The sequence below is a fragment of the Phlebotomus argentipes genome, unplaced genomic scaffold, assembly GCF_947086385.1.
Source record: "Phlebotomus argentipes unplaced genomic scaffold, Phlebotomus argentipes genome assembly contig_15, whole genome shotgun sequence".
Lineage (NCBI taxonomy): Eukaryota > Metazoa > Arthropoda > Insecta > Diptera > Psychodidae > Phlebotomus > Phlebotomus argentipes.
The window spans coordinates 6,525,695-6,767,084 of NW_026776181.1; the positions used below are offsets into that span (position 1 = coordinate 6,525,695).

A 241,390-nucleotide genomic window follows, 5' to 3' on the forward strand; every position below is an offset into this window, starting at 1 on the left:
AAGAGAATAAAAGCTTTACCAATTACATTGAAATCCTCTAAAAATTCATACTTCTTCTTTTTCATCTTATTTCAAAGCACAATGAGAACTATTAATAGCACTTGAAAAATTTATCTTGTCAATATTGCAATAAACACTACATTTTTCTCTTCCCACATTTAAAACGGTTGTTTTAACATTACAATTGCACAAAAATTCATAGCTAAGAAACTTTCTCATTTCAAACATTGTTTTCTTCTTATATTCTTACGCAAAAAGCTTCACTACGTCCTTAAACAATTCTTCTTCATTCTACAATTTATTCTCATCAAATGGCATTTCTCCTCAAAATTGTTGTAAATATTTTTTTCAATTCAATTCAATTTCATAATAATACTTCTTTTTTTTTGAACGGCACAAACTTTCTTTTCAAAGAAACTTCTTTTCAAAGGCACTGGAATATCTAAAATCCAGGCAGCGGAATTTTTTGAAATCCTGTAAAACTTTTCTATAGTAAAAGTTTTTCTTCAATTTTACATAATATTTTTTTAATCGGTCACTTGTCAAAGGCCTTCTTGAGTAAATTTCTTTTTATTTAATTCTGTTTTCAATTCTTTTTTATAATATAAGACACACCAAATTGATTGTGAGGCCAATAAAATCACACTCACTACCATCAAATCACTAACAAATTACTCTCACTTTCTTAAACTTCTTCTTCTTTTGTTTAAAGATTCTTTTAAAAAGGGGGAGAAAAATTGCACGATTAAGCAAAAATTATGCCACAATCAAAATGATTTTAAGCATCGAAGCTCGCGCACTATCAACTCACAATGAAGCCAGTTATTATTCTTTCACAAATGCAGCAAATATTCTTTAATGTTACATTATTTTTGCTTTCATTAAACTTAAATACCAAAGAGTAGGTGAGGGAAGATGAAGGGGGGCGAGAGTATATTTTCTTTTCAATCATATTATTCCACTATAATGGATTAATTCATTATTAAACAAGATTACTACTTTCATTACAATTAGTTTATAGTTAAAACGTTTCCTTAGGGATTGTTATCAATTAGAACATTAATAAATGAGAAAATTATACCTCTCATGATCACAAATGGAGACTTTCTGCTTAAGAAATCCAGCATCAGAAGTCAATTGAACCGTTTTCCACCAGAAGGAAGAACACAATTCATGAGCAAAAACGAAAACTTCCAACACTTTCACCAGAGAGTCTCCGAATGCGATTTAAAACCGATTCTCATAGATTTACATAAAACCTCTGACACTTTTCAAGAATTGTTCAATTTTCTCTCTTTCTGAAATTTTTCTTTTTTTTCTCCCAAACATTTCTTTTTTTTCTACCTTTGTAGCTGCTTTCTAATATTACATTTAAATATCTCCAAAGTTAAGAGTTATCAACTAAAAAAAAAAGATTGTTTTGTTGTTTGTAAATTTAGCAATAAACTTAACTCAAGTAATTTCACGTTTTTTTGTTGTTGTTGTTGCATAATCTTCACATTACAAATTATAGTAACTTCTTAATAGCTAAAAAAGATTGAATAATAAAAGAAAATAATCATAAAATTTCCATCAAGTATAACGCAAAAAAATAATCATCAAATAAAAAGGCCATCGAAGAACAGTAAAAGAAATCATTCATTAGATTTCTTTTCAAACGAATCCTCTCTTCTTTCTGAGAAGAGAAAAAAAAATAAGGAGGCGCGATTTACTGTCTAATATTAGAGAAATGTATACAGTAAAAATGATAAGGGGTTTCTTTCATTATTCTCACTCTGGGCTCTCTCTTCTTCTCACTCTCTCTCTCTCTCTCTCTCTCTCTCTCACTCTTCTCCAGTCGCTTAAGAAACCGAACTTATGGCATTGTGAGGTGAGCCCATCTGCGTGAGAACCTTGTCCAGCCACTGCAGTGGCCCGTGGAGGTGAATCTCAATCCAGCAGGGCGTCGATGTGACATCCTGACGATGATACTCAGCACCCCAGCCCTTCACGAAGCTCATCCGGATTGTGCACATCTTCGTGAGTTCGTACACCGCCTCGAAGCCATGATTGACAGACTGCGAGAGGAGCTGAGCGAATTCTTGATTGTTGAAGATCTTGAGCGAGCATCCGGGTGGGATTTTGCACACGGTGCTTGGGTGAAAGCCATGATGGTGGTTGCAATTGCGACTTTGTACAAATATCGCCGTGTCCGACAGACACTCGGCATACACCTCGCCGCCCACATAGCACAGATGCACCCCCTTGCCAATGTGACGTCGTGTGTTCTCAATTGTACTATTGCGATTCACATTGCTGAGCTGTCCCAGGCAGAAGCGCTGGCTGTTGTTGGCTGGATTGGTGAATCCATCAACTATGACTGAGTGGGATGTCTGATTGGTGGGCGCCAGGCAGTGGAACACCTCACCGACCCGGCAATTGAGCTCATAGTAGGCAATACTCGCCCAGAACGGCGGCTCCTGATAGCGCACCGGCGCCACCTCGCCCATCTGGATGTCCATCGACGAGTCCGTCGGGTTGTTGCTGTTGGCATCTTCAGGTGGGCTGTACGCAGGCGGCGGCGTCTCGGGCAGCGAACCGTACGGACTGGTGGGATTTGAATTGACCGAACCCGGACTCGACACCGACGACAGCGGACTGTTGGGACTGATGTGAGACGTGAAGCCAGTGCTGGAGTAGCTCACATTGTGGGGCATCGTGGGCTCTGCCATCGACTGAAATGGCAACATCGAGTGTCCCGGCGCAAATTCCGAGTGTCGCGGCACAAGAACCGGTGGCAACACAGGACTCTCGACCCTCTTGTAGTGATACGGATTGATGCACACCTCCTTCTGCTTCGCACTGAACGGATATTGACACGTCTCCAGTGGCTTCAGCTCGTGATGACTCTGCAGATCCGGCCATCGCCACACGCGACAATAGATAACATGCGGCAATCCTTTGCGATGCGACACCTGCAATCCAGTCCAGACACACAGAGAAATGTTAGCAACTCATGCTCAGTGTGATGAATTACAGAAACATTCCAAATACGCCCATGTCACATGTGATTATTATTGGCGAGATTAATTTACAGCTCTTGAGCTCTTGCCTTGATAACACTTCGCGCCGCGCTATTGGCGATAGTGCTCAGCAATATGAGACATTCAAATCCCAGCTCAATCTCCAAACTATCAGAGTCTAAAATATTACTCCTCAAAAATCGACTAGTGACTTTCCCATTGATGATTCACAAAATCAATCAAAAAGAATGAACTGTGAAATTCTCTGTATTTTACCGAAAAACAAACTTTCCCGGAAAGATATTCTCATCGTTTTCATCTCTCATAGAAGCCAATCAATGAATCACACAAATGACAATTCTTCTCACTCACCTGCAATCGTCCGTCCAGTGATCGTGGAATTGTGACACACTTTGATGGCTGTCCAGGACATGATAGCGCCCTCTCGAGCTCCTCAATGGCACCCTTGCGCTTCTTCAGCTTCTTCACTAAACTATCAACCGCCTTCTCGGCCCACTTCTCCTCTTCGTCGCCCTGCTTCCAGCCCAGCAGCTTCTTCACCGCCGGACTCGTGAACGAGAACAGACTATTGAGACTCGACATTGTACTGCTGCTGGACGACTCAACATCATCCGTCTCCATTGTCGCTGTCAAGTACAATTGATGTCTCTCTCCTCGAAATTGTGATGGTAGCGCAAATTGGGAATTGAACAGGAAGCGATTCGAGCCAAAATTCAAATCTACAGTATTGATTGGTTGCACGTTGTTGAGCAAACAAGTTGGTTTCGATGAAAAGAGACAGAAAAAAATTCAAACTCTTTAGATATTTTTGCTATACAAATATGTATATAAACTCTTATCTATCACACTAAAGCAATGTTAGGACAAAAAATCAACAAGCTGCAGTGAGATTCTGGAGGAATGCGATGCATCCAAAATGAGAAAATTCAATACACACTACGCTATGTATTTATTTTGCGCTCTGTTCTACACAATTCAAAAGTATTATATGTACTTTTCTACACGAAATTCCAGCAATATGCAATAAAAAGCACACACATTTTTTTCCTCCTTCTACCAACAGTCATACAGGAAGCCCACAAACAGTTAGAGTTTTGAGTCTTTTTTATCATAAACAAGACCAAAGAGAAAAAAATATTACAGAGTCAATATTAATCGATTAGTATGACGTCTTCGAACTGAAAAGTGACTTTGCGATGGGGTTGAGCGATGAAGGCGAAAAGAGTCCGGCATTCACAATGTGTGAAGTAAAAAAAAAATGAATGTTATCTAAGAGAGAAGTACGGAAAAATATAAATAAACACTGAGCTGCAAAATATCCGAAATCAATTGAGTCTAAACATTTGAATACTTTTTATCATAAATATACGTCCCCAGAAGACGTAACAATCTTGAATATCACATTACACAATAAAGAAAGCAAGACTTTGCTGATTCTCCCTATCAATTCTACCAATTTTAATTGAATTGCGAAAAATATTTCACAATTAAATTCATACTCTGCATATTTACTACAAACGTGAGTTTTTTATCTGAAAACCACGCCCACTTTATTGCTCCGCCCACAGATTTGGCATTTTCGCTAAAAGTGATTAAAAGTCAGCTCATATCAAGATCGAATTTAACCAAAATGGCATATCAAGTGTTAGACAGAATCGTTATCTGGTGACACCAGAAATACGAAGAGTGCGCACAGACGAATGGGATTATTTTTAATTGTTCCCTTTTCGCCCCAATCATGATATAATATACATAAGCAACACCTTTAAGCCTCTTCACGCGACATGAAGCCAAATTGCACACTCTCGCAGTGAGAGAAACATTCAATTAAAAATGTCAAAGCATTTAACAGTTGCAAGATGAAGGATGATAAAGCACTTGAGAATTTTATACATCATTCGCACATATGCAGTGATTAAATTATATGGCAGGGCGAGACATATGAAATGAGATAAAAGGTGACAAGGAGGAAGAGAAATTGCATATAGAGTTGTTAAGAGTGCATAGAAAGTATAATAATATAGGGGTAATATAAGGAGAGGGTGACCTTCGCTGTAGTAATTGCAATTCTCACTTCGATTGGCCATTTTCGATGATTTCATATAACGCACGCAGAGTCTCTCAATTCTAATTATGTGTGACTTTTTTTTATTCAGGTTCAACTCTCTCGTCACAACTTGTTCCTCAATTTTCCTACACACAATTATTATTGCCCGCACAATTCACAACATATATATATATATATACAGCAACAGTACAATTAAATACTTGTGTGTCTCTCTATATCGCTCTTTCTTTGCTCTTTTGCAATGAAAGCTTATGCACGGTGAAGATAAAAGAAAATAAATCTCAACTTTGATGCAATTGCAGCACACATCATGAGTGTTTAAATTCAATAAAGTTGCCCACAACTTTTCCGCATTTGCAGACCGGATTGTGCGAAGAAGGTAAGAAATTCTTTATGATTTCTGCGCGTTATATCATTTTCTCCTTTGCCTGTTCTTCTTTTTTTTCTTCCCTACATTTTATCCTCCTTAGCACTCACTGAGGCACACACGATTGAACATTTTATCAGTTTGCTTTCGCCCAGACGAGACTTTTATTCTCCTCCAGTAGAGCGTCGATGGGTGAAAATCACTTCTAGAATTTCCCTCCTTCTATAAACAACACCATTTTTCCTCACTTTCATGCACTCTCTCAGAAATTCATCCAATTTTCCTCCACATTTCCCCCACTCAGACGCACTCCTTCTCCACTGTACAATTCTAATCTTCCTCAGTGAGTCCTTTTCACACTCTACACAGCTGATAATTCACCACAAGTCCTCAGGAAAAATTCTATCTAGCACACATTGAGAAAGAAGTCACTCTCTTTCAGTATCTCACTCAAAATGAGACTAAAGTACGTGAGTCTCTTGCTCATACTCCTTGCGAGTCTGCCGAGAAAAGTCTCTCTCTCTCGCGCGCGCGTTCTCTTCTTGTACAGACTTTGAATCTTGGCAATAATCGCATTAACGAAAGGAGAGATCCGAGCACAGCATCTCAAGAAAATCAACCCAAGAATACTGCTTCCCGCGAAGCAACTGAGAGAGAGAATCAGAGAGAGAGATTGAGAGAAGTTTCCAATGTTTTGATCGCACTAATCTGCGCGCGCGCGCGCGTGAGTATTTTCCTTGTTATATAGAGAGAAAAACCTAAACGATACGACATCAAACATTTCACAGTGCATACACGCATTCATTCCATCCTCTCTCCTCCTCTCTTTCTCCTGAGAATACACACAGTATCTTGAGAACCGTTTTAGAAACAGGCCAATGCACAATAAATGCCTCCTCGATCAGTGTTCAACTCATGGTGTAATTACAAAGATTCAAGTGCGTATTACAAACGATTACACGAGAGTAAAAGATAATCTATGTTACAAACATGGAGTTGGGAGAGAGAGAAAAGAACAGCCAAACGAGTCACCCAATACAGAATGGAATAATAAATATGGGAAGCACACACAAGACAGCATATTGCATATTTTTCTTCTTTTCCCCAATCACACTGACTCTCAAGAAGATATGCGAGACAGACAGAGAAAGATCTTCAGCATCCGAATGGAAGAGAGAGAGTTATAACGGAAGAAACACACCACATAAGACATCAGAAAGCGACATATACAAGATAGATGAGTTGGAGGAAGATTACAACAACAAAATATTGATAATTTTTTTCATCCATCTCCCCATCACATTCGTTATATCTCTTCACTCTTCGTGTGTCTCATTACAAAAAGTAAATTTTCAAATAGGGTGAATGATCCCCCGGCATGATTGATTTTTATATTTCACTTCTCTCGTCATTCCCTGCTCTTTATCATCTTTTATTCACTATAATTTCACCTGCAATTTTCCTCTAAAAACACAGGGTTGGCAAATGTAACTTAACACACCGAGACACACATTGTATAAAACCCCACCGATTTGCTCAGTGTTATTAATCTATCCATGATAAAAGGAAAAGCAATTAGCGATTACAAACTCATCTAGTGTATTACCAAGTAATTATCTTAATAGTCTCCCTAGTGGCGCCATCTAGGAAAATGCAACAAACCCGCTATTTGCGCCGAAAACGATCAACACTAAGCAGACCTCGTCTGAGGAATCTCAAAACAATTTCTGTGTCGTCTTATCTTCCAAAACAATCAAATGTAATAAAATCTAAGCCCGCTATATTGAAGCTTAATCCTTATCTTTCGCATTGCCTCAAGTGATTTTGACATGTTTGACGTCAAGCTGCAAAATCTGTCTGATGATCAAGTGTAAACAAATTTCCGAAGAATATCAATTTACAAATCGACAGACAGGCAAAAAATTGCTCTCGCAATTTGCTGATACAGCGCATTTGCATACAATTATAGAAAATGCACTCTCTGGGGAGACATTGTAAAAGTCTTTCCTCAATCAAAGAGGCGCAGACAAATTTGTCCAACCCTGAAAGCTTGAAGTAGTTTAACAATGAAATTTCCATATGTAATGAAATGGTGGCTTTTCCAAGAAAAACACATATGAAAATTATCGCAAATACAGCCAAACGTCGTTTGAGTGAAACATTCATTTTCAATTCATAGGGTGGAAAAAGCAGTGGAAGGAGTTTAGGAAGGAGAAAAGGGTCAATGAAATCGCTCTTCACCCTCACTTTCCACCAGCAACTCCTCATCGTGCCCAGCGCGCATTTGCACTAATCAAAATACACCTGTGACTCAGTGATGAACAAAGAGTGAAATTGCTCGAAAATAGAGTGGAAAATTGAGGGAAAAGAGGGTTGAAATTCATGTTTCCCGCCACTTTTCTCCCGGCCATTCTTCACATAGGCGCACTCTCATAATAACATATTAAAAATAGAGACACACGATACAGCAATTCAATAGCAAGCAAACCAGCAAAATGTAATTGCAATCATACATCAATTATGTGTTGTATATTTTTTCTCTTAAATGGTCTAACATGAAATGAAGGCAAGTTGAAACGACAGAAGGAAAATGAATTGAGTATCACGATATTTATAAGATTATTATGATGCTTGCACAGAAAAAAAAACGTCATGAATGTGGTCAATTAGATGAAAAGCAGTTTGTATTGCATTTTTCACTCAAATTAAAAAGCTCTGCGCACTTTTGCTTGAGCAATTTTCTCAATCTAAACCTCACCATAACTCACACTCCGCCGACCAAGAATTTTCACAATTCAACGCCATTCTTCTTCTTCTCCTCTCTCTCTCTCTCTCTTCCGTACTATTCACAAAACTTCTCCTCGCAACACCAGCAATTTTCCTCTTTTACATGGAAAACGTGATGGCAAGGAGTAATAATAAAAAGTGCAACAATGTTCCTCTTTTTCCTCACTCTCACGCCGTTTTCCAATGCGAAATGAATGAATGAAAAAAAATGGTTTAAAACTCAATTATACATTGCCATACATTAATCTGAAATGAAATTCCTCCTTTTGCTCCAATTTTTTTTCCTGTCTTTTCTTTCCTTCACAACTAAATGCGAATAAAAAAAGAGAGAGAGAGAAAGACAAGAAATTTTAGAGTTGAATATTTTCCTCTCTCTCAATAATTTTAATGGTTTTGACACATTAATTCTTATTAAAAAGATGTAAATCTGTCTCATGGTTGAGGACATCGAAAAATTTCACAGCACGAATCTCTTGAGCACGTGGAAAAGAGTCGACAATATGTTGATCTTGGGCATCACGGATAAAAAGCAAGGGGAAAAAAGTGAAAAATTGAATTTTATACGAGACCCAAGACCCCATATTTCAACTCAGTTTCTCGCCATCCATTCATTCATTCCTGGCATCTCACTCTAACCTCTCCACTCGCGCGATCTCACCGCGCGCAGTCAGTTTCGCTGCCATAAAATTCTTCCTTTATAATATTAGTATAGAGAAAAATATAACATTCTGATGACATATCGCCTTCATGTGTTGATACATTTATGACAATCACGATACGCATTTTCTCACTCAATTTCCACACACTCACTCACTCTCTTTCTTGCCTCTGCGCGTGCACGAATTGTCCCAACTAGAGATGACCCAAATGAAGCATCATTAAGCCCTGTGCAGAAAACCATCAACACGGACTCAACCACCTTCAATCACTCCAAATTCCAAATAGTCGAAGTGTGTTTGAAAGAAAATTGGACAACTTTGCGACATCAGAGCACAAACACACGCACTAAACACTTATTGCGCGTTGAATTTTATTGGAGGAAAAGGGCGCAGAGTTTCTTATTTCCAATCCACCTCAAATATTTGTCTATTTGATCACCACTGAGCCCTTCAATATTATTGAGAAAATTCCTCAGATATCTCTCTAGCTCAACACCCAAAAATACACCCAATGGGGGACTTTTTCCTACACCAAACGCCAGTGCAAACAGACTCTAAATATTACTTGATCTCTATATACAAATCAAGAGGAAGAAAAAATATAATCTCGCGACGCGATCAGAAGGAACTTGTGACTAATTTAATATGACTAATTGGAATGCTTGTTTATTTGTGAAATTCCCATGTTATTTACATTTATAACTGAAAGTCTCAACAAAGGACTCATGAAAAATAAAAGTGTCAAGATTGTGATAAGTGAAATGTGATGAGAAAGCTCTACTAAATCAATATATTTCTCAATGGCATTTGCTTCCTCTGCCATTGAATATCTGATAATGGAGAAAAGTTTCAGGAAGTCCAATGAATAAAACATGCTCTAAATTACACCCTAATTGCACTCGTGTGCTGAATGTGTGCCTGATAAATAAGCACAACTCCAACCAGCTAGAGAGAATCATTCAAAAGCCACCCCTCATATCTCAAACGACGATGTGAATGAATATCCTGGCACTTTCCATCACCTCACATCGTTCCGCATAAAATCCCAATGAAATATAGAGAAATACAGTGGCGAAAATTAGTTTAGGACACCTAAGAAATGTTGATCAATTTCAACTTGAAGTTCACTTGAAGTCGAAAAATGATCAGAATCTTATGATCCTTCACAGGATGTTAAGATCACGGCGATATTTCAGTTTCTATTGCCAGTTATCCTCAAAATCTATGTTATAACTTGCTCGAAACATTTAAATATTCACTAGCATTCAAACGTTTCATAATGCTAGAAAACCTAGCACTAAAGCGATTGTAGCACACAAAAATACTTCGAAAAAGTATAATTCACTAAACTAATAACTAAATTTCAGAACTGATTTGATTACTCAATGAATTTCTCGGGTGTCCTAAACTACTTTTCGCCACTGTTTATATGCATGAGAGCGAGAGAGAGAGCCGTAAAAGTGGGATGTGGAGGAAATAATTGATTTGTGTGCACTTTTGCGACTGAGCACAAGAGAGATCTGCAAATGGAATTATTCTGCACTGGCAAATCTCTCTCACATGTGTGTGGATTGCTTTTGGGATTTATGGTTGTGAAAAGAGTTGCGAAGGGCGCAGGTTGAATTGAAATGAATCTAGATATACCGCAGCTTCAGCCAGTATTATTATCATCAAACATAGAAGCCAACGCGAATGAGAGTGACTCTATGGAAGCATGAATATGCGATGAGGGACGCTGAGAGATGACATTTGCCAGCGAGAGAGTGAGCGCGCTGAAAAAATCCAGTGGATGTGGAAGGATGGGAGGGCGCGTGAGGGCAAAAAGCCACCCACATACACACCAACTATAAATCGTCATTTTATGTACATTTCATTACAATAAAACCGACTTCAGCTCGCTCTCTTTCTCTCTTTCACACAGATTTTGTGCTCTATGAGAAGCACAACAATTGACGACGAGGAAGAGAGATGCGAGGAGAGCAGAAAAAAAACAGAATCAAGCAAATATAATCCCAGAGAATGATCTTTCACAGCACAGCATTTCTTCCATGGTAAAGTCGTACGAAATGACAGAGAGTATTACACTGCAGAAATTACTTTATACTCCCAAGCCAACATCTCTTCGCCTTCTGAAGGGGAAAATTTCATCAAGTCACACTCTGCATTAGGTGCGGAGGGAAGAGAGAGAAAGAGAGCAGAACGTGGAATGTTCCCACTGATTAATTTCCATCTCTTTAATATTCTTCCTGAAATATCATCCAATTTCGATGCTTTTTGCCTCTGTTGCTCCCACTTTTTTCCAGGCCAACACGCGAAAGATAACTTGTAGCTGATATTTTGATACACTAGCGTGCAGAATTGCTGCAAATTTCCTCATAGAAATCAGTGGTAAGCACAGTTTCACCTTCTATTGCCATCATCGAAGGCAAACTTGCCTTGACGAGCACTCATAAGACCGTGATTCATTAAATTGCCCGGAGTTGTCCCAATAAGTTGAAGTTTTGGTAACTTATCGACACTTATCGATAGAAATTGCGCACAATTTTCTTTTACAATATTAAGGAAACTTGGGGCTAATGAGACTATCGATTTTAACTACTTTTTCCATAAAATTAGGTGAAAACATTGTCGATACCTTTAAACCAAAAACAATCAAATGATATTTAGTACTAAGAACGCTTTACATTTAAAGAGAAAATATTACCAAAAAAAGTCTTTAAATCAATTACATTTGAATTTTGTTGAGTGAAACTATTCATTCCGACACTTTTGCCCCTCACTGTACGTGTGCAAAGAAATCACAACTGATTTTGTAGCATTTCTTATGTTTGCCCAAATGACTCACGCGGCATTTTATCGTGAAAGGAATGATGAATTTTCGTCAATTCATTGATACTGACGACGCGAGAGACTCGTGTGCAATTTTCCAGGGAATCCAGAGTCACTCTGGCCATGATATCACACTGAGGTCAGGCCGCCGGTCTTCCCGGAGGGCTCGAAGCCCACCGGGCCGGGCGATGTGAGCGAGAGAAATGCAAAAAGGAGTCCGATTTGGGTTTCCCGCTGGGCCGAGTGGCATATTTCTTGTGCTGCGGCGCTTCAGGGCCAAAATGGAAGCAGAGATGAGAATCGCACTACAAGCTTGCTCACCCTCAGCAGAGCAAAAACTGTGGCCGATGGAGGCCTTCGGGCCGCGATCAGCTGTTTTGCATTGTTAATTACAGCCATGGGGGCATAGCGGGGGCACATGCATGCTGCCAGAGCACCCAAGCGGGCTCCCAAGCGTGCAATAGAGCCTATGGAGGTGCTCTGTTATCACTCAAGCAGCCAAATCACTCGAAAATTAATGTGAAAAACCCACTCACCATTCGTCGCAGGTCCTTTTCAGCTTCCGGGGGCCAACAAAATTGCACTCTGGAGACGCCTGGAACACGGGAAAAGGGCAAATTAGTGCCACTCAGCGCACTCGCCACCGCCACCGAGACACTCGAGGTGGAAATGTCCAGGTAAACAGAGGGAAAATGCGGAAAAATGGTCAAAAAGTGAGGGAGATTGAAGTGACTAAGAGGATTTTTTGTTTGTCAGACGCTCACATTTTTCCACCCGTTTTTCACCCCTTTCACCTACCTCTGCACACAAAACTCCACTCAATCCACCTGCGCGACACACCTGAGCTACGTTTTTGCCACTTTTCACAACTGCAACGCTGTTTTTTCACCCACTTTTGCTGAAAAAATACTTCACGCCACTCAAAATCACTGCCATTGGCAAGCTATGTGAAGTTGGATTCACTCGTTGGATCAGCATTTTCACCACAGTTTGTCGCCAAGTTCACACCACTTTTAAAGATGGTGGCCAACGATTTGGTGACTTTTTCTTTCGTGGCATTTTTCAACCCTGCGCCTGAATCAATCATCCAAATTTCTTTGCAAATATATCTTTATATTTCTGGACAGAGTATTTTCATGATTTTCTTATAAATTTATGTAAATCGTCTCACAATTCTTGATTCTCAAAAGTCTGCAGAAAAAGTCTGCAGACGCTGGCAGAGACCTCTGGCAGAAACATTCCACAACAACGTTGGAGGAAGCGCCGGGAGTGTTTTATAGTGGCTTTTTCTCATTTCCCTGCCTGTTTTCCCATTTTATCAGTATGAAACCCTCTACCTCAACGGCTGAAGATCCCATTCCGACCCATGAAATCTCCGACGAATCCATCGAAGAGATTGTGAGCTTGCCATGAATGTGTCTTACGATGAGAATGAAGGGTTATGCTGATGTTGTTTTGATTCCAGGACGATTCCTCGAGTCTCGCCAGCAGTTCCACCACAGCATCCACAACGTCTAACAGTGAAGCACCCACTGCGGGGAGTAAAAAGAAGCGCGGGAGGAGAAGCGTCAAGGCAAAACCGCCGAAGACACCAAAGCAAATCTATAAATTCTCGTGTGAATCACTTTTCTGGCTGTCGGAAGGATTCTTTGGCTAATTTGGGGCTTTTTTCTGGGTTTCAGGAGTAGTCTCAAGGAGGATCATGGGCAGCCTCTGTTCGGCACACAGTTCAATTTGAACCTGAAGAAGGGACAACCGAATATCTTCGCTTCTGTGGGCAGCAATCGAGTGTCCATTTACGAGTGCCTGGAGAGTGGCGGAATCAAACTCCTTCAGTGCTACGCTGATCCGGACAGCGATGAGATCTTCTACACCTGTGCTTGGTCATATGAAACGGAGACCGAGAAGCCCATCTTGGCGGCAGGAGGGCTTCGCGGCGTGATCAGGATCTTCAATCCGGTGATTATGACCTGCTCGAAGCACTACATTGGCCACGGACACGCCATCAATGAGCTGAAATTCCACCCCAGAGATCCCTACATTCTCCTCTCCGCCAGCAAGGACCACTCGCTGCGCCTGTGGAACGTGCAGACAGACGTCTGCATTGCCATCTTCGGGGGCGTCGAGGGTCATCGAGACGAAGTGCTGAGCGCCGACTTTGACATCAGCGGCGACAGGTTCCTGTCGTGCGGCATGGATCACTCCCTGAAGCTGTGGGGCCTGGGCAAGGCGGAGATGAAGGAGGCCGTGAAGAGCAGCTACACCTTCAACACGCACAAGAGCATCAGACCCTTCGACACGCTGAAGGAACACTTCCCGGACTTCTCCACGCGCGACATCCACCGCAACTACGTGGACTGCGTGCGCTGGATGGGCGATTTTGTGCTGTCCAAGTCCTGTGAGAACTGCATCGTGTGCTGGAAGCCCGGGCGACTGGATGACACGGAATTGCGCCACAATGAGACTTCCGTGTCCGTCATTCATCACTTCGAGTACAAGGAGTGTGAGATTTGGTTCATCCGCTTCGCCCTGGACTTCTGGCAGAAGGTGAGAACCCTTTTGCAGCCCTCCTGAAACACGAACCGTCTAACAAAGCCCCATTGCAGGTCATCGCGTTGGGGAATCAATGCGGAAAAACCTTCATCTGGGAACTAGACGTGCAGGATCCCAGCCTGGCGAGGAGCACAATTCTCTCCCATCCCAAGTGCACCACCGCCATCCGCCAGACAGCCTTCAGCCGCGACGGAGACATCCTGATCTGCGTGTGCGACGACGGGACGATTTGGCGCTGGGACAGGATTCCCAAATAAAATCGCTCTTTAGCCGTCAAAAGCGCTGTTTTAATCACTCCAATCGGACCTACGCCTTCAGGGCGTACTTACGCGCCGGATACTTGGCGTTCTTGCGGATATCCTTGAGGGTCTTCCTGTTGGCGTCGCGCTCGCTCAGCGCACGGCGGATGGCGCGCGTCTTCTTCGGCCTCAGGTCCAGAGGCTTGTACTTCTTGCCCTTGAACACCTTCCTCAGGTTCTCCTTCGTCTTCTGGTGCATCACAATGTACACCCGGGCGATGGCCTTCCGGACAACGCGACTGCAAAAAGACAACAAAAATGCATCAAACGACATAACCTCACAATGTCACTCCTGACTTTGCCGAGAAGAGATCAAAATAACCCCAGAAATTCAGCCAAATCAACACAATTTCAAAGATTGGGGGTTTTAGGTGAGGATTTCGTCCCTAATAAGCCGGGAAATCAGTTTCCCAGACCAAAAACAGAGGCGGAAGGCGAGCATGAAATACTCACATCTTGGACAGCTTCGACGGAGCGCCCCCGGTGACTTTCGCCACGCGCAAGTTGAGGAGCTCAGTCTTCAGCTCATCGAGCTGCTTCACGAGATCCTTCTTGTCCTTGGTTCTCAATTCTGAGCACTTTACTTTGACCATTTTGGTGGAAAAATACGCTTTCGCGTCACGTTTCACAGAAGAAAAGACAGACGGAACCGGAAACGCCGCAGACGTCAAAAATTCCCTAGAAATCCCACCAGATTGCACCAGCAGACTCTGCGCTGGCAACACGCGAAATCAATGTTTTTCTGCATCGCCCAAAACAGCTGGTCACAGAGGCTTTGTTTCTCCTTTTCTTCGCCACTTTTCCTCGCCTTTCCGTGCATTTCCCAATCGATGGAGTAGCTGAAGTCGCGGTGGGTCAGCTGAATAATTGACCACGAGTGATTGTGTGTTGTGAAGTGGTTGCAAATACCAGTGAGTAGAGATATGAAAAAATGGGTCCTTTCGTTGGGTTGAGATTGATATTACAATAAATAATTAATGAGTTTCTTGAACTGACCTCCAGCGTCGTTATCAAGCCTTTTGGCATTCCCAAAGCCTCATCAACAACAAGCTACACTATAAATAAGTCTCCCTGACACTCTGCAAATCGATACATTGTGAATCGTCGAGTGTTTCACCCTTTATCTTATCTGCTGTTTGGCTGTTTTTGTTCCAGAAATGCGCGGCAAATTGTCGGAGAACCTGGAGTTTTGGGTGACCAATCTGCCGGACCCGCTGAAGGACACTCCGGTGATCAACCTGGCCATTCCGGGGACGCACGATTCCATGACGTACGACATGCGGGCGTTGAGTCCAGTGGCGCCGGACGCCGAGGCGTGCGTTCACTGGCTGCACAAAGTCATTCCGTGCGTGATCAAGCGCTGGGCGGTGACGCAAAAGCTGTCGCTGCACGAGCAGCTGCTCAACGGGATTCGCTACTTGGACTTCCGGATTAGCTTCCGTCGCCAGGAGCAGCGCTACTACTTCGTGCACGGCCTGTATTGCGAGGAGATTGTGGATCCTCTGCAGGAGATCCGCGACTTCCTGGACAGCCACCCGGGCGAGGTGATCGTGCTGGACATCCAGCACACGTATCAGTTCGAGGAGAAGAACCACGTTGAGCTGATGGCGATGCTGACGGACGTCCTGGGCCAGAGAGTGTGGCCTCGGGATGGCCGACTGCTGCGCCACTGGACGCCCAGAGTGGCGGAGCAGACGGGCCAGCAAGTCGTGATCATCTACCGGAATGCGCAGGCGCACGGCGTGAGCAACTTCTGGACGAGCGACGACTGGCCGACGCCGTGGCCGAACGAGACAAACGTGGGGCGCCTGCAGAAGTCCCTGGAGAGAGGCCTGGCCTCACGCTCGCCCCACAAAGGCTACGTCACGCAGTGCGTGCTCACGCCCAACATCTCTTACACCGTGCCGCGCTTCCTGTCTTCCCTCCAGCGCACGTGCGCGCGCAAGGTCTTCCGGAAGCTCCTCTCGTGGATCGCCGCCCAGCGTCCGGGCGTCTGGCGTCCCGGCGACGCGCCCACAGTCAATGTCGTCCTGGCGGACTTTGTGGAGATTCAGGACAGTGAATTCTGCAAGATTGTCGTCGATCTCAATCTCAAGATGCACACGGCAAAGATCATCACGATGGAATCCTCCGCATGAGCCGCAAAGCCCAGAACTTTAGCTACACTTCGACGTTCATATTCTCTTGCATTGTGATAAAGTTTATTTATTATTTGACCTAATTTGTTGTGATTGTGGAGCTCAAAATGTACGATATTCTAAATGATTTATCATTCCACTCTGGCTCTTTGCTTTGCAGCTTTAATGCCAAAAAACGACCTAAAAAATACCCAAACTTAAGCTTAGGTCTTGTCTTGTGTAAGATCACCAGTCAATATATTAGAAATACAGCTCTTTTCTTGAGAGAAAATGCCTGTTTTCCTGACCTCTTGACACACAAACAACACGTGTTTTCAAACTAGAGACAAATTTTATTGAGGAAATTTATCGATATGCGGAATCTCTAGCGAAAATCCTCCGACTGGAGAGTTAGAGTCGAAATTGGGTTGTTCAGAGCGCCTTGATGGAGAGTTGCTTCATCTTGGGCGCCTTCTTCTTCGCCTGGCGCTTCTGCTCCTTCTTCTCCCAGCGCCGCTGCTTCTCCGGATCATCTTCCGCCATCACGCGCTCCTTCTCCGCCTTGCGCTTCTCCTCGCGACGCTGCGCGGCCGCCTCGGCGCGCGCCGCGTGCGTGTTCTTCAGGAACTGCTCCTCGACGCGGGCGCGGTTCTTGTCCGCCTTCGCCTTCGACTCCTTGGACAGCCGGAAGCGCTTCAGGCGCTCCATGAGGTAGAACACAAGCACGAGCAGCGGCTTCGCGGTCTCCATGTCGATGTTGGGCGGCAGATTGAAGCCCGCCATCAGCATGCGCTTCACCTCTGGCTGCTTCAGGTTGGCCGGATCCTCCTGCTGCACGACGCCACAGAACTGGTCAGACACGTGGATGTACTCAATGAGCGGCGCGTACTTGTTGAGTGCGGCGATAAGGCGCGAGTCCAGCACGCCCGACGACGCCTCGGGCAGCTCGGACAGGACACAGAAGCCCAGCGGAACCTTGTACTTGTCCTCGGACTTGTTGACTAGAGTGCAGAACTTGCTGAGGTCAGATTGCTCCTTGAACATCTTCGTGGCGGTCTTCTTGGTCGCCACGCAGAACACGAACGTGTCCATCACGTCTCTGCTCATTTCGATCTTCACGTGCACCTGATCCTGGTTGGGTCGCAGCAGTCCGGCAATGATCGCCACGAGATCCTGCCGCTTGATCATCTTCAGCTCCACCAGCATGCCCTCGCAGCACGTGCGGCCGCTGCACCACAGCGTGAACGTGCTCTCGCTCTCCTTGATCAGCCCGTGCGACTCGTTCTCCAGCTTCCCGTCGTCGCCCACCAACACGAAGTTCTCCTCCAGCAGGCTGCGGTGCGTGGAGAGCCAGAGATTGGCCAGCTTCGTGTTCTTGCTCTTGCCCATGAAGAAATTCGAGAAGTACGCCAGCAATCCGGCTATCATGATCATCTCCATCCAGTACGAGTCCCAGTGCGTCCGGAAGTGCATCGGCACCTTGGCCATCGTGAGCTTCGGCTCACCGGCCTTCGGGTCCAGCGAAGCGCCCTCGCTGGGAGGCGCCTCTCCGCCCGGGAAGCCCTCAAACTCCTCCTCATCGTGGAAGTGCTCAAACTCACTTTCCTCATCTTCCACCACCGCTTCATCGCCGTCATCGGCATCGATCTCCTTGAAGTCCCCATTCACAGGCTCAGGTTCCTTCTTCTGGCTCGCCTGGCCAGCCGCGGGCGCTCCCGGACTCACAGTCACGAAGTCATCGTCGAAATCCTCAAACTCAGCGAAATCATTGTCCTCAAAGTCTCCCGCCTGTTGAGCCCATGTCGCGTCACCCACCAGGGCCACGATGAGGAGCAGTGCTGCAATCCTCATGTCTCGGCTGTGTGAAAAAGAATTCTTTAATTAGATCATAAATTAATCCGGGAATTTTCTGGGTCAAGGTTTGAGGTTATGTCATGCAATTACGAAGCAAATTTTCCCAAAAATACATCCAATATCTGCAATTTTTCTAAACGAAACAATAGAGTAGCTTCTCTAGAAGACTTTTAAAGTATTTCTACCTGTGTTTTTCATGTATTTCCCGGCGAAAAAGGCGATTTTCCGGGAGATTGGTTGAGAATTTTCACAGGCAATTTGTGAACTGAACTCGCATGCCACTTCGACACGTGACGTTGAAGTGTCAAATTACATTTCTGCTTGCTGTTTAGTTTTCCAAAATCGACCAAAATGTTCAAGAAACTCCCTCCGGCGCCCCCAATGCTGTCCTTAGAGGAGATCCTAGCAGATATGGAGACGTTCAAGGCGGAGAAACCCGAAGTGCCGGAAACGAGATGCCTGGAAGAGACTGAGAATGTTTCCTTGGACGACTGGTGGAAGCTCTTTGAGACCTTCCTGAAGGACGTGGAGCATCTGAAAGACGTTCGGACGCGGCTGGAGGAGCTGCGAAATCATCTGCAGGAGAAAAATCATAGGATAAAAGCCAAATCGGCGGAAATCCACGAGCAAATTGACAAGAATCTGGAAGAAGTGTCGCTTTTCGAGGAGGAAATCAAGATCAAAGCTGAAAGATAATACTCGTTTATTCGATAACTCTCCCCATGTTGCTCAGGAATGTGTGCTGGACGGCATTAAGTAATAATTGGATGAATATTAGACGTACATAATGTTGGTGTCCGTCACGGAAGCGAGGCAGGAACACGGATAGCCTGAAAGATCGAGAAATAATGAGAATGTTTCTGGTGATAAAGAATATTTATTGACTCTCACAGAAAATCATGTAAATAGTAAACAAAAACTGAGAAAAAATTCATTAATAAATCAAATAATAAACCGAAAAAAACTGTTTGGAAATCCGGGAAGCATATGCTTCATGTAATACTAATTATTACTTGAAGCATGTGCAGCATGCTTTACACATTAAAAAATCGACACAACAAACTTTACCAAATTTACTACGAAAGGCACAAAATACTGTTAAACAAGATATTAATAAAAATTAAAGAATACAGAAAATGAAAACGAAAAGGTTAAACATGATTTTTATCTACTTTACAAACGCAAAGAAAGAATTTCTACACGCTTAACCTAAAATTCTTACCTTTTTTCTCTCCAAAATCTTGAAGATTTTTCTTGGGAATTATGGACAGAATACAAGCTTAGAGAATTATTCCGTGCTATAAGTACTTGGAATTTTATTGTAAATATAGAATAATAATTTTTACAACAAGTTCTTACAAATTTGTGAGCAAGAAAAAAGTTTTTATCGCCGTTCTTCAGATAAGATTCTCACCAATATTAAGTTCAATAATAGTAATGGAATCCTTTTTTGGACGGAATGTGATGTTTTCCATATATACTTTCACATAAATATATATTAGATTCTTCACAACCAGATCAATAATATTGCATTCATCATTAAGTAAAATAGCTCAGTTTGCACTGTTCTTGCTTCTCTTTAAGTACAATCAATTTGTTTTTCTTTTCTTTTCACTCTCTCTTCTTAATACTTTATAGAAGGAATGCGGGATAGTAAAAGTTTTGAGCATTCTACAAAGATCTTTCACTATTTTGGACGATTAAATACTATTTTGGTCCATTTTACGAATTCGTATTTACAATAATCATTATTCTTTTATCGCTTCTTTTACGTAAATAGTTGATCGTTCGATCGATGATTCTAGGCTATTATTCTTGTATCTCGACTGTTAACATCATAACAGATCTTCAACAAACATGATCCATCTCCTGATAAGTTAATTTTATTTTTTGATTATTTTCATAAGATTAGGGATTATTAATGGGTTGTACTCCCCCAATAAGAAATGGGAAAATGTTGGTATAAATGATGGTGTGTTATGTGCGAAAACAAATGGGAAAAAATGTAATAATACAACACCAAGTATTTTTTTAATGTAAATTTACATAGTTTACAAATCCAGGGAAAAGATTTTTTAGTAAAGTGTTACAGAATTTGTTTGTTGAGTCACACACAAAATCGGTCAAAATAAACAGTCGTGCGCGGTGAAAATAGTGGCCAACGCATGGAGAAAAGAAATAAATTTTGGAATTAATTAACATATAAAATTTGTACACAAACAGTTTGGTCGTGTTTTCTTTTTACAGAATAGTAAGTAAGAAGGCAGAAGAGATTCAGTCATAGCGTTCAGAGGCCAGAACCCAGTAGAGAATACTGAAAAATTTCAACTTGCCTCGTGGCTTGCAGGAAAGGTGCTGCTCAATGTACTGGCACGGGCACTGCGTGGTGGCAGAGTGTCTCGCCGGCTCCACCACGGACACGTCAATGATGCCCCGCGTCGCCTCATTGCCCCACCGCGAGGCGTAGCGCAGGTAGAGCAGCGTGGCTCTCTCCTGCAACACCACGAAGACGGTTAGAAGCCTCACACCACCCAATCACACACGCTCTCACACTCACGCACGCGCGCCACGCGCGCAACAGAGTCGGAAGTGTCGGGCTAGTTGAGGTTAGGGCGCAATTACCACATTTTACCACCTCTTGCCACAGTCTGACAGTTACTAAATTGAATAAACGCAGTGTAAAATTTGCGCTAAAAATGCCAGAAAATCCATGAAAACTCAATTTTCCGGGAAAAATATGAAAGAATGCATAAACAATTTAATTTCGAACAACTCGTTCTGACTTTCCTCATTTATATTGATACTAAAAAGGAAATGATTTTATTTATCCCTAATTTCATACTTTGTGCGGAAAATTGAGTTTTCATGGATTTTCTGGTGGTCAAAAGATTCAAATGTAATGGCTTTTCGGCTAGCCGAAACACAAACCGTAATTCGGCTAGCCAAAAAGCCCAAATTGGAGCAGTTTTACTGAATTTTACAACTAAATTGCCAATTTCACACCTCACAGAATCTGCTAAGTGATTCGCCAGACAGTGAAAGAGCGCAAAAGGCTAGAGAATCAATTATCATAGGCTCAATTACATGGCAATTGCCCTCCATAATTCCTCATTCACGAATTTTCCCGCCCAACAAATCTCTTCCCATTCTGTCCACAAAATCCAGCCAGAGAAAGAAAGACGGAAAAAATAGAGCGATAACAAAAGGTGTACAAAGCAGCGACACACAAAACAACAATTTACAAAACAAACAAGAAATTGCGAGAGTGTGTTTAACAATGAGGTGAGAAGTGGAGAGACTCCACGACGAGAGTGATTAGCAAGTTAGGAAACCGTCACCAGCAGAGGACAAGCGTCGAGGGGACAGACGGAGATTCGTTGCATCAGCAGCAATTGATGCCGCGCGACGTGAACCAGTTGGTGATGCAGGCGCAGCACTGGCGCGGATCGCGGCGCGGCTTGTTCAGGACGATCTCCTCGGCGTACTGGCACGGACAGATGGCCACTTGCAGGTGCCGCGGGCTGCCGTTCAGCCCGTTCTCCTCCAGTATCCAGTCCAGGCGGCGGCGCAGGAAGTCCTTGCCCCAGCGCTGCAGATACCGCAGGAACAGCTCCTCGCCCACAGTCTGGCCGGCGCGCAGAGTCATTATCAATTAGGGCAATTTGGTCAGTGTGGAAGAGAGACGAGGACGCGTTAATTGTGTGCAATCATGGAAAGGGAGGCGGTGCACTTTTCCTCGACCAGGGATTTCGGGAAGATCCTCAAGATTCACTCTCTCTCTCTCGGGACATTGAGAATTCAAAGGTCACATGTATTCATGCAGGGAAGAAAGATCTGTGATGAATTTGAGAGACAATTCGCTTAAATTCAGGCAATTTTCCTCGTTTCTCTCAACTTGTCTTTGATTTTCAGCATTTGTAATGAAAAATATTGGATCGATTTCCACTAAAACTTTCAAATATGTAAAAGTTCAACATTCCACATCAATGGTATTCTTGCTAACACTGAACTAAAAAAAAAATGAATGTGAAAATCATCTCCGATCAAGTCTTTGTCTGTCCTCAAGTCCAATCAGAGTTCCACTTGGCGTTCAACTCTCAAATTCAGCACAGATCTCGAGTTGTTTCGGGGGAAAAGTGGGCAGAGAAACTCACCTGCTTCCTAGACACCCTCGTCGTCGTGCTGCCCTGGATGACGATGTCGGCCGCGCCCAGATCCATGCGCGACTCCCAGCCAGGCGGCACGGCGTTGCCGCTCTGCTCGTGGCGCGCGATGAAGTCGTTGAGGTAGCTGATGCACTGGCTGGAGTCGAAGTAGAGGAAGCACAGGTTCACCTTGTGGCAGGAGATCTTGCCGCGATCGTCCAGCGCCAGGAGGATCTTGTGGCGCAGCAGTTGCTTGTTCACCAGCGCCAGACACTTCTCCAGGCCGCGCGACAGCCGCAACTTGATCCACATGCACAAGAAGATCGCGGCGGCGTTGAGGAAGAGCCACGCCACGCCCAGCACGAACAGCGTGATGCCCGTGAGGCCGGAGAAGAGCAGGCCCAGCAGCACGGCGAAGGCGAAGAGGATCCAGCACACGAGCACGCGCTTGTAGCAGATGTTGTACAGCGTGAAGCGGTAGTCGTTCACCAGCGTCTCCATGGCGTGCACGTATTCCTCCACCGTGAGCGTCAGACCCTGCGCCATCAGCTCCTCCGGCACGAGCTCCGGCCGGAAGAGCGCCGGCGTCACCCACGGCCACTTGGTGTTCACCGGCAGCAGCGTCACGATGATGTCGCCGTTCGCGAAGCCCTCTCGGATTCTGCCCGTGGACAGCTCGATTGTCCGCATGCCGGCCGCGTCGGCCGTGCGCGAAGACGGCACGTCAATCACCGCCACAGAGGGCAGCTTGCCCGCCTGGTGGTTCCTCTCCGCGGGCCCAGAAGATCGCGTGGGCGACGAACTCGTGCTCACGTTCACGTGCACCGTCTCCGTGGTCAGCACGGCGGCCGGGCGCGGCGGCGCCAGCGGATGAGGAGACTGCTGTCGAGAGAGAGAGAAAGAGATCATCACCATGAAATTCCTCGGCCTTGCTCAACAAGTGTTCATTAGCAAAATACAGCAAAATATCAAGTGTTGTGTTTGTTTTCCTCATGAAACTCTCTCACTCTTGCATCAATTGCATTCATTCAAGTGAATCACGGGATTCCAATCGAAATGCTATGGAAATTGTGCAGACCATTTGCTCAATATATGAGATTCGATAGATTAGAGAAAATAGAGCAAACACAAAATGCTAAGATCTCAAAGTTGAGATTTAGAAAGCTGATTTCTTTGCATTTTTCCGCTAAGGTCTTAGCAGTTTAGTGGACACATTAGCGATCACAGCGGCGACCAATTAAAGTAGAAATGGGGGAAAACCAATGATAAGAATGATAATGAGTGGCTCAAGTGAGAAAGAAGAGCTTCTTCTGTTGGAAACTGTGTGCAGAAGCAACAAAAGAAGAAGGAAAAGGCGGAAATAGCAAAAACCTACCAATTTTTGAGCAACAAAGGCAATTTTTGTGCTCTTTTAAGGCAATAAAGCCCATTATTGTGAGCCAATTCGTGCTCCTCTTTAGTAATTGAGTCATGGCCTCTCCATTTGAACCATATTTATTGCACAATTAAGTGGAAATGCAACTTTGAAAATCTGTGCTCAGTTGACGTGTCGTCGCTGCGATCGCTTATTTGAATCCGTTTTCATACTTCGTCTTAGCACATTTTAGCTAAAATACCTGCTTTTTAGCTCTTGGGTTTGCTGGGATTTAACATAGTTGGAAAAATGCTGGAAAAGTGGACAGAAGCCACAAAAGCCAGTGTTCTTGGCGCAAATATCGTGTGACCGCCTTAAATATTAATTTCTCACAGAGCCTCTCGGAACAGGTGCCTCTCATGTGCACAGGCATTCCGAAATGCCATGCATTATCTATTAATGGGAACACAGAGCGCTTCTGTGGCGGTGACTTTTCGACTGTGTATTTCAATTATGCAAATTCCCCGGAATGGCTGGCCACTGTCTCCGGGCTGCCACGCAACAATTCACCACACGAGACCTTGACTTGCGGAGATCTTCAGGCACTCACCGCGTCCTCCGTCGCCTTGTCCGCCTCCTCGGGATCGTCGAACTTCACCCAGTGACTCTTGGTGGCTGCCCGCGGGGCGCTGTCCCTCGCCTCGGGGCTCGTCTCCACGCCCCGGGCGCTGCTGGTGATAACGTCAGGTGCGACGACGCCCCCATTCTCCGGCGCGCCCTTCTCGGCCGCCACGCGGTCCACCTCGTCCTTGTCGCTCATTGGGCGCCTCCGGAAGGTGACTTTTCGCACTCGCCAAGGGGACTTTTCACGGGGAAATGGAAAAACAAGCAGGTGAGAAGCACAACATCAAACGTCAACCGAATTCCTCGGCGCACCACGTCAAAACATCCCACCAACAATCCGACGCACTGTCTGAGGAATTCCCTCGGACAGACATGGAAATTCCGCCTGAAGGCGGGCAAAACGACACAGAGCGTATGCATCATGCAGCACGAAGAAAACACATTTTCTTGGATTTATATATATATATTGTTATTCGCATTTTCACATTTATCTACAAAATGTTTAATTGTTTTTTTCTTATTCATTTTAATTACCTTTTCATACAGTAATCATAATAATTATTACAATATAAATTAAGAATCAATGGCGGCGAAGAAATTTAACTAAGTTCATTTCATTAAACTTTTTTGCAAATAAAAAAAACTATCTACACACTTTTCTGTTTTTCTTCATTTTTTTTAAATCTTCACATCCTCTCAATAAATCCACTATCATCTTAAATTCATTTTTTTTTTTAATAATCCTCCTCCAACTCGTCATCGTCTGTTTATATTTTTTCTCCACTGTATTTTTTTCATTTATTAAATACAATTGTTTATGTATAATGTTGATTTTCATCTTTTCATTCACTTTTTCTTTTCTTGGCTTATACTTACATCGACATTATTTACAAAGCAATTACATTATGTATCAGTTTTTATTTTCTTTTCTCTTTTTCTCATTCTACACCACTTTTTTGTTTCTTTAAAAATATATGAACAAAAATTCTCTAACTTACAATTTGCATGGTTTTCTCTCATCCTTTCAAAGTTAATCGCGCAATTTTCTTTCTTCTTCTTCAAAAGACTTTTCAGTCTCGCCTCTTAAATTTTAAGTTTTCATTTTCTCTTTTTCATAAATGTTTTTGTATAATTTATTAAAACTCTTTCACATTATTAATTATTCTTTCATTTTTTTTTAAATTACCTTTAAAATTAGTTGTTTTCTCTCTTTTTCTTCTTCCTCCTCTTCTTATTCTTCTGTTGGAAACGTGCGTTTTTCTCTCATTTTGTGTGCGATTTCTGTTTTCTTCTTTTTTTTGGATAAAGTCCTTTTTTTTCTCTAATTTGGAGTGTTAGTGAAAAATTGTTTTCGCTCTTTTTTTTCTTCTTTTGATTATTGTGTATCAATTTTGCATCTTTTCACATTCAATTTCTTTCTGTTCCCCTTTTTCTTTGCTTTACTTTTTTGATAAAGAATCATTCCTTTCTAAATTTTTTTTGACTCTGGCTTTTGTTGGAGAAGAAAATTAAGAATAAAACTTCTTTTTTTGTACTTTCTGTTTATCAGCCAAAACTTATATTCTCCACGTGCATCCGTTCAAACTTTCCCGCGCTCATTCAAGACCGAAAATGTGGAAAATGGTGTACAAAAGATCTGGCAAAGCAAAATAAAATCATATTCGCGTTTCCAACAATGTTCCCATGTTATCATTATGAATGTTTCTCACTTTTTTCTTCTTCTTCAGTTTTTAGTCTTTAAATAATTGGTAGATTGTTGTTTTTCATCCTTCTCGGAAGGAGTGAAAACTTTAATCGGAAATAATAATGAAAAGAAAAATCTTTTGACTGGAAATAAAAAATGCAAATTGAGTTGGTACGTTTTTTTTTCATTTAATCTTGTTTCCCGTGTGTTTGTGTGTTTTTTTTTACCTTCAATTGCTATTGAAAATGTAAATATTTTAACGTTGATGAATGATGTTTGCGTGTATTTAGACACAATAAATATTGGATTAATTGTTTTAAATGTATTATTTAAATGTTATATACACGGCCTGTTTCATCTCCACACTTTCTCACGTTTAAATGTTAATAATTTATGCAAAGTTTTCCCCCCACGAATACTATTTTTCCTTTCTTTTTTCTCCTCTGCATCAGCACAACTTTTGCCGCTCCTTTCTGTTTCCCCCAAAAAATCTCATCATCTCTCTTCATACCCTTAATATCGAAAATAAATAAGCGCACACACAACAACAATTTTTTTTTCATGTAACTTTACATTATTATTAATTGTTTTTCTCTTTCACCTTTCTCACTATTCACTAGATTTCATTTCTCTTTTAACACTCTCTGTTCTCCTCTCTTTAAACCTTGTTCCGCGAAATTCCTTGTCGTCCAGCGCGCGCGCGCGTTTTGCGTCCCACAAATGCTCGCAATTCAGCGCCACTCATTAGCCAGCCTAGCCTAGAGCCTAGGCCTTCACTACACGCCCTCTAGTTATCATGCACGGTAAATAGTTATGAAATCCACTGTTTATCCATGTATATGGTGGTTCCTACGTAATTACTGTCTCACTTGTTATAAATAACTTATGCTGCCTAGATTCTCATTTTCATGTACAATTTTGTATTTTCCCTTCCTCGCATTTCCTCATATTTTTTTCCTTTTTATTTTAAATATATATAAAATCGAATCTCTTGTGTTCCACAATTTCTTTGCCTCTTCCTCACAATTATTCTCTCATCTCACTGGGATTTTCTCCTTCTTTTGCTCTCTTTCTTTCTCTCATGTGTCCTAAAAAGTTAAGTTTGATATATAAATAAAATATTTTTTTTTGTATATCTTCAATTCATTACATTAGATAATAATTTAATATACTTTACTAATATTTGATAAACTTATCAGTATTTCCATGTTTCTTCTGTGTGTGTTTTTTTCTCATCTTTAGAAAGTAGGTAATACACTTCATCCCTATCTTGTGTGTGTGTGTGTGTGTGTTTCTGTGTCTTCTACCATTTAGAGTCTCTCCTAGCGCAATAATTTAATTATTAAATTAAGAATGAGATTCACTTTTCCGCCATCACTTTCTCCTAAGTAGTTTCCTAATCTTGCCTCTCAAACACACTCGTCTTCTCGGCCTCTTCTAACGTCCACAAATTACTATTAAATCCTAATTCTCTACCCACTGATCATCTCCTCAATATATAATAATATTTATATATTAAATAATAGTTAATATTTCAATATCACTTTGCTGCCGCGCATCTCACAATCCACACGTTCCGCCTATCATCGCGGCGCCGAGCCGTCGTCTTTCTTGTGCATGTCCGGGCCCAGCGGGATGCCGCCGGGCGCCAGATGGGGGGCTGAGGGCGGCTTCAGCGCCCCCGGAGGCAGTCTGTGGTGTGAGGGCGGCGGCGGCGGCACGGGGCTCGGCTCCTTGGCCCGCAGGTGAGCCGCCGAGTGCGCCGCGTACGCGTTCATCGCCTTGGCGCGCTCCTCCTCCGCCCTGAACGCCTCCACCAGCGGATTGTAGCGCAGCATCGAGTCCAGCCGATAAGGGTCCCGATACGGATCGATGGCCGCCCACGTGGGGCCCGGTGGCGGCGGCGGGAAGTGTGTGATGGGCGGCGCACCCAGAGACGGCGGCAGCATCGACCGCGTGAGATGCGGCGGCGGCGGCGGCAGCACGTGCGGCCCGTGGCGCACCGCCAAGTAGGGATGATGCACCGCCGCCGCGGCCGCAGCGGCGGCCGCCGAGGGGTGATAGCGTGGATCGGTGCGCATCAGCAGATCCGTGTCCTCCTTCCGCGGTTCCTCCTTCACGCGCACATCCACATCCGTGCCGTTGCGCAGCGGCGATCTGTCGCGCTGCACGCCGCTGGCCGCCAACTTGCTACTCTCCGCCAGCCGCTGCTGCTGCAGCAGCCGCTCGCGCTCCATCTCACGCCGCTCCATCTCGCGCCGCTCCTTCTCGCGCCTCTCGCGCTCTCTTTCGCGCTCCCGCTCGCGCTCCTGCTCTTTCCTCTTCTCCTCCTTCTCGCGCTCACGCTGCCGCTCACGCTCCTCGCGCTCACGACGCTGACGCTCGCGTTCCCGCTGCTCCCGCTCGCGCATTTCGCGCTCACGCTCCTCTGCCTCCCGACGCGCCGCATCTATGTTGGGGTCTGGCTTCAGAGGCCACGCACTCTGGCCCGGACCCGGCGGATACGCCCCAATAGTCCTCGGCAGAGTGCTGCAAAAGAGAGCGCTTTGAAATCACGATCCTCCAATTTCTTATAATGCTTTAAAACACAAAATTTCCCCAATTTCTTTTCTCTCAGTGAAGAATTCACAAAAATTCGGGTTACAGCTGTACAAAAGCATGTCGCCTTTGCGACATCGTGCAAATTTAAATAAACCCAAATAAGTAGTTGTTTTGAGAGATAATTCACTCGCAAGAATAAATATTTGATTATTGAAAAAAAAGTGTGAAATTCGTCAGTTCGTCTGCAAATAGAGAGAAAAAAGCGCTTGTGAAATGAAATGCTCACCTTCGCCATGGATCGTGAACCGCCGACAGTGGCCCGCCGAGGGGAAGTTCCCGCGAGAAGGGCGACAGTCCGGTGAACGGGGAGCCACCGAAGGGGGATGCGTACCGTCCGAACGGAGATACTGCGCTCCCTGCAAGCAAAATGGGAGTCAATTCAGTGGCTGTGCGGTGAGAAACACGCCGACTGTGTTACCTAAATGACTAGCTGGTGACGTGAGGAAACTCGTGGAGAGCGGCGCCGACTCGAAGGGCGTCCGGCCGGGCAATCCGGTGGGCGGGAAGGTGGACGTGGGCAGCTCGTGTGGCCGCCCAAGCGCTGTCGACGGCGGGAAGATGTGCGACGGCGGCCTCAGCAGATCCGTCGCCTTTGCACTCAAGCCCGCCGCAGCTGCCGCTGTCTTTTCCGGATTCTGTTTCGTCTGATGATGGTAGATCTCCCATGCGATCCTCACGTGCATCGCATTCCATCGGCCCGTCTTCTGCAAATATTCACGCCACAATTCAATCCCACATTCTTTTGGCAATTTGTGCAATTTTTCCCATTTCATTTAACTAAAATTCACAGTGACAAAAATTTACTCTGACGATGAGAAAGTCTTCATGAATGATCAACGAAAATTGGTGAATAAAATAAATTGAGTATAAATTCAAGCAACGAGAAATGTTAGTGACTCTATTATATCTTCAGGTCAATTGGGAAAAGAGAGAGAGAGAGAGATGATGAGACACCTACCACTTGTTTAGGCTTAGGGTCAACGGCAGGAGGTGGTTGCTGCGAACACAAATAAAATGCAATTTAATTTTACAACAAAATGAAACACAAATCAGAGAAAAGAAAGAGAAATACTGCAATGTCTCCTCTCTTTTCTTTTTCACTTCATCTTCATCATTTTTGCAATTCAAATCGGTGTTATTACAAAAATAACTGTGATCCTCTTCATTGCAAAAATACATTTAAAAAAAAATTCAAGAGCAATTCTTTGATTGAAAATGCGCAATTTATACTTCAGCACAAGCAATTAATTAATCAAATGCTCTTCAATCTTTTCTTTTTCTTCTCTATACGTAAATTTCAGCTGGAAATTGAAGGTAAAAATCCATCTCCGGAGGATCTGGCTTTCATCTTGTGAAAGTAATTTCCAATATAGAGAGAAAAAAAAACACACCTTTGCGCGGCACTTTCGAGTGAAAGGAAGTTAAACGCCAAGAACAAAGCCAAGAACGAACAGCATTTTAAACACAGAAACCATAAAAAAAAATACTGATGAATTAGAGAGACTAGAAATAATGATGATGAGAGTGTGTTGTGAATTGTGATTGATTGACTAATTAACTGTTGCATGCTTTAGTGTGTTTCAGACACAAAAACATCACACAAACACATCTTGGGATGGAAGATTCAAGATGCAAAACGCTCTCTCGTGAACTCGAGAAATTATCTCTTCTCCGGCGCTCTTTTTGCGGCCAAATAACACTGCGGCTGATCATCATACCTTTGGGGCGAATGCTGGCAAATGACTTGGTGGCACAAATGGCGTGGGTCCGCTGAGACCTGGATGCAGAAGGCTTGGGCTGTAGCCCGGATAGGTGGGCATGCCCAGGCCCGTGCGATAGAAAGGCGAGTCCACGGCGCCCATCTTGGGGATGTCTTTGAAGATGGGCGGCGGAAAGAGGGGCGCCGGGGCCGACGGGGTGCTGGCAATGATCTGCTGATGCTGATGCAGGTGCGTGTGCTGGTGCTGGTGATGGTGCAATTCCTGCCTCAAGTACGGCGACGGTGGCACAGCGCTCAGACCCGAGCGATCCAGAAACCGATTGTCCAGCTCACGACGCAGGAGATCTGCTTGATCTGCGCGATCACGCGTGCATGTTGGGAGTTCAGAAGAGAGAAAAGACACATTCAATGAGAAATCCACCGTCCAAAGTCATCAAAATACACTATTTTTTTCCTTCTACCACAATTCGCACAAACCCACTGATGATCATATTGCGTTTTCTCTCAATGTCTTGTTACAAATTCAATTTGTAGCGCTAAATTAATTAATCTCAAAGCAAAAAAAAACATACGAAAAGAACATGTTTTTCCACGAGTAATTATTCTCATGCAATTCAGCCACATTTTCTGCTCTTGTTTCCACCAGTGATTACAACGAAATTCTAGTGCAATAGAAACCTCCACCATTATTGGCTTGTGAACGATGCAAAAACCGTGATAATTGGAAAATTGGAATTTATTAAAAAGTATAATATAGTTGGCAAAGAAATGGGCCTAAACAGCCTTCCGTGTGAGGCGTTATAAACTGCATGTTTACACCCCATTGATGAAGTCTACTTAGCAAGAAATGATGTGAAAACTCTGTCCAAATTAGTTTTGCACTCTTTTTTTGCGGCGGTGGAAAAAAATGGCAAAATAATTTCCAGTTGGGAAATTCAATGGAGTGAAAATGGGAAAAATTGGAATGTTATCAGACGAAGAGCAGTTGTGCAGAATTCCAGATAAGGGCGCGCGAGCAAATTGTGCAGCACATGGAATTCATTCGCAATATATCATCAGTGTGTGGCTGCAGAAGAAATAGAGGGTGGAAAATTGATCACATTACCCTTACTTGATTGAAAGAGAGATTCAGCACTGAAGGGATGGGGCGCAGCGGCCGTTGTCGTGACGGCGGGCGGAGGGAGCGGAGCGGCGAACAGAGGTGGCGGAAATGTTGGCGTTGTGGCGACCGAAGAGGAGTGAAGTGATGGAATTGACACCGGAACTGGAGGTGGTGTAGGCCTCGTCAGTGATGTATTTGTGGCCGGAGACAGTTGAGTGCTGCGAAGCGGATAAGAGAGAATCCAATAAATATACCGGGTGAGCAATGAGGGGGAAAATAGAATGATGCACCGTACCTTGACCATGTGGATTGTGTACTTTTGGGATAAGAGAGACTAGAAGATACACCAACTGTCGCTGGTGGCAATGGAGATTGCGTGGCTCCCGCGGCCGTGTTGTACAAGGCTGGCGATGGTCCCGGCTGGACACCACTCGAGCTGCCGCCGCTGTACGGCGCCGATCCGGGTGTTGCCGATGATCGAGAGAGACTACTAACATTGCTACTGTTGACAAATTAATAGGCACACAGTGATTAATTGCACTCACACTTGATTGATGCCTCTATTGAGTGGCACGTCTCGTACTCTCTGTGTTCTGCTAATCATGCAAAATCACGCGTGAACATCGCGCACACACACACGGGATATCGACATTCTGTGATACTTTCGCATAGGCAATCCCAGAGACTCAATACAGTTCATTTGTCTTAAAATTTCACTCAATCTCCGCAGCCCGAATGACCCAGATTTCCCAATGGCAATCATTGCACTTAATTACTGGACACTTCTTGCCTCTGTGCGATTTCTCAATTAAACCATTGATGGAGTGTGTGCATGATTAGCAGAGACGAGAGAGGCCACAGAATGCCCGCGCGGACTTACCTATAGCTATCACGTTCTCGAGTTGGGCTGTGCCCTCGTGGTGAGTGTGTCCTGGCCACCAGTGGCGTGGCGCTGGCCGAGGGCGCCGACACATGCGGCGGCGGTCCTGCTGTGGCGCTGCCATTTGAACTGGGCGTCACGGGGCGCACGGGCTTCGCCGCGGCTGACATCACAAGGGGCGATTCACCCCGTCCCGGCGCCCCGGTGCGGCCCACATCGCCCGCCGTCCGCGGTGACGCCGTGGGCGAGGGCACCGCCGGCGGCAGATACGGACTGTGATGGAGGTTGCTGTACGGCGCGTACAGCGGATAATTGGGATATCCAGACCGATAGACCGCCGGAATACTGCTGTTGGTGGCCACGATGGACGTCACAGCGCTGCTGTTGCCATTCACAGCCGGCGCCGCGGCGGACAGCACCGCACTCGTGGCCACCGCCGGGCTGTTCGTCCGCCCACTCGCCGCGGCCGCACTGTCCAAGCCCGGAGGCAGCGTGGCCGGAGGTGGAGCCGTGGGCGCCGTGGCCGGCGGCGGCTGCGGAACGCCCACTGGCAGGGATGCCGGCTGCGCGCCCGCCACCTGCTGTCCCGTTGCCAGGCCCGGCGACGTGATGCGCGGCGTGGAGATGGGATGTGTGGACGTGGAGATCGGTGGAATGGCTGACGAGTAGCCGTTGGCGATGGTGGTGAGCGGCGCTCCCGCCGTGGCGCCCATCAAACTCCCCACGGCCGCCATCGAGGGCGGCTTCCCCGACGCCGGCGCCTGTGGCGCGGGCGGCTGAGGAGCCACAGGTGATTGCGGCTGCTGTTGCGGCGACGGCATTTGCTGCGGCGGCTGCTTGCCCACCGAAGGAGCCACTTGGCCCCCCGCCGCCGCGCATACCGGCGGCAGCTTTCCACTGCTGCCCGTCAGCGGCTTCCCAGCCAGCTGCGGCGGCGGCGCCTGCTGTGGATTCGATATTGGTGTCAGGTGTGTGCTTATCGGGCCGTTTGATACCTGCAATCGAAGAAAAGCACCGTGATAAATGCAAAATCCTTCTGGCCGCGCGAATGCGCCGCAGCGCAATAGCCCATCAGGCTGTAATTTGTGAATCCACTCTTGATTTGTATCTCAGCACAAACATAGAGCTCTTGTGCAAATTTGTGCACTTTGCCATTCACAAGCCCTTCGGGGCGCTCTTTTATGTCGCCACCGCGGCAATAAATACCCACCAAACTGTCTGCACGAGATATCGTCCTCGAAATGTGTTCAAATTAGGACAAAAGAAGGGAAGAATGAAGAGATATTTTACAGCTTTCTCAATTTCACACTGTTTTATTGACTCAAATACACCCTCCGCCCCATTAAATTTCACTCTGTGCCATCATCATTTTTAGTGCTCCTCATGTTCAACGACAAATTCAACAAAGTTTCGCCCAGGCGAACGAAACAAAAAGGCATCACGCGCCATTATTGCATTATTTGCAACAAGACAGAGCCACACATACTCGCCAATCGTGAAAATTTTTATGAATCTCACTTTATGACTCAATAAAGTTTTGCTTTTTATTCTTATTTCCCTCCTTTTTATGCCCTCGTTTCGCGCGCGCTTTTTTCCTCCACTCTCACTCCTTCTCGCTCCCGCGCGCAGCGCACCAGTCAAAAAGCAATGTGCGATAAGAAGCTCAACAATTCACGCTAAATTATTCACAATGTATCAATTGTAAGTGGTGGATGATAATTTTTGCCGGCGCAAAGTGAAATGGGTCACAAAACATTATATGCACATGCCTTATCGGTTGGGTGAGAAGAAATCGCACGGAAAAACGACAAAAAGTCATGCCATTCACACATTGTGGGAAATACTCCGAAATGTGTAATTGTTGATATCAAAGAAGGAGTTTTAGACAGGATTTTGAGAAGTCTTCAAGCACAATTTGTTGGATTTGGGAGTAGAAGTGAGGGAAAAAACAACACCTCTTTGTATCCATTTCAATTGATTCATTTGCAGCTTCACCACTTCAGTTCACTTTGCCATCCACTCTCGCTCTTGGGACATTAATCTCCCCATTGAGGCTCAACCTCTCAAAGTCAAGTGATTATCACACTAAATGCGTGTACACACATTAAACATTACACACAATGTGTAAATGAGTGGAGCTTTTATATAGCACACAGGCCACAAGAGTTGAGCCAAACATTGAGGCTAATGTACACATGATGTTTTATTATTATTTTCTGATTGCCGCTTATTGTGAACACTTTTGCCATCATCGAGTGTGTTCGCCTCTGAAGTGGCCTCTTGATGGCTTTATAGGTGGACAGACATGTCATCATTTCATACCCACGATGGCATACACAGCGAGAACAATTCAAACTTCATCTTCTGCCGCTCTAAACACTCTCTCTCTACTCTGCATGCCATTCAAGTGGAACTAAGTAGTTGCTCTATAGAGACACGCTCAACTTTGGTCTTTGGGCGCATCTCTCCCCCCATCAATCCCCTCTCGCTTCACATCAATGGACTCTTGGCCTCAGGATCCGTCGCTCATCAAGAGGCGTCTCCGCAAATTTGTGTGTGCGACAGGAGAGCCACTGAACTAGAGGGGCGAATTAGAGACTATAAATGAAGTGAAGATTCAAGCCATTTACGAGCTCACAAGCTTTCCAGTTAAAGCACACACTCTCGACTTCTTTCCTCCACATCATGTGAAAACTCCTTAAAATTAGTCACTTATTATACCCTATTTCGGGGGTCCCTGGAGCCCAATATATCCCCACACAGCATACCCTCATGCACGCATAAACAGCCACTTTGAGCAGACAAATGAGATTCGTACTCAATCTCATGAGCACACATTTGAGACAAGTGAGTGTGAAGTTGAGTGTTGACAGAGCCAATAGCATCTAAATAGGGTTGATTTCCCAACCAACATGTGTTCACGACCGGACGCTAATTGTGTCAATTAATTTGTAGACAATACATTAGCATAATATTGTCCAAATTAGCGACATGCGCCCACCCCCAAACACACACACCTCACGTGTGTGGTCATCCTCAGACGCGCCTCCGGAGGCAAATTGAGATGCGGTCGCCTCCCATCCCACAACTCCACAACGACAATTTCCCTCTCTCTCTCCCTCTCTTCCCTGGCGCTCGAGAAGATGCCCCAGACATATTTTATGAGGGTCGTCGCATGGCGCACAGAGAATTAAGATGCTTTTATTAATGCCGTAAGAAGATAAAAAGTAATTTTCATTTAAGAAAGTCAAAATCTCCCATTGTATAGAAATGTGTGCCTTTTGTTCATCACGATGGAACGGACAAAAATCCCTGGGATTAAGATCACCACGGAAAAGCTCCCAGCCAAGAGACAGACAGAGGCTGGAAGGGAAAAAAATGATGAGGAAAAAAGTATGCAATTATCCCTGGTGAGGAACAAAAAATGCCCATAGAATCTCTCTCCCTCAATTTTATTCCCATCTCACTCATAATCTCCCCACGATTCCGGATCGAGTCTGTCTCTCTCTCTCTCTTTCCTTCTTCCTCCCTGTGTCCGCGCCCTCTGGATCCACCCCCGCGTGTGGCTTTCATTTCTTATGAACAAATTTCTCATTAGACAATAAATAACAATGGAAAGCGCGCACAAGGGCGAAAAAAAGGCGCACAGACGAGTGGATGCTTTTAATTAAAATCCCCATAAGATGATTTAATTATTGCGATTTTTTCCCCGAAATAAAGCGTCTGCACGGGAATGAGAGTGTCCCGGTTGAAACGTGCCACAAATTAATGTTAGATTTCAATTCAAAATGAAATTGAAATACAATTTTTTACCTATTCTAACATTCTCAAGCTAAAGAAACATTTTATTTCAATTATAACTAGGATCAAATCCCGACTGTATCCTTTTTGGATCAATTTGTCACCGAAAAAACATCAATAAGTCCGACTTCCCATTGAAAAACCAGAAGCTTTCAATCAGTAAGCTTTCTTTTCCATTATTATTAATTAGTTGCGATCTCTCAGGACCACTTAGCCTTGTCGTTCAGTGCTCAACTCAGCTTCACGAGATAACTCTCCTTCAAGAAATTGGCTTTTCTTAAGCCGACTGAGTATGGCGAGTGTGTAGATTTCATACCTGCATTGGTGTCGGATATGGTGGCGGCAGACTCGGAGGTGGCAGGGCGGCTGGAGCCGGCGAGGGGGCCGGAGGAGCGGGTCCCGGTCCCGGGGGCACCGGCACCGGACTGGCGCTGCCTCCCAGCCCCAGTGGCCCGTTGCTGAGCGGCAGTCCAGTGGTTGGGAAATCCGATTTCCTAGGCGCCGCCGGACTGGGAGCTGCAGTTGTGACTTGAGTCGGAGTTGACGCGAAGACCACAGACCCTCCATCAGAACCCTGTGAAGGAAGCAAGACGATTAGCCGAACTCTTATCCCAGCGGCTCTCAAGACAGACTTTTTGCATCACCTCATGGCATCGCCACTCACTGGAGTTTGTTCTGTTTTTTATCATTTTAAATTAACCAAATCAATAAACACATTAAGTGAGCTCAATGACGACGATATGGTTGGAGAAATATCTGTTTGCCTCTTTGTCACACATCTCCGCATCTCTTCAGTGACTTCTCAACATCTCTTCTTGACGTTCTTTTTTTCCCTCTTCTTTTGAAAATATCATCATCATTTGCATTAATGACTTTAATTAAAAAATCACATTTCAGCGTCAATTATTGATCAAGCCAATAATCGTAAATTTGTCAATTTTATAACTCCTTAATATTATCAAATATGTTCTTTCTTCGTCTCCAGTAACCCGTTGAAATGGTGCGTGCCATAACACCCATCGCCAAAGACGGCGCTCAATATATTCCAATCATAACATTTTTCGCCACCAATATTCAAATGAACGGCGCACCGTAACAAAAAAGCCTACCAATCACAATATTAATACACATCTCATTCATGTTTATTTCATCGTACACACACATTTTTTTTTTTTTCACCACACACTTCCGAACACCCAAAGCTACACCATGTCAAAAAGGTGCCAATAAATTTACACTCAATTGATACTGCAATCAACTAATAACGGACAATTAATTAACATGCAAATTGATATTTTCTCCCATATCACTGGCCATTTCTGTCCTCGCGCTCCTGCCTCTCCTAGCCTCGACACCCACCAGAAATTATCCCCACAGCGATTTTCTCTTTCTGCATGTCGAAATTGTCACTGCCTGACCATATAAAGCGGAGTAAATTACCACTATGGTAGGTCGAATGAGATGCAAATGAGATAAATATTAATGCTAATCAGTAAGGCAATTAATATGGAATTCCCATTCATGTAACATCTTCATATCTCTTTGCATAATAGCCTGCACACACACCGCGGGTTTATGACTCGACTATGACGTCTTGCTTAAGTGATTCAAAAAATCCACATTCCCCACAATCATCTACAAAACTATTGCGAGTATTTGTGAGAAAAAAAAACAACACCTTCATTTGCATTGAAATACATTTTTTAATTGCCACATTCTACTTCAATTAAGTTCATCTGCCATTATCGTCAAATAATCTGCTGAAATGGCGCTTCAGCGATAAAATATTGCACATTAAGTTAAAATGCCTGCGAATCTCGATGTAATCTGCCGTGAAACAAATCTCTCCAGTTAATAACACTCAAATGACTCCGCTCAGTGACTTAATTTCATCGACTGCAAAAAACCGCGTCTATTGTGTTAAGTGATTAATATGTTGCTGTGAAGGTAATTTTTTCCGACCACAATTCGTGTTTATTTATCAGATAGCAATCTGGGGCCGCATAAAGTGTGGTTGCTTTTAATTATACCTCACACTATTTGCGATGAATTGTTTTAAATGAAAATTTATTGTGTGCGAGTGAGATTTTCTGAATTGATTGCCACCAAAGCGTGAATTAAATGTTGAACATTGTTGCGACACTTTGTACAAGCCAATGCCTTAAATAGGGAGGGCAAAGCTGTTTGCGGCAAGCAAAAATAATCACGATCGCATTGGACTTAAATTATGGACTTGATTTTCTCTCGATCGTGAGCATTGCGATCGATCATGAATTCATTAGAGACTATGTGCTTTGGCTTTCATGATGAAAATCACAATTAAATTAATTGACACGCTGTTATTTACGATATCAGACTACTGGAAAATCTCACCACTTGGGTGATATTCGTGTTAAATGCGATCAATGTTTGGCTTTTTCCCTCTAAACTGTGCAGCAGATGTCACGATTTCGGGCACATTCGCGATCACTGCAGGAATTATTTCTTCGCCCATTCACTGTCAATCCACTCATATCAACACAACAGATTCCAATCAATTATAAAATGCATTTGAATTGACTTAATTGAGAAGTTGAAAGCAATTGAAGGCTTTAATTCCCCTCTTTTATGGAGGCTCTTTTATTTTCTCAACCTCTTTACTGCCCCTCCTCTATGGCATATATCCTCAAGCATTTTGAATTTACAGCATTCATTCCCGCGCGTCTTTATGTTGTACATATTGTACATTTTACAATCAAATAAGGCATTTATTGTGGGTATTAAGCGGAGCAAAAGGGTGCAAAAAGGCGATCTCCACGGCTTTTTTTCCTGTGCTTGATGGTAAAAGTGTGGGCATATACTGTTGCGCACTCAAGCCATCGCGGCGAAGAAGACGAAGGGAAAAGGTATTAAATGAATGTGAAAACGGCGGCCAATGGCGGCATCATTATTGCTTGTTTAATGCCACAAGTTGTTAAATTGCTTTCAAACAGCAATAAATATATATATATATGTGTATAAAACCATTTATTATTGACTATATAGCACAATTGTATTTACCGACATCAAGCGATCCTTTTACGTGTGAATTGGATATATGTTGCCGCGGAAGGGGTGAATCAATCGCAAAATTGATGTATATAATGGTGATAATTATAGAGTATCTTAACAACGGCATCAGTTGTAATGCAAAAGCATAATTCTCAAAATTATGCACGCAAAGAGAAATGCCCGGAGCTAGTCCAATTGGACGCCCTTAAACCTCTCTCCACTTCTTGAATAAAGAAATTCATTTTAATTCAAAATTCATACAATGTGAGAGAGTTTGCGTGCAAAATCCAATCCCATCTTGGCATGTTGGCTACTTGTTCAAGTACAAATGGCAAAAGGCTGAGGAGATGCTGAGGAGGGGCGCGCACTTGGCAAAAGGCACCGGAGAGAGAAAAGAATTGAACGTCCCGGTAATTGGCTCGTTGGCTGTGCTGAAGTCACTTCAGCACAGCCAACAAATATGGTAATTTCATGGAATTCATCCGACAAAACGGCAGCTCAGCGGCAGATTGCTGTTGCACTAGTGAGGCGAATGCGATAATATCGCCTCGGGGGCTATTTAATAGTCAACACAGAGCCCGCGCTGCTCCATAATGATAAGTTTGACTCGATTGGACACAATAAACAACAAGAGTGTGATGAATTTCAGGTAGGCAGCAGAGCGGCTGCAAGATTTTTCCTCATACTCCATATCACAATATCCCTTCTTCACGGCTTTTGGGGAATTTAATTAAAAATATTCATAAATTTATTATACAAAATCCCCTCTCATGGCAGAGAGGTGAGCAATAAAGAAAATGACATGTGCATGATGGGAGAAAGGAGACACACAATTGACCAAATGATCGTTACATTACGTCTCCCATTTTATATATGCGAAAAGGGAAACACACGTCTCATCTTGCATGTATCCTCTCTCTCTCTCTCGACTACCCATGAGAGAGTACCCACACGTTTCTCCTCCTCACGTTGACCAATAATGTGTTCAGCACACAAAACCACAACCGCACGAAAATGGAAATAGACAGCGATAATTGCTGAATTAGTTATTAGTTCTGCTCTATGCCTTTTATCCACATTCAACATCCCAGACAAAAGATATGGTCTGACGGGCGGTTGGGGTGAAGTTTCACTGAACTGTCGATGGGAAGTCAAATGGGTGGAGAGATGCCTCCAATATCAGACGTATGTAATCTAATGGTGGCCCCAGCATACGTAAATATGCTCCGCACACACTAACACGTTCGGATATGTGAGGATGGTGGGAACCACACGATATTCTATTCTGGCCATGTTCCCCCAATGGGGCGTGCGTTGTGGAGTGGTGCATTGGCAATCGTGGTGGTCACTCAGTCAACTACCCAGGCACTTTACCCCCGGACGCTTATTGTGCCGGAGAAATGGAGGAATTTTGTCAATAAAACGTGCCACTCTTGTCCATCTTTTCACGAGTCAATTGACGATGCTGAAAACATTCATGATTGATTAATTCCTTTATTTCACACCCTCTCATCCAGATTTTCTTCCCAGATTCACATCACACACACACACGTTCACGCGTCCTGGTGATCAATATGTGAGCAATGAAGTAAAAATCATTGGTACTTGAGTGATAAATAGAATGTAACTACACAAGATCATGTGATAACTCTGTTAATTCATCAACTCAACATCTCATCTCCTCTTGCTAACTGTTGTGGTGTGAAGATTCCCTATCAGATTTACTTCACCGGGGGTTCCTGCTTCTTAATCAACTTCACCCTCCTCAAGAGGCGGAAAATCGGGATTTCTTGAGATCAAAGAGATCACTTTGAGGGTCACAATTCCCCTCTAAATTGTTTCTTCCACTCTCTCTCTCTCTCTCTTCGCGATTAGGGCATGAAAAGTTCGCCAGAACATCTCAAATCTAATTCAGCGTTAAGCACTAATTCTCTGATTTCACACAATGCACATCCCTAAAGAGAGGGAAAATAGGCTTCAGGACCCTTTTGACATATTGTGTTCAGTCCAATTCCTCAAACTATCCCCAGGGAATGTCATTCCAGCATGAAGGGTGAAATAATTCTCCCCTTCTCACTCCGTCTCTGTGCAGAATTTCATGGTGTATCTGGCACTGTACTGTGTAAAATCCCTGCTGGTCACCCATATTGCATATGGAATTGTTAATCCCATTTCGACATCCCTGATTTAGTCCACCTCCATTTCCAATCCTACACCAAAATCCCACTTCTGACACACACACACACACACACACAAATATCGATTTTCTTATTAATAAACGCAAAAGCTAAATTCTCATGTACATCGAGGCATGGAGAGGGCTTCATTCGATTTGAATTCCCAATGAATAGAGAGCACTCACTGGATATTGGGGAGTGTGGGGTGTGGATGCATCCCTTTTGGTGCACAAACTCTCCTCTTGCATGGCTTTACATGGGAATATGAAAATGGAAGCACTCGGTGAGATATTCATTAAAACATACATCTCTGAATACTATATTAGATCGAGACTTGCATGCATTCCAATGGTTTCAGAGACTGTGATACCTTCACATGCCGTCCCGGTGCATTGAATTGGGGAATTGAACCTCATATTCGTCCTCACCACAATTTCATCCACTGACCCAGGATATGAAATATCATTTAAAAGTGGCAAAGGACACGCACGTCGGAACTATTATTTACCATCCCAGAGACATTTCTCCTCTGATTGACTCTCTTTCATGGCTCCCCGGGGGAATTTGCAATGCGGGGAGCAAATGAGAAAGGTCTCTTTATGACGGAGTGGCTTGGCCACAAATTCAATCAAAATGATCAATGAAAATTGCAAAGTAATGAAAAGTGGATGGAACAAAGGAGGAGATAATATGCCTGACGATTTCAGGCACTTGAAATTTTAGACTTTTTCCACACTATTGCATAACCTAGAAAGGGATTATTATGATTGTTTCTAACCGTAAAAATCAAAAAAAATCCAAAAAATTGGGATAATTATCAGCAAAAGAAGCACGCAGGGAAGAAATATTGTCAGTTTTCGAACACTCCCACTTCCTATAACACTTCTGCTGAGCTTTACAGCCCTTCTGACCATATTAACTCCCCCTTGGATGGACCAAAGAGAGTGAGACCACATTTGCTTGGTGTGTCAAATCAAATTTCATTCTGTGTCACATGATTTTGATAGGTAATATTATGAATATTACAAACGATATGGTTCCTTTGAGCATTTCGAAACCCCTTCACTTATAATGAAGAGATAAGCAAAAAAAAATGAGGCTTTTATTAGGGGTTAACTCTGTTACTTCACATCCATTTAATGCCATTTTAATGATGTTCCACTTAACATTTGTGTGTTATGTTTCCCTCGGAAGCAAACGCTGCAATAATTTAGCCGCTATCTTGCCATCTCTTCCCATCCAGATACACCATCTCGACTCCTTCCTGCTTATTATTGCTCTCATTACTAAATAACAAAATTTATGCCGCTTAGAGACCACTTTTCTCTCCATCTGACGACACTTACAACAGCGACGTGGGGAAATTTGCGTGTGAACCTTCGCATGAAAACCGCCCACGGATGGATTTCCTTTCATCTCACATTACCTCCTCTTAGCATTCGTGCTGTCGTCCGTGTGCGAAACCCGATGAGAAGTGCAATAAATTGTATTAAGTCCCCGCGTAAGCACAGCACTTTGCCCAAATCCGCGCACACGCGGAGGTGTGCAAATAACATATAGAATGAGTGTAAATTTGTGCTAATTGCGTGTAATTTGACTACAGTGTGAATTACATTGGGGCCAAGCAAACACACACAGACGATGTTTCGGTGGCCCCCGATGTGAATTTCTGCAGCCGTGCAGGGCCAAAGTAATAGGTTAATGATCTAAAATGACCGACTAAATCTATGCAGCCATTAGAGTAAGTCAATTTAATTATGTAATGACAGACTCAACGATGTGGAACATGTTTCGCCGTTGTTCGCCCTCCTCGCGCCCCGCGCGCGCGCGTATTTCCATTCAAAACTGACTAAATAGCACTCTCGCTGCCACAAAAGCCTCTCGCGCCATGGCGATACGATTTAATTGAAAAATGTCTAAATAACAAATTTATTGATTGAGACACATCGAGAGGCAGCATTTACCCACTGAGATGGATATCAAAGAGATATAATTTATTAAATTGAAAGTTAATATCTCAGCTTCTTCTCCGCGCTGTCGATCTTTTCAGTCTGTCTTTTTTCTTCTTCTTCCCCTGAAAATCAAGCCTCCGCGAGTTCATAGAGTGGATTGTAAATATCGGAATTAATAGCTATAGAGTGCATGACAAAAAAGTCAAACTGGAATCTTGTATTACAAAACAATTTATATTATTATCCTCTCACATTGATTTCTCTTTGTCCGCTCTTTTTCCTCTCCATTCATACACACATTTTTTTTTTCTTTTTTCACCCAATCTCGCCAGCACAGTTCTCTTTTTTTCCACCACCACCACCCAATGTATCACACTTCATGTAAAACTTACTGACATCTGACCTTTAGGCATAAATATTGTGAAATGAATTTCAATGAGGAAACAAGCTGAGAATAATAAAAATCTCAATTGATGCCAAGTGAAAAATATTCAATTTATAATTTACACACTTTATCGTTCTGTTTATGATCAGCCCCAACAATTGAGTGTGCAACATCAAAGCCGCCCAGCATCGCGGATACACAGTGAGAAACGGTCCGCATAAATCCCCGTGACGGACTAATTGATGCAAGTGTTATTTTATTATCCACACGGCGCTCATTTCCAGCGAAAATCGCGGTGGTGAATCAAAGAGAGAATGCAATGGGAATGTGAATAATTGCAATTTTGCACAACAAATTATCCTCAACGTATGAAACAATATTTTCAGCGTATATCTCAATAATATACCAGAAAATCGCAATTATATCATATATAAACAGAAATATTCTTGTAAAACAATGGCGTGCAAATTCTGCGCGTTTCTCCGCCATTCTTGCCCTACTCATCAAAAAATAAATAATAATAGTCAGTTCAGCGAGCGGTTATTCGCCTCTTGCTTGCTGAGAATTTTAAATTTCTGCCATTCTTGCTGAGAAAAGAGTTTTCTTTTCACTATTCAAAACTGTCCAAAGTGAACTGGACGCGAAGAGTTAAGGGAAGGAAGTGCGAATCAACAGAGTTTGCATGAAAGTTTTCTCAGAAGAAATTGCATGTGAGAATTTAACCATTAAAAGTGTAATAAGAAAAATACTAAAAGTGTTCATTTTCCACCCCTAAAACCGTATTAATTTTCATATAAATGCATAGTGTGGAAATACATAAAATCGCAAACTCAACACCGCATGAAACACGAGTGAAGGCGACACAAGAGCCATAAAATATGCCAAACAAATGAATTCGCCAATTTGCCCCCCGATTTTTTTACACCACGATGCCCTCCGTTTGCCACCAAAGCGCCCCCCGCGAGCCGCCCAGTCATCCACCAAAGCCACTTTCATTGACTTATAATTCTAGCTCGCATGCACGACACTTTAGGATTGTTTATGAATAATTTGAGAGTCATTAAAAAGTTTATCGTTAAAAATAACTCGTAAAAACCATACTTGGTGGATATTTTAACGGGCATAATTATAGTTTATGGGAGGATTTTGTGTGCGAAATATTTGCACCGCGCGTTCAACTTTTATGACCAGAAACACACCAAAGTCTTTTCATATATAGCCCTGGCTCACATTATTATGTATTTCGAATTGCTGCTATTATTATTTTCGCGGCTTTTTTTACAACCACGTCGCTTTAATACTTGTACGCCAGGGTAGTAAAACACTGTATTATGCTCGGCACCACATGCGTCCAAATAACCACCCAGCAATTTACTTTAAAAACAATATAATGTCATAATTTTCAGTTAACAAGAATTTCATTTTAGTCTCTTGTGCGCCTTCTGCAATTTCATTGCCGCGGTCCTCATTCCCCTCCCCCCCACCCCATTCTTCTCATCAACCATCATCATCATCATCAGCATTGACAGAAATGTGAATTATTCTTGTCACCCATAAACCTTTTTTACAGCATCCAACAGTCCCATCACTTAATCATGTAATTACTTAATTGCCATCTGTGTACGAGTTTTACCTTCTCTTTTCTCACCGTGTACACGACACGTACTAATGAAAATATGTCAGTTAAATACACTCAGCCAAAATAGCAAATTAACATTTTTTCCCCGCCTCTCGCTCTCTAAATTACAACCATCTTAAACTGAAATGTTAACTTTGTGGCTGAGGATAAGAGGAGAAAAAAAAATTAATTTCACCAATAAAATTCCATGTCAAGTTGTTTTGCTCTCTTAACAGCCTCACCACCATCATCATCACTTATTGGACAATTAAGAGGAAAATGAAGAAAAAAATTGTATACAATAAAATAATTATGATCGCATAATTGCGTAAAATTTAATACCTCTATTATCTATTATTAGTTTAAGTGTTCAACTCCGTAATGACTGATGCAAAAAAAACATACACACATCTCGCTATGTATAATAGCCAGGAAAAAAGACTTTACACTCACATTACAGTTCATAAGATCTTTTAATTAATTACATCAGCAATCTCTCGCTCTCTTTATTATTTTATACACACATTAACTGCGCCTCTCTCGCCATTAATATCATATTCAGGCGACTTTTTGCCACCCTTTAGCCGCGTCTCTCCATCGTCGCGCAACTGTTTCTGCTCTTTTTTTGCAACTCTGTAATTCTTTGGTGTCTATATTTAATTGAATATAAAATTATTTCTTACTTAATGAGTGGATCGCTTTTTCTTCGCCATCATTAAAGCTGGCGCGTCAACAACACGGCTAAAGTGGAAAGAGTCCCATTAAACCGACTTTTATGGAAATGTATGAATGCTTCACTTTGCAGCTGCATAGAAAGACGAAGGTAAGAGTGAATATTGAGGAACAAGGGATCTAATAGAGTAAATTAATTAGTGCCTCTATAGGGGAACAGATGTTCCAGATAAATTTGATAATAATTGCTTAAATATACAATTATGCCAAGGAAACTTATTCCTCAAGACGCACAACATTTGCTCAAGTGTAGCATATTGACGTGATCGCCTCAATTCTCACAAATAAATACTGTAAAATTGCACAATACCGAAAAATTATTAACAGCACGTGTCTAAGGCCGAAACCTCTCCATATCTGTCAATTTCCCATCAACACGTTGAACGAATGCCCGGAAAAGGGATTCAATTCACTGAAGAGAAATGCGGAAATGATAAAAAATCCGATTTATCCACTCGTCTTCTCTGCCATGTGTTTCAAAGCGTCAAGCGAGTGTCTTTCCTTTTCCACCCCCGAAAAAAAAACACTGTAGCGTGAAACATGCATTTATCATATACAACCCCATCGTGAAGCCCCCCATCGAAAAAGCTGTCTCAACTTTCAGCGCGTGTAGTGCGCTTTTTTTCGGCAAACGCGGGAAGTTCCTCTTTTGTTCATCCAACACAGCCGCACAATGTGAGCATAACAGAAAAGCTTCCGCCAAATCCACCACCAGAGCTCAAGGAGGAGAGCGCAAAAAAGCAGCGATGGTGGTTGAGAGTTGGAGGGAAAAAAGGCGGCATATATATGTAGGAGCAAAAGAATGGTGGCACGCGAGAGAGTCAGGGAGGCGAGATGAGGAGAAAAAAAAGGCATAAAACAGCCATTAAAGCTTTTGCGCGCACATTTACCGCGCATCGTTAACGAATCAAGTAAGCGTTAGTGTAATGGGGCAGCTTTATCGTTGCCATAAAGCAGCTTAACGCGTACATTAGGGGGTGGTTTGGGTGCCTTTCATGGCGGCGAGATGCCTCAACATCACTCAACAGAAGGCAAAGGAAAGAGAAGGGAAAAAAACAAACAAGAATGAAAATCGCGGTTTTCTGCACCAACTATATATAAAACTCGCTCTTTTGAGGAGTGTTAAAAGTGTGACGGCGAAAAGCACCAACAGAGGGAGATGGTGTCAATGATAACATCCGACATATGTATATCCTATGAGCTTTTTTATAGTACAAACACGCATTATGGCAAAACACTCTATTATGTCCTTTGAACACTTTCCACTTTTCTTTCTCCTTTTCAATCTGCAAGGTCTCATTCAAGGGGTTGAATAAATCATATCAATTCTCAGTACATAAAAGTGTATAAAGAACTAAAAGGTAAATCCCTTAGATTTCAATTGCAATTGTTCAAGGGAGAAGAAAGAAGTCATAAAAAATATATCTAAAGCCCAGAGTTGATAGGATTTAAGACACACTTTATTCTCTGTGAAGTGAAATATTTAAGGATAGATGTGCCATAAAGCCAAATCTTTAGCATAAAGAGGATTTCTTTTATTGCAAAAACTCCAACACCATCAATACCAGAGGGTGAAAAATTCATTTGAAAGCCGCACAAGCAATGCAAATCTCAATATGCATTCTTGTTAAAATTCATGAGGCAATCTCAGGGGGGTGTAAAATTGGAATATCTGCTGGAGGATATCATTGCGCCACAAATTTGCAGTTGGCATTGGTCAATGGGTGGGAAATTGCAAGATTATTCCGATATAAATTCTCAAGTGGGTGAGAAGACCTTTTGTGCTATATATTTAAAGTATGTGATGATGAGGAAAATAAAAGAGGTGCACTCAGTATAATATCACACTGTGAAAATGCAGTGTCAGCAGAAATCTACCAGAGGACTATTAAGGACACTCAGGCAAATGTGCTTTCAGCTCAACAGCATTGGCAGTATTTTATGCTATATTTCATGCCATTTTCTATGCTTTTTCTCGAGATTTCTCCGAGTATAGCAACTGCGGAAGTGTCTGAATATGAGAATTCAAAGATGGTTATCTTTTCCATCAACTTTTTTACCCTCTTCTTCCTGCAAAACTCCTGGTGGGTGCAAAAAGGAAGAAAATAACACCATCATTGAACAACTTTCAACTAACAGCTGCCATGTAATGGAAACTCCCCTGGGAATGGCGCGAGTTGGGGGTGGAAAAATGTTCATACACTTTTCATTATGACCTCGCTCGCAACATTTTCCTATACCACTCTTCATCTCCTCTCCTTTTGCCAGAAGCCCTCGGAGGAATTTTCACAGCCACCCAATAACCACCCACAGCTTTGACGCGCTCAAGACTGTGTCGAGGAGTTGGAGGAGCAACTCCAACAGTTTATATTGCAACTTGAAAACTCCTCTCATCCTTATTTTCATCATCCATTCGAAGACTGCGGCGCACACACACACACACACCATTTCCAACCATCAACTTTTGCCGTTGTTCCGGTGTTTGTATTACATCAAAAAGATACCCCGGAAAGTGAATACATGGATACAAAGCCAGCGAGAGAGTGGGAGAGAGAGAGAGTGGGAAGTTTATGTCTGATCAACTTTTCATAATCCTGTGAGGAGCAACAAATAATATCCTTTCAGTAAATTGAAAAGTAAATACAAGATGAAGAGTATCTCACATGGGAAAAAGGAGAGAGGAAAATTCATTCTCAATACCCTGCGACTTACAGGCTCTCATATGTAATGTACATAGCATATACACAACATGAAATACTGACGTGGAGCAACAAGAAATTGAGGGTGAACGAAGTATAAAACGGATTTTCCTATAAATCAAACAAAATATGAATACACTTTTCCACACATATTCCATACATTTTTTCTCGAGTATGTCGAATATACGCGCTCTCTCACTCTCTCACTCCTGACATGTCTGAGGAAATTCGTTTTATGGTCGAAAAATTGAGATTTTAGGGGGGAAATAAATTTTCCTTTGATCTCAACTCGCGCTTTTTATTATTATTTGTGCTCCTCCACCAAAGAAAACTCCCACAGGGAGCACAGCATACCTCATATTCATACATATATGCATTCCTCCAGAGCATATCGTGTATTGTCAACATTCATCTTTCCCAGCCGTTCCTGCAGAATTCCTAAATGACGACAAGGGAGATCTCAACTCGTATATTTGTCTCAAAAAAAAACGACTGAATATTTAAACACCCTCGAAACTGTGTCAGAAAAAAACTTGACAAGTGATATGACAATTATTTGACAATACTTAAGATTCAAAAACACATTACAAAACTGTTCAAAAATGTAATTCAACACACAGAGCGAATAAAAACAAGTCATATGTGAAAATGTGAAGAGAAAAAGCATCAAAATAAAATTGAGTGGAATTTTTATTGCATCACGTTGAAATGATGTTCAAATAATATTTTCACGACTTTTTCTCTCCCCCACAGAAAAGTCACAAGAGGAGAAAAAAAATCACCCCAAAAAAATTCATATTTTCCCTTCTGATCGTCACCCACAAAGAGAATCAATACGGAAGGAAAACCACTTGTACCGAAATGGATTTGTTTGGTCTTTCATCTTATTTGGCCAACCTCACACCTCAGCATCATCACTCAATCATGTGCTCATGTATTTACAGAGTTTATCCAGATTTTCATTATTTATTGTTATTGAAAGTCAAGCGAAGGAAATGCGAGATTGAGCAAGAAGTGGATTGAGTAAATTTTTGCCGGAAAAGCCAATCCAAATTACCATTTTATTATTTGTTCAAACAAACAATTTCCTTCTTACTAAAACTTCCCTTTTTCCCTCTCCCACTTTTGAGAAAACACAAATAAGATTTTCCGGGAGAAATTAACAAGACGAGATTCGGTTTTCATTTTCAGCCATACTTCAGGCGAGAACAACTTTTCTCCACGACTTGTTCGCTTTTATGCAAAGCGCAATATTTCAAATGTGAAGCAATGATTTCCCACTGTTTTCGGTTATATATATATATATATTCAACTCACCTCAGCCTTTGTATAGCCGAGAAAATTTGCGTGAAGAATTTTAACGGGATATTAAATGAATAAAATATTGCGTTAGATTTGTACAGTGAATACGCGAGAGGAGATTGAAGCGAGTCCAGAGATAAAAAAGAGAACTTTCCGATGGTGGAACTCCAATTTATGCCTCAGACGTTCCGTGAGATGAGAGAAAATCTCCCTCTTTTGCACAAAATCGTCTCGTGAATTATAAATCAAGACGCTTTTTTTTGCGCTCGCGCGTCTCCTTATTCTTTATGGTATCGCGTGGAGATTTTTTTCTCACCTTCCGGGTGATCTTCAACCTCAATGGCCAAGATATGCAGACAGACAAAAGTCCAAAAGAAGAGGAGGAGGAGAATTAAATTTTACAACCCAAAGACCATAAGTCAAGCGAGGAGAAATTTGAGAAATAATTCGTGTAATGAATTTCGGTTGCCGAAAATTACAGGGATTCGCACACAAGACAAGGCGGCTTTAGAGGGTTCATCGTGACGTCATGGCGTTATCGTTAGTCCTCATCCACTTTCCTCAATCCTCGCACAACCACATCCAATAACAGATTCGCCCCCATTCTCTCCACCGCGTGTGCGGAAAGCATCTTCCCCAGCGCTATGATTTTGCTAATAACATTTTTACGATATCTCGTTAGAAATTTATTTTCGAGCACAAACATTTAACGTTGTTATGTGAACATATTATGCGTTAATACATTTCACCCTTCCTCCCTCCCTCCCTATATAGCAAAATGAAAATCTCTTTCACTCAGTATATGGGGAGATAGCAGGCGCACAGACAAAACACATTTATGGGATTTTATATCGTGAATTTATTTTATGTGAAACAGCCAAACATAAAACATAAAGATTTAATGTACTTCTCTCACACTTTTTTTTCCCGCTCTCTCCACATTATCCCGCATCAACCCCAAACACGCACAGCCGCCCATCGAGGCTGTATATCTCTCATGTGCGTATAAAAGATGTAAGTATAAAAATAAATAATAAATTGATATTGTCCTTTGTGGAATCATCCCTTATGCCCTTGTGCGCGAGATGGGGAATGCCACCCCGCACACGAGATAATAAGATCTATCACGCCACTCTTGTCATATATCCGGGGAAATAAAACAATTCACATGTGACTGATCTGCAATAATCATTCTCCGTATCATTCTCATGCACCTCATCCACTCCTTCGTCTATTGAATGTGTACATAAAACAACTGATAGAATAATCCATTCCCAACAAGAATTGATATCTCTTCAGTTTCCTGCTCAGCCACTCACTTTTCCCGGCACACACAAAACAATCCATCCCCCCATTGTCAGTGTCTAATATCGGGCCCCCGGAGGAGGCGGGAATCCTCCGGCATGAGCGACTGAATCTGAGCACCCACTGATATGGAACAAATCCTCGCAACCCACCCAGCCACCCACCCAAGTCCACCCCTCCGGAATTGGAGTGTATAGTTGCGGAGCAGATATAGTGGCTGGGGTGGCGATGCAGGAGTGAAGGGAAAATGGATGAGTGAGCAAAGAATAGATTTACAATAATACACACAAATATATATAAACGCAACATTGGGAAAATGGCAGGGAAGCAAGGTGGAATCTATTGATTTTCCCCCCACTGCTTCCCTTCCATCCAAAATAAATATCCTTCTCCCGACAAAAAATCCCCCAAACATCGTGGGGGAGAAAGCATATTGAATATTCCCCCACATTCACCCTCCATCTCTGCATATCCAAACCATGTTCACTTAAAGTCACAGACAAGCGAAAATATAATCTTGTACACGCGATTGAAGCAGACAATCGAGCACAGTGTATACACAATAATACTCCCTCGACTGTTGAGATACAATATTGAGATGACTTCTCTTCCAGGCCACCCTCATAGCGTGCAACACTGGAGAATGGGAGCTTCTTCAGCGCTCCAGGGGCTAATCATTTCCCGAGAAGCGCCAATATTTGCTCAAATCACGTGCCCAGCTTGAGAATGGACAACAACATGTCCCGAAGATATTTACTGAGATGAATGTCAGTTCCACGGAATTACTGTTGCACGCAGACCTAAAACTAGACATTATATGCTGTGCAAATAGAGTAAAACAAGATGCTTAAAGCCGCCTGACCTAAATTAATTGGCGATATAATTCAGGAAACGCAATTTTCTTCTCGCCGATTCCGGGTTCGTTCGATAAATCGCTTCTCTTTGCATTTTACCATTACGATAACCGTGCTCACTATTCAAGATGTTCCGAGAAATCCACCTCAGGGATGAAAAATCAATGCAAATGGTATTGAGAATCCTCGGCAGAGAGAGTGAGAGATAAGAAGGAAATGTTCTTTTGCAATTCCCACTTCTCTTCCCCACTTCGCTATCGGGCAAGGAAACTACAAAAGCCATTTGTGACACAATCCACGATTCTCTCCATCCAATGCTGGAGCAATTTGTGTAATAAAATTTACTATGTATCGCATTACCAGCAATGATTATCCCTGTAGATTTGAAGTTGTTCCGTGTCGATTTTACTTTGGTCGTATAAAGCATCGAAATCTCTCTGTCTCGCATTTCTTCTTGTTGTGTAAATAGGAAGACGGCACAGAAGAGAGATCTCTCTCCCAAAGACATTGTGAAGACTTGGAGATGAAGATAGAGAGGAGAGCAGCGCTATACATAGCAGATGCTATATACACATTTATGTCGAGATCATGTTAAACCACTCAAGTGGCAAATCTGCTGATGGTATAAATGGGATAATAAAACACTGGTAGCGTGGGAGATTGATGTTGTTATATATGCTCTGTGGGTGTAATATTGAGAAGATATGTGGCTTCCATGGATATAATCTCGCAAACATACAGATATATATGTACGAGGCACGAACGAAAATATTCATATGGACAAATATTTAGTCGGAAGGAGATTTTCTCGATTATTATTTGAATTTCTCATGTTCTCAGCACATCATCGAGATTTACTTCGCCATCCACAGAACCTCCTCGTGTGTTCGTTGCTTTGTATTCCTCCCAGAGAGTCAAAATGTTCAATTCACCGACACATCTACCTCTTCTCTCTCCCTCTTCCTCGCCCTGGAAATTTGTGGCACTTTTCTGCTTCCCTCTGCACAGTCATTTCTTCATTGCACTTTGTCACGAGCTACACTTTTCTTCCCTGGAGGACAGAACAATGGGTGCATTGTGAAATTCTATCTTATCTCCTTCGCCGCATGAACATATCCCCAAGAGTGGCAACCTCTTTCACTGCTAATTCGTGCAGAAAACAGGGTGTCTTTTCACACACATCACAATCCGAAACAACTTCTTTCACACTTGAAAATTCACTATAATTCACTCTTAATTGAAATTGAGTGAATTTGTAGTTGATTTCACACACTCAATGACACTTCAGCAAGTGTGACGGTAATTTTCAGCTTGTATGACTTTTTATTTCTGCAGTGACATCGCAATTGTGTGTCTTCTAAGGCTTCTACACTCTGCGGTGAGATTTACACCACCGCAAATCATTGACAAAACTCAAAAGTATTTGTTTCTTTAATTAAATCATTTAATCCAAAGACACTTTGTCGTCGCAAAATCACAAATATGGAATAAATATATATATATATCGTTGCTCTGAAATTAATTACCACATTCCCACTGACATGCACTGCCAACATAGCACGAACGGCAATTTTGAAATTCACACCATAATCGAAGATATTGATTCGCAGGCGCACACTTGCCGGTTTCTTGTTCACCTTCTCGCGCGCGCGACGTGCGAAAAAAGGCACCCATTTCACAACTCAATTTGCACGTCTTTACCATGTAATACCCTAATCGATTTCTACCCGTGCAATTATTCGCGGTTTTGTCTACATGTAATTTTCATAATACCACCACGCGTCACTGAAATGCTTCTCGCCCATTCACACACTGTGAATGGGTGAGAAAGTCTTCACGTGGGGGAGGTTTTCCCTCCCCCCACCCCCTCCGCATTCCCTCTAAGGGCTCTCCTTTGTGGGCTTCCACCCGTGCATGCTCACTCTATTGAAATGATCAACGTTATGCACTTAAATTGAGTATGTTTAAGCGCATAAAAGTTGTAGTTAACTTTTATGTTTTCGCCTCTTTCCACAATTCAACATTTCAATGTGCATTTTCTTAAACTTTTCCTTGCATAACTTCCAATCCCGCACACTTCTTCGTGTGACTCTGGAAAGCAGGGGAGGAAAAAAACTTCTAAAGGAGACGACGCTCGGCATAAAAAGTGGGCAAATATAGAACTTGAGAATTTTATATTATAAAATATTTCAATTTCCCCACATAAAACTTGCTACTGACGCGTGTATAATTGAAAAGGAAAAGAAAAACTACATAACTTTTTCTCCTATCTCAACAGCCAACAGTGCCATCTAACGACAAAAACCATCGCAATCTTGCGGCTTTCTTTCTGCCATAGAGAAGCACAATTCCTCTCTTTCTCTGCACACTCACAGAGACGATATTATCCGCAGTGTCTTGAGCTGTATGTAATTAAATGACTTGATTTAGGTTTATATTGCACGAAACCACTTATAAAGTTCACTGCTCGGTCATTTAATGCAATTAGCACTATATACGGTGCAATATATGTAGTGAGAGACAGAGTTAACAGCACTATATAGGTATATATGGCCGTAAAGCAAAACTGCAAGCTTAGAGACGTTTTACAAACGACTTTTTGTGTTCATGCTCAAGTGTGAGTTGAGCTCCAATCTCGTTAAACATTGCAATTAAGCACACCAACCAGCAAGAAGTGCGGCAGAAGCCGAGAGTATTAACGACAGCAGCAAACACGGTCAATAATAATAATACGAATTGACTGCCCTTTCCCCCATCGTGCTCCCCTTTTTCCCAGCCCTCGAGTCCCTCTTATGGTGACTTCTAAGAACGCCTCTCTCTCTCTCACTCACTCCGTCGTCGATATCCTGCACAGCAATCTCACTCTGGAGCTTCTTTCACTCCTCTTTCACGATGCCTTTTATAGGAAAATTCAATATAAATTCACCCGAGAGCGAACATGAAAGAGATGAGGTAGAATGGCACACAAAAAGACTCCAACTCAGCTGAGATAGAGGTAAGATTGAAAATTTATACAATTGCACATATACAAGTTTCATGGAACCTCTCTCGAGAGATTTATCGCTGCTGAAGAAGAAATAATAGTGAAGCGTAAAAAACGACCAGGAAAATACTATATAGTTGAGATAAATTCCTTTTCCTCCTGCTTCTGCTGCTCTAGCGTGCTTTTAATTCTCCCCAGTTCATTACTTCAAATGCAACGTAATAAGAAAGGGCATTTTATTGTTGCACACATTTTTCCCCATAGAGAAAATCAACTTCATTGGCAATTGTTATCGACTATTTAGAGTCATAAAGTTCACAATGAGTGTGTAAACTTTATGCCTCAATAGTTTAGGAAAAGAGTATCGGCATTCGGAGCCACTACACTTCAGCGTTAAGGTCTTGGCAATGTACATACATATTTCATACATACATACATATATTGTATATAATTACCATCCAAGAGACGAGAGGTAAAACTCGCGCGTGAAACGATTAAGTAGAATTAGATGTGAGACACGAAATGGATTTTAATTAACCGTCCCCTTGCTCACTCAAGTAATTACTTGAGTTAGTCATTTAATTGCTAATATTATGGATTAATTCACTACATTATTACACAATGCCTCCCCGACAGTTCTATATAGAAGCCATGTACACAGCCCAGTGAGAAATTGCACAGTGCTTCCACCGTCTGTCTCTACCCATCATTAATTCTGTCAATTATCATTAAAAGCTCCAGCCGTGAGTATATTTATATCCCTTCTGCACCCAGACTTTCACTCACCGCTTTGATCCACAACTGTGAATTTTCACTCAGAAGGGAGTATTTCTTAGCAGAATTAATTCATCCTCTGACGAACATCGTTTACACTGCGTCAAATATTGGAAGTTGAGTCACGCTCAATATCCTTGCAATTAGCGCGAATGGCTGACTGAATTGCGCACAGCATCACTCTTCTGATAATTGTTCTTTCAAAAACCCCAACATTCATGCAATTTACTCCTTGACACACATTTTTTTTCGTTCACGAATATCAGCATTTCACATCACACTTTTATATTTTATTATCGCCATAAAGCGCATGTAATCTTGCCGAAAAAAGATAAAATAAAACAGCGCTCATCAAAATTCCAAATATGACTCATTAAACTAAGCATTGCGCGCTTTCACAAAATTATTCTACAAATTTATATCGTCACATTGAAATTTGTGTGAGTCTCTGGCATGAACTATTTCGGTTTGTGGATTAATTAAAAAATTAAACTTTCAGGATGAATTTCCCGCTTCGTCATATTCTTGACAACATTTCTCAAGTATTCATATTTACCTTCTTACCACTCTCTTTCCCCCTCGCTTCTTCACAAGCACTCTCCATAAAATCCCACCACTTTCCCGAGGGAAATTGAGAAGGGGTTGATAATTCTGAGAGGTCTTCACCGCTCCACACATTTTCCACCCCCACCGAATTCTGGACAATTCCATTTGAGTTTGTCGTCTGTCAGAAGTTTCAACTCCCGTCCCGCCGTATGCCAGAAACGGTAATCGTATTTACGGTAATAATTTAATTTGAAAAACTTTTAATGGCTTTTTCTTTCGCCGTTCTTCTGCCGCGCCCTCTTTCATCATCTCACGAATCCACCCAAGACTTGGCCGCCACCCCCTCCCCAACATTCTGAAGATGTTCTGAGAAATTCCAGCAAACGAGAGAAAGGAAGCAAAAACGCGAAAAGCTTGTTCGACTCACTGACAAACTAAAGTTTATTTTACCAAAAGAAAGAAAATACTTCACAACCATACTCATCTTACTTCACCAACGAGCATTTTCATCCCCTTTTGCCACAGCCAATGCGCCGAGAAGGAGCGAAGAAAATGGAAATTCTCTATGCTCCACAACCAAGACTAGAAAAGTGATATAAGTATTTTCATTTTGCTGCAAAGATGAGCAAAATATTCCATGTCTCTTCTTGAGAGAATCATTGTGGATTCAATTCAATTCAGCGGGAATTTCACCAGAAAATCGCCTAATCTTGTAAAATGTTTCAAATTAACTTTGTCAAAATGATACAAATCAACCACAAGTGGTAATCCTGAGAATCCCATCTTCTGCAAGATCATCCTGCCTGTCGCAAGACAAAGTACACCCAGAGCGAGTGTCATGTCTCACACGAGGAATTCACACAAGAAAGTTGGGTGTGCAGAAAAGACGCATTCTCCGCATGACATCTGAGAATTTCCACCCCCGAACCAAATCACATTCTCAAACATTGCATCTGCCCTGCGCGCCTTTGAGAAAACTTGAGCATGTAATTCCACACCATCCCCAAAAGTATTTACCCGGCGACCAAAGTGATTCTAAAACTTACATTGAACAACTTTTTCCCCCGACACACAAAACGAAGAAGAAGAAAAAAAAACATCACATTTTCACCCTCATTTCCTCCCCTCCCGCCCCCCTAAAGGATGCTTAGCTTCGAGCTGGTAAAATCACCCGGGAATTGTTGTCTGGGCACAATAAACAAAAGAGAGCGAGATGAGAAATTATTAATTAAAATTTGATGTAGAAACACAGAGAAACATTTGCATTACATCATATAAATTCATCTCTTAGCATCTCATTTTAATCTCACTTCTCATATTTTCGCATATAATATAATGTTTCGCTGTGGGGATGGGGGAAAAGAGAAAAGTTGAAGAAACAGCCACTCCTCAGCCCACAAGTGAGACAACTTTGCCGTGTGTTGTTCTTAGGAGCAGCATGAGTAAGATGGGGTGTGTTGTATAAAACTTTGACAATATTAATTCTATGCTCGTTGAATGTTTCTTCTTCGGGGGATATAAACTGCCATTCCCGCCACTCCAGACCCAAGGAGTAAGTTAAACATGAGATTTCCATGAAGAAAATTACTTCCTCTTCACGAGACAAGCAAAAGAAGTTAATGGGGGAAGGCCAGGGGTGGAGATTGGCACGCAGGGAGGAAGAGAGAGAGAAAAAATAAGGGAAATAGAGGCATTTATAACTTGTTCTTCCTCTCCTATGCAAAAAAAGAGACCTTTTTCCATCATTTTCCACTTTTGTTAATGGGACGACACACAAAGTCGTTGTCCTCCATCTTCAAGCGCGCTGTGAAAAAAAGTGAATCCCTGAACTTTCTCGAGACTCCCTCGAGTATTATACGTCGGTATAATTAGAAAGACTTCGGGTGCAACTGAATTGCCAAGTAGTTGCAGCAAAAAAGAGAGCACCTACTCCACAGAGAAGGCTATATAGAATACAGAAAAGGTCTCTCCAGCACCTTCTTCACCCCATCCAGAGTCCTCTTTGCCCATTTCGAGTGGCTAAGGAGCCAGCAACGAGCAATCAAAGTGATAGGGGAGGCGAGAGAGCGCATGAGTGGAAATATTTTTAATTATACCATGAGCTTTTATTTAATTAGGGTGTGACTTAATTGGAAAGCGTTTATGTAAATAACACACACAAAATGACGACAATAATAAGTTGGACAAGGAGGAAAAAAAAGAGCTCCGCGCATCACATTTTTTTCCTCCCTTCCTCTACATCTTCTCACTCTCTCTCTCTCTCTCTCACGTCTTCAGAGTTAATTGAAAATTGTCTCACACAGTCACGAGACACAAAATTGCATGAGCAAATAGAAGATATTTCCAGAGACAGTGAATTAACATGATGGGATAAATTGAATAAAGACACCAAGAGCGATTGAGATGATGATTAAATTGAATACAATCTTCCACCCAGAGTCACTACTTCGGCTTACTTAGTGGCTTTTCAGGCAACATTCAACAATGATGGTCTGCCGAAAGAGATCAAAAACAATTTAGGGAGGACCATTTGGGATTATTCTGATGAAATGTTTCATAAATTGCCTAAAGGTCATTTACCCCTTGAACTTTTAGAAAGGGTGAATGGGAAACTCTATATTGCCATTCATGTTTTACTAAAATGCACACAAACATATCTCTCAATTTTCATGATCATCCATGGATAAATCCAATAACAATGGCAAGAATTTCAAATCAAATGCCTCAATCCGCCATTGAGAAACAATCATGAAAATTGGAAAGACTCAATCAAGAGGCCCACCATCAAGATATATACCAGAAGGCACAGGATGAATCGATTGGATTGAATGCTATCTGATGGTGAACCATCTTCAATCACCCAATTCTCAACTTTCACCGCTCAAAGATTGCCCGCAGGGGCGGTGGAAAAAGTCAGGGAGATTTCCGAATTGCGATAAAAAAGGGAAGTTCAATGATGTGATCAATTGCAATTGAATTGTACGAAATCACTGATAATCCCATGTCAATTTGTTGTAACACTGCGAACATGCTCTCTCTCTCTCTCTGTTATACTCCGCCTCGCACAGCGCATTTCACCACCTTGTCTCCGGGGGTGAGAGTAAATTTTATGGTTGTCGCCGGAGGACGAAACTAAATGTGATACCATTAACACCCCATATCTGACATGGCACGGCTGTATCATTGCGGATTAAAAGCGTTGTGTGTTTGTACTCACATCTTGCCGTAGAGAGTGTATGTCTCATCCATATGGATGGAGCATTTTGACTGGGTATAATGCGGTTAAGTCTCTTTCAGGCAAACACCACATATTTCCACTGATTCACTTTCACTCCCAATCGCCCCATCCCCAGCACAGCCCGCAAGAGCACCTTCCACTTGGGCGGATAATATCGAAATTAACACCCCAAATCGTCTCTCACCCATTCGTAGAGTAAATGTGAGTGTCACACGCCAAAGTGAATGGCAGCGCACAAGTGGATTTTGAAGGGGAGCCACCCCATTTTGATGGGAATGGATTTTCAGGATGATGGCGATATGTGCAGAGGAAACTAAATTACCTGCTCAATTCCCAAATTTTCGGCACAGCCACTTCTGTCTTACTGAATATTCTACACCATTACAAAAATAAAGGAAAGTCAACTCATCCAGATCGCTTAACCATCAAGTGAATGGACAGCATAACAACATCTTGTCATACATTTCATACTATCACATTAAATATTGAAATGCAAATCGGTTAATTGAAGTTCATAAAATATTTCACAGCATTTCTCCGAGTGTAACAACAACCCCTAATAAAATGCCAACAACCGAGTGGCATTGCATATCACCCTCGCACACAGGGGTGGAGAAATTGAGTAAAACTCCCTGTTTTTCGGGGCAAATGACATTATAAAGGGCGGAAGTTTATGTGTTCCCATGATCAATTTTAAGAGTATAACACGATTGATGCCAGAGGCCACAGATATTGTACCATAAAAATTCCCAACCGTCATTTTTGGAGAGAAAGAGGGAAAATATATCGACATGTTGGGGAGAAGCATATTTGGGATGTTTGGCGTTGAGTCGACCATAAAAATCATTTCCCATTGACATGATACGGAGGGACAAAAGCCCCCGAAATATTGGTAGTAATTTCATTAAACAGATATTTCTCACCATGTTATCGTCAATATGATCAGATGAGGGATGTTTGAGCTTCACTTTGGCTACATCACAATCATTTATCATCATCCAACATACCTGCAAAGACAGACAAGAAGGGGAAGATTTAGTAAATTGAAAACATTCTCTCTCGCTCGTGATTTTTTTTCTGGGTCGAAGGCATTTTGTCGAGGTGAAAAATTGGATAAAAATTGGTAATTACTCAGGCCAGAATTTTCATCAACCTGACAATTTATTATCATCATTATTATTTATACGAGCTGATGCTGTGTTGTTGTCTTTGATCTTGTGCCAAAAACACTAACTATCCGCTATAAATTATCCAAACCCAGAGAGAGAGAGAGTAAATTAGTTGGAGCTCGAGAGCAATTTTCTACTAATTTTGCTAAATCGCAGCCCACGGATTTATCATTTTTCCCCACATTATGCCTTGAAGTCATTCACTTTCTGTGACTTATTGCTCAAGAATCACCCAGAGTTTACATTTTCTCAAACCATCTTTCACACTGCCAACAAGGAAGCCTCTTCCACTCTCATGCATCAGGAGAATTTATTATTAAAATCCCTCCTTTGCCACCACACAATATACACATATTCTAAATGTGTCGCATGTTTGGGAGATATTTATTTTTATTTCAATGACCTTTCCCACTTTTTACTACACTTTCGGTCCCCTTTGTTGCCCCTCTTTGGCATGAATATATGTTGTTCTCTCCGCTTGCGACATCGCACCAAGTAATTTGCAAAATGCTCCATAAATTAACGCCGGTGAGAAAACTAATGGAATGCGAATGAGCCATCAAAATAACGCTAATTTTCATTTCACACTCTTTCTTCGTGACAAATGTCTCCATCACACATTTCTACAAGGTTTCCCTCTTTTCTCACATTGTTTCAGTATCTTGGCATACAAACTAAATCACTCCACCCACACTCAAACGCTTCAATGCATCCCAAAAAGAAGAAAAAACCATTGAATGATCACGCAGAGAGACATTTCCGAGAAGCATCAACAATTTGGTGGCGATATTTAGCCATTTGTTCAGCTCAAATTGCCGTCTTGATGGGGAAAATCCACCAACATCTTGACCATCAACAGTCGAGTCGACATTTTTCGTAATACTATATTACACCAAAAAAAAGGCAATGCCACGGTGCCAAAGATAAATTGCTACTCTATGAGCCTGTTGACAAATATTGATGTCAAACATTCACAAAATTCACTCCCCGTCACCCCGCGAACAGCGCGCTTCGCTCTCTGACTCACCACCCACTCTTTCTTGACATTTTTCATTCTAGTCGCGGACAAAATAGTCCATCTGCTGAGTCTCTTCATTGAAATATTCAACAATATAAAGTGGAATTAGCCGGCATATTGGATTCTTCACGACAAACGACAGAAAATCTGCCAGGGAGATCTCACTGGGAGTCGTTAACACGCCCAGGAAAAAAAGAACAACAGAGATTTACAGAGTTGACAGCAAAATAGCAGATCTCCAGAGAAGAACCGAAAACAGTCTCGAGCAGCTCTTGATATTCTGTCACGACTCTGTCCCCCATATTGATCGATATACATTTATTCACAGTCAAATATCACGCTTTTTGTGCAAATTTCATTAATGTGTGTCCCCTCCTCCTAAATAGATATGATAAATTATTTATAAATGTATCTCTTGCTCTCTTCACTGTGAGAAAATACCCACCAAATTGCTAATTTTAACCAGTTTTTTGCCACCATTCCTCGTTTTGAATGCTCCGCGTGATTTGACCGTTTTTGCGTGCTAAACATCTCAAAGAAGACGTGTTGTGTGGCACACAAAAAGTGACGCTTTAGCGAAAATCGGTCCATTTGATGGTATGTTTGGCAATGTTAAAAATATCACTTCAGGAGGGAGAGTGCAAAAGAAAAGAAAAAAAACCCACCGACGTGTGATGAAAGCCAGAAGCAGCCAAGAAAAAAAGTGGCGAAAGAAATTCTCCAATCTCCTAACGCAATCCAATTAAATTTGATGTATCTTCGTGGCTGTTCAATTGACCCAACGCAAAGCAACAAAATTCCGAGTATCAATAATTGTGCTGTAAATGATTTCTGCCAAATAATCAAGAGCATGAAGAAGTGTAGCAACTTGGAGTCATCCATCATTCACGATGTAGAAAAAATTATATAGTGAAAGATTTTGACAACAAACTAAAGTGAAGTGATTCACTGAGAAAAACGCATGGCAATTTATGCCATATAAGTTTTTTTCAAGTTTATATGGCAATATCTTCTGTAAATCTTCAGAGAATTTGCCATAAAGACATGGGAAATATTTCCATTTATATTGTAACTCTTTATCTTACAATATGATAGAAAAATATTTCTATATCGTAAAGGAATTGGAAAAGTATTCCCAATTTGATTATTTGATTCTGTGATTTTATTTTGTAATTTTAGACCTATGAAACACTTAATAAAAATTATTTTGTCAATGTTTTATAGACAAAAAGCAAAAATTCAAAGCTTTCGAGGCTTCGAGAATCAGAATTGTCACACAGTTCTTTCAGTGTAGAATAACTTTTTCTCTCACTGCTTTTCACTCCCAGTGAAAAGCTCAATGGCGAGAAAATCACTTCTATTCATACGCCACATCATGTAGCATTGGGTGTGAAGAGATGAAGATGCCGACGAGAGGGCACATACCAATTAAAATTCGAAACGACACAACACATGTTCTCATTATACTCATCATCAACTTCTTTCGTTTCGTGAAGAGAGCGAACTTTGTGGAAACTGTTTACAAATATAATTAGCATTTTATGCATATGGATCTGCGTGGGGAGTCAAAACCGCACGAAGAATATGTTAAAATATTTATAATGTCGATGCCAGATATGATGTGGAGTAAAGTTGGGGAGTTAAAGGAGTGTGTGACACACATAAATTATGCGAAAATTGTTATAATTTAATATCCTCTTTTCCTCAACTCGTCGCACATTTACGATCGTTTTAATGTTAATTATTCATTTGCTGATTATCTCTCTGTCTCCCTTTGCCATGCACAGCATCTCCACACCCCACAGCTTTTGCCACCGCCAATTTTCCACCAGTGCCAAGAAAATCCCTCCTCCTCCTCCTCCTCGCCATCGGCGGCTGAAAATGAGCTGAAAGGTGGAGAATCTTAATGCACTGTGCCATCGTCTTTGGCAAGCCGCCTTTGGCATCGTCAGCGTCCCCCTTTGCTCGCCATCCACTCTGTATTTTTGGGCCTTTTTCTCTCTCTCCTCCGTGAGACCTCACACACTTTGTTGTGCCTCAAGTGACACCGCAACATTATTATAAAATCCATAATGAAGACTTTGAGACTTCACACACAATTTTATTTTTGGCACGTGAAATGCGCTTCAAATGTGCGACATGCCAGAAAACATCCCACAAAATGTATCAACACCGTCAAATCATGCACTTTGACGCTGTGCTCTTGAGCACCGAGTGGAGATGAGAAGGAATTCTCAACATTTCTGCGTCACGAAAAGTGCACTGAAAAGAAAGTTTGTCATCCTTCAACTTACAACTGAGTCAAATTTCGTCTGAGTGTAACTTTTGCTCAAATGTTTATATCAATTTTCAATGGTAAATTGCTGACAAAAATTCTCAAAGGAACGTGTCGGACATATTTTGAGAGATAAGTCTGTTAATTACCCGAAATGTCTCATTTGGATAAAATAATGAATTGTCTCTAATGACATGTGTGGGTAAATAAATTTCACAGTGGAATTCAACAAACAATCCCCCTGATTTATTCCCATGTTGACACACTTTAGTGGAAATTTTCCCAATTTCCTTCGCGACTAATGTGAATTTTCACGCTCGAAGTGATATAGTGGCAGCTCAGGAAAAAACAGACACACACACACACACACTTTCCGCAAGGCATTTGAAATGCATGAAAACAGGAGATAGAGAGAATTGATGTCGTGAGGGAAAAATGAGCAAAAAAGTTGTGACTATTATGTTGAGTGAGAGAAAGAGAGATGTTGGAAAAGTGGAGATAGTCAAATTGATTGTAGTTATCTTGTCATGTGCAAAAGAAGTTGGAGAAGAAATACATAAAACATTAAATACGACAAAATTGTTACATGGTCGAATGAATAAAGATCGTGGACTTTTTTCTCACTCTCGCGCGCGAGTCTCGTTTCTTGGACAACAGCCAAGTTGAGAGCCAGAATGAGAGAGAGAGAGCAGCCCAGAATTCACAGTCAGTCTATTTAATTTCACCCAAGAAGTGTGTTTAAGTCATAAGTTTCTCCCCATCCAGAGACTTGCACTCTTTTCCCTTCAAAATCTCATCGCGCTCACCATCCAGAGCAGAGTTTTATTGAGTCAGACAACTCTGTACCCTATTTCATGTCTTGTTCTCAATGTTTTTTATTCCCTCCTTTTGCTTCTATACCTTCACCTTTTTGCCTTGCACCACTTCTTTGCAATTTAATTCAATTTCAAGTGTCACTTGTGAGAAGAGAAAAATCTCCTCGTGCACTGGATGATGTTGAGTGGAGAGGCAAAAAGAGCTCAAATTTATTATGCACTCACTGTGTGAGATCAATTCACGAGAGGCAGACATAAAAGAGTGGCTCAAGTACGCGAGAAGAGTGAGGAATGAGAGAAAAAATCGAGAACAAATTCCATCATCCAGCATTGGAAAATTATTTAATGATATTACACGCAACACTCAGACAAATATTATATATTCTTGAATCTAGAAATAAAGATTCTTCAAATTAAGCTGAATTCGGCATTAAAATAATTTTAGTTTGTATTAAATTGATTTTTATCTGCGAATATAAAAGATTTAAGAATTTTTGCAAAGAAAGTCATGAAAAAAGTCAAAAAATTGTAATAAAGGCCAAAAAAATTCAGAAAATTATTCATTAATCGGTTTTCAACCAGATTTTTCTTGTTGTATTTGTCGAAATTGACTCAATTCTAGCTTGATTTTGCTCTCAGTGTTCGCAGGCGCACAAACACACTCGCTCAACAATATGGTCAGATTGGAAAGAAGCTGGAAAATGACAAGACCTGCCGGCGGAAAAAATGTCCATTGAACATGCTTAAAAGTCAATCACACCGAAGACCACACCACAAAACAATACTTCATCCATAATGTTGATTTAATGATAAATTATGCCAGGCACACACAACTCTTTCGCCTTCTTCGGCTCGCCGTGCACGCTGACTGGCTTCATTCGCTTATAAGGCTCCCCCTTGGCTGCAGATCGCGACACGTTTGACATACAAATGATGAATTTATTGGACACAAGACACGTATTTTATCTGTTCATAAAATAAAAATGAGTGTTGCTGCCATTCTTTCTTCACCCATTCCCAATTCTATTACATTATTTTCACTTTTGCTCTCCTCCAGCCGCCCATCCATGTCGTCAAATGCAATCTGACACACACACATGGCGTGCCGAGGGGCGCAGGGGCGCCCCTTACATATTCAACGCGCCGCCACGAGTCACAGCCGAGGTGGAGTTGAGTCGTAAAGTCAAGAGAGTAAGGTAAAGCCATTTGTCACTTGCAAAATATGGCTTAAACTACAAATATTCTGCATTCATTTAGCCAAGAACAAGTAGAACTTCTCTGGCTACAAATGTAATAATATTAATTTAAACTTTACAACTTCTTAGTTTTATACTTTCAAAGAACCTCTGCATAAATTTCCACGTTAAATTCAAGTTGACATCACCAAAAGCACTTCTGTCATAACTATTTTCGCACTTCACGAGCATTACAATGTAAATATTTCCTTCCGAAATCACTTGGATCACCTCCAAAGTGTCAGCTGGAACTTTGCCTAGAGCGATTGCCGCCCAGAAGTTTATCAAAAGTAGCCAAATTGATCTGCGATCTAGAAGTTCAACTCACTTTGGCAATTGGCACTCTCTCCATGCACACATATATCTTTTCCACTTTTCCTCCTGACATAATGCAAAATTCACTTAGTGTGTCATATGAATATTCACTTGGCTCCACTATCGCCTCTTGGCCGTTGTGCTTTTGGCAATTGTCCCTCCTCAGCACTCCACAATGGACAATGATGATTCCTCGCCATTCCCATTTCAGACACACACACGCCGACGGGTGTGAAGCGGCGGGCGGCGCACGAGGGGTGGCGGTGGGTGAGTGAAAAGAATTGGAGATGAACGCAAATGGAGCTTGTGGCAAAATGAATAATTTATTCAAATCGCATCTGTACGCTTCGGCATACAATGAGAATGAATCAATATGCTAGTGGTGAACATCGTATAAATAAATAATCAAACGACGTGAATTTGAAAAATCTCCATACAACTTCTCCTCATATCCACTTAATTCCTCTCTTTCTCTCCCCAACATTTCTTCCCTTTTTCCATTACTATTATTATCATCTTTCACTTTAGCCAACACACGAATATCTGTACACAAGAATTTCAAGACAGGATTTCGCCATAAAAATATTAAGCAAATAAAATTGAGTAAAATTGAGGCAAAGGGAAAGTCAGAAGACGATTCTTCAATTAAAATAATAGAAAAATTATTTTATTCCAAGTAAATTTAAATTGAAATTCAAATAAAAAATCACAGAATTTGTCACAAGCTGGATTTGAATGCCTTTAAAATTAAAACTGCTGCCATCTGCCGGCAATAAGTAGTCAAATTAATCAAACAATTCAAAAAGTTAATGGCCTGAAATTGCGAGAGTGACTTTCCTCTTGGAAATTGAAGGCAAAAATTCCCTCCTTCGGGCATTCTGCGAAATACAGGCAACCTTGGCCTCAACATGCCATTTGCTCCAAGACCTCCGCAATTCAATTCATCTTCCCCAATGGCTGGCCATTCAGAATTTATACCGCATCAATTGATGTTCCCTCTGTTGGTCCTTCGAACCCGAGGATGTGCGGCTCTCCTTCTCAATCTTCCCATCACATCTCTTCAGTTCGCCCCTGCATTTTAATGCCCATGAACATTGCACGACGAGCTGTGCGAGACCCGATATGCACATTTTCCAAAGCACTGAATATTCTGCACGCGGCTCCCACTTAATATTCATGGGGCATGAATGGCCATTCGCCCGAGTCGAAGGAGAGAGAGACAGATACAAAAACGTATTACCAATCAATGACAATTATCGACGATCAGACAGTCAGTCAGGCAGACAGAGCCAATTATAGTAAATTGTTCGTAACATAATTTGTATGTGATGATGATTTTCAACTACTCAGCTTTTTTCCACATGTATGAAAATACATATTTATCGCACATGTACATATCAGTCAAGAGCATATATGATGTGTGAGGAGGCGAGATGTGGAGCGGCAAAAAGATGCCATCCCACAGAGAACACCCAGTGACAATTGCTATAATTGGTTTCAAATTAATTGATTCATGGTTACCCCGAATGTACATCAATAAGCATTAAGTGGCCAACAAAAAAAAACTACATATATAGGAGAGGTGGGAAGTGAAGGAATTATGTTGTTGATGATAAAAACTCAATAATTATTCAGTGTCGCAATTATTTGTTGATTCACTCCACTCAGTCGGTAATCGCATTAAATGTTAAATGTCACATTAATACTCATTCAACAATTATAGGCCGTATATAATCATATAATGGATGATGAAGACAGCCGAGTTGGCTGTAAAAAAAAGACCGTTGAATACTTTTATGTAGATTTGCCAATATGAATTGCAAATTGATTCAATTAACTCCCATTAGATATTCAGTGAATCTTTTGATGTTTCCATTCACTTGGGATTTCTGCTGAGATATTAGCCCTGAGCAGATGAGATCCACTGATACGCCGAAGAGTCTTTGCAGAGTGCTCGTTGCCGAAAAAAAAAACCAAAAATTTATTACGCTGCGCACCGTGTTGGCGACACAGTCATATTGACGCATGTTGCAGCATGTCAAGCAGCGCTTGAAAACTTTTTCTGTGCTAACGGAAACTTTGCTAAGGAGAGCTTGAAAATAATTTCCTTCACGTCCTCCTTGTGCCATCCTTGCACGATTCTCATATCAATTTTCGTGGAGGATTTTCATCCTATCTGTTCCTAATGTCGGGTGGACTTTAGCAAGAGAGAAAAATTGGATTCACCGGAAAAGCTAACATGGAAAGAGCATCCTAATTGCCTTGAGTTTGCAATGTGAAAATCCCCCTTCGAGATTCTACCATTTTCCGCCACTATCCAATAGATCCTGAGATCACTTTCTGAGTGCATGCATTGTGTGTGTGTGTGTGTTTGTGTGTGAAAATGTGGGAAAACAGGAGAGGATGGGCAGCAAGATAGAGATATTGTGAGAAAGTGACTAAAGAATTTCACAGGGTAAAGCCACAAGAAGAAGGGTGTATTTCTATCTTTCCAGCCATTCGCAAAGAGAGAGAAAATTCAAACAGCTTACACAAACAATGGCAAACAAAGCTGGAGAAAAGCCGAGAATCATGGGGAGCTTAATGTGGGTGTAAGAGAATATAACTGCAAGAGGGATGAAATTTCGTCAAGGGTTTCGGCTGTGGCAAATGCACAGGAAAGTATACATCATGGGTGTGTTGTTTCACCAAATACGGGCGCTCATGGCAAACACAGAAGAATGAGATTTGCAAAAGTTCTTGTACACTACCTAGAAACTTCCCACCCACTTCGTGTAGTCAAGGCTCAAGCACACGAATTATATTGTCTTAAAACTTTTTAATTTTCTCTCCTCTCCGCCCCACAGACATACAGTGGTGAAAATTACTTTAGGACACACCTAAGAAATTTACGCCAATTTCCCTTTTGCTTCTAAAAATTCGATGTTTCTGTAATTTTTCGAGATTCCTGAAGTTAAAATATGATCGAAATCTTGTAATTTCGGCGATATTTCAATGTTTATTGCCTATTTTGCTCTAAATGTTCAGAAAACATTCACATCATAGGACGATGAGATTTGCACTCAATACCGAACAATACGAGCTTTACACAAAACCAAGATAATTGAGGTGTTCTCTGGTGGTAGAAATTGTCCTAATTTCTCAGGTGTCCTAAGCTAATTCTCGCCACTGTATATATGTAGATCCCATTGGCTTCTCGTGAGCAACTTTATGCTGCAGAATTGTGGAATATACCCGAGTGAAGAAACAGTGTGTGCATGTTAAAATACAGTAATTATAAGACTGGTGGTGATATAAAAGATAATTAATCAACATTCTCCCCCTGAGAAATGTTGGAAAAGTTATTAACACATTTCAAAAATTAATACGCCAGATAATTACCACAATTAAATTTCTTGTGACGCCACTCGGATTATTTGAATTATGTTGCGATACACCTTGAGGGGGTCAGAAGAAAAAACACTGCGAGGCGAAGTGAGTTGCATTCTCTGCACGTAATAATACTGCGAAAAATTGCACCATAACTCTAAAGCACATAGAAATTGTAGGGAATTATACTTGTGCCTATGAGCCCAACAAGACACAGCTTCCCATCGCCACTCACACTCGCGCATTGCAGAGTAATTTGCAGCGCATCTCTTATGATCACAATTATCTCCATGTCTCCCCTCATCATTTCATGTTAATGGTAATCACATTGTGCCCAAAGAAGTAACCATCGAGAGATTGCCGATGTGATAGCATGTCGTCACATTTGACAAGTTTTGCACACACATCGAAGCTCACCAGGCAGCCAAGGTGATAAGCAAAAAAGCGGCGATTCATGGTGATCAGCATAGCTGACAAAATACCATCATTGGCGATCTTTTTTCCCTCCCTCAGCATGCCGACAATTCATTTGCCGAGGATTCTCCGTATGCGAAGAATGGAATGTACATATTAAATCTCTCTTCTCTAGCCACCACAGATCGGGCTTTAATACGTTATTCATGACACAGTGCGCGCCTTGTGCTCAATGGCGGCGGACAACTTCTTCTGCCACGGCGCACTCTTCAGCTTCTGCTGCAACTTCTTTTTCTCCAGCCACCTTTTGCCAATCCCCATACATATATATACTGTGTGTCTCCTCAGCGCTTGCCAACTTATCTCTCTCTCTCTCCGCAAACTCTCCCCACACGATGTATTGTGATTTCCAGTACACCCAGAGAAGCCCAAGGAGAAGTTAATGGAATACAAGACAAACTTGAATTATGTTAACGATGCCGACATTGTGTATTTAATGCTCCGTCCATTAATTTCTTGTCGCTCTTGCGTTCCGGCAAATGATACGTTTCCGAAATACCGACATTTTCTTATTGCCTTAGCCGCAAGCACACACAAACTACTCACAAGAATTTTTATCTTCTTCTTCAGCCCCAACCGCCGCTCACTCTCTCTCTCTTTCCCACATTTTCACACAGAAAAAACCCTCCGCAGAAGCATTGAATCAGCCTTTGCTCCTTCACGCCGATCTCCAATATAATATATTGCCACAGCTCCGCACAATTCCTCAACTATCTCGAATAGCAGTCGAGTTATACTAAATATGCCATTTATTCAGGGAATTTTTTTGCCCGCCTTGTCCTCGACTGCGACACAAACACTCTGATTGAATGGTGCAAAATGGCGATTGCAAACAGCGAACAACGAAAAAAAATAGCTGAAATGAACAGTTGCATGATACTCTCGAGAGTTCCTGCATTAGCGAAACATCAAACACGGTGAAAAATGCAAAATATCACTTAATTGAGTTGCATTGCAGAAAAAACTAATTAAAATTGTATCACACACACTCGATTGGCAGATCAAAGAGAATGGCGGAATAAATAAAAGGGAATCGTTTAATAAAAGATCACTTGATCAATGGTCATTCATATTTCAACCACTGTTTCTCTCTCTCTCTCTCTTTCTCTCTTTCCCTTCCGTTCAATTTGTCACTCAATAGCAATTATTTTCAATTTATCAAACGATAAAAAAACACCCCTTAGAAAGCTCCTTGCACCGAAAATATCCTCTTTTATCAAGGATATTCATTGGACTGGAATAAGTAAATAATGACTGCTGAGAGGCGAACACAAAAAATACCGAGTTTGAGGAAAGAAATATTTGGATTTTTTGAAGATTTTTTGCAATCCGACGGGTGAATCAAAAACTGTGAAAAGTGGATTTATCATATTTTACGTTTTGTGAATTTTCGGAAAGCCTCTGATATGTTCGAACTGCAAAAAATGCAGTCAGCTCTTCATAGTTGACGCCGCTATTTGTCATACTTTTAGAAAATCTCTTTGAAACCTTGAAAAAAGTACATTAACAGTGTGAAAAGTTGATTTTTTAGAACAAGTTCGGATAAAATGTGGTTCAGGAGTAATAAAAATTGACGTTGAAAAGTAATATTTTCAGTTTATGTATAACCTTTACCATATTTCAGTCTAAAATTCCAGTAAATGCCAATAAAATCAAGTGGAATATTCACAAAATAATTATTATAGAGCACCATTAGCGCTTTAATGAACCATTTGGAAGGTGTTTTTGGTGGTTTTGAGGTAAATTCGATAATTTGCACCTCGATTTCCTGAAAAATTGAGATTTTGACATTTCACAGTCTTCAATGCACCCGTCGAGTAGAAAATCTTTATTCAGCATCCACAGCAGATCAATAAAATTTCAACATACCCAGTAAAAAAGACCCAATTCAGAGATTTCCCCTCACACAGTGTGAGTTTCATGGACCATTGCAGAGCGAACACTTTTTTTTCTGGAGTAGGAATAGAAGAAGGAAGAAAAAAACTCAACAGTGAAACGGAGGAGATCGTCATATAACACTATAAATAATTGATTTAACAGAACAAACCATTTTCTTCAGACCATCTATTCATAGAGGAATGTTAAACATTTATGCACACAGCAAGGCATCATGCCAAAAAGTGAAAGATTCCCTTCCCTCTCCGTTTTGGCTGGTATGGAGAAAAGGAGACTCATGAAAGTCTCGCACAGTTCAACTAACCATATGTCAAACTTTTGAAACAACATAAACATTATTACAGAGATCGTGTTTCACAAATTTGTCAAGTTAAATTGAGAGTATACACAATACATTTTCTACCACTCGCACTGTCTTATTTCGTTACGTCTCCACTGCCTCATCTTCATGCCATATCGCAATGAATATGTGGTGTCTGGATGACAGGAGAAATGTGAACTCACTCTGATGTGATTTACATTTGAGCCCACAACGTGCGCCTTCCGTTCCGCTCATCAACAAAAAAAAACGCTGTCTTTACTACAAAATTACATCTTTTTCAATCGCAATTCTGTATTTTAATAAACTTTGCTTCTCCGCCGGTAAAAAAGGCATCAAGTACACTCCCAAATCCTCAACATCCGACTTGGAGTTTCCCAAGTCTATCCGCCACACAGAAAGATAAGTAGTGTCTAAAGAAAGAATATCCACAAACCCAAGTAAGATGTATAGAAGACGGGAAGCACAAGAATCCATCTCGACAAACACACACACACACACACTCACAAAAAAAGACAACCCCGTGAAGCTGAGAAAAGGAAGAGGAGTCTTTCAGCGCAGACGACGACAAGGATTTACTTCATGTCATTTATATTTTCATTACTACTGTTGCTGCTTTTCTTGCACATTCTGTCATGTTGTTGTTACCATAGAAGCTTATGTGGGGGGATTTGAGTTAACGATGCGGTAAAATACAAGATGAGGACAAGTTAAATGCCCGAAAATGCATGGGAAAGAGATGTGAGATGAGAAAATACTGGGTGAATATTTATAGATTTACCATCACCATCAAGTGACTTAAGAAGTTCCCTCGTTCTCTTGATGCCATAAGAACCACATCAGCGACGACGAAGGGAAAAAAAGCCAGGAGAAAAAAAAAGTGAAGTGGATAAATAAGATGGGAAGGAATTCCAGTGAAGTGCGCGCTCATCGTATAGAGGAAGTGAAAGAGAATATCTCCCATACATCTTATAAGATTAATTAAGCAATCAGTGGCATGATTAAGGCATGTCGAGAATATTCATGTCTTCGGCATGATCAATTTGTATGAAATTACAATAATTAATAATGGACAAAACAAACAGCCAATATTGTAGCTAAACGTAGTAAAAGCATTTTTATTTTTATACTTTTTTACACCCAAGACTGCGCGCAATGAAGAGGAAATTATGTAAATCCAAATGGGAATAAATGATAATAGTAATCACAAATAATCACTGACAGTAAATGAATGCATGGAAACATTGGTAAATCCAATTAATTGCAATTAAATATAATTTTCCATCGGCACTCGAGAATAAATGTGCTTAAGTGTAATTAATTAGGTTCAGCGCTAAAACAAATTATACTTTGAAGAATACAACCATTATCCACATAATTGAGGTAGATTATAATGACATGGTTGGTTTTGTACAGAAGAATGTTACACACAGAAAAAACAACACACCACCAAGAGAGTGAGAGAAAGAAATAAAGAAACGGCAGAAAAACAGATTATTACCTCCACTTACCTTTACAGTTTGTCCTCGATTTAACTCGCTTTTTTTCCTTCTCTCTCTCACGTCTTTTCTCTCTCGACACACACACACGTTTTTTTCTGTCCAAACATGAAAATAATTTTTCCCAGTAATTCCCCAAGTAAGCAGATGATGTAGAAAACAAACCGAAAAAAATGTGAGATGCTGAAGAAATTTCTGCCTCATTTAGAAATACAGCTTTTTCTCATCACATTCATATATAAATACATATATTCGCAAGGCATTTGAACTTGTTTACTGTGTTTTGAATGCACTCCAATTACCTTGGGAAAGTGAAAATTTACCCACATGAAAAAAAGCACGCAATCTACGATGAGAGAAGGAATCATATCCAAGTTAAATCGACAGTAATCTGTAATTGCATGTCAGTGTAAATAAATCTTGAATAAATATACCAACTTAATTTACCCCCAATTATTTTCCATTACTGTCCAATTATTTTGCACAGCAAAATACACTTCTCAGGCCACTCAATCGCCCCCTCACACGTCGCCATATGTAGGTAAATAGGAGTATTTGAAAAAAGGGCGGCAAAGCGCAAAAAAAAGCTGAATGAATGGAGGAGAATAAAAATTGCCGTGAGAATTGAATAGAAGCGAAATTAAATAGCAAATAAATTTGTTCGATGATTGCTATCGTGAATTGCCCATTTCACTCGACCCACCCCCTCGTCGCCACCCACTCTGCCACCCCCTGAAATTCATCTACACGCCACTAACCAGCAGGTACGACACAACCAAACCAGCCAAATCGCTTATTCATTCGCCCGTGGAATTGGCGCTGGGGAGTGATTTATGGAATTATTCACATTTTGTAGTGATTACCATCGGGAAAATGCCTGATTATAGCCACAAATAAGTGTTTTTGCTGTATATATCCCCGCGCACACACAAAATGCGCCACACATACGTAAATTATTGCCATTATCACTTATGCAATCGATACCAAAACAGCCACAATACAGTACATCACCGCGATGCATTACACATTTCACGGATTTCAACGTGATTTCCGAGTGGTTTGCCTGGGAAATGTGATCGCGGTGAATGATAAAATGTTTCTATTTTCACTCTATCACCACATATATGTTTCACTATTGCTGCAATTGAGCCCTAAATACCGTTGTCAGTTACTTGAATTTGATTTAAATGGGAAAACGTCACACTCGCTTATCCCTGCGAACACATTTGCATAAACTCAGCTGATTTACTGTTGAATCAAAGTGCTCGCAATCGAGCAATTGTAATATAATTTTCAATACTTTTACTAATCTCCGCTGCAATCGTGAGTTATGCTAACACTTTGAGCTGAAACCAACGATGTTGCGAGCAGATTTTCGAGCACAGTAAAATTCTCAGCTCATGTGTTCGCTGGATTATTACATTTTCCCAATAAATGCTCACATTTCCGATTCCACATACTGTAAATGAGCTTAAACCGCACAAATCCAATGAGCAGTAATAAAATAATGCCATGAATAAAAATTAGCTTCAATTGCTATCGATTAATCTCCATTGATTTTGACCAACGTCAACATTTTAATTAATGTGTCACCCACTATTTAACAATTCAATAATTAGAAAATTAATACACTCACAATTCAATTGGAATATATTGGCGCTGCATTACATTGCAGAGGCATTAATTACAGCTGCGCTCGTGACAGACAATTGCATATTGCGAATTGGGGTGAAATTGTAAATGAACGGGGGTCGAAGTTATTGGATATTCACACACACACACAACACATATCCAGATGGAAAACTAATTAGTGGTTTTCCCAATAGATATACCATTCCGATGAAATGTCCATTTTGTATACCAATTCATCCAGCAATTACCCTTTTGAAATATGCAGTGAGTTGAATAGTTTTCCACTTAGGAAAATAATATAATGATACGGTGCAGAGAGAAGTGAAAGAGTCATGTTGGGAGAGAAAGAGACTTTTTTCATGCATCGTTTATAGAAATTTCCTTATTTCTCTCCCTAAATGTATATCTAGAGTACAAACTGTGTGTCTCGAGATTATAGGGAGAAATTATACACATTGTATTGAACACTGATGGCGATACGGAGGTGAAATAAGACATGAGTTCCAAAGTGCCTTCCACCATAAATAATAGCTATGCAGAAAGAGAGAGAGAGAGGGAGAGAGAAAGACCTTTTCTGTATGTTCAATTACACATCACACACAGTTGAAGAGCACTTTTGTTGCTATCCACGACCTTTCCATAAACGGCAACTAGAGTAATTCATGTAATTATCAAATTGGCGGGTATCTTTATCTCTATCACTCCGTCCCACTACGCCCCGTCCTTCCTCCCCCCTCCCCCAAAAGCCCGCCTCCTTGAGCACGCCAACAACTTCAGTGTAGCCACCAATTTCGATGAAACAAAACGACTCATTTCCGATTGAAATCATATAGTCAAAGAGGTAACAATCTTCATCAATTGATCTCGGGCTGGAAATCACAATAACTGACAAGGGGAAAATTACAGAGTGCCAGAGAGTACTTGAAAAACATGTGAGAGATTCACAAATTGACTATAATTCCCATCCACTTTGATCAATTTTCCATTAATCAAAATTCAATTTGAGATTATATAAAAATCTCCCAGATAACCACAGTGTGATGCTCCTCACACTCTCTTCCTCTCTCTCTCTCACACTCTCTCGGGTGAGATTAAACTGGGTAATGTTAGTCTTTAGTGTGAAAAGCCCATTATTGAGTCTTTTTATTGCACTTTTTCCGCCACACCACCGACTGTACACCATGTGGTCTCATTTAATGCCTTGAGAAGTGCCTTTGGTGATGTTCCACAAACACGTTTAGGCTTCCCCAGCGCAACAATGTGGTCAATTGAAGAGGTTTACATTACTTTGATGAGGTTTTTGATCTTCTTTCTCTCAAGCTCTCAAATCAATCTCAAGTGGAGTACAATTGTCGGTGGATTTCAATGCAAACCCAGCTGTCCCACCATTAAGAAGTCCCACTTGAGCATCTAAGGCATTTCTATCGTTGAACTGGACAGTCGATGTCACTGTTTCGGTAAGTTTCTTCCTTGTTTTGCAACATTTTCCCACTAAAATCGTTCACATTTGCAGCAGAAAATCAGGAAACACTGTGGAAAATTTACCTTTCTTCGATTTTCTCTAAAGACATCAACGTCGGTATCGAGAGAGATGTCCTGCCGGGTCATGACTAATGAAACTAACCTAGAAACAACCTGTCAAGCGTCTAAGTTAACTGATTCATTGGCCATAACAGCCACTTAGTAGCCTCAGTCATTTAGTCACTTAGTCCAATAGAGACGTGGCGCAAAAAGAGTGCGGCCGATGAATGAGAGGCAAAGGAGAATTAACCCCTTTTTCCCTATCAATTATTCATTTATGATATCCACCAATAATTTATCGAATCATTTGTCAAGAGGTCTTTAGTATCAATTTACTCATTTTTCCTCCACATCCACACAACCTGTGAGACCGCATTTAATAATAATGAAAAGAGAGATATTGTGGGGAGCTCACGTGAACTCTCCTCACCTCCTTGTTTCGCCTCTGCCACCGTCAATTAATATAAAAACATGTTAGAAGTTTATATTAAATAAATACCACGCCACCTGATTGTTGTCGTTTAACTAATTCACAACAATTGTAATTATTTATGACATGCAACGGGGCACAACTTAATTTCTTATAACGATAAAAGCGAAAAAACACATTGCCATGGCAGTGTTATTTGAGTTATTTACTTTGGGATTTCAGCTTGCCCTCGTATACTCAATATACGTGCTGTTCCTCTCTCTCTCTCTCACTCCTGCTTCCTTCATGCCCATGGCACACGATATACGGTAATACAATCACGTTACGGTGCCGCTAACACATTAATCATAAATCAAAACGACATTAATAACATTACGCTTTTATATAGTCACATAGTGTAGAGTGGATTTAATATGAGAAATTATTATTAGAGCTATTATGAGCCAACAGAGACACACGCTATTAGTTGCAATAAAATGGGTATTTCGCTGTGGAGAATTAATTGTTGTGTGGCTCAAGTATGGTGGACACGTTCCTATCTTATGCCATGCAAATATGCGCGCCGGCAAGAGAGCCAAAACCCAAGGAAATTACCCCCAAAATCAGCATTTTGAGCATTTCTGCATGCTCAACCATTCTCGCCGCAGAGTTTACTAATAATAACAATATTGCATTATGTGCTCGCACAGCAATAGCAATTATTGTATAACAATTAAACTCTTGTTTGTACATTTAATTGCTGGATTTCCACTATTTACTATATCTTCTCAGCTCTCCTCAAACCGCCTTTCGCCACAAGTAATGCTTGTTGTATTGAAATTCACACACTCCCACACTCCATCTTGCTCTTTTTTCCACCTCCTCCTTCTCGCTCTCCGCCAACATCATGCACAATGTTGTTGAGTTGTTGGTAGCAAAATGTTAAATGATGTGGAAGAGCAAACAAGTTAAACACAAGTTGTTAAGCAAAGATCTCTCACTATGTCAATCTCCACACCACCCACCGTTTCCCCCCTCTCCCCAACATATCACAGCATACCAGCCAGCATATCGCATGAATATTAAACTCAACACTCTCGCATGCAATGCGTCTAGTCACGAATTTTATTATTAATTTAATATCAATCATATCATCACTGTAATCGCATTTGCTTATACTTTTTCTCTCCTCTGTGCTTTCTTCCAATTCAATTTACCACTCTGTTGGACATACGATATACAAACACTCGGATAAGCTTCAAGGCACAAAAGATATCCATAGTTTTATCGTATTGAATGTCATCTGAACGTGAGATAAAGGGCAATATAGCGATGAGAAGGATATCTTGTGGTCAACCACGCCGTAACTGTATTTCCAACCTATCAAATGATTAACCAACACACACTCACGGTGGCTTATTATGATAATTACCCAGTAATTCACCTGAAATATCAGACATATTGATGATTGAGTATTATTTTGTAACCCGCAGCTATATTTCTTAAAAGCTCTCTATCTCTGTTGCCCTGTTGCTTTTTTCGGATACATTATCTCTCCCTGTGAAAACATTATGATAGAGAAGAAACTGACGTGGGACAGGAATTGATTAAAAAACATAAAATTACCATTTTTTGTGGTGAAGAAACGATGATGTCAAGACAGGTGCTAATGACCACATAATTGAGGTTTCCAATTTGAATAATAATACATTATGGCAGAAGATACCGGTCCCAATATGCATTGGAAGACGATGAGTGAGAGAAGTGTGGTTGCTTATGCAATTTTTCACATCTCAGCCACACAATTCTCTGTCATTTTTCTCCCCAATCAATACCGCCAAACAGGCGGAAGCAACAGTGAGTTAAGGAAAAGAAAAAATGTGGCAGCAAATGCAATAAATTACTGAGTAGTGCGGAAAAATTATTGAATCGATGAAATTCTGTATTATGTGCTTATGCTTTTTGCCGATCCTCCTTTCGCCACCAGTGTTTTCAACAACTCCACAAACCACCTCTCCTTGTGGCCACACACAGAGAGATAGAAAAGGCAAGCTTTGCCAATAAAAATCCAATAAATCGCTACCTTATACCTCGGCTATCGCTCAGTGTGTGCTATATTGGCAGAAGAATGGAAGCCAAAAATGTCTCCGGGATTGAAGTGAAAAGGAGAAAAGTAAATCGTTTTTCGTCCAAGAGATTTTCTACTTTTATTGTACGACAAATTCTCGAAATGGAGTCCCTCATGGCGCACCGGCAGAAAAAAAACAGGGATGGGAAACATATTATATCGATTGAAATCAGTTGTTGGAATTTTCTCCGGAGGCTTTTCACTCTCTCGCTTTCTCTCTCTCTCTCTTTCTCGCCCCACAAATATCCCCGCACGTCATAGAAGAATTCTCATATTGTTCATCGAGGGATTCTCCCCGGAAAAGAAGCACAAGAGACAAACCACACCGTATCAGAATCCACTATATATACAGTGACCCCATCCATGAGTAGAGAAAACCCCATTTCAACTTCCTCTCTCATCGTTAGTATAGCCATAAACGTCGCTCGTTCCAAACTACCAGACCGACAAAGTATTTTCCCATCTTTTTTATACTCCCGCTCCTTCGTCTTCTTCTTTTCCACCCCGTTTTTCATGGGTTGTCTGCCAAGAAAAGAAAAGTACTCTATTGAATTTGAACACGAAAAGCAGTTGAATTTCACATCCTCAAAACCACCCCCAAACCAGCAAACCATAGCATATCTTCATCCTCAATCCCACCCACAGTCTTCCCCTCCCCCCACCTCCACCTCCTCCTCTCCTCCTTATTGCCATCCCTCCGCCCACCGCGTGAACCGCACAGTTGGGAGACAAATATTTCCCGCACAACAGCATTTTGTATAGGCGAGCGCAATCCCTCACTGGATGTTTTCTTACACCCTTTCGACTCTCCATTGTATGTGGAGCGAATTTTATTACAACATGGGAGCAAAGGAGTGAAATGAGATAAGAATGTCGAGTTGAGAAGTATTAGCATTCTTCCTGTCTCCCAAACAACCCACTTCCGCGACGTACACTTCGTGCCGCTTGTCAGTCTTTCTATGAAAATTGTGTACATTTTTTCAACTGCACAATATATTTGAGGATCAAATTCTATTCTACAGTGGCAAAAATGACGCCACACAAATTCCCAATCATCAGATCCATGGCGATTGATCTTAGATTCAGTCGGAAAAAGTACATTTTTCTTGGCAAACGCAAGACACTTCGTTCGAACAGTCTTGGACTCTTCGTAGAGTCCTGATCTGTGACAGATTTTCCTCTCAAATCAGATCTCTAGCACAATATGAAGATTCGCAGTCCATCCATGTGTTGAAATTCTACATCAGGTCAATTGCATAGATTTGAAGAAAAATCTCCAATGCAAAAACCTCAATTCAAAGCCTCCATTCAACTCAGCTTCAATCTCATAAATACCAGGTAGATTTATGTGTTACGTGAAAAATCGAGTAAGCCCAGATCTCTCGCCACTTCTCTCAATTTCACCCTCAATTTCTATTCATGTAAGCACTAATCTTGAGAATCATTTCCCTCACCCACACTCCGTGTGCGCGCCAAGGAGGTGCTACACAAGCGACGACTCGACTTGAATATCTCCTCTTCGCGTAGCATAAAAAGGAGAAATACCAATCGATTTGGAATCAATGCTCAAGTTGAATGAGAATTAGGATGTGTACATGGGATAAGGGTGGAGATATTGGGTAAGAAGCGACATGAAGCGCATTTGTATTTCTGGGTGGATGGAAGAAATATTCGCTGTATATGTGTATTGAGGGGTGGAGCAGTGAGATTGGGGGGTGGAGATGAAGAAGACAGAAGAAAACACGAGAGAAATATGCAAATTATATTGAGGGGCGCCATTTTATTATATAAAACCGTCACACACTCACTTTGCATCCTCCACATTTCCCATTAGCTCCAACTTATTCGTGCTTTGCATTTATTAAGTGCCACCCTCCGGATCCCCTCCCCCCACCCTCGCCAATATGTACATATCTTCACGTTTCACTCGTGCACATTCATTCTGTGTGAGCTGCTGGCTTCCGAAGTGGGGAAAAAGAGTCCCCACAGACACGAAGAAGGGTGGTAAAGTCACAAGAAGTCTTATGGGGTAAATTAGAAGAGACTGGAGAGAATTTGAGGAGACTTTTACCCAACACACCACCACCGCCTGTGCTATTTGGATTTTACACTGATGCCCAGACACATGTGAAAAGTGGAAGGAAATTTCACGGCATCTCCGCAATATATACACATGAACACAAGTTTTTACAACGGAAAATCATCAGCTCAGCACCGTCATTTTTCACCCTCACGGCAAAATTTCTTACAATTTTCTCATCTGTGAAAATTGAGGGTGTTTTTCTCTCTCTTAACTTTCCACTGAACACCATTTTATCATCATATCATTATTTTCACGGATACTTTTTCCACTCGGCTTCACCACATAAACCATCCCTTGTAAATTCTCAGGTGTGTGTGTGTGTTCCACCCCAAAAAAGCACAATAAACCACTCCTGTTGCGCCCCTGCGAGCTTCCACTATATATACATACATTAAGTACTCAAGCCAGACTCTCTCAAAACTGAGTGTAAACCATGAGGTAATTGTAATTGTGCAGAAAATGAATTTTTCCTCTCATATTCATCCACTTTATTTCCCAACTTGATATGCCTCTCGTCTGGGGAGGGTGAAATTTTCCAACATTTTATACAATAATAATGAGATATGAGTGCGATGCCAGAGCATAAGTTGTTGATTATGCAGACAATTTGTGCGCTCACTGGGGGTAAAAAGGGACTTCAAAACATACACACACACACACATTATAATCCAAAACGAAAAGGCACATCGTCTCCACGGAAAAGTTGGGGATAAACTGGGAAAATGTTCCCCCATTTCACACGCCAAATCTCACTCTATGGCTTGCACAAAAATTCCACATAGTGTGCAGAAAACAGCCAGAATGTTGAGCTTTTCTGTGTGCTTTTCAACTTGTGTGTTCACTGGGATAAAATACACACTCTCTCTCTCTCCTGACTAACATGGAAAATATTACACACAGACAATGCATTGTGCAGCAAGGAGGAAAATTCATTGTACACAAGATGAGAATTTTATGTTCATTCTCATGTTGATACAATATTGTGGCGATGTGATGTGTGAATTGTACGAGGAAAGAGGATAATTTTTCCGCACTGGGAAACACACAGAGGCTGCTTTACTGCACACAGAAACGCTGAAGCAGGATCTCTGCCAGGGGTAGTGATTATAATTTGGAATATACCTTCAATGAACCATGTTTGTGTATTAAACAAAACAATGTAATTAACTTTAGAGCCTTCCTTCTGCACATCATAAATAAAATTCTTGCATTTTTTCGCCCGCAAACAGATGAGAAAAAAGCACTGCAATAGCATATCAAGAATTTTAATTATCCTATGCATTTTTTCCAGCATATTCGCAACAAAATTTGTACAGCAAAAAATGTATAATATAATAAAATCCCCATTTGCAGTCAGTGCCAGCAAAATAATGTGTAACAATATTTGCCAGGCAAAAAACAATTCGGGAATTCAAATGAGACCCAGAAATGCGCCTCGTTCGTCTCTCTGACTTGCATCAGAGACGAAAGATTAATGGAAAATTCAGTATATATAGAATTTTTCCCATTCTGTGCGGAATGATGATCTAAAGTCACAACGAATGTGACATTTGTTCATTCACACGACCAACAAACATCGCCGCACAAAATGCCAACCTCATCTGTATTGCATAGCAGAAAGACTCCTGTCTGCCAGGATTCAAGAATGTACACGGCATTATTTGAATTTCTCCACTGTATTTCACCCCAGGCTTCCTGTCGCCACTCACCCTCCTACAATTCAGGCGCACTGTCGGGTGGATAGGATAGGTATTTTTCATCTGGTGCGAGAGAAAAAGCTCAACCATCCAGAAAAAGAGGGTGGAAATTCTGAGCTTTCGCCGCGGAAATCAATACCGCGCCACGTTCAGCTATGCATGATATGCGACGGAGATTTTCCACCAGCAGCCGCCACTCGCTGACTCTCCAAACCCCCCACAAACCAACCCCTCTCACTCACTTCGGCAGCGCCATTCCCAAATGAGACAGAGAGAAAACCTACGGGAGCATTTTCGGTCTGAAGTGTGCGCGGGGCGTGAATTTTCCTCTTGTCTGTGCGCTTCAAAAGTGTGCGGTTTTATCTGCATCACTCGCTTCTTTTTGCACTTCATCTTCATACACAAAAAAAAACCCTCCCCGCCGCTCCAGAGCTCCAAAAAGCCCGCCAAACCCCACTTCATGAAAATTCATCACTCCCCTACCATTCGACGATGGAAGGGTGGAAAAAAGACCGCCAAGCGAGAGGGAAACAGAACAGGGGTTGGAATCTCTCTCTCTCTCTCTCGTTCACCCTCGCATGCTTCACAAGTTCCTTAACACAATGCTCACGCCGAGCATTGGCAGACTGAACAGCGAGGGAACCGGAGAAGAATCAACCCGGCAGGATTATGTATGTACATTTTCGCGAATTCATTAGTTGAGTAAATAATTCACTCACACCCCCAATTAATCTGCTGTGTGGGTGCAAAAATCACCCCATATCGACTGACGGAATTTATCGTAACATTCATGTAAATGTTAAGCAATAAATCTGCCCACAAAAGTTATATTAATCCAAACAACTTGGCTTTAGATATTCTATAGTTGTTTTTTTTCATACCTGAATTGATCGCATAGAATTGCTCTCGAATGTGCTCGACAATAAACGGGAACTCACCTGAAAGAGACAAAAGAGAAAGGCATAAAAATCAATTATTAAAATACAATGAGATTCTTAAGCATGAATATTCCAAATATATTGTCGGAATATTGGAAAAATTCATCAATTGCGGCTTACAAACTGTCTCTCTCACTCCAAATGCCCTGGGTTTATTGGCGTGGAGGGCAAAATAATTGTGGTTTTCAATTGTTTATTTAAACCATCACCCCAAAACACCCCCAATCTGCACTCTCAGGCCAAAATTGGCATTTTACCCGCTCATGTTTTGTACTGTGTGCGAAAATATGTGTTATTTCAGTGTAATCTGCCATATGAAGTCGATTGATTTTCCCATTGACGCTGCAGCGAAAATCACCACAAAATACAGCACATTTGCCATGAGTGGTTGCGATTTGAGTTTTCCTCCCTAGTTTTTGGGATGCACAGTATTTTGAGGAGATATAATAAAAATTTTAGCAAAACACACCAAAAAGAGAGAGAGAGGAAATACGGCGGGTGGAAAATATTACTCGAAAAGTATGTTTACTATAAAATGTTGTGAAAAATTTGCAGACACATTTTTATAGCATTTTAGGCCGACAAAAAAGTCTACACATTTTCATACCACCAACAAAACAACAACAACAACAACTGCAAACAACGTGCGCGCAAAAATATGAAATTTTAATAAAGTTTTATTCACAGATTTTTTCACCCGTTTGTTTCTGCTAAATTAATTATTTCTCCAGTTCGCCTGGCTCACACCCAATTTGTTGACTACAAAACCCAGCAGCCGAGCGGCTCACAAACCGCCCCAGTGTATAATATACAAGACTGAAATTCCACTCTGTGTCAGTCACTTTGTGTTATACATTTTTAATTGCAGTTCTAACGCTCCACACTTCACAGAGTGAATGCATTCGTGAAACACGGTCGGCATGAGAAGATCCTCTCACTCTCGCGCTGACAGTGAGAGAACGGAACTCGGGTATTTTAATAAAACATGAACTACACCCAAGCGTCTCCTCTAACCACTTGACTGTCGCCAGGCACCCCTCAATGGCTTCAAGGGATGAAACTGGGTGGATGATACGCCTAACTCCACGTCCTCACTTTGGCCCTCTTTTTTTTGCCCACTGCGACGCTTTTTTTCCACCCAGCGATGATCCTCTCGGCTGGTGGGACCATCAGAAAATCCCTCCATGACATAATGTTATACATTTGCGTTTTTTGTCACATCCTTTGACCATCCACTCTGCACACACACACGAGTTTTTTCGGCACTCCTCTTTTTGCGCGCTTTTTTCCACCGATTCCATATTTTATTTCGCTCATGAGCGAACAGAAAAGAGATTCATTTCAAAGAAAGGAAAGGGTTACGCAACGAGTAGCGCACAGACAGACATTATAGATAAAGAAAAAACTACGTAAATATCATAGTTCTTTGAGATATTCAAAGATATGGATTGATTTCCACTAAAATTCAGGAATATTAAACTTGAAACATGCAAAAGTTTGACGTTCCAAATTTATAGGAAAAAAATATTCCTTGGTATTCTTGCTAACACAGTGTTAAAGAGTTTTAAGAAGATCACAGATTATTTCCTTCTTTGCCAGAGGTCGTTTTCAAACAATACATTCAGACGGTACTAAATTGGTTCAACTCGTGTGAACCAGAATAGTAGATAACACAAGTGGTGAATTTTTAACACCATCCCCATTTCAAGCCTAATACGTGTGACTAAGAACATCAAAAGACTGTGTTAAACTAATATCACACAATTGTAACATTCCCTGCTTGACTGGGATTCGTTTCCATAGTCCAACTGACACTTACACAAATTTGTGCAATAGAAAAATGCTGAAATTACCGAATTACATCCAGAATAACGCAATCTATCTCACATTTTCCCCAAAACTCTCTACTCTCATTCAGATGCCATGGCAAATGTTGAATAGGCAGCAAAAAACTGCGCTCATAGCTTTGTAGAAATGGCAGAAAAGAGAGACAGCGAGATTAATGCAAATGAATGTATTCTGTAGTGAGAACTAATGAGCAATGGATTTCTATCTGGTTCTGTGCAGGAGATTTTGTACAAAATAGTGCAAATGAATGAAAATCTGTTTAGAATTTTTTTTCCCCGTCTCACACTGTGAAATTATCATTTATCCGATATCCCGCATGAATATTTCACAACTTTTTTTTCCCCATTTACGCCTTTTTTCACGCCAAATAGCGAAATTCATCTAATTTGATATAAAGTTTTTTTCCTGTCATCAGTTAAAAACTTTTACCCAGCGCAAGAGAAGTTGTACGAATTTTTTTTTCGCAGTGACATTACGGAAAACCCCATAGAAATAGGTTAGATTATTTTTAGGAGAAAAAAAATACTCGCAGTGGAAAAATGTTATCTTTTTTCAGTTTATACTCAAAGAGCCAGTGCGCAAAAAGTCCATTAATAAATGAATATTGATTGAAAAAGTCCTCATTGGAGTAGCATTGAAAGCTCCTTTGAAATACACGGTCGATGAAGCTTTCAGCTCCACAGCAAAACCCGAAAAAAAAGAGAAGTTCAAATGGAGCACAAAAGAGAACTGACAAGTGAAAAGAACACCATTAAATCACTACATAATTCCTCTGTCTGTTGTTAAAATGCCGAGAAAAGACGTTTTATTAATTGATAAGAATTATTTCGCCTGAACTTTGCTCTTTTTCACCCTCACCAAAGAAATGCAGCGTAGAAAAGAGTCGAAAGCTGAATTTCACGATAAATTGCATGTCCGAAATTTAATTTCTTTTATGTGATACAAAATTTGTGTTTCATACACAAACTTCTCCATTTTTTTTGCCCCTTTTTCCCGCCCCCGACAAAGAATTTCAGTAATACAAAGTGGACGGAAATGAAGAATAATTTCCATCCCTTGTGTTTCACGTGGCACAAAGTGTGAGAGAGAATGGAGCAAATTTATACATGGGGTCAGATCGAGCATGTGCTGAGGAAGGAGGTAGACGATATTTTGTTGAGTGTTTATTATGCAAATGTTTCAGTGTGTCATCATTTTCGAGCTTACAGTGGAGGCGCCGGGTTGGCATGTCTTGGGGGCGAGGATAACACGAAAAAGTCTCTTGTGGCTGTGAGTGGTGCTACATAAATTCAACCAGTAAGCCACTTTTGGGGCTCTCATCTCTCTCTCTTTTTTTCACTCTCTTTCCCCCCGCTAAGCGTCGCTGCTGGAGACTCTCCGCTTTTCAGCGTCTTTTTTAGTCTCTTCACTGTGTCTCTGTTGGTATATTTCAAGCAGAAATATAGTACAAAAAAGACACGGTTTTGCTGATGTGTTAATGGATTTGACAAAAAGAGAATCAACAAAGTCTACAATAAATTTTTTTCTTCTCCCACCCATTAAGTATTAAAATCTCACTGGTTTGCACATGAAATTCCATTTCGACCAGAAATCCAGAGAGAGAAAAAGGATGTAAATTTGGAATAATTCACATGCCATAGAATGGGAAAGAGGAAAATGCCAGAATATGGCAATTTGTATGAGACCAAAATGTACCCATCGTGGAAAAATGACTGCATATTACAGACCAAAATTAAATTCTATGCGGTGAAACAATACTGAAAATTACGTTTGCATATTTTCCAACTGAGAGCGAGAGATATGTTATTTCAAAAGCCCACCATATTTTCATCCCTCCACCAACTCTTCCCCAACACAGACTTTTTTTCACACTGGCAAACTATATGAAGTGTCAAGGGTGAAAAGGATGCTCTCTCCCTCTCTCTCTCTCTCTCTCTCTCTCTCCACACTATACAATTTTTTTCAACACCCACTTCCATTTCCTGTTGTTTCCAGCTCACCTCCAACCCTCTCCCCCTCCCTCCCTCCCCAGCATATGTAATTCACTATGTTATTTCACTACCATTTGTCTGAAAATGTGTTCACCCCGGCACACAGGCCATGATTAACAAGAGAATAGGGACCAGACTCTGCGCTGGGGCACAAAAAAAGCACAGGATTTCAATTGCAAAATACCACAGAGAGAACAAGAGTTTTGAACTTTCATATGAATACGGATGGTGGACAGGAAAAAATGCACTAAAAGAATGGCATGTGGAGAAAAAAATATGCTCCCGGTATTCAAGTGAAATTTGCACAAGTTTCATCTCCTCTCTCCCTCTCTCTCTCTCATAATTCCTTTCGTTCACCACATTCTGCAGTTGCAGTGTTCATCCATTCATATCATGTGGTTTGAGATATCAAGGAGAAAATTCTTTTGTGATATCACCACAATTGCGCTTCTCACGATGACAGTCAGGAATTTCCTTTTACACCCATGCACCACAACTTCCTCCCGCCTTCACCTGCAATCTTCACTCTCACCTACTTTGTACACATAATATAATGTGCATCCCTTTGTCATCATGTCATGTGCACCGAGAGAAATTGTGTGCAAAAAGCTTCGCCACTGGCAATTAAGTATTTTCAGCAAATTCAACAATACACATCATATCGATGAGTTGAAAATTTAGCGTTACTATCACTTCAATAAAAATAACAAAAAGAATTTCTTACTATTTCCCCATTCAACACAAATCTCACACTATTTTTTTAGTAGTAGAACAGATAAAAAGCTTTTCAGATATACAAAGGGATGTAAACTATAAGAAATTGCCTTTATATAGTTTTCGATTGAACTGTGGATATTAAAGTACAAACCAAAAATTCACCTCTATTTTCTCAGTTCAATGCTCCTTTCTTGGCTTTTGTCTTTCATGTAAAGCAAATCTACCCCAACAAGTTCCTCCGAATGAAGTCACTAAGTCTCCGGCTCTGCGAGCTTTCACACCTCTCTGGGCAAAATCCCTTCAGTTCCGAAAGAAAGATAGAGAGAGAGAGAGAGACAGTTTGTGTGTGGAGAAAAATCCACCATCACTATGTCATGAGTTCATCTCTCAACCATATAACATGTCTCACTTGTATCTCTCCTCACTGACTAAGTAATGTATTATGGATGCGTGAAGGATATATTGTGAGGAAATAGTATTCTTTGCACACATAATACAACACCAAACAGAGTTGGAGCAACTGTGGATAACAACATTGTACACACAGACCCCATCCTTGTGAATTTCCACCCACAGCTATCTCAACAATCCCACCCAAACCCCGCGCGCAATGTCGCACAATATTGCCAAAGAGAAAAGATTGTGTGAGCATCTCAGAAATGTACAGCACACAGAGTGAATGTTGGGGGGTGGAAAATGGGAGAGGGTGAAGAGAGAAAAAAGAGAGGCAAGGAAAATAGGGGTGGAACGAGAAGGACATAAAATCTAACATAATACATGCACGACCGAAGAATAAGTGACACTTGAAGATCCTTCCAAGATACCACTGCTGATACTCAGGGATTGAATCGCATCGTAAAAGTCACGACGACGCAAGGGTCTTTTTCCTGAATTTATTTCAATGACACTTTATAGCATTTTCAGCTTCTTCTCTCTCTCCCTCTCTCTCTCTCTCCACCACCCTCGCATTTCTTCAGCACGAGAGGGTAAGAAAGTACCCCACAAAATCACCCTGACACGCTCACTTGCATCCCTTATGAGAGTTCTCCTTCATCATGACGAAAAAAAAATTCTTTTGCAACAACCTCAGAACAATCAATGCATTCATTCTCAATTTCCCAACAATACCGGAACATTTACGGCAGGTTTTTCCTCAAGTGTCAAAGAGGAACACAAGAAAGGAAGGCACAAAAAAACAGCGACAGAAAGTAGAAGGAAAATTTCCACCCTAAGGGTGGAGAAATGATCTTTTATATTGTGTCATATTATTGCCTCACTTTGCCAAAGACAGAAAATACAGAGTCGAATGTGGTTGAACGACACATCTTTCCAACCATGTTACCAACATTCACCATTTATTTTCACTCTCACCCAAAAAAACATCACAAAAGGCACTAAAATTCGGTTTCACCAATAAAAGTCTAATCGCAATCGATCGATTTATTTCCCACTTCTACTTTTTCAACCCGCGCGCCTTATCTCCCTTCCATTCAGCCATCCAACTCACCCCCAGAATGTCTCTATAAAAAGGCCACCCCGGGAGGCACAAAACAGTAAAAAAAAAAAAGAGAAACGAAAAGGGCGACAGAGAATGGGTTGCAATATTATATAGAATATAACAGAGAGAAAGGACAGGGCGGAAGAAACTTGAAAACATTTATCATTCAAGGCATTCGAGGGGGTGAAACGCGAGAAAAATTGAATAAACTTGAGGATAAATTTAAATGGAAGTTTAAATCAATGCAAATTATCTAACAACTTCCATTCACAAACTAACTCCCCTTGTGAAGGCTTCAGATAATTTATCGTCACACATTTTGTCATCGCTCCCTGTGTGTGGAGGGGGGGAGTCGACGGAGTCAGTCGCATGGGGAAAATGTTCCTGCCAGTGAATTGTGGTGAAGTATGTAATATAGCAGACCTGGAGCCATATCCACACTGACATCCATACACTTCTCTCCCGCATTTTGCAACATATGAATACAATCCACTCATAAACAATCAAAATTGCAATTTACCTTCATCCGAGACAGGGAAGCCCGACATGCTAAACCCCTATCTTTCAGCCGTCTCTCATCTACCGAAACTCAACTTATACCGTATGTACAACATATATTGAGTCACACTCTCGACGAATCCCCCCGCCCGACTCACATCTAACCATAAGCTATTAGCATTGAGGGTGAGCAACAGAATATGGTATTTCACCCCATCGAACAAAACACACAAAACACACCGAGAGAACAAGAAGCGGTTTCACTCACCAATATTTCAAAGCAAACAACCCTATTAGCCACTGCATGAAAATACCTCCTGATGGGACTCATTCCAGCGTCACTTCACCCCTACAGTGGCTAACGAAAATACACCACCGTCTTTGCAGTGCCTGCAGGCTTTGCAACCCAAACGAAATATCTTCTGGGAAATCATGTGGCAAGTGCAAATTGCCCACAAGAGCTCAAAATAATAGGCATTTCCTCGCTACTTGAGCGCATGCTGCAGTTTCAGCGTGCAATTTGAGCTCATGTTTAAATCATGGACGGCAATATGGGATGTCTCTCTTCGGAAAACAAAGGGAGGAAATTGGATTGGTGTAATCCCAGAGTTTTGCCCAGTAGCTTAAAGATGTGTTGCTTAAATTTATGTCACCAAAATATACACTTATGAGGAATTGCATTTACCCAACGAGCACAAAATGATAATGTGCTCAGAGTTGAGATCTAAAAAGTTATTTTTTCTGCTTTATGTTTCACAGATCTTAGGAATTTAGTGGAAAAACTAGCGATCGCAGCTGAGATTTGTCAAAGTGCTGATACAGCACCTAAACAAATCCCTATGAAACCTTATCACAGCTTCAGTTTAACCTCTGAGTCAGCCAAGGATCGACCTTTGCAAGCACGTGATCATAAACTCAACATCACCACTGTTTCGAGGGGTCTCAACCACCCCTGCGAACTGTGAAGCGAGTATGGAATAATTCGTCGGCGGGAGAGGGGAAAAGACTAACCCCCTTGAATGCTGTTATTAAGTTCAATCTACCCTCTTTTGGGGTGTAATTGATATGAGCGTTCATATAAGCTGAGAAGCATCACAAGCACCATCCTTGTGCACAAAAGACACAACTCGGGCGAAAAGAGCCCGAAAGGCGCTACTATAACATGAGCATGGTTGGGTGAAGGAGAAGGGATTTGTGAACAACGATGATGATGACGATAGAGAATTTTCGGAAGGGTGCCTGCCTTTCACCTCAAATCTCTATCCACCCTGCTCTGCCACACAGAATCCCGCACATCGCCATACCCTTCACACCTCCAGACACAACACAATGTATACGAAAGTTGGAGAAAACCCCTATGGATTCATAGACCCTCCGCACAGCAATGTGACTCTAAATGACAGCAGGAGGTTTTACGGTATATGAATCGTAAATTGGCTGTGCATGTAATTGTGTAGAGGATATCGACATAGTAAATTGACAGCAATGAATTTAGGTGTAATTCCCCCACCAGGAAACATGCTCACTCTCATGGAATTCCATTTAATTCAACACCCCTCAGCCCATCACATTTTTCCACACATTCCACTGTCAATTCATCGTATAGCATCTTTACATGTCAGACTTCCCTTTCAATTGGAGCACGCTGGAGAGATCTTTCAAAATGTTTCCACCAACCTTATCTCCCCCTTTTTCTCTCAACCAGCGTCACCCCAAAAACACCGGAGCACCCAGTGTCACTCTTAACAATTTACGGGTCTCAAAACACCCAGGCAAGCGACTCTCCCCTCCGATATATATCATTTCATCGAGGGAAGCGAGTGAGAGAGATAATCAAAGAAGTTGTTACTCAGACCAGACGGAAAAAAACCTGAATAAATTACTTTTGAAATGAATAAAAATATCATTAATAAGTAATTGCATGTAAATGAACGTGGAATAACAACAAAAGTCAAAAGAGATGGCAATCATTGCCACGTTTTTACCACCTCAAATGCCCAGTATTATATTATAAACCACGACGACGGTGAGTTGGCACAAAAAAGCGCGCCAACATGACAAAAAATAACCCAAGCCCGAAGACTTAATGAAAATGTGAATAAATAAAATTAAGGACTCGTGTGAATATACCATTAAACTCCCTATATATGCCCTCCTCTTGCATACTACACATTCTACCCCACATCCAGAAGTCACTCCTCGTGAATTCATGCTTCGGTGCACACCTTTTTATTTAATAACACCACCCGAAAAAAACACAGAAAGAAGACCATACAACTATAGTTGGTGAGAAGGTTCGATCACTTTTCGAGACTCGATTCAAAGTCAAGATCCAGGATTTGCTCGTACAATTCATCCCACAATATCGCCAAAAGTCACTTGTGATTTCAAACCATTAACTTTGAGATTATTCAATCATTTCTTGATTTTTCTTTCTAATATTGATTGTTCCACAAAAAATTCCAATTATTTTTTGTGAATTATATTAAATATAATTTTGATTTATATAAATATTTGGTCAAAAATATGTAATTTTTTGATTTTTATGAATTTCTTATTCATTATTAATTTTTTATTTCTTTTAATTACTCAAAAATCGACTTGCAACTCCTTGAATTGCAATAAATTACTTGTCAATAGCGGGTCGAATTTTTCAAGCAACCCAACTCACAATTGGACTGGGCGTTTGTTAACAAGAGCCAGGCATGTATTTATTACCTACAATACCCGCGAATGACACGGTGTAGAGCAGCGGCCGAAGAGATATGCTTGAAGAATGACCCCATCGTCAAAAATTAAATTAGACCACAAAAGAGGCAAGACAAGAAGTGAGATTCTCTGCATTTTAGAGGAAATCAACTCTAATTAGATGGAATTATTAACTTATGTCAGTTGAGGCAGCAAAAGAAGAAAAAAAAACTCAGTCACAGAACGAGGGACGTGGAGAATTTACTGCTTGAGCTTCTTAGTAATTCCATGTTTGTGGATTGTGGTTTCAATTACTCACATTTGGCCTGAAGAAAGAGGGGCCGTGACTTTACCTCTCACAGCGATAGTGCTGAGACAATGCGTGAAGAACTAACAACGACAAAATGCACATTAAAGAACTACAAATAACACTCTCGCTGAGCACTCTTTTTTTCAGCTTTTGGGCTTTCAAAACTAATGCGACGGCTGTTGTCTTCATTTTCCAGCTTATTCATTTCGTTATTATGATATTCAATGGGTCATTTATACCATTACAAATTCCCCTCTCTTGCGACTGTCTCTCCTTGCCTTTTTATTGTCAGTTCCTCAACATCGCACCAAAGGTGATGAAGGAACACTGGGCGCAAAAAAACTATACCTCGATCGAGGGCCCTCTCAAATGAGGGGAGAGCAGCTCGAGGAAATTATTCACCCTCAGGCTGGAGACACTTTAACAGAGAGACGGGGTTGAGCGATCACGAAGTATATGTTGTGTGTATGTTTTCTGAGTTAGGGGTCCAATATTTGAATCAGTCTCACTGCAATTCCGTTAAGTGTTGAGATTGGGGTGAAAAATCACCCCTGCCGGATGGGCAGACAACAAAAGGAGCGCATCTACTGCATTAGGGCTGTCTCCGGTCCGACCCCTGCGTAGAACGAGGGGATTTTCATGGCAACTGGGAGGGAATAATTTTTATATATAAAAACTGTATTTATTATAAGGTATTAGCAATCGCATGTTGTGCTGCCTTTTGTACACACTCGGTCACGCGTGCTATTGCTGATTAGGCTCAACAGTATACCTCGGGGTTGCTCTGAGTGCAGAACAAAACATCATACTGCAATCCCACCCTTAACTCTCTCTTCTCAGCCTCTTGCAAGAGTGGGTATTATCAGGGCGTGCTTATAACCTCAAAAACACTGCACTTTCCAAACGACAGACAATTACGCGAGATCTAGTTGGCTTAGAAGTTCTCTGTTAAATTGAACTCGCTGTAATAGAAGTAATTCGCACAATTCAGACACTCAATAAGCAGTAGCCCAAAAGCCCATAGTTATTAAGTTCGGCTGGCTAATGGCAGGGGGTTTGACGCCTTGCCGCTTTTGTTTAGATCCGACTCTCACGTGAGAACTTCACATCACATCAGGGTGCCATCCGACCACAATGCCATATGACCAGGCGGACAAAGGACCCGGTATTTTCCCATAAATTTGTCACGAGGGACACACAGTCGGTCGCAAAGAGAAGAAAGGTGGCAATACCTGCTTAACTGGTGGCTGATGGGCGGCACCTAGTTTCTTGGGGCTCTGCGGCCCCGCAGACTCCTGCTGCGGGGAACCGGAGGGTTCCACCCGTACTATGATCGCAATGGTTGTCAGCTAATGGCACCAAGTCAGAGGACACAATCTCCTAGCCTGACCACCACCGACTCTCTCAGTATCTCTCGTTAGCACTTACTCTTCAGCTCAACCCCAACACTGCACGTCACTTTGTAATCCAATTTACTTCTCCCGATGTGTGTGACACAAAATGTGTGATTGCTCTAATCCTCTTTTCAACCACTTCCCAGTGTATTTAGAGTTCTCTTCACTGGCGGCGTTGTGAGAGGGTTTCTATTACTCGGTAAACTTGACGGCAGAAACTACGACGCATTCGCACGTCTGTGAATTGCTTCAGTCACCATTTAAAAACCTCACTTAATCGCAATTTAAGCCAATAAACGATGATTGTAATTTGACAATAAATTCGCCGTTTTCGACCACTAATTGTATTTCTTCTCTCTATCTCTCTCCTTCTATTGGCTTCTTGCACCTCCAAATTCGATTGCGCGCAGATTTTATATTTGAGTTTTGTCGACGGCCATATAAAAACCCAGGCACATAAAAACCATTCAAATAAAAAGAAAACAATCAAACATTAAATCACTATTAAAAACAATTTTATAGACTGATTTCGTCATTTACACAATTGTTCTCGACGAGAAATAAATTTCAAAATAGTAAAAAGAAGTATTGCCAGGCAGTTATTATATCTCCAAGATTAGGGGAGAGACCAAATGGAGAAAATTCCGCTATAAAATATCACTATAAAGTGCACAATAGTCGAAATACACACTATTCCTCTTTCACTGGCGACCAGAGATCGTCTCTCTCACTCTGCGCAATAATAATAAAAAGTCGTCGTTAAAGAAGTCGTAATCTATTTTTTTTAAGCTTTGCGTTCTGTTTTTATCGGTTGTCTCGTGAAAAATTTTCTCTGTGTAATTTTTTTCTTCTTTAATTCACCATCATAGAGATATTTTTACACACAAGAGCGCGAAGAATAGTCTATTTTCTGTATTATTCTACCAGTGTCAGTTATCTATCTCTGTCACACGCGCAAATACCAATGGTAATACTTGAATAATTGCCACAATTTTCACTTTATTTTATTAAGCAGATACTTTGTGTTTTTTATATCTCATACGCAAAAAAACACACACACCCGACATATAAAAAGTGCTCTTTGTTGGCATAAAATTGAATATCCTCACCCAGTCACAATTACACGTAATGAGAACGAGATTTCTTGCTATATAGAATTATATAGAGTGTAGCTATTCATATAGAGAGTATTTTATACTGCAAATGTACGCAGCCACGCCAGTTTAATCTCAGAATAATTTACACGCTGATATTGTTTTAACAATGGAAGAACATTGAGAGTGTAATCCAATGTGTGTAGTAATCCTTTAGAGACAGCAATAATCCAATTATTTGAACACCGCAACACCACATATATATAGCAATTGAGTTAGACACGGATTTTCGGCTGAGATCCTGTCGTCCCACTCACACTGACTGACATTCCTTGTCACATTCACTGCGTGATTCTCACTCACGATTTTCATCCATTTTCCACCACACTGTGTTTTTTTTCTTCCTCCCGCTGGGAAAAAGAACCGATCTCACTTGATGAGGTGTGGCGCAGAGGTTCCTCTGTTATTATTCTCTCCTCTCCTCCAAGAAACACCCCACAATCTCGGCAGGATGTATCCACTAGTCCTTTGAACAATGCACAGATGGACACTGGGTCATCGCTAATGCGACGAAAGAGATCCAAATCCCCCGGATTAACCTCTCCCGTGTGTGAATCGCGACTGACGATTGAATGGTAAAGCAAGTAAACACGCGTCCGTTCACCGTGGCAGCTCAACTCGTTGTGAATTGCAGCCGGTTTTGAACATTGAGCGGCAACGTCACAACACTCGGCAGCGGCGTCTCGCGACCCGAAGCTCACCCGAGCGCGCTGAGTTGCATGAACTCAACACAGAGGCCCCGGTGGACCGAAACACCCGATCGACATCGATACGGCGCACGAAGTGGCAACATACACATAGCACACAGCAAACTGCCATGCGCAGCCGAGTGCACGCCATGCCAATTCACATGCCAGTGCGCCATCGAGGGAGCAACAGAGACCTCACCGTGTGGCGCGGAGAAGAATGCAGATGACAGAGATGGGCACAGCGTGGGGGAGAGAAAATGTGTGCTGGAAAATTCAGGAGCGCCCCCCATCGGAATGAGTGCGCCCCAGGGGTGACATTCGCCAGGGGAGGAATTATCACAAAATCCTCTCACTCACTCTCTCTCTCTCTCTCTAGCAGGACGTAGAGACACTTCCACCCTCAGCCAGACACACACTCACACAGGGCAGAAAAGTCTTCTCCACAGAATCTGCGGGGGTGCTAAAATGGCGATACTCTCGCATATGCGGTATATATGTAGTCTCTTGACTCCCAATGTTGGGGAAAAAGTTGAGCACAAGAGTGTGAAAAGAAATTTTTCACGCAGAAGCAGATTGAATTTAACCTTCTTGTCTTCAAACACCATCTCCCGACAAATTTTCCGTATCAAACACCCATCTACCCGGTACACAGCGCACGCAACCACGGATATAAACATAAAAACCCATATCCAATCATTTTGGGACTCACGCTATAAATTCTTCTTGACGAAAGAATGAAAGAGAGGAAAAAACCTATGAATTTTATTATCATTCCCATGAATATAGCAACATTTATGCATTGAAGACGACAAAAAAATTAAGAAGCACAGAAGAGAAAGAGTAAATGATTTTGTCACAGTACAACTTGCCATCATTGGCGCACACAGAGACAATGGCCTCTTGCATTGCGGCGAAAGAGGGTCGCGGATCTCAAGAAAAATTTGCATAACTCGCATAAAATGTTATGCCACACAAAATGCAATGAACTGAAAGTTTTTTCTGCCCAGAAGTGAATACCAAACACTCAACACACAATCATCGATAGAGACTCAGCGCGCGCTGCCCTTAGATATTCATCGACATTTTCATTGTAATGTCTTTTCTTAGCTCTCGCCTCTTGTGATGCCATTATCTTGCCGCAGTCAAGGTGCTTTGCCAGGTTTTATGGGTTCGTTAGTCATTGTAATTTTCAGAAGCATATAAACTTCGCCTATTTGGCGCTCTGACAACTTCCCAAAAATTACAGAGTCATTAGACAGGATAATTGGACAGTTCGCATGGTCAGCTGGGTTGCTTAATTAAAAGTTAATTGAAAGGGTAATTTTCTAAGGAGCTATTCTAGAAATTTAATCCAAAATATAGGACAGATATTTTTACGTGCCGGGCAAATGGAATTTATTCAGATATAAATATTCCTTCTTAAGTACTAAACTCTGGGAGGAAAAAAAACTCTTTGAACTCTTTCAAAATCCCCTAATGCTTCTCATCTAGCTTCATAAAAACATAAAGTTAAGAATGATTTGACGGTCCTTTTGATGTGACAATCGTGTGTTTGAATCCCACTGATTGCAAATGTTCGAACAGAGCAAAGTGCAAAAATTAAGCCTTTCAATGGCAAATTAATCTGGTTGCTGTTGAATTTTCCAACTGACACATACGCTTCACTGGAATTGTCTTGTGCTCTGTCCCTGTATATATAAAGGTGAGCGTTAGAAACACTTATGGTTGGTCGGAAAACTGACAATCTGCCACTGTAAAACAAAAACTTGTATAGATATCTCCTTTGATGGAGAAGGCTATGTCTCGCCCTTGGAAGTAAGAGACGGTCCTTTTTAGTTTGTAGATGGATCAATTTTTCCAATCCTCTTGAATCCCTTTGAGTTTGTTGCTCAGTTTGGACCTTCGGAAGATGTGAGGGTTCTTATTAGTCTAAAAGTTTAATTAAGTACAGTCTTTAGGGTCAAGTAAACACGCTTCAATTCTGAATTTAGTGATTCCTAATTGATTTATCACGTCCATTGGGCGACACTTCTCTGTCTCAATGTGCTCTCGAGTCTTCTGAATTGAGACTTGTTGCATCAAAAGTAAATATTGAGTCGGAATAGAGACCCCATATGGACATAGTGTCTTGCCCAGAACCTTCCAATAGGGGAAAAAAAAACTTCCACTTGCACTTGATGTGAAAAGTGCAAACAAATTGACAGAATAACGACCATCTCATGACTCTCCGCTTAAGACACTCTATTGAATTGTATGGCAAATAAGGAGTGAGTGAATATTTTTTACCTTAATTGCATTGAATGGAGCAACATCATTGGAACATACCTGCAAACAAGGAGAAAGAAAAAGCATTTAGTTTATTATTGCATAAATTCAACAGCGCGCGCTATCTTGTTAATCTTATTACATACACACACTGTGTACATTGTACTAGATGCATAATAGATATATGATGCACCATTATCATCCTAAGCTCAGGTGATATTAGGTTGGGAGGCCACAACCGGAGGTAAACATCTTCATTCTCAAATATATATATTTGTAATATGATGAATAATGTACAGTACACGCAACCCATGTAAACTGATCGTCTCAGCCCTGGTATAATGCCTTAATCTTAGCACTGTATACCTTTACCATAAATTACCATGATCCCCTCTCTCATCTCTTTAGTCTCCAGGCGACTAAGCATTCGGGATTACAGACCTGATTTCGGAGTACTCTTTTCCATTTCCATTGTGTGTCGCTTTTTATTCTCACAGATTTCTTTCTTTCGCCCAAAACCAGAGGCTCGAGATAGGGTCAAATTACTGAAAGCAGTCGCCCTAACGCAAGTACTTGTCCGTAAACAGCCAATTAAGGGATATTGTTCGGAAATCTTTGCAGAAAAAAAACACAGGGGACAATTTGCGCCCCTTCGCAAAGTCACACTATAAGCAATTATAGAAGTGCAATTAGATAAACATTCATTCATACACTCTATCTTCACCAGTGTTGGAATTGAAATGTTTGTACACTTGAGAGATAAGGAAGAGTTTTAGAATATATTTGTACATTCTTTCCTCTATGAGCTGTTGATTTAATATTTAACCAAGATAGTGTCAACAATTATTTAAATGTAAGCACTAATTAAGTTTTGTAAACATTCGCTCTTGTCTTACAGACTTCAGTGAAAACTCATACATATTTATGTGTATATTTACAATTTAATTTATAAATAATTCAAATGCTGCGATGAAAAGGTTTACATTTCGCAAGAAAAAAAAAGAATGAAGGAAAAAAACGTGACAGCAACATAAATATACACCACCACGTAATTATCGCGAAAAGATGCCAGTTTTGCAGTGGCTTCGCAGAAAAATGCATATTGACTCTCCCCTTCGTCCATATGACACACCGAATGTACAGTTTCCACTTCCATCTTCATATTTCTCATGGGTAAATATTTATGAACTAGATAAAAATATTATCAGGGAATTATATATGTGGCTTTTTTCTCAATCCCCACACACACAAACCCATACACTCTTCATCAATGTTTACTCATGCGATTCACCGTGTGTTGACTCTCTTTCTTGCCAAGCATTTGGGATGAGTAGTAACTGAAGGCAAGGAGAAAAAAAGTGTCGTTGGACATATAAAAAGTACCATTTTATGCCACTAATCCCACAGTAAATGGATTAAATTTCAGACAGTGGGTAATTTACAATTTTTTGAATCTCCTCAAGTCGCCTTTTTGCCGCTCTCAGGTGCCTTGCGTGGCCTGTTTTTTTTCTTCTTCTCCTCACTCCAAACGCCACCAGTAATCGTGGCTCAATGAGAAATTATGTCAAGATGGGAAGCCTCCAGTGGAACGTGATGAGGGAATGGACAAAAAATGCAAATGATCTCATCGTTCACTTTTAATAAAACTCCCATCGGTATGAATTATGATGTTTAAAATTGATAATTACTGTTAGCTGTCGTTAATAACAAGCGCGAAGCAGGTAATGGAGGCCAGGATGCTCCGGCAAAAAGAGCCCCATAGCGAGCATTTTCCATCTTCACTGATAATCTTCATTTCAACTTTTTTCCACCTCACTCGCTCTCTCTCTGTCGCTCCTCGCGCGGTGCAAGACAACAAGGGACTCTTGAGTGCCCACTTGGAGTGCAAAACAGAGGAAAAAAGAGCCCAAGAGAAAACACAACCGGGAGGAAAAGAAGTGCGCGAAGCTCCTCAGCACAGAGTGCAAAATGCTTATCCAGCAGAGTCACAGTCAACCCTTAGGAATAATTATGCACTGTGGCATAAAATGCAGGAAAAAACAATGCAGTTAATATGGATGAGATCTTGTGCTTTGGCTCCCTTCCTCAACATCACCCCAATGCATGTATTTAATAACAATTGGAACGTTGATTGTCGTAAATTATATACTGCGAACATTGTTATTAGCACGCCAAGCTGCTGGGCAATTCACCGTGTCTTCCTCTTTCGCATCTCATTCCCCAGCCGCACTCTTTTTAGGCATTGCGACCTCAAATGTGAGGTACATTTCTTAGACATCCACAGAGAGAAACAATCCTCTGCGCATTGCATCTTCCACTCAAAGGTGCCGATAAAGTCGCGGCGAGGCTAAACAAGATGGGATTCTCCGTGCAAATCTACGAGTTTGACTGGCAAAATAAGATTGTGTGCTATTAAATGTAATTAAGTCTTGAATTCAAATCAAATCTTGAGCAGATTTCAAAAATCATTCGCTTTTTAGGATCGTCAATTTTATGAATGAAAATTCATAAAATCAATCATTTCTTTTATCTTTCTTGAATATTGAAATAAAAATTATTTACATATAAAATATTTCATTTATTATTCAGAAAATGTTGCAATATAATTTGAATTTTTTCAATACTTTACCGAGAATATTCTAATTTATTTGAAAATAATTTTCAATTTAACTTGGAAAATTATTATTCGACATAGCTTCAATTTTTTGATTATTTGATTTCTCTAAAGATTGCTAATTTTACTTCAAAAGTAGGGTAAAAACGTTTCTTTCCCCCAAAAAAAGTTCTCCAAAAAGTTGATTGACTTCCAAACTCACAAATCAGGAATGATACAAAGTTATCCAATTCAAAAATTCCCAGTAAATGGCATTAAACGCTTAATTCTTCAATAAAAACAAACTCTCATGTTCAGCCTCATCATTAAAATAAACATGAAAGTTTTTCTCTCACTAGCAATATTTGTGCATTTCCTGTAAATGCTTCAATTCTCGAGCATTTGGCCTCTGTGCCCTCACTTCTTGTTGTTGTTGAATATTGCATTCGTGTACACATTCATATCTCATGGTGAGATCCATCTCTCTCCTTTCGGAAGCCATTGCAACGTGTAATTCAACAGCAAAATCCAATGACGATGCTGTGTGTCGTCTTCAATGGAGAGGAATACAAGCCAGGCTCGAGTTGACTAAGAGTGTGAGATACTCAGAGACTTATGCCAACAATACAGCGCAACTACGGCAGCAGGAGGAAAGTGAAGAGAGGATTAACTATATTTATGTTATGCTACTTCTCCTAATATCTATTATACTACAAAGTACTTCCAACTTACAGTATATATATATGCATATGAAGAGACAAGACGATGAACACAGGGATGATAATAAATATTAAATTATTCAAGTAAACAGAAATACAATATAAAATGGCATTTTGGGATGCACAAGAAGGGTGAACAAATTACATTCTTGCAGACTCCGTTATGGATATATTTATAGACGGAAAATGCGAGGAAATTGATAGTGAAGAGGGGAACCAAATTTCATTACTCACTAGAGCTAAATTGTATTTAGTCTGCAAGTGGAAGATTTCCTCTCCTTTCAATATTGTGTGTCTCTCCGCCGCCGCCAGTTGGAATCAAATTAGAGTCTCTTCCTCATATTCTCATATTGGAATTATTCGAGCAATTTAGAGGAAAAAAAATAGTTATTTCTTCCCTTTTATAATATATTCATAAAGAGATATTGATGGAATTCTCCTCTTTTCTCTGGGCCAATGCATTGAAACGAGAGCTGATACGGAAGAAATATGCAAAGATTCTCCAACAAATCTCTATACACATAATACACATTGAATGGAAACTTTCTTTCTTCCTCATCATCATTTATACCACAATGACTCTATTATAAAGAATTGGTTTGTTGCCTCCTTCGAAAATGGCCTCACATTAGAGGAATGCTTTAATGCTCCACCAACACGAAAACGTGACTAACTCTTGACACTCTTGTTAATACGGAAAATCACTGCTGTGAATCCATAAAACATGTGTGGAATCCTCTATGCAAAACACACCATCAGAGCGCGTCCCAAGAGAGTGTATCGAAAGCCATCGCCAACAAAGTATAAACAAGGAGGTTGAATATCATTTGCAGAATGAGATAAGGAAATAATCAATTTCTCAGGTTCTCCTTTTCGTCTCTTTTTCAGATATTCATGGGATGGAATGTGATGCTTATAGGCAAAAATCCATTCACTGGAAGAGAAAATGCCAAAACATCAATAAATCCATCCCATAAGCAACTCTCACACTTGTGCCAAACACACAAAAGCCACTGGCAATTGCGGAAAGAGATTGAAAGAGAGCCCAAATACACATCCATTTCGTACTACTTCTCCATTCACGTGTGTTATTAGTTAAACTTTTATGATGACGATAATAATAAACATATTACAAGTTTTGCTACTTGAAAACAACCAAAGTGAAAACCCACTTTTGAGCCTCAGGTAAACTTTATAGTACAGTTCGGTATTAAACCTCCTTTTCAACTTTGGAAGTGTATATAAATTACACTAAAACTTGATAAATATATTTACATTTGCTCTCCGTGTACACGTTCGCTTTTTCATGTGGCGGCACGAGAAGGGAGGATAAGTATCATTGAGAATGTCTCATTAAAACCTATTTCATTCCCATGTGAAAATACACACGCTTCTTGTGTAGCCCTGAAATATTTACAAGTCTTCAATTTATATTAATATGAAATACCACACAATTGATCTCCTTCTCAATACATTACATTTTATTTTCATGCTCTTTTATTTCTCCACCCCACCCACTTCAATAAACAATAAATTCTTCGAATTGAACAAGACGTCTACACAGTGAGACACTCAAGTTGTCTCCGAAATTACAATCATTCATTAGAAACTTTATTACATTTGGCTGTTAATTGACTCATTGACAAATCGACGGGTGAATCAAATACTACTGAAAGTGAAAATTGCTGTTTCTCAGGACAGGGAGTTGAAAATTGAGCAATAATATCGCTTCGAAATTCCCCGAATTGACTTCAAACACTTTCCGTTTCAAATCATTCATTGAAATATGATTATTGCTCCGTAATCATTATTTTGGGAATTTTGCAGCTAATTTAATTGGTTATTTATAGAAATTTTGACCGAAATATTGCCAATTAATAGAAAACTGAGAAAATAAGTTAAAAATCTAGGGGAAATTGGTTTTTACTTTGTATGGAAAAATTAAATCACCAAAATTTCTGCACATATTGCCGCCAGAGAGCAGCATTTTAAACAGTAAAGACATGTAGAAGTTCAAATTATATTTCCCAACGGCAAATATGTTATAATTTTTGTTAGAAAAGAATATACGTCGCAATCCCGAAAGTTGAACACTTGAAGGAAATCCTCCTCTCCAAAGACACCCATATTGACCCACTTTGTGCCCGAGAGCAAATACAGTGAAGAATTTAGTACGAAAGCTATACAATTTGTTCGAATACGGTGAATTGTAAAATGATTATTGTATGTGAAATTGACGTGAGGATTAATTACACTATAAGCCACAGCTAATTAATCTCAACAGTACACCTCACATGAGCATTTTCGCAGCATTTAATTCCGCATTTCTGCCCACACCGCGTCTCACCACGCGACTCCTCATCCGCCGATCCACTCTTTGTGCGCCACACACTAGAACCACCGCCAGAACAGATAGTATATCAAGGCGCACACCACACAACTGCAATTGAAGTGCCTTTTCAACATTATATATTTTATTAACATCACAACAATGCAAAAACACAACAAACTATGCTGTGAATGATGAATAACGATGGATGAAACAGTTTGCCGCATCATTTAATCATAAAATTGGATATACGAGCATCGAGACTACATAAATGCACAACTTATAACCCAATGCTGTGTAGAGTGAAAGAGAGCGCGCAGTGTGTAGTGAAATAATAATATAATTCTTCGGGAGAAGCATATTCCAACACCCATATTAATCCACAAAAGATATATGAGCAGCGCATATTTCAGCGTATATATTTTATTATTTCACATTCAATAAAAAGCCAATTTTAATCATCATTAGCAGAAGAATGCATTCAAAGCTCTGTTATTTAATTAATTACCACCATAAATTAATTCACAGAATGAACTTACAACAAATTATGCAAATGTTCGGCATCATTCTCTTTTGTGTTACATTCACGAGCCAACAATCAATTGGATGTTTATAAATATTTTCTTCGCCACTTCCTCCCACCTTCATCTCTCTCTCACTCTCTTGCACGGTGATAATAAGCAACACCTCGTAATAAATTCATTATGAAAATGAGCCAATTGCCTAAGTGATATAATACCATTAATAACCATGAATACAGTTGCACGCGGATCTCAAACACTATTTCACCATATTATTTCATAATTTGCTCAATTCGACCGCCAACATTTCACTTCCTCTCCTTCCACGTCCTTTTCGCCAATCCGCACAGCATGCACACATAAAGCGATTAACCCTTTCGTGGCTACACTTGAACGTGTCACATAAATTACACTTTTATTAGTTCACCTCTTTAGAACCAATAAATGTGACATATTAATGACTTTATTTAACTGTCCGATTGTCAAATAACAAATCACTTGGTGAAAACACACCCAAACTCACACTCCCGTTGCATGTCATATATTTTTCGCAAATTTATGTCACAACACCTGGATATTTATAAATATTTAACACTATTTGCTAAAACCCGCGCATAAATTTCCTTTAAAATGAATTAATTTGAAATAGAAACTGAATGCGAAATTTTATTTATTGGTATATTGACTCCTTTTGAGAGACAGAAACTTGTCAAATGCATCAAATGAAATTTTATTTCCTCTCCTTTCTCATACAAATATCTTCACTTGACACTTCTACTGACATAGGGGAGAGCGGGGTCTGAATGAGACAGAAGTAAATTGGAACATCGCGTTATAACCAACAAACAATGCCTTTTCTGAACAGAAAATTTGAACTTAAGTTTCGTTTAATCGCTATATTCAATTATATAGCGCTGATAAAGTTTATTAGCTTAATGATTTTTATTTTTTTGTGGTGTTCTTGCATGAATTGAAGAAAATAAATTCTCCGTCTAATGTATGTCAGCAAAGTCAATGAAACTCCTTAAGTTTTCTTTCCATTGACTATGACATAATATTCTTCAGTCATTTAAATGTTTTCTCTGTCATTTTTTATAGATTTTTACTCTGAAAATAACGAAAAAATTGCTGGTCAAATGTACCCAATATAGTGAATATATAAGAAATTGATTCCAAATGGATCAATATTCATATTTACTGGACAGAAATTGTCCTCTTCGTGAAGACGAACGCCAAAAAAACTACATTGTGACCCACTTTGAGGGCACCGTGAGATGCTAAAGGGTTAACCTTTGCAGTTGATGCAGTTGCTGGTGAAATACATCAACGCCACCTCTCCTCCCCTGGCGCGACTCAGCTACATATTGACAGTCAATTGATTTTAAATTTTCTCTCTACCGCTTTTTATGCCTTTTTCACTGCACTTTTATATAATATTATTCCATACCACACTCGACTGCACACAGGGAGAGAAAGAGGAGATAAATTGCACCCAATGCGATGGAGTAATGAAAAGTGCAAACACACTCTGCGAAATTGATGTGGTCAGAGTGAGATGCCCTGAGCTTACAAGATCGCCAACACGGTTCACGAGGAGCAAAAAAGACATCCATAACATGTATAGAGAGAGAAACATTTAGTAAATTTATTCAGTCATTTTATTCATTGGAAATAAAAGCGAAGAGAGCAAGTGGAGGCAGGAGAAGAAGAAAAAAAACGATCTTGCTCTCACCTTATATGGATGTCCTTTTTGTCTTTATCTTATTAGTCGCATGGAATGGTTGTATCTCTTGTGTGACTTTGTTGGTGGTTTTCTCTTTGGTGCCTCGGCTGCAGTTATTTATTTCTTGTTGCCCCGCGTTGTTCAATATAAATGATGATTGTTGTTCTGGTCGCACAGAACAAAAAGGTGAGCACCTTGTGTTGCTTCTCATTCTTTATCTTGCTCTCAGACTCTCTTCATTTTATTTATTTCCTCCTTTTGTGCCGCACGTCTCTTTTTGCCCACCATTCGCGCAACCTTCCACCTCCCATTGCTTCCAACATTGGCATTTTATTCACATGTTTCCACCGTTCCTTTTCACTCCTCCTCCTCCGCCTCCTTCCGCCCATTATCCCGCGATCCCTGCACAGTCACAATATTCATAATAACCTATACGAGCATCACACTGAAATTACCAATTTCTCTTGCACGCCTTCACCGCGAGCCAGCGAAAAACGAGACGCCCAAGTGTTAATTGTGACATAAAAGAGAGTGATAATCATTTTTTCACCTCTTCTTCCCTTTTTTCTCTCTCCCTCTCAATAGGAGAAACCGCCGAGGAATCACACACACATGGTGTTTCTTTTCTTGTTATTGCACACCTCCTCTCTCTCTCTCTCTCTCTCCTGCCACTTAAATCTCACCTCATGATCTTGTTGCTGCAGCAACCGAGTAAAAAATTGTCTTGTACCCTCATCTCTTAATTATTCACATTAACTGCCAAGCAAGGTGGCAGACAAAAATCTTAACTGCCCCACAATTGAGATGCACGAAGAGAAAGAAAGCGTCATCGAGGGTATCAAGGTGTGTTCTTTCACTCGTGCTATCTATCCATCTATCTTTCTCTTTGGGGGCTTCCAAGACTCGTCACACTGTCAAGTCACAACTTATCTTCCCATCCGCCCCATTTCCCAACCTTCTTGTGGCTCAGCCCATTCTCATTTAGTCCACAAGCGTGGAACAATGAAAGAGACTTGAGAAATATAAGCATCTTGATGCCCAATCAGTGTAATATGAAACACGCAGAATTAAAGACTTCATGTCAAACATTCTGGGGTCGTTGCAACTCTATTCTTATAACATTCTAAATAAACTGCCAACGTTATTAATTTTTTAAGACTTCGATTCATAACAATTACGAATGTGGGAATTTATTTGAACAGCCGGAAAATTCACGTGATAACCGACAAAATAGACAATTATAATGTTTTTAGGTTGATTAGCTCAAAATGATTGGATTTTTCCAGTCAAAACTGACATTTTGACAGCTGAAATTCGTATTTCATGCAACTCAAATTCGTAGCTTTTACGAATTGAAATACGAAATTTGTTAAGTTGTAATGATTCTTGATGATTAGGTTTATTTTAAACCTTGTTGCGCTCGAGCTCAACTGCGACTCTTCAATTAAACCCGGTAAACCCTTCAATCTGTTCCCCTCTTTATCCATGACCGTGCAAAATTGGTAGCAAATAAGTAAGAAAATATACAAGACAGATCACTGTAAATGCTGACACAAGAAATTTCATACAAGTCTTCTAGTGTGTTGCAGCGAAGCCCCTTCTATCTTTCAAGTGTCTCTCATCGTGTCTTCTTTCACTTACACCTCAAAAACAGGGAGGGCTCGAGACTCCGGCAGACGACGAAGACGTGTACAGAGTAATTAGCGTTGCCAGAGAGGCAAATGATTTAATTAATTAATATATGTACGATATATTGTGGGCATAGGATGTGTGCATATGGCAAAAGGGTGAACGCAGTGTATTAATTGGACGCGCCGAGGTAATAATTTTACAACACTCTCGTGAACACACGAAGACTGCATCGCACAAGATGAACTTTTCCCCGGAGTATGAGATGGAGATTGAAGTGTTGTGCGATGGCGATGGGGAGAGAATAGACGACAGAATGTCGGGCGAAAGGAGACAACCGCGACTCTCAGGAGATTGGAGGGGTTTATGAAAGATTAAATAAAAGGGAACGATAGTAACACGGTGGTTTTTAATTAACTTTTAATGTGCTTGATGTTCATCTCATATTAGCACTTTTAACAGCCACAGCTACCGAGAAGAGATCGTGTATATGCATTTGAAAGATCTTTGCAAGTCATATTTACATATACATTTAGTAACAATTTTATTACACCCAGAGTTATAAGGTATATTATGGCTTATACACCATATAGTGAAGTGATGAGAGAACGTGCCCATAAAATTAATAATACGATAACAAGTTATTTCTACCATGCCATGACTTCAAACACCTCTCAATGTAGAACACATAAAACAGCCAATATAACTTTTGAGCCACACATTCTCCTCTTTTTTTTCCACGTTACACTTTCCTTTTATCATTTTCTGCTGCAAACAAAATTCACAGGTATTGTAAAACTCCGTTCCAATTCCTCCTCATGAGCCTCAATGATGTTCTTCTAACTCTTTTTGCCAAAATATCATCTCTCAAGTAGAATCTCAGTCCTCCTTAATTTTCACACTTTATCACCACACTTTCCTCGCATGTGCACATCTTCATCTCCTTAAGCAGACATAATGCTGAATTTTAAATGCGGTTACCAGGAAATTGATGAGAGTCAGAGACAGAAAAAGTATTGTAGAACTTCTTCAAGTTTTATCCTTGCCAGGAGGAAACTTTTCATGTTTTAATTCGCAAGAATTTCACACAGCAATTTCACAACTTCTCCTTCAACATCTTCACCAACTTTTTCACCCTCCTTATGGAATCTTTTTTTTTTTCAACCCCCCAAAAAAATCTCATACTTCTCTCTAAGCGAAGCCACTTTTTTCCTCTCCTGCCAGGAGAGAGAGAGAAAGAAAAAAAATCCACCCTTCGCACCAAGGAAATTCATATCCACACAGGAAAAATTCAACAATTCAATTTTAATAACTTTTTTCTATCTGACTCTTCGCTTCCATTAAATTTCCTTCTTCGCCCGATATCTCGAGATGGGGTGGGAAAAAGAGATCTGCTTGAGAAGGTGGCGGAAGTGAGAAAAGGTGGCAGGAAGCAGAAAGTCAAGATATTGAGGGTGAAATCTATTAATCTTCTCAAAAAGTGAATAATGGACTCCAACACACTGATGAAATCTATCAATTAATCAGTAAATTAATTATAAATACTTCTCATTTTTCATACGGCATCGCCAAGGAGTCATTTTATTTCTTTTCCCAACAACACAAACACCACCGATGTGATTTCGATGCACTGAAAGTCAGTATAACAATGAATCCCATCTAAGCTTTCGAAGAAATTCTCAAATCTCCGAACGCTTTACAAGAATTTTATGGATTTGTCAGTGTGTGGTTTCCAATTATCCTTCCTTCAATTCAATGCATATGTTTGTATTTTGAAGAAACCTACATCATCCTGCATTTGCAAGTAGATTTTCATTTTGAAATATCACCCCTTTTTCAACACTGACTCTTGCATTCCAGCAACGGGTGATAAATTGCCACTAAAACAACACAGAACGAGAGAATTTCGCCAAGTGATTAATTGAATATTTTCGACAAGGTGAAAAAATTTCACCAACCGTATCATGCAAAATCGCGTGTTGGCTGCCATGGTGAAAATTTTAAACTTTGCACCTTCACACTCCCTTTCACCTCCCATAAACTCACCATGTTCATGGTAATTTTCCGTCTCACCACCTCCCGCTGCGCGCCACCCTCGCGCCCAGCTCACCAACCCTCAGAAGTCTCTCTGGTACACTTTTGAATAATAAATTTCATTCATCTCATCAAGATCCTGTCTTCGAGCCCTTTTCCACACTCAGCGCCACTCGGGGGGCATTTTGCCATAGAGAAATTTTACAACCCACCCTGAGAATCTTAATACTCTCCTCCGCATATTCCCAACCATTGCATACATATTTAATAAATTCTCCTACTAATTCAAACTACTAAGTGCCTGCCACGAGGATAATTAATTGGATTATATTGTAGCAATTATATCGTAACATCTTGAGAAGCTTTGGCTCTTTTGCTCCTCATCCACACACACTCTCTTTGCCTTCTTCAGTTTCCTTTCCATCCTCCACAACTGTTGACTTTTTCTTAAAAACATCTCAGCATATTTCATTCACGATACTCCACTGTTTATCCCTCTTCTCAACTCTCAACTGTATTTCTCCCAGCTCTTCTCATATTGGATTGTTTATCTATTTTAAACACTTGAAATTCTATTGAAAGCGTAAGGAGAGGAGCTCCTCAGCCCAACAACAGCCAGCGCACACACAATTGTAGGCAAAGGCGAAAGGGTCTTGCGGGGTGGTCATGGGAATAAAAACGCGTAACAGAAAAGTGTTTTGGCTCAACCCAAAAAAGGATGAATGGATTGGTCGGAATGGCTTGGGAGACATGAGAAAACTTTTCAAGTGAATGTAATGTACAACATACAAGAGATACATGCTGGCAAACTAATAAAAATAAACGGGAAACAGGAAAGGAGGCAACAAAAAACGAGGAACATTACATTATAAATTTGTTCTGTTAACTTGTTCGTCGTTGCTGTCGAGCGACAGCGGCGTCTCTAACAACACGACACACTGTAAGAGACTTTTTTCCTCACCACATACATATTCCTTGGAGAGCTTTCCTCGTCTCTCGAGAGTCAAGGTGGACGGAGGATGTGCAATCTATTCTTCACATCCATCAAATATCACTTTAAGCTGCGATTCAAGGATGTGACCAGAAAATCTCTTAATTTCGCAAAAGACACACGAATCAGAATTCCCCGTCAAACAACCGAAAAAGCACAATATGTCTATCTCTGAAACACCTTGTCGAATAAACTCCACTCTTTACAGCACGTATACTTAACGCCGCAACACTATAGAAGAAAAAAATCCTTTTCACGAATAAACGGAAAGAGAGAGAGAGAGTCACAAAAGAGACCCCCCGCATTGGCAGAGTTGGGGTGTGAAAATTGTGGCTAAAAAGGAGGAAATTGAAATTTTCGCAATAAACCAAACAACACAATTACGTACGGTTTTGATACGGTGATAGACAAAAAAGGAAGAAAGAAAAAAACGACGATGAGGCGGAAAGAAACATGGAAAGACGTTTCAACGAGTTAAAGTGAAAATAAACATTTTCAGCGTGCACACATTGGAAAAACTGAAAAAGGCCACAAACAACATTCCGCTGTATATGATATCCATCTCTTGAAAAATTTGCCGTCTGGCCACGGTGCTGAAAAGCAACCCAAGAAGCCCCCAACATGGCAATCTCTCTCTCTCTTTCTCCCAGTATACAAAAAAGACCTGCACTCGCCATATCGTATGAGTTTTTTGGTTGCGCTGCAGTAGACAGAAACTGCAATCTCTTGTGAATTGCATGACCGCCTGATCCCCCCATCCCACTGCCTCCTTGCACTGATTCCTATTCACCTCTCTCTATGGCCACAAGAAGCTGCAATAGAGTCACGACCCGGGTGTACAAATGTGTTGGGATTTGTGTCTTATTGCCTCGTGCTCCACAATCCTCTCTTGTGCATCTCTCTTTCGCGATCCTCCTCTCGCACACACCACACACACACCTTTCCGCCCAGCCCCCAGGGACGCCCTCTGCACCCGCGCTAATCCACCCAAGTGCGGACACGGAATTAAGGAAAAACTAGTAGCTCTCTGGCTTCCTCAACTCCCCCTGTTCAACGCCTCTGTTTTCAACTCTGTCTCTCCGCCAAGACATCGCTGGCATTGGAGTTGAATGCAGCAAAGAGAATAGAAGAGAGATCGGCATTTGGACAAACAAAATTCATCTTCCTCAAAAGCATATTCAGAATTAGAAAATGTTTGTCAGGGAAAAGTATAGAAAGTGAACGCTAAGTGAACATCATAAAAACTTATGTGAACTTTACAAAAAATTCTAGTGAACTTTACAAAAACTTCGAAACGAAAACGTGAACTGCTCGGCTCACCCATAAGCCAGCCTTGGCGTTCGCTTATCACGTCCTTTCCACTTGTTAAATAGTTTGTTTAATATCCTTTTCAATCCTCTATTATTCAATCGCGTGAAACGTATTTTAAGACAAAATAGTAAAGTTAAGAAAAAAGACAAGAACACCACCCAAAATCTAGATAAAAATCGACTGTATCTGAAGTGAAACCAATAATAGGCTATCAATGTCTTCTTACACTTCCATCTATCTAACAGAAGAAGACGCAGAGCACTTCGATAAGGAGAGCACAACATGTGAAACAACAATTTCTTTGAGTACACACTAAATTCACCATCAATTGTACTTATCTAGATAAATCGAGCGATATTGTCTTCCAGCTCGCTTCATAACTATTCACCACAGCGCCAAGCAATGCAGAAGGTATTGAATACATTTGCCTCTGTTATCCTCTCAGTCTCCGGCTCAAACCCTCTTCACTTCCCCCCCAACTTTGGACTTGTGTGCACATTGAATACTAAAATTATCTCAATATGTTACGCTTAATGATCGGCAACAGTGGAGCTTTTGACTCTTGTGCCTTTGGCTTCAGGAACTCTCTCTCGTTCAGGTGCACACACACAACCTGGGCAGAAGCCTACATCGGGCTCTGCGCGTCTATTGTGTTGCTTGTGTGCGCGATTACATTTGTTTTCCTTTGGGTATTTTCTTCTTCTTGCGATCACCGGGAAAGAAATTTGTTAAATTGACTCTAACATATGTTTCAAGCCCATCTCTATCTCACTCTCTCTTTTGCACCCTCTCACACCCATTCACCCTTCTCTCTCTCACTCCTTCAGTCTCCGGATAGGCATCGCGCACTCCGCCGAGGCTACAATTTTATTGTAGCCACCAGCCAAATAAAGCAAGAGATTTAACTTAAAGCGGTGTGTTACATGGGATAAGCAGAAAAGAAGTGAAACAGAGGGAGACAAAAAAGTCGATCACGAGCAAAAAGTCATCGAGAACATTTTAACAAATGCTCCTCTCGGCATCATTCAACTCTCTCTCCCTCTCTCCCTCACTCCTCTTGCACCTTTCAGTATCAGACACAGAGAGAGAGCCTCTATAAATTCCACCATCCTTCACACGGCAGAGTGGCATCAATTCTTGGCCACGATGCGATAAGCGTATTAAATGATGGACAAAAAACTGAGTTGCGCTATGCATTTTTCATTATTGACTCCGTCCATTTGCAGCACAGCATTAAACATTAATGCAATCAATTGCAGGGAGGGAAAAAAAGCGATCAGCAGTGAAACACTTCTTTAGATTGCAAATGAATTTGTCGTGCATATGGTGTCAATTGACTGGCATTATTTTTTTCCTTGCCAACAGAGACACAACAAGAAGAAGGAATCGAGTGGCTGATTGTGTCCAAGAAGCCGCATTTCAATTTTTCTCTGGCTCCCCATTCAATTGAAGATGCGAATGCGGAGGGAAATATACAGACATTCTTCTGGTTGTAATTCATTAAATACCATCACGTATAAGATGGAGAGTTTAAAAAATTCCCAAGAAATTTCGTACATTTCGCATCAATCGATAAAAATTAAGCAAATTATTCTTTTCTTCTTCACCTCCTGGGCTCAACATTTAACCACGCACAAGAAGGAGAACAAAACACACACACACACAAAAAAGATCTCCCCAACCTTCACTCAACATCAAAGAAAATTACTCTATAGCAGCTGCTTGATTTCCCCAATAAAATGGCTATTTTTGACTCGAAATACCTCACCATCTCTCTTCGATATAATCTATCTCTGAATTAGATTCCATTGCTCATTTCGCCCCAAGGAATTCCGCATTAAGTATTCCCTTCCCACCGCAGAAACCTCTCGCCACATTGCGGATCTGGAGATCAAAAATTGCAGCAAAAAAAATACTTTCTTACCTTCTTACACACTGAGCGACTAATCTTGCTTAGGTCATCACTTAATCTACGACGACTCACCTGCAAAAGGAGAGAAAGAAATAGATACAGATTCATTACAATTATCTCCATTTGGAATTTATACAAAATACAGTCAGAGCTTTTTATAATGCTGAGTTTTCATTCACGAAGATTTAATCTCCATTCTCTTGGCACAAAAAAATACTATTGCCAATTAATTGAGTGGAAATGCACATGATACAAACAGTAAAAAGTTTAATTCCATACATTTTTTTATCTGAATTACACTATGTGCAGTATCTATATTCTCACAGGTTTATGCTAATAAAAATTATCGAGCAAAAACAATAAAGAACACGATAGGCAAGCGCCAAGCCTAGCTTATGGGCAATGCGACCAAATCAATTTTAATACAAATATTTCAAAATCTCATAACTCTATTTCTATCACATCGGTGAAAAGTTATGACCTATTTTTACAGACGTCCTGATCTGGACTACAGCTTATTAAAATTGCGACTTTATTGCCCCCTAGCGGTGGTCTTAACAAATTACGATACTCGAGTGGGAAATGAAATTTGACGAAACCTTTCCAATGAGCTCAAAATTATTCAAATCGGATAATTAAAAGCGAAATTATGACCGTTGAAAGTTTTGAAATCTCGACCTTGAAATCCAGGGTCTGGAAGGATCTAGGTTCTTCAGTCGTGACTCGTTGGAAAGGTTTTAAGGCCAGTTATTACATAATGAAATTTGAGCCTAATTTATGCCATAGGGGCTGAACAAACGAGAAAAATTGTTTTTGGGGGTGTTCAAAATGGCGGAATTGTGGATTTGGCCTCCCTAATGCTATTTAAACAATTTTGCGAGATAGAGAGTGTTTCCTCCATCTCTATTGTAGTCTTTGTAGTGTCATGTAATTTTTTTCCTGTTAATTTCTGTGTACAGAAACTGTTCTATGGCAAAGTGTGCCATCTTGCGATTGTAACAACGCCACCAGCGAAGGACTATAAATATCCCAACAAGTGTAATATGTGGGTGAAAATGGCCATTAATAGTTGTTATTTTAAGAGAGATACCACCGCAGTGAAAACATCATGTGTTTGCACAGTGAATATTGTAATTCATTGTAGCATGATATCAGTTTTTGCTGATATGCGCTGTTATGTAGTCAGTGCCAAAACTGGGAATATTTCTGGGATGAAAACTAAATGAATAAACTAACACTGGCATAATTGTGTTAATTCTCAATATTTGAACATAAATCTACGCAATTAATAAAGTACATGATAACCAAAATTACCATCAGTCGTTACAATTATAATTCAATAAGAGCTTATTCAATTACCATGACACTCGCATACATACACATAATTGCTTTTAGAGGGTTGGCTGACTATGGGCTCACGAAATGAGGGGTTCTCCTTGCCCTCTGTTCACCCCCTCTCCGCCTGTCACCCCTCGTGGAATGCGGAAGTTTTGAGCGGAATATCAGTTGAGGATTAAGTCACCCATCACGTGGCAAAATGAGTTTTTAATCTAATAAAATTGAGACTCACCCTCGATCCCGCCATAAACATTAAATATCCCACCCCTATATTGCAATCATGGCACGCCACTGCTAAGATACTTCATTGGGATGCTTCACACAACTCACTTTACAGCCACACTGCATATGTACAGACTTTTCCCACCGCCCTGCACATATATTTAGGCCGGGATAGGAGCAGGAATAATGGATAATAAGGTTGTGAGAAATGAGGGGAAAAAGTTGATGTTGTTAGAAAATATTGTGGAAAATTTCTTTTTGCCCCAAACAACTCACACCTTTTTGCCAGGCTCAACACTCTCCCCTCGTTGGGATTATCTCACCATCTATGGTTCATTCAATCACCATCTCATAAGCATAAGGCATAACTGTGTGGCATATATTAAATTTATCCCCATCGTCATTTAATCTCCAACACCCCCCGAAAAAAAAAACACTCAAGTGACACGCGAAGAAGGGAGAAATCATGAGAAATTACAGCGAAGGCGAGACAGTGAAGTGTATTAGATGAGAATATTTTAGAGTGTATAACATATAAAATTGTCTACACTGGGAGAGGAGGATGATTTAGATGAGATACAAAATTCAGCGAGTGTGGGATGGGTGGCAAAATCTCACGACTCCTCCACCCCTGATATAAGGATTTAATGTACAAGTCATAAAAATAAATGGAGTATGTTTTTTAAGAGACACACTGTGAGACATTCCCAGAGACACTGTCATCCGCGCGCGTTCTCATTCCTCCCCAACATTCTTGTCACTATCTCATCCTTTAATAATACGATGGTGAAAATATAAATAAATAAAGATGTAGTGACAATTTCCTCATGTGTCACACACACACACCCATTCTCTGGGACGCAAGTGGAGGGCAGATCGCGCAGAGGAGAGAGAGAAGATGGCTCAACAGAGGGTGGATTTTCTGATTTTCAAGACGACAACACCATACCCCACAACAGAGGGAATGAATGATGAGTGATTGTACATCAAGGGGACTGTCATATATAGGGTCGTTGTGGGATAATCAAGATTAGAGAAAAATCTCAGGGTATAAGCTTTAAGAGGATATTCTGCACAGCAATCCTCAAGATAGCGCTATAAAATTGCGTGAAATTACTTTTCATCAAAAGCCACGCCCAATCGCATGCCCCGCCCCCTTGCTTGTGCTTCTCTCGGATAAATTCTGATCAATCTTGACTTGTACAAAATCCCCACATGATGGCAAACCCCTTTGCTTGCGAACGCAAGATGCGTGCTGAGAAATTTTTATCGTTGGCGATGACAAAGTCATATAAATTGGCATTTTATTAGATTTTTCCCTTGTCAATATTCCAACTATTAATTTTTATTCTTATTGATATTTCCCCTCAATTTACCACAAAAAATCATTCTTCCACCTTATACCCAAACATCATATCTTCATTCATAGCCTTTCACCCCGTTTTCCCGCCTCGCCCAACACAGAGAGAAGATACAATAATACGGCAAAAAGTCCCAACAATACTCGTCATTTATGTAATTTAGTATGATTTTTTTTCACTTCGTCACGAACACTCCCATAATTACGAATACAACAATAAAGTTTGACCTCATGGAGTGAAATTTCCAGAGGCACAATTACGGCGGAGAAAGCAACACTAATTGAAGTGTAAGTGGTAGGAATGAAAAAAAAAGAAGTTATGAGCAAAAGAAAAGCATAAGAATTAAGTATTAAAACTTGTGGCAAGTTAATTATAATGTTTCCAAATTAATTTTCTATTTGTGCTCACACAGAAGCACGGAAAAAAAATCCTCAAGAGCCACACTTTCATGTTATAAGCGCTATAAGTGAGAAAATGAGGTGGATTTACAGGACTTTCAGAGCTCTTTCTACTCCCCTCAACTTCATTCGGGACACAACAAAGGAATTTCCACTATGGCTGGGAAATGTGGGAGAAAGCTTATGGATGGCAAAAGTTCTGACTTTTTGCCCATACAAATTTACATTCATTACCCAGTTTCCTGGCCAAAGCGCCACTCCAATTTGTTTCATTTACAATTCAACCCCGCCAAAAAATGTATAAAACATTTAAACACTCAACTTAGATCTCTTCATTCTCTCGCCAGCCCTTATTCTAAAATTAATTTACCCACTGGAAGCATTAGTTACTTTTCACTTTCGCACTTCCCCTCGAAACCTTCCCTTGCCGAAAAATAAAACAGCACAATGATTGCATATAATCAACGGATTCGTCGGAAACTACCAAAAATTTGCGCCGCACTTTTCGTTTTGGCCGATATTTGATAGAATTAGAAGAGAAATATTAGATTTACTGGATGTTTTCCCGACTGTTTGTACTTAATATCGTGAGTTTGTCTATCAATTATACATATTTCAGGTAATATTTCCATAACCAACCGATGAAATCAATTGAGAGTTATAGAAAATAATTAGAATTGACCAATGTTGTCTATTTAATGAAAGACAACAGTGAGTTTAAGGAAAAATTGGGGAAATTACAAAGCGATTTCAAATCGCTTAACTAAAGAATAGCAATTTTGACTATTGTTCATTTTCGAAGCATTCGTCGATATAATTGTTTTGTTCTTTTTACTCCAAAGAGAACAAAAAAAATCCATCTAAATCACTCTCTAACACCAACTGCAGTCGAAACTACAACAAAATCCCTATTCAGAACTTGTTTGTTGAACATACAATTTAGAGGGTGTTGCGATCACTGAATTCCACCCTTGAATTATCCTCTCTCGTGTCTCAGCCACTCTTATCCGCACCGCCATCCCCAAGTCAGCATAACAGCATCTTGGCCATATCCTCTTTATGGCATTCACCCACATACATTACATGGATTCACGAGGAGTCGCCTCCACTCCGAGCTCTATCATGGTTTTATATCTTCGTTTACGATGATGGGGCATCGACGATCTTTATTGGCAGTTTAGACTTTGACATGTCGATATGTGTAACACACGGAGAGAAACTCGGGCGAATATCCTCTCTTCTCTCTGTCGATTTTCGTGGGTTTGAGGGAGGAAAATTCACATGGGAGTGCGGGCGAAGGATCAGCAGGACATGAATATGAAGTATAGTGAGGAGGTTTGGGTGAATAAACCCACGAAAACGATATTATTTTTTATACACACCATACTTTATCCATATTGTATGCCTGTTGTGTATGAATGTTTTCTTGGCTGTTGTTAAAGGAAGTAACAATAAAAGGGTGATGACTTCAATGAGGTGGATGGTTGGTGGTTGCCACAGGATCATAAATTCTTTCCGCCTCCCTTCACACACACACACACACACACACACACGCACAAACCCCTCAACATTTACCACTTCTTTTCTCATCAATCTATTCACCCACAAAAACAGGCCAACTCCCCCCAAAAGCCCAGAAGCAAAAAGAATCCTCCACGTACCGCATATAATATTCAACGTCAAGAAAAAAGGTATATTATAAGTTTATTCTTCCATCCTGAAAGTTGACTTCACTTCCTTCCCAACTCACCCACACACACGAGACGCACAAGAGAGCAAATGGATGGGTGGAAAGGGAGCAAATAAACGAAAACACAAGTTAAAAATGTATTTTGAATACAAAATTATTGTAATACAATCAAATTCTGTGCTGTATTTTATTATTCTCTCTCTCTCTCCTCTCTTTCACGTCTCTCCTCGTGCCTTCATTGAATTTCTACACGCAGCGAAAAATCTCATACTTGAATATGAATTCCCAAATGGGATCACTTCACAGGGAATTTCACAATATATATTCGCCCTTAATGTATTCAGGGGTGTTACAATTTCACGCCAGGAGCAATATCGCATGGATTACGGCAGGAACGCGTTTGAATTTTCAGGGAAATTTGGCGCGGAAAAATGCCACGGCATGAGTCAATGCTGTCTCTCTCTGAACAATACAGCAAAAACTCCTCCTCGCCAGCATCCCCAGCAAAAAACATCCCTACACGGTTAAATAATCTGCTCTCAAAGAGAATTTCTTGGGGAAATTTTAATGCCATCAGTAAGTTTATCTTTACAGGATGATTTCCAAAAATTTTATTGCAAGAACCTCTCAAAATATCTTCTTGATATGCTTTATCGTCCATAAAATATATTTTAAAGCTCCCCACTTTTCCCAGGTGTAGGAGAGAACGGGGCAAAATTGGAAATTGCGTTTCTTATCCTTATCTTATTTAAACGCTTTCTCTGTAATTTCTTATAAATTGTAGTCCAAAAATAACTGAAAAATTGCAGTCCAAATATGCCCCACAGTGGGACAATTTTGTAGTTTTGCATACCAAACTGCCCCGCTCTTCCCAATTTCACCCTTTCCAGAGTCATGACCAAAAAGAGAAGGAAGAAGAATGGCCGGGAAGCGAATAAAATTCATAATCTTATATGTAGAGGTGGCAATTCACCTGGAAAATATATATTGAATGATATGGCGGAAAAGATGTTGGGTAAATTCAATGAAAGAGTTCATGCAAGTGACTCTCTCTTCGCCACCCCCCAAACTCACTCGCTCTCTCATTTCATATAATCTCATATGCCAATTCTAATATATCATCTTCGGTTTTTTTTCTTCTTTTTCATTCCCATTTCTCCTTCAAATAACATTGTAGTAAAACGCACATTTCCATAGCAACAATATCCTCTGGATGTCGATTCTACCCTCTTATTTGTGGAACGTCTACACTGTGTCTAACACACATCCATGACGATTATGTACACATGGTCGATTTTCCACTGAAAACTGAAGGAGCACATAATCCACCTCAATATTCCCACCTTCGCCGCCCACCGAATTCATCCCACTCGACGGCACACAAATCCACATGCATGGAAAACAGCTCAGCCACGGCAAAATGACATCGTCCCAGGAGGAGATTTTCCCTGTCAAGCCAGAAGAATAAGGACTCTGGGACACACGGTTGGGCGACAGGAGAAGCGGAGAGAGAGAGAAAAAATCTATTTAGCCACAGTCAGCAGCCAAAATAACCACAGAAAAGACGTTCTCTCGTCTCTCAAACCCCTTTTTTTCGGAAAATTGCAGCACACACATCGCTTTTCACAGGCAGGATTTTCCACAATGGCACCACGTCTGGAGACAGTGCCGAGGAAAAGCCAGAGGGGGAAACTGTTCAGACCCATTCTTGCCACCACCACCCCAAAATAATCCACCCTCACTGGGAGGACTGAAAAAAAAGAGAAATCCCATGTATTCAATATCGTCTAAAAGTCAGTATTTTATCCAATATCACAGCAATTTCTCCCCTCCATTCAATATAATCGCGCGAACAGGGGAACAACAGAGCGCAAAATAAGACATTTTTGTCCTCAACAAAGGAGATTTATTGTGATTTTCAAGTGTTCGCAATTCGGCATATTCGCTTGGAATTTTAAAATTAAATCGAAACACTTTATGTGCAAGTTTGTAATAAACATTCTTAGGAAGAAGTAGAGGAATTGCAAGATAAATCCACTAAGCATCACTTCACCTACAACAAGACAGTCGTAATAGAGCCCAAATCCCCAGTCATTACACTCCTAATTAAGAGCTTTGGGAAACTTTTCCGACTTCATCCAATAAACTGAAGAAATTCATCCATGTTTTTTTCTTTGCATTTTCCACACGAATTCCGCTATTTAATTTAGCAATTAAATCAAACCCCAGGGAGAAAAAAAACACGAACGACAAAATTCACCCAGTGTGCTTCGTGATAGAATTTCACAATAAATTCCATCCAATGTGTGTGTTACTTGCTTCCCTTGAAAATCACCACCCGAAAAACCACCCCCACCCCCAGCTCCCAAAGGCAATTCATGAGAGTGGAAAATTTGTATTCTTGCACACTTTCCCATGCATTACCGTCTTCAATAAAATTCACACTGTGAGAGACGACAAAGTTGGCAAAAGTTTCGTGTGGTGCACCTGAAAAGCACCCCCCAAAAACCGTGGAGACACTCTTCCATGTAAAATGCTTTGCGCAAAAAATTTTAATCTTTCTTTTTCCCTAAAAACCCACCCCCGTCGCCAAACAACACACACACCCCCCATCAAATGCCAAAACCCAGCGCATCACGGGAACACCGCGCGCTCGCTTGCCACTTCAACCCAACATTATCCTTTTCACATGCTACAACACCCAATATAAAGTTAAACTATTTGCACTGCTCTGGGAGCTTTCTCTTCGCTAGCACAGAGCAAAAGCGATGCGGCGATGGTCGTGTGTTGAGATTCGAGGAATGGAGTGGAAAAGCTTCCGCCTGAGCTCTTGTTCACAATAGTGAAATACACTATTTTGACGCCGGATATTCAAATATGCTCACAACTGAGATGCTCTGCGGCACAACTCCTCCTCACCACACACATAGACACACACCTTATTTATCCACCCGAAAGCGTGAGAGAGCAGAGCTTCAGCTAAAACTTTCCCACACAGCATATTGTGAAACTTATGGCTAAAGCTCGCATGCAGGATGTTTGGAAAAAAAAGTGAGAAAATGAGATGGTGTAAGGATATGAAAAGAGGACATCGTGTGGGCCGACACACAATGCCTCCACCAAATGCATCGCTTAACTTTTCACTATGGGTTCAACCCTCCGCCGCCCATTCTTAAGTGACATTTGTACATCGGAACATTTACTCCAACTCTGCCCGTGACACTTTTCAATGCAAATACACACAACTTTTATTGCATCCCGTCTTTTGAGGAACTCCGCAATATTTGCAACTAGAAAAATATTGACAAAACTATTTGTCATTTCAGCCCTTTATCACTCGATTCATAAATCGCCGGGTGAATTGAAAACTGTGAAAAGTCAGAATCCCAAATTTTCCGGAGAGAAAGATGAAAATTTCACATTAAAATTTGCCGAATTTACCTCAAAACACCTTCTAATCGTTAAATAAATCGCTAATATTGCACTATAATAATTATTTTGGGAATTTCTCTGTTGATTTCATTCGTTATTGGTTGCAAATTTGACTGAAATATTGCAAATTAATAGAAAAACTAAAAATATCTATTTCCAAAATCGATTTTTAATAGTCTTTGAGTGCATTTTATTTCAACAAGTTTCAGAAATATCTAAAAATTCACCACTTGTGTTATTTGCAATTCTGGTTCACAAGTTTTAAAATATCATTCAAAATCTTAGAACATTTTAGGAAAAACTAAAATTAATATGATTATAGAAGAGACGTTTTAAGCGTTTGACTGCAATTTTGAACAACTGGCCGATAAACATACAAATTATCTGGACAAATTGAAACGCACGGAAAACTCTATCATTCTATAGTGAAGCATTGATTGGCAAAGAAACTTAATAATAGGACACTCTTCACTGTTATTAAATATTGTGGATATAAGAAGAACAGTTTGTACAATATTGAAAAAATAAAATAAACCTCTTATTGAAAACTTTAGACGAGAAAGTTTCGAGTAACTTCCAAGAATCCTCTTAGTTTTACAAAAAGAATATATCCCGGAAAACTATTATTTTTCAAAATAATATCAAGTTACGCAAAATCAATAAGACAGTGTTATATTTATCCATCACAGACTGTACGATATGTACATATGTAAATGGAAGTAGTTTGGCGCAAACTAAATGTGCGAGAACACATGTTTATTTGTGTTTAATTTCAACATCTCACCATCGCAACCGTGAAGCAAGTGACACACATGAGAGAAGATTTACTTTGTGATTGTCTCTCAACCCCTCCAGTTTTTTTTTTTTATTATTAACAACCTCTTCACTCTGAGCGACTCTTGTTCACCTCTCTTCCCCATATATGCAATTAAACAGTCAACGATGGCAGGAGTTAAATAAAGTAGAGACGTCTCGGGCACCATGTTAAATGGCAATTGAATGGAATTGCATATCTCTTTTCTCGGTCATAATAAAATTAATTACCTCTCAACATAATTATCTCAAATGGGAATCTTCCCGCATTTGCATGGGTAGAAAATAGAATTATACTCTACACTCTATACAGCGCCACACAGCACATTACACACGGAGAAACACATTCACTGGGTGGCAAAATGCGAACAGGCAATATTTGATATATATACTTTCAACACTCCCGAGCGCCTCTCGCCCAGAAATCTCAACATCGCAGCGGAAGAGTGATTTATACGAAACAATTTTGTAATGTGATTTGATATTTATGATATCAACTTCAAGTGGAAATTGTGGTGATTGATATCAATTTTCTTATTATTCACCATACGTGACTGCCACTCTGTCAATTATGTGTGTTGAGTGCCAAATTTGATAAGAACACACCATCGCACATCGATTAACAATGTGTTACAGTCGCATTCGCAGATATGGAAACATCATGCAAAAGTAAAGGTAGCCCGAAAACATGAAGAAAACTCGGCGGCATTGAAAAAAATGTATCACTCACCTTATCATCGTCTCCTTCGCTATCACACTGTTGAGAAAGAAGACACAGAAAAAACGTGTTTTAGTTATAATTCTTGTAAGCATTGCGACAAAAAAAAATTTTATACGACTTCGCAATAAAGAGTAAATAAATAGTACGAAGACAGACATTGTGAAACTGTTTATAGTCTTTGGAAAAACCCACTTAAAATGCCACAATATTTTGGTGGTTTCTAGAATGTGATGAATTAATATTATCTTACAGGGTTTGGAGAAATTCTCGAGCTTAAGAAGCAAGTGGAATCGCGACTTTAAACCATTAATTTTGTGATTATTTAATATTTTCCTCTTAACTTTGTGTGATTATTATTTAAATTTTGATTATTCCATATAAATTTCAATATTTTTTTTATTCTCCTACAAAATATTTAAATATTCAATTATTCTTTGACTTTCTTGAATATTTCCTGCATATTAAACAAAAAATTTAAATATTTGATAATTTTCTCCACATATTGCCGCCAGAGGGCAGCAGTTTAAACCTTAAAGACACGTAAAAGTTCTGATTGTATTTCCCAAATGCATATTTCGCCCTGTGGTTAACAATTAGATTTATTGAAATATTTTGCCGAAAATATTCTATTTCTGATTATTTTTATTCAAATTTTGAATATTTCATTTTCCATACAAAGTCAAAATTTATATTTGAATAATTTATTGAGTGATTTTCCAGGATTCAAGAACAGAAAGCTTTCTGACGCTGCATTGCTGGTATTTTTACGTCAGCCAACGTCTTGTTAACGTTCTCCAGACAAACATGTGCCACTATTCCATAATTACCGCGATGTGAGATGCGCCCTGAAAATCTGTTACAATCTCTTCACTCTCGTTGACGACAATATGACTGTTTTTTGTCTCAGAGTCCACGCTCTTGGATCCATTTCAGAACATTATTTCTTTATAGACTGTCATATGTTGGTATAAATAAAATAAATTCAAGATGGTTTTTTAGTGGTGTCATAAAATAAAATGGATAGTATAATATTGATGCTAGAGATGTTCCCTCGCTCAGCCTCACCATTTTCTCCGTTCTCTTTTCTCTTCTACACTATGGAGAAAAAAATGTGAAAAATTCCCTCCTTCGAATTTCTCGCGAACACCACACAATATCCATTAAAAAACAACATCATACGCGCTGTATGACTTCTCATCTGACACATTTTTTTTTCATGGATAACTTACAAATATATAGTCAAGTATTATACAAATATAAACCCCAAAAAATATATATACCAAGGAGAAAAAAATTAACATTTTCATTCAGCATCCGGAAAACTTTGAACTCTGTGGTCGCGTTTTATGTGAATTCTCTCCGCCTCTTTTCTGTGTTTTTTTTCCTCACACTCTTCATATACAACAGACTTTTTGAGGGTGTTGAAGAGGACGCAAAGTTTCTCAAAGGCAGGCAACTTTCCATAAAACTCCGCTCTAAATTGTAAAATGCTTGAAAAATCTTTCTTTTGCAAGAAATCATTTCAATTACAATATCTTTCCGGCAGCTTTTCCTTCTACAACTTCCGTGTTAAAATGAGCATGAAACATTCCTAACAGAATTATTCAAAGCACAAATTTAAAAAAGGAACACTGAAGCATTTTTCGTTAAATTGTCTTCATTGCGTTTATTTTTCTTATATATTCATATGAAATCCATCTTGAGGTGCACATTTTATGTGCATCTCTCTCTCTCTTTCGTGAGTCTCACAATAAAAACCACATCAATTTATTCATTTTCTCTGTGTGGCAACAGAAAGAAAAGAAGAAAAGATAAATAAACTGGCAACAGAACCTGTTTGTCGTGGCAATTTAGCAAAAATGTGTGATTCCAAAAAATTACAGCCATGTTTCACAATATCACATGAAGATTGGAGGTAATAAGAAAGAGCAAAGAGATAATAAAGTGGGGTGTAAATTGACACTTACGATATATCCTTTCCCGGAGCTACATCTACTACTTGCCTGCAAATTGAGGGAGAGAAGCCACAGTGAATTAATGTGTACAATTCAGTCAATATAAATTACTCAAAATGTAATTAAGCCAATAAATCAAACAACATACATCACTTAGTCGATCTCTTGAACTGTCCGCATCACGGGGAGCCACAGAGGACGTCGTCAATCTCTCAGAAGCTCGTCCACTGTCATCAGAAGTTCCCGGGTCTTGTGCTATTGTTAATGAATTCTGCAAAGAGACAAACAGAGACATGTTGGCGTAAAAACTGCAGAAAAATGAAAGAGACAATTTAATATTCTCTCCTCGGTTGACAATTCACTGCACACACAGTGAATTGCAAGGATATTTAATAAAAATTGCCATGATGAGCACAAAGAAGGGGAAAAATGTTTCTATATGTAAAGCTCATTCCTTCTCACATCAAATATTGTCGCACAAAGTAATATTATTTCATGGGAAAGAATATGAGATGGAAAAATGTGAAAAATGCAAGGGAAAAAGATACACTCAGAAAAAATTAAATGTTCTCGAATCTAGAAAGAAGTATTATTGCAATTAGTTGCCGAAAAAGGTCTTGAAATTAGCCTGAATTCACCTCAATTCGAATCCTTTTCGTCATATAAATGTTAAATACTGCTTCAAAAGACTTATTTCAATTCTATTCCATTCTTGAATTTAATTACGACTAGAATCAAGAATATTTCAGCTTAATATTCCACCTTATTTTTAACCTTAATAATGCCATTTCCATCATACTAATTATATTTTGAAATATCCTTCCAAAGCTAAGTCAATTTCTTACTCTTGAACCAAAATTAACTCAATTCTAGTCCAATTTTTCTCTCAATGTAGATATTTATAGTGCTGCAATGAGATGTATTTTCTTGGAAAATCCCGAGAAAATGTTGATTCCTCTGTACTTTGATGTTCTTCCAATTTTCCACTGTATTTAATTTATTTTATTGACTTCTCTCCGTTGCACTCTGCTGGAAGACATGCAATTTCTGAGCGAAAAACTTCATCTCCTGTCTTCCGGAAAAGTCATCCTTCAGTCATTGTGCGCAAGAAGAGCGAATTTTTAACTTTGCACACTGAGAAAACGTACAATCTTTTTTTCCCAGAAATTGGTAATTCATTACTTCACTTCTCTCAACAACTTCAACTGGGAATAGAGAATCTTTAATAAGCTGTTATGAACAACAAAGTGTAGCGTAGAAAATGTACAACTTTTTGCTCTCGCTCTCAAGAGCGACATCAAAAAGCTCTGGCAGAAAATGCAAAAGCGACATGTTTGTTTATGTTTTCCAATTTTCCAGACAAGAACATATAAATACTCATAAAGAGAATAGTTTGCAAGAGATGCCAAAAAATATTTTGCATTTCACCCAAATAAAAAAAAGCTCAATCTTATTTTGCATTTCTCACAAATCTCTGTTCAATTTTCCTCAGCGGAAAATTCCATTCGTCGAACGGCAACGAAGAAAATCCCTCATTTCAATAAATTTCTGATTGCTTTATTTTTATCAGACAGAGAGAGAGAGAGAGAGAAATTTATGTGATGAGTGTGTGTTGTGTATATTTTCCCAATGGCAATACTTTATGATTGCGTACCGAAATATTGCGATAATCTAATCAAGAAAATATCATCATTTTGTATTTTATGAGCCAAATTGTTGGATAAAAAAAAGGAAAACTGTTTCACATGATTTCCTTTCACCCCGAAAAAGCAGAATTATGTGATATTCATGTCAGAGGCACATTTTAATAATTTACCAGAAAATTACACACTGCAAACGGCCGAAGGAGTATCGCGGAGGTAAAGAAGTTGAGGTGGAAGAACAAAAAATATGTATAGGATGAGAAAACACGCGACTTGTGCTGAATATATATTTTAAACATGTAACTAAACATTATTTTCTCTCTTCATCCTCCAAATGCTTCCCCGTATCTGCCGCCTAAATGAAAACATGACTTCAAATATAACACACTTAATAATATAAATTAACTCAAATTACATAGAAAGCCATTTACATAATTTATTTATTAGCCATCACATTCTCTCATGTTGTATTTTAATGTTTCTCTACTTCATAGGAATTAACTTCTTCGTCTTTCTCACTCTCTCGCATTCTGTGTACAACATAATTTCACTTCTCCTCCTATTAAATTCATTTGCGCTTTTTATGCTACACACCGCTAAAAAGTGCCTCTTCGCACAACTTCAGTCCCATCTTATAAATGCAAAATTGCCCCTTTGAGCGCCACGTAATTGTCCCCGCCGACTCCGCGCCATCCCCAAACATGTCAAACGGCAACACTCCACATTAGACAGCGCGCACAACAGCCCAGAATCGACTTTATAATCGCTAATTGGTTCACAATAATCAATTACCGCCACCCAGAGTGAATTTGTTCATTATTCTTCGTGGTAGAAAAGAGCTTACGCAATTTACCAAATGGATCTATAAATATTTGCCTCCTTTTTGCACTGATACCGAAGGGAAAACCACCATAAATTGCAACTGAACACCATTTAAATTGTTTTCTCTCTCTCCCTCCTTCGCCATTCTCTCTCTCTCACTCTCTCTCTCCATTTGGCATCCCAGAATTCAGTGGAAGGTAGTCATACATATATGTACACATTGAGCTGCAGCAATAATAGAAGAGGAGGATAAAGATAGAGAGATATCTACCCTCAACCTTGCCATCCACATTGCTTTTTTGCACCTCCTTCCGTCTCCACTCTGGCTCCGTGTGGAACAAAAAGCCCCATTCATATTGACTCTAGACCAGATAGTGAATGTATGACCCCAGAGAAGAGTGCACGAGAGCATAGATTGAGCATAAAGATAACTCTGGGCACGTTAAGTTACGTACACTGTGATTTCTGTGGTCTGCAGAATCTCTGCACACCATTTCTGATCACTTCAGCTTCAGACAGTCACTGTGTTGAGCCTTGCATTCATCTCCTAACTTTGGATAACATTTCAAATCAACGACCTTCACAGTAACCTAAAAAAGCTCCTAATTCATTTCTAATTTGGCAATTATGCCAAAAAGTATCTTCTTTCGGTCATGTTTAATCCGTAGAAGTGATGTTGTTAGTGAATTGCACAAAATATAGACCAAAAACCATATTTCCCATCGTCACTGTCCGCGATTTTCCTTATCTATACAAACCACTCGCGTCATTAGCGGGTTCAACTCTGCTCACAACGCCGTGTGGCGGGATTCGAAGAAATAAGAGATAGGAGCAATTTTGAGGGAATTATTTGCTTATCTCCCCCACCGATTAAGAATCAATACAGAGATTTTTATCCATTGAGGCTAAAAGCTATTTGCTCACCAATTAATTAACTCCCCGAAAGTCAATTCACCCGTGAAAGCCGCAATAATTTAAAATCTCGCCATTTTTTTGCTTCGCATCACGCAGCGCTGAATATTCTGCCTTGTGTAATCTTTACTCTTTCTCTCTCTCTCTCCTTCAACTCTCTTGTGGGTGCACTTCTGTGGCCCCCCGAAAAATCAAAATATACACACAGAGAGCATCATGGAATATGCAGAGTAATTTCCACATAAATGTAACTCTATATTGTAATATATACAGCTTGGGGAGGCAATATAAACATTTCGCGCGAGCGCAACATACATTTATATACACAAAATTATTTTCGCGACAGTTGAACGAGCTAAACATTTATTTGAGAGAACACGCGATTCAATAAATCACTTGGGATTGAACATGTGTTGTCGTCGCGTTTGTTTTATTTATAGTTTTCTCCTTTTTTCACTCACTCTCCAAACCCCATTGCATTTATTGCCCTCATAGTGAGGACATTGAGGTAATATATTTTAAAAGGAATATATAATCTACACTCGCCACTTTGATTGGTGGCAACGACAACATAAACTTGCATCACCACCCAAAATTTTACGTTCAATTTCACTGAGCTCTTTTAACGGAAAATTAATTGTTTCAGCAGTGCTGAAAATATGCGCTTTTATGGCCCCTTTTTATTCTTTCAACGCTATATCACACATTATATCAATGCCAATATTGCATTTGACACACTGACTCACCGTCAAAATGATTATAAGATTTGAATAATCAAAATCATACCTCTTTTTTTTTATTCACAAAAGCTAACCGATATTTTTCACCATCATTCACTTCTCTTTTCAGCTCAAATACAAATTCAGCGCACTGAATTTATTGAGATGCGTTGTTAAACAGTTTGTCGGATGCTTCAAATTGAATTTTTCACCAGGAAAATACCAACGTCAGTCACATTGATTCACACACACCCCACATTTGCCACGAAATCCTCCCCTTTCCACCCCATCCCTCTCCCTTCCGCCTCTCATTCGACACGAGAGTGATCCAGCAACTTGAATTTTGCTGTGTATTTAAACTATGGCTGAACCGAAAATGCCTCTCCACACAAGACAAGCTTAAATTGTGTAAATCAAATGAGATTGATAATGTTTGGGGAAGGAAGAACATCCATTTCGGGCATGAGACAATGTGGTGTAATTGGAGATGGTTTATTGTTTTGTTTGACGAATGGCATGGAGGTGCACAATTGTGGGTGGGCGGCGATGCCAGCGATAGAGGAACGCCGTATCGCCGCCATTTACGAATGGCTCACAAATTCAGTGGGACGAGCAGTAATTCTATGTAATCTACTCATCCACCTTTCCCCAAACGCTCCGCCACCCCCTTTGCACCCCTTTGCACACCCCTATAGCTAAACACTTTTGTCATAAGTATACAATAATCCATAGCATTGTATTGAAGCCGCCAATTAGTCAATTAGCATCAATTGACGGTAATTATCCTTCTCGCTCATAATTTCCAAACCAAAATTCACTCTCTGTCTCACTCCTTCTCTCTCTCTCTCTCTCTCCCTCTCTTGCGGCATTCATGGAAAGCGCACGAGACAATGTCGAGAATTTATAAGAAGAAAATAGAGTTCTTGGTGGAAACACAAAATTATATGGTAAACGGAAGGGAAATTTGGAATAAAACCAGGGCGAGAATATGGATAAGTTGACGCCTTTTAGATCAAAATTGATTTTAGGAAGAAAAACAAAATTCTAATCACGAAAGAAACTATCGATTATTAATTATTATTGCATGTTTTTATCCTGTCTTTCTTTCTCGAATTACTTTCACTACTATTATTACGAAAGTTTACTTTTTCGCTAGAGAAAAGCGGGGCAGTTTGGTGTGCAAACAACTTATTATCGGCTTTCAATGCATTTTCCAAAAAGATGAAACATCGGAAGGAAATTCCATTCAGCCTCTTTTTCACGGTATTTTGGACAAAATGCCTCGCTGTGAGAAAATTTCGGACAATTTTAAAGCACATTATTCAGTTATTTTAGAGCGCAATCCCAAAAGAATGAAACAGACAGTCTTTAAGACTTAAGGAATTTCATTAGTTTCAATAATAAAACAGACATACTTTAGTAGAAATATTTGACAGAAAAACTCATCCTTTGTGCACTGAAAACAGTGCATAAAAAAATTCAAGGAAGCTTCGTTAAGCAATAACCAAAATCCAACATTCCAAAGTAAATACGAACATAATCCACCACTTTTATAGTGGCAAAGACTCTTTTCACAGCGACTAAATGAATAGTTTAAACACATCAATTCCAATTTGCTATTTGGCCACATTTCAAAATACTTAATCTTACGCGATTTAGCTGAGAATTGTCAACACAGCTCAACGCCACTCAAATATTTCACTCACGTGATACTGCGGATTTATTCTGTCTCATTATATCCACCCATTCTTGTCTTCAGCCAAATCCAATTTACACTCATCACCGCAAAGAAAATTGTCGATCTTCTCTTTCCTCGGCAGAAAACATTTCAAGAAATCACTTAAACTTTTCACCACACTCAATGTGTATCTCGTGAAGAATCTCTCTCTCTTTCTCTTTCTCGGTTCTTCTCATCGGAAAAGCTTCCAATGAATAGAAGAATTTCTCATTTGTATTCAGTGCGGGAGAGTCTTTTTCTTCCTTTCCTGCGCCCGCAAGGGCTCAAAATGCTGTTTTCTCCCGAGTAGATAAATTAATTTTCCAGCGATAATTTTTCAACTGCGAAATATGTCGGAATAATCGGAATTAATTCTCTCGAAAAGTCACCCATTTGCATATATTCCTCCCAACACACACACTCTATATGTAACTATGGATGAAGAGCTGAATCACAGGAGATAAAGCAATGCTGGAAAATTGGACAGAATTAGTGGGTTGAAAAAGTTTTCCTCACTCACAAAGCCACAAGAGTTGAATAGCAAGAGTGCGCGGGATAAAATAGCCAGCAAAACCACATGCATATTTGCAATTCTGCCAAAAGTGGATAAAGTCGAATTAGAAAGTTTGGCTGATTCTCCCTTTTTTTCCGTAATATTCAACCACCAGAACAGTTAATTCTCATCATCACTGGGCAAAATCCAAATGTAACTCCTTTCATTTTCCGCTGGACGCGAGCGAAGTGATTCCAAAAGTGACACAAAAGATTATCTCTCACAGTGCAAATTTCCATGAGACTCATTGAGAATTTATTAGGGCAACACGAGCGGTGCATAATTAGGAATTTACTCCACGTATACATATAAAGAGTGTACATCAGAATAATTTTATCCCTAATATAAATTCAAATTACTCACCCAGTACTATATATTGTTGTATTTTAATCACTTTCTCTCCCGTTTTTGCCCTCATTTCCCTCCACCCCCATCCAGTCGCCCAATTTCACCTTCCTTTTCACCCTCATTTGGAAAACTTATCTCTAAATCTCACGCTGAGCTTCACCACCCAAAGGAAATCTCCACAACGCCTAAACCTCTCCCAGTGTCTCCTGGCAAACATAATATAATTATAATAAAGTCTGAAAGCAAAATGATTCTACTTTGCCCACGTCGCGCTTCGCGCGCCCAGTCAGTTTTCCCGCTCGCTCTGTGTTGATTTAAAATATTACATAAGAAAACATTTGAAAATCTTTTAACTGTGAACCGTGAAATTACACAGCATTTTCAAAACAATTAAAACTTTCCACCCCCGCGACGCGTGTCTCACATTTGAGAGTATTACATCAGACTGAGAATCATCATAAATTCTTCCTGTTCTTCCTGTGTTAAAACCCCAAAATTGGGCCTCAATTCGCATCCACCCCGCGTCACACCTTTCCACCTTTGTTTGCACATCAAACCAAATGTGAGGAAGGGATGGAATTGTTACTGGCAATATTATAGAGAGAGAGGAGAAAAGCCCTTTAATAAACCATTTGCCTATAAATAAACAGTGTAATTAGAAATGTTGAAGCATGAAAATGTAACACACAAATTTAACCACTAAATAATTTATTATTTTGAAGCATACAAACTCCCCTTTTATGCTTAATACACTGCCCAAGGAGAGCTTCAACTATTGATTGAAAATGCCATAGCAATGGCTCCGGAAAATAAGGTCAAACACAGATTGAAATATCTTCTGCATGAACAAGAAGAAATCTACAAATTCTCTCTTTCTCTCTCTTTCTCTCTCGCGCGGTCTCTCTCTTAAATTTTAATTGAGAGGAGAAAAAAAAGGAACTGAAAATGCTATTTTTAATTCAATCCTCCCAATGGAATGGCGACGTTAGCACAGAGTATATAGGAATAAAATTTCCCGTATTATGCATTCTCTCCAGCTCAAATACTCATAAAATTCACTCTCTTGTAAAAGTGAAAATTACGCTTCCTCTAATTTTTCACGACACGGCTTGAGACATCGTTAAAAATACACCCATGGCAGCAATAACAATAAAAAGAGGAAATATCGATTGCACGAGCCGATAGAAGTGCGCGCGATGGAAGTGAAAATGGAGGGAGGAATATTGAAAAGAAATCAGGGGGCAAAGAGGCAGCCAGATAACCAGTTTAAATTATGGTGAAGCACTTAATGCTACTCGCCAAGAAGTGCCTCTATTCTTTGCTCTTTGCACTAAATTGTGATGCTCTGGAAAATCACGCACAACTCCGCTGAGTTTCAAACTTCCACTCACTCTCTCTCTCTCTAAACCTATAAGCTGGTTAAAGGATTAAATCAGAAATCAATCTTAAATTTATGAGAGAGTGAGAGCCAAACGATAGACAAACTGCTAACATTTAGCTCTTGAAAACTGACAAACTTTTGATAATATCAATTAGGGGGAATTTGGGGCAGTGTTGTTCTAAATGGTTCAACTTTAGGATCTCTTCTTGAAAAATCAGCTGAATATATTTAAAAAAGAAAAACACACAATCAATTCGAAAACAAAATTATCGTTTGCAGATGATTATCAATTATCAGTTAATTTTTTCGTCAATTTTAGACTTTAAGAAGTACAAACAATTGTGTTAAATTCCATAAAACAACACTACCTCCTTTCATGTTTCATGTTGTGTAAAATAATGAGTATGTAAAGATGAATTTCACTTTACTTTATAAGGAACAAATTTCATTCAGTCACCGAACAAAAACTCACATAATATACTTCATACAACAATTTCCCACGTCTAAATCAATTTTATTGATATTTCAGCCCTTTCAATCCATCATCAACTTCCGAGTTGTGTGGATCAAAATAGCCTATCATTTCATCACAATCTCATGTAATCCATGCACGCGAGAATCTCCTCTCGATAGGATGAAAATATCATGGATTATTTTCGATATCATCGTTTCAAGCTCTTTTGTCCTCATTACAGAAGCACGCACGACCGGAAAAAACTGCCCTTCTCTCCACTCGTGCACGAGTGACGGAGGCGGAAGGAAGGACAATTGAGTGAGTTGGGCAAAGAATAAGACACAAGGGGAAATGGAATGGCGGGCAATAATTGCCATCACCCTCAATCTCAGCCATCGTACTTACATGTGATAAATGATTAACCACCAGATTGCCTTGTTGATGATTGCTGTGATTATTGTTGATGTGATGATTTTGGTACTGCCAGTCTCTCTCTCTGTCTCTGTTGTCGCGATCTCGGTCCTTATCTCGCTGTCCAGTATCAATCTTGGGCGGCTTCTCATCCACATTGGCCAAAGCTGTGAGCTCAGCGATGGCCGATAATCTCTTCTCGTTGCGTTTGTTGGCAATTTTTATAGCGTACTGCAAAAAAAGAAAAACAGGGAAAAAGATCTTGAGGTCTGAACCATAGATGAACACTTTTGTGCGCAATATTATATTAATATTTCACGAGATAATCCAGAGCGGGATGTAAAAGAATTATCATCTAAAATTTATCTCTATGGCATTAATTAATGCAATGAATGCTGAGAGAGATCCTTTTCTCAGTCCTTTCCATCCCATTTCACCCTCCCTCCCAAAAGCATTCTCCGCCATCAGACTTTTGGGTGGAAAATACAAATTTAAGCATAATAATAATTATGTGAAAAGAACCTCACTTTGTACACTTACACCCATTTTCTCCATCATGCTTTCTCATTTAACGCTCACCCCTCATCATCTCATCCACTCTCCCTCTGACCATCTAATGTAATACACACTGAACCGGAATCACCAATTTTCCACCCAAGTCAAAAGGACACGGAAATGCCTTCCAAAGCAATTCGTCCGCAACCTCTTTTCTTCTTAGGGCCTCATGGCATAGAGAGGCGAGGAAAAAAGCAGCATAGCAGAGTGCTTTCTCGCCACCCCTCTCGCCGAAAAATGAGGGGCAGCCGCATGGAAAAACAGAGCGAGTCAAAACCTTTTCCTCCTCATTTTATATCGTGTTAGCTTGAGTGACTACCACATATAGGATGTGTTTTTTTCCACCCCGATTTTCCCTCCCGACAATACACACACACACACTTTTCCCTCCTCACGGATTTTCTTCACTCTCTGTCGCTGAATAAAGAGCAGCGCATGAACATCTTCTCTGCCATGCACTGCTGTACATTTCACATTGAATCTATCTATACACACAGGCAGAGAGAAACGATAAAGCGAGATACAAAGCAGATAAAAATTCAATAAAAAGAGAGGCCCGTTAAGATGTGTGTCTACGAATAAGTCGAATAAGCGGAATGAGATGTCGCCTCCTTTATTCCACTCCTCGCCCAGAGATTGAGACGACAGTGAGTGAACAAGAAATGAAACCACCAATGACACTTTGGAAAAGGTGCAAAGTTTAAGGGTGTCTCCGCTCTTTTGTGGTCTTTCACAGCAGACAACAATCTAAGAGAAGGCGGAGGAGGAGGAGGAAATGTGAGTTTAGAAAGTCTGAGTAACATCTCCAAAACCTTCACTCAGAAAAATAAAATGTTCTGAAACCTAGAAATGAGTATTCTTGCAAATAGTTGCTAAAAAATGTCTTGAAATTAGCCTGAATCTGTCTAATTTTACTTAATTTTAGTCCACTTTTGTTCTGCTTTCAACAGAATAAGATAACTTTAAACCGAATAGCGTTGATTTTAGTGTTCTCTGTTCAAAATCCAGACGAAAATCTTCGTCAATCTACATTCTAGCCAGATTTTTCTCTCAGTGAAGCCCAAGTTTCTTATTGTTAGGAGTTCGATAGTAAAACTACCTGGCTTTTGTACATTTACGAGAATTGATTAGATTACATGGAATTGGGTTTTATAAGCCTTTGATAATAACTAATGAACTTCCAGTACACAAATATAGCCATATCATTATTTTCAGTACTCTACGATGAAATTTCGTTACATCGAAATCTTCTTAACCCACTAACATCACCCCTTTCCTCCCCTTCTTCGCCCCTCAAACTGAATTACACCCGACGAAGGGATGTGTAACTTTTGCACTCCTCCGCCAGCGCTCGCATCCTCCTTCAGAGAAAACCCATCTGAGTGAGTGCGAAGGCAGTGAATGTACATAAGAAGAAGGGATTCAGTGGGTGTGGAAGGAAATTGTAGCAAATTTTTATGTTAGTGCAATTGAGTTGAACAATGATGAAATTTTCCACCATTTCATTTCCACCCCCTGCTCAAGTCTGTCCATTTGTCTGTCTTTAAACCACCATTCGACACTCTCTTGCACCATCACTCTCGACATCGTGAACGCTCTCTTCTGCACACTCAATTTACCCGTAAGTGATTCTGATGCCCGCGCTATTTTGCACACATTCACCCAATATGTGAAATATCATCCAGTCACAGTATAAAAAAAATCAACTTCCAATAGGAAAATACATATTTTTTTCAATTTTTTTACAGAGAACATTGATTACCCGATGTGGGAATTGCTGTAATACTGCTGCAGGGTGAAAAAGGCACATAAAACTACCTCAAAAATTTATAGCGAAAAGCGGAAATGGAAAATCCAATTTTACCCCACTATTTGACGAAGGGTTGGACTGAAAAATTAATAATAATTCAATTTAATGGTTGTGGTTTCAGCCACACAAATCCCAATCCCTGATGCTCGGTCAAAAAACACCCCTTTTCCACCCCCCGCAAGCTCGTCAACAACTGTTTGTCAAATGAAATTTTTAAATACAACACTTTCAACTCCATAAAATCACATTTTTCCACTCACTCATCAACTAATTTCTATGTTAACGCAAAATAACTCCAATGACTCAATTCGATAATGAGAATTCAATAAAATGACATGTCATGACGTGCTAAAATGCTAATTAAACCGTATTTGCTCATCATCCTTTGTGCAACAACACCTGATTTATGTGATTATTACTATTCTCTGGCGCTTCTGGAGACTCTAATCAATTTGCTTTATCACCAAATTAACGCTATTTATCTAAACTGTTGTGCAAAACACAACGCAAATTGACACACATCATGACAAATTTATTGGAGTCACATTTAACTCAGTCAATTCAGACATGAATCAATTAACTCTGCAATAGGAAGATGATTAGCAATATGTCATTGTTCGTTTGCCAAGTCGCTATATACTTTCTATTGTACGCCAAACTAGCAATTATGGGATGAAAGGTAATTGAGCCACCTTTGGAAAGACCATCGATATTGAATATGAAATGTAGAATTAACCTAATTATTCAAACGCGGTTGGATGTGTTGAAAAATTCAAGCTAACAAAGCAACACACAAAAATTTATATTTAAAATTCAAATTATACTTTAATAATTTAAGAATAAAAATGAATTACAAACCATAATATAAAATGTCTTCTATAGATTTTCTCTCTCTCTCTCAATTTACGACTTTATTTATTGGAAACTTACAAAACTTCAATAAATATAAATTGGTAAATTATACAATTTATTCTCCTCAATTCCAGCACCGAAAAATATATGCGCACATGGAAACTTTTCCCCCCCTCAACGAAAAGCGACACCCAAATATATCAAAACATTTAATCTCAATAGAAAACAGCATTTTCTCTGATATCTTCCGCCCCCCGAAACCCACCCTCAACTCATAGTCAATGAATATCGCGTATTTTGTGTGTAAATATGATGACATTATGATTGCCCAACCCCAAATGCCATCTGATGCACAATATGTAGTGGCTGAAATTGAGGACAAATGCCAGAAAAGGGAGGGAAAGACCGCAAGTGAATGACAGAGTTGTTGCGCACACAAACACAGCCAGTGAACTATGCAGAGCGAATAGTTTTGGGGTTGGCCAGAGGGGCAAATTGAGGGATTTCGGGAACAGATTAAATTTGCTCCATCACCAATGGCCAGGCGCTATTTCACCATCGCATTTATGCTCATTGCTCGACTGAGGGAAGTTAAAAATTCTCAAATTCCACCCCCAACAATGTGTTCCGCGCGAGACTTTATGAATGCCTAAATAATGATAACAATTTCGCAGAAATATTCTTTCTTGACACCGCATCACATTTTATGGCCTTAAATTCACATTAATATCCTCACAAGCTTTTTTCTTTCTCTCTCTTTCACTTTTCCCGCGTGTCAAAATAATACATACACCAGCGAAAATTTGTTTTGGACACCTGAGAAATTTTGGTCAATTTCCCTTTTTGTGTTAAAAATTCAATATTTTTGTCATTTTTCGAGATATAAAAGATAAAAATGATCAGAATCTTATGACCTTTCACAGATATTTCAGTTCTTTTTGCCTATTTTACTCAAAATCTATGCTGTAACCATAAAATTGGCTCGGATAACCGCATAAAATCATGAGTTTGGAATGTCTAGCAGACATTTACATCACAATATGCCCTGATTTGCACTTGTCAACTTGCTTTTTGTGTGTTTTCAGCTTCCATTTAACGCTTTTGCTGCATTTCATCGGCACAACCGTGGTCGAAATCTTATTCACAGGCTTTTTTGTGAAGTATAAAATAGGAGTTTAAGTTGATCGTTCAAGAACAAGTAAGAAGTCGTGAAAATGTCATCAAATTGCTCCTTAGAAAGTATGATTTGAAGTCAATTTTTTATTATAACGCCCAAAAAAACAGTGATTTATTGTACTTAATCAGAAAACCTAGAATTGTAGCGATTGTAGCACACAAAAATATCAAAGTTATGTAGAATTTTGCCAAAATTTCGTAGGTGTCCTCAACTAATGTTCGCTACTGTTCATATGTAAACATATTCAAGTCTGTTATGTAACAAAGAAGCAGAGAAAAAATGTGTTTTTCCTCCATATCAAATTTGCATGAGAATAAGTATATATAGTAAATTTTTGATGAGTGAAGATTGATGTGGAAAATGAATTGATCGGAAGTTGCGAGCATTGGATATTTAATTAATACCAAAATAATTATAAATCGATCATTCCTCATCATATAATGTACAATATTCCCACATCAAGTTCACCTCTTGTGCCATATCACATCACACCAGCGGCATTTCAACTAAAAATACGCTTAAACACACAGCAATGATGAAATGTGCCAACGCCAGGAAGTGTAATTTTCACCTTTGAACTATGTCCGTTTATTTATTCTGCCTTTTCACCGCCCGCCGCACACCAAAGGGCGGCGCCATAAGCAGGGATATATATTGCATTCGCCACTCATTGTGCAGAAATGAATCACGTAATGTTTTCAAGCATTTTCCCGCAGAAAACTTCACCGAATGAGGTAATTGGCGGTAGGAAAAAAAGCGGAGAGAAAGTGGGATGAACTGAAGGGTGGGAAAAATGGGTGAGAAAATTAATTTAAGGACTCTATCTCTCTTTCTCCACACAATTCTCAACTTTCACACATATATAACTTAATTTTTAGGCGTCACTGTGATTTATGCTCTTCACGAGAATACTTCGCATTCCATACAAAACAGAGAAGAATTCATCGGGCAGCATGTGAAACGGGAGCCTCTCTTCACGCCTAACATTTCAGCACATAAATATTAATGTGTTTTTAAAATCTATTAGCAAATTGAACACCAAGCACTAATTAATTTCTGCTTGAGAATTTTGTCCCATTGATTTTCCTCTGTGTGAAACACGCAAATAAAATATTTGACAAATTCCATAATTATCATTTTTTCCCACTTTCTTTTACACACATTCATATGTCATATTGTCAGTGAAATCAATATGACTCTTTCATGCCATATAAATTTCTCTCAAAATAACATTGAAAGCAAGAATATAAACTTCATAGCAAACTAATTAATAACTACGAGCAATGGGATATATGATTTGTGGTTTTACTTTGATGGAAATCAATCATTAAACTTCATTAATACATTATTGCACAAATTGAAATGACCTTTGCACAATGGCATTATCAATTAGTAAAATACAGTGAAATTTATTTAATACACATTAAATAATGCCATTCCATTATTATCATATATTCACATCGACGGGTTAATCCAAAACTATGAAAAGTTAAAATCTCCATTTTCATCAGAGCGAGTTCAATATTTTGCGTTAATATCGCTGCGAAATTTGCTAAATTTACATTAAAACCCTCAAAACACCCTCCGATCGACCATTAGAGTGCTAATATTGCTCTGTTATAATTATTTTCTGGATTTTTTCAGTTGCTTTTATTGGTATTTATTAAAAAAAATTTACTGAAATATTGCAAGTTCTTTGAAAAACAGCAAATAATACTTTTCAAAGTAGATTTTAATAGTCTTTCAGTACGTTTAATCCAATAAAAATTACTAAAAAATCATCTTTTTATACTCTACAGTCCAAGAACATTTTAGGAAAATCAAGAGATCATTTTAAACGAATGATTGCAATTTTTTTTAGCCATTTTTAAAGATAAATTAGTCCACTTTTCATAGTTTACGATTCACCCGTCGGACATGGAATGATTGCATAATGAAGTCAAATTTAATTCTCCCCATATTTTTGCACAATATTTTATTCATATTTATATTGTTAAAATTGAATTATTCACAAGATGCATCGTCGTAAAAAGTTTTGTGACATTCATTAACACCATCCGGGCTGAATTTTCAGTGATTGCACAGGAAAAGATGGGAAAGTTTTGAGTTCCCCAAAAAACACAAACTACGGGAAAAAGTCATTCTCAAGTGTCGTAGAGAGAAAAGAACAAGATGCGAAGGTGAGATGCGAAAAGGAGTATTTAGCGTTACACATAAAATAGTTTACTACGCCATCCTGTTGTTGATGTCTTCTCCACACGACAATAAAGATGTACAGAAGGGTGAAATGGGTGGGGATGGGAAGTATGGCTGAGAATATAAAAAATCTGTTTTTGGCTCTTTGCCCACAGACCATTTAATTTCCTCCGGAGCGAATTGGAAAATGGCAAGGACGTGTTTAACAAGGAGATAAGAAAAAGGGGGAGGTCAAATTGCCTTGGATTCTTGTCAATTCCACTTGAAGTTTTCCCAACAAATATTTCTCTACTCAACTGTGACCGATTCCCAATGCGAATTGGCCGAAAAAAGCCATTGAGGAATCAATAAAAGTGACTCAGTGATTGATATTGATTGCCTTTAGAGTGGGAATTTTGGACAAATTCAATAACAGACACTGCGTTTTACAGTAGGAAAAGTTGAAGACATCACAATTGATTGTCGTTGCTCACTTTCCTCTTAAATACCTGCGAAAATCCACTAAGCATATAAACACATTTTTTTTTAATAGGTTTGATGCAATGCCATTTGGTAAAATATCTCCAGAACTATTTGACACAGAAAGAAAACCACCACAAAGTCGACAGAGGATTATAGGAAAAAGCCATGAGAAACTTGACAAGAGCTTTAAAGCTTTTCCATGCACTTTAGAGAATTTTGTACACAATTTCACCCGATGCTGAGCAGCAAAGCAACTCCATTCAACTTCTTTTCACCTTAACCTCTTGCTCTCGCCCATTCAACACTTAAATATGTCGTGCTTTTTCTCAACTTTTTTCACCGCACACTTCTTCCTTCTCTCAACTCTGTATCCACTTCTCAATGGCACACGAAGAGTGAGGAGAGAGAAAAACATCAACAATAAATTCAAGAGGTATGAAGAGAGTACACAAATATAAGGAATGAAAGGAAAATATACATATATGTGAGCTGAATATAGTACAATTCCTCATCTTTTCCCCGAAAAGAGAATCAGCTTGAAGACTGTGGAGAAAAGACATGGAAGAAAATCAACTTACAAGAGTGGTGAATTGGAACCGAGGTCAATTCATTGCATCAGAAAACCTCAAAAAACACTACAGAATTTTTTTCTTAAACAGATTCTTTTTTTTTCCCTCCTTGGCGCACACAAAGGTAAGAGAAGCAGCTGTGACAGCCCTTCTTTACACACTCTTTCTCTCCCTCTATCTCTCTCCTCATCATTTTTTCTCTCCCTCAAATTTCTGTGTACGCTTATTTTTTTCACCCTCCATTGTTCCTTCTGTTCTTCCTTCAACATCTCATCAGATTGCAAAACAGTTCCCGACCGCCGAAACACCGCCACAAGTCGCGAATATTCGCAAATTACTTCAACAGCACAAAATATCACACATTGTATCGCAGAAACACTTATGAATATGTAATCAATACCAATCTTTCATTCGCAACTTGTTAATTATTGAGCAATTTACTATGTTATTGTGGTTTTAAATTTTATACATACACATAAAAATCACAAGTAATTTGAGAAGCTTCCTACACAGTTTCGTCTCATTTAACCCAATGAAAAATAATACCACATCGCTCTGTGCCACATTTTTTTCTCTCTCTCTCTCTCTCTCCGTCCACAAAAGCAAATTAAATTATCTATTGATTGTTGTTATTTATTGTGACTGAAATGAATATCCTCCCCTCTTCCTCTTCCCATCATTCGTTCTTGCTTGAACGCAGAAAAAAACTGATGAATCTATTCTAGATGAAATCTCATGAAATTGAATATAAATTTACCCTATTCAACAACTCCCATCATCTTTTCCTCACACAAAACTCCGCCAGAAGTGAAGTAAAGTGGCTGAAGAAATAATGGGATCCAAGAGGAACAAAACAGTAGAAATAGTTTAGAAAAATCCTGAATTTGAATGAAATAAATATAACCAAAAATCCTTCTTTTTGTTCGATTTTATAAAGGACACAAACACCACATCGAGCGCGTATTTCTATAACACAACGTTCGTCTTTGATATTAGTTAGTGATCTTTTAGGGCCTATTTTGTGTTAGAATCAACGAAACTTTTAGAAGTTACGTTTACAACAGCTTTTTATGCCAAATTGACCTCGAAAATGGACATTTCTTAGATCATTTTGTTAAAATAGAGCTTCAATTCTTCTCTGGGTCCGTAAAATAAACAAAAAGGGGAATATTGACTGTCTATTGAATACGAGAAATGGTCTGAAAGACTTTGAATTGATATCGAAATTTCAAAGAAATATCTAAAATCCCTACTTTGCAACCGCGCAATTCAAGTGCAGAATTCAATTGACACGCTAAAATGAGGGAGCCGCAATTTTTACAGCGACACGACCTCTTGCACCTCCACTCTTGGCCATAATCATAAAATTCTCTTTAATCTTAAGTGTCTCAATAAAATAATCAATGGGTGATAAAACGCTCCTTTTGTCTCTGAGGCGCACGCTAAACAAGTTTCTCTCATTCTCTCTCTCTCTTTCCCTTTATTGCATTGAAAGAAGCCCTGGGAGACGTGATTGCATTTTTCGTGGACTTCACTGTATTTTCATTTCACCTTTCTGATCTCTGTGTGGCGGCGTATTGAGGAAGAGAATGGCAGAATCCCGACAAATTGCAAATATATCCTAGAGCATCACATTTGAATTATATCTCTTTCTCTCTAAATACTGCGCTTTTCCACCCATTTTCCCACCCTTTTCGTCCTCATTTTAACCCATCTTTGATCCAAGATTGCATCGCAATTGCTCGTCTCTTTCTTTGGCATCTCATTAACTTCCCATTTTTCTCCTATACACAAATTAAAAGATCCTCCCTCATTTCCGGCGCAATCTCGCCGCCCCATGACTTCGTGGGTTGTCAGCAAGGGGAGATTGGAAGATCAACTCACCTCTAAATCTTCGTAGGACTTGAAAGCCAAGATGGCAAAACCATCAATGATGTCTTCCTCAAGGAGTGGAGCTGGTTCCTTTGGTTTCTTCCGTCGCAATGGGGGCCTCGCCGGCTTCTCACGTGCTGCAATTTGCTCCTCCTCAGCACTATCGGGGTCGCCCCCATCGACGACGTCTCGGTCTCTCTCAGCCTGCATGCGTTGAGCCCTCACCCGTCTTCGTATTCGCTGATTTCTCTGTTTCACATCAATTTCCATCATTTCCCAGCCACATAATAACTGAATTTATCTCGGGCCACAGCTTGACAATATTATATATCACTGCCAAACACCACTTTTTACTCCAATTGTTGCCTCATTGACCATCACACGCACTTCACTCTCTCTCTCTCTCGCGCTGGTTCTTCGCCACACACTCCAGGGCAATATACCTTTGTAGTTTGCCCACACAACTTCCAAAACCCTATTGGAATCTCACACAGGTATTCCTTTCTCTCCTCTCGCCTGGCGGACGCAGCGACTTCTCGGCTCACACTTCCACACAGACGACCTAGCACAGATCTAGCACTAGATCTAGCACTGCCAATCAACGATCTACACCCCGATTTTTCCTCCAACTCGCTCGTCCCTCTCACTCACTCTCGCACTTCTCCGCAAACCCGTATTTATGTTGACGATTTGTTGACGCTGTGATTCTCTTTTTCCGAGAATCTCCTCACTCTCCGCGAGAGTCAACACAAATAGCACACAGATTTCCTAATTAAACGCGTAATTAATTGATTAAGTGGATAATTTGACGCCGCTGCATCTCAATATCTCATCACCGCGCACAGATGAGTTCCAAGGACTCTACAGGATTCGTGAGTCCATTGACACACACTGAGAGAAAGACCGTCAATTTCGCGACACACTGAGTCACAGAAGCCTCACGACTTTCTTCACTCCAACCAAGAGTGGCTCAAACTTTTTCTCAAGAGGTTACTCACACGAAGAGGCGGAAAAACTGTTGGTGTGTGACCCTCTTGAGGCTCAGCCAGAGTCACTTTTCACCACTTAGCGTGACACACACTGCCAGGAGGCGAGTCTTCAGGGTGGCCACTTGTCCCGCGGGGGCGCTCCAAGGAGGACAGCAGGACTGTCCGGTCATTTCCTGGACGCCTCGACACCGCCTCGCGTGGCGCACGAAAAGTCCTCCCAGGCGTTATAAATATCGCCCAAATGGTAAACGGATCAAAACAATAAAATAATTTTCCAACAATCCGTCAAAATAGGATCACCAACACTCACACGTGAGAAAATTCTTGACGTTCAGCGACGCGCGTGTGTGTGTGGAATTCGAGTCAATACAATAACACACTAGCGCCCACTAATGGCTGCTATGTGGAATTAGACGGTGATGATTAGAAAAATAACTTTTTCGCATCACTTTTGCGCCGGGCTGGCGTCTCGGGGCCACTATGGGCGATGGCTGGGTGCCTCATGGGCACGGCTTGGCTCCCTTGGGGCGCTCACTGTCCACGTTTCACCCCCCAAAAAAAGTCACACACAGTCACACATGATAATTTACACGGCGATGCGCTACACCAGTCCCGTCACGGAGCACCCGATTTTCCGACTGAAACTCCACCGCGTGCGTGACTTTCGCACCACTCACGACTGCCACGGGTACGCAACAACACTTTGCAACACTGCACAACGTCACACGCGTGATTTTACGTCGGGAAATAGCGCATTTTCGATGAGAAAATGACGGACATTGCTTATGGCATATCGCCTCTACAATTTACCACTATACTACTTTGCGACAGTGCTGCCACACTCCGCCACGGCCGCGCAGACCGCTAGAAATCACCAATCATTTTCGGGCGTCACCACCTTTCAAATGCATTTCCTCACCCAGCATCGCCTGTCTATGGCCCGGAGTATTTTTCCACGACGCCCCTGCGCCACGTCAGCCCACCCCATGGGCCCTTCCGCCGTGAGAATTCGCCCAAATGCTGAAGAGGAAAATTCAATGTTTTCGCATTTTTTGCACTGGTGACTGCAGAGTTCCGCGGAGGACAAAGAAATGGTGTTGCCACGCGGGAATCTGCCGGCAAATCTGCAGATTCGCACGGAAAACCCGCCTGCAGTCTAGTGATGTCATATGTATTGTTTTTCTGACCATCGCAGTGTTTATATTTTCACCGCTCCATATCGCGCCGATTTGCTGCCTATTTAGCTCATTTCCCACCGTGTCGCGGGCATTTTTCGCGACATCAGCCCAGGCGAGAGGACACTGCAATCGCCGACAAGGTAATCAAACACTGAATTTTAAATTTGCGCCATGCGCAGAGACAAACTCACCATCTGTCTCCCTCCCTTTTCGTCATTTTTCCACCCCAAATTTATACCCTCTCTCTGTGCATCCCTTCGGCAAAAAGTCACACATGGAAGGCAAATTCCCACCCATGGTGGCTCTTCGGGTCGCATAGAACAGAAAGCCCATCCGGCGATCCCGGATCCACTCTTTTTCTGCGCCCACCTGGAAATGCCGCGCGTTCAAGGCAAAAGACCTTTTCGCCGCCCGCAAATTGCCATTAATTTGGTCAGGATCGCACTGTGGCCGTCAGCGCCGATAGAAATCTGAGGCGTGATGAGGCATGAAAATTCCTCAAATGTGACCTCACACTCCCTTTGGAAAATGGGCTCCGCGGGGCGCCGCATGGAAAATCACCGCAGCCAATTGATCCACGCAATTTTCCGCAGTTACGAGGAAATATTTACCTTTACGCTGAGGGAAAGTTATTAATGAGCCCCGAAGGGGTCCCCAAACGTGGGTTCTGGCTGAAAGCGACGCGCAAATAAGCTGCAATTGTTGATAAACCTTTTGCTCAATGGACGGCGCCTTATCGCATTGAAGGCTTAAAGCACAAATTCACGATAAGCCTTCACTTCACTGAGACTCCGTCTTGTAAGACATCATCCAGGGGACCTTAGATAAAATTATTTCTCAACAGTAAATTATTTCACTGATCTTTGGTTTATTCCGAGTAGAGTTTTCGTACAAAAATTCATGAAAAAATGGGTTTTTTAAGAAGTGATCCCTCTAAGATTACTATGAATCATCTGAGCACAAATTTCCGAAAAAGTATTTCCACTTCGGCGAGTGAATCGAAAACCATGAAAAGTCGATTTATCAAAGTTTTACATTGTATTAATTTCTATTAAGTATTTGATCTATTCTAATAGCAAAAAAATTAAAATTTGCATCTTGTGGGACTGAAATTTAAAAAAAAATTCAAGTGCTGAGAATATTTTAAATAAATGAGGATATTTGGCTTTTTTTTTTCAACTAATCACCATCAAGAAAAGTACATTTAATGTATGAAAATTAGATTTTTTGAAAATTTGTTGGGATAAAATGAATTAAAATAATTTTTACAGAGTAATATTAGCACTTTAATTAATTATTAGAAGCAGTTTGAGGTAAATTCGGCAATTTTTGCACCAATATTAGCGCAAAATTCTCAACTTGCTTTCCTGAAAAATTCTGTGTTTTTTCTTTCTTAAAAAAAAAAATCTGCTCTCAATCAATGCTTTCCCCGGAGAAATGGAAGAAAAAGGCACTTTGCGTTTACTGTGCGAAGAATAATTCGTGACGACACGCTTGCTTTTACTTAATGCTTAATACAGACATCCGTCAAGAAGTTCCTCCGTGTCAGCCTCATTACCATTTTGCGAGACCAACACAAGCGCCGCGATGGGAATTTCATCCTCGGTAATTGCAAGTCGGCGTGAATTTTAAAGTAACACTTTGTGGCAATAATTGAGGGATTAATTGACGGGTGCTTGTGCGCGTTTGAGGGCGCGAGAAGAGATTTGCGTGGAAAAGGTGTTGAGCGTTGTGTATTTGAAAAAAAAAATGATATACCGCCTGAGGATAGGCAAAAGTGCGCGGCACGAATTTAGTTTTGATTTGTGCGCCGGAGGGAAAATTTGCAAAGCATGAAAATCTCATCGTCACTTTTCACCCTCGATGGTTGATCTTGCGAGAAAAATTTCACCCACAGCGCTAGTGTAAATAATGTAACGGCGCTACAGTACATAAAATTTATGTATCCACTTAGACAGTGTGATGTTAGTGTCAACAGCGCTTTATTACAATGGGTAAGAGAAATTTGTGGATTCGCTCTGGGCCGCCGAGTTGATATGTTTTGCCATAGATGTGAGATAAGATGTGGTGATAAAGAGGCTGTCTTGATGGGAGTGAAGTTGAGAAAAGGGGAAATTAATTAGTTTAGGCATAGTTGAAGAGATAAGTGAGTGGTTATTTGCGTTACAGTTGAACATCACTTTGATTACCGATCGATATCTGGGCAATTAACAACGCTGTTTGATGGGGATTTTCAATGCGCATTCCTGTTGGGAGTCCAAAAGTTAACTTTCTGCCCTTTTTATTGGCTAATCTTACTCCACTCCTGTGCTTTATCTAGTGCAGTCATGTTTTTCACCTCATTGAGCGCAAAAAGTGACTAATTAAGAGTGGAGAAAAAGTCTTGCGAAAGACGCAAAAGGAGATTGAAGACGGGAGACGAACTAATTGTTCAATTAGAAATAATCTCTGCATCATCTAGATAAAATTTCCATCAACTCTCTTTGGCAAGAGACTGCGATTCCGAGGGAGGTTGATTTGATGAGAATGTGGCGAAGATTGAGATGAGAAAGAGCAACTTTAAGACGTCTGTTGCTCCTTTTCTATTTGCTCTCGCGCGACTGAATATTGTACTTTATGCTGTTGCTGATACTGTTGCCAGACAAGTAGGACACCACCTTCAGATACAAAGGGCGAAATGCCACAAATGATCTCTGTACACTTGCTCTCTCGCTAGATTAAATATATCTGGCGTGCCGTAGTTGCGATGGAGAGGGTGAGGGATAAAGTGTGGCATTCATGGAGGGTTCTCTGAGGCAATGATCCAATAAACACCCACCCCAAAACACAGAGCGGAGTGTAACAATTTCATTATCATGCGCGCCGATCAATTCACAATAATCGTGATCAATTCATTGATTTTTCCAACCTGATGACTATCCTTCCAACGTCATTGTGCATCACATCACACGCCAGCGTCACAGGAGAGTGGATGTTTGTCATTAAGTGCGGGAGGAAATTAATTTCCACCTCACCCACTCTTTCCCATCCCCGCCGAAACGACCTGAAGCACTGATGAAACACTGTGCTCGGAATGTGCTGCAAGCGGGAATCTAATTTACCCGTTCAGTGGGTAAAGTATTTATGGTTTTGTATTCCTGGAAAATATTGTGTGTTTAGTGAAAAGAATTTAATGAGTTTGGCATGCAATAGCAAAGGGGGTGGGGCTTCTGAATGGGCGGGACTTGATAGATTCTTTTCCGATCTCGACGGGTGCGTCGAAAACTAGCAAAAATTGATGAATAAACTCACGATATTAAGTACAAAAAGTCGGTTTTTGATAGTCTTCTTTGTGCTTTTTTTCCATTTCACATTTTTCTGTGCATTTTGTTTATAATTCATAGGATTTATAACTGCAATGATCAGATTTTTTCATGATCAAAAGTCGACTTTTGATACCTTTCGAGGAAGCCGTCGAATCTAAACATCAGTGCCTGGACACACTGTGCAGAGAGTGTAGCAAAGTGAAAAGGGGTGGAAAATTACGGTGTGTGTGGGAGGATGGAGAAAATCTATTGTGAACGTGAAGAGAGATTGAAGCATCCCTGAGAAAGTCAACTTATCTCTCCTCTTCATTTCTTTCCACACAGTCGCACAAGTTGGAGGTCTTCCCACTTTTCCTCCCTCGGCGGCGCTCAAATTGTCGCCAATTCCACCCCCGCACCGGATTCTGGAAAAGTGGCGAGGAGCAAGAGTGATTTAGCCATGTCCGTGCCTGAATGCAAGTGCCAGTTCGCCTCGTCGATGGTCGTGTCGTCGCTGATTGGACTGCTTCTCTCCATCTACACTACGCACGTGGAGATTCAGCTGGAGTTGGACAATGACTACGAGGCCCTTTGTGATTTAAATGAAGGGATCAGTTGCACCAAAGTCTTCTCGTCGCAGTGAGTTTTATGGTCTTGATCGAATTACTTAATTTTATTGGCATGAAAGCGAGTGGAAAGTGAGATTAATTTAAATAAAAATTCATGAGATAATTGCAACTGATAAAGTCACACAAGTTGTGCATATTTTCAATCATGGAACTCAATTTATTCCGCACATAACTCAGAAGGCAAAGTGCGCTCTAGAGTATAAGGAAATTGAAAATGTTGTAAATGGAAAAGGAAAAAGAAAAACAATCAGAATATTGATGTATCGCAAGGATGATGTTTTTTACGCTTCTCATTCCCCATTATTAATTTACTGCCTTCGTGTTTGTGTTTCCTATTAAATCCTCCGATAATAATTATTCCATCTGCTCTCGCTCATTCTATCATCAGATAATGAATTAATTCAGCGTAAGTCTGCTACATTGTGGAGCTCCTTTATCTGTTGTGCAAAAGTATCGCTCTCTCTCGCCAGTCCATAAAATATTTGTAGCTCTTTTATGAACTCTCTGTGCCATTCAAAAGCTCCCCATTAACATTTTCTCAATTCAATTCCAGAAAGCTGGCTCTTTTCTTTGCCAATTTTTTTTGCCGGAAGAGAGAATGGACATTCTCTTTGCCATCTGTGTGCGTTTTCAATTGGATAAATCATGCTCGCATTACAATATCGACGGTTGCCTCGAAAACTATCAAAAGTCGTCTTAAGAGAATTGACGTCTTATATATTTTTGGATAGAAAAACGACTTTTTGTACTCAATATCATGAGTTCGTCCATAAATTTAGTTAATATTTCGATAAATAACCAATGAAATCATCTAAGAGTTAAAGAAAATAATTGGAATTGACCAATATTATTAATTTAATAAACGATAAGAGTGAGTTAAGCGATTTTAACTTTTGCTTCTTTTCGAGGTACCCGTCGCGATATATTATACATATTCTATTGAGAATGTGTTCTCCACATTGATTGTCACTTTCCTGTTCGACTGATAGATAATTGTATTGATATAATTAATTGTAATTTCACATGCCAGAGCGTCACACATTTATTTATGACCTCTTCTTCTTCCTCGTCGACAGATATGGCAAAGGCTTCGGCATTGTTCACCATCTTCTCGGCGAGGAGTCAATCTTCAATCAGCCAAATGGCCTCTTCGGCATCTTTTTCTACGCACTCATTGCCCTTCTCTGTGAGTAATTCTGTACAAGGTATTTAATAATTGCACCGAGAGTCTCACGCTTTGCCGCCACAGGAGAATATCTCATTGCTTTGCCTTTCAACTGCTGTGGAAGGTGTAGCTCTATCGCTCTGTGTGTTATTAATGGAATTTGTCATTCTCCTCGTGGATTAGTATCTTTCCACTGTGATTAATTGAGCTAATTTCTTAAAATATTCCCACTTTGCAAATTTATGAAATTCTCTATTGCGTGTCGTGTTTGCTCAGAATTAATGTCGCTTGTTTACCAAACTGCTATAATTTCACTTTAGACTGTATTTTGTCCACAATTGGGTAAAATATTACATATATTGAGCGTTTGATGTCAGCATACAAAATCAATATATTTCCAATTTAATTGTGCTTAATTGCATTTCCATTTTTTTCCATATAAGCCTTTCGGACAAACCCTTTGTTCACTACTCAAATTTGATTTAGTTCCAGCGCACCGAAATGTGTATTTTCACTTTTTCGGGCGAAAAAAAATATTCACATAAAAGAGAAAATGACAAATGACATTATTGACATGGCTTTTGGAGGCACACAAAGGCCCTTTTAATTTAATTACGACGCCCCAATGACTTTTCACTCTTTGGCATAAATTGGGATTTTAGAGGCATATTTTGGATGTTGCACAATATATAAAACGCTTTCCATTTGCATGAGCATGAAAATCTCGGTTTATTAGTGGTTTTATGCATGCATTTTTGAATGCATGCCAATTGAAAGAGATTTTGGCTTTCAAGATTTATTAGTGAGTTTTTGGGGATCACGAATTTGCGATAATAAATTCAAGTGTGTGATTAATAAAATGCTCGCAAAGCTTGATAAAAAGTTAATGCAGAACAAAACTGCCAGAAACATCGATTATCGCAGGAATAAAATCAAAGTATTGCCAATCAATTTGCTATTCTGGTTGAGATTTCACTGTGCATCAATAAATCTGAGATCATCTGTGAGATATTTAGAAAATCTTTTCCTCTTCGCAATTTCCTTGAGACGCGATAATGGAGCAAAAGAACTTTTACTGTTCCGCTATCTTCGCTTTCATTATCTCGTTGGTAGAAGAATTTTATAATAAATGTGAGGTGATTTCTGCTGAAAGCTCTTCTGTAGTCACATTTCACGTCAACTCTCGAGTATTTTCTCTGTCGTTTCTCACTTTATTCATCTCGTCCAGTCATACGCGCAAACATTTCATCTGCATCTCTTCTCGTGCTCGAGCTATTAAATTGCTCTGCCAGGCAGAGATTCTGACGTGGTTTCCGTGGAAATAATCTTTTTCTAATGGTTTTCATATCGTCTTAAGGTCATCTGGTTTTTCTTTTATCCCCTCAATGCTGTGTGTTGCAGTTTTACTGTTGTTGTTGTTGTTCTTTTGCATCTCTCGCATGGCTTATCTGCATTGTGAATCGTGCGAGATCTCGTTGCGAAGGTATTTGTAATTTTGCAGAAAATAAGAGTTGACTCGGATGGAAAATATAGAGTTTGTGCTTGTGTCTTTTTCTTCTTGAATACTTGCAGGCTTTGTGAATGATTCGAAGGTGGCGCGAGTGCAGATTTATCTGTGCATTGTCTCCAACCTGCTCTCACTCTACTTGGCGTATTTGCTGTACTTTGTCCTGGAGGACTTTTGTATTGTCTGCGTGTCAACATATGTTGTCAATGGGATCAATTTGTATCTGGCTGTGCGGCGATATCGCGCCCTCGTGGCGATTGAGGCGACACAAAAAATGGGCGATGATAAGACAAAGTGAGGCGTGATGTTATCTTAGGTATATCGTGGGAAAAATATAACTGAAGCATTTAATATTGCCTGAGAAGGCGAGCCTCTGTGTGGTAATTTATCATGTTGCTCTCTGTGTATTGAGACAATCTCTATACTCCACAATTATTTGCATAAATTAATCAATTAAACATATGAAAGCTCTTAAAGTGGTCCAACAGAGAGCTTTTCAGCTGTGTGTATTGGCGCTATGTACACTTATTTGAAATGTTTGGTGGGGACGAGAGACAAATATTGACTCTAGTATTAATATAAAGAGCTAAAAATGTTGATGCTCGATGTGTGGTTATATCTTTGTGCAAATAATCATCACATTTTGCATTATGGAGATATTTTTCAATCCACACACATTCGCTGCTTTTTTACGACTGTCATGTAAATCTTGTATTTGGACAAATGGCACAAAAAGTTGGGAGTGGGTGGAAATGATATTTATTTTCTGTCCAAAGAAATATTTCTCTTTTTTCCCTCACTGACTTTGCTTGTGTCTCTCTCTTGGCCACACTCGGGCAGAACTTGTGTCGTTCGGTAATTGTGTAAATTAGTCTCTCGGGAGAGAGAGAGAGAGGGAAGAAAGAGCGGAATATGCTTAAACACTCTTTTTTTTCTCTCCTGGCATTTCTGGTGAAAATCACATTCCGTGAAAAAAGCTCAATCACTTTACTTGTATATTTTAATGGGTGACTTTTCAACCCGAGAAAAAATACTTTTTATGTTATATCTTATGCTGTGTTTTTTTCCTACTGGGGTGGGGAATAAAGGTGTTGAGAAATGTTTGGTTTTTGTGTGGAAAAAAAATTTACTGCATTTAACTTTCTCCCTAAAGAGTCTTTGTGTTGTTGTTGATCATGTGAAAATTCCCTGCATACGAAATCAAGTTTAACTTGACGTCTCTGCGTTGACCAAATTTGCTCATTCGGCGGCCTTTCCTTATGTACATTCGGCCCAACAGTCATATTGGAAGATCACAGATGCTTTTTGTCTCACGTAACGCCGACACTCGTCTCTGTCACTGCGGCCCACGTTCTTTGCTGGCTCGCTCAATACCCAGAGAAAGAGAATTTCCATGGAACCCCCGCAATTTGTGGACGGCGAGCTGGTCGATTGGAAAACCAGTGCAGCTTTCTGGCACTATAGTTTTGGTTTACAGATGCGAATAAAGCAGAGTGAAGAAATAAATATGTGAAATTCACTGGAAATAAGGAAAAACAGTCCTTGCTATTCTCGCTAAAACAGTATTAAAATAGTGAGAAAATCGTGAAATTTACCAAAATCATTAAAACACCACTTAATAATTAGGATAAAAAGTAATTTCGCGATAAAAAGACATCATTATTCATTATTCTGTTCTTTTCTTTTAGCAAATATTTAATATCTGTACAAAAAATATACTAATCATCTGTACAATATTTCACAATTATTCTCTAAGTTTTTTTCTTTCTTAGAATTCACATTTGATTCGTGCAAACTACCAAATAACTGCTTAAAATCGACACACTCTTCTGACTCACTGCGTTTCCGAGCGACCCACGTGGAGGCTTAAAAGTTGAATGAGTTGTTTTCGGTGTGCTGAGATGGTATTACATCGGCAGCGATATGAGTGTTGATGCTATTGGAAAATTGTGTCAGAAATTTGCCACAATATTCGCTGGTGCGATGGTCGGATATTGATGGAAATATATGGCAATCAAGGCTTACCTGTGTGGCTCCGTCGCTCCACACACAGGTGACACGAATTACCTGTTTAGCAGTTGGCGGAGAGAGACGGCCGAATCGGCCTGTCTCAATCTCCGCACATGTCCGCGGGTAATACACACAACGCCACTCATCGACGTTTTATATATTTAATTCCAATTCATATTTTCGTTGGCATTATACACCAATACCCAACATAGGCAAATGGAAGTGGGAATAGTCGTGACGCGATTTCTGTCCGGTAAACATCCCAGCATTCTCGCCTGCGAGTCAATTTTCACCTCGTGAGCATCCCAGAGTGTTTCTCAACGCGATTTCATCTCATCTCTTGACTCCCTAATAGACTTGTGGAGGAAACCGAAAAACACGAGAGAGAGAAAAAATACTTATCTCACCACGATCAATCATCGATTCATCCTGGAGGTTGAGGTACAAGTGAAGCAATTCATGGGTGTTTTTTGTGCTGTTCGCGCGGCCACAGAGGAATTTTTCAATTCATCTCGAGAAAATTGTGTGAAAACAATTGATATTGTGTGTCTCTGAGAGTTGGAAGTCCGCGAGAACAGCCAAGATCGCGATCTGCAGACAAGAAGAAGCTGGTGCTTCGCGCTGCCTTTTTTGTCCTGCGACAACGCGCGCGGCTCTCCAAAGTGCTTAAATTCGCTCCCATCCACTCCGGATTATTATTCCCTCAATGCGGATTACGTCACTCGGCAGAGTGGCTCGCGCGGTAAGACTCTATTTGCATTTTCCACACACCAACCATTTTTGCCCACCTCTTCGCGCGCCCCTCAGATGAAATGCATGCAAATGAGAATGTCCGTCCTGAGATAACAGCCAAGTGACAGAGAGGCCACAATTTGCCCAGTGTTTTAGCACCGGGAGGTGGTTTATTATTGTGTGTGACACAAGAGCCGCACTGTTGTGTGCAATCAATGAGGTGCTTTACACACATTTTAAACAGTGCAACCTCCGCCATTCGGGTCCAAAACAATATAAATAAATTATGTGCTTTATTGGGTATAGAAGGAAAATTGTTCAGTATTGCAGTGAATTAACCTTGTGTTACACTGTTGATGGCGTATGATGAAAATACTAAAATGTACTCAAACAGTGAGTGACAAAAGTGTCTGCTTCTTGTGCGTCAACTCTGCGAAATTCACTTTACGCACTTGTTTCTAACCGCCTTAACACACACGAATGATTTTCTGCCCAATTCTTTTGAAGGGACAATTTTAAGCATTGACAAACGGAAAAAATCAGTGATAATGAGTTGCTCAAATGAGAAAAAAAGAGATCCTTTTGCTGGAAACTGTGTGCAGAAGAAGCAGGAAGTGAAAAATGCTGAAAATCTGTCCATTTTTGAGCAACTAAGTGAATTTTTTTGTCCTCTTGCAACCCAACAATTAAGTGGAAGTAGGACTCTGAATATCTGTGCTCAGTTCTTGTGCTCAGGTTCAATGCTAGTAAACGTATTAACAAATGAAGCGCGTATAAACGCTTTTTTGAGTAGACTCAATATAATGAAAAAAAAACTTTCATCGTATAATATTGATGGATGTTGGCAAGTAATAAAAGCAATTTTTGTAGCAGAAAGTTCACTAAGAGCACCTGCAACTGCCAATAAATCCTCTTTTATTGGCATTTGAATACTTTTGGACACATTCCAGCTACAATGGTCTTTTTTTGAGTGAACTTTTTGAACACCACTGTATCACTCTTCAGCGAATTTTACAACACCATCAGAGTGAGTGAGAGCGAGAAATTGAAGAAAAAAGTTTAACATTTTAGCACCTAATATGGAGGGTAAACAAGGACAATACTGTAACCATCTCACAAAACCCACATTTGCACAGTTGGAGTGTGAGTGTTGTTGAAATATAAAAAAAGTGCAATTATGTGTTGTTCAATTAAGCACCCGGTCAGTTTTATAATATCCAATTTGTGCAACTTAAACCTGGCTCAATTTCATCATGTTGACTGTTTTTTAACATGGATTCGAGCAGCAGTTTTATTGATCCTCATGCGTGATACAATTGCATCGTTTTGTTATTAATTGAATGTGGCGGGAAATTGTGTGTGTCTTTGTCATGCTAAAAGAGCTGTGATTTAACACTTTGGCGAACATATGGGCAATTACTGAGGGATTTCTCACATGCACAGTCACGAAAGGGGGAAATGATCATGTGACAGAGTTTGTGATATGCGGAAAAAACTGATTGATTTGACGGTGATCTGCTATAAACCCTCTAATGGAATGCAAGAGTGCGAAAAGTGTGTGTTGTTGTTTATTAATGTTTGATTTTTGAGTGCAAAAAAGTCTCTATGCATATTAAATTGTTGAAATTCCGACGATCATATGAGATCATGCAAGATCACTTGGACAATTTTGTCTACATGTAGGCGTTTATTTTGCCCCTCAACTGTTTGTTTTCCTCTTATTTTCCTTGATCTCATGGGGAATGTTGTGGCTTTTCTGAGAGAGAAAAAAAATTGCCCAATTTTGTAGGTCTCGACAGAAAGACGATAGAACGATAGTCCGAGAATGGAGTCATCCGCCAAGGCAGCGGTTTTGGATGTGCAAAAATACGAGGGACTTGTCCTGGAGCCGCCCACGAGAGACGTGGTAAGTCCATATTCTCCACTGATACCATCATCACTCCATGATCGATACAAGATCAATAATTCCTACGTATTTGTCTTTGCTCTCTGGCGACAAGCAGTCAACAATAATTTTCTACTTATGTTTTTCTCAATGAATTCCACCGTGAAGCCTTCCTCTCTCACTCTCTCTCCACTCGCAACGCTTCCCAGAGGCACAGGAATTACATAAAAGCACGTAATAATGCTCACAGCAGTGCCTCACGATTATGTGGATATGTATACTCTCGGTGTTGCTCGTGTGCAACAGAGAGATGAAATTGCAAGTGAGCGAGATGCTCGGCATGAACTGAATATAATAGAGACGACGATTATGCAGAGGTGAGGATTCCCAATGAATTTTCAGTGGGCAATAAACCTGCGGTGTGCCTTCTTTGTTCTCCGTCGGACATTGCCAGATAATACGGTGAAAGTGAGATAAGAGAAGTCTCATATCAAAACTTAACTGTCTTCCTCCAGAAAGTCTTCCTACACACATCTCTGATTATGCTGCCTACTCGACAGTCACACCTGAGATACTCGAACTAATGATGTCGATTTCAGGCTCACCTTTGTATGATGAATTGCCATACCATGAATTTTAGATTGGGTGTAAAACGAGTGGCCAATTACAAGCGTTTTTCGTGGCGAAAACCCACAATTGATGACCGCAGTGATATTTTTCGTATAAAAACCACACTAATTAATTAAAATATTTTAATATCTCTGCACCAACTCATTGACTCTCGCGCGCAAAAATGTGTGTCTTCTATTTCATTAGCCATTTTTACGATTCTGCAATTGTGAGCTTAATTGACCGCATTTGCATTTGGATATAACAATAACAATTAGCTTAATACACCGAGATTTACAGACCTGGAAAGCTTAAAAATACATGATTGCGCGAAATTAAATGTATTTCAATGCTAAATTTCAACCGCAATTCTATGCATTATATTAAAAAATATCATCAATTTTCATTACAACTTCATACATTTCGTAAAAGTATCGAATTTGAGTTGCAACTTTACGTTTTTCATAGCTTATATTGGCGGCGCTGGTGTAAAGCACGAATTTCAGCTATCTGAAAATAATACCTCACTTTTATAAATATTGCGAATCTATAACTTTGACAGCTTATTTAAAATGTCATGAAAGAAAGTCGCAATGATCCTTTGATTCTGAAAAATCAATCAAACACTGCGTTTCAATGTAATTTTGTTCCTCCGTCAAAGTCTAATTCCGCGAGAGATTGTAAAGTGCACAATTTCTTACATATCAAATGGTATTCTTTCCTTAGGCATTTGCTTAATGACATTGAGAATTTTCAGAGGCATTGAAAGCCTCTAAAAAATTCCTGCAATTCATCCCATCGACCTCACACGTGAGTCACTTGGCACGGGGAAAAAAGAGAGTGAATTTATAACTCCCCAAAGAGTTGTTGAAATTCCTGCTCGAGAAATGAACCAATTAAGGATGGAATTTACCAATTTTTTATCTACTTGAGCAAGACGTTAATTGCTGCAATTTCAGCCCCTTCTCGCAAACACTTTGAATAACACAGAAAATCACTGAAGTCAAGTTAATTGAATTGCTTGGAGTTTTATGTGGCATAATTCACATATCTGAGGGATAAATTACCTCTCTTTGGCGCCTTTTTTTCGGCCTCCGCCGCGCTGCTGGTGCAATATTTGTTAGTAAATAGAAAATTGCGCGACCGCGTGCATGTGTTGTGTATAGAAGCTGAATCTTCCTGGTGGTGAAAAGCGTATGAATTTCTTTATGGGCGCCTTTTGAGCCTCTTGTTGTGTTTGTCTCTGGCTTCACATGGCGTTGCCTCACCACGTGAGGTGTTTTGCTCTCCGTGTGGAATTTTGCCCAGTGAAGCGCAACTTTGCCCCACTGTTCCACTCTCTTTGGGGGGCTTCACGACGCCAAGATTCGTACTTGAGCGGCCACTCTAGCTCCATACACCTGTGTATTAGCTTCAATTTACTACACAGCACAAAAGTCATGTACAAATAGCATTTATGTGCGCTCGCCCGCCACATAGAAAAGCCCCTCGACTACGGTATCTCTCGTAAGTGACTGGTGTGCTCTTTAGTTGCTCCTGGGACGATGCTAAACTACGTTGCAATTGTGCATTTTGTCGTGTGTGCGACTCCAGAGCGCCGTTCTGTATAGCCAAAGTGTAACTTCGGTTGGCGGCACATTGGAGAGTTAATAATAACAGTGAAATTGTGTGACAATTTCCACATGGGAAATTCATTAATAAATTCCAAACACCCATATTAGTTTCGCGCATTATAAATTGAAAAGTGTATGTTTCACCCATGCATTGAACGCTATAATATTGTACGAAACTTTTCCACTTAACTCTCATCTTGTGCACTTTCCAGCCCCATTCCGGTGAGGGTTTGTCTGGATGGGTGGTGAAAATTGCTGGTGGGAAACAATTAGACGATTTTCCATGAATATCTCATAATATTCCGGGTGTAGAATGGATTGAATTTATCGTTGGTGTGTAGAATAAGGGTTGTGCGGAGTTTTCGCGACACTTTCCACCCCCACCCAGAGGATCGATTTATTTGGTGTGTCTGTCAAGGGAGAAAATCCCTTTCTAAACACTCTGTGTGTGCATCCGAAATTCCATAAATCCACACAGTCACAGAGATAAAAAGACGTGTTTTAGGAGCTCATTGAGTTGTGGGAGTCTCGCGTTGTTTTACTTTCAAATGGAGCGACCGATCTTACATAATAGCCCAGTTCATTTTCTCTCAAACACAAGTGAATGAGATACAATAAATTGCGTGTATATTGCACATGTCTTGCTTCTTCTCACCCGCATCTGCACAGATCTCTCGCCATTCTTTGCCATTCCTTCCAACCGTCTTCGCTGGCTTCAGTCAAATTGAATGGTAAATGCGGCGTACAATTGTTTAGAGTCAATCATCTGTGAGGGAATTCAATAAATTCCATCATCCATCCGCAGACGTCGAGGACAGAGCATCGAAGAGGAGGAAAATATTCCATTGATGGGAATCTCAGTGCGAAGAACACCCAAAGAATTCTCTTCCCTCTCCCAATTTGTGTATACAATTGTGTGTTAATGATGAGAGGGAGGATCGCCAACATTGAAGGCATTTTCTGAACTTTGTCACCAACAATATTCAAAGTTATTCAGCCTGCAAAGTGAATTATGGAAAAATCCGCGTGCTGTTGAACTCGAGCAAAGACAAATACGACGAATTTCCCAACATAAGACAAGCATAAAACATTAGCAACATCACAATAGGACTATTCGCAGTGCGTGTAGTTGTTGAGTTCACGCTCCTTACATTCCATACTTATTACTATCAAATCATCATAAATCACACCACAAAACTCCGGCACTACAGAAAGCCACTGAAAATAATGTTCATATTTGCCCAGTGCTATTTACACCAAAAATGTCGGCACATTTGAAAATAAAAGGCCCATACCGAAAAATATCCATAAATACAGGTGTGGTAATGCAAAACAATTAAAATTACTGCAGAAGTGTTATTTAATACCCTTCCTCAATCCGATAAAAAGAGTCTACACATTTGCGTTTACATAATTTCCAGCAATATTGCCAGTCGGATTGAGTGTGAACAGTGTGTGTATTTTAATTGTTATGTGAATTGAATTATTTATTCGTCAAATAATTCGCAATATAAATCCAATCATTTGGGCGCGAGGGGAGTGCGTGTGAAGCGCGCGCGATTCTGTGGAAAAAAGAGCAGCATTACTCAATATATATTTACCACATAATCAACCTTGACTCGTCTCTGCGGAAGCCAGAAATTTGATTGTGTCTTAGGCTTTATAGTTCTTTTTCTCACTTCATAATCTTTAATTCTCTCAGTGCGTCAGACAATGTATCGATTGTGAGACTGTTTTTTCCAACTCTCCGACAAGTGTGCACGAATCGTGGCAAGTCAATTGAATTCTTCTCAATTTATGTGATAAACTTCCTCATGGAAGAGACGCCGTGAAAGTCGAATGGTTGTGATTCTACTTGTGTCACCTGTAGCCACAAGCAATTGTAGTCGCGATAAGACGCCCGATCGGAACAATAACACCAACTGCAGCTTCTACCTATCTCGGCCGACATATAAGACACCAAGAGAGCAGTTCTATGTGCGACACATAACAAAAATTAACATTTCCGATGTAAATTCCCAGGTGGAACACGATCCAGAGGGTGCAACACAGCAGGGAGTCGAGAAACATGGTGAGAAAATCTTACAATACCTTCTTCATGCACATTGGGTTGTTGCGAAGATGCGTGGCCTGTGAAGAAGTCAGTTTATGTGTGCAAAGTAAAACATAGAATTCATTTGTTGATTCATTAGGAAGAAGACTCTGTTTTTGAGTTTTTATTTGTGTTGCAATGAAAGAACTTTTCTGTGGAAAATATAACACAAACAAGTCAAGAAAAACCAAAGCTTTTGTTCAAAGAGTTAACTAATTAATGCCACATAGGAATTCTTATCATCATGACGCAAACAAGAGACAGTATTGACAATAAAGTAGCTTCAAGGGGGAGAAAATACAGTCAAGTGGTCTTGGGAAGTGGAAGTGTTCAAAAGCTTACAATATTTCTTTCTTCAGTGTTTCTTTTACTGCCAAATTATATCGATTATTTGGGTTTATTTTGATTTTTCAAGTAGAAACAATCATAATAATGTTTTTCTTAAGTCGATTCTTGCAGAAATATCGGATAATTCGAGGATTAGTGCGCAAATTGTCTAAGACTATTTGCTGAAAGTGTTAAGAAGCGTGATGCACAGATTTAAGTCATATTATTTCCTCCTTGAGTGGCCTTTAACAGACTTCAAATGCCACATGAGCTATGCAATGAATTTTTATGCATTCTTGGCAAGAATGTCAATAACACGGTTTTCATTCTAATACTAAAAACTTTTATACATAAGATATTCGCTAAGACCACGAGCTTTTCGAACAACCTATGCATGTTTACAAAGAGATGCCACTCTGTGGCTTTTTTTCTCCGCAAAATCTCTCTTGCAAAATATTTATTTCCTTGTTTATTCCTCCTCTTTCCCCCCCGCTGAACACACGCCGCACTGGACAATGGCACACAATCAGAGGAATGGATCAAGAAGAAAAAGACGGAATTGACGACAACGCGACAAATTGAGACGCGCGTTAAGCGCCAAGTGATACTCGAGGATGGCAAGGTTGTCGATGACTCCGGGCCGATTGTGTCCACCAACACCACGGAGGACACGGAAAAGCAGGAGAGCCAGACGACGGAGCGCCGCGACAAGGGCGAAGATGAGCCAGGCGCCCTGGAGGCTGTCGACGCGGGCAAGCGGACGGTGTCGCTGCTGGGTCACGCCGCGCCCGCCGACGGGGTGGTGCGCGAGGTGAAGGAGAAGAAGATCGTGTCACGCGAGGAGAAGGAGGAACTCCTCGAGACAGAAGACGTTAAGCACCTCGGTGACTTTTCCGATGAGGTAAGTCAAAGACTATGGGAAAATTATTTCCCAACATTTCATGTTATATGATTGTAATTTTACTCCATCATCGTCTGAGTGCAATTTTCATATATTACTTTCTCCTTCACTGGTGAAGTGCACCAGCTTTTCTCTATATGTGTATCTGTCTGACAATGTTATGAAGCGCAGATGGGGGCAAAATTGCACTTGCACATTTGCCAAAAGGGAAGTGAAGGCATTGGAAAGAGAAAAGTAGGTCAATCTATGGGTGAAATAATAAAAAAAAGTATACTTGAAATTGAGGGGAAAGTTTGTGAAAAAAAGATGTGCAAATCCATCTGTTTTCCATCGTTTATCATGTCAAAATGAAATTTGCATATTCAATCAAAATGATAAAAGATGTGTGATGAGCTGCTGAAATATTTGCACTTTTCACTGAAAAATCGTGAGTAACTTGAGCGCAACTCGATGAAAAACCTTCCAAACTCACCTTCCGTGATGTTGATTATTCAGAATATAACAGTAGGGGAGAGCGGGGCAGAATAGTACAGGTGATTTCAGTTTATTGTTCAACATTCACAAGTCATTGTACACAAAGTCCATTCGACTATTTCAATAATTTCTCGCGCATTTAGAGCTCGTTTCAGCGTAATGACTTTTGTGGAAAAAGGCGCGGTTTTTGTGGGTGTCACGAAAAGTCAGACAGCGCCTTTTTCGAACAGAAATTGAAGTTAAATTACGTATTTTCATTATTTTCAATTATAAAGCACCGATATAGTTGTATATCTTGATGTTTTTCCTTTTATTTTTGGTGTTTTTGCGAGAATTCGTGAAAATAAATCTTTCGTTAAATGGAGCTCAGCTAATGTGTCTCTGCTAAGTCAGAGAACCCAATGAAAATCCATAAGTTTTCTTTCCATTGGCTGTGAAATAATGTCTATCAGTCATTTAAAGGCTTTTTGTATAATTCTTTTTTGGAAAATGCATCAGAATTCATTACTAAAGATCTTCATACCAAACTACCTCGCTTTCCCCTAAGTCCAATAGTAATAATTTTGCAAATATTGAGAAAAGCTCCATTGGGTAATTGTGTATTTCCACGAGTGCAGCAGAGGCGTAGCGAGTGCGGGCTTGACTGCGTCTTCTGGGAAAGCTCAAGCTCTCGCTACGTCGCTGAGCTTCCGAGTGTATTTGGTCAAATTACGATGATTGGGTGGAGTGGGCAAAAAGAAGAGTGAAAATTATACCCCTTCCCTGAGGTGACTCACGAAGATTCATTGAGGAGATTGCATAAAAGAACGCGCGGCTTTTCCGACTCGCCTCGCGTCTCGGCCACCTGGAGAATTGAGTCTGTGAGAATTTTGTGCACTGACCATTGTTTTCTCTATTGCACATCGCGTCTCAGCGATGGTAACCTTCATGTGAATGAGGAGAGCTGCGAGATGATTGAGACAGGTGATTGCCGGGATTGTTTGAAGCACGGCATCGCCTTCCCCAAGCATTAAGTCGTTCACAATATCATCGTCAGTGACTTGTTTGCATTATTTCAAGTCTCACCTCAAATTCAATTCCACCTCTCCGCGTCTCTGCCGCGAAATGAGCCATTATGGACAAATAACCTTAAGAGGCTCACTCTTCGTGATTATATTTCATCCACAATTATACACCGCGACTGTGGTGTGTGTGCTGTGCTATATTTAATATAAAATTCTCATCATAATGAACGAACAACTCCCATAGAGCTCACGGGGCTTCGGCGAAGCCACAGTGTGGCGAATGTGCACGAGAATATAGACTCACAATTGTAATTTACTCCTATTCTCCGCAGCTTTTTTCTCTCTGCACTCAAATTCTTCCACTAATTTAATACACATGAAGGGAGATGAAAAGATTCTAGAGAGATACACTTTTAATTCGTCTGTGAGTGTCGCTTTTTGCGCCATCGCGTCCCTGCCCTCGTCAAATACGCGAGATTCAATGTTGCGGAAGGACAAACGTGGCAATTGAATGTAAATTTTTCGCGCCACAATATAACAACATACAGCAATTCAGCAATTCCCCACGATTTACAGCTTATTTCTCTTCATTATCTCATCTGTCTTAGACGCCTTTTTGTGTGCGCCGTCCAACTAAAATATCGCACCTTCGATGTGTCGCCGAATTTCAGCTTCAACACACGTACTTGACGCTGTGTAAGAGATTATAAACACTTGCGCTCTGACAAAACTAGCAAATTGGGCATCAATTAGTTCTGTGTAATTTGCAATTTCAGTATCACATTTCCTGGATTGTGTGTGGAGTGGCGATTTTCAGCGGATTTGAGTCATCTCGGAAGAGTGGCATTAGCAGTTAAGGTTATTTGCTGCAATTAGTTTCAAATTGCTATCGATTTCTGTCACGATTTCGGCGTGTGATAATGTCAGAAACGGCGATAATAATATGTTGGGAAAATACTCCAGCTTTTGGGCGATAAATTTCAGATGATTTCAACGCTTTGTGGTGGAGATGAACTTGTGGTTTAAGTCTCGCTTTCATTTTCTGATTCATATTAAATTCATCAAAGATTTTGGATATCAAGTGTCTCTGGTGAGTATTGAATGCACAAATTTGTGTTCAAAGTGATGTTTGCAATGGTGAAAATCATTTATATTGAATGTAAATTACATGGACAGATTATTGGCATGATTTTATCATATCTAACCTAATGAATGGTCAAATATTATTTAAACTGTGATTAGCATTTCTCGTGTGTCTAGATTTTCGCCAAACGAAGTGATAAATGCATAAAATTAATGCACTTTGATGGATTTAATACATTTCGTGCTGTGCCGGTGTTTTTGCCAATGAGCGGCACGTCTGCATGGGATTCTCTCCCTTCTCCGATTGATCTTGAGTGCTATTCTGCGGAACTCTTTTGGCTGCTGGGCAAAAGATAATCTGGCTATGGAAGAGGTGAACTTCCAAGTATGTGTTTTGTGTGGAAGGAAACCTGTTGAAAGTCTCTCTTTCTTCTAAAACTAGTTTTCAAATACTTTTTTCGCCGCTCTTCCTCCCCGGTTGCTGTGTGTGTGTGTGCTTTCAATTGAATTTGAAATGTTATTTGTGCAAAAAAAGGAACAAATAAAGTTGCACTTCGTCTCATCGTCGTCGCGGTGATAAAGTGAAAAGCTGAGGTGCGCGAGAGACGAACGATAAAATTCTGCTCACCCGCCGCAATTCCATATTCCTCGTTAATCATTCATATTATATTTTCCTAACTGATTCTTTTATTCATGAAGCCACTTCTATTTTCAATGTGATTCTCGTCCAACATGAGATTTAACAGCAGCCACAATTGATGATAAATGACACGTCATAAAATATTTGTTGGCCAACATTTTCGCTGCTGAATAAATTCACGAACAGCACATGTTATATTTAAAAGGTATCAGATGAAAATTGAATGTATCAAAAATGTCATCATCATCACTTCTATTCCCACGTGAGATTTATCAAAGAGTGCAGAATCCGCTGCGGATTAGAAAGTGAAAGTTTCTGTTTCATTCACGATGCAATCAATTTTATTCTTTCAAAATCAATCCACAAGAATGACCGCGCGCGCGATCGTCTTCGAGGAAAATGTACTATGAAATTGTAGAGCATTAATCTGTGGTGTTTATGATAAGCTTCTTACTTTGCTTTACTCTTTTTGGCTATTGGAATTTATGAGGCGATTATTGAACACTGTCTTGCTGGAAGCTTTGCAGTGAGATATCAAGCAATCAGTCATAAATTATTCTAGATAATTTATGTGAACATTTTTCACATGGATAGCGCATAATAAAATTTATGACTAGTTTTCAAGCGGTCACCACGAGAAGAAAACATCAGAGAATTGTTTTAGATATTGTGTCATCGCCAAATCCCACACATTTTTGAATGACTTTCTTCCTTTGTTCTACTCTTCTCTTACATCAATAACGTTTAAGAGTAATTTTCTGGGGAGAATTTGAAAGAAACATCGCAAGTTTTTAGCTCTTCATATTGACATTGTGTCTGCATATGCAGAAATTCGCTTTGCAGCAAAGAAGGCGGGGCTTCTAAGTGGGCGAGGCTTGTGAATTAATAGCAAATCCCTTAGCAATTAGTCATGTTTGTTTGGTAGTTTTTAAAAGAACAGTTCCGGTTGTGCAGAAAATCTCGCTTCTGAAAATATTAAGCGAGTTCCTCAAAAGGCAGTCATTAGCCATTATTCTGAAAATTTGGCAGCTGGCCTTGTGCCAGTGCTTCATCCAATGATCAAGCGTGCAGAGGCTCGTAATAATTGAGAGAAGTCCACTAGAGACTCTCCGCGGACTCTCTCTCAGCATCGCGCGCGAATGCCAAACAGTGTATTGAAGATCTTTTGCAGCCAAGAAAACCAGAATCATCATCAACTCGCTTCACTACTCTGTCCATTGCGGGCGCCGATTCAGTTGTCTCTCACTTCGCCAGCATTCAACATCTCTCTCGCGAATTCGCGCCGAGTTCAAGAGTTCATGGAATTCTTTTTGCTCCGCACCTCTTGTTTGTTTTCATCAATTTACAGCATCCACGTCGTGTCCCAAAGTCTTCGGTTAGAGCGACTTTTTTGCTCTGTTGCGCCCTCTTGATCCACTGTGTTCATGTGAAGTGTTCTTTTTTCTCTCTCCCTGGGAATATCATCATTTTCTCCAGCATTTTGTGGTGAAGTTCAAGTTTCAAGTGATTAATTTTCCACACACATCTTTGCGGGAAATTTCCTGGAATCTCTTCGAGCATATCCAGATTGTTAGCATTGACCACGGGTGAGAATTTCATTGCATATTTATATTTATACAACATTGGCGGCGAACTGCGGAGACCGAAAAAACGTGCACTGGAAAATTACCGGGCGAAAGAAGGCTTTTCGAGACGAGGAAGACAAACGTTGGCAATTTAGAGGGAGAGGAAAAATGTGCAACATGGAATTTAATTAAATTAGTGGCTGATTTGCAAATACATATGGGCAAAATTTCCTATTTAATTAACTTATTGGCAACTTTCTCCCATACAAGCGTCTGTCACACCGAAATGTTGCAACAAATCACACGGCAAATTGATCAAGAAAAACAGCACTGATGCCAGTTTGATAAACACATTTGAGGTAGCGGAGAATTAATAGCTCAAGACAGCACAAATGCGGCGACATTTCACTTTCAAATTCCACACGAGACGCTTTTGAGTTGTGCACAAAAAATTACACCCTAAATATTTATAACTTATAAACTCGTGTGATTTTTGTCCGCAATTTCGTGTGAGATTGAACTGGATTTTATGCAAATTTCCGGAGTGCAAAAATTGCACAATTTATGCTCGACGCTTTCTGCATTCTGGTCAATTAAAATTATATCAATAATTCCATAGACAAATATGATTCTATCGCGCACTATTTTATGTGAAATGCAATTTTCGGGGAATAATTGCCATGTTCCGTAAAACATTCACTGCTTCACATGGAAATCAATAATTTTAATAAATTGCACATTATCGCATGTTAAAGCGTTTCGTTTTATTAATGGAAAGGCATTAATAAATATCATGTTTTATTGACTCACATTTATTCGTCATCCATGAGTCTCAGAACACCTGGACTGAGCCAATGTGATGTGGTTTGCCGGATGAGAAAGGAAAGTTTGCCATTCAATTAGTGAAGTAATCACCAAAAGAGCCACTCAATTGTTTAGACGCGGCGCATCAAGCCAATTTGTTGAACCATAAAAACGACACAAATGCTCAAGTTTATAGAAAATATTAATTATTACACTCCATAAATTAGGAGGATGTTAAAAAGTCACTCGTTTTGCGGGCTTCTCGGGGTAATTTTCTTCTGCCTATGCTCAAGAAGTCCACAGTCTCTCGGGAGAATGTGTTTAAATTGCAATTACCCAGCAGCTTGTGCGCTTCCTCGCATTCTACATAGAATAGAGAGAGATATGCTGGATCAATGGCGTGGTGGGGAATGGAGGAAAAGTTATTAGATTGACGATGTTACTTTCGTACAATGACCCTATAAAGTTATTCGTTCGATATGCATATAAGAAAAGACATATTCCTTAAGCGGCCACACAGTGGAGAATATGGAGAAGCTCAGAGAGAGAGAGAGAAGTAAAGAGAGAGAGAGAGCGATGGTTGTGCAGAAGGTGGAAGAATTCTTTGTCCATTCTTGGCTGGCACAGCAAAGTTTTCCTTATAATTTTCACAAGTACACCACATTCCATTTTATAAATGCCAAACCATAAGAGACACAATATTACCGTGAACTTTCCAAGTTTATATTGTGTGGATTTTTCTTCGTTGTTGCTGCTTTTTTTTCTTTCCCTGTTCAAAGATAAGCAAGAGAGAAAACAAATGGTTCATGAACTCAAAGAAGTTTTTGAGGGATGCAGAATGGAAAATGCTTTTCCATTTATCTCACACAATTCAATACAAAGTTTGTTTAGAGTATCTTAATTTTGTGAACCACCGGAGACACAGAGACTAATAAGAGGTGAAGAAAGATGAGAGAGAGTTGCACAAGACAAAAGCACCATCGAGCAATAATAGAAAACTTCTTTATCACTTTTCTCAATTGAATTCCCGTGAATGTGTACAATTTAGTTGTTTTCCACCTTCGGCTCTCCTCTCCTCGGCCGTGGCCTTTTGTTGTGTGGAGAGAATTATGTTACACACTTTGGCAAAGGGGAAAAATTTATCTCAAGAATACCATTAATAAGCCATTGTCTAGACTCAACATAATAAACTAATAAGAATTGTCTCGAGAGCATTTGTTGATGAGTTTATTGCAAAAATGAAAACCGCCATGAGAATTTCTCCATTGAAATGTGTTGCATTTCAGCAGAATTGTCATGCTGAGAATGTTATCTGTGTTTCTAGAACTCATTTGGAGGCACAATTGCACAATTTTTGAGACACATAAATCATCTTCTCAACTACAAACATCGTCTAATTTGAGAATGTCTTTCTCCCCAGTGTTTTCCCGCCGCCTTTCTATCCCAGGGACATTATTTTGAAAGCTTCTTTCTCCGATTGTAATCATAAAATACGCTGGAAATGTTATCTCATCTGTGCTTTCGCTCTGTGATATTTAATGCTAAGATTTGAGAGAATGGCAAGAGATAGAGACACTCCTATGCTGATTGGACAACGATTTATAATCGAAGGCCTTTCTCTAATCGCTGAATATGACTTCACAAATTGTTTATAATGCAAATGATAGATTAAATATGAAATGCTAAATTTGTGAAGACTCTCAATATTAATAATCATACGCTGAGACACCGCGATCGACACACTGTGTGTGCGAGTGTTGGTAGAAAAAGAGGAAGGTTTCCTCTGTGCAAGATTTGTCACTCAATTTCCACTTTGCATACTTTGCACATTAGCCACACTATCTCTCAAGCAGTGTTGTCGCCTTTTTTCAATGCCACTAACTAGCAATTAGTGTGCTTTTTGAAAGTCTCGTGATCGAGAAATGGTTGTTATGAAAGAGTGAGTCAAAAAGTTGTGCCCGCAATAAAATTCAACCCAGCCAAGCAGATTCCCTTTCAATCTCATGCGGCTGAGTCGCAGAGAAGGAAGTGTGAAAAAATCAAGGGGAAAATAATATGCCTTAAATCTGTACACCACTTCTTAACACTGTCAATAATTGAAATTCTTATACTTAGCACATAATTTCGATAAACTCAAAAACTGTCCAGAAAGTTGTCTAAATAAAGATTTTCCAAGGAAAAATTACAATGTTTGAGGTTACGTTCGATCTTAGCACAATTTACAGTATTTCTTGGCATCAAAAGTTCCGAATAGCAAAGTTTATTGCTTGTAAATGCTAAATTCTCTCAATGACTAGCAATCTTTCGGAACTCATCCAGTTTCTATAACTTCCGCTGAGCTCTGTACATCACTTCTGACTGTATTATCTCCCCCTTGGCGAAAAGTTCTTTTTCGCGTCTCTGCGATCGCTAAATAGAGTTGTTGCGGAATGTGCATTTTGCATGATAAACCATCATTAGAGGTGATTTTCTCCTTCTTGTTCGGAAAAACTCTCGGGCGGTACAATAAATAAATTTACACCTCTAAATTGATGTCTGTGTCTTCAGTGTGTGATTCGCCTTTTTTGTGTTTGCTGTGGGACTTTTTTTTCTGTCTGCCTTGAGGAAATTAACAGGAAGGAAAGAAATGCAAATGTTTATCGCTGTGATTCAATCTTGCCAGTGACTTTCTGATTGCCTCGCGTCTGTCGAAATATTTCTCTTCGTCTTGTACTGCTGCGATTTGATGGGTGGGGAGTTTATAGACGAGGCGCGATTAAGTATGAGCCAATAAATCATAATTAAGCATGTATGATCGCTGTGGATTTGTTCGGGGCGATGTTGTCGCGTCGAGAGGTGGATTTTCTGCAACGAGACTCATGACCCAATTCCCATAAACCAGCTTTTCACACAATATCACTTGATGTGGTGCCTTTTTTTGCCGATGAGACGCGCTTCTTCCTCGATATACATATATTGACGAAAGTGCGGAGAAAGCATGTTGCTTTTCTTTTCAAACACTCTCTCACGAAGACTGGACACTTGTCAATCAACAGGTTTACGTGAAGGCGGCGAACAGTGGCGTGGACAACATCAAAGACGTGCTCTACTCGCCGGAGTCGCAGCAGCAATTGGTGCCCATCGGCTGTCGCGTGGTCCACCAGTCGGCGAAGAGTCACAAGGTTGTGGACACTGAGGACACGGATCTGCAGTGTCGAGCGCAGCCGGACGGGACGCTAGTCACGGAGAAGAAGCGCACCACAGAGCACGAGGAGATCTTCGACGAGGACGTGCCCGCTGAGGAAGACGATCGACTGTCGACAGGAAGTCACGAGAAAGTAACAACGAAAGTAAGGATTGCATGTGAAGAAACCATTTTTCCCTTTCACTCTCAAATTGGGTGATTCATATATTTGATCATTGTGCTGCGGTCATGATTCAATTTATGCAAAATACGATTTTAATAACCCTTCTTTGAAATCACAAAGTGATCTCAAGTCTCTCCATTTCGTATACATTTTCGCGTTCTTTGTGTTAGATAACAAGCCATTTGAGTGAGCGCAAAGCAGAATGGCTCAATAAAGAATAACCCTTTTTTCTCCACATCCAATAACAATAAATTATACAGGTTTGCTCGCCACAATAAATTAATTTCAATGCAACTTTTTGTACTCTCAAGGAGTCCTCTCAACGTGTGTACAAGTCACGCGATGAGCAAGCGATCGAGGACATAGTGGATGGTAAAGTGGTGGCCAGAGAGATGAAGTACGTGGCAGAGAATCAGGATATCGAGAGGGATGGTCCGGAGGAGAATCCCTCGGACTGGGACAGTCTCTCGGATAGGATTAGGAAGGCGAGGCGGCGAGGAAAGACACTCTTGCAGCAACACAGAGGTAAAAACGCAGCACTTTAAGGTGAAATAAAGAAATACTGATCAGTTTTATTCCCTCCGCAGACGCCCTTCTTGACGGGGAGCGCAAGGATGCGTTAACAAAGAGACCCCTGGACTTTGATCAGGAGGAAGAGACGAGAAAACTGGAGACTAGCAAGTGGTTGGAGAGTCACTTTGGCAGTGATTCCTCGAGGGACTCCAGGAATGGCGATGCTGACATTGAGAATGTAGAAGTTGAGCCAACAAAGAAGACATTCTTCAACGTGACCATCAAATCCACTCCCAATTCCACTCCTTTGTCTCACGCTTCTCCGCAATCGCCAGTCCAGAAGACCTTCCAGTCCCCGCCACGGGAGAAGATCAGAGCTCCGAGTCCGCCTGAGCCGAAGAAGTACTTCCAGGGAATCTCCAATTGGGCGGAGAGGAAAGACACCGCGCCAGCGCGAGTGTTCTCTGGACATGCCTTCAGGGAGGAGTTGAAGGGCACTGTGGAGAGGAATCGTCGGCTCAGGCAGCCTGTGAATGGATCTGTGGAGCGGCTCAATGGGGAGAGTCTCTACGCCCAGTCCAAGAAGATCAGCAGCTATCGGTCTGGCGAGCAAGATGACGATATTGTCTATGTGGTGTCGCCCAAGAACACCTATCACTATCGCCGTCAATCACCGGACAGGCCGGTGGAGTACGTGTATCGGGAGAATGGCGGCTTCCACCGGGAGATCCGGCCAATGCCCAATGGAGTGACATATCTGCGCGAAGAGGAGGAAATCGCAGAGCCAGAAGAGCCGCATCCGGTGGCGCCGCAGCGGAAACGCGCCCTGGAGCGCAAGATGAAGATGATGTACCAGTCCAATGATGCAGAGGAGGATCACGAGAAGATGAGATCTGCGTCGCCAAGTGTGATCAGAAGCCGCTACGGGAAGCCTTCGCCTCCGCGGGCGCCGTCGCCAGCACACAAGAATAAGGTGAGAAGAAGAGATAGATAACATGCCTTACATTTGCACAGCACTTCTTGACTCATTTCAAATTTCTAACTCATCATAAGACTCATTTGCCTATCCGCCCCTTGAATGCCTAGCATAATTTTCATAATGACGCTTGATTGACGAGTGATCCTTGATCAACCTTATCCGGCTTCAAAGTTGCAAACGCCAAATTTAACATAATGATTGACACGTAGCATAAAATCCAGTGTCAGATCTCGCTCAATGCGACTCTCTCAATGCCTCGGCAGGTGAGCACGGCCATTGGGAATTCGCTGAGGAAGCTCGTGGGGAAGATTGCGGAGCGGAAGGCGAAGCTGAAGACGAAGCGCTCCATGTCGCCGCCACAGCAGCCTCCGCAGCATCGTGGCGGCCACGCGAATGGCGAGTATCAGCAGTACGACCAGTACATCGACAGCCACATCGAGACTCCGCACACGACTGTCCAGAGGAGTGCCGTGGGCGATCCCAGACGCGATCGAGCAGTCGAGCGGCGCAGTTCAGGTGATATCGTCGATCAGCCCACAATCATGGTGAGTCCGAAGCAGCGCTTCTACCTCGGCGAGGATCCGTACGGCAGCAGCATTTACGGGCGGGAGAACAAGTACGACGGCGTCCAGCGTCCGGTGCAGAGACGCTCCAGCTACAGAGTGCATCCCGAGGAGGAGATTTATCGCAATGGCAGGTGAGTTTCTGGCGCGTTTTGCACTGCGCAAAATATTGTACGAGATCAAGGCTGAGGCTCTGTGGGTTTTCTGCGCGTTGCGTAGGTAAGAAACTATTTCACGATCGCGACTGTGATGTGAACAAGAGAGACGATCATTCATCGATGTCTGTCTCACGAGACGCCCTGCCGATTTCTGTGGACACACTTTGGAGAGACACACAATCTCTCGAGCCAGCTGCAAATTCAGCGCGATGTTTCCATAATTGTCGTCACAATCGCCTCTCAATCAATTCGAGGCGATCGAGGCCTAAGAAGTGATCTTCACTCCTTCCAGCCATTGGTCACGATTCAATAAAAAATGACAATTTATCGACAATTCTATCAAGAGAGCACTTATTAGAGTGGGTGAGGATCACTCAATGCAATTACAGTGTCAATCTCTTGGGTAATTCTGTTGTTTTGTGCCGGTCTGGTTATTATTTATAAGCATTACTCAATCGCTGTTAACAGCGCTTAAACACAGTGTTAATAGTCCGAGTGTTTGAACTTCCATCAGAAGCATGAAGACTTATGCAATTTTGTGTTGATTTTCGGAACAATTATCGCAACTGTGTGTTGGCAAAAGTGGTTAAAGAAGGTGTAGAGAAAAGAGAAACTTGTTTTCGTAATCTCCGATTGATGTCAAAAAATCCTGAGAGCTTCTTAGCTAAAATCACTCAATAAAGTCTAAGAGTCACAAAGTATAATTCTGCTGAATTGCTGATCAATTCAGTGCGATTGAAACCCACTCAGAAACACACCAAAATTGCCAATAAAAACGAGCATAACCGTGAAATACATTATTGATGATATTGTGGGGACAAAACAAGTGCGGAAACTGGAGTGGAGAATAGGAAAAAAAACGAGAATATCAATAACCGTTTTAACTATTTTAATGCCAACACCATAAATAATTCCTGTGAAAAATACTTCACAAGCCACAGAGCTTTTTATACACGCGTGAATTAACACATGAAATTGGTTATTAAATAGAGCGCTTTTTAGCACACAGACTGACTTTAAGTGAGAGCTTTGGTGCTTTTTTCAATTGAAGAATGACTTATTGAATTCATTTCAGTCACACAATTTGTTCATGATTCGCTGAGAAGAAAGAAAATACTCATTTGCTCTCTAAATGGTGTGTTTTAATGAAAAGTTGACAGGCCCTCATTGAACGCTGCTAATGTGGGAAATGCGGGAAATTATATGCATTGAGCCAGTCAGATTGAGATAAAGGAAATTGTGTTTAAAGAAGCCAAGGGGGAAATAACAAGGCGATATTCAAAAACTTAATCATTTGAATAAAATAATCAATTATTATGATCAAAACTAAAAGTGCCTTTAAGCAAATATCTTGACCTTATCCACTGAACACGATCGCATTATCCCTTTTTCCCTCCAGGATTTACTCTCCTTACCAGACGCACGCGTCCACTTTGGGCAGATTCAGCGCGTCCACGAATCAGCTGCGCACGCCGACTTACGCCACGTCCTCGCAAACGCTGCCGCGAAAGCTGGAGCATCGTCCGGCGCACTCCTCGACCATCAACGTGTCCATCGTGAACACCGTGGCGCCCCCGCAGAACACGGGCCCCGCCAAGCCCGCGCGCTCCTACAAGGCGCTAAACAGGAGCAAGAGCCTCAACGTGCACGCCATAAGTGAGACGAACGGGACACCGTACAAGTCCAATCCGCAGCTGAATCTCAAGAGTCCGTCCATCGTGAGCATGATCAGTCGCAGCCAGCGCGATTTGCGCCCCATCGGGACGCCCACGCGCGAGGTGGACACGCAGAAGTCGCTCTTCCTGCGCGGCCTGCAGGAGCAGGCGCCGGAGCTGTATCGCACGCTGCACGGCGAGGACGAGCTGTCGCCGGTGCGCAGCAACTACTCGCGCTTCTCCGTGGACAGAGCGGTGGCGCACAGGAACGGCGACATGCGCACGCGATCGCCGGTGACGATCAACAAGGACACGGCCAGCATCATCAGGCGCGGCAGCTCCAGCACGGACGACTACGCGGAGACCTACAACTACACCACGCGCAACGACGACCCGCGCCGGCCCAGCGTCACCAACACCACGCAGAACTTCAGCAAGAAAACCATCCCGGGCAAGGGCGTGATCGAGACCAGCAAGACCAAGTCCGTGACGACGAGCCGCTACGTGCCGGATCTGCACAACAGCCACCTCCTCAACCGCCATGTGATCGAAGTGAGAGGGAATTCGCCGCGCCACTGAATCCTCCGCGTGTCCTCAGCAGTTCCGTGTCCAGCAAGTCTAAGAATCCTAAGAAAACTGAAACCAGCGCAGTATAAATTGACAGAAGAGACAGAAACTCTAATGGAATTTAGTGAAGGAATTCCATTTATTGAGGATAAATAGCAATCAAGTATATTTATATATTCCATTTATTTAAAAACTATTACTGTATTTCCTGTAAGAGAAAAGTCGCCCTGAAAAAGAATTGTGTGCGCACAACAAATTGGGACACGGAACTGTGCGAAATATCGGGTTGAGGAGACGCTTTTGGTGATGTCACTAACAATTTTAAGAATGCAAATTAAAAAAAGGTATTAAGAAGAAAAAAAAACGAAGAAGAATCTAATTGTGAAGAAAAATATTCTATTCTAATGCCATATATAATTGTTCTCTCTCTCACTGTTTTCTTTTTTTTTGTAATTACCTTAATTTAAACAAATAAAGACGAAAACACGAATATATTTCACGGAAGGAAGGAAGCGCAAAAAAGGAAATTCTAACCCGAACTAAAGATTTTTTTTGTTGTTTTTTTTAAGAAGAAACTCATTTTTTTTCTCTAGTGTTGTGTAAATACAGCAATGATACTGAAGACTAAAAAAAACAAGAAGCATAATTATTTAATCATTTTACCTCTTCTTTTCTCTGTATCATGAAATGAAAATGATTTTTCGTTTTATACTTCACTCATTATTAATCCTTAAGATTCCTTACAATAAATTTGAATTATTAAATTAACCTCATCGTGTATAAATTTCTCACTTCTCTGCGAATCCCATCGGCCAATTGAGGAAAGGTCCTGAGCCTCGCCTTGTCTCCTGTTTTCTCATATAATTTACCAATAGAAGATTTTTCCTTTTAATCGACCGCCAGCTTTCGCGCCAGCGGCCAAAAGCAAAAACAGAATTAAGAAAAAAAACAGAAAATTCTCTCTACATTGTTGCAGCAAAACCAATTCAATTAGGACAATTACTGCAGATTTAAGTTAAATTAATGGAATTATGCGATCCTCTGACCAGTCATTGTCAATTGAAAGTGAACTTAAAGAAAATCTATGTGGTGAAAGGACAGATGCCGCCCGCGGGCCGAATCCATCCGCGAGAGGAGCCACAAGTGTGAGATAGCGCGCCTATTCCGTGGCCGACATGGCCCTGGCCTGTGCTCGCACCCGCTTTTCATACTCTAGTCGGTTCTGGCAGTAGATTGTGTACGCTTCCGCCTGCGCAGGATCTTTGATATTGGGCTCCATGAGCAGCTCTGCAAGGAAATGGGAGACTTTAGTCATTAACTTCCCCTCGCGTGCCAAATAGTTGCTGTTATTGAGAGGCGAGAGAGGAGGAAAGGCTGCCATATTGCATTGCATAGAGTGGACATTGATTGCTCTACAAAGTCACAACTATTGTAATCAATTGCACAATCTTGCGACATCTCCATCTAATTAACCCGGAGAGTTGTGCAAGCCTAAAAGGGGTCATTTTTAAGAGTTCCAGAATCTCTCGAATTATAAGCGCTTATTCCTCTGTTGAAGTGTCAGTCAATTCTTCTCAATACCGGCACTTATCGATAGGAATTGCGTGCAATTTCCTGTTTAGATACAATTTTGGCGCTAATGTTATCAAATGTAATCTTTCAGTTTGAAAAAATGCTGATCGGTTATGCAAATCGGTTGAACGTATCCTTTAGCTAGGTTTAGATGAAATTCTCCACGCGATAAGGATAAAAATCAAAACGTAACCACACATTCTGAATGTAATGAAAATTGTTCAATTTGGAGACAGTTTAAATCAAAGCGAACACATTTTAAAGGTTTTCTGTAAAATGCTGAATAGTAAACTTGTCTTTCAAGGTTATTACGACCACGAGGAACGACCTTAAGTCGGTCCATCAGATAAGGTCGCATTCCTGGTTGGTCTTCAAGTGAATCTCATTTTGCGCAACCACTTCGCGTCTACTCTGGAAGCCTTTCACAGTTGTTCTGTCCTCGCGGCGACAGGGCCAAAATTGGCCAGGAGGCGCTGTGGCTCACCTTGAATGCCCAGCAGGATCTGTTTGATGGTGATCGCCGGACGCCAGTCCTTCTCCTCGTCCAGGAGCGACAGGCACACGGTGCCCGACGGATAGACGTTGGGGTGGAACAGCGGTGGCTCAAATTTGCACTTGGGCGGACTCGTGGGGAAGTCGTCTTTGAAGATCATCCGCAGCCGGAACAGGCCACCTTCCCAGGGCGTCTGCAAGAGAGCCTCCAATGTCAGCGAAAGTTCTCGAAGACGCGCGCCTCAGCGGGCGTCCAACACTTACCCCCTTCTTGCCGGGAATCGCGCACTCCCACACCATGAGGTTGAGGCTGCCGTCCGGGTTCTTCGTGGGGCGCGCTACGAAGCCCTGAAAAGACGCCCCAAATTCAGTCATCGTGTCCGCCAAAGCGCCCGCAGACAAAAGAACAACTCACAAATGGGTGATCCTTCCGCCACGCCTTCCTCTCCTCACCGAGACGCGCAATTGCTATACCTGACATCCTTCCGCGCTATTTTCACGACAAATCTCAATACCAGCTTCGCTATTTGTGCAGCAAAACACAGAAATCTCACGGCAGAATCGCACCAAACTCGCTGTCTTGAAGCAATATGGCCAACTTTCGAGCACACTTCATGTTCGAAATGGCGGCGAAAGAGACCCAAAAGGCGCCACGTCGGCTCACATCGGGCGCCAGTTCAGTTTTTCGACATTTCAACATTCAAACTGAGTGACAGTTGAAGTCTTCCCATAATCATTTATTTCTCTCTCTGTACAGTTTTGCGGCAATCTCCTTCACATTATTCCTCCTCACCTTCCCGGATGGAGTTAAGGGAAGACTTTCCACAAAGTAAACTCCTCCCTTCAGACACTTTGAATCGCTAAATTTCTTCTCAACCGCTGATAGAATTGTTTCCTGTGTTATGGAAGAATTGCCTTGGCGCACTATAACAGAAGCTGGAAGTTCTGCAGACACAGGATGAGGAATCCCAACAACAATTGCTTGCGCGACTCCTGGAATGGTGTGAATAACATTTTCAATGTCTGCAGGACAAATGATCGTATTGTTGCACTGTATGATATCTTCCTTGCGCCCAACAACGTGCAGAAGATTATCAACGTCGAAATATCCAATGTCTCCAGAGTGGATCCATCCGTCCTTATCCAGGAGTTTGGCTGTCGCCTCTGGATTCTTGTAATATTCCTGTAAATTGAAACACCCGCATAAATATATTTGCAAAACAATCGTTGTTCAGCTTGTACTCACCAAGAACTTATATTCCCACTTAATGCACAATTCTCCTTTCTGTCCGACGCCCAATTTCTCCCCAACGTCGTTCAGGACCTTCATCTTGAGTCCTGCCATTAGAAAGCCCACAGAATGCTTTTGACTTTTTCCCGATTCTCGCGCAATTGTACCCACTTCCGTCATTCCGTAGCAGCTGTAAATGTGTCCATTTCGCAGATGCTTTCGAGCCTTTTCCCACACAGACTGAGGAATTGCACTTCCTGCGCATATATAGAATCTTAAAGAGTGTTTCCAGCATTAGTATTTAATGTTGTTGACTTGGGATCGAAGCAAGCATACTTAACACTGTCCATTGTGCTTTCATTTATAAGATTGTGACTCAGAATGTCAATCAGATGAACTGATCCTGAGTAGAGAACTTCTGGGCGATACTTCTGAATCATGGTGTAGTAGAGATTCACAGAGTAGGGATCTGTTGTGATGATTCGAGTGAGGCCTTTAAGAGTGCCGATTAGCAGAGCCAGCGTTCCAGCGTACCAATAGAGTGAGCTGAAGCAGAGAATTGCGCCGGGAGTTCTCACTGTGTCCACAATCCCATAAAGAGCCCGGAAAAGCATGCTTCTGTGAGGCACGGAAATGCCCTTCGGCGGACCAGTGGTTCCGGAAGAGTTGAAGATGGCCGCGCAGGTTTGATCGTCCACATCAGGAGGACTTTCAGGAAGATATTTATAATCAAAGATCTTTGATATCTTTTAAACAACTTACCTAAAGTCTTCCACATTTGTGGGGTTATTAAGCAAATCATCAAGGTTCAAAAGATCTCCAACCCTTTCGCCAAAAACTATGATCTTTGCATTGTTCTTCAGTTCTTCAAGAGCCTCCTTTAGAACTTGCACTTTGTGTCTCTCACAGAAAACAAACTTTGGACATGTAATTCCGAACATGTGCTTTATCTCAGCTGAAATGAAAAAAATCTACTTAATTTTACGCTTTCTTTCTGTGCATTTCAAAATAACCTTTGTCAGACATTGGATCAAGGGTGTTCATCGGAGCTGCAAGAAGTAATACAGCAAATACCGCTGGAGCGAGATTTTCATGATTCCTGCACACAAATCCCACAACATCGCCTCTGGCGCAGCCGATCTTCTGCAAATTCACCGCGATTTTCAGGGTTGCATCGTGAATCTCTCTGTTGGTCTTCCGAACTCCGCTATTGTCACTGATCTGAGCCACTAAATCCGGGTTTAGATTCAGACAAAAAAGCACTGCACTTCCCACTGATACTCTCGAGTCGAACATCAATGGTTTGAACGGAGCTCCTTTCCATATTTTATTGTCCTTGTCAAATTCTGTGGATCTGAATCTGGTATTCATTGTGAGGAGGAGAAATGATAACTGACTGACGCTTTTAGACGATCTTTCTTTATAAAGCAGAGAGTTGATTAGTTATGAAAAGCTGACGTGTTGAACATGAAACTAGTTGTTATGGAAAATTTTATGAATTATTTCACAAATAAAGATTTTTACACTCTTTCTTATAATATTTCATTAAGTTGAGAGATCCTGTGCAAAAAGTTACAGTGAAACGGAAAAAATCGTGAGAAATGTAGATCAAGGAGATTAATTACACAAATAAACGTAATTTTTCCATACTTAAAAAAATATTCGAGTTTCTCTTTAAATTTTCCAGAGATTTATTTTGTGAATGAAATTCCAGAGCCTACAAACCATTAAAACCTTTAACCGTTCTCACGTGACCTTGTCTAAAACTCCCCACAAAATTATGAGCTTTCAGGGTTTTTCTTTATCTCGTAGGACTTAATTGCAAATTCTCTGATCGCTTCTTTACTCTCTGGAAGTTTCTCGACAAAGAAAACTCCTCCACGAAGTCTCATAAAGTCTTCCACATTGTCCTGAACAAACTTTTCAAGTTCCTCTTCAGTCACCGCGTCGTCCTTGCGAACGACGATCGCAGTTGGAAGATCGTTGGAAGCGGAATCAGGAATTCCCACAACAACTGCTTCGAGAACTCCGCGATGCCGCTTCAGGAGTTGCTCAATATCCTTTGGGTTGATGTGCAAATAGTCATACTTGATGATGTCCTTCTTACGACCAGTTAAAGTGAGAAGTCCTTCCTCGTCAAAATAACCAATGTCTCCCAAGTGAATCCAACCATCTTCGTCCAAAATCGCTGCTGTGGCTTTCGGATTGCCAAAATAGCCCTGATAATCACGAGAAAAATCATAAGTATTGAAAAACTACCATTGTTGTAGTTTCATTACCAGAAATTGTGTCCCTGTTTTAATACAAACTTCTCCCGCTTCTCCAATGCCAAGTGACTTTCCGTCGTCGTTCAAGATCTTAATCATGACATCTTTGTCTAGGAAGCCAGTTCCATTCTTGTTCGCCGGTTTGTTCATGCAAGCAATTTTCCCAGTCTCTGTTGTTCCGTATCTAACATTCAAGACACCATTTGGCATTAGTGCCTTAAACTTCTCAGCTAATTCACTGGTCACATGACCGCCACAAAGGATACATTTTCGAATGCTGGGCAAACTGTTTTCCTCCAGATTCAATTTAACCACTTCAGTAGCAATAAAAGGCACTGAGAGGAGATAAGAAACTTCATAATCCTTTATAATCTTAACCAAAATCATTGCATTGGACGGCCTTGCTGTAATAATTCTCTGCCAACCCGCAAAAATGCTCCCAAATAATGCTAAATACCCAGTTATCCAGAACATTGGGCATAAAGAAAACAGAGTACACTTCGCCGGTCCGACATCTTCATGTAGAAATTGCTTAAACATCATTAATTCTAGAGCTTTGTGAGACATAGAAACTCCCTTAGAATGTCCAGTGGTTCCTGACGACACGAGAATAAGTGCACAAGCGTTTTTACTAATTTCTGGCGGATGCATGATCATCTTCCTGAAAGACAAAATTTTTTCACTATTTCTTAACACGTAAACACTGTAGATAAATTTACATAATATCCGATTGATTTATGTTATTCACTAGAAGATCACTGATATGTAGCGCGTTATCAATTCTCTGTCCAAGAACGATGATAGTTGCCTTGTTATTCAATTCCAAAAGAGATTTTTCAACCTTATCCACGACATCATCATCACAGAAGACGAATTTAGGCGATGTAATTTGAAATATCTCAGTAATCATATCTGTGAATGGAAATTAATTATCTCAGGATTTCTTGAAACAAAAAATAGATCAAACCTTTCGAGAAGCTCTCTCTTAAAGCATTCACAGGAGCACCGAGAAAAAATGCTGCTAAAAGAGCCGGAGTCAAATCGTGGCTGTTTCTGCAAACGAAGCCAACAACGTTGCCTTTCGCGCAGCCCAACTTCTGAAGATTGAAGGCAATTTTCAGCGTCGATTGGTAGATTTCACCGTTCGTCCGCTTGCTTCCGTCGTCAGCACTAATTTGGCAAACCTTCTCAGGATTCAAGTTGAGAAGATAAAGCACAGAACGTCCCAAGGTTACATTATCGTGAAACAAGGGAGTCGAACCAACACCCCCGCTCCAAATCTTATTAACACTGTCGAACGATGTTGACGCCATTTGGATCTAATCTCGTAGAAATATTCTATCACGCTTGAGGTTCATTCGTGAACTTATGATACAAATGAGAATTACCTGCCTTTATAACATCAAAACATCCATAAAGAACACAATAACATTTTATTATTGTAAATACGAAGAGAAGAATAAAAAGCTTTTGACTTAATTAAAACAGTTTTCATTTTATTTTAGCTTGCTAAATGATCATATGTCGTTATTGTTATTACAACATTTTTTTAGTTATTTTTTTCACAAGATTTTTGCTAGTTTCATATATTTACGTTGAAATTTTAGACATTTCTCTCATTGTAGAATTTCTTAGCCATTTCCTTCACGATATTCTTCCTAACTTTCCCAGATGGGGTCAAAGGAAGACTGTCGACAAAGTAAACTCCACCGCGTAGGCGTTTCGAGTCACTCAATCTCTTCTCGACTACAGAACAGATCTCTGCTTCAGTGACAGAAGAGTCCATCTTGCGAACAACTACAGCTGCTGGGAGATCAATGTGAGTCGGATGAGGAACACCCACAACGGATACCTGAAGAACTCCGGGAATTGTCAGGATCAAGTTTTCAACTTCCACAGGAGACACGACATAGTTATTGTATTTCAGGATGTCCTTATTTCGCCCGATAATGTGCAGGAGTCCATCTTCATCGAGATATCCAACATCTCCGCTGTGAACCCATCCATCTTTGTCCAAGATCTTGACTGTTTCCTCAGGATTGTTGTAATAGCACTGCAAGAGAGATGTTTACAGCAAATGTTTGTGGTTTGTCCAGTAATCTTTACCAGAAACATATCTTTTGTCCTCATGCAAAACTCTCCTTCTTGTCCAATTCCCAATTGTTCACCATTCTCATCGATAATTTTCATCTCAAGTCCGGCTATTAGCTTTCCCACGGAATATCTGGGCGTTTTTACAGGCTCACGAGAAATAAAGCCGACTTCAGACATTCCATAGCCGTTGTAAATGTCTCCATTTGTCAAGTACTTCTTGGCCTTCTCCCAGAGTGGCTCATGGACAGTACTTCCAGCGCAGATGTAGCACCTGAAAAGACCTTTCACTCTCATTCTTCAGTCAGATATGAAAGCATGATTGTAAATATACTTGACGGACTGCAAAGTGTTTTCGTCCAAGAGCTGATGACTGAGGATGTCAGACAGCTGAACGGGGGCGGAAAATATGAATTCAGGGCGATATTTCGTCAGCATGGAGTAGAAGAGATCTGGCGTGTACGGATCAGTTGTAATGATGCGCGTGATTCCCATAAGACTAGTCGTTAGAAGCGTTGCTAAGCCAGAGTACCAATAGAGAGAACTGAAGCAAATCATTGAGCAAGGCGTCAGCACATCATCAAAGAAACCGTAGCTTCCAACGAACTGAAGATGCCTGTGTGTTAACGAGACTCCTTTGGGCATTCCTGTTGTGCCTGAAGAGCACAAAATTACTGCACACGTCTTGTCATCCACGTCAGGAGGACTTGGAACAGAAGCGTAAGATCAAATAATGCAAAGTGAGTAGAGGAATGTGATATTTTGTCTTACCAGAAATCTTCCAAGTCAGCAGATTCCTCAAGCAAATTCTCCATGTGCAGAAAACCACTCACTTTCTCGTCCATCAGTATGATTTTAGCGTCGCTCTTCAGTACATTCAGCGCATCTTTCAGGACATTAAACTTATCCTTTTCGCAGAACACAAATTTGGGACGCGTAATTCCAAACATGTGGATTATCTCATCTAAAATGTTGTTCACATTGAAATCACGCACAGTAAAATAATTTCTTTTTGCTAATCAACCTTTTGAGAACATGAAATCAAGAGCATTCACTGGAGCTGCAATGAGATATGATGCTAAAACCGCTGGAGCGAGATTTTCATGATTCCTGCACACAAATCCCACAACATCGCCTCTGGCGCAGCCGATCTTCTGCAGATTCACCGCGATTTTCAGGGTTGCGTCGTGAATCTCTCTGTTTGTCTTCCGAACTCCGCTATTGTCACTGATCTGAGCCACAAAGTCCGGATTTCTGTTGAGAACAAATAGAATAGCTCTTCCCAGAGAAATGGATGGATCGAATATTATAGGTCTGTGACTTCCTCTCCATATTTTGGTCTTCTCATCGAAAATGGTTGACTTGAAAATATTATTCATTTTGCAATGAGGACAGAACGATTCGCACTCGATGATCAACTAGTAAGAACTGAGTGGATGAATGCACAATCCTCCCTTTATCATCTTCTCTAACTGATTGTACATTGTCATTATGTAAATACGATTTTTCTCTCATCATTCCATTTATTTGCTCAGTTATCGCACGAGCTGAAATCGTCTCTATTTTGGTTCCGAAACAGCTGTTTCACAATGAGCATTGAATGTTAAGAGTGTGTTTATTTATAATTTGGACACAATTTTTTTACTATACAATTCAATTGCCAATTTCGTAGCTTCTGCTCTCTTAATCTTCCCAGACACCGTCATTGGGAGTTCATTTACGAAGAAAACTCCCCCGCGAAGCCTCTTAAAGTCCATCACACGACCTTGAACCAACTTGATGAGTTCATCTTCGGACACAGAAGAACTTTTGCGGACAACAATCGCAGCTGGTAGATCAATGTGAACAGGATCAGGAATTCCCACCACGACAGCTTGCAGGACTTCTGGATGTGATTCAAGAATTTCTTCAATCTCACCCGGAGAGATATGATAATTGCTGTATTTAAACATATCTTTGCATCGGCCAGAAATATTGAGGTTGCCGTCCTCGTCGAAGTGACCAATGTCGCCGGTGTGAATCCAACCGTCATCGTCCAGGATTTCGGCAGTGGCTTCAGGACTTCGATAGTAACCCTGGGAAAAAGGCCCAAGCAATAAGTAAACTGTCTTGGATTATTCTTTGACATTCGTACCAAAAATTGAGTGGGCGATTTCAGACAAATTTCACCGTCTTCCCCGATTCCTAGTTGCTTTGCTGGTTTATCTAAAATTTTCACTCGTACTCCAAAAGATAATTGGCCCGCATGCACCTTATCTGAAGGCAGATTATTGAACGAAACCGTTCCGCACTCAGTCATGCCATAACCCATAAGCAAGAGACCGTTGGTGAGATAATTGCGAATCTTGCTATACAACTCATTAGTGATCAGACTTCCTGAGCACAAGTAGCCTTTTATGCTCGCCAAAGAGTCCCTATTCAGCTGTGGGCAATTTAGCAATTCGCTAACATTACTAGGTGATGAAAAGCAGATCGACACTTTGTACTTCTTCACGATTGACAGGAACAATTCAGGGCTGAAAGGTTTAGTCGTGATGATTCTTGGGATGCCCATAAAGAGACCCATAAACAAGATTATGTATCCTGATAACCAATAAAGGGAACTGAAATTGAACGCGCAATCGGTCGATTCGACAAACTGACGCATTGAAATTCTGGTGAACATTAGTTGTAGGACCTCATGTGATATTGCCACACCTTTTGACAGACCCGTAGTTCCGGATGAGCAAATAATCGCTCCACAGGATTTTCTGTCCACCTCAGGGGCAATAACTGCCAGCTTCCTAAAAGGATACTGAAGTCAGCACATTAAGTGTATAAAATAATAATTACTCACAAGATGTCCATTAGATTTCCACCATCGTCCAACAAATCTTCAATGTGAGCGAAATTTGGTGCTCTTCGTCCGATTACGATAATCTTGGCATCAGAGTCGATATGTGATAGAGAGAGTTGTACTTTCATCACATTATCATAGTCACAGAAGACGAATTTAGGCAATGTTGTCTTAAACATGTGAACTATTTCCTCTATAAAGGAAAGAAAAAGATACTATACTGAATATATATGTGAAAATTGCAATAGAATTTAACCTTTTGTGAAAGCCACATCCAGAGCATTTGGCGGGGCTCCAAGGAAGAGAGCTGCTAAGAATGCTGGAGTCAAATCATGGCTGTTTCTGCAAATGAAGCCAACAACGTCGCCTTTCGCGCAGCCCAACTTCTGAAGATTGAAGGCGATCTTCAGCGTCGATAGGTAGATTTCGCCGTTCGTCCGCTTACTTCCGTCGTCGGCACTAATTTGGCAAACCTTCTCAGGGTTCATATTTAATAGATAAAGAACAGCACGACCAAGGGTAACTTTCTCATGAAAGAGCGGACTTGGATTATCTGGACAGCTCCAAATTTTCTTTTCACTGTCAAATATCGTATTCACCATTTTGCTTTGTTAAGTAGGAATCTAAACGGAATTATTCACTTCACTTTGAGGTTCATTTGGGTTACTAAGAAAAAATCAAGAAATTTTCCACTCTTATACCTTTCCCAAGAGATATTTTATCTGAAATGCCGCCAATCAAAAGCCATCACATTATCGTTCAGTTAAGTCCTACTTTCTTCTTATCATTGTGCAAGATGTCATTAACACATACGTAAACATATATTCCCCCGCTATTGCTTGATAATTTTATTTTCTATCATGACATTTACTATCTCACATACGAATTGTTCTAACGATTTGATATTAAACTAAGCACGTTAATCACTTGACTAATCATTTTATTTTAACAAATTTTATATTCCATTTTTCGCAGAATGTTTAGCCTTGAACAACTCAATGGCCAATTCTTTTACTTTAACTTTCCTGAGCTTTCCAGATGGTGTCATTGGAATTTCGTTGACGAAGAAAACTCCTCCTCGAAGCCTCTTGAAGTCCGACACGTTCTTCTCCACCAATTCAATCAATTCCTCTTCTGACACCGTCGATTCATTTTTTTTGACAACCAAAGCAGCCGGAAGATCCGTGAAAACAGGGTCAGGAATTCCCACGACTATAACTTGACCAACTCCGGGATGTTTTTCCAGGATCTCCTCGAGTTCGGAAGCGGAAACGTGGAAGTTGTTGTACTTCATCACGTCCTTCTTTCTGCCCGTGATGAACAGGAGTCCGTCCTCATCGAAATGACCAAGATCACCGGTGTGAATCCATCCGTCCTTGTCGAGGATTTCTTTGGTGGCCTTCAAGTTATTGTAATAGCCCTAAAAGGAGAGGGAAAGTGGCATTAGAAAAATAATAAGCGCTTGTAAAAACAGATTTTTACCAAAAATTGTGTTTGAGTTTTAACGACAATTTCTCCGTCTTCATTTATTCCCAATTGCTGTCCATCTTCATCCAGGACTTTAGCAGTCACTCCTGCTCCCAAAGTTCCCACTGATGTTTTAGATGATGGAAGAAACTGAGCGGAAACTCCTCCTCCAACTTCAGTCATTCCGTAACCAATAGTGAACAGTCCGTTGGGAAGATAAGGCTGTATCCTGTTTCTTAATTCAGCGGTTACTAAACTTCCTCCGCACATATAGTTCCTTATGTTTGCCAAAGAGTCCTTCTCAAGGAGAGGACAATTGAGGAGTTGAGCTGCATGTGCTGGAGGAGTGATCAGCATTGACACTTTGTACTCCTTCACAATAGATAGAAGAAGTTCAGGACTGAAAGGTTTTGTCGTCATGATTCTCGGCACACCAGAGAAAATGCTCATAAGCATTGCAGTGTATCCAGAAAGCCAATAAAGTGAACTGAAACTAAACATTTTATCAGTTGGTCCGACGAAAAGACCCATTCCTGGGTTACAGAATGTTAATTGTAAGGATTTATGAGACACAGCCACTCCTTTATGAAAGCCAGTAGTGCCGGAGGAGCAAATGATTGCACCCACAGATCTCTTGTCAACTTCCGCAGGATTCAGCAACAATTTCCTATAAAATTTGACAATTAATACCTTGATACACTTTCCATTATCACTTGTTCAACTCACATGATCTCCATTTGAGAGCCCTTATCGTCAAGAAGGTCGTCGATGTGCGTGAAATTGGCATCTTTCTGTCCAATCACGATGATTGTGGCGTTGCTGCCGAGTTCCAAGAGCGCTTTCTGGACGGTTCTCGTCACGTCGTGATCGCAGAACACGAATTTGGGTGAAGTGGTTTTGAACATGTTCCGAATTTCATCTGCAATCACAAATTACATATTGGTTTAAGCTTCACTGGCATGGAAGATTATATGTTTTACCTTTCGAAAAAGCCACGTCGACAGCATTTGGCGGAGCTCCAAGGAAGAAGGCTGCTAAGAATGCTGGAGTCAAATCATGGCTGTTTCTGCAAACGAAGCCAACAACGTCGCCTTTCGCGCAGCCCAACTTCTGAAGATTGAAGGCGATCTTCAGCGTCGATTGGTAGATTTCACCGTTCGTTCGCTTACTTCCGTCGTCAGCACTAATTTGGCAAACCTTCTCAGGATTCAAGTTGAGAAGATAAAGCACAGAACGTCCCAAGGTTACATTATCGTGAAACAAGGGAGTCGAACCAACATCTCCACTCCAAATCTTTCTATCACTGTCATACTTTGTCGACATCATTTTTTCACCTTTCTGACTACTGTTGTTGATGCCCATAGAATTGTTGGAATACTGACGATTCATGAAACGGTTCGCTGCTCTTATAGTCTCTTGATAAGATTAGATATCTTCCACAAAGCTAAAATCATGCTCTCACCATTGCATAGTCAGATAGAGGTGAACACGGTGAGCTTTACTCTAATTCCAATGTTATTATCTGTTATCAAAATAGCCACTCTATGGTTGATGATCGAGCAATTATTTATTTGAACACGTGTTTGATTAGCCATTTGGAAAATCTTTCGCCTTTTCCACAAGTTGTAATCAGTCAGCGTGCCATATTTGTGGGTGTGCCTCATTTGGATGAATGAAAGCGTATATTGAGGTATTTATCGATTTTTGTTGTGCCTCTTGAAACGAATTAACTCATCAGCCTTCCAATTACAATGATTTATTTAATGTTCACTATAATACAATATTCCGAGTAGCATTTCCCGAGAAGAGTTGATAGTAGATAAAGTTTTGTGACGCAGTAAATTCGTCCTCAAGTTGTTTGAACTGGATAAACACCACCAAATACGTAACTATAGATGAGAGTGTCTGTATAATGGAAATCTTTTAATAGTAATGAGTAAATACTTGTGAAAATAATAAAGATACTCACCGAAAATATCCTCGAATAATTTATTTCAAATAATCCTGAAGCGGAAATTTCAGTATTTTGGTGAAACTTTCTCAATTGGAATTGTTGTGAATTAAATTTAATAGCTTGAATAGTTTTTCCTTTAAGCGTGATTCTGCTTTCACTGAAGTATTCTTCCTCGTTCATCCAAGTATTAAATATGTCAAATAATCCACTAATCTGGAATTGATGATAAATTTTACTATAACTATCATTTGTAGAAATGTTCAGTAGAAAATTGAGAACAAACTTTCCGTTGAAGAGATCCTCCTGAACAGGACAGAAAAGCCAGAAAGAAAATTTGTGCAAAAGCTAAAATGGAACTTGTTAGGACTACGACATATTTTATGCTGATATCATTGTTCTCCGTAATCCAGTCCGTAACATCGAAAGTGAGGTAAAATGCAAAATAAACTGTAAGACAGGCTCTTAAGAGACGATGAATGAAAGATATGAAGAAATAAATTCCCATCACTTTATTCATTTCTTCATGAAGATGTAAATACTTATGGACCAAATAGAAGAGTTCAGGCTGTATTTTATCGGAATTCTTCTTGAGAATAACAATTAAATTTGACGTATTAACTCCGTTCATTCTAATAAAATTACTTAGATAAATGATGAAAAAGTCATTAAGAGCCGAAATAATGATGAAGAAGAAGTGTTCAAAACTAGAAATCCAATTTTTATAAAACTGCACAAGAACAGGGTAAAACATTGATATTACGAATGTATTATATAGAAGTACAAAGATTACTTGCAAATTAATTCGCCAAGATCTTTTTGCTAGTGTTTTAGTCAAGAATTTCTTAATTTCCGTCTCCAGTTTTTCTAAGCTCAAAATTAAATTCAAATGTTTCCTATTTCTAAGGACACTAACGACACTCAATACGAGAACACCAAATTTATTAGACATTCTATCATACAATCCTACAGTATCTGGAACTCGACTTATCGAGTCTATCTTAAAGTCTACTCCTTCACCCACTTTGAATACATAATACATGCAATAAATGTTAACTAGTGTACAAAGAGAAATTCTCATAATGAAGGTAAGTAAAACTTTTGTGCTTCTCTGCGCAAAGAAGATATCAAAGTTGGGAAATATAATTATTTTCTGGACACTCAAAACGCCACCGAGTCTTCGAATTATCGCCATGGCGATGCAATTTGATACTAACTATTCAAGAGCATGAAGCCAGTCCTTATATTGCTGTACAACAAATTAGATTGGCTGCTAATCGCAATTATCTAATTGAAATGTATCTGAGAAGATCTAGATTAAAGAATTATTAATAGCTAACGTCTTCAGTAGTAACCAAACGAATTCACAGATACTATAGAATGTTTCAGCTTCATTTCACAATACACAATTTATTGATAAAACGCCTTTCATTTCACATTCTTTTTTAACCTCTGCTGTTGTCATTTGCATAAATAAAAAAAATAATTCAGCGCTTTTTGAAGGAAAAAAACGCATTAAATTACGCAGATTTTTAATTACATTCTCATGGTTATCATTAAAATTAAAACTGGGCCAAGTGCAGCATTATTTTCACTTTTAACCTAAATATTTCTTCACTTTCGGTCATAGAAGTCTAATAAATACAAAACTATTTTCTATTTTTCAATCTAAATAGTTCAATTGCCAATTCCTCCACTTTTACTTTCCTAATCTTCCCAGACGGCGTCATTGGAATTTCATTGACGAAGAAAACTCCTCCTCGAAGCCTCTTGAAGTCCGACACGTTCTTCTCCACCAATTTTAACAATTCATCCTCGGTTACTAAATTCCCATTTCTTCGAACAATCAAAGCCGCGGGAAGTTCTATATATTCAGGATCAGGAATTCCCACGACTACAACTTGACCAACTTCGGGATGTTTTTCCAGGATTTCCTCGAGTTCGGAAGAGGAAACGTGGAAGTTGTTGTACTTCATCACGTCCTTCTTCCTGCCCGTGATGAACAGGAGTCCGTCCTCGTCGAAATGACCAAGATCACCGGTGTGAATCCATCCGTCCTTGTCCAGGACTTCTTTGGTGGCCTTTAAGTTGTTATAAAAACCCTAGAATGGTAAGAAAAACGAATTTAAGTAAAAAACAATACGCGCTTGGAATTAATAGATTTTTTACCTGAAATTGTGTTTGAGTCTTAACAACAATCTCTCCATCTTCATTGATTCTCAATTGCTGTCCATATTTATCCAGGATTTTAGCAGTCACACCCGCTGCTAAACGTCCTACCGAAAGTTTAGAAGTCGGTAAAAACTGAGCAGAAACGATTCCAATCTCAGTCATTCCGTAGAAAATAGTGAAATGACCATTTGCAATGAATGGTCGTATTTTGTTGCACAATTCCTCGCTTATTAAACTTCCAGTGCAAAGGAAGTTCTTAACGCTTGCCAAAGAGTCCTTCTCCAATGCAGGACAATTGACAAGCTGAGCTACAAACATTGAAGTTGTGAGTAATATTGTTACTTTACATTTCTTCACAATGGATATCAGCAGTTCAGGGCTGAAGGGTTTTGCTGTTATTATTCTTGTTGCACCCAAAAAGATGCCTATAAACTTCACAAGATACCCAGTTATCCAATAAATGGAACTAAAAGTGAACGAAATATCTGTTGAATTGGCAAAAGGAAAATTTTGACAACGGCGTATCATATTCTCATGAGAAAATATCACTCCTTTGTATGGTCCTGTTGTGCCAGAGGAGCACAGAATTGCTGCCACGGAATCCTTGTCAACTTCCGGAGGATTCATTGCCAGTGTCCTAAAAGATCAGCCAGTTATTGACTTCACACACTTTCCATTATCACTTGTTCAACTCACATGATCTCCATTTGAGAGCCCTTATCGTCAAGAAGGTCGTCGATGTGCGTGAAATCGGCATCTTTCTGTCCAATCACGATGATTGTGGCGTTGCTGCCGAGTTCCAAGAGCGCTTTCTGAACAGTTCTCGTCACGTCGTGATCGCAGAACACGAATTTGGGTGAAGTGGTTTTGAACATGTTCCGGATTTCATCTGGAAACACGAAATGTCAGTAGATGAATCACTAACATACATTCTCGATTTTATTTTCAATGTAAATTCTAACTTTTGGAGAAAGCCACATCCAGAGCATTTGTGGGAGCAGCAAGGAAAAGAGCTGCTAAGAATGCCGGAGTCAAATCATGGCTGTTTCTGCAAACGAAGCCAACAACGTCGCCTTTCGCGCAGCCCAACTTCTGAAGATTGAAGGCGATCTTCAGCGTCGATTGGTAGATTTCGCCGTTCGTCCGTTTGCTTCCGTCGTCAGCACTAATTTGGAAAATTTTCTCAGGATTCAAGTTGAGAACATAAAGCGCAGCACGGCCAAGAGTAACTTTCTCACTAAACAGAGAACTCAGATCATCACCGCCACTCCAAATTCTCTCTTCACTATTATATTTTGTCACTAACATCTTTATTTCAATCACTGTTTCACTAACTACAACAAACTGAGTGAATTTCAGTCCAGAATCTGCTTTTATAGAGCTTCTGCTGTTGCTAAAGTGAACTGAAAAATACGTTTTATGACAAATAAAAGTTTTTCTTAAAGTTTTTCCAAGAAATATTTTTCACTATACTCATCATTGTCATGATCGTTTTATCTTCTTTATTTTATCTAAAAAGCAACACATAAAAAGCAGATGATTTCTTTATCATTAGAAGCAAATTACCTTAACATAGAGATCATCTAATTGTCGTATTTGTCACACTTTCACCGCATTTTTATAAGTAATAGTTATACTCACATTCTAGAATTCAACTTTTTTAAGTCAATTTAATAACAATAAAAATACCAACACTGACAAACTCCAAAAATTCAATTATTTGAGCGTATTTTTAGACAGAATATTCACTAAATTATTCTAGATCATTTTCAGAATACAACCCATCTTTTCTCATAAGACTATTTAGCGATTAATTGTACTTCTTAATTAAAAGTACCCATTTCTTTAACTCTGAATTCAAGGATTCAAACGGTTTAGTGAAATATTTGAACAGTTCGACAGAGAAGTGAGCCGAAAAATCCCATCGACTATTTTCGAAAACGGTTTCCACACTTGCATTCCACGAGTTCCACATAAACAAAAAGTTGTTTTGGCGGTCGGTGTTTGGTTTCCTTCGCTTTTATCGCTATTTTACCCGCAAAGCAGACGAAAAATGAGTGCAAGCTCTAATAAAGTGTTTATCCAAGTGGAATCCGAAGATGTGCAGCAGGTATATTGAGATTTTTCATCTGAAAAGCGGACAATCAAATAGATTCTTTTTACCTAACCTCACTTTGGCCTCATGGATTTTTCCAGGAGAATCTCAAAAACAGCCGGCGCACCTTCAAGATCCTCCAGAAGAATGCCGTAGACAAAGAGAACCTCGTTGGGCGACCCATTTTGTCTGCCGGAAAGGAGGCTCTCACGAAACAGAAGGCGTAAGAAAGAACACTCTTGTCTTTTCCTGTGGACGACTTTCTAATCCTGTGTTTGCTTTCCAGTGAATTTGATGAGGAGAAGATTGTCCAGAAGAAGCGGAAGCCGTCAACAGCAACGCAACACGTTCAGACCGATTCAGAGGAGAGCTGTGACGTTCAACAGATCACCGAGTCAGATTTGACCTCGACAGCCGGACCAAGTCAGAAGTATTGGGAGATTTTGGCTGAGAAGCGCCGCGTGGCCTTGGAGGATGCTCTGAGTGAGAATGAAGCTCTTCACGGCAAAATAGCCTCCCTAAACGCCGAACTTGATGTCTCGCGTCAAATGCTGGCTGAAGCGCAGGAACTGGTGGGAGTTTTGACGGAAATGCTGGAGGAGAACGGAGAGGAAGAGAAAGCCGAGGAGTCTCCGGAGGACGCTAAGGAGTGCGAAGAGGAGCCGGCAGGGGAGTGAGTACACATTTTCTGCCTTCATCACCTCTATTTCCTGCCTAATTTATGTAACGATGTTGCGCCGAAAGGCCCTTAATAATAACTCGTGTTTTGACTGATTAAATGCCTAGAGATTCAATTAACTGTAGTCCAGGGGAAGTCATCCTCTTGATAGGTCACGTAGACTAGCCAGTACATCAGGTTGAACACGCCGAAAGACAGCGGGAAGAGAACTCTGGCCACGCGGTCAATCAGAGAGACGCTGTTGACATGCCTGGTGGAATTGTCCTTCCGGGTGGCTTCTCGCTGTCTCATGCGCCTGAACTTGTCATCGCCCAAGATGCAGAGCCACAGTTGCTTCCATCTGGGCGCTTTGGGCTGATCCGTTTGCGTCGTGCGCTCCATTGTGGAGACTTTGGAGCATGCCGGCTTGAAGAGCGTCGCGTCGTTGTAAATCGGGCAGATGAGAGAAGATCTGCGCCGCGCAGCCTGGAGTCGCTGTGGCGAGTCTAGTTGGATGGAGAGTCTCCCGCCGATCTTCTCCACTGGCTCTCCAATGTCTTCCCACTCGTCCTCGTCCAGTGGAATCTCTCCGCTGCCCACTTTGGTGAAATAGTGCACGCCCGCGAACTCCAAAAGAGTGGCGATGCAGTAGAAGAAGCTCATGAGGAGAAACCAATCCAAAGCAGTGGCATATCTGGAGAAAGATAGATTGGAGGAACCTTAGGAAACAATTCTTATTGGATCTTAGAAGCAGACATCAGAACCAATTCGTCGAAAACGTCCTTCGCGCTCTCGTCCGCGACACTTTCCATAAAATCGAACATTTTTACGTGGTGTTTACCTGACTTTCGGCAGATCTTTGCGGGAATCCAGGCTGATGGTTGACAGTGTGAGCACTGTTGTGATTCCCAGTCCTACGCGATCACTGGTGGCCTCTCGGTGGATCCAGAATCCCACCCAGGACAGCACGACGATGAGGATGCAGGGAATGTAGACTTGAATGAGGAAGTAGCCAGCGTGGCGCTGCATATTGAAGGACACCTGCAACACTGAGAACTCGCCCTCGCGTCGGATGAAGGTGAAGTTGCTCTGCGGGAAGTCGATGAGATCGAACTGGCTGAGCGTCATGCCGGGATTGAAGTCCACGGAGTCGCTGGTGAGCCACTCGTAGACCAGCTGGCGAGATGTGTAAGCGTAGGAGCCGAGAATGAGTGGGCATGACTGACGGTCGACGGGGAAGTTCTTCAATTCCATCGGACAGGAGGCCTGTGCAATCAAGCAAATTAGCAAGAAGAGCGACTCTCAAAAGGTGAAGGAGCACTCGAAATTAATTTGTGTTTTGTGTTGGCAAAGAAGAGGGCAAAATGAAGAGGACAATTAAAAATTGAGAAAGTACTCACCTTGATTGTGAGTCGCATGGAATAAAGAATGTCACCCTCTTGGCTGAGGCGCAGGAGTTTGTTGGGCACTGTGATGGTGTGCACGTGGGATTGTTTGCCGTTGTAGAAGTACGTGTCGGGCTTCCAGATGCGCGACAGCATGGAAATGCTGAGGGAGAGGCTCTTGATGGGGCCCTGGAAGCTGAGGCGCGAGTCGCGCCAGTACTGGCGGAAGTAGCAATCCATGGAGTAGTCCATGTCCAGCTCGGACACGGGTCCCATGCTGCGGATGAGGATGTTCGTCTTGACCACAGTGGGCACGCCCTGGCCGTGCGTCGGCAGCTGCGAGTTGGAATAGCTCTTGAGCAGATTCTCCAGCAGCATCGAGATGTTCTTGCTCACGTCCACAGATGTGCGCTTCTTTGGCAGTGCTTTGATAAATGGATACACGTGGATGTTTGGATGATGAATGGGCTGCCCCTGGAGCGACCGATGACTAGAAGGAAAAATGTTCACGGAAATTTGGAGGGACTGCAGGCAATGTGGAGGGAGAGAAAGAGTGTTAAGCCGTTGTGCTCTTGTCGCTTTGGAGAGGAGTGATGGGACTTTTCGTGTCGAACACTTCTATCTCCTCATCCTCGGCACTGGGCGCCTTGGTGGGCGCCTCGGTGGGCGTCTGATAGGGCGTCTGGGTCACGACAACCCATGTGGGAAGGACTGGAGGCAGCGCTGGCGGGCATTGAGGAGCGAATGGATATCCGAAGGGGATATATTTCGCTGAGATGCCCAACAGACAGAGTATAAAGCAGAAAAACCACAAGAACTTCATCTCTCCGGCACTATCACGAACTCTTTGGGTGAACTGATGAGGAAGTGTTTAGTGTTTCTCGCTTTTATAACCCGAGAGGAGATTTGAGAAAAACACAAGAGCACTGAACGGTTATCTTTTCACTGGGAAAAATTGATGCAATTGCAAGGAAAGGCATTGAAAGAGGGAAGAAGAGTAATTATGTGTGCACTTAAAGTTCTCAGAAGAGCTGCAAAGTGAAGAGGATAAGACTGTATAGAAACTCTACTCACCGCTCGATTGGATACTGATTGAGATGTTTTGCAGATGGAAGTGTGTCATTTGCACCTGATCGTGTCAGACCGAGACGATGCTCAGGGAAGCGTTCGTAAATCATAAAGGACGGCCCTTGGATGACGAGATGGGACGCGATAAGGAAGAGACTGAAAAGAAACAAGAGTTTGCTTTTGTCATTTCCTTCGTCGATTGCTTCAATATCGCATTAATATGAAATTTATTGATGAAATTAACTGTGATGTATTAGTTTTGTGAGAATTTATTGCGATAAATTAAGCAAATACTTTTGCAAATGCTGGGAATTTTAGTTAGAACATAAGTTAACATAGTTATCAGTTATGGCATGTCTAGAAATGAGCTTTTCTGCTCACCATGTTGAATGTCAAAGCGATAATTAAGAGTGTTTCGCTTCGACAGTCACTCGCAATGATGTTGCGAAGTTTTAATGAACCACAACACAAAATCAATAAGGCAAAATATAACAATTCACGTATAATAAATAATATCAGAAACTGAAGAAGAGTTTGAAACTCTGTCAATATCAAAAAGTGAAGACAAAAGTCATGAAATTTGAATCCTTCTTAAACACTCTTCGTCTTCTCACGTTTCCTATTAATTTCACTTTATAACTCAACTTTTGCAGGAGTTTAAGTTGGAAAATAGCTTGAAACATGACAGAAAACTAAGAGAGTTTTTGAAATACAAGACATATGACATTTCAAGTGAGAGTGTGAAATATAATTTCTTAGGAAAATCCTCGCGAGGATTTTGATGTGAAAAGCGTGAAGGAACTTTTCTCTTAATTCACGCTCTCGCAGACATTGTCGAAGTCAGTGAAAGTGGAAGATGATCTTGAAGAGAGCACGCGGGAAAATAGAGCAGAAGTATGATGAGAGAGTTCACCCCCAACACTTCCGTGTCTTTGCAAGTCGTCAAAGTCCTTAGACAGTGTATTTCATGGGTGAGAGTGAAGGCGTGCAGAGGGCAGAAAAAGGAGAAGATGCACAGGAAATTTTTAGCCACGTCAGCGTGAAAAATTGCCACAGCTGAAAGACAGGATGAAGGAGTTCATCCATGAGTTGGCTACACATATTTATGTGGAGCTCATCCAAGGATTTCTGTCACCATCAACCCACTAATTTCCTTCGAGATGAAGGAGGACACCCAGGAAGATATGTGGAATGTGGAAAATTGTCACTGAATTCTCACATCAAACAAACATCCTCAGGCGAATTTTTCCACTCTCTCTCTCTCTCTTTCTCTGTGTCACTCTGCAGGACTCACCAGATTAAGATCATGTTGAGAATATTCTGCCCCATGAAGATTCAGGCAAGAATTCCACGTCGAGAGATTCTCCTCAGCACCACAACTTACTGTTACCATCACTGCTCACCATGGAAGAATGTAGCATTTTAGGGGGTCGCGCGGAAGAAAGGATGAATATTTGATACCACGGGATATTTCAGGAGTGCTTCTGAACCGCCACTTTCCGGCCGAATGAACTTTTCCGCCACGATTTGATGCGTTTCAAGAGCTGAGGATTGACCACAAAAACCACAAACTATTGCCGACCTCGAGCCAAAGGTGGTTTCACGTTTGGCCAGAAGGATGAAGAAAAAAAACAGCCCCGCAGCAGGGATGAAACTATTTTTCCCACCCAGTCTAAAAGCCCACTTCACTTCTCTCTAAAGCACCAGATCAACTTGTCCGTTGGAAGTTCGTTATGCGACTCATGTTCATGCCGAGAAGGCATCTCATGATTTTTTCCCATCATCGCCGGAAAATCCCTCACACATGCGCCACACTGGATTTCACAAGGAGTGACTCAAGAGCTTTCCACCCTCAATCTCTCTCAATTTGTGTGTAGCACATTTCCAATTAAGGAAGGCTGACGTTAAGCAGTGATGGAAGCTTAAACGCAAGAAATTATTCTCGAGAGACCTCTTCATTTTTACTCCATCACGTCATTTTTCCATCCACTAATTTCACCCAATCACGATTAACTGCAATCTCGATGGCCACATAATGAAAAATTTCATTTTGCAATTCATTCTGCAGTGCTTTCTCGGGGGTGGAAAATTGCAGCAGATAACAAAAAAAAATTGATTGAAAATTCCACAATAAGGGATTAAAAGTTGGGATAAACAGCATTATTCATATCAGTTGTGGGCAGAAAGTGGGAAAATCCGGTGATATTAAGCTTGAGATTAATGTTAGAATTATTTAAAATGATTAAACACTCTCTTTATAGTGTGAATTTACAGGACAAAGAATGTAAGCAAATTAATTTATTTAAATGCACAGATCAATTCAATCCACCAATTCACGTGCATTTTGAATCATCTCGCTTGATCCTCGCTTTCGTATTGGAGAAGAATGGGTATTGTTGTTTGGAAAATAATAATCTTCATGTGCAGCGAAATGGAAGTCTTGAGGTGCATCGTGGAATTGAAAATGAAATCGCTGAAATTGCGCGGCCAGGCGAGGGTTTTGGGGCGTATGACAAAAATTGCGAGAATCGCAAGGTAGAATTCAAATATCCTGATATATCCGAAATATTTGTACATTATTGAACAATGTACATTTCGGCAGTCTCAGTGGGTGGGGGGAAAACATATGAAATGAGGAAATACTCTCAGGGAGTCGTGTAGAGGATTATGAAAAGTGAAATATTGAAGAGCGAAATGTGGCATTTTCCGATGGGGATTTTCATTGAGAACATCACATATTGATTGAAAAAAAAACCGCGTCACACTTTTTCTCAATGCTCTTCAGCGATTAGCAATTTAAGTTAAACACTCGCGAGTTTCAGCGAGAAAATATCTTTGATTCTCATGGTAATCATTTGGTGGAGGAAATATTTTTTATTTTGGGAATTGGGTCATAATTTGTCAAAACAAATATTTTTATTTGAAGACGGTAAAACTGGGTACGAAAAAGCTTTGGATTTGAGTGACCATCTTCTGAAAATACACATTTTATGTGCGTGCCTTATGCAATTTTCCCTAAATGCCACTAAAAGTGTGATAACATAAAAGAATCGAAGGTTCAAGAATATTTGTTTTGTTCAATAAACTTAATCGTTACATTGAAACACGCGCTTCAGGAAGTAAGATTGCAGGACTCGATAGGAAATTGCACAAATTCGTGCCAAATTGCTCTGCTGAATGAGTTGGGAAAATTGAATTTCTTACCGCAAATAATTATGCTTGAAGAATACTCCATGAATGTACGTTTATTCGCTCTATTAATTACTGGGTGAGTTTTGGGAGTTGTGAATGATGTTTCTGACTCCCCAACTGACGTGTGCCTGTAATTTAATCTGGTGACTTTGTGGACCTTTCTTCTCATCTCGGTCAATATTTTAAAATTCCTGAAATCTCTCCATTTCTCTGGAATTTAACCCTCTCAAATCCGTGGGAAATCTGCAGAGATTCATGCGAGTGGTTGGGTGAAGTCGTGGAGAAATGTGTAATCCCAGAGATTTGGATGATTCCTGAGTGGTGAGCGGCAATAAATGTACCAATCCACAGATGGCGACTGATGGATCGCAAGTGGTGGGAGAGAAAATCAGCGCGATGCGGAAAATCTCGGTGTTGAAGGATGAAATGCGCAAGTGTGGCGGATGAGATTGAGTCCTTCTCATGGCGATGGCAAGTGTCTCGAGTCTCTGAGAGAATCGGCTCCCAGAGACAAATCAGATGTTCACTTGAACACCACGGATTTCGGCGAATCACTTTTTTGGGGGTTGACAGGGAGGAAAAAAAATTCGAGTGGATCGTCGTCGTGTGCAAAGGCGGTGAGGGATTTCATGTGGTATTCTTCGGTGCTATTGCTTCGGAAATTAATTTGTGATTTACCTTTTTGCGATATAGTGTCTGCTCAGTGTAGTAAAAGTGAGATTCCCTGTGATTGATCGGGAGAGAAGAGTGAAACGGATTAAATCCGCCCTCATCCAGGAGGATTGCTTAATCCTCCACCACCACGACCTTGTTCCACTTTCACACAATCGTGTGTCACCTCATTATAAACTTATATCCCCATTGTTTCAGCAGCCTCCTTCACCGAGACGTTTGCCTTTTTCCACTCCCTCTCTCCGCTCCTCAGGGGCGTCCCATTCGCTGGGCGTGCGGGGGGTTGGGCGGCGTGGCAAGAAGAAGTGGGTGGTCGTTGGTGGTTTATTTACTTGAGAAATATCCAGATTAAACGAACTGCGAAAGAGAGGCACACAAAAAATCTATATAGATGCTCATAAAGGCGCATAGTTTGAGGCAGTTTATCTGCTCACCAACTCAGCTGTGTCAATTTTGATCGACTGGGAGCACCTTGGCTGAGGGCGCGAAGGCATCATCAGGGCCGGGAGAGGGAAGAGTCAGGGTGAAAATGTTCCGATACATTCTTTTCCTGCTCTACTTCACGAGAATCAGGTGAGTTTCGCATCTCACCTCTTCGCATGGCATTAAAACAAATCCCATTTTTTCCCTCTTCCCAGCTATGCTTTCAGAGAAATGGCTGCCAGTCGCTTGGAGAACGTCACGCAGACCATTTCACGTCTGCTGGAGGGTTATGATATCAGGCTGAGACCCAACTTTGGCGGAGAGCCTCTCTTTGTGGGCATGGATCTCACGATTGCCAGCTTTGATGCCATCTCGGAAGTTAACATGGTGAGTGAACTGCGAGACCTTTTCTCTCTCCAGTCCATTTGATGCTTAATGAGAAGGATAAACCACCCAGGATTATACCATCACGATGTACTTGAATCAATACTGGCGAGACGAGCGGTTGGCCTTCAATGCGTTCAGCCAGCCCGAGGATGGGGCCAGGGCGAATGACGCTCTCACGCTGTCCGGGGACTTTGCCGAGAAGATCTGGGTGCCGGACACGTTCTTCGCCAACGACAAGAACAGCTTCCTGCACGACGTGACGGAGAGGAACAAGCTGGTGCGGCTGGCGGGCGACGGAGCCGTGACGTATGGCATGAGGTTCACCACGACGCTGGCCTGCATGATGGATTTGCACTACTATCCGCTGGACTCGCAGAATTGCACAGTTGAAATTGAGAGTTGTGAGTATATTCCTAAGTTAATCTGTGAGCTCATTAATTTCTTCCTGCATGCCTAAAAGCACTGTGAAACATGTCAAGAGACTTCAATTAACAGTAAATGGATTTGTTTGCTTAATATGGAATGTCTCATGCTGTATATTTTGTCCATAATGAGGAGGAAATTGAATTGGTTGTTTTACGCCAGCCAAGAAACAAGTTAATTTATCCGAAAATGTTGTCGCTACTCTTGGCAAATATCCCTAGGACATTAATTGAGTTATCAGCACACAAAGTTATGCCAGATCCTCAACCTCTTGCCTCTGAAATTCGTGCAGCGGCGAAGCATCTCTTTTGCATATGACCCAATTCTTTGGACTATAGCGAATCCCAGATTTTCCACCTGAATGCAAAAGTGCAGATTAAATCAGGGGGCAGATATTGTGGTCGGAAATGGTGTACATCTTTGCGGAAGTGTTAAAATATTTCGTCTATTTGCATTTCAAAAACTTCTTTTGCAGCAAATTAAGAAAAGTAAAGAGACTGGAAAATCAGAACAAATTATTCATGGACAAATCCTGGGACATTACGATCATTTCATACAATATGAAATCTAAGAATTTCCGTATTATTTTGTCGTATTATCTCCCCCTTGGCTTAAATATAGAGGATGCTGAAAATTCTGAATTGGAATATTTTACAGCTCTCTGTAGAGATTAATTCCCAATCTCAGTGCCCAATTGATTCTGAAATTGTGTGGCTTTTCAGATGGATACACAGTGATGGATGTTGTGATGTACTGGAAGCCAACCCCTGTGCGCGGGGTGGAGGAGGCCGAGCTGCCGCAGTTCACCATAATTGGGTACGAGACGAATGACCGCAAAGAGGAACTGGCCACAGGGACGTACCAGAGATTGTCGCTATCCTTTAAGCTGCAGCGCAACATTGGCTACTTCGTCTTTCAAACCTACTTGCCCAGCATCCTCATCGTGATGCTCTCCTGGGTCTCATTCTGGATCAACCACGAGGCCACGAGCGCCCGAGTGGCGCTGGGCATCACCACTGTTCTCACCATGACCACCATCAGCACGGGCGTGAGAAGTTCACTGCCACGCATTTCCTATGTGAAGGCGATCGACATTTACCTTGTGATGTGCTTCGTGTTCGTCTTTGCCGCCCTCCTTGAGTACGCCGCCGTCAATTACACCTACTGGGGTGCCAGAGCCAAAAAGAAGTGCAAAAAGAACAAGGAGGCAGAGCAGAAAGTCACAGGTATGTCCAGAACGTCCGCTGGCGTCCAGCCAAGCGGCCTGACAACATCAGTGATCACGCATCAAATATGCAAAATTCCAATTTCCCAAATTATCCCGCGACCATCATGAATTGTGCGCCATTCAGAGTCAATTTCCACGTTTGCAGGCAAGTCACCCAAAGCGGAGACCACCTCGTGCTCCACCGAGGACATTATCGAGCTGCAGGACGTGAGAATGAGTCCCATTGCCTCGCTGCGGAATCGACACAATTCATCAAACATCGGCTGGGCTGTGGGATCGGATTCAGTGGACATTGCCAAGTTTCCACCGAGCTTCCGGATCGCTCGCTCCTACGGCACAAGCAGAAGTGGTCTCCGATATCGCGGAAATCGGGGTGAGTAAATCAACAAGTTGCGTATGAGAGAAGAGTGCAAAAAGTGCCATTTTCCAAGACCACATCGCCTCTATTGGAGCCATAAAGTGAATGAATATTGCGCTTGTGAGGGAGCAAATTCGTCCTTTTCCCATATCCAGAGGTCAAATGATTCTGTCTAACATGATAAATCAAATTTATAACCCAAGAGATGCCTGGAAGCGCCCGTATATTCCATTGTCAGAAAGTCAACACACACAAACACACTCACACTGTGCCATCCAGAGAAATTTGTGAACTTTTGTGTCACAGTGTGTAAAAATATAATTTATCTTTTAAAATATACATTTCTTCAACTCGATTTATCTCTCTGGAAATCTCATGGGATTTTGAGGAAAAGCCCGGGGGATAATTTGTTTGCCATGTGACTCTCTTTGCCTAAGGCTTTCTTCCTCCTCCGCAGGCCCAGCTCAGAACCGTCCCAAAATGCTGCACGCCATCCGTCGGGGTGCTTCTGTGCTGAAAGTCACCCTGCCGAAAATCAAAGATGTCAACATCATTGATAAGTACTCGAGGGTGGTCTTCCCAGTGAGCTTTCTCGCCTTCAATGCGGGCTACTGGATCTTCTACGTGTTGGAATGATAAGAGAGACGCAGTGGGCGGTGTGGGCGACACCAGCAATCAGTCAGGGGACAAAGAGGACACGCAATAGAGTTACTTGAAAGGAGTCAAATAGATGAAGTTTCAAGCGTTAAATCATCTTTATTCTCCCTCGGCGTCTCAAGGCATCGCAAGGAGATCTTGTCACTCTCTCTTCCGCCAGTGGTTGTTGAGCGATAACTGAGTCTATCGCCTGAGATGTGGAGAATAAAATTTGATAGGAAAGATGACGGAGGTGTTGAACGACGAGGGGAAGACTCCTGACCCACAAAGTAATGTCTGAGATCTTGCGCAATCGTTGGGGCTTCAGTGTGGGGGCAATATCGATTGGATGCTGCAGACTCAAGGAGAAACTTCTCTCTCACTCTCACGCCCTCTGATTTATGCGCATTTAGCTGGTGAACGAGGAAATACGAGCGCAGAGTCGTGCTCAAAATGATGTTGCAGCAGCAGAAAGTGGAAATCTCGAGCGCTGCTGCAGAGATACAAGGTCTGATTGAATTTTCCCATGTTCTTAAGTGTGCGAAAATGCTCTGTAATTGCGTTTTGAAGTGATAACTTGAGAGATTCGTGGCTTGTTAGCTGCGCTTCATGAGCTCTTTATTCGCCTTCTCCCCCGCGCGATGCTGCGGAAGCGAGTGCGTGGCATATCTGTTGAGCGAGATGCTGGGGAGTCTGTGCACCCGAGCCAGGAGGCATGCGCACGTGGCAGTGACCAGCCTTACGGATTCCGGAGAGGAGAAGGCGACTCGAGAGGCGCTGTGTTACCCCAGGTCCTCTGAAAATTCCCATCAGTATCAAGCCAGCATCTTGCCCAATCGAGCGTGTTTTCTCAGTGGAGTGGCGTCCCAATTTTCAGAGACACTCACAGAGCCATCAGAGATTGGGTGTGCGCTTTGGAGAGCGTATCCGATGGTGAAGTGTCGCGGGCAAAAATAGCCACTGTGTGTGGAATTGCTCAAGTGTGGCGGAAAAGTGCGTTTTTGGGGTAAAAATAATCTCTCCTGTCCAGAGAGGCAGGGAAGAGCTGCTGCGGGCGGACGGGGAGGGGAGAGGAAAAAATTTTCCTCAAGTGGGTGTGTGCCCGAAATTCATCACGGCGAGAGTCTTGCGTTGTGGCAACTTTTTCAGTGCAGTGGGTGGCTTCAGTGGAGTCTGCATGGGCAGCCCGTGAAGTGTGTGTGTGATGTGAAGGACTCCGGAGTGCAGTGGCAACATCTGGCTGACGGGACAAATGTGAGGAGTGGCCTTTTCTCGTGTCTTCGCCCCGTCATGAGGCGCAGCTATAAGAGAAGACTTACCTGGCTGCCGATCCCCTGAGCGGCTGCCTCTTCCTTTTGCTCTTGTGCGTGTGTCACCTACTTCTTCCGTGGGGATGGCTCCACCAGCGCCCCAGGGAGCATCTTAGTGCCGCGGCGAGACCTCGAGGAAGTGCGTGACCATCCCTGAAAAAAAAACGCCACACCGCAACTCCTCAGCATCTCTGCAGATTTCTCCACAAATGATTTATCTCTTCACGTTGCTGCTTCTGGGCACGAGTGAGTAATTTTTCTTTATATATTCTCTGCATCCCTTTTCCACCACGCCATATGAGCCCCAAAATGCAGCCTCCCCTTTTTTTGGTGAAAATTCCACAGGGCGTGGAGTGGGCAAATGGTGGAGCGCAAAAAAGAGTGGTTCGTTGAGAAAAGCCCGTGGGATGCTGTGATATCGATTTCATTATCAGACTCAGCGCCGACGCAAATCTACCGTTCATTCATAGAGATTTCCCACCCACTCGCCGCCCCACTTGCTTCACCCACGTCCACCCACCGCCTCCGCCATCCACCCTATCCGCCGCCCCGCTGGCCCCCTTTCTTGGCCCCTTTTCGCACACGCCAGCACTGATGCAATCCAGGCGGTTCCCCGGCGGACAACCACCTGAAATCGCGCCCCGAAGCGGGGCCCCTAAATTTAGCCCGCTAAAAGGGATAATTACGAATCGATAGAGAGTGAAAGTCTCGCTTGGATTTACCTTGAAAGCCTCCACACAATATTGAAGCCATCCTTCGATAAATTAATTTATTTCGGGAAAATGGACGACTGCATAATTGGAAGGATATTTTTAAACTGTGCGTTCAATGTCTTGTTTTTTTCCAAAGTATGTAGAAAATGCTGCAAATTTTCCATTGCGCCCAGTGAAATAGGTCAAATGACAACCCTTTCTTCCACCAGGGACGTATGCTATAGCGGACGATCAGTTGCCGACAGAATGGCCAGACTACGGGCGTCAAGTGAGACCTCTGAACACTGGCGCTGCACGCCAAATGTACGGCTCGGGATCTCTGCGTCCGGCGGGTCCTCTGCCCACGCCGCGTCGCAAGGAACCTGACGACGGCAGTCTTCAGCCATCCCGGCTGGCTCACGGAGTCCTCGTGACGAAGCCTCACTCGCCGCCCAGCAACTCGGATCAGCCCAATGAGGCTAACGCCCGAAGCATGGGCGCTCCTCGGTCCTACCCGAATGTGGATTTGTATGGCATGCGGGACTTTGGGCAGCGCCGAGGAGACGAGGGACGGTCGAGCTTTGGCCACCATCCAGGCGAGACTCACGAGTATGTGCCTCAAGTGGGGCACTTCAGTATCCAACATGACGATGACGATATTATGAAGAATGGCGGCGGAGGTGACGAAGGTGGCACTGAGTGCAATCTGCAGTGCGAGGAGTGGGAGTTTCCGTGCTCAGAGAGCTGCTCGTGCATCCACAAGGACGGGAGATGTGACGGGACGGCGGACTGTGAGGATCAGGAGGATGAAATGGAGTGTGAGGACATCAGCGAGGAGATCGTCAAGAACATCAGGACAAAGTGTGAATCCACTGGGCTGCACATAATGTGCCCAAGAACCTATCGCTGCATCAACAAGGGGTGGCTCTGCGACGGCGACAACGACTGTGGCGACTACTCGGACGAGACACACTGCGGCGCCAGGCACAACTGCTCTGATGACCAGTTTGAGTGCCTGAACGGACTCTGCATTCAGCAGACGTGGATGTGCGACGGCGAGAACGACTGCAAGGACTACTCGGATGAGATCAACTGCACGCGCCTGGCCTGCTCTCCACAAGAGTTTCAGTGTGCCGACGGGGCGTGTGTCTCACAATCCTTCCGCTGTGACTCCGACGTGGATTGTGCCGATGCCAGTGACGAGGTGGCCTGCGAGTCTCCCATGGCGCTCTGTCCCGAGGGAGAGTTTCGCTGTCGCGGAGCCTCAGGCAGCCTCGGCAACACAGGCGGACGTTGCATCCAACAGCGCTTCCGCTGCGACGGTGACAACGACTGCGGCGACTGGAGTGACGAGGAGGGATGCCCACGGAAGGTGGTCAGCTGCGGAGCCAATGAGTTCAAGTGCGACGACGGAACGTGCATCCCTGATCGCTGGAGATGCGACGGGGAGCAGGATTGCGACAGTGGTGAGGATGAGAAGAAGTGCTCAGATGGCTCCAAAGATGCTCACAGAACGTGCGCCGGAGACGAACACACCTGTCGCGATGGCAGATGCATCCTCAAATCCTGGCTCTGTGACGGCATTGCGGATTGCAAGCGTGGCGAGGATGAACTCGACTGCGAGATTCACTGCGAAATCGGTCAATTCTCCTGTCCAGCACACAGGAACTCCTCAAATATCAAGTGAGTTTTATTTTTATTGGAAATCCCTGATCGCTGGTGTACTAATCGAAGGTGTTTTACAGAATTTGCGTGAATCAGAAGCACATCTGCGATGGCCAGAATGACTGTCCAGGAGCTGAAGATGAACAGAACTGCCCCAAGACCCGCACTTGTGGTCCCAATTCAAAGTGCGAGCAAGTGTGCATCACAACATCCACTGGACGTGATGAGTGCGCTTGCAGAGTGGGCTTTATCCTCCATGCCAATGGATACAAGTGAGTTTTTCCTTATTTCATGCGTGACTCCTCTTCCTCAACATAGGCTTCTTTTAATGTTGCAGCTGCTCCGACATTGACGAGTGCCAATTTTCATCGGATCCAGTCTGTTCTCAAAATTGCATCAACACTTACGGCTCCTTCATGTGCTCCTGCGTCTCTGGCTACGTCCTTCGTCCTGACTTGAGAACCTGCAAGGCGCTCGGTTCCTCCATGAAACTCATCATGGCCAATCGTGCGGACTTGCGACAGATTTCTCTGAATAAGAAGTACACTTCGCTCATCAAGGGACTCCACAATGCCATTGCCGTGGACTTTCACTACGCTCGCGGACTCATATTCTGGACAGATGTCTCCACGGATGTCATCAAGAGGGCATACATCAATGGAACGGGGATTCGCGATGTGATCAAGTGGGGTTTGGAGTCTCCTGGCGGATTGGCCGTTGACTGGATTCACGATTTGATTTTCTTTACGGATTCTGGCACCAGAAGAGTGGAAGTGACGACATTTGATGGCTCCCTGAGGGCAGTGATTGCGGCTAATGACCTGGACAAGCCCAGAGCAATTGTTGTTCATCCAGGAGAGATTCTGCTCTTCTGGTCAGATTGGGGACCCAATCCCAAAATTGAGCGCTCCTTCCTCGACGGCTCTGGGCGACAGACCATCATCACTGAGGGCGTGTTCTGGCCAAATGGACTCGCCCTTGATTATACAACTGACAGGATTTACTGGGCAGATGCCAAGCATCACGTGATCGAGAGCGCCAGATACGATGGCAGTGATAGGAAGAAGATCCTCAGCAATCACTTGCCGCATCCCTTCGCTTTGACGATCTTCGAGGACTCCATGTTCTGGACTGATTGGCACACAAAGAGCATCAGCACGGCGAATAAGATCACCGGAAAGGGCTTCAGAACAGTTCATGAGGGTCTTCATTTTCCCATGGATTTGCACAGCTTCCATCCAGCTCGACAGCCAGACTACAAGAGCCGATGCCAGTTGGACAAGAGAGGTCTCAAGGGCGGATGCAGTCATCTTTGCCTTCCCAACAAGTTTAGTCGCAGATGCTCCTGCCCGATTGGTTTGACACTGAAGGAAGATCAGTAAGTCACTGTCTATCCTATATTCTTGCTTCATTTAACTGACATTTGGTGATTTTGCAGAAGAACTTGCACTTCTGTGCCAGACAAACTGCTCCTCATTGCGCGAAAGAAGGACATCAGACTGCGGCAATTGGAGCCCAGAAATGCCTCCATTGAAGTGGATATGGTGGTTCCTCTGGATGGACTCAAGTCCGCTGTGGCTCTCGAGTGGTGCAGCTCTTCGGATTATATTTACTGGACAGATGTTGGACGTGGAAGTATCAGCCGAGCTTTTCTCAATGGCAGCAATCAAGCTACAATAATCTCCACGAATCTCGGTAAGATACTCAATGTGACAACACTGTTAAGATTCCTGGCTATAATCCTGATTTTTACAGTGGCTCCTGCCGGAATTGCCATTGACTGGATCACCGATAAGATCTACTTCACGGACTCAGGAACAAATCGCATTGAAGTGGCTTCTGGTGATGGGAAGAAACGATCGCTACTCATCTGGCAGGGCCTGGACAAGCCTAGAGACATCGTGGTGGATCCCATCAATGCGAAAATGATGTTTTGGTCGGACTGGGGAAAGACGCCGCAGATAGAAAAGGCAGGGATGGATGGCATTGGCCGCGAGAGTCTGGTTACCAGTGGTCTTCTCTGGCCCAATGGATTGTCTGTGGAGCACAATCGACTGTATTTCGTTGACGGCGGGACAAAAATCCTGGAGTTCATCAACTTTGACGGAAGTGGCCGAAAGACCCTTATAAGTAAGTCTCCAGATCAGTTCAAGAATGCAGAGAATTTAATACCTTCTCACAGATTCAGGGTTACTGCATCCTTTCGGACTGGACATCATGGGCAATCGCGTGTATTGGAGCGACTGGGAGACTTTCAGTGTTGAGTCTGCAGATAAGCGAACGGGAAAGGATCTCAAGAGGATCATTAGTAACACCAGCGACTTGATGGACATCAGGATCTTCCACAGGAACAGGGACACAATCTATAGTCCTTGTGGAATTGACAATGGCGGTTGTAGTCATCTTTGTCTCCTGAACCCATCAGCTAACGGATATTCTTGCGCTTGCCCAATTGGTGTCAAGTTGACGGTGAGATTATGACTGAATGTGGGGAACTTATAGGAGGAATTCTTATCATTTTTTTTTATTTTATAGAGGGACAATCGGACTTGCAGCGAAGCTCCCACTAACTTTGTCATCTTCGCCCATCGCATTGACATTCGGCAAATTTCTCTGGACATGGATTATCAAATTGACGTGGTTCTGCCGATTCCTGGCCTCACCAATGTTGTGGCAATTGATGTTGATCGCAAAACAGGCTATATCTACTGGTCGGACACTGTGGAGGATTGCATCATCCGCTCGTCTGTGGACGGAATGGAGGTTGAGCACATCATTGATGATAGCATCGATAGTGTGGATGGTCTGGCTATTGACTCAATTGGCAGGAAGATCTACTGGACAGACTCTGGGCGGCACACGATTGAAGTCAGTGAACTGAATGGAAGTAACAGAGCCGTGCTTGTGTGGAAGGATCTCGAGTCGCCTCGCGGATTGGCCATCAACTATGAGAGCGGTCTCATGTTCTGGTCAGATTTTGGGTCAATTCCGCGAATTGAAAGGGCCGAGATGGACGGTGAGCGTCGAGTGAAGATCATAGAGTCCAAGATCGGATGGCCAAATGCACTTTCAATTGACGAGCCCGAGAAGAGGATCTACTGGACAGATGCGCAATACAATTGCATTGAATCGGCTGACTTTGATGGCAATTACCGAAAGGTGTTGATTTCCGATTTGCCCCATCCTTATGGCGTTGCTGTGTCAGAGAGTGAGATTTACTGGACAGATTGGAAGAGTCAGGCGCTGCATGTCACGCCCAAGATCAGCGTCAATTCCAGCAGGACTCTTCTTGAGAAACTCGAGGGATTGATGGATGTGAAGATCATCAAGCAGGAAGTGGATGTGTCCAAGAACACTTGTGGTGAATTCAATGGCAACTGCAGTCATCTTTGTCTCCGAAATGCCGCCTCCTTTACCTGCAAATGTCCCACAGGACTCAATATGAAGGCAGGAAGTGACAAAGAGTGCGAAACTCTTCCGCAATCATATCTCATAATCGCTTCAAGGAACGGCATTGGCCAAATATCTCTGGAATCCTCAGACTTCTTTGACGTCATGTTGCCCATCGAAGGCGTCCACGGCGGAGTGGCTCTGGATTATCACTACAACGAGTCCAAGCTCTTCTACGCTGACGTCAACATCGATGTGATCAAGTCGGTGAATCTGGAGAATCCCTCAGAGACCAGAACAATCGTGACAGGGCTCAACATTCCCAATGGATTGGCAGTTGATTGGGTGGCGAACAACATTTTCTGGACAGACACTGGACTGAAGGTGCTGGAAGTGGCCAAGCTCGATGGATCCTTCAGGAAGATCATTCTCAAGGAGGATCTGAATGATCCGAGAGCAATGATTGTCTATCCCAAGTACGGGTACATTTTCTTCGCTGACTGGGGCACAAAGCCTGGCCATCCGTCAAAGATTGAACGCTGCTACATGGACGGCACCTCGAGGAGAAACATCATCGACTCAAATCTGGGATTTCCCAATGGACTTGCACTGGATTTCAAGTGAGTCGTCGAAGGATTTCCTGACCCTTTCAATTGAATTTAACCTAAAAATGCTTTTGTGTTGCAGGAAAAACAAGATTTTCTGGGCTGATGCTCTTGAGGACAAGATTGAATCTGCTGATCTGGACGGCAAGAATCGCCACGTGGTTGTTCATCACTCAGTTCATCCCTTCGGCGTGACTCTGTACGATTCTTTCGTGTACTACACGGATTGGTACAACAAGAGCGTCTTCCGGGCCTCAATGGTGACCACCAACCCGGCCGCTGAGGAAATTCGCCATGGTCTTCCCGGAGCTCTGGAGATTCGCTCTGTGGCGCCATCGCGTCAGCCCAATGACTACTCGCCCTGTGGCAACCAGAACGGCGGCTGCACGCATCTCTGTCTCTTCCGGGAGAAGTCTTACGTGTGCGCCTGTCCGGACAGGATGCAGGGCGAGTGCAAGACTGAACCCCTCTTCCTTGTGCCGCTGCGACGCCCCGGGGATCCTGAAGAGCCCCCGCCTGAGGGTGGCTATGATGACAACAAGGGCTACGGGATGTTTGTGGTGAAGGACAGCCACGCTCAGGCTGTGATCATCGCCACGGCCGTTCTTACGGTGATCCTCGTGATTGTCATCATCGCCATTCTGGTGCTGGTCTTCAACAGCCGACGTAAAACTGAGAATCGCGCAAGCAACAACGGCAACAGATTCATGCTCACATTCACGAATCCCAACTACAATGGCACGGATGGGCAGCACAACGGGGAATCCTCTGTGGAATCTTCGGCGGGCTCATCCAAGAGGATTTGGAAGAGACTGAAATACGACAGATCAACGGTGAGTAAATGTTGAAGATTGTGTGATTCTAGAGAAAAAAAATATTGAGGCCCTTATTTTGATTTTTTCCAATTCCTCATAAAAATGAAGAAATCAAAGGTATCTACAAAGTGTTGTCGCGTTTCTTTGAAAATGTTCTAAGATTTAGTATTTTCGCTGTTTCTGTTCTGACAAAAGCTATCAAAAAATAGCATATTAGTGAGTAGTTATTCAGGATTTTCTTTTTAAATTATAAATGTAGACTTTTTTTCATGTTATTATCTTTGCTTTTCAAGTCACAAACATGTAAGTGCTTGCATTAAAGTGATAATGTGAATATTTTCAGGAACAAGTTTACGAGGAGAAATGCCTTGGTAATCCAGAAGCTCCCAACACTTTGATGCCGTCATCACTCAATAATTACTAAGAAATTGCTAAGAACAAACACTGAAATTGAAAAACAGGTTGTTGACTTTCATATGATGTGAAAAATCCAATTAAAGAAACACTTTGCACGCTTGAATGAAGAAAACAAGGGAAATAGACGTAAAGAATTATGTTAAAAAAAAATTACATGTCCTAAGTGAAAAAAAAAACATTTATTAAATGGAAAACAATAACTTGACGAGACTTAATTGTTAAATTTTAGAGATATTTAAAAATATTACTTTAAATAGTAATTGATGAACAAAATTATTATGAAATGCACGGTTCCCGGACACCTAAATAGAGAAGAAGAAAACAAGACAAAGAAGAGAAGAATAACAGAGGAGAAATCCTTATTCCCAGATGAATTAAAATTAAACTTCTGTGTAAAGAAAAAAAGAATCTAAGGAATGGTATAAATTTTTGAAATACATATTAATTAAATGGCGTCATCTTTTTCATACAGGAAGACATTTAGAATGATATCGCGCTCTTGTGTTTGGAGGGATTTCAATTTTCCGAGAAGGATGAAAACAAAGTGTTGTATAAAATAGTTCTTGAGAGAAATGCATGGAAATAAAATGTGAAGAGAAACTATTCCAAGAAGTTCATAAATACTAAATAAATGACATATTTTATAATAAAAGAAAACGAATGCATAAAGATTGTAAAAGTTAATCCTATTATGAAATGGAAAGAATCTAAAACATTTCTTTTTGTCTGACATTTAGAGCAGAATTTATTGATTTGCCAATCCTTCCAGGTATTCCAATTCTTTATCTCTATCTTCTTTCATATTCTGCAAAATAATGATCAGACAACTGTGAGAATTATGTGCCAAAAAAATCGTAGTGAGAAAGAAAACATGCGAAAGGAGATGAAAATATAGTGAAGAATGATACAATTTCAATATTATCCATATTGATTTGCAAAAATGCCTCCATCAAGTGAGTGATTCTATAAATTCCAGATGTTGGCTCGTCTGGGCTTTGCTAGAATCCAAGTCATTGATCGTGGAGAGAAATTTAATTGCTCGAATTACAATTATACTTTGAATGAAAAAGTTTTTCCAGAGACAAAAAATAAGCACATATAGTGCGCGTTTTAGTGCAAAAATATATGTCTTATGGACAAAGTTCAACTGAGTTCTGGTTTTTAATCGCGAAATACGGGTTTGTGGGACGGAGAAATTGGCGGAATTGTAGGTGAGAGAATCCTAAAGATATGTGAACCCTTACAATACACTTCAATGATCTTCTCCGCAGTGCTGAAAATAGTGAAACACAGAAAGCATACGATTGAAGATAAGAATTTTCCACTAGATTAAGCATTAGAGAGAAAGAGAGAGAGAAAGAGGGAGATGATAAATTATTTTTGTATTTTTTGCACGCTAAAGGCATTAATTTAACAAAATCAAGGTATTTGACAACCTTATTGCTAGACGAAGGGTAATTGAGTAGGAGAAGCATAACATGAGAAACGAAAAGAACTCAGTGCGATGCATTGTAAGGGTTTTGGGAAAAGTTTATACCTCAGAATGAGATGAAGAATAGGAAACATTTTTAACAATTACATATTCTTTATAATATTCTTTTTCTCAAAAACGAATGAAACACTCATAACCTAAGAAATGAATACCCAAAAATTACATGGGAAAACAATATGACTTCGAACGAGAGACTTCCAAGAAATAATATCTAATTTATTTTATATATAATAACATTGTAATAATTGACGAAAGTGGCGCCAAAGAGCGAAGATTGCATGAGAGAAAGAGTGAGTATTATAATGTTACATTATATAAAGGTGACACATAATAATTTTAACATGGAGTAAAGTGAAAAAAAAACTTTTACGCGAATCGAGGATGATGAGACGGAGGAAACGCAGATCCATTTACAAAAAGGGATATAAAAAAAAATGATTTGAGAAATTAAATGACAAAATGTGTAAAGCCTCCGACACATTTTATTATTATATTTATTGTATGATGAAATTGAATAAATAAATGTATAAATGTTGAAAATTTGCAGAGACTTTTGTTGGAAAGTTTTTAGATGCACAAATTCTGCATAATTTTTGAAAATTAGGGAGAATTCCGATTGAATAGCGAGAAGGAGAGAGTCAAAAAGGGACTGAAGAACAGCTTGGACAAAGGATGACCGTAGAGAGAATGCATTTTAAGGATCCTCATCGGCTTTTCTCGCACCGGAAAGGATGCGTCTGAAGAATTTCTTTTGAAGTGGCCTTTGTGGCGCCAATACTGATGTTCAGGCTCTCTTCTTTCGCTCCTCTCCACCCAGTGAAAGAAAGACCCCGATGAGAATCACTCCAATATGTTGAGCATTAGGTATTTTTTTCGGGAATTGAACCCCTCACACCATGACTCTTTTGCTATTTATCTCCTCTATCAATTAATATCATGGCACGTCCGTCCGTGTATCGAGTTTCTCTAATTGCCGATGGAAAGCCAGGCTTCTGAGCCTAGGCGGGAAAAAAGAAGGCATCGTTAGTATGCCTATGGGGTGAACGAAACAATAATATTCGCGTTTTGTGACGAAAAAAATGCAAATTTTTGCGCACAACACACCAAAGTCTATAATGTGCGATTATCTTGGCCGGAGTCATAGGCCTCGAAAAAATGTGTGTAATATTTTCTCTTCTGTGCAAAAAAAACAGCCATCGCGAACTGACGACAGGAAGAGCGACAGAGAGGGAGAAGAGAGTGTTGTCATTAAAATTCGCAATATTACCATACAAATTGTCCGATGAGACAATTTATGAATAAAGTACCATCATAGGCCTGTCATTATGTTGCGATACACGGCAAAGGTTGACGTGCAGAAATGGATATCTATATATTTTTGCCAATTTCGAGTTCATCAGCCCCGCGCACCGGAGCCTTTTAATTTTTAAATGGCCTAAGCTCACACGAGGGGAGAGGCCATTTAACAGGCCTCCCAAAGGCGATCACATATCTTCGGCTCGCAAATTAGTTCTAACGTTCGCTCGCCCGTTACCTTTTCGCTTCGGTGGTGCCCAAATTTATCGCCCCGGTATCGCATCCTTGGCCGTGATAAAGAGCCAATCAACCCAAAATGCCTCGCTCTCGGGCACGCAGGCCGAGGCGTTGACATGAGCCTCTCCTGCATGCGTTGCCTCACTGAAAGCTTTATCGCTCAGGTATGAAATACCTCAAGACGATCACACGGTCACAGTCAGTGTCTCACTCTTCGCTGTTACTCCCTCAATGCACGGCTTCAGTGTGAAATGGCGTGATTATCAATGCCAAAGAGAATTGTAGAAAAATTCCCACAGAGCCAACATGATCCAATGACTAATTGATATCTCTTTGATAGACTTTGAGAATCCCTTGAAATAGAAGAAAATCAATCAAATTCACTTAAACCATCAATCCATTGAAGATTAAATCGATATTTATCATAAGTTAGATAAAGAACTTTGTATTTCAAGGCATGCATGCGGTAAAAGTGTAGCAAATGAGCCCCCATTAAAGGTCCTAAGAAGAAATGTCGACACTCTTCCCTGCCTTTAGGCTCTCTTTGGGATTTCATGGGCCAAAAACAAAGGCAATTGTCCACTGAGGAATTTGCCAATTATAAATTATTTATTGATTTCACCAGCCATGCGGTCCGCCGAGAAGCTGGGCGAGAGACTCAACCCGAAAGATTTCACTTGTGTGAGAAGAGGAGATGTTTCAATGGGAGAAATCACATTTTGGGTGGATGGAAAAATGGCATATCATTCCTTTGAGGTATTTCATGGGCATTTGCCTGGCCTTTTTTCTCTCTCCATTCACCAGGCCCACTTCACACAGCGACGGGGCAAATGATCCAATTCCAGGAAGGATCCTCAGGAGGAGATTTCTCCGGGTCTTCCCATGGAACAAGTGAAAATTCATTGTCGGATCCTTTTGACGGACTGCGAGGTGGAAAGAAGAGAAGCCCCGGGGATGAACTGAGAGTCTTACGAGGGGATTCTCTTTGGGCACTGAAGGAATTTATCAAGTTGAAAAAATCTGTGTGAACAGGTCACGTTTTATCCCGAGCCCGAGTTGAGCGGGAGTGAGTGAGATTGGAATGTGATGCTGTGCGAGTCCTCCGAAAGTCACAATCTCAGCGCAATATACTTGCGTTGATATCTTATTAGGCGATTTGCCTCAATGGCCCGCTCAATTACAAAATCGCCCAATATCTGGGAGTCATGGTAAATAAATCTGCAGTAATTACTGGGATATCTATTAATTTTGCGCCAACGATGCCGAAATAATTGTGGTGCGAAAGTGATCACGAGACGGAATTCTGCTCTGCCCATTCACTGGGATCACCTCCTGGCCGTTCGCCGTCTCGGCAAAAAGCAATTGGAGCAGCCTCTCCCCTGCCTCAGCGCCAGACTCTGGGAGCTGCCATGGCCAGAGCCACACATACCCTCGACGCGGCGCAGCGGCCGAGCTATAAAGTATAATAGAGAGAGAATTATGTATGTTGGAGTTCCTGGAACTGCTTTGGCGCTTTGCAACATGCCGATCGGTTCAATGTTTGTTCAGGTCGTAACCCTCGCCATGGACTTTTTAAGGGAATTAACGAGATCTGCAGCACCACGAATTCCCGTCTTCGTCGCTCCATCGCGCTGAATTTATATCGTGCACTGGGATTTGACCTATTTTGCATGCTTAGACCACCTTTCCGTCCCATCGTCAGCACTCTCCTGGCTGTCATTAATCATCGCTGGAAATGCGATGATTGGTGGTCTTTTTCGTGTGATTTGCAACACTCGCAGTGAATGCAGAGAGAGAATTTTAATAATCCTAAATAGGCCAATGTGACATGGTAAAAAGCGTGCAGTTGAATAGGTTTACTTCGGTGTGGAAAATTTCAGAAAATTTCTGAATATCCCAAGAAATCAAACATAGATTTTTTAAAGAAAAGACTGAACTTGATATTGAGAGATGAAGAGCAGAATTAACTGAAAAAATTCTGAATCTTTCCAATATTTCACACACTCCAATTAAACTCTCTTGACGCAGTTTTTTTGCCGTCATGCGAAGCCCTCACCTCTAGAAGTAAAAGGGCATAAAATGCGCGTCAATTAAGCAGTACCAACTGTTATGGTCTCTTGCAGTGCAAATACTGCGTGCGGTTGAGAAAAAGTGCATGCGATAAAGAATTTTATGATGATACGATATCGACACAGTAATTTATGGGCAAGAAAAATGCTTCTATACAATCAACTTTTATCTAACTGGGTTAGAAGTGACTTTTGTAAATTGAGGAGCATTAAATGCCCGCCAGTAGCTTCACCTTGTCACTGAGCTGTACATTTGTGCTGTCTGGAAATGTGTAGAAAAAAGAGGCACATTAAATTGCACACACACTCGGGTGCGTGCCTTTAAATGCCACACACTTTTCTTTGGGTGTTTCATATCATTTTTCAAGAATCAGCAGCTCTCTTTTGGCCCAAAATTCGCGCTCGCACACACACACAAGTTCGCGCGTATGGCAAGCAAAATGTTTATTAGATACCCCACATGACGATGCTGAGATTCACGGTGGTCAGAAGGATCTCACGAGAGCCACGAGAGGCAGACAAGTGCCGTCTCTGCAGCCACAGACATATTGCTTCATCACTTGGCAATGAGGAGATATAGAATGCTTTATTTACGGAGATTTTGCACCTCCTCCGACTGCATTGCCTCACAAAGAGTGGCTCTTTGTGGAACGGTTCCTCGAAGACATCACAGATCCTTTTTCCCATGAAAGGAATCGCTGTGGGAGAAAGCAAGAGAGGCCAAGTGACACATTGCACCTTGGTGCCAAAGAATCAACTAATACCCTTGTGGCCTGTTCAATTGTCCGGTGTATTTCACAGGAAATTTGCTCGATTTGTTGCGGATAAAGGAGAAAAAGAATGGAGGACTTATGGCCATTTGAATGGATGTAAATCGTGCAGAAGCTCATATTTCATCGCCGATTCTTATCGATGGATTTGAGTGTACGTTTCAACGACTGGCACCATAGCTTCGACAGTGCCAGATAAGAGCTCAAATTTGATTAATAAAAATTGTAACAATTGCCTTTCTCGATTTGTCGACGGCTTTTTTTTCTTTTGCAGCACAAAATATTCAGCAGTCAATCTTAATTGTCCGAAACGATAAAACGGGTCTTCATCTTATCTCTCCCTGTCCCGAAAGGATCTGTTTTCGTGAAAACGATCATGTTAAGTCCTTCTGATCACACAATAAATACCAAAAATCATCCCTTTTAAATGTTTTTGTCTTTTTTTGCTGGCGCGTGAAGAGATATGAGAGGTATTTTTCCAGGAACTCCGAGACAGGCTCATTCATTAATTGAAATCAAAGGCAAAAGAGCCGTGGCAACCCAGAATCCCATCAATTGGCCGCCTCTGAGATGCCAAGAGATGTGTTGGTGCGAATGTAAATCGTCTCCTTCGCATACCATTTTGCCCATATAAATGAATGAACATCTTCTTCAGGCATTCTCCATTCTCTCGTGTTTTTGAGCTGAAATTGGATGATGGTCGGGCTGAGACGGAGCCTCGCAGGAGTGATGGTTTTGGCTGGAGAGCAAAAAGAGGTGCGTGGAGGCGCCTGGTTTCTCGCCTAATTGCGGCTTCCTGTCCAGTAGAGTCTCTCGGTGGACCTCAGAGGATGATGATGTGGCCAGAATCCCGTGGAGATCTGGCTCCACAATCAATTACAACTCCATGTGTGCAGAGGATGTTGTCCACTTGACGGAGAAATGCTCAAGTGGCCACGACAAAAGGGATGGGAAACCAGCGGTGAAAGGACACATAAATTAGCCCCTTTTGCTGACATTTTCTCTGACCGTGTGTGGGAGAAAATGTCCGAGAATTCCCGAGAATTGCTCCACTTGGCCTCTGTTCGGCATCAGCAAAATGAAATATTAGCTGCTGATCATTTGATCCGGTGATGCCGAAATTAATGAAGTCCACAGCGATAATTTTGTGGTCGTATCTAATTTCTTGGTACAGATTGAATTTGCCACAGTCTCGCGTGCAGACAAAAAGCCAAAACAGGGCCAAAGGCCTCAAAGAAGTCCTCTAAATTCACACTGCACAAGCGGTCCACTAAGGAATTTATAGGGGTTTTGGGAAAAATTATATGTAGTGTGTTGTGAATTTAGATCTATAAAATTCACTGTTCTCTTAATTCAATTTCAACCTCATTCTCCCGATACATTGACTAATTTCCCGTGATTTGCAGCTCCTCATCACTCAATTTTATTACAATTATTTTAAACACCGACATTGAGTGTGAGTTAAAGTCAATGTTCAGGTTGTGCATGTAATTACGGTGTCAGGGGTGTTTTTTTCCTCTCAGACTGGCAAATTTACACGTGCAAGTGTAAATTTTCAATTACGAGACCGGCTCATTTTTGAGTGTCAAATTGCACACCTTCAGTCTCACCTGTTATTACACATTTGCGAGTCTCCGGTGTCCTTCCACTGGGTCAGTGCGAGTCCTGGCGGTCGTGGGACGCATCCTAAATCACGGCCCGAGCAAGTGAGCCCGCCTGAATCGCTCCACAGCGCGATCTCACCCCGGATGAGGGCCGGGCCGCGGACGCGAAACGTGAGCTGTGGGTAGAAAAAATTGGCGTATTGCGAAATTTCATTTGGAATTGTCGGTGAGGCTTTGTGATTATGCGGTGCTGCGGAATGGAATGTGTTTTCCGAAAAACCTGTTCACGCTTCTATAATACTGGGGGCCGAGAGGGTATTCCGTCTCTCTTTTAGTGAATCGCGCTCAAGATTCGCAGACGAGAAGCCAATTTCTGCTGCGATGCGGCGGGGAGGATTTGCGGGAATGCCTGAGCGCAGAGAGCGTCTCACATGGGCGAAATGGACAAGAATTACAATGAAGACGACGAATCACTCTTGTGCGCCTCCCCATAACTAGATTGTGAGGCCCAACAATGCCCATGTCGAAGGAGCAATTAGAGGATTCACGTTGAGGTGCAGAGAATCACCTCAATTGAGCGATAAAATTGATAATTTATCCCCTTGACGTGAAACCCAAGGAGATTCCTTATCGTCACCTTCTCCCGCACTTGATCAATTCTCCATAGAGGAATTTTAACTTGTCTAATTAGTGGCAAAAAATTACCACCAACCACTACATTGTATCATCTCTCAGGCAACATTGTTCGGCACGGAGGAAGTGTGATGACTTTCCATGATGAGAATCGCGCTCAATGAGATTTCCAAGAAGTCCTTGCAATATCGCACTTTCAACAGTGCAGCAAAATCTCAAGTATTTATTCAAATTCTTTTCATATAGCACAGAAGATAGCAATATATCGCATTACTGATGATATGAACGATCTCACTGGGTTACTTTTGCTTTCATCTGACGCATTATGATGCACTTTCTCTCTCAAGAAGTCTCACTCTCATTCGCCGGTTATGAATATGGATTTACGAAATGTATTCACGATCATAAGTGGATCATCACGTGAGGCTGACTTGTTGATGTTTGCCGGACTGTTTACATTTTTACGTGATATATTTCAAGGGAAGATGTGTGAAAGGAATTTTGAGTGAAGAAATTCAGTTTCTCATTCACAGTCATATCCGAAATTTAGGAAGTTATGGACAAATGTCGCAATACTTTAATATGTACCTCCAGAGAGACTTGCGACACCTCCAATTTCCAGCAAGAATTGCTTGGCGGAGAAGCTCCTGGACATTCCACTGGCGAGTTGACTTACCCCAGTGGAATTTTCCTCTCTTCGGGCATCGCAGTGCTCCGAATTCTCCGGGAAGATTCACTTTTTCTGCCCGGGCCCCCGTCTCCTGGACCATGTCTCCCGAAAAACGTGGCCCGGCATCTTCAGCAGCAGCGCAGCGACGAAAATGTGGCGCAGAGTGAATGAGGCGAGTCATGAATTTTTCGCGAAATATTTCTCACGGCTCAAGTTTGGTAAAGACCGGGGCAGCGCGGCCGTTTAACTCCAGGCCAAGAATGCAGACATGGTCAGTGCACGAGGACTATAATAAAATGCACCGAAGACGGGAAGTGGGGCGCGCGAAAAGGTGGCACGAGGGCGGCGGAATAATGAAAAATCATCTCGTTTGGCGAATAAACCATTGAGGTCTCAGCTCTTTTTGCTCCTCACCACCGCGCGCCCGGTCATGCTTGTGGATGGGAAGGAGACTTGGAAGAAGATGTCGAGAGAGACGGAGAAACAATACCAAACAGCGACTTTAAGACTTTCATTGTGGAGAATGAAAATTGCATTGTATTCCATGAGAATGCGTTGGGATGCTGGAGAACAATTCCTCACCATCAACCAGCCAAGAACCATGAATTACCGAGCTTGAGCCAAGTCAGGGTGACTCGCGGGGCGAAAGAGGCAGAATTTTCAGGAATTACACTTTTTATTTTTTCTCCACTTATATACAGTTTCTCTTGCTCTTTCTTCATTTTCTCTCCCTCAATAAATCCCTTCTTGGGGGAATTTTTTTGCAATTTATAAGTAAATTATCAACAAAAATACTTAAGAGCGTATTTTATGCCTTTCCTCTTCAAATTTCACCTTCCTTCTCTTCGATTTTTTGCTTTTTTTTCTTTATAAATTACATACTTTTTCAGTCCGGTCTATTTAGTACAGTGTGTCATTTTTAAATAATTTATTATAGTTTATTTATTAAAAAAATTATTATTGCTTTGCTAGTTCTTTTCCTCTCCTACATCATTAACTTTTCAGCTTTTTACCATCCATATTTTTAAAAATATATAAACATTGCATTTGCGATCGCTTCAATTAGCGCTTTAATATGGCAGTTTAGGGTTCAATTGGTTGTTTAATGCAGATGCAGAAAATAAGAAATATTCATTTGTAAAGAAATATAAACTAGAAAATAAAGAAAATACGCAAATATTCAAATAGAAAAATATACAGTTGATACTTCGTTTCATATTTCCTTTGCTATTAGGTATTTTTTTTCTTCCTTTTATTATCCAAAAAATATATACGATATACAATAGTTCGCATTGGTTTTTCCTATCTTCTCTTGTATTTCACACCTGTAATATAAAATTTTAGGTCGTTTAGTAAACCTTTAAATATAATTTTCAGGCATTGAAGTCTTATCTGCTGACATTTTACATATCAATTCACTTCTACTCTTCCTCTTAATTAACAATATGTACAAAAAGTTATATTTTCTCATTATCTGTGTAGTTATAACAGAAGTTATACGTTAAACTTAAACAATTTCTACTCGACTACTTTTTAAGAGTTCCTCTCTTGCTACATCATTATATGCAATATATATATATATATATTATATGTATAAATTTCTATTTCTATGACTATATTTTGCAATGTTTGGCAAATTCTTGAAAAATTTGCAAACATTCCCCAAAAAATCCCTTTTCATCTTTGCACATCTTAACTCTCCTTTCTCCAGCGACTTGGAAGCACCGAAAGTTATTTTCTTGGCAGTTTTATCAAAGTAAAAAAAAGAAATTTATTTAAAAAAAATATATTGGAATATGAGCCAAAGAAAAATATAGGAGATTTGTTTTATTGGTCCTGAGAAAGGAGAGAAAAATGTGAGTCTTGCTAGAATGCCTTCTCTTTTGACTCTGAATAATTGCTAAACTCTACATAGTTAAATTGTGAATCGTTTCTCTTTCATATGTTTTTTTCCGTAAATATATAAATAAGCGTATTGAAATGTTGTTGAAGGTTTTGCATATCCTGGGATGGTATTTTTGTTCTCATTCTTGTATACAATTCTGTGGCGCTCACAATCCGTTCGGATGGTGGTTGTTTAAAAAAGAAGACTATACAATCAATAAATCAGAAGTGCTAGAGACGAATACTTCTATACATCTTCTCTCACCCTCCTCTCGCGAGTCAGCTTAAGTTTTTTAACTAAATATTAGTTTTTTCTCTCGCTCACGCACTTCGGCGGCCCCTCTCTTTAGCATAAGACATGATTTTTTGCTTCCTTCCTATCCCATAAACTATTTCTTCTGAGAAAAATCGATACCAAAAAAGGCACATTTCCCTCTCTTTCGCGCTGCTCTCTAGCTCGCGAACATCGTCTCTCACTTTTAAGTTACAATAGTAAACTTATATGTTATAAAGCTGGTTAACAATATACTACATAAATAGTTTGGTGTTTGGTCCCGAAAGAAAAACATAAGACATTAATATAGATTGACACATACACACGAGAACGCACATTTTTTCTCTCAACATTTTGGGAGCCTACAAACAAATACAGACACTCAAATCTTCTACTCATTGTGAAATATTAATTATTCTCGGCATGAAGAGCATATTTCTCCTGTGATCTATCGGCTTCACTGGGCAAATGACGTGGGAAACTGGGATTCGGGGATCTGTGTTTAAATTAAGGTACCTATTTCAACAGAAATTGTATTTTAGCACCCAACAATTCACTGTGTCTCTCTCTCTCCTGTTTGTTGGTCACTCCGGATGCGTGGCGATCAAAAGTTGATGTCCTGAATGTCCACGGGCGTCCCATTGGACTCCGCCTTGCACTTCTGCGGCGTGCCCGGAACACCCTGACTCTTGATGCAGGGACTATTTGGCGGGGTGTGATAGTAGTACTCTGGCGACAGCAGCTTCTTCTGCTCCTGATACACTCTCTCCATTCGCGCCATACACTTGTTAAGTACTTCCTGTTGTCCATGGCAAAAAAGACACATCATTAGTCACATCAAATCGGCCCCCTGCCTTGCCTCAATCTTGAGCACATTCGTGGCAAATTCCACTTCTGCCATCGAAAAGTAATTTGGCGCTCGATAAAAAGCCTTCGCTCCCACATGCGATCACGGAATGGCTCATATGTTTCGGGGAATGATTATGCTTACCTCCGTAATGCTGCCCTTTAGAATACGATCGACTAACTCGCGAATTAAATAGCACTCATGCACCATGTCACGCTTCAGGCCATTCACGGAGACAACCACACTGGCAGCTGCTATCGTGCTGGGGAGGAATTCACAGAAGTTTTCTGGAAATAACAGAAGAAGAAACAATTTAAAAATAATGCCATTGAGATTTCCGTTGCTGCGCGGTTTTCACAAATGGGATTGAGAAGAGAAATTAAAGAAAAATACCGTTGGAATCAGGAAGAAGACGATTATGGACGAATTTGTGGTTCCTTTCCAAAACTATAGGATGCAGGATTTTCGCACGATCAAACAATTTTTCGTTTTCAAAGTGAAGTGCATTTTTTGAAGAAGTACTTATGAAAGTACTTTGTTTTGCTTATCTTTCCTTATCATTCTTCCTGGCCTCGAACCTTGTCAGTTTACTCATTTGGATTTGTTATTAATATAGGGGGATTACTGTGATAACCATTTCTACAAAGTTGCAATGCAATTCACCTTCATCTTTCTCATCTTCTCAAAGTCTCACACATCAACTCTGATCCTCATCCTTATTGTATGGTCAAAATCGAATGCCTTCTGCAGTCCCTTTAAATTTTAAATGCATTCCTCAGCAGAGCCTTTAAAGATCCCCAGAGAAAGAGAATTGATTACTCCGGCCTGACGTGGTGAAAATCGATCCTCGACGGAGTGCGAGTGAGACAGCAATGGAAAGTGGATGTGTTTTATCATCACGCAGAGCGCGCAAGACAAATTTCGAGGCGCCGACGAATTTGGGATTCCTTTGGCGATCACTTCATTTGCCTCTCTCCCTCATCATCTCGGCGCACACAATGTGCCAACATAAACAGAAATATTGTCCATGTTTCACTCGCCCCACACTTATGACTGCGTTAATGCTCTGGATGAAGGTTCTGGGTGTTGCTATAGAAGCCCCCTGGGCCCGGTCAAACCGCAAAGATGGGCCTTTTTTGCTCGTTTCTTCAACTGTTGTTAACTTTTGCTACATAATAAACTGCGTGCCTCAGCATAAGCAAAAAAATATATGTGCGAGAGTGAAGATCAAGATGAGAGATTCGCTCAGTCTCTCTTCTCATCTAATTTTGGGCAGAAAATACGGCGCATTGTCTCGAGAAGATCCCATTACAATTCCCGGGGCCTCTTCTTCTCCTCAAATGTAAGGATATATTAGTCTATTGAAAATTAGATTAGAGGATGATTGTTTTGTCTTTTGTTATAGATTTCAGGGTGATTCATTTACAGCATTTTGGGCGATGTAAGTAATCCACTTATGGGATTATGACTTGATGGAGGCAAGTCTGATCGGCAGTGCGCGGGACTCGAGCATCTCGAGAGGATTCTCACGTCTTCCAAATGGGCGCCTCTCTGGCCAAAATTGCATGGTCTCCAAAATTGGCCGGTCAGTATCTCGTTTGATCTTGCTCTCGTTCGGACCACGGCAATCAAAGTTGGGGGCTCAGTCCCGTGCAATCCTCAACATCTCACATGCAAATGAGGTCGTGCCGAAAATAACAATAAGCTATTGGAATTTTTCTTGTGTGCATTTTTCGTGTGGTTATTAGCCGGGCGCAGCTCTTTGAGGCTGTGGCAGGCCAGACGCCGCGGATGTGGAATGGGAGAGAGAGAACAAGACAAGGATTTCTTTTCCAGGCGCGCGGTTTACGATTGTAGATCAATCTCACTTGTTCTCCTCATCTTCCTCTCCTTTTTCTCTGCCTCATCCTCACCAATGGGCTGCTGCGCACAAAATATTTCTCGGAAATTGTAATTTGATTTAGTGTAGTTCCTTCTCACGTCGGCGTCTCGCGATTGTGCGGCAGAGAGAGAATCCTCTTCTCACTCTCTCTCGCTCATCCTTTGTTTGATAGAATTGTTATCACCAGAGGAATTTTTCTGTGTAATTTTCTTAACATTCCGTGTATTATGTAAATCATACACGCCGAGTTGAGGGTGTTTCCAGCAGTGAGAGCAACAGCACTGAATAATTGTTGCAATGGATCATATTTATGGTCTCTGCTGATGTTACCTGACCCGCTGGTATGCAATGCGTACACGAGGACTCTTGTGGTCACCACAAATCCATCCACTCCGCCGCGCCCGCCAACCTCTGTGGCTCCTTTAATGTCCAATTGTACGCGGCCATCTCTCTCTCGCGCGCGCCCCACCACCGAGCGCTCAGAAGGAATTTTTCACTTGGCCATTTTCCCACACGAGAGTCGACGGTGGGCAAATTCACTGGTCTCCAGCCATCAAGAGAGCACAATCATCCCGCACCAAGGCAATCCGGTCGCGCGGGATGATGGAGTTTTTGCTCTTCGCACCCATTCTTCAGCCATATTCACGCACACCATATTTCTATACATATTCCAGCTCTCAAAACAGCCACCGACCTCCCTCATTTGCAGCCACACGCTGAAAAAGCGCTCAGGGACGCGCAACATCCGGACACCCTTGCCATACGCGCCACTCCGACCCGGGATAAATATTCAACAACTGGGCATCTTTGCATTTCTGCACCAAAGGCACTAATTACGAGATTTTCTAGTGCCTGAAAGAGACTTGATTGTGCTAAAATGGCAAAATATCGTTATTTTTCCGAGAGGCAATCAAGCGAGCGATATTTTGTCCTCAGTGAAATATTGCATAGACAGAAATTATGTGTCTCAGCAGTGAAAATCGCAGAATGTATACAAAAATCAGATTTTGCCAAAGAGTAGACAATTTTTCGATAGTCAAATTCTTCGCGACACGTTGAAGTTCCTTGAAGTCCTCAGTGAGTGGCCTCTCACCACTGTTGGTGGGCAAAAACACAATTCATTCATGGCAATCGCAAGAATGCAGTGGTGAGACAAAGAACACCATCTCTCATGGTTGAATATCAAAATTAATCAGATTCCTAAGCATGAGTGGAATGCATGCCATCCACTTGGCAGCTTTTCCGCGAAACGCACATGGAAAATTTGCTGATGCAAAGCCCATTATCAGTGAACTTGATGCATGGGGCGCGACAAATTCACAAACTTTGCTGTATCTCTTGGGAATTCTTTCTCAGTTTCCTCCTCAATTCCCCCCGCGCGCACAGAGTGCGCCTTTTTGCAGTAAACACAGCATATATATGCCCAACATGCGCTCGCACACAGCCAAAAGATACGATGAGCGGCGATTAATATAAATTTCATTCATAAAATTTGCCGGACGCAGACATCCGTTGAGGCAAAAAAACGTCACTGCGGCTGAAGCACTCTCAGTGCATCCACAAGAGGCGCGCAGCGCCAGCGCAAAAAGGCGAGACTCCGGCGAGACCCTGGCATCCTCCGGATCGGCAATGTGGCGGCGCACGATGGGCGCTCTCAGACAGACCGTGTGGCCCGAGGGCGCCCCCCTGTTGCACTGCAACGCGCTCATCGCGCGAAATGCAAGATGGGAAAGTCGCAAATCTCAGCTTCAATGGTCATGGGCACTTATTATGTAATAATTATCTAAGGCACATAAACAGCTGACGCTCATTATTTTCACACTCATGTATTCCGAGCAGCGAAATCACACTCACGCCGTCGCCAATTGCCCCACAACATTCGCTGGAGATCAGCTGCATCCGTTGGATGTTTTTGATCTTTTGCGTCCGCTCCTTCCCTCAATGGGGACACATCTCAATGAAATGCTGCCAAAAATTCTTACAAGCTGATTCATCATCTCACGGACCCCCCGAAACCAGCCGGCCACTCTGAATTAGCTTAAGTGATTCACATCTTCAGTCCCTTTTGTCACACCATCATCAATCATTTAACGCCTTCCCGCAGCTTCTTTTCGCATCCAACCAGCCGAGAATCTGCTGAAAGACATCAAGTCCAAGTGGACTGGACAGCCAAAGGGAGATCCTTAAATTATGTCCTCCGCATCGACCTGAAAACCCAGTCATTTAGGACATTCTCCCGAGCTCTGCGCAGTTTGCAGCGAGACAAATTGGTAAGGTTGCGGAGCACCTTCCATTCCCCCTCGATTATCCAGCCCATTTTTCTCCCCACCGCGGGGAGGTGCAGCAATTTCATCTTGTAAATCTCATTAGCGGCCTGGTAAGTCTTTAATCTTGCCACCGCCCCCCTCCAGAAAGCACGAGGAGGGCGGACAAGAGAAACAGCAACAACAGTACGAGTCAATCGCCACTTAATTGTGAATGGATTTTTAGCGAAATTGATTCCAATACAAATTGGCATTTTGTGTCTCTCTTGGCGAAGGCGACCAAATACACACAGTATTGGCCAGATCGCGCGTTCGGGGAGTTGAAGGCCCCCAAAGAGTGGAAGGAAATCGCGGCGACAAAATATTCCCACACATTAATTCTCTTCTTTTAACGTGTTTTCATCTCAATGGTGGTGCCGTTCCCTCACCCGCCCGACAGCGAATGCCTTATATATCGCCCCAGAGATCTCATACCACATTATATGTTGTTATGGATAAAAAATGAAAGTAAATACAAGAATGCAGAGTTATTTGCCATAAGGATCAAGTTTGACTGCGATGCTTTAGCTCACTTTTTGCCCATCTCCTCTTCTTCTCGCTCTCCGTCCTTTTTGTGCGACCCTCGCGCGGCCCATCAGATGAACAGCCAGCCCAGAGAGAGACTCCTCTCTCCCATTCACATAAGGGGAGAAGAAGAAATGACTCTGTGGCCAAGAATGAGACTCCGCAACTGCTGTATACACAAAATATCGCACAAGAGGCACACAAATGGCACATTTGCCAGCTCTCCCGACCGCAAAGATAAGCTCCAGATCTGGCTTTTCCATCTGAAACTCCGCGAATGTGTCCGGGGGTGATTTTAAATCACAGTCAAATTAACTGAAAATCGCTGATGGATTGCAAATTTGGAAACAACCAACTCTTTCATCACGCAACTAATCGAGCATCAAAGTGTCCATTGTCTCTGTGGCTCCTCGAAATCGCCCCCCACCTTGGCCAGGGCACTGCTCTTGCGGCACGGCCACTGATGAGCCCCTGAATATGTACCAATATAGAGTGTCTGCTCACCACCCCGCGTAGTACATAGTCGCGAATGTGTGGCCACCAGCACAGAAGAATTTCGCGATTAGAGGTGTATTGAGCTTATGGTGAATTTTTTAGCTGAGAGCGCCTCTTGAAAATGCTTTTGCGCTATAAGCTCTCTCTTCTACATATGCGGAATGAGAGAGAGAGAGAGCGGGTTTTATATGAAGACGTCGACGAAACTCTTATCCGACCTTGACCGCATCAGTGTCCGTGAAGTTGAGTCTTAGAATTTGATTAAACCACTTTCCGGCGACTCTTTTTTGGGCAGCCACGCAGAAAAGTCCGCGATTGGCGCACACGGAAAGCCGCGCGCCCATTTTCCATCGCGGAGGACACGCGGAGAGACGCGGTGGTGACAATAAAAAGGAGACAAGGAGGTGGAGAAGAAGACAAGTAAAAAGAGAGACTTGGTATTTACCTTGTGCAGCCATCGAGATGAATGTCTGAGCGTGTTCTCGCACTTTGTCCACACGGATATTCATGGAATTCTTGATGTTGAGACGTGTGAGAATGTGCTCGAGGAAATCCAAAGGAGTCACCACCGAGATGTCCCATTTCAGCGTGTTCAGCACCAGCAATTCCCAATTCTGGAACGAGAGACAGAGAGAGAGAATTGAGTGGCAGTGACAGAAGAGCTCCTCGAGATCCCACTGGACCGAGCCAGGAACAACTCAGCCGAGGGATCGTGAGGGTGCTGAAGAGCGGCGAAAAAAATAAGCACGAAATCACAGAGAAATATTTGTTTATCTTTGTCAATAGGATATAAAGAGATACCGAAAATTTCTGTTATAGCATAAAGAAGTTCTTCATTGCCGAAAAGACGAGCTAAGATAGTAGAATTTCAGGAAATTTATGAAACACACTTCCAAGAATCTCACTCTGGACTTCATTTGCAGTGTGATGTTGAAACGTATGAAAGATGTCCGAAACATTCATCATCTCTAACGTGAGTTGAGAAGGAATATCTGGGAATCTCTTGAGGATTTCTTCACTTTAATAGTATGATTTCTCATCATATGAGAAGTTTTGTGACTTTGTGTCGTTGTTTAAACTCTAAATATCATATCCTGTGTTGATTTAGAGAGAGAGAGGGAGAGGGAAAGAAGTTTATATGCAAACAATACAAAAATTCCAGAATTCATTCATTCACAAATGTTGCGCTGACTGGTGAGAGTCGCCGAGAGGCAGAGAAGAGACGGAGGTGGGCAAAATGAGTGAATACAAACGCTAGTTATTTGAATATTAACATCTCATCTTCAGCTCTGCGACACGGAGAGATATGTGAAGATTCTTGAGAAGATGATGTGTTTTCAGTGTGGCAACATTGTATCGAAAAACTGGGATGAAGTATGCAGAAAAATAATATCCTTTAATTATTTCTCGAAGACGAGAATCTTGAGAGGCATAATTTGATTCATTTATCACAGAAATCACCTTTTCAGCGGTAAATTTTTGACTGATCTCCCATCTTTTTCATCCTTTTTCTCACCCAGGCGACCCTTCACAATGCACTGGCTGCGAGATCATCTTCTGCACTGGCTTGGGAAATCATTAATAACCCCCATGAGAAGTTCACCATAAGAAAAGGTGAAGATATGAGGAGCATCTTCTCGGAAAATGATGCGGAAAAAATTATATTTTCGCTCAGGTAATATTAAAAATAGATGCGGAATGAAAAAAACGCGTGTCGGTGTCTCTCTTTTAAGCTGTCTTCACACTCAAACATGGGTCCATGGAGAGGAGTCTTGGACAACAGAAAAAAAATCACCCAAAAGGCGGAAAAAGTGGCCACACAAAAATCTCCGAAAAATGAATTTTGAGCCAATGGTTGAGGAAAAAATTCTCCAAAAACGGTTTTCTGTCCTTCGAGGAATTCCACAGCCGATGGACAATATATATCCTCTCAAAGAGTGTTTATTTAACATTATTAGTTCCATTCTCAAGCTCCGCTTCTCTGTCTTTTTCGGTATTTTCCACTTGAAGTCCTCTTCCCTCAGCCTCCATGGTCACATAAATTTTCATATTGTTCAGTGCGAGAAGTGGCTTAAATGTCCTCCGACTTTTGCCCATTCATATATGCCAACATGTGTTTGTCTTCCAGCCTCAAACACCCCCTCCTCCCTCTCTCTCCCAGTGGCAGAGGAAGTGGCATTAATTTATTGTTTATAGGACATCGCCTAGGGACCTCCGCAACTCCCCCGAAAAGACAAAACGGCCGCCGCACATGAGACCCTCATGATCTCCGCCCGATCGGGAAGGGAAATGGCGAGAGAAAGTGAAGAAATACTCACAATTAGCTCATATTTTGTGATACTGTCGTCGGTGAAGTAGACAAGAACATCCGCGGAGAGGCTCTTGCAGCTCGGCTCGCGCAGCTTCGAGGCCAGCAGCAGGCAGGCGGAGGCGAGGAGCTGCAGACTAGTCTTGGGCACAACTTTCCTCCTCAAGTGCCGATCCATGTAGTTGAGGGCGAGGATGAACACCTCCTCCTGGCACTTTCTCTGCTCGCACAGCTGCAACGAATAACATCGGGGGTGATTTAAATTTAAAGGGAGGAGACTTCACAGGAAATTTAAATGCTTCACACGCTGCGAGAAAGTTTTTTCAGCTATAATGCAATTTCATATCATTTCTGGGAAATTTATAACAAGTGATTGTGACGATGCATGATCGATTTTACGAGCTATTCTGTCACTTGATGCGGAATTACAGATAAAACGGGGCGTTTAGTTGGTCTGTTCAGCAGAAACAACATCTATTGAGAAGCTGCCGACAGTGTATTCCGGGAATTTACCTATTGACATTGGAGCTTCTCAGCCAGACAGCATCTCTGTCATCAGCCAGTCGGATTGTGTGGATGGAAGAGGTAAAATATTGGTCAGTTACAGCTTCGAAATGGCCAATTTTCAACCTATTTAGCAACGTTATCCTTCATGGGCATTGTGAGCATTGTGGGTGTTCAGACTTTTTGTACACTCTCTGACCTTCTAGGAAATTTAAATTAACGTTCCGCGCCTATTTTTGTACATAATTAGAAGATCTTTGATATCTTCTTCTAGAGACTTTCGCAATAAATTCTTTAATTTCATGCTGGCTTATCAATTTTTGGGTGTTAAACAGACTTTTTATCAGACAAAATTCAGAGAAAGTGAGAAGAATGCCTGATTCATAGCCACATTGATGACTTTATTTGAGAAAAAAGGCCCTAAATTTGAAAGGAAGTAGAAAATTTCTAATCTCCTTAGTCGGAAGCGAAGCGACGTGCTTCGCAGAACAACTTGCAATCTTCCTCTCATTCGAGCCTCTTTTAAATCCTAATTGGATTTCAAAGCGGAAAGCAGTTAGAGAATGGATGATAATGGGACTATTATGCCCATTATGTCTGATTAAGCCCCATTCACCTGCCCTACGCGCTGCAATTTTGACTTTGACTCCGCAGAACGGAGAGCCTTCGCAACCCTCCTGATCGGCCCCACCCAAGTTGCAGGTGATATTCCGAAGGTCGCAAATCGCACAGTTCAGAGACTCTAACAGTCGCCGTGTGTATGATTCACTTAATCTTTTGGGAAAAAAGGCCCTATTGACACTGAACAGTTTTTTGCCTCTCTCGCTCAACATTTCTGAATCAGGGATTAAAGAAAGAATTCGTTTGTCAACCTCCACTGTCAGCTGTTTATCGGGGCAGCGCAGAGGAAAGGAGTGGATGGGAGATAGAGAAGTGAGAGAAGAGAGATTACTTCAACCCCCGGAAATTGAAGTAGCGGAAATTGAAAGTGTTACACTGCTAACCTCATGGCAATAAAGACATTCATTGTTGACGCGGCGACCCTTTTTTTCCTGTGCCCACGGACGGGAAATTGTTGAGAAAATCATATACATTCAATGTAGAGATTATGCGACTATATAGTTGATTTAATACATTGTTATCAATCCGAGTATAGTTGGCATGAAAATTGTCATAGAGACTCTTTTTTTCTCTCGCGACTCACCATACAATGTCTGCGTCTCAATTTTATGCTCAATCGACAAATATTTTAGCTCACAGGCCATCTAATCAGTCAATGCGATAGCAGCTCGTCCACCCTTTTTTCCAACCCGATCGCGAGTGGCCCATTCAATGTGCAATATTTATTAATTATATATTGGTTTTACGCAACCATTGCCCTCTCACTCACTCACTTTTCCCCATATTCCTCTGAGACTATATAGAGCAATTGCTACATTTTATATGGACACAACATGTGTATTTATTTACACAGAAATTGATTAGATTATTTCCCCAGTGGGAGATGATAACATTTCTTTTTTAAAAAGAACTGTGTCTTATATGTAGCAGAAAAATTTTCCCCTATATACATCGCATACTGTGGGAATTATGAATGAAAGTATGCGGAGAGTGCGCACTGAGGAGAGATTTATGCGAGAGGGTCTGCGCCAGCCCTTTATTCCGCCACTAGAGAGACACCATGAGAAGTGGAGGGACTTTGTTGGCGAAGGAACCCGCATTTTTTCACGCCAAAAGTGCACCCATTTCACCCAAAAGAATGGCCCGGTGGTCAATTTATGCCCTTTTTGCCCAAACAACACAATTTGCCCTTCGCAGCCCTCAGTCGCTGACCAATTTTCAGGCCAAACCCGGGAAAGCATGAGGCGAAAGAAAAAAAAAAACTTAATTACACGAGACATCTGCATTCACGCACACGATCGCTCTCAACTAGAGTCACCCAAACCAACACATGCCTTGCTTTCTCACAAAGTGTGAAAGAGGTATGAAACTCTCAGGGAAAAAAAGTGGTTAGGTGTTACATGAACTTTTTATTTAGCGTCTTTTTTCCGCTCCTCAGCGCTTTAAATTCTCATGACTGGCTTATATCTATTTATTTCGGCGTATATACACATGGAAAAATTATGTGGTCACTCGCGCACCAAACGTATGAGTCGTAGAAGAGTCGCTTTTAAGTGAAACATGAATCGGACATTTAAATTTTAAAATACCCACTGGTGGCTTTTTAAAAATGGCTGAGCCGCGCAGAAGAGGCACAATTTAATTTCTGTTGTATTGCAATATCGCCCATATTTACAACGACTTGCGCCTCACTTATCGCGAGATCGGCACATTTTTGCGGCGGCCAATGACAAAAGGGGTGGCAAGGGTTAGCGACGGTCAGAGCGCACCTTTCTTTGCTGTACTTTTAAATCGCCTCTTAGCCACTGTGCCCGATCAGCAAGATCGAGATCATAGTTTTGATGATCAGCAGAGCAACTATGCGCAGACACATGTTCTATTTATATGAAATTAATAATTTAACTTTATTTTTGCTCCTCGGCTGAGCTTTTTTTCTCCGATAAATTCGCCAAATTCGCCAAATCGCCAAATAAAAAGCCTAATTGAACCCCAAAAAACCGCCGTGAAGCGCCCATTGAGGCTTTTTCCAATAATAACCCCAAGTATTCCAATTAGCGGACGAAATCCTCATCGAACTATGAATAATTGCCAAATTTTTCTCATGCGAGCATCGCGAATAGCACATGATTTTGCACTTTGATCACTCCTCTCTGCGAAAAATGCCTTTCTGCGCAACTTCTCAGGCGCTCTTGTATAGTTTGTTCTTCGCCGCAGAAGTGAAAAAAGATCTCCCGTGTTGGTGTGGATTGTGTGCAAAAACTTTTTGCTTAGAGGATCACATTGCCTCAGTCCTGACATTCCATAGTTACACTAACAAGACAAACTGTCAGGGAAGATATCTTGTTAGTCTCTCATTGGGGGAGAGAAGAAAAGAAAAGAAAAAAAAAACCGAAAGTGACGAGAGATCATCCCAATTTCCGTGGGCATAATTCTAAAATTAGGTGTGATTTTGTCGCAGAATATGGGTTGGAAATTAGCAAACACCTTCGGCGATCGCCGGTTCTCATTACCCGAAAAAGAGACAAGACGGGTGGAATGACCACGCGAGGTTCATTGTCTGTGAATTTTTCAATTCCCTCCCCGTCCGCCGCGTGTCAATATTGCCTAATGGTTCTGACAAAACTTGTGTGGCTCTCCTCTGAATTTCGCGAGAGTGAGAGATGTTTTTTATTTGGCTTCGAGTGTCTCCGCGTCAGCAGAAATAGCAGATGATGGGTGAGAGTGAAAACGTGGAGGCATCGCGGTGTGTTTCGTGGGAAAAGGGGGAGAATTGGGGACTCACCTCCAGCATCCAGGTGGCCACGATCCGCCGCATGTCCTCCGTGATCTCCTTGGCGGCGTAGCCGGTCATCTGCGGGGCGGTTTCGGACTTGAGGAGATTCTCGAAGCAGCGATCGGTGAGGAAGGTGGGGTCCTTCTTGGCCGTCCGCACGTAGTAGGGCCGCTTCTCGTAGCCCCTGCCCGTGTATGACTGATCGAGCAGGTCGTCGTTCTCCACATCTGACTCCAGACAGTACAGATCATCCATCATGACGGTGATCTCACGCGCAATTTCACAATATTATCGCAAAAGAGAGTTGCCGATTATCTTCCGAAATTTGTTAGTCAATTGGCTGTGATATCAGTGGCTCAAATGATCATAGCGAGATGCAAAACACTTCCAAGAGTGATCCTTCTCGTTGGACAGTTTGTCTTCAACTGATTCACTGTGTCATCTCGACTGGGCCGCTCTCGCTCTCTCTCTGCGGATAGTTTCTCCTCCTTCGCTATGTACACAGCCTGAGACTTGGTCTCTCTGTTATTTCCGAAAAGGAACAAAGACTCGCATACAACCACCGCCGATCGCTCACATACAAGGGATCTTTAAATGCCTCGCTTATCCTAAGAGCCAGTCCGGATGGAGTACCGGTGATTTCGCAGAATTTCTACTCAATTTCGGGCGGCTCTCATTACGCGGCTCTGCTATTATTTTTTTTGCTCCTACTGCGTATCAGTGTATTTGAGACAGACACACTTTTGCGAAATTCTCTTTAATTCTTTCCTTTTAATCACCACAGACCAAATATGTTTAAATTCCCATGTATATACTCTCTGTCTCGCCCCTCAGATCCCCTCTCTCTCTCTCGCTCTTTCTCTCTCTCCTCTTAAGATTATCGTGTTCGAGTTGTATTTTATCACCGGGAAAGCCTTGCGAGGCACCGAAAAAGCCTAGCTAATTTCCCGCACTCTAGTTAGATCTGTCGATCGTGATTGGACTGTGTTGAAAGGGCTGGTCCGTCTTGGAGCTGCGTCCTCAACAGAATGATGTCGCCTCTTGGATGAGCTCAGGGAACAACCAGTTGCCACGGATTACGCACACTGACTGATTGTGGCTGGCGCAGTCCAACAAACTCTTGACGATATACCTCGCGCATTTTTATAGACCTCCTCCTGCGTATTGGTGAACTTAATATAGGGGAATTCTCAGCCATGAAATATAAATAAACGGCTCAAATTTTTATCGGTGCCAACACTCCAGCTGTATTGGTTCTCGGTCGCTTCTCCAAACGCACACCACGATCGCGATCTCGCCATCTCGCTCGCTGAGCGGTGGAATGCCGGCCAGTGTGTTGGTCTTCCCTTATGTACATGATGTACCCGAGACACACAATATGATTCTTTTTGGCCCGCCAAGGCTCAAAGGAGCCCCTCGCCGAATGTGGCTGCAAGGAGGGTGAAAAAGAACTGGAATTTCTCGCATTGATCTTCCCAGAGAGATGCTCTTGTGTGTGCTGTTGAAGAGTGGAAAAGGGACAGAAATTGCATTGTTGCATTCCCAAATCAGGATCACCACTTGATCCCACTTTTCACTCCATTCTTCCTGTGGGAAAACATCGCATCGCCGCATCCCCGCAAATACTCCACATCGCATACGATCACCCAGAAATCCCCCAAAATTTCTCCACCGACTCATCGCGCGCAATTCCAGAGAAACTCTACGCGATGTGGGAAAAACAAAGAGAACACCAAATGCCTGGGCACACAAAAACCTCAACATCATCGCTCTTTGGCTCCCTATCTCTTTCCCATTCCCATCGCGCAAGGGCTCTTGAGGCTGCCAGTAGAGAAAAAAACCCACCCAGCCATATATTTGCACAATATATGTGATTGCTGGGCTCCATTCACAAAACCATCTCTCCTCGCCAGACTCGCTGCTCTCGCGAGCGCGAGGGATCAAGGCCACTGTGGAGCATATGCTGCACGATCTGTTCGTGATCACCACACAAATAGCTCACGCACTCTGCCAAGAGAAACAGACAGACACGATCGTACACCCCCTTTTGCGAGACTCCTTCGCATCACTTTTATCGCCTCTAAGTGGTTTCCCTCGCATCGCCAAATGCGTAGCGCGAGAGAAGTGATCTTGAGCGCGGAGAGCATTGATCGATCGAGTGCTGAAAGTCACGGGCTTCGCGATGGACCTCAAGCCACACGATGGAATTATGCCACCAATTCGTGCTATGCACACACAAAAGTAGAATTCTAGAGAGGCTTTGATAAGGTCCGCAAGAGCCTAGATTGATGACTCCATTGCGTCACTCATGCTTTGTAATCTTATCAGGAAGTTTAGAGAAGGTTGTTAGACTTAAAACCAACACTTTTGGTTACCTACGA

At 41.3% G+C, this 241,390-nt stretch overlaps 20 protein-coding genes across 33 annotated transcripts; 8 read left to right on the forward strand and 12 right to left on the reverse strand.

Moving 5' to 3' along the window:
• Nucleotides 1-218: 218 nt before the first annotated feature.
• Nucleotides 219-12,677, reverse strand: LOC132263564 (protein mothers against dpp). 4 transcript variants are annotated; one of them, XM_059763378.1, is made up of 4 exons: nt 12,532-12,677; nt 12,270-12,328; nt 3,375-3,742; nt 219-2,954 (listed from the first exon to the last, which is right to left on the reverse strand). In XM_059763378.1, the coding sequence occupies exons 3-4, from the start codon at nt 3,642-3,644 to the stop codon at nt 1,842-1,844; spliced, it is 1,383 nt and encodes a 460-aa protein (XP_059619361.1). In that variant the 5' UTR covers nt 3,645-3,742; nt 12,270-12,328; nt 12,532-12,677; the 3' UTR covers nt 219-1,841. The 4 variants fall into 4 exon arrangements, with proteins under 4 accessions (XP_059619361.1, XP_059619360.1, XP_059619359.1 ...); XM_059763377.1 differs by lacking the exons at nt 12,270-12,328; nt 12,532-12,677 and adding an exon at nt 5,098-6,086; XM_059763376.1 differs by lacking the exons at nt 12,270-12,328; nt 12,532-12,677 and adding an exon at nt 5,071-6,086.
• Nucleotides 12,678-12,851: 174 nt separating this feature from the next.
• LOC132263567 (polycomb protein EED) lies at nt 12,852-14,543 on the forward strand. Its single transcript, XM_059763387.1, has 4 exons — nt 12,852-13,131; nt 13,199-13,347; nt 13,416-14,280; nt 14,340-14,543. The coding sequence occupies exons 1-4, from the start codon at nt 13,057-13,059 to the stop codon at nt 14,541-14,543; spliced, it is 1,293 nt and encodes a 430-aa protein (XP_059619370.1). The 5' UTR covers nt 12,852-13,056.
• Nucleotides 14,544-14,551: 8 nt separating this feature from the next.
• Nucleotides 14,552-15,245, reverse strand: LOC132263569 (large ribosomal subunit protein uL29). The gene is made up of 2 exons (XM_059763390.1): nt 15,039-15,245; nt 14,552-14,824 (listed from the first exon to the last, which is right to left on the reverse strand). The coding sequence occupies exons 1-2, from the start codon at nt 15,176-15,178 to the stop codon at nt 14,593-14,595; spliced, it is 372 nt and encodes a 123-aa protein (XP_059619373.1). The 5' UTR covers nt 15,179-15,245; the 3' UTR covers nt 14,552-14,592.
• Nucleotides 15,246-15,303: 58 nt separating this feature from the next.
• On the forward strand, nt 15,304-16,983 carry LOC132263568 (PI-PLC X domain-containing protein 2). The gene is made up of 2 exons (XM_059763389.1): nt 15,304-15,496; nt 15,741-16,983. Exon 2 carries the CDS (start codon nt 15,743-15,745, stop codon nt 16,721-16,723), a length of 981 nt encoding a protein of 326 aa, XP_059619372.1. The 5' UTR covers nt 15,304-15,496; nt 15,741-15,742; the 3' UTR covers nt 16,724-16,983.
• An 89-nt stretch (nt 16,984-17,072) lies between these two features.
• Nucleotides 17,073-18,839, reverse strand: LOC132263565 (PAT complex subunit CCDC47). Its single transcript, XM_059763381.1, has 2 exons — nt 18,742-18,839; nt 17,073-18,560 (listed from the first exon to the last, which is right to left on the reverse strand). Exon 2 carries the CDS (start codon nt 18,551-18,553, stop codon nt 17,135-17,137), a length of 1,419 nt encoding a protein of 472 aa, XP_059619364.1. The 5' UTR covers nt 18,554-18,560; nt 18,742-18,839; the 3' UTR covers nt 17,073-17,134.
• On the forward strand, nt 18,830-19,683 carry LOC132263570 (uncharacterized). The gene has a single exon (XM_059763391.1). The coding sequence runs from the start codon at nt 18,908-18,910 to the stop codon at nt 19,250-19,252; it is 345 nt and encodes a 114-aa protein (XP_059619374.1). The 5' UTR covers nt 18,830-18,907; the 3' UTR covers nt 19,253-19,683.
• LOC132263566 (transmembrane protein 268) lies at nt 19,273-25,335 on the reverse strand. 5 transcript variants are annotated; one of them, XM_059763385.1, is made up of 4 exons: nt 24,666-25,335; nt 22,711-23,583; nt 20,890-21,049; nt 19,273-19,386 (listed from the first exon to the last, which is right to left on the reverse strand). In XM_059763385.1, exons 1-4 carry the CDS (start codon nt 24,873-24,875, stop codon nt 19,331-19,333), a joined length of 1,299 nt encoding a protein of 432 aa, XP_059619368.1. In that variant the 5' UTR covers nt 24,876-25,335; the 3' UTR covers nt 19,273-19,330. The 5 variants fall into 5 exon arrangements, with proteins under 5 accessions (XP_059619368.1, XP_059619367.1, XP_059619369.1 ...); XM_059763384.1 differs by lacking the exon at nt 19,273-19,386 and adding an exon at nt 20,154-20,425; XM_059763386.1 differs by lacking the exons at nt 19,273-19,386; nt 20,890-21,049 and adding an exon at nt 20,154-20,425.
• Nucleotides 25,336-26,200: 865 nt separating this feature from the next.
• LOC132262394 (autism susceptibility gene 2 protein homolog) lies at nt 26,201-147,133 on the reverse strand. The gene is made up of 14 exons (XM_059761666.1): nt 146,064-147,133; nt 136,553-136,789; nt 127,747-127,869; nt 127,611-127,646; nt 125,653-125,679; nt 36,784-37,041; nt 32,667-33,661; nt 32,082-32,288; nt 31,796-32,004; nt 30,683-31,038; nt 29,923-29,961; nt 29,383-29,668; nt 29,191-29,320; nt 26,201-28,892 (listed from the first exon to the last, which is right to left on the reverse strand). The coding sequence occupies exons 1-14, from the start codon at nt 146,322-146,324 to the stop codon at nt 27,947-27,949; spliced, it is 4,110 nt and encodes a 1,369-aa protein (XP_059617649.1). The 5' UTR covers nt 146,325-147,133; the 3' UTR covers nt 26,201-27,946.
• A 1,064-nt stretch (nt 147,134-148,197) lies between these two features.
• LOC132263539 (vitamin K epoxide reductase complex subunit 1) lies at nt 148,198-156,192 on the forward strand. The gene is made up of 4 exons (XM_059763344.1): nt 148,198-148,358; nt 151,848-152,141; nt 153,208-153,317; nt 154,869-156,192. The coding sequence occupies exons 2-4, from the start codon at nt 151,963-151,965 to the stop codon at nt 155,099-155,101; spliced, it is 522 nt and encodes a 173-aa protein (XP_059619327.1). The 5' UTR covers nt 148,198-148,358; nt 151,848-151,962; the 3' UTR covers nt 155,102-156,192.
• An 856-nt stretch (nt 156,193-157,048) lies between these two features.
• On the forward strand, nt 157,049-178,688 carry LOC132263537 (uncharacterized). 7 transcript variants are annotated; one of them, XM_059763339.1, is made up of 9 exons: nt 157,049-157,555; nt 159,335-159,451; nt 163,675-163,723; nt 164,602-164,972; nt 173,578-173,871; nt 174,201-174,414; nt 174,477-175,375; nt 175,645-176,078; nt 177,502-178,688. In XM_059763339.1, the coding sequence occupies exons 2-9, from the start codon at nt 159,371-159,373 to the stop codon at nt 178,334-178,336; spliced, it is 3,177 nt and encodes a 1,058-aa protein (XP_059619322.1). In that variant the 5' UTR covers nt 157,049-157,555; nt 159,335-159,370; the 3' UTR covers nt 178,337-178,688. The 7 variants fall into 7 exon arrangements, with proteins under 7 accessions (XP_059619322.1, XP_059619323.1, XP_059619325.1 ...); XM_059763340.1 differs by having other exon boundaries at nt 157,049-157,254; XM_059763342.1 differs by lacking the exon at nt 157,049-157,555 and adding an exon at nt 157,922-157,938.
• On the reverse strand, nt 178,445-181,003 carry LOC132263540 (SUMO-conjugating enzyme UBC9-B). Its single transcript, XM_059763345.1, has 4 exons — nt 180,804-181,003; nt 180,653-180,736; nt 180,381-180,582; nt 178,445-179,611 (listed from the first exon to the last, which is right to left on the reverse strand). The coding sequence occupies exons 1-4, from the start codon at nt 180,867-180,869 to the stop codon at nt 179,484-179,486; spliced, it is 480 nt and encodes a 159-aa protein (XP_059619328.1). The 5' UTR covers nt 180,870-181,003; the 3' UTR covers nt 178,445-179,483.
• Nucleotides 181,004-185,393: 4,390 nt separating this feature from the next.
• On the reverse strand, nt 185,394-187,430 carry LOC132262619 (luciferin 4-monooxygenase-like). The gene is made up of 5 exons (XM_059761934.1): nt 187,002-187,430; nt 186,749-186,941; nt 186,312-186,683; nt 185,993-186,251; nt 185,394-185,939 (listed from the first exon to the last, which is right to left on the reverse strand). Exons 1-5 carry the CDS (start codon nt 187,354-187,356, stop codon nt 185,490-185,492), a joined length of 1,629 nt encoding a protein of 542 aa, XP_059617917.1. The 5' UTR covers nt 187,357-187,430; the 3' UTR covers nt 185,394-185,489.
• A 12-nt stretch (nt 187,431-187,442) lies between these two features.
• On the reverse strand, nt 187,443-189,632 carry LOC132262618 (uncharacterized). Its single transcript, XM_059761933.1, has 4 exons — nt 189,070-189,632; nt 188,814-189,006; nt 188,112-188,760; nt 187,443-188,052 (listed from the first exon to the last, which is right to left on the reverse strand). The coding sequence occupies exons 1-4, from the start codon at nt 189,413-189,415 to the stop codon at nt 187,597-187,599; spliced, it is 1,644 nt and encodes a 547-aa protein (XP_059617916.1). The 5' UTR covers nt 189,416-189,632; the 3' UTR covers nt 187,443-187,596.
• Nucleotides 189,633-189,732: 100 nt separating this feature from the next.
• Nucleotides 189,733-191,654, reverse strand: LOC132262617 (probable 4-coumarate--CoA ligase 3). Its single transcript, XM_059761932.1, has 4 exons — nt 191,261-191,654; nt 191,007-191,199; nt 190,296-190,947; nt 189,733-190,233 (listed from the first exon to the last, which is right to left on the reverse strand). The coding sequence occupies exons 1-4, from the start codon at nt 191,640-191,642 to the stop codon at nt 189,769-189,771; spliced, it is 1,692 nt and encodes a 563-aa protein (XP_059617915.1). The 5' UTR covers nt 191,643-191,654; the 3' UTR covers nt 189,733-189,768.
• A 2,226-nt stretch (nt 191,655-193,880) lies between these two features.
• On the reverse strand, nt 193,881-195,711 carry LOC132262395 (uncharacterized). Its single transcript, XM_059761667.1, has 4 exons — nt 195,366-195,711; nt 195,100-195,292; nt 194,401-195,040; nt 193,881-194,333 (listed from the first exon to the last, which is right to left on the reverse strand). Exons 1-4 carry the CDS (start codon nt 195,709-195,711, stop codon nt 193,881-193,883), a joined length of 1,632 nt encoding a protein of 543 aa, XP_059617650.1.
• A 653-nt stretch (nt 195,712-196,364) lies between these two features.
• LOC132261678 (geminin) lies at nt 196,365-197,280 on the forward strand. The gene is made up of 3 exons (XM_059760592.1): nt 196,365-196,513; nt 196,600-196,721; nt 196,785-197,280. Exons 1-3 carry the CDS (start codon nt 196,457-196,459, stop codon nt 197,173-197,175), a joined length of 570 nt encoding a protein of 189 aa, XP_059616575.1. The 5' UTR covers nt 196,365-196,456; the 3' UTR covers nt 197,176-197,280.
• Nucleotides 197,193-201,008, reverse strand: LOC132261677 (gamma-aminobutyric acid receptor subunit alpha-6). The gene is made up of 5 exons (XM_059760590.1): nt 200,904-201,008; nt 199,616-199,765; nt 198,557-199,031; nt 197,998-198,422; nt 197,193-197,850 (listed from the first exon to the last, which is right to left on the reverse strand). Exons 1-5 carry the CDS (start codon nt 200,936-200,938, stop codon nt 197,289-197,291), a joined length of 1,647 nt encoding a protein of 548 aa, XP_059616573.1. The 5' UTR covers nt 200,939-201,008; the 3' UTR covers nt 197,193-197,288.
• A 2,260-nt stretch (nt 201,009-203,268) lies between these two features.
• On the forward strand, nt 203,269-207,042 carry LOC132261621 (gamma-aminobutyric acid receptor subunit beta-like). Its single transcript, XM_059760511.1, has 6 exons — nt 203,269-204,046; nt 204,112-204,283; nt 204,354-204,684; nt 205,429-205,932; nt 206,080-206,307; nt 206,750-207,042. The coding sequence occupies exons 1-6, from the start codon at nt 204,003-204,005 to the stop codon at nt 206,926-206,928; spliced, it is 1,458 nt and encodes a 485-aa protein (XP_059616494.1). The 5' UTR covers nt 203,269-204,002; the 3' UTR covers nt 206,929-207,042.
• A 713-nt stretch (nt 207,043-207,755) lies between these two features.
• LOC132261489 (low-density lipoprotein receptor-related protein 4) lies at nt 207,756-217,856 on the forward strand. Its single transcript, XM_059760328.1, has 10 exons — nt 207,756-208,484; nt 209,161-210,613; nt 210,676-210,867; nt 210,933-211,973; nt 212,034-212,290; nt 212,351-212,725; nt 212,778-213,064; nt 213,131-214,605; nt 214,673-215,423; nt 215,749-217,856. Exons 1-10 carry the CDS (start codon nt 208,448-208,450, stop codon nt 215,827-215,829), a joined length of 5,949 nt encoding a protein of 1,982 aa, XP_059616311.1. The 5' UTR covers nt 207,756-208,447; the 3' UTR covers nt 215,830-217,856.
• Nucleotides 217,857-225,250: 7,394 nt separating this feature from the next.
• Nucleotides 225,251-239,603, reverse strand: LOC132262574 (G1/S-specific cyclin-D2). Its single transcript, XM_059761873.1, has 5 exons — nt 239,019-239,603; nt 235,122-235,343; nt 233,249-233,417; nt 227,743-227,885; nt 225,251-227,550 (listed from the first exon to the last, which is right to left on the reverse strand). The coding sequence occupies exons 1-5, from the start codon at nt 239,265-239,267 to the stop codon at nt 227,356-227,358; spliced, it is 978 nt and encodes a 325-aa protein (XP_059617856.1). The 5' UTR covers nt 239,268-239,603; the 3' UTR covers nt 225,251-227,355.
• Nucleotides 239,604-241,390: the final 1,787 nt, after the last annotated feature.

Excerpts from the sequence above, each read along its gene's own strand:
- LOC132263564 (XM_059763376.1), bottom strand. The coding sequence starts at position 5,125 with ATGAAATCATCGAAAATGGCCAATCGAAGTGAGAATTGCAATTACTAC. Across the intron at positions 3,743-5,070 it reads TTGCAATTACTACAGCGAAG|ATTTGAATTTTGGCTCGAAT; the intron begins GTCACCCTCTCC and ends TCAATACTGTAG. Across the intron at positions 2,955-3,374 it reads CACTGGACGGACGATTGCAG|GTGTCGCATCGCAAAGGATT; the intron begins GTGAGTGAGAAG and ends ACTGGATTGCAG.
- LOC132263567 (XM_059763387.1), top strand. The coding sequence starts at position 13,057 with ATGAAACCCTCTACCTCAACGGCTGAAGATCCCATTCCGACCCATGAA. Across the intron at positions 13,132-13,198 it reads ACGAATCCATCGAAGAGATT|GACGATTCCTCGAGTCTCGC; the intron begins GTGAGCTTGCCA and ends TTTTGATTCCAG. Across the intron at positions 14,281-14,339 it reads CCCTGGACTTCTGGCAGAAG|GTCATCGCGTTGGGGAATCA; the intron begins GTGAGAACCCTT and ends GCCCCATTGCAG.
- LOC132263569 (XM_059763390.1), bottom strand. The coding sequence starts at position 15,178 with ATGGTCAAAGTAAAGTGCTCAGAATTGAGAACCAAGGACAAGAAGGAT. Across the intron at positions 14,825-15,038 it reads CCGTCGAAGCTGTCCAAGAT|TCGCGTTGTCCGGAAGGCCA; the intron begins GTGAGTATTTCA and ends GTCTTTTTGCAG.
- LOC132263568 (XM_059763389.1), top strand. The coding sequence starts at position 15,743 with ATGCGCGGCAAATTGTCGGAGAACCTGGAGTTTTGGGTGACCAATCTG.
- LOC132263565 (XM_059763381.1), bottom strand. The coding sequence starts at position 18,553 with ATGAGGATTGCAGCACTGCTCCTCATCGTGGCCCTGGTGGGTGACGCG.
- LOC132263570 (XM_059763391.1), top strand. The coding sequence starts at position 18,908 with ATGTTCAAGAAACTCCCTCCGGCGCCCCCAATGCTGTCCTTAGAGGAG.
- LOC132263566 (XM_059763382.1), bottom strand. The coding sequence starts at position 24,875 with ATGAGCGACAAGGACGAGGTGGACCGCGTGGCGGCCGAGAAGGGCGCG. Across the intron at positions 23,584-24,665 it reads ACAAGGCGACGGAGGACGCG|CAGTCTCCTCATCCGCTGGC; the intron begins GTGAGTGCCTGA and ends CTCTCTCGACAG. Across the intron at positions 22,182-22,710 it reads CGAGGGTGTCTAGGAAGCAG|ACTGTGGGCGAGGAGCTGTT; the intron begins GTGAGTTTCTCT and ends CGCGCCGGCCAG.
- LOC132262394 (XM_059761666.1), bottom strand. The coding sequence starts at position 146,324 with ATGATGGAAATTGATGTGAAACAGAGAAATCAGCGAATACGAAGACGG. Across the intron at positions 136,790-146,063 it reads AGTCCTACGAAGATTTAGAG|TACGCTATAAAAATTGCCAA; the intron begins GTGAGTTGATCT and ends CTTTTTTTGCAG. Across the intron at positions 33,662-36,783 it reads CATATCCGACACCAATGCAG|GTATCAAACGGCCCGATAAG; the intron begins GTATGAAATCTA and ends CTTCGATTGCAG.
- LOC132263539 (XM_059763344.1), top strand. The coding sequence starts at position 151,963 with ATGTCCGTGCCTGAATGCAAGTGCCAGTTCGCCTCGTCGATGGTCGTG. Across the intron at positions 152,142-153,207 it reads ACCAAAGTCTTCTCGTCGCA|ATATGGCAAAGGCTTCGGCA; the intron begins GTGAGTTTTATG and ends CCTCGTCGACAG. Across the intron at positions 153,318-154,868 it reads CGCACTCATTGCCCTTCTCT|GCTTTGTGAATGATTCGAAG; the intron begins GTGAGTAATTCT and ends GAATACTTGCAG.
- LOC132263537 (XM_059763337.1), top strand. The coding sequence starts at position 163,492 with ATGGTTGTGATTCTACTTGTGTCACCTGTAGCCACAAGCAATTGTAGT. Across the intron at positions 175,376-175,644 it reads CGCCAGCACACAAGAATAAG|GTGAGCACGGCCATTGGGAA; the intron begins GTGAGAAGAAGA and ends ATGCCTCGGCAG. Across the intron at positions 176,079-177,501 it reads GAGATTTATCGCAATGGCAG|GATTTACTCTCCTTACCAGA; the intron begins GTGAGTTTCTGG and ends TTTTCCCTCCAG.
- LOC132263540 (XM_059763345.1), bottom strand. The coding sequence starts at position 180,869 with ATGTCAGGTATAGCAATTGCGCGTCTCGGTGAGGAGAGGAAGGCGTGG. Across the intron at positions 180,737-180,803 it reads GGCGGAAGGATCACCCATTT|GGCTTCGTAGCGCGCCCCAC; the intron begins GTGAGTTGTTCT and ends GCGTCTTTTCAG. Across the intron at positions 179,612-180,380 it reads GATCCTGCTGGGCATTCAAG|AGCTGCTCATGGAGCCCAAT; the intron begins GTGAGCCACAGC and ends ATTTCCTTGCAG.
- LOC132262619 (XM_059761934.1), bottom strand. The coding sequence starts at position 187,356 with ATGAATAATATTTTCAAGTCAACCATTTTCGATGAGAAGACCAAAATA. Across the intron at positions 186,942-187,001 it reads TGATTTCATGTTCTCAAAAG|ATGAGATAATCCACATGTTT; the intron begins GTTGATTAGCAA and ends ACAACATTTTAG. Across the intron at positions 186,684-186,748 it reads GCTGACTTGGAAGATTTCTG|TCCTCCTGACGTGGATGACA; the intron begins GTAAGACAAAAT and ends TTCTGTTCCAAG.
- LOC132262618 (XM_059761933.1), bottom strand. The coding sequence starts at position 189,415 with ATGGTGAATACGATATTTGACAGTGAAAAGAAAATTTGGAGCTGTCCA. Across the intron at positions 188,761-188,813 it reads GGAAATCTAATGGACATCTT|GAAGCTGGCAGTTATTGCCC; the intron begins GTGAGTAATTAT and ends GTATCCTTTTAG. Across the intron at positions 188,053-188,111 it reads AATCGCCCACTCAATTTTTG|GGTTACTATCGAAGTCCTGA; the intron begins GTACGAATGTCA and ends CCTTTTTCCCAG.
- LOC132262617 (XM_059761932.1), bottom strand. The coding sequence starts at position 191,642 with ATGGGCATCAACAACAGTAGTCAGAAAGGTGAAAAAATGATGTCGACA. Across the intron at positions 191,200-191,260 it reads CGACGTGGCTTTTTCGAAAG|ATGAAATTCGGAACATGTTC; the intron begins GTAAAACATATA and ends TTGTGATTGCAG. Across the intron at positions 190,948-191,006 it reads GGCTCTCAAATGGAGATCAT|GAAATTGTTGCTGAATCCTG; the intron begins GTGAGTTGAACA and ends CAAATTTTATAG.
- LOC132262395 (XM_059761667.1), bottom strand. The coding sequence starts at position 195,711 with ATGTTAGTGACAAAATATAATAGTGAAGAGAGAATTTGGAGTGGCGGT. Across the intron at positions 195,293-195,365 it reads GGATGTGGCTTTCTCCAAAA|ATGAAATCCGGAACATGTTC; the intron begins GTTAGAATTTAC and ends TCGTGTTTCCAG. Across the intron at positions 195,041-195,099 it reads GGCTCTCAAATGGAGATCAT|GACACTGGCAATGAATCCTC; the intron begins GTGAGTTGAACA and ends CTGATCTTTTAG.
- LOC132261678 (XM_059760592.1), top strand. The coding sequence starts at position 196,457 with ATGAGTGCAAGCTCTAATAAAGTGTTTATCCAAGTGGAATCCGAAGAT. Across the intron at positions 196,514-196,599 it reads AATCCGAAGATGTGCAGCAG|GAGAATCTCAAAAACAGCCG; the intron begins GTATATTGAGAT and ends GGATTTTTCCAG. Across the intron at positions 196,722-196,784 it reads GCTCTCACGAAACAGAAGGC|TGAATTTGATGAGGAGAAGA; the intron begins GTAAGAAAGAAC and ends TTTGCTTTCCAG.
- LOC132261677 (XM_059760590.1), bottom strand. The coding sequence starts at position 200,938 with ATGGGGCAGAATATTCTCAACATGATCTTAATCTG. Across the intron at positions 198,423-198,556 it reads CCATGCGACTCACAATCAAG|GCCTCCTGTCCGATGGAATT; the intron begins GTGAGTACTTTC and ends TTGATTGCACAG. Across the intron at positions 197,851-197,997 it reads AAAGATCTGCCGAAAGTCAG|ATATGCCACTGCTTTGGATT; the intron begins GTAAACACCACG and ends ATCTTTCTCCAG.
- LOC132261621 (XM_059760511.1), top strand. The coding sequence starts at position 204,003 with ATGTTCCGATACATTCTTTTCCTGCTCTACTTCACGAGAATCAG. Across the intron at positions 204,685-205,428 it reads CACAGTTGAAATTGAGAGTT|ATGGATACACAGTGATGGAT; the intron begins GTGAGTATATTC and ends GTGGCTTTTCAG. Across the intron at positions 206,308-206,749 it reads CCGATATCGCGGAAATCGGG|GCCCAGCTCAGAACCGTCCC; the intron begins GTGAGTAAATCA and ends CCTCCTCCGCAG.
- LOC132261489 (XM_059760328.1), top strand. The coding sequence starts at position 208,448 with ATGATTTATCTCTTCACGTTGCTGCTTCTGGGCACGA. Across the intron at positions 208,485-209,160 it reads GTTGCTGCTTCTGGGCACGA|GGACGTATGCTATAGCGGAC; the intron begins GTGAGTAATTTT and ends TTCTTCCACCAG. Across the intron at positions 210,868-210,932 it reads CTCCATGCCAATGGATACAA|CTGCTCCGACATTGACGAGT; the intron begins GTGAGTTTTTCC and ends TTAATGTTGCAG.
- LOC132262574 (XM_059761873.1), bottom strand. The coding sequence starts at position 239,267 with ATGATGGATGATCTGTACTGTCTGGAGTCAGATGTGGAGAACGACGAC. Across the intron at positions 235,344-239,018 it reads TGGCCACCTGGATGCTGGAG|CTGTGCGAGCAGAGAAAGTG; the intron begins GTGAGTCCCCAA and ends TATTCGTTGCAG. Across the intron at positions 227,551-227,742 it reads TAAAGGGCAGCATTACGGAG|GAAGTACTTAACAAGTGTAT; the intron begins GTAAGCATAATC and ends CATGGACAACAG.